Consider the following 217,516-nt stretch of genomic DNA (forward strand, 5'->3'; position numbering starts at 1 on the left):
CTGGATTTGGTTAAAGGAGAAGCTGGGGAGGCTTGGGCAAGTAGCTGCGGGGGGTGCGGAGCTGTTGGCCGGGGTTGGGGTAGCCAGGAGGAAAGCATTGCCAACCGTAGAGAAATGCTTATTGAAATTCTCAATTATCGTGGATTTATCGGTGGTGACAGTGTTTCCTAGCCTCAGTGCAGTGGGCAGCTGGGAGGAGGTGCTCTTATTCTCCATGGACTTTTTGGAGTGAGAGCTACAGGATGCAATTTCTGTTTGAAAAAGCTAGCCTTTGCTTTCCTAACTGACTGTGTATATTGGTTCCTGACTTCCCTAGAAAGTTGCATATCGCAGGGACTATTCGATGCTAGTGCAGTACGCCACAGGATGTTTTTGTGCTGGTCGAGGGCAGTCAGGTCTGGAGTGAACCAAGGGCTAAACCTGTTCTTAGTTCAAAATTTTTTGAAAGGGGCATGCTTATTTAAGATGGTGAGGAAATTACTTTAAAAAAAAAAACAACCAGGCATCCTCTACTGACGGTATGAGGTCAATATCTTTCCAGGATACCCCGGCCAGGTCGATTTAGAAAGGCCTGCTCGCAGAAGTGTTTGAGGGAGCGTTTGACAGTGATGAGGGGTGGTCGTTTGACTGCGGACCCATAGTGGATGCAGGCAATGAGGCAGTGATCGCTGAGATCCTGATTTAAAACAGCAGAGGTGTATTTGGAGGGCAAGTTGGTCAGAATAATATCTATGAGGGTGCCCATGTTTACGGATTTAGGGTTGTACCTGGTGGGTTCCTTGATAAATTGTGTGAGATTGAGGGCATCTAGCTTAGATTGTAGGGGTGTTAAGCATATCCCAGTTTAGGTCACCTAACAGAAGATGGTGGGGCAATCAATTCACATATGGTGTCCAGGGCACAGCTGGGAGCTGAAGGGGGTCTATAACAGGTGGCAACAGTGAGAGACTTATTTCTGGAGAGATTCATTTTTAAAATTAGAAGCTCGAACTGTTTGGGCATAGACCTGGAAGTGTGTGTGTAAGTGAGTGAGTGAGAGAGAGAGAGAAATTGTGAAAGACCCTCAGGAGAACATGACGTAGTCCCAGTCGCCCTTTAAAGTTGATATTCACACCAAACAAATTATTTTTTTCGAGAGTTGTGACCATATTAGGAAAATCATCTTACCAGATCTGCACTGAGGAAATGTGCTGGAGGGAGAATGCCTAACACTCCGGCGGTAAAGAGAGCTGCCTCCCATCCGAAACACATCTCCTGCCTTGAAAGATGAATGGGAAATGTCCATCCCTAGTCAAATGGTTAGGAGTGTCCTGACAATGTGACCTAGGCAGAAAAAAAAAACTCTGGAGTCCTAGTTATTCTTTATCAGGAACAACTCCTGAACGTATAGCCAGAGAAGGAAGTACTGAACACCTCCCTATACCTACATCTGCACAGGGAGGAAACCTTACCCCACCTCAGTCTGTGTGTCAGTCCAGGTGAAGGATGGACCAGTCTCTGATGAGAGGATCTGGAGAGGTAGGTTTGAGACTCAGGCTGTCCATCCTAGAGGGTCTTGTGATACAGCACTAAAGGAGATTTTTTATTTTTACCTTTATTTAACTAGGCAAGTCAGTTAAGAACAGATTCCTATTTTCAATGACAGCCTAGGAACAGTGGGTTAACTGCCTTGTTCAAGGGCAGGACGACAGATTTGTACCATGTCAGCTCGGGGATTCAAACTTGCAACCTTTCGGTTACTAGGCCAAGGCTGGTGGATAAATGACTGGCATGATTTAAGAGTTTTTTTTGTTCTGTTCTTATTCCAGACAAATCTTAGGGGAAGGACTGGAGAAGTCCGCATCAGAGACTTGATCTGGTTAGCTATAAGCTAACGTTACATTCTCAGAGGCCAACTAGATCGTGTCTACATCATAACGTTGATGTGAAATCAGCAAGTCAATAAGGACACGATTACAGAGGGGTTTAATCCAAAACACAGGATTCTGTTTATTGAACATTTTGCACGCAATTTGGAACAGGTGAGGAATATTTACAGAGATGTAAACAGTCAGTACCTGCAACACTGAGGGAGCACAGTGTGGCACACACACGCATTAGCAGACACACACACGCATAGGTGTAGACAACATGCGCACACACACAGCGAAGTAGCAGTATAAACACAGAGTGGACAGTCTGAAAACAGAGTACAACAAGCCCCTTTGGTCAGCTACTTCAGACTAGTGTCAACAAGTTAATTACAAGTTACCATTGACAGTTAAAAAAAAAAAAATGTAACACATACTGTAAGAACAGTACTGGCAAATATAAGTAGACCTACAAGGGGCTTTTTTGACCTACAACATTAGATCTGTCAGTGGTAGACTGGTACACACTCCTGATTTTTGACCTTTTTGTTGTTGTGAAGACAGTCAATGGCATGGAAAAGGAATGAGGCAATGAGGCCAATCTTGTTTCTCTTGGTAACATAGATCAATTTATGTACAGGTTATTATGATCATATTTCACTGGATTCATGTGAATTCCTTTTCATTTCATTATATGTAATTCAAAGCCAGTTAAAAAGCAGCTCAAAAGTATGACAAAATGTCACATGCAAGACAATCGAAGCAAAATGAAACAAACGATTCTCAAAAGACAAGTGCAAAAATGCTGCAACATCCTCAATGCTTTCGCCTTATTTCCCTTCTTCATCAAGAATAAAAAATATAGAGGGAAACGGAACAGAAAATAGAGGGAAAAAAATGATTAACCGCACATTGTGTCGTCAAGAGGCATGCCTGATAAAAACGAAGAGAGAAGACACGTGCAGTCAGAGGTTCCTGCACAGCAGGAGGTAACCCTGAGGGGAAGACCAAGGCATGTCTAGTAAACTGCCTCCCTTCCTCTCCTCTTCATTCCTCCCCCCCCCCTCCCTTCGACTCTCCTCCACCCCAGGTGCAAAGTTAATAGCTTTGACTATAGGAAAAAATGGACACAATTCAGCTCTACCTCCCTTTCCTCAGCTCCTACCCTGCCTCATTCTCTCTCCTACTCCCTCCCTCGGCTGTAGTGTTGTCTGGCACAGTGCCTGATTCCATCCATATCAACAGTGCGTTGCCAGGCAGGTGTCAGTTCCTGCTGCACCACATTAACAGCCACCGCTGATCCCAGAACAGTCACAAGGGTAGAGCAGATGAAAGCCAGGTAGCTCAGAGGAGCTACTCACTCTGATCGCAGACCAGTCACAGGGCAGAGCCCATATAGACAAGAAGCTTAGAAGAGCTACTCAGAGGCCAGGCATCAGCTATAAAATCAGGCCAAACCCCATACAATATACAGCGAGGCATATAGGATACATTAGACTAGTGTAAGTCTAATGCAAACCGATTGTATAGTTATTTTACACAAATAAAGATTAGCACAAATTCCTTTTGTACAACCATTCTGTTTTCTTCTCGAAAGATCTATTCTGAATCATTTAATCCGAAATGTTACCCCAATTTGCCTATTCAAATTGTGAAGGGATTTCTACATACTATCCGAGACATCACAACGTCATACAGTATCAGGGACAATGTAGTCAATAGGGCAGTTAACAGTTGAACTACGGTCCAGTACATACAGTGCAACTCCAGTAGCAGCCCCTCGATCTTTTGACATGGCCATTCCCATAAATAATCCCAAATGAAGCAAATTCAATTTGAAATAGAATTGGATAAGAAATGATGAATAGATTAAACATTGTTGATCCACAAAATGTCAATTCCAGACAAATTTGACAAAAACAAAGCAAATTTGACCCTTGATCAAGAGCTACTGTAGCATGTTCCCTGTATACTACTTCAACGCAGTGAATAACCAGATAGATCTTAGCCAGTAGGAAGCAAGAGCTTAGCACAGATAGAAAGTCCACAGTAGGTTTGATAATAGTAACATCGCAGTCCCTAATATCAAATATTCACCATGTTACACATACAGTATAGTATAATTACAGTGACAATGAGTTATGTAGCTAAAGTACTTCTAGTATGTTGCAAAATACATACAAAGTATTTTGAGGCTGTCTGCACTCTTTTCATAAAATGTCAATGCAGGAGAAATGGCACTAGCTTTCACCGTACAGGAGATTTGGATCTGGTATTCAAAACGACAGCCCTTCTTTCTGCATCTGTGGTGAGTGACATCAGCTTCTAAAATAAGGTGTCAAACCCTCCCAAAGTCACAGTCTAAGGTCGTTGTGGGAAGTCCAAGACGTGTGCCAGGTTACACAGAGTGAGCGGAATTACATTGTTAGCCTGGCTAAACCAGACTGAACTCTGTCCTTCCATTGTCATTCAACCAGGCTTTAACATTGTAACAGTCCACAGCCCAACGGCTCAAACGCAGACAGCCTGTCACCCATAGAAAACGTCGCCACCCTGTGGACGGAGGAGTGTATAACTTCTAAAAGGGAAAATAAACTACAGTGGTCACTGAGGCACTTGATTGTAACCGTATTCACATAGCAACAAAATGCAACGCAGAGCCATTAAATCAAGTCAGCATGCCTTGGATCACACAGAGAAGGCAGTAACATTCAGGATCAGACCCAAAAACAAGGCTACAAACTCAAATCAGCACCTCAACCTTCTCACTCCCCACGCATAGAAAAAGGATGCACAATTTAGCATGCACAGTTAGCATGTCACCGTTATTATACACCTTGTGATACAGAGACAAACGAGCTGTTGTACTGTGACCTCCACATAGACTAATGCATGCGCATAGACTCGTATTGAGTCCTCTACAACGCTACTGTGACAAGACTGCCACGTGATTTTAGTGTGGTCCTATTAGAAGACAAACTGAGAAAAGCTATCGGCTTAACCAAGTCAAAAGAAAACATGAATAAATACTTCATATTACAGTGATGGCGACAGGAGTAAAAATGAGCAAACAAGAATGAGGTAGAGATATGGATTAGCCACTTGAGAAACTCAAAGAGGAGCGAGAGTGAGAAAGAGATGAGCGGTATGAGAGAAAAGGAGAGAGAGAGAAAGACAGTCAGAGAAAGACAGACAGGCACAGTCAGAGAGACAAACAGAGAGAGAGAGACCAGTCTCTTGCTGATCTTTGATCTCATTCCTGCAGATTAAGGTGAGCAGGACGTAGAGTGAATTGGTCATCTGGCTAGCTGGCCTCTCTTTCGCCTCACATCCGCATACGGTGTCGGGGGTCCGCGAGGGGGGGCTCGGAGTCGTCCATGGGCAGGACCAGGCGGGTGCCCCTCATCACCAGCTCGTGGTCACCGTACGTCAGCTCGCGGTCCAGGTCGTCAGCGGAGATGACGGCGGAGGTGGTGCCCGCGGGCCCGGCGCTGGTGTGGGCGCCGCTGGCGTCCGTGCTCACCGTGATGTCACCGTAGGTCAGGCTGATGTCCCCGTCCGTCAGGATGAGGTCCGAGTCGTCGTCCTTCAGCTGGCACTCGTTCTGGTGGCAGGAAAGAGAGAAAGGAACATTTAAGACTAGGTCAACACTAGTTCTAACTGATCAAACACTCCTGTTATAACTCAACTAATTCTTTAGCTTTTATGAAATAGGCAACTCTTCATTTGAGTCCATTCGTTGATACGTGATCCATTGTGATACTCATTAAGACAAAGAAGAAAACACTACATGTCATCGCTATTACCATAATCCCCCTAACAGGGTCACAGGGTTAATAGGAACACATGGTTTGTGGGGACTGACCTCGTAGGCCTGTGGGCTGGTGAGGCATCTGGCCAGTGGTCCACAGCAGGCAGGCATGGTGACGGTAAGAGGAGGGCCGCTGTGGGTCAGGATGGGCTTCAGGTAGCTGGAGAGGGGTTATAGTCAAGGCCTCAACTGTATCACAGAGAATCAAAACTAACTGCTCAAATACGGAATGGAGATTTACTATAGGTGAACCATACTCCTCTTCCTCAATACACCAGCCTCCACTGCTGTAGGATAGTATGTTATTGCAGTAATTGCACACATACTGTATACAGTGCATTTGGAAAGTATTCAGACTACTTTACTTTTCCCACATTGTTACATTACAGCATTAGTTTTCCCCCTAATTAATCCACAAATAATAGCCCATACTGGGGGTCAAAATAATACCCCATACCCCGTACCAGTCAAAAGTTGACACACCTACTCATTCAAGAGTTTTTATTTTTACTATTTTCTACACTGTAGAATAATAGTAAGTACATCCCCCCAAAAATATATACACTGCTCAAAAAAAATTAAGGGAACACTTAAACAACACAATGTAACTCCAAGTCAATCACACTTCTGTGAAATCAAACTGTCCACTTAGGAAGCAACACTGATTGACAATACATATCACATGTTGTTGTGCAAATGGAATAGACAACAGGTGGAAATTATAGGCAATTAGCAAGACACCCCCAATAAAGGAGTGGTTCTGCAGGTGGGGACCACAGACCACTTCTCAGTTCCTATGCTTCCTGGCTGATGTTTTGGTCACTTTTGAATGCTGGCGGTGCTTTCACTCTAGTGGTAGCATGAGACGGAGTCTACAACCCACACAAGTGGCTCAGGTAGTGCAGCTCATCCAGGATGGCACATCAATGCGAGCTGTGGCAAGAAGGTTTGCTGTGTCTGTCAGCGTAGTGTCCAGAGCATGGAGGCGCTACCAGGAGACAGGCCAGTACATCAGGAGACGTGGAGGAGGCCGTAGGAGGGCAACAACCCAGCAGCAGGACCGCTACCTCCGCCTTTGTGCAAGGAGGAGCAGGAGAAGCACTGCCAAAGCCCTGCAAAATGACCTCCAGCAGGCCACAAATGTGCATGTGTCTGCTCAAAACGGTCAGAAACAGACTCCATGAGGGTGGTATGAGGGCCAGACGTCCACAGGTGGGGGTTGTGCTTACAGCCCAACACCGTGCAGGACGTTTGGCATTTGCCAGAGAACACCAAGATTGGCAAATTCGCCACTGGCGCCCTGTGCTCTTCACAGATGAAAGCAGGTTCACACTGAGCACGTGACAGATGTGACAGAGTCTGGAGATGCCGTGGAGAATGTTCTGCTGCCTGCAACATCCTCCAGCATGACCGATTTGGCAGTGGGTCAGTCATGGTGTGGGGTGGCACCATGTGCTCGCCAGAGGTAGCCTGACTGCCATTAGGTACCGAGATGAGATCCTCAGACCCCTTGTGAGACCATATGCTGGTGCGGTTGGCCCTGGGTTCCTCCTAATGCAAGACAATGCTAGACCTCATGTGGCTGGAGTGTGTCAGCAGTTCCTGCAAGAGGAAGGCATTGATGCTATGGACTGGCCCGCCCGTTCCCCAGACCTGAATCCAATTGAGCACATCTGGGACATCATGTCTCGCTCCATCCACCAACGCCACGTTGCACCACAGACTGTCCAGGAGTTGGCGGATGCTTTAGTCCAGGTCTGGGAGGAAATCCCTCAGGAGACCATCCGCCACCTCATCAGGAGCATGCCCAGGCATTGTAGGGAGGTCATACAGGCACGTGGAGGCCACACACTACTGAGCCTCATTTTGACTTGTTTTAAGGACATTACATCAAAGTTGGATCAGCCTGTAGTGTAGTTTTCCACTTTAATTTTGAGTGTGACTCCAAATCCAGACCTCCAGGTGTTGATAAATTGGATTTCCATTGATTATTTGTGTGTGATTTTGTTGTCAGCACATTCAACTATGTAAAGAAAAAAGTATTTAATAAGATTATTTCTTTCATTCAGATCTTGGATGTTGTTTTAGTGTTCCCTTTATTTTTTTGAGCTGTATATATATATATATATATATATAGTGTTAAACAAATCAAAATAGATTTTATATTTGAGATTCTTCAAAGTAGCCACCCTTTGCCTTAATGACAGCTTTGCACAGTCTTGGCATTCTCACAACCAGCTTCATGAGGTAGTCACCTGAAATGCATTTCAATGAACAGGTGTGCCTCGTGTTGTGACAAGGTAGGGGCGGTACACAGAAGATAGGGCTATTTGGTAAAAGACCAAGTCCATATTATGGTAAGAACAGCTCAAATAACCAAAGAGAAACGACAGTCCATCATTACTTTAAGACATGAACGTCAGTCAATCATGGAAAATGTCAAGAACTTCGAAAGTTTTTTCAAGTGTAGTCGCAAAAACCATCAAGTGCTATGATGAAACTAGCTCTCATGAGGACCACCACAGGAAAGGAAGACCCAGAGTTACCTCTGCTGCAGAGGATAAGTTCATTAGAGTTACCAGCCTCAGAAATAGGCAATTAACTGCACCTCAGATTGCAGCCCAAATAAATTTTTCACACAGTTCAAATAACAGACACATCTCAACATCAACTGTTCAGAGGAGACTGCGTGAATCAGGCATTCATGGTCAAATTGCTGCAAAGAAACCACTACTAAAGGACACCAATAAGAAGAAGAGACTTGCTTTGGCCAAGAAACACGAACAATGGAAATTAGACTGGTGAGTCCAAATTCGAGATTTTGGGTTCCAATTGCTGTGTCTTTGTGAGACGCAGAGTAGGTGAACGAATGATCTCTGCATGTGGGATTCTCACCGTGAAGCATGGAGGAGGTGGTGTAATGGTACTTTGCTGGTGACAGTCAGTGATTTATTTAGAATTCAAGGCACACTTACAGATGAAGTCGGAAGTTTAAATATATTTGGCTAAGGTGTATTTAAACTCAGTTTCACAATTCCTGACATTTAATCCTAGTACAAATTCCCTGTTTTAGGTCAGTTAGGATCACCACTTTATTTTAAGAATATGAAATGTCAGATTAATAGTAGAGAGAATGATTTATTTCAGCTTTTATTTCTTTCATCACATTCCCAGTGGGTCAGAAGTTTACATACACTCAATTAGTATTTGGTAGCATTGCCTTTAAATTGTTTAACTTGGGTCATACGTTTTGGGTTGCCTTCCACAAGCTTCCCACAATAAGTTGGGTGAATTTTGGCTCATTCCTCCTGACAGATCTGGTGTAATTGAGTCAGGTTTGTAGGTCTCCTTGCTCGCACATGCGTTTTCAGTTCTGCCCACAAATTTTCTATAGGATTGAGGTCAGGGTTTTGTGATGGCCACTCCAGTACCTTGACTTTGTTGTCCTTAAGCCATTTTGCCACAACTTTGGAAGTATGCTTGGGGTCATTGTCCATTTGAAAGACCCATTTGCGACCAAGCTTTAACTTCCTGACTGATGTCTTGAGATGTTGCTTCAATATATCCACATAATTTTCCGTCCTCATGATGCCATCTATTTTGTGAAGTGCACCCGTCCCTCCTGCAGCAAAGCACCCCCACAATCATCACCTTCCGGAGACACCTGAAACCCCACCTCTTTAAGGAATACCTGGGATAGGATAAAGTAATCCATCTAACCCCCCCCCCCAAAAGATTTAGATGCACTATTGTAAAGTGGTTGTTCCACTGGATATCATAAGGTGAATGCACCAATTTGTAAGTCGCTCTGGATAAGAGCGTCTGCTAAATGACTTAAATGTAAATGTAAATGATGCTGCCACCCCTGTGCTTGGTGGTTGGGATGGTGTTCGTCGGCTTGCAAGCCTCCTCCTTTTTCCTCCAAACAGTTCCATTTTTGCTTCATCAGACCAGAGGACATTTCTCCAAAAATTACGATCTTTGTCCCCATGTGCAGTTGCAAACCGTAGTCTGGAATTTTTATGGCGGTTTTGGAGCAGTGGCTTCTTCCTTGCTGAGCGGCCTTTCAGGTTATGTCGACATAGGACTCGTTTTACTGTGGAGCTAGAGAGAGAGATGTATGTATGTATGTATACACACACACACTTTTGTACCCGTTTACTCCAGCATCTTCACAAGGTCCTTTGCTGTTATTCTGGGATTGATTTGCACTTGTCGCACCAAAGTACGTTCATCTCTAGGAGACAGAATGCGTCTCCTTCCTGAGTGGTATGACGGCTGCGTGGTCCCATGGTGTTTATACTTGCGTACTATTGTTTGTACAGATGAACGTGGTACCTTCAGGCATTAGGAAATTGCTCCCAAGGATGAACCAGACTTGGAGGTCTACAATTTCTTTTCTGAGGTCTTGGCTGATTTCTTTTGATTTTCCCATAATGTTAAGCCAAGAGGCACTGAGTTTGAACTCCAATTGGCTCAAATGATGTCGTCTGCTAAATGACGTAAATGTAAATGTAATTAGCCTAACAGAAGCTTCTAAAGCCATGACTTCATTTTCTGGAATTTTCCAAGCTGTTTAAAAGGCACTAAGTCAACTTAGTGTATGTAAACTTCTGACCAACTGGAATAGTGATAGTGAATTATAAGTGCTTATTTCCCTCATTAAAATGCAAAGCATTTTATGACATTTTTGACATGCGTTTTTCTGGATTTTTTTGTTGTTATTCTGTCTCTCAGTGTTCAAATAAACCTACCATTAAAATTATAATACTGATCATTTCTTTGTCAGTGGGCAAACGTACAAAATCAGCAGGGGATCAAATACTTTTCCCCCCCTCACTGTATACTGGATATTGAAATGAATGAATCTGTCACTGGAGTGCCATCTGCTGATGGGAGTGACACCAAAGGATACTTGTGGTCAAAGTTGTACCAGATCCTGAAGAGCCAGGCACTCTCGTGTTTAGTGCTCCGCCGCTCTGATCCCTCTGTAATGCTCATCTGAGGAGACAGAGTCACAGAAAAGACAGATACAGAGATCCACTCAAAACAACAGCACTACATTCAATCAGATGATTACAGCATTCAAGTCAAATAACTCAATATTCATAGGCTTAATACTCACTGAGTTATCTGCATCCGAATCTACACCCACACTGTTAGAAATGCAGAAACACAAATGAGTCTACCAGATCATTGTTCACAGACGATCATACTGAAACTGGACAGACAACTCTACGTGCTGTGTATATCCTAAATTAGAATAAACATCAAAAGGTTCAGTTTGAAGGCAAAAAAAAAAAAAAAGACATACACCAACAACCCCAAACTTTGACTTTCGACCCCCACGGTGGACCTACCGTATGTGCTGGCATGAAAGCATCTGGGTGGTTCCGCCTCCACAGACCCATACAGTGAAGAAGACGATGAGGAGGGTGGTTGTGAACATCATCTGACGGGCGTAGGTAGCCGTGTCCCGGATGGAGAGGGCAAAGGTCATCGCCCCACGCAACCCTAGGGAGGACAAGGAGGGGTTATTTAAGCAATAAGGCACGAGAGGGTGTGGTATATCGCCAATATACCACAGCTATGGGCTGTTCTTAAGCGCGACGCAACGCGGAGTGTCTGGTGGTTCCTTATTGCTATTATTAACTGGTTACCAATGTAATTAGAGCGGTAAGAAGAAATGTTTTGTCATACCCGTGTTATACGGTCTGATATACCACGGCTGTCAGCTGATGGGTATGGATTTCTGAACTTTAAATGTTATTAATCATTAGAGAGACCTGAGGGGTGCCATAGCTGAGGGGCTACACCAGAGGTTAATGGTTATCTGTAGGGGGAAGGTATATGGTGGGTGCAATTATGCTTGGAATGTACTGAGTATGGAAAACGATCACGTGGCAGGCATTGATAAAGGGGAGAGAGCCATGGATTAGAGATGAAGGGGGTCGAGATCAGGTCACGTTAAGGGAGAAGGAAAGGTTTCCTGCCTGTATCACTTAGTTTCCCGCCTAGCCATAAAGATACAATGTTTAGCGAGAAGGAGGAGACTCCGTCCAAAGTGGGGTACAAATACCACCACTATTGTGAACATGTTTTTGTCGATTCAGCTCTTCGATCCTTTGGGAAGAATAAAACTTGGTTTAAGATTTCACAGTGTCCGTCGAGTTCTTACTCGACTATTTAGAACCTAAACAAAGCCAATCAGCATTCAGGGCTCGAACCACCCAGTTCGTATGTGTGCGCACAAGTGACAAGCAGCGTGTCTCTCTCCACAAGTCATATCAATTAAAATAGCTTTTTGTTAGATAACGTCGCAGGTGTGGGAACTCTGTAAACAGTCTCAATCGTCATCACATGACAATCAGTTAGTACAGTTACATAGTGGTCAATACAACACGTTCTGGTATGACTTGTTTTTTCTATATTTATAGTAATAATAATAATAATAATAATAATATTGAATCAAACTGACTGTCCTGGCGTTGCAAGCGCTTCTCTATCAACTGAGCTTCAGAAGACTAAGGATGTAATGGCAGGACAGTGACTCCTAAAAATCACTGGACACAAGAAATCAGACTCATAAATCAACATAGTTCAAAAAGTGGCAGGATATCCCAGCCTCTGCACTTTTTTAAATTTCCCCCAAAAACGTTTTAAAATAATAATAAATATAAACATTGTGGCAGATATTTCATTAATTGAAACCCAGAAACTGGACAGAAAGCGATATGTTATCATCACCTTTTCTCTTCAAGTAAATACAATGTTGTCTAATCTAGTGATTAAAAAAGGAAAAATGGTGGCGCCTGATCTCCGCCTGGCCACATTCCAATCTTTATTTCCACCAATTAGTCTTTTGACAAATTCCAACAGCTCTTTAGACAATAATTGGGAAAATGATCAGAATTGGGCTGCCTGTGGAAATGCAGTACCTGCAAACATCATCATGTGCTGGAAGTTGGAGCTGATCTTGTTCCTGCGTCCCAGGTTGAGCAGGAAGGACAGGGGGTAGATGTTGGCTGCTCTGCCCAGGAACACTGCCAGCTGGGAGTGATTGTTGTCAAGGAGAGGTCCATAGAGGGTAAAGAAACTAGCAATGTCCTGAAAAAAAACATTTCAGTCTAGTGCCTTCCCAGCATTACAAACAAATTCTGTACTTAGATGACCAGTAATGCTACTTACTCTATTATGACTACAGTGGTTAAATAACAGTTAAATAATGCCCAGTTTGTCATTGATTATGCCATTCCCACCCAGTCTTACAGTTTAACCCCTATACTCTACTCTTAGACTAGGGTTGCCTGCTCTACTCCCATCATCTCATTGCATTATGAGGGAGGATACAAAAGCGCCCACGATGAAGGTGGGGTTGAAGATGTGGTTCTGGAAGGTGAACAGGGCCAGACCCATGTAGGAGAAGATGAAATTCTCTGCCAGGAAGTTCAGCAGCTCAAACAACTACAGGACAACACAAAAACAACCTTTTAGGGACCATGATGGAACGTCAATATTTAGCAGATGACATTGCGGTCCAGCGTAGCTCGCAGTAAATAAATGCAATGGCAAACGTGGTCCTCACCTGTTTGGTCCTGTCCTGTGATTCAGGGGACAGGTTGTTGAAGGTGTAATGAGCCTGAGTGATCCCGCAGAAAAGCACCGCCACCACACCTGCAGAGACAAACAACAACCACCAGACACACCATAATAAACTGGGTCATGAAAAATAACCTTTGGGGGGGGGGGGGGGGGGGGGGCGCCATGACCGGTTCAGTAAGATGATTGGTTACCTGTGAAGCCACAGGCCTCTGCCATTAAGAAGGTGCTCCAGGACATGAGGAAGAAGAGAGCCGTCTCCAGTAGCTGGAAGTCCCTCAGCTTAGTGAACTTGGTGACGTGAGGATAACAGTCAAGGAGAGAATGCGTCATGAAAACGACCACACTACACAACTCACCAAACACTGAAAAGAACAGCTTAGACTCCAGAGCAATGAGGTCAATATATAGCAACTAGCAAGTTGACAATACCAAAAACACTTTTACATTTCAGCCATTTAGCAGACGCTCTTATCCAGAGCGACTTACAAGAGCAATTAGTGCCAAGCTCAAGGTCACGTCGATAGATTGTTTCCCTCGTTGGCTCTGGGATTCAAACCAGCGACCTTTCGGTTACTGGCCCGACGCTCTTAACCGCTAGGCTAAGAATCTACTTCATCCATTCGAATACAAGACCAAAGCATTTCCATCTGTTTGTAACCTTGCTGTTACTGTAATATCAATATTTGCAAATCTAGACACTCAAAATCACACAAAGGAAGTACATAATTGACTAAAGGATATGAGCGCCGTCATGACCCCGGTGGCCACTCCCAGGGCGAAGGATCCACTGAAGACACCAAGGAACACCCCAAAAGACTTCAACATGGCCATCACCTCAAAGGTGTGACTGTTGTCCCCCTCCGGCTGGTACGACACGATGGACCTGGTCACACACACACACACACACACACACACACAGTCAATCCCAGAAAAGGTGCAAAATAATAGAGTAGCTCAAGCGGCCTATGTGGATGGATGAAGGGTTACGAGGGTGGAAATGGAAATTAAATACCGGTATTTACTGTATCATTTCTGGGCATGAGAAATGAACGAACCATAGATCATTAGTACGGTTAGACCTAGAGAGCTGGTTAACAAAATGTGCTTCCATCCTGAAAAAGGTTGAACCATCTTGAAAAATCCCCAATGATATCCGAACTAAGGTATGGTGTACCAGGTATATCCCTACAGACCAGGGGAGGCCTTCATACAATGACTCTGATGATCCTAATGACCCAAGAGGCACTGTACAGCACTAGCACTAACATCTGCATGCCCGGTCTGTTTGAAGTGCAGATGACTCGCTTATGCAAATATATAGTGGCTCGCTGTGTCAATATCTACAATGACTATCGTAGTTTCACATGGAAAACCCATTAAGAAATTTTACTACAGTATGTGCACATCAGTGGAGGCTGGTGGGAGGAGCTATAGGAGGATGGGCTCATTGTAACGGCTGGACTGGAATACATGGAACGGAATATGCTTTCCATGTTTCCATGTCTGATACCGTTCCATTGATTCCATTCCAGCCGTTACAATGAGCCCGTCCTCCTATAGCTCCCCCTACCAGCCTCCACTGGTGCACATATTTGTGTATAGACATCCGCTAGTAAGTACGGTCCTGTGTATGAAGTGATACCATCCTCTTAGCAGCAATGTTCTACACTGGAGGGTTCTATGGGACTACTAGCTACCCAGTCTTAAGGTATCTCTCAGTACTGACTGTAGCAGAAATACTTCCAACAGCTTTCCATTCAAGTCAGACCAGAGGGACTATTGGGCATGGGTTTTTCAACTCAGATATGGGGAACCACTCGTGAAAGATTAGCTGAAGCTTGGAATTAGTGATTCTGGATAACATGGTTAAATCCAAATTCCAATAAATCCAACCTCTTTATACAATTCCGGCTCATGCGGCAGCAAAAGAAATCTGTGTTAAACTTATCAAATAAGAGGGTTATCAGTATTCCCTTAAAAATTTAACAATTCTCTTACATAACATCATTACGAGGGCATAAGTACATGGCTGAGAGAAAAGCAGTGAGTGAGAAAGCGGTTTGACCGAGAAGACAGAGAGAGGAAGGGCAAAGGGGTTAGAGCCGAGCAGCAGGACCATGCAAATTGGGGACGTAATAAACACCTGTCACCCAAACAGCAAATCACCAGGATTCTACACCACGAGAACTGGCTTCCATTTTGAATTGAGGACTCAAGAGTTGACCTAATGCATACCTCAAGATCCACAAAACAGATGCCATGAAATATAGGCTCAGCACTATATAGCTTTTAAGTTACGCAAACATCTGACACACTTTTGATGTCGGCGTGAACTATCCGCATAAGGGATGTACTTGTGCTGCCTAGCTACTATCTGGGGTGTAACGGCTGGTCATTTGCCGTGCATGTTCTGACGATGCAAAAAGAAGCCACCGCAAAAGCACTCTGAGCAAGCACACCCGTTCAGGGGAGTGTCTCGCGTCGCCGCCACGCCCTCTACCCACAGATTGGCTGATTGATTGGCTCCAGGGGCGTGCCGCACCCCCGCGCTGAGCCGACCATAATACATTAGAATTCTGAAAATAATCAGAGTTCCCGGGCAGAGGGAAGGTACTGGTTAGGGTTACCAAAGGGTCAATCTCACACAATCCACAACATTAATAACAGTTATTGGTTTAGTACAACCAGGTCACACACTGGATAATCAATACCGAAGAACATTTGGTTGAGGGTGTGTGGGGTGTTTGTGTGTGCATGTCCATGTGCGTGTGTGTGTGAGAGACTAGGACAAACCTTCCACCTTATCCAGCCCAAAATATCTAAAACAGTTCCAAAAGCACAGCTGTTCGAAAGATGAGGTTTGTCAGCCAAAGCTTCACAACAATGGATCACAAAGACAAATACCGAACTTCACAACGTAAGTGTGTCAAGGAGACAGACAGGCGGTAGACAGGTGTGTCAGGTTAAGACGGAGGACTCACGAGGACAGCACCACGGCCACGGCGTCGTTGAGAACGCTCTCTCCGAACAGCAGAGCGTACAGATCCACGTCCACCTGCAGCTCGTTGAAGATGGCCAGCACCGTCACTGCAGGACAGGAGACAGTAAAGTAAAGGCTTCCACATGCTTCAGTTCGGCTGCATACTCCCTTAACAGACCTTTGCTTGAAAAACTAGAAAAAAAGCAGCAATAGTACTGTTTGTTCATTTTGAGACACCGTAGCCTCAAATAGGTTTTTGCAGCTTGTGAATCAGGAAAACCCCCTTTGGATAACAATATATGACTAGGCATATTACTGCTGAAGCAAGTGGTTGAACCATTACCGCGTGGTCCGTTATTGAGTGTCCTAAAGAGGTGACTGAGATGAACAGGGTCTGTACCTGGGTCAGTTGCAGAGACAATGGCTCCAAACAACAGACAGTCTGTGAAGAAAAAGTCCCCGTCAAGCTGTCCCACCTGCTTCATCAGCGTGACACAGCCGTACATCAGCAACCTGCACAGAGGTAGAGATCATATTACCTCAGTTCAGCATTTCTCTGACAGGTCACACAAAGGACTAAAGGTGTATGAACACGCAAAGATGTAACGCATACATAATACAGTATAGCTGGGTGTAAACTTGCAGGTTGGCATTTGTTGTCATGAATCTTGCCCTGGAGGCAGCTCCGCAGAGTGGTCAGTAGCTGGCACAGCCACAAAGTCATAATATCAGATTTTAAACCTAAACCTAACTCTAACCTTAACCATACTGCTATCCCTAATGCCTAACCTTAATTAAGATCAAAATGCAAATCTTTATTTTAATGAATTTTGACTTTGCAGCTGGCCCACCTAGCGGAAATCGCTCAGTTCGGCCTCCATGGCAAGACTCATGACAATAAAAGTCCAGCTGCTATGAACTCACCCAATGATGAAACATGATATGACTGTTCCCAGAAAGGCGTAGGCCAGGATGGACCCCATGTTCCTGAAGAAGTGTCTCTGAGAGATAGAGTTATGTGAAGTATTAGGCCTAAATATTACCGACGAACAAATCCGCACTGTGATATTTAACTATGGATTCAACTTTTAAACTAACCAACCACATGCCTTACCCTCTTCAGACTGTAGCCGGCATGGAAGATGATAGGGGGCAGGAGGATGTTGAAGAACACCTCAGGGTCAAAGGTCACCTGAGAAAAGAAGAAAAACTCAGAAGGGTTATATTACATCACTGTACAGTACAGTGTCCCACTGACTATAATAAAATGTGATTTTTGTTGTTGTTATAACCCAATTATAAATGCATGTAACAATAACTAACTAGGGTCCATTTTCATTTTCCATCATTGTTGTTACCTTAAGAAAACTCATGAGACCATAGGCCTACTGGTAAAAGTCACATAAGGGAGTACTCTGGGCAGCGCAAAAAAATCTATTGGTGGTACAGTAACCAAAAAAGGTTGGGAAACCACTGTCACATAGCCACAGGAAGTATGGATGCTGAGGGTCCTGCAGCACCCTCTGAAAAATCTGAAGATTTATATTATTTGTTTACATTTTCACAAAAGTAGTTGCATTGAATAACAGTGCTCTGTAGGCTACCTCGGGACAAGACTGATGACCTATGTTGTGCACCGAGTTAGACACAGTGTGCATGTGTATTAGACAGTGAGTACGTGTGGAAAATGCCTTGGGAACGATAGAAAGGAAATATGTTAAGAAAGGCAACCAATTTGTCTGAGTTGTACAAAGCCTCCCAAACAGCGGTTTAGATTTGAAGAAAAAAAACACATTTAGACAATATCCACGACTTATGTGGAAGCAGACACTTTTCTGGTCAGTCAAGCCATCATTTCATGTTTCATAATTAATAAATGGCCACGTGTTTGGGACTCTACCTTGCGAAGCATCTCGTTGTCTTGTACATCACTGATCTCAGAGGCGCTGATCTCGCCCTTCAGCGTGTACTCGTAGAACTTGCCGCTGACGTTGACGAGCAGCGTGGGCGGGCTGGCGTTGACATGGCAACTGAGGGTGACGTTACTAATGTCACGGGGCACGTGGATACCATAGCGCAGGACCACCCCAACCAGCACGCCTGGAGGGAGAGCGAGGGAACAGAGTGAATGAACTTGGGTTAACAAATACCGAATTGCATCTATCAGTTGTCCTCTCTGCCCTTCATGCCGGAACACCACCATGCGCAATGTAAATAAATAACCAGCTAACATTCCATTGAAGAATGCAAGGTGACCTGTGGGACTTCAGGAAGTGCATGAAGTGTTCAGAGCAACTAAAGAAAAATACTTAAAGAAAAAAACACTGCTAATTAAGTTGGACCTTGCTGGGTGTGTGACATTGAACGGTATGGGTTTAGTACTAGCACACAGTAGCAAAACTGATAAGGCATAAATATTATTCCAAACACCAACAACAGAGATCTAATTTAGAGATATGGCCATTGTAGGCCTCACTATTGCCGGAGACTTGTGTTGTCCCGACAGCATCCCTATTCGAATGACAACAATGTTACCAGATTTCCAGCAAATGTCAATAAACATACAATGCGTGACCTGTAGCTACATAAACAGTATGACGTAGCTTCTATGCAACCAATAGACTTTTGACATTGTGCTGGACTCGTCAGAGACTATCGAAAGTCCAGCATTATCACAGAAGTATCTTGGTCGCATCGCAACGAAGTATGACGATAAGTAATGACGACATCATGCAGTCTCCTGACATGGAGGCCTCTCACCCATACTCACCATAGATCATAGCCAGTCCCGTTTCATGCAAAAACCTGAAACGACGGTGCTTGAATAACCATATGGTTAAAATCGTGAGGGTTAGGAGCATGATGAAAATCAGCAGGTCGGCACTGTCTTGTCTGTGGTTATCCTCAACCTTCCTCTCTGTTACCATGTTCTCCATGGCACTATCCTCTGCCCTGCAAACACAGATGCAGAACGACAAACAGGCTAGAACAGTCAGAGCTAACGTCTTCGACATCTTCCGAGTAGCGTTGACTCGGAATTTATTGTAACCCATTTTGACGATTCAGTCTTCAAGAAAGTACGTCGTCGTTATTCGAGGTTTCTAGAAAGATATTTCATGCAAGCTAACTAAGCGGAGACAGCAACAGTAGATGGATGATTCCGGAAGGAAAAGTGATTATTTTTATTTCAAAGTAAAAGTCCTTTTGGATATTGGTATGATAAAAAAAAATTTGTTACCGTATTAACGACTATTGTGCCAAACTATATATAGATTTAGGAACGAACTCTATATGATTCAAAACGACTAAAACCAAATCTAACGTAAACACGGCAAAAGACAACTCAGAACTCGGACATTTCCGACTTGGAAACTCCCTGTAGAAAGGTGTGCCGTGTTAAGGTCCTGACGGAAACTCGGCAATTTTGACTTGCTTACTCGTTATAGAAATAAACTCATAAAAAAAGAAACGTTCCTTTTTCAGGACCCTGTCTTTCAAAGATAATTCGTAAAAATCCAAATAACTTAACAGATCTTCATTGTAAAGGGTTTAAACACTGTTTCCCATGCTTGTTCAATGAACCATAAACAATTAATGAACATGCACCTGTGGAACGGTTAAGACACTAACAACTTACAGACAGTAGGCAATTAAGGTCACAGTTATGAAAACTTAGGACACTAAAGAGGATGTTCTACTGACTCTGAAAAACACCAAAAGAAAGATGCCCAGGGTCCCTGCTCATCTGCGTGAACGTGCCTTAGGCATGCTGCAAGGAGGCATGAGGACTGCAGATGTGGCCAGGGCAATAAATTGCAATGTCCGTACTGTGAGACGCCTAAGACAGCGCTACAGGGAGACAGGACGGACAGCTGATCGGCCTCACAGTGGCAGACCACGTGTAACAACACCTGCACAGGATCGGTACATCCGAACATCACACCTGCAGAATGGCAACAACTGCCCGAGTTACACCAGGAACGCACAATCCCTCCATCAGTGCTCAGACAGTCCACAATAGGCTGAGAGAGGCTGGACTGAGGGCTTGTAGGCCTGTTGTAAGGCAGGTCCTCACCAGACATCACCGGCAACAACGTCGCCTATGGGTACAAACCCACTGTCGCTGGACCAGACAGGACTGGCAAAAAGTGCTCTTCACTGACGTGTCGCGGTTTTGTCTCACCAGAGGTGATGGTCGGATTCGCGTTTATTGTTGAAGGAATGAGCTTTACACCAAGGCCTGTACTCTGGAGCGGGATCGATTTGGAGGTGGAGGGTCCGTCATGGTCTGGGGCGGTGTGTCATAGCATCATCGGGACTGAGCTTGTTGTCATTGCAGGCAATCTCAATGCTGTGCGTTACAGGGAAGACATCCTCCTCCCTCATGTGGTATCCTTCCTGCAGGCTCATCCTCACATGACCCTCCAGCATGATAATGCCACCAGCCATACTGCTTGTTCTGTGCATGATTTCCTACAGGAATGTCAGTGTTCTGCCATGGCCAGCGAAGAGCCCGGATCTCAATCCCATTGAGCACGTCTGGGACCTGTTGGATCAGAGGGTGAGGGCTAGGGCCATTCCCCCCAGAAATGTCCGGGAACTTGCAGGTGCCTTGGTGGAAGAGTGGGGTATCATCTCACAGCAAGAACTGGTAATTTTGGTGCAGTCCATGAGGAGGAGATGCACTGCAGTACTTAATGCAGCTGGTGGCCACACCAGATACTGACGGTTACTTTTGATTTTGATCCCCCCTTTGTTCAGGGACACATTATTCAATTTCTGTTAGTCACATGTCTGTGGAACTTGTTCAGTTGATGTCTCAGTTGTTGAATGTTATGTTCATACAAATATTTACACATGTTAAGTTTGCTGAAAATAAACACAGTTGACAGTGAGAGGACATTTCTTTTTTTGCTGAGTTTATGACACCCGAGTTTCCCACTTGTGTCAGAATCAACCAATCAGAAGATCTACCAATAGGAAGATCTAAGGAAATAATTTACGTTAATTTTAATTCGTATGTCCCGAGTTTCCGACATGACGTGAACGCGGCATTCAGCTCAGACTTTCCCACTTGGAAAGTATCAGAATCAACCAATAGGAAGCTCTACGCAAATTCTAACTCGGAGATTTCAGAGTTTCCAAGTTGTCTTGAACGCACCATGAAACTTCGTTCCAACACAATAAACTGCACCTATCTTTTCCTTCCTTTGCAAAAAATAAATACATTACATTTTAGAGTCTACACATGTGTCCACAAGTTAGGTGCTGGTTATTGCCTTTATCATATGATTTCGTGAGGATTCTATCACCTATATATTTCTGATTCACTAAAGTACGTAAGAAAGGTCCTAGGGGTCGGTTTGGGATGCGCAGCCGTCCTGCTCCCATTCCGGCCAGTAGGTGGCGGAATGTGCCCTTAGAATTTTAGGTAAGGCCTAATTAATGAAGACTTTTCCGGTTTGCTGTGTGCATCAGTCTATGTGTGCATCGATAAGGCTCTTTATTTTTCATTTCAAAGTAGTCACCATGCAGAACAAAAATACAAAAAATGTACCTCCAAAATAAAATGCACGTTTTGTTAACATGGAATATTAGAAGTTCGTCTTCGGTGAAGCTAACTGAAATCAGTTAAAGTTACTAGAAATTGTCAGACAGCTACAGTAGCTAGCCAGCTAACTACACTGAAAAATATATTCATTATATTATATATTAACTTCAAAGATTGTACTTAGTTACAGTTCATATAAGAACGTCAGTCAATTTAAATAAATTCATTTATTCCTAATCTATGGATTTCACAACTGGGCGGGGGCACAGCCATAGGTGGGCCTGGGAGGGCTTAGACCCACCCACTTGGGAGCCAGGCCCAGCCAAACAGTATGAGTTTTTCCCCACAAAGGAGCTTTATAACAGACACATCTGTGGCTTTGTGTTGTTGGACAAAACGGCACATTAGTGGCCTTTTCTGGTCCCCAGCATAAGGTGCATCTATGTTCTTGAGACACCACACCTGTTAGGTGGATGGAATATCTAGGCAAAGGAGAAAAACTCACTAACTGGGATGCAAACAAATTTGTGCACAAAATTTGAGCGCAATAAGCTTTGTGCGTATGAAACATTTCTGGGAGATTTTATTTCAGCCCATGAAACTGACAATTTACACGTTGCGTTTATATTTTTGTTCAGTATAGAAAGCTACCATTAAAGATGAATATTAATCTGTTATTATACACTGATTTGCAGTGGGGAAGGTCAGTTTGAAAAAAAAACACGATGACGCACCACATGAGCTGGAGAGTGAATTTGTCCTGCGGCTGCCCACAATAAGGATGGATTACAGCAGTGATTCCCAACTTTGGTCCTCAAGTACCCCCAACAGTACACATTTTTATTGTAGTTTTGGACAAGCACACCTGATTCAATTTATCACCTAATCATCAGGCCCTCAATGAGTTGAATCAGGCATGTTTGTCCTGGGCTACAACGAACATGTGTGCAGTTGGGAGTACTCGAGGACAGGAATGACTTTTCATAAGAGGTTAGGAAAGCATTTAATCGAACTCTTTTCCTAGCCTGGGTCATGGCTAGAAGGGATCTAGCCCTTGATCATGAAGGCGTCTCTGTGGGAGGGGAGTTTTGTTAAGATCCCTGATGCTCAGTCTGAACATTAACATGCATCGCCTGCGGTACGGACCATAGCTTTCATATCAGCGAGAAATCATGAAAAAAAACGAAAGGTTAAATTAATACACACCTTGAAAGAGTTAGTGTTCCCACAGGGCCATATCTCCATGTTACAGCTCCTGTTTATAGAAAACAGACTGTAGACAAGAGGTGACCACCTGTGATAATTAGCTGTATAGCATGCTCCAAACAGTGTAAGCGTAACTCGGGAAGTGTAGTTTTGTCAGATGAAGGCACCCATACCTGTATGATCTATGCAAAACTGCTACAATAAGTGTACACTATATATACAAAAGTATGTGGACACCCCTTCAAATTAGTGGATTTGACTATTTTAGCCACACCTGTTGCTGACAGGTGTATAAAATTGAGCACACAGCCATGCAATCTCCATAGACTAACATTGGCAGTAGAATGGCCTTACTGAAAAGCTCAGTGACGTTCAACGTGGCACTGTCCACAGGAGGCTGCTGAGGGGAGAACGGCTCATAATAATGGCCGGAATGGCGCAAATAGAATGGCATCAAACACCTGGAAACCTTGTTTGATGTATTTGTTACCATTCCAGTCATTACCACAAGCCCGTCCTCCTCAATTAAGGTGCCACCAACCTCCTCTAGTACCGTCATAGCATGCCACCTTTCCAACAAGTCAGTTGATCAAATTTCTGCACTGCTAAAACTGTCCCGGTCAACTGTAAGTGCTGTTATTGTGAAGTGGAAACGTTTAGGAGCAACAACGGCTCAGCCACGAAGTGGTAGGCCACACAAGCTCACTAAACGAGACTGCCGAGTGCTGAAGCGTGTCATCTGTCCTTGGTTTCAACATTCACTACCAAGTTCAAAACTGCCTCTGGAAGCAACATCAGCACAATAACTGTTCGTCGGGAGCTTCATGAAATGGACGAGCAGCCGCACACAAGCCTAAGATCACCATGCGCAACGCAAAGCGTCGGCTGGAGTGGTGTAAAGCTTGCAGCCATTGGACTGGATCAATGGAAACGCTTTCTCTGGAGTGATGAATCATGCTTCATCATCTGGCTGTCCAATGGACTAATCTGGGTTTGGAGGATGCCGGGAGAACGCTTCCTGCCCCAATGCATAGTACCAACTGTAAAGTTTGGTGGAGGAATAATGGTCTGGGGCTGTTTTCCATGCCCCTTAGTTCCAGTGAAGGAACATCTTTGCGCTGGCTACAGCATACAATGACATTCTAGATGATTATGCGCTTCCAACTTTGTGGGAACAGTTTGGGGAAGGCCCTTTCCTGTTTCAGCATGACAATGTCCCTGTGTACAAATCGAAGTCCATACAGAAATGCCTTGTAGAGATTGGTGTGGAAGAACATGACTGGCCTGCACAGAAACCTGACTTCAACCTCATGGAACACCTTTGCGATGAATTGGAGTTGACTGCAAGCCAAGCCTAATCGCCCAACCTCACTAATGCTATTGTGGCTGAATGGAAGCAAGTCCCCGCAGCAATGTTCCAACATCTAGTGGAAAGCTTTCCCATAAGAGTGGAGGCTGTTATAGCAGCAAAGGGGGACTAACTCCATATTAATGCCCGTGATTTCCGAATGATATGTTCGACGAGCAGGTGTCCACATACTTTTGGTCATGTAGTGTATCTTTTTTATTTTATTTGAAGGATTCTTTATCGCTGAAGAAAGATAAGGCCCATATGTTTCGAAATCACAGCGAAAGTGATGATTATTATAGTTTCTAAATGTCAAAACGCAGCGTCGGGATTGTAGTTGACATGAGGCAGTCATGGGTGAAGCTAATGGCTGAGAACTGTAAAGGCGTAATGCCGCCCAGAGTTTGAGAGCTAGGCGGGATCTAGTTTTTGTCGGTAATGGATGTCTTTCTAATTTGCATTATCTCTGTCAAAAGAATATGCCTCAACGATAAAACGGATTACCCAATCTAGCAGCATGAACCTCAAAGACAGATTTGCCATAGAACTGCACGGTAGGTCAAGCTCTATTCAACTCATTCAATTCATGTGTTGCTAGTTCAAGTGTGCCTTGTTGTCCTAACTGTTCACTCACACCATTACCACACTTTAATGTAGAAAGTTAGGCTTTGTAATTTGCATAATTCAAATCAAAGATACTGTAAAGTGGCCTCATTAATCATGCTGATTAAGCCATTTCAAACTAAACTAGGAAGAACCTTGTTTAACCCTAAAGCCTATTTGAACATTTTGGTCCATATGAGGTTATTCAATTAAATCTCCCAGCATCACATCAGAGAATGTCCATTCCTTACCAGGCATGTAGGACATATAGCATATGCATCTATAGTATAATATCAATAGACATAGCTAATAGGCATAGACTGTGTTGGGTCGCGTCAATTCGAATCTGGTATCAGAACAAAATAGTCAGCACATAGTAACTTCTGATTTCTTTGTACTTTAATTAATGCAAACACTTGAATGGTAAATATGTTGTTTCGTATATACGGGCTCACTGTAACACCACGCAGGGCAAAACAGAGAACTGGTATGACATCACAAGTTCTTCCTTAAATACTGGATAGACTTAGTTCCCTCTCCTTGAGGGCCTGTCATAGTAGAGGCTAGAATATGGTTTAGACTTACTCCAGCCTATCGTTGGCGTGCAGGTTGGTCCCAACCTCTAGACGCACTCCTGTTTCCTGTCCTAGCTATTGTCTCTGGCGGATGTCTCATCTTGTGACTGCACAATGCACAGTTCTCTAAAACCCTTACACCCCCCGCATATACCTTTCACCCATATTCTGTTCTTGCTGTTGTTCAGCAAAAAGCTCTTGCAAAACCCTGTTTTAAAGCATCAGCATTCTGTCCACATGACCCACCATCACATGAGCCACTTCCTCTAACATATAGCAGTATTCAATTATCTATAGTTTAGATACTTATTATTATAGCATAGCTGCTCTGTTATTTTATATAGGTTATGCTAACAAATAGTTGGTTAAACCCTAACAACTGTGACATAAGCGTGAAATGACATGCTTCTCCCTCTCCAGGTGATGGTTACCATGGCATCGTGAGAATGGACCGCATCCCCTACTGGTGGATCTGTCCTGCATCCTAGAGTTTCTGAAAACAGTCCTTCTAGAAGACAGGAAGGATGCGCTCATAGAAGTGAGTAGGATTGTGTATAGACCAGTTGTCAACAGCTGCAGTGTCTGCTCTATGACTCAGACCGTTCTATTCTGTATTGATAATGACCTCGCATATTACCGTTTTTTTTTGTTGTAGACTTTTCAAGCATTCTAAAAGGTAGATTTTTCTTTGGTCTATAATGAACTGATATTCATTGACCTTGTTCTGTGTGTGGCAGATGCTGGTGTGCACTTTGGATGGAGACCTCTACCCTCCCCTGGAGGAGCCCACTGGTACTGTAGACCCCAAGAAGAAGACGGTCAAAGACGAGGTCAAGGACTTTGTGTGGAACCATGGCAGTAAGTAGAACTATATCCCCTCTGTATTGAAATCTGCTGAGTTTAGCACTTTGTAGCCCGGCTGCCGAGACTTAACTTCAAGCCTCAGCAGGTCTAGAAGTTTGCTTTTTGATTGAGCTGTTAACTTAAAAAAAAAAAAAAGAGAGCTACTGACATTCGTTTCCCCTTAAGCGCTCTCTCCCTTCTTCTCGTGAATATTTTCTTAAGATGATGCCGGGATCTTGTCCCAGGCCCTTTATTCAAACAACATAAAAATAGCAACAGCAGTGGAAGTAAACTACGATTTACATATATACTGAACAAAAATATAAACACAACATGCAACAATTTCAAAGATTTTACTGAGTTACAGTTCATATAAGGAAATCAGTCAAATTAAATAAATGGATTTCACATGACTGGGAATACAGATATGCATCTGTTGGAAGCAGATACCTTAAAAAAAAGTAGGGGCGTGGATCGGAAAACCGGTCAGTATCTGGTGTGACCACCTTTTGCCTCATGCAGCACGACACGTCTCCTTCGCGTAGTGTTGATCAGGCTGTCTGTGGAATGTTGCCTACCCTTCTTCAATGGCGAAGTTGATGGATATTGGTGGGAACTGGAACACGCTGTCGATCCAGATCATCCCAAACATGTTCAATGGGTGACATGTCTGAGTATGAAGACCATGGAAGAACTGGGACATTTTCAGCGTCTAGGAATTGTGTACAGATCCTTACGACATGGAGCTGTGCATTATCATGCTGAACCGTGAGGTGATGGCAGCAGATGAATGGCACAACAATGGGCCTCAGGATCTCGATACAGTATCTCTGTGCATTCAAATTGCCATCGATAAAATGCAATTGTATTTATTATCCATAGCTTATGCCTGCCCATACCATAACCCCAAATTAAATAAATGGATTTCACATGACTGGCATCAGCAACCCACTTTCCCACATGACGCCATACACGTGGTCAGCGGTTGTGAGGCCGGTTGGACGTACTGCCAAATACTCTTGGAGGTGGCTTATGGTAGAGAAATGAACATTACATTCTCTGGCAACAGGTCTGATGGACATTCCTTCAGTCAGCATGCCAATTGCACGTTCCCTCAACTTGAGACATCTGTGGCATTATGTTGTGACAAAACTGCACATTTTAGTGGCCTTCTTTTGTCCCCAGCACAAGGTACACCTGTGTAATGATCACATTAATCAGCTTCTTGATATGCCATACTTGTCAGATGGATGAATTATCTTTGTAAAGGAGAAATGCTCGCTAACAGGGATGTTAAGATTTGTGTACAACATTTTAGAGAAATAGGCTTTTTGTGCGTATGAAACATTTCTGAGATCTTTTACTTCAGCTCATGAAACATGGGACCAACACTCTACATGTTGAGTTTATATTTTTCTTCAGTGTAAATAAAGGCCTATCTTCATTTGCCCCAAAGATATGTATAAAAGCAATCTAACTACGCTTTGATCCAAGTGACTGAGAGCGAATGAGAGAAAGGATTCCTACTTTGTCTTTTGAATAAATCATCTTTAAGGTGCAGGGCCATATCGATTTGGCTCCCTGTTTTATTCAAAATGTGTTTGCTGGCATATGGCCAGATGTTCGCTCTGAGGGCAGTGTGTGTGTGTGTGTGTGTGTGTGTGTGCAGTAGTGTTGTGTGCCGAGGCGGTGTGCAGTAGTCTGATTTCCTCTGCAGTACATCGAGTCTCCCGACGTGGAGAAAGTAAAGAGATTGCTAAGCACTGACGCAGAGACCGTTAGTGTCCGTGTCCTTTTATCTCACGCACTGGGGCAAACACACAAACACACACACACACATATATATATATATATATATATATATATATATACTCGCTCACCCTCACATCCCACACTCACTCTCTAATGCTGTATCAACCCGTCCCTAAGTATCAGTATCCCTTGGATCAGGGGTGTCAAACTCATTCCATGGATGGATGGTGTAGTGTCTGCGGGCTTTTGGTTTTTCCTTTCGGTTAAGACCTAAGACACCCAGGTGAGGGGAGTTCTTTACTGATTTAGTGCCCTTAATTCATCAATCAAGTACAAGGGTGGAGCAAAAACCCACAGACGCTCGGCCCGCCGCAGAATGAGTTTGACACGTGCCTAAGGCATACGCCGTCAATGAAACGCGACACCCTGTGGCCGTTGAGAGACCAGCGAGAGCCTAGTCTCTGCTCTGCTGGGCCTCACCTGAACTGACTCCTGCTAATGTCTTAATGTCCCCTGCACCAACACCTTCTGGTGTTAGCACTGTAATGAAACGATAAAGCAGCAGGAAAGAATAATAGCACAGAACAGGGTACCGAGGGGGTAGGCAACCCTGTTCCTGGTGTGCCGCAGGATTTTGTTCCAAGTAGGCACCACACCTGACCAACTGAGCTAATTGATCAGTTCAGTGGTCAACTAAATTGAAGACACCTGGTCTTCAAGGTCGGTTAAATCAAAGACATGAAGTGGCTGCAGCGCTCCCGGACCAGGGTCGCCTACCCCTGGGGTACAGCGTCAACGGCTCCCTGAGTGTTGATTTAAGTGGACTCTGGAACTTTTAATATATCATTGTTGGCCCATAGCGAAGCCAGTATGTTTGTAATAGTTGGAACATGACATAACTTAATGAAAGCAGTGAGGTAGTGTTTGGTGTACAATGTTTCCCTGACCTGGTGTTCAGGCTGGGAGGTGATAGCCGAGGGTGAGACCAAGGAGGCAGACAGCAAAGGCTGTCTGGTCAACCTGGACTCATCAGATGGGGCATGGCTCCTCTGGTAAGCACCATGGAAGTGGGCAAAAGAAGCTCCTCTCGCATAATACTTTGATATTGTCATCTAGCAGATGCTTTGGTTCCATACAGAGTGGCTCACAGTTAACGTAATGCATGTATTCAATATGTGGCTGATGTTTGAAATGAGAGCCATAACACGTTCCACTCTCCCACCACCTGAGAGCCACCCCACTGTTGAGGAAAACTCGTTCCAAGGATCAGGCAGAGCTCATTATCCAGTTAATAAGAGTTTATTCAAGCAATTGCAAGGGAGATCACACAGGATAAACCGGAGAGGAACTCAAAGGTTACGGATTCACAGTCATTATATACCTCTACACAAGGAGCTGCTTGCCTCTCCTAACGGGAGGCAAGGTTAGACGAGAGAGCGGGACTTGGCTCCACTTCTTTAAAGCATTGTCAAACAAGACCAGGTTCTAATCAGTTCTCAAGGCCTACGCAACTAAGTTAAACAAGTGTTTTTCCACTCCAGTACGTACAGTAAGTATAGTACTTCAACATTTATAAAGAATTAGACTGTAACATAACCATTTCCCCCCCAAAAACACCCATACAGAAGTTGGAACAAACGGTATGTCACACAGCCTTACACTGTCCCACTCCCAGCACAGTACAGTAGGCCCTAGTGGGTCCATAACTGTCCTACAGGGAAGACTGTTTTGTTGGTGGAGAGTCGTAAGAACACTGAAAACAGAAAAAAATATATAATTTAAACAGATGGAAGGGGGAGAGAGAGAGAGAGAGAGAGAGGCCGTACATATTCAGACGTTGGCATCCTGTCTCCATTTTGGCAACAAAATGTTCCTTGGCAATAACATTTTCATATCTATTCTAACAGGAGAGTGATTGTCTTGTAATTGGTATCAACGTGGCACCTATCAGAATTATCTGTCTACGTTATTGGAATAGCAGCCAACGTGAGAAGAGGATGAGCGGGGGTGGGGGGCTGATATGTGGGCGTAATTTCAGAACAGAAGCACCGCCTGAGGACAGACAAAAAGATCGGACATCAAATCACATTAACCACTCTATATGTACCCCTTGTCAAAATGGAGGACGGCAATACCCTACACAAATGAGCTTAAGTTAGAGTAAGACTGAGTTTTCTAGGTCAGACAGACGTCTCCATCCCTTCATCTCCAGTTATCTCCCCACTCAGAAGACTGACAGGTGCTCTCTCTCTCTCTCTCTCTCTCTCTCCTCCTGCAGCCTGGTTCAGTCACAGCTGGGCTAGCTCTCTGTCTCTCTGACAGCTCGGTGCACCTTCACTGGCTCACATGGAGCTGTCCGTCACACAGCTAATGCTGCACCCTAGTCCTGCAGCTTTCCGTTAATCTGTTGTGGGGCCTGCCTCTTTTAATGGGTCAAAGTCTGGCTGTGGCTGTCCACACACATGCCTGTGAAACTGGTGTCTTTAATGAGGAGCCCATGATATCTGTAGCACGGTTTAAAAAAAAAATCAATACTCTTTGATTGAATTCAACGGATTCCACGTAATGTGTTTTCAGGCCATCTCCCTACTAATGAGAGCCAATGTGGGCCAGAGAACAGACAGCTAACATTAACCTCAGCCTGGTCCTGGTGTTGGATTCACTTTAAATTGGCCTATTGCTGAATATACAGTGCCTTCGTAAAGTATTCAGACCCCTTGACTTTTTCCACAATTTGTTACGTTACAACCTTATTAAAAATAAATCCTCAGCAATCTACACACAATACCCCATAATGACAAAGTGAAAACAGGTTTTTAGATTTTTTTTTCAAATGTATTAAACTGAGGAATCGGGGAGAAAGGCCTTGGTCAGAGAGGTGACCAAGAACCCAATGGTCACTCTGACTGACAGAGCTCTAGAGTTCCTCTGTGGAGATGGGAGAACCTTCCAGAAGGACAACCATCTCTGCAGCACTCCGCCAATCAGGCCTTTATGGTAGAGTGGCCAGACGGAAGCCATTCCTCAGTAAAAGGCACATGACGGCACGCTTGGAGTTTGCCAAAAGCGACCTAAAGTCTCTTAGACCACGATAAACGAGATTCTCTGGTCTGATGAAACCAAGATTGAACTCTTTGGCCTGAATGCCAGGCTCCACATCTGGAGGAAAGCTGGCACCATCCCTACGTGAAGTATGGTGGGGGCAGCATAATGCTGTGGGGATGTTTTTCAGCGGCAGGGACTGGGAGACTAGTCAGGATCGAGGCAAAGATGAACGGAGCAAAGTACAGAGAACCTGCTCAGGACCTCAGACTGGGCCGAAGGTTCACCTTCCAACAGGACAACAACCCTAAGCACACAGCCAAGACAATGCAGGAGTGGCTTCGGGACAAGTCTCTGAATGTCCTTGAGTGGCTCAGCTAGAGCCCGGACTTGAACCCGATCGAACATCTCTGGAGAGACTCTGAAAATAGCTGTGCAGCAACGCTCCCCATCCAACCTGACAGAACTTGAGAGGATCTGCAGAGAAGAATGGGAGAAACCCCCCAAATACAGGTGTGCCAAGCTTGTAGCGTCAAACCCAAGAAGTCGAGGCTGTAATTGCTGCCAAAGGTGCTTCAACAAAGTACTGAGTAAAGGGTCTGAATACTTATTTAAATGTGATAATTACATTTTTTTATAACTTAGCAACAATTTACAAAAACATATTTTAGCTTTGTCATAAAGGGGGATTGTGTGTAGATTGAAGGGGGGGAAACGACGACGATTTAATCGATTTTAGTATAAGGCTGTAACATACGAAAATGTAAAAAAATGTAAGGGGTCTGAATACTTTCTGAAGGCGCTGTGTATATACCCATTGATTATTGAAGAATATCACTGATAAACGAGCTTAGTTCAAATGTCATACCCCACTGGAACCCAAAATATAAGCTTGGTTTACTCCAATGTTTGTAAACAAAGTAAATGTAAACAAACACTATGTAGCCCCAAAACATGTTAATTTTGATAACATGGATGGTCAGTCCTTGCATCCATAGCTCCATGAATTAGAGCGTGGTTACATTTCTCCAGCCCCATCCCTCAGCTTTTCACCGAAACGGGCGGGGGAGTATACGTCGTTATTGTTTATACTGCTGATTCCTGGAGGCAAACTACCTGATTGCCACGTGTTTTGATGGAAGAAGGAAGCATGTCCTTTGTGCGTTCTGATTTGTGCAAGTCAGAGGCCCTTGTTGGTTTATTCAATTTCAGTTGGCGTGTAGCAAATGGCCGTGTCTTGGTGCTGCTGTGTGCGGAAGAGTCAGTGGGTTGAATCTCCATACAAGTTGTCACCTTTTAACGTTTCCTTTCCCTGCTTCATACGCATCTTAAAGAGGATCAAAATGACACATGTCCAGCTTATTGCTTTCACTCAGTGTAGATATTAAGAGTGGAGATGAGGAATACTCTCGGCTCCATTCAGCTATTGAGAAACCTGTGTGTTTTGAGGAAACCCGACGCTGTAAATGGTTCTTCTGTGCCTCCTCCTGTAGTGATGGAGTACCAGGTGCAGGTAGACGGTGTGAAGGCCAAGCTGAAGGAGACGGGCGCCCGCAAGAAACAGCAGAAGGACCTCATCATGAAGGTGGAGAACCAGGTGCTGAAAGTGAGCTATAGACAACTTTTACATGACATTTGTGTCATATAGCAGAGTGAGATGACCACAGACTGATTTCATATAGGCCTTCAAAAAGAAGTCTTGTACTCTTTCACGCAAACGCGCACACACATACATACATACACACACACACACACACACACACACACACACACACACACACACACACACACACACACTGACGCAACCTCGGAGGGAGAAGTATTTATGTGGAATATAACCACTCTAAACTACTGCGTGTCAAACTTCCCAAACTCCGACCGCAGGGCAACTTGAAGATGTAATTTTTTTAGAAGGCATAAATATTACATTTCTGCCATCAGCCCTTTGTGCGTTCCTCACGGGGGGGAAAAAAACATAAAAATTCATAGTTCCACCAACAGCTCTTCGGGGCAGATTTAAACGTGTGAGACACGGGCAGCCTCGGCTTGTTTTACCAAGACTTTTCAGCTCTCTGCTCGGCTGGCCTCGCCTGGCTGAGTTCTCTATCTTTCACCATTACTGTCCCAGCCACAGGAAAATGTCACGGGCATCTGACTGCCATTCCAAATGGCCTTTCTGCCAGGTGAAAGATACGCTCACTACGAGCAACGGCACAACGGCAGGCTCCAACTTCGAACATCAAAACAAGCTAAGGGAACTGTCTAATGCCGAGACGGACTAAACTCCGCTCTTATTTAGCAGAACCGCTATCAGGCTCTGCTCAATAAAGTCATTTATCAGGAGGAGAGATGGAGCAGGTAAGGTTGGCTGAGCAAGACAGGAAGGTCCAATTTAAAACCACATCAGTTTATATGCTGTTGTTGGTTATGATTGATCATTTCATTTGGTATTAAGCAGAATTTTCTATAAAGGAATGCAAAGGGGAAAGTATAGTGTCGCTACATTACAGTGCAAATTAAGATGCTTGAATTGAATAGACAAACAAGCACACCAAAACACATTTTGTTTTATAAGAAGCACTTTATTGAACTGCCATTGTCTTCATCTAGCAACTGAACATCCTTACACATCCAATGGCGAGGGTTCTCTTTGTATTTCTAAGTCAATTCTTTGACTCAATCTAAATCAATCTTAATTGGAATTGTCAAGGACTCTTAACACCAGTCCAAGGATCTGTATTCAAGTTGTGTCTCTGTCTTCACATCAGCTTGTTTTGCTGTTTGTATTGACAAATGAATGGAAAAGGAATAATGTTGGAAGACGTGTTAATCATTATCCACTTAGCCTACTAATTACACCCGGGCATTAGGCATCAATCAACCCTCCCAATCTCTGCTCCAACAGCTGGCCTCGCTTCAGGAGCAGCTGGACTCGCTGATCGAGAAGTGGCCCAAGTGACCACCAGGGGGCAGCCAAGTGTCAAATGGGTGCTGTGAGACCGACTGGGGAATAGAGAAGAAGCATCTGCCACCACTGAAAGAGCCCTCTTTTACATACTGTTTCATTCCATTATATATTTTCCCTTTTGCCTCCAGACATCATGGACTTGTTGGAGGATTCAGTGTTTCCTGTTTTTGTATTCTTCCTATTTTATTTAATAGGTTGGTAGATCTCTGTAAATAAACTCTTTGTTAAACCATTGAATCGTTTGTGTTTGACATTTCCTAGTGACAGATCAACACTGTCTCACCTCATTTGACCTAGGAATGGAAACCACTGAGTCTGACCATACCAATTACAGAGGCAGAGTAGTTAGTCATCAACCCCTGTTGAGTAGACAATGGTCTCCCACGTCCTCGAGGATTACCTTCCTACCTTCTAGAAAGATTTTCTTCCACAGTGATCTCTCTCTGCCTCGCCCTCACATGTTCCTCTGGTCACCCACCTCTTCAACTTCTTACAGGGGATTATTCTGAGGATTTTGGGAGGCAGGGCAGGGATAAGCATGCCCAGATTAAAGTGGCCATCTTCAAACCCTGGTAATCTAGCCATCTGTCAGAGAGCAGGAGGACTGCACCGGGCTGCCTCAGGACGCCAACACACTCCCTCCTCACTAGACTAATTAGGGAGAGCAGGAGAGAGAGTCTAAAGACACACACTGCTGCTTCTTCCCCAGAGCCTGCAGTGTAGCCCCAGGGTTTAAAACACACCTTTTTACCTACCCACAGTTTAGAGAAAAGGAAGTTTGGTAGCTAAAATGGAGGAGACGTACCTGCTGAACTATCCAGGGGTCAAGAAGAAGATTCTGGCCGGAGGGAAGGGCCCAATGCCCCACTTTCCACCGGGGACCAAGGTAAGACATAACACCCTCGGACATGACCGTGTGCGTCTGTGATTGCATCCTATTTCTTATATAGGGCAGTACCTTTGACCAGGGCCTGTGTAGGGCTGTGGTTCAAAAGTAGTCTCCTATATAGGTAACAGGTTTCCATTTCAGAAACCGCTGAACTCTAGATATGCCTAGGGTTTAATGTGTGGAGGAAATGATGCAATGTATAATTAGCGTTGTGTAGCAATTAATACTTTACAGAGCGATGTGCATTTTCAGAGTATCTCTCTGCCCACCTCGATTAGAATAATTAATGCGAGGGAGTAAAATATTCTGTATCTGGGTGTAACACACCGCGAACATTGGGTCAACACAATTGCTACACGGCGTATTGGCATCTGTGGGGATTGAACAGTCACGGATCAGTGTGTTCATGCATAGGCTTTGTGGTGCTGATGACGTCTCCTCACCACCCACACACACACACACACACACACACACACACACACACACACACACACACACACACACACACATCACCTGATCATGTCCAGTCATAAGGCCCCAGGTCTGGAGTCCAACGATGACTAACATTTTCCTGGACAATGACATGAATATCTGGCCCATTCAACAGCTGTGTTCTGTGTTGCTCCCATTCTGTCGCAAGCCTCAAACAAATGACTCCAGTTAAAAGAGAGCAAAAGAAGGTTAGGGCCATACCATACCCAACACACACAGAGTGGAGCAGAGGGTCAGCCAGAGTCCAGACACCCCCCAACACACACGAACACACTCCATATGACACTATGTATGTGTAGGTGCAAGTGCGTACGTGTGTGTGTGTGTGTTGACAATGGAAAGCTCTGGAACATATGACCACAGTTAATCCCCACTCTTTCTATATCCGTCCCTTCCCTCCTCTCCATCCAAGCTGGTGTTCCACTTCCAGACGCTGTTAGACAACTTTGAGCGCACGGTGATTGACGACAGTCGTAAAGCCAAAGCCAAGGTGCCAATGGAGATCTTTGTGGGGAAGATGTTCAAGATGGAGGTGTGGGAGACGCTGCTGACCTCCATGAGGATCGGAGAGGTGTCCGAGTTCTGGTGCGATGCCGTTGTGAGTCCAGGGACCAATTAAACACACACCACACACACACACACACACACACACACACACACACACACACACACACAATAGACACACACAGACGTCTCCACCTCCCGATGCAAAACAGAAGCGAGAGTCAGGAGATCCAGGGACCCCAAATTGTCTGGTAATTAGTGTTCACTGGGGTGGCGGGGGAAGCTTTGCTCTCCTCACACTTCTGCAGATGAACCTACATCTGGTGGCCTCCTACGTACACAATTAAAAACTAAAACAGAGAAATCTTTTTGTCTGCAACAATTTCTCTATTTCTCCTTCTGGGAAAAGCAAAGAATAGCAAACATTTGCAAGTCAAATGGTGCTTGTGATTCGTTAGTTTAGGGCCTCTAGTTCAGCAACCGGCAGGGGTGAGGTGAAAAAGTACTTCGGAGTCTATTTTAGTCACATCGATATTGTGCGCGTTTGTTTCTCAAATGGACTCCATTTGTGTCACAACGGAGTTGTTGTTTGTGTGTGTGCGTGTGTTTGTGCAGCCTAGTCTCAGACTAGACATAACATAATAAACGTAAATCCAGGACACTCAAATTAGTATGATACTGTATGTTACGTTTGGTATGGTTACGTAAGATAGAAGGCTACCTAAAGCAAAAACGAAAGAAGGGTGGTTGGTCGGGGTGGAGGGGTGGGCGTATAACACGAACATTTAGCAACCCAAAGGTTGTGTGTTTGAATCATCACAGACAACTTCAGCGTTTTTGCAACTACCTAGCATGTTAGCTAACCCTTCCCCTAACCTTAACCCTTTTAACTAACCCCTCCCCTAACCTTAACCCATTAACCTAACTCCTAACCTAACCCTTAGAGCAGGGCTCCTCAACCCTGTTCCCGGAGAGCTGCCGTCCTGTACGTTTCGCTCCAACCCTAATCTAGCACAGCTGATTCTAATAATTAGAACAAATTGGAATTCGTGACATATCATCCGTTTTGCAAATTCGTAACATATCATACAAGATGGATGATGGACATCCACAAATGAACACATACCATACAGAATGAAATGTAACATCATACTAGAGTGTCTCGGATTTACATACAGAATAATATGAAATTGCTCTGAGGCCACGTTGGTTTGTCCCTCTGACTCTATTTGAGTCATAGTGGTGTCTTTTTCCCATCTCAGCACACAGGCTTGTACCCTATCGTGTCCAAAGGGATGAGGCTGATTGCCCAGGGCAAGGACCCCCTAGAGGGCCAGAGGCACACGTGTGGCATGGGGAACATGTTCCACTACAACACTACTGGCTGGCCTGAGCTGGATGAACTGATGAGGACACCTCAGGCACTGATCTTCATCATGGAGCTCATTCAGGTAACAAGCTGTTACACTATCGTCATCATTTTAGTTATTAACCCTTCCCTGACCTGGTAAGTTGACAGTGACATTTACATTAAAGACCTGGGGAGGAGTTGCAGGAAGAGGAGAAGGGTTAAATGTGTTACACACGACACACATGTTAAGTTAGCACAGAGGGAATACACATGCACCAGTGGTTATACACTTACTCCATTAGAAGTACACACCCCTCAGTTTATGAAAACATCTCCCAATGTGAACAGCAACACACCTCTGTCACTCACACACACATCTGTCCAAACAAACACATCTCGGCGCCCATAAACAAACCTCCAGACAATCCTTTCCACCCGTTACATTACAAGCCGACTCCAAACACAGCCTTCTCTCTCTCTCTGTCTCCAACAAACAACAGCTCATCCTACCTCAACCACTCAATTCCCAAACGAAACGGTTTATGTAACCAGCCGCTAACCACCGGGGGGACTAGCGGAGTTAAAGGCAACACATTCAATCCTCAGCCAAGTGGAGGTGGGTTGTGTTCAGTTGGCACCAAACAGAAGAAAACAGGGAGGGACTAACAGGTCTTGTCCAGTTTCCGTTGCAGAAGATTTTGTTGCCGTGTGTCTGAATGAACCAGACCCTGGATGACTTTTTACATTTGTTCTGCCTGTCGCCCCTGATCTCCCCAGGTGGGAGACCCCTTCTCGTACAAGCGGGAGTCGTGGATAATGGACAAGGATGAGAAGATGAAGGAAGTGCCCTCGCTCCACCTGCAGGGCAATGCGCTGGTCCGACAGGGGCACTTCAGAGAGGCTGCCAAGAAGTACCAGGAAGCTGTGGTGCTACTCCGGATTGTACTGTCCAAGGTGAGAGGAGGGAGGGAAAGGGAGTAAGGAGACGAGTAAGGATATGGTCGGGATGGAGGGAGAGAAAATAACAGGAGAGAAGGTTATGACGAGTGAAAGAAAGGGGGCATGGAGGGAGGGATTGGAAAAGATAAGTGTAGGGAGCGAAGGGGGATGTGATGGGAAGGAAATGAAGGGAGAAGGAGGGAGAGCATCCATGACATACAACGTGAGGAGGGAGGGAGGGGTAATGTCAACATGCTAAAGAAACGGGTCACAGACACTCATTTCCCACCTGTAGGAGATGCCAGGTGATGAGGACTACATAGCCGTGGACAGGCTCATCACCCCCCTAGTGTTGAACTACTGCCAGTGCATGTTGGAGCTGGAGGAGTACTATGAGGTTCTGGAGCATACCAGTGACCTGATACACAAACACAAAGGTAACACACACACACATGCAGGCACAAATACAAACAAACAATCATGCAATCCCGGGTTTTGTATCCAAAAAGGACGTATTGAGCGAATCTTTTTTTTAATGGGAGTCATTAGTTGGAGTTGGAGCATGATGGACAACAGTGATGATTGTCCCAAAAAATGTAAAATAATACTTGTCTGTCTTTTTACGTTTACTGCCTATATTCTTTGTATAGCCCTTTTTGCGTGTACAAGCCAGCTGTTTCTTCAGCAACATTACTGACACCTTCACTTCCTGTCCTGAAGTCTGATTTGGTGTGCACTGCAGTTGACATACGTTTCTGCTTGATTCAGGGATTAGTGCTGTGCTGCCTTCTATGTGTGTCTCCACAATCCTTAAGGAGTCCCCATTCTGACATGTACGTAGCTCAGTGCCCTATGACTGGACCCTGAGACACTGTCCATAGGCTGTTTTTGTCTTCACTCTCTGTTCTGTTCCTCTGCTTCAACTTATAGCGATGGCTGCCTTATATGAGCGAGAGAGAGACTGACTTCCTCTCATCTCATTCGATGAGGGCATCTCCTCTCCTGTCTGTCCTTTCCTCTGCTCTCCTGTCGGTCCTTCTCTCCTCTTTATTTTTATTTAACCTTTATTTAACTAGGCAAGTCAGTTAGGAACACATTCTTATTTACAATGACGGCCTACCCCGGCCAAACCCGGATGATGCTGGGCCAATTGTGCACCACTCTATGGGACTCCCAATTGCGGCCGGATGTGATTTAGCCTGGATTCGAACCAGGGACCGCTTTGACGCCTCTTGCACTGAGATGCAGTGCCTTAGACCACGGCACCCCTCGCCACCCTCTCCTATTCTCACTCTCTTCTCCCCTCCTTTTCCCCTTCTCACTCTCTCCAGAGCCTCTTTACTCTTGTCATTGTTATCTTGTCGTCTCTATCACTTCCAACCTGGCATTCAACCTTTCATTAGCATCTCCTCCATCCCTCCTTCCTTCCACCTGGGAGACATCTTCTTTCTGAGAGGGACTCTGAGTCGGTGAAGGTTCTCAGTGGCGCACCGGCTCGGTTATTCCCAGAGGCTATGAAGAAATCAATTTAAATGTTGGCAGAATGAAAGATTTTGAGGGGAGTGGGGATGAAATGGAGAGGAAATGAGAAGAGGAGAGGAAAGCCATCAATGGGGATCTAAACCAGTCACTGCAGCCCACTCATCTCCGCTCCTCAGAGAAACAGGATTAGGTGGTGTGCGTGTTCTGAGACAGGGAGCCTGAGTCAGGGGGCCTCTCGTTTTTCTATTGAAATATTATTCTCACTCACTCACTCACTCACTCACTCACTCACTCACTCACTCACTCACTCACTCACTCACTCACTCACTCACTCACTCACTCACTCACTCACCCTAAGCGGGTATCTTTTCTCTCTATGCCGTGTTCTCCGCTGATAAGAAAATACAGTGATTGGAGATGTCATTTTCAAGCATGCACAGCCCTAGATGAGTAAAAATGGAAATCTTAGCTACTGTGTATTGGTTAGTGTCAGTACACTAGCGCATCCAGTCTAATGAAGCCTTACTTTCAAAGATGGTAGTGAATATTGATGAATATCGCTCTCTCGCTCTCGCTGTGTCTCTGTTTCTCCACCCACCCTCCCTCCCTCCCTCCCTCCCTCCCTCCCTCCCTCCCTCCCTCCCTCCCTCCCTCCCTCCCTCCCTCCCACAGACTGTGTCAAGGCATACTACAAGAGGGCCAAGGCCCATGCTGCAGTGTGGAACGAGAAGGAGGCCAAGAGAGACTTCAACATGGTGGCCCACCTGGACATCACTCTGGCCCCTCTGGTGCACAAAGAGCTGAGGTTCCTCGCTGATAGACTGAAGGAGAAATACTGGGAGGAGAAGGAGAAATACTGGAACTGCCTGGAGCAAGAGGAAAAAGAGGGGAAGAAAGAGGAAGAGGAGAAGGAAGATGAAGAGGGCGAGAAAGAGAAGGATGGTGAGAGCACAGTGACCAAGGTGAAAGATAAGGAGAAAAGCAAAGATAACTCAGCCTCTTCCAAAGAGGAAGTGAAAGATGTCAAGGATGACAAGCAGAATGAGACAGGGTGGAAAAAGGCTATAGAGAAGGATGGAACAACCATTACTGCTACAGTGAAGGATAAGGCTAAAGTGAAGGATAGAACTGCCAATCAGGCTACAATGAAGGATGAAACAGCCAATAAGAGGACAGAGAGCACCCCGGAAACCCAGCCAGAGACCAATCAGAGTGCTCATATAGAGGGGATGGACTGGCAGCAGAAATTACGACACATCATGTTCCTGGAAAAGGAGGGTAACTTCCTGCTTACAGAACAGAAATACAGCGAGGCCACAACAAAGTTCAAGGAGGCTCTGGAGTACGTGGACTTCATTCAAAACAAGGTTAGTGTCCATTAATTGGCAGCTTCATTCAATGGTGTGTTATTTTGTTCAGTTGTCAGTTCATTCAATGGTGTTTTCTTTCAATAGTGTGTTCATTTCAATAGTGGAATGTTCATTCATTCATGGGTGTGTTCATTCGGTATTAGGTCTTCATTCAGTGTGAAACAACCAATTAATCTAGCGGTCACAGCTGTTGAATGTCAGAGATACTGATAATACAGAGATAAAATAATTATTTATTGGATTGACAGGCTGGAAATAAAACGTTATGAAATAGCTAAGAATGACAATAAAGGAAGGCAATAGGACATTTGTTGGGTAATGTTTGTTTTGGATAATCTTTTGAACATACAACTGCCAACTTTGGAATGTTGGAGTTTGTTGGTCATTGTTTGAGCAGTGTGCAAGCGCCTCAAGAAGACTCCTCTATGATACCTGTTACATAAGAGCCATTGGTTCTCGGCCTCTCACAGGCTCTATGCATTTTGCATTATTGCCACTCCAGTGAAGAGAGAAGAGCAAGGCTATAGGGTTGAAGGTACACTGGCAGAATAGAACAGGAACACGAAGAGGAGAGCTAAAAATAACAGAGCGAGACCCTTGGAGATCTTAGAGTGACAGCGCTCACCCAAGCATCTCTTTCTCTAACTCCTACTCTGTCATTCCCCTCTATCCCACTTTCCTCCATGTATCTCTCTTCGTCTCTTCCTATTCCTCTCTCTCCCCTCCATCTACTGCTCTCTTCCCCCCTTCCTCTCTTTCTCCCCCTCTCCTTCTCCCTTCCCCGATCTCTCCCTTCCTGTCCCTTTCTCCACTCCCTCTGGCTATCCCCCCTCTCTTTCTCCCTCCATCTCCATGTGCAGGAGGTGTGCTATAAAGACAGGAGGGAGGACTGGGACTCTCTGGAGAAGGTCCGTGTGCCGATCACTCTCAACCTCAGCCAGTGTCTGCTGGAGCTCAGGGACTACCAGGAAGTGGTGGCGCTCAACACCAAGCTGCTCAAGAAACACAGAGGTACTTTCTCACACACACTACCTTTCTTTTTCTCTGTCTGCCTTTCTCTTCCTTTGTCTCTGTCTCTTCGTATCTTTCCTCTCCCCACCTCTCTCTCGGTCTTCCTCTCTCTTCTCCCTGGACCAGTCTCCTCGTTGTCTTTTTTTCTTCTCATTCACTTCCCCCTCACCCCCTTTATACATTTTTATCCCACTCTCTCTTCCCTACATCTCTTATTCGCATGGTTGAGAAGCAGCTGCCATTGCTCTCGAGAACCCAAGGCATTCTGCTTTATCCCAAGGGTTCTCAGAGCACCGCTTACAGGTGGGACCATGTAAACTACAATCAAGACACTCTGTTTTAAAGTTTAGAAACGTCAATAATCATTGCATGCGAAACGGCCTTCGAAACATATGGAACTTATCTTTCATATCAGTGAGAAAGAATCTTTCAAATAAAAAAGATACACTTACCCCAGCTAGCACATTTGATTCCTTGGAAGCTGTGGGAAAATATGTTTTTGGTTTCACATTGGTTGTGGGAACGAAGCCATACGTTTCCTGACCCGTAAAACGGAACGTTTTTTAAACGTTCTGAGATCAGAAGTGAATATTTCACCTGTTCTGGGAATGTTTATTTGTAGGTTGCAGGGAGATTCTGATAACATTTTCTCTGGTTCCTTGAAAGTTTTCCAGGGAGGTTTTTATTAACGCTCTGAGAACAGAAATGATTGGTTATTTGGAGGTTTTTGAATAAGTTCCTTAACATTTTCACTGAATGTTTCAATAAGACTTTTAATAACACTGCTAGCTTATTTTGGGTTAACTTATTTGAACTCCAAGCACCGATGGGCATTATTCATGGGAAAACACTTTTTTTTTTTTATTGTAACACAGCATCAGTGAGATTCAAACCTATACTCTTCTGCTCTCTATTCATGGACTTAGTCCACTGCCCCACCAGGATGGCGCTAAAATGCCATGCTTTTTTATGCATACAAAGCTGTTCATTTTCATCTATTCAAATAGACCACATTTCAAAGGAATCAAGCACTCATTAAGATCAGGTGTGGCCAACTAGTGGGCACACCTGAACATACTTAACAAGATAGAGGATGGAGAGTTTTGTTGAAGCTGAGAACGGAATGTGTATGTTTTTAAATAACATTCTTATAACGTTCTCTGAACGTTACAACTATTTTCTTTTGGTTTTTATGGAACGTTTTAACGTTCTCGGAACAATGAAAACATGACTTTAAATAGAAGCATGAGGAAACCTATAAGAAACGTGATGCTGAAATTCCCACAGAAAAACGTTTCTTAACATTCTGGAACAATTTGAGAACATGACTTTAAATAGAACCACGAGGAAACATTATGCTGAAGTACTGAAATTCCCACAAGAACGTTGTTTCTTAATGATCTCGGAACTATTTACGAACATTCCCAGTGTCAAACCAGTTGGAGAACATTTCTGGAACATTATCAAAATTGAAATGAAATGTAACCATGTTTGAACTTTTAGGAAATATTCTGTTAAAGTAATGAAATACCAAGAAAATAACTATCCTGCACCATTCCCAGAACGTTGTGGGAAGGTTGTATGCAAAGTAACCATAGGACAACCACGCTCTCAGTTGGAGAGCTCTAAGAAACATATGGTTCTCAGAACATTATGTGCTAGCTGGGCTCTGTTTTGGAGTTGAATGCTCGACATCTGTAGTACAAATGCTTGTCCTTATGCGGACCTCGCCCTTGTGTTGCTCACCGACTTGATTTTTCAATCTTTCGCTCTCCCTTTTTTTTCTGGAAGTTTCAAAACCCACTTGCATCATTCTCCATTATTGTGGTTCTTCATGGGTACTGTGCTCTTAACACAACAGTCAGGAGTGAAATTCGTTGTTTTCTTTTTACCTGAATTATTTATCGCAGAGTAGATGTGATATGCTACTGATCATAGCCTTCTCCTTAACTCTCTCTTTTCTCTCACTCCCTTTGTATTTTTCATGTTCTCTCCATTTCTCTCTTACCCACTTTTTTGGTCTATCTCCTATCACTCACTGTCTAACTGCACATCTTTTACTGTCTCTGTCTCCCTCTCCCTGTCTCTTCTAATCTCCCTCTCTCTAATTCATTTCTCTCTTTTCTTCTCCCTGCTTCTTCTCCTCTCTCAATGTCCCTCCTTACTTCTTTCTATGTCTCTCCTCCATCTCTTTCCCTCTACAAATATATTCCTCTACTGTACCCTGTTTCTCTACCTCCCTCCCTCCCTCTTTTTATCTATCTGTAGATAACTTCAAGGCAGTGTACCAGCGGGCCAGAGCCCACTCGGCTCTGTGCAACGAGGAGGAGGCCAGGAATGACTTCCAGAAGGTGGAGCGTCTGGAGCCCAGGTTGAAGCCCATCGTCAATCAGGAGATGAAGAGGCTGGGCGAGAACCTCCGGAACAAGCACATCCTCGACAAGAAGAACTACTGGGAAGCTACAGAGGAAAAGTGGGGCCTCGAGGGCACCAAGGCCAAGACCAAAGCCAGGAAAGTAAAGAAGACAGTGAAGTTTCAAGAGGAGAAAAAAGTAGAGGGGAGCGTTCAGAAAGAAGGGGAAGCAGGGAAGACTGTAAAAGAGGGAGGTAGTGATGGAGTGAGAGAGGAGAAGAAGCCAGAGGGAAAAGGAGAGGAGGGGAGTGCGAAGAGTGCGGAGAAAGCAGCCATTGCTGAGAAAGGGGGAGGTAGTGGGGGAGTGGAGAAGGATAGTGGGAAAAGAAGAGAGAGTGTAGAGGTAGAGAGAGATGGACAGGCGGGGGTAGTTAATAGAGCAGGAGATAAAGAGACAGATATGGCACAGACCAATGAAGGCAAAGATAATGTAGCTACAGAGAGATCAGGGAAGGATAAGGCTGTGAAAAAGGGCAAATGTCACTTAACTGCCGCACAGGAAGTAACCAAGGGAAGCACAGGGAACAAAGGCACCAATGAGAGTACAAGAAGCAAAGCCATTCAATCCGAATCGACCAATAGGAGTCCATTAGCCACCGCTGACCTCCCTAACCCACAGGCCACAGAGGTACTTTCAGATGTAGCCGAGGAGAGAGTCAGGTTAGACACACAGATCAACAGACCCAACAAAGGAGAGGCAGAGGAAAGCAAAATGAATGACGGGAGTAAATCAGAGGGAAAGCGTTCTGACGAACAGCCGTGTCCATCGGAGGGGGCGAGCCACACCAAATCTGGGGTCTCGACTCGAAATCCGTCTTTCAAGTCCAAGCGTAAACACAAGAAAAAGAAATGAATGATACTCTGGCATTGATATGATCATTAAGTATCATGTGATGATTCTCATAATTCAATTCAGGATCATCGCTTGAGGCGTACACACACACACACAACACAAGCAGACGTTCTGTGTAACAAATACAAATTTTATTTCTCCTTTTGTACACAAAGAGTAGAAAGCAGCCAGTAACCCACTCGTTATTAAAAAGGCATTTCTTTCACAAACGTTTTATACAGATTAAAAACCGACCGGGAGGACAGCAATAGGGAGGAATGTTAGTACAGTACATAAACAATGAAATAAATGGCATTGACGCATTAGTCAAACAAATCATCACGTAATGAGGCGTGGTAATGTTAATTAAAAAAAAATTGACTTTTTTTTTGCGGCAGCGAGGCATCTGCCTGTGTCTTAGCACAGGCTAGTGTATGTTGTCATAGCTCTGATTCCCGTAAGAGTTCAGGCGATTCATGGCCCTGCCGTGTTACAGAGCGCCAAACAACCCTCGCTGTGTCTCGTACACAATGCCAGAGTGCACGGGACTCAAACATGGAAGGTCTCGCAGCTTACATGTTGGGGAAAAATGAGCGCGCTCGTTAACGGGTTGACCCCACCATATATAGCAGGGGGCACCACCCCCGTTGGCCATGTTCTCTAAACTGTCTCTGCCTCGCTCTGTCTCCAGAGAAGAGTGCTTCTCTTCAATCCCACTGAAGATGGTGGGACTGGTTCCCCAGCGTGCGGTCGCGCCACGGGGAGTTACTGGTTCTGTTTTTTTTTAGAACATTAGATGCCTCAGATGGATAATCACATGACTACAGAGAGACGTGGTGTGGGCAGTATAACTCATTGTTAACACTCCCTCAGAGAAAAAAAAGCCTTTTGATGAGTTAGTCTTCAGAGGACCACTACAAAGAGAGTATTGGCTTCTGGGAGTTTGAGTAAGAAGGGTACAGTGAAGAGCTACAGCTCTGCTGCATTACAAACAGACCATAGGAATATACAGTGGCAAGAAAAAGTATGTGAACCCTTTGGAAATACCTGGATTTCTGCATAAATTGGTCATAAAATTTGATCTGATCTTCATCTAGGTCACAACAATAGACAAACACAGTCTGCTTAAACTAACACACAAACAATAATGTCTTTACTGAACACAGTGTAAACATTCACAGTGCAGGGTGGAAAACGTATGTCACGTTTCGATGGCAGGAAAAGGGGTGAAGTCAAGCGCAGGAGACGGAGGTCCGTTGAACAAAACATTTAATAATCCATAAACAAAATGCCGCAACAAGGCAGGGTGCAGAGTCCCAATATGGCAGGAGAACAGCTCCAAAATCCAAAATTGACGGGGCGCAGCCCGGCAACCCTAAAACCTAAATAGTACGCGGCGTAGTCTAATACATATATATATCCTGGCCACAACGTAAAACATTACAAGCAACAATCCCCAAACAAAACAGACAAACTAAATCCCCCCCCAATTACAAACGACCGCCGAGCACCGCCCGACCGGAGAGAGGCGCCACCTTCTGTGGACGTTGTGACAACGTATGTGAATCTTTGGCTTTAATAACTGGTTGACCCTCCTTCGGCAGCAATAACCTCAACCAAACGTTTTCTGTAGTTGCGGATTAGACCTGCACAACGGTCAGGAGGGATTTTGGACCATTCCTCTTTACAAAACTGCAAAAGTTCAGCAATATTCTTGGGATGTCTGGTGTGAACTGCTCTCTTGAGGTCATGCCGCAGCATCTCAATTGGGTTGAGGTCAGGACTCTGACTGGGCCACTCCAGAATGCGTATTTTCTTCTGTTGAAGCTTTTCTGTTGTTGGTTTACTTCTGTGTTTTGGGTCGTTGTCCTGTTGCATCACCCGCTTAAATCGGCGGACAGATAGCCTAACATTCTCCTGCAAATTGTCCTGATAAACTTTGGAATTCATTTTTCTGTCGATGATAGTAAGCTGTCAAGGTCCTGAGGCAGCAAAGCAGCCCCACACCATGATACTCCCTCCACCATACTCTTCAGTGGGGATGAGGTTTTGATGTTGGTGTGCTGTGCCTTTTTTTCTCCAAACAGTGTTGTGTGTTCCTTCCAAACAACTCAACTGTAGCTTCATCTGTCCACAGAATATTTTGCCAGTAGTGCTGTGGAACATCCAGGTGCACTTTTGCAAACATCAAACGTGCAGCAATGTTTTTTTAACAGCAGTGGCTTCTTCCGTGGTGTCCTCCCATGAACACCATTCTTGTTTAGTGTTTTACGAATTGTAGACTCGTCAACAGAGATGTTAGCATGTTCCAGAGATTTCTGTAAGTCTTTGGCTGACACTCTAGGATTCTTCTTAACCTCATTGAAGTTAAGAAGAACTAGACTACCTGGGGCGGCAGGTAGCCTAGTGGTTAGAGCGTTGGGCCAGTAACCGAAGGTTGCTAGAACGAATCCCTGAGCTGACGAGGTAAAAATCTGTCGTTCTGCCCCTGAACAAGGTAGTTAACCCACTGTTCCTAGGCCATCATTGTAAATAAGAATTTGTTCTTAACTGACTTGCCTTGTTAAATAAAGGTACAATTTTAAAAAATGGAGCATTCTGCGCCGTGCTCTTGCAGTCATCTTTGCAGGAAGACCATTCCTAGGAAGAGTAGCAACAGTGCTTTCTCAATTTATAGACAATTTGTCTTACCGTGGACTGATGAACATCAAGGCTTTTAGAGATATTTTCGTATCCCTTTCCAGCTTTGTGCAAGTCAACAATTCTTAATCTTAAGTCTTCTAAGATCTCTTTTGTTCGAGGCATGGTTCACATCAGGCAATGCTTCTTGTGAATAGCAAACTCAAATTTTGTGAGTGTTTTTTTAAAGGGCAAGGCAGCTCTAATCAACATCTCCGTCTCATTGATTTGACTCCAGGTTAGCTGACTCCTGACTCCAATTAGCTTTTGCAGAAGTCATTAGCCTTGGGGTTCAAATACATATTCCAACCTACACTGTGAATGTTTAAATGATGTATTCAATATAGACAAGAAAAATACAATAATTTGTGTGTTATTAGTTTAAGCACACTACGTTTGGGGCAGCAGGTAGCCTAGTCATTAGAGCTTTGGGCCAGTAACCAAAAGGTTGCTAGATCGAATCCCTGAGCTGACAAGGTAAAAATCTGTCGTTCTGCCCCTGAACAAGGCAGTTAACCCACTGTACCTAGGCCGTCATTGTAAAATAAGAATTTGTTCTTAATTGACTTGTCTACTTAAATAAAATATAACGTTTGTCTATTGTTGCGACTTAGATGAAGATCAGATCAAATTTGATGACCAATTGATGTGGAAATCTAGGTAATTCCAAAGGGTTCACATACTTTTTCTTGCCACTGTATATACAGTTGAAGTCGGAAGTTTAAATACACCTTAGCCAAATGCATTTAAACTTAGTTTTTCACAATTCCTGACATTTAATCCAAGTAAAATTCCCTGTCTTAGGTCAGTTAGGATCACCACTTTATTTTAGGATTGTGAAATGTCAGACTAATAGTAGAGAGAATGATTTATTTCAGCTTTATTTCTTTCATCACATTCCCAGTGGGTCAGAAGTTTACATACACTCAATTTGTATTTGGTAGCGTTGCCTTTAAATTGTTTAACTTGGGTCAAACGTTTTGGGTAGCCTTCCACAAGCTTCCCACAATAAGTTGGGTGAATTTTGGCCCATTCCTCCTGACAGAGCTGGTGTAACTGAGTCAGGTTTGTAGGCCTCCTTGCTCGCACACGCTTTTTCAGTTCTGCCCACAAATTTTCTATAGGATTGAGGTCAGGGCTTTGTGATGGCCACTCCAATGCCTTGACTTCGTTGTCCTTAAGCCATTTTGCCACAACTTTGGAAGTATGCTTGGGGTCATTGTCCATTTGGAAGACCCATTTGCGACCAAGCTTTAACTTCCTGACTGATGTCTTGAGATGTTGCTTCAATATATCCACATACTTTTCATACCTCATGATTCCATCTATTTTGTGAAGTGCACCAGCCCTCCTGCAGCAAAGCACCCCCACAACATGATGCTGCCACCCCCGTGCTTCACAGTTTGGATGGTGTTCTTCAGCTTACAAGCATCCCCCTTTTTCCTCCAAACATAACGATGGTCATTATGGCCAAACAGTTCTATTTTTGTTTCATCAGACCAGAGGACATTTCTCCAAAAAGTACGATCTTTGTCCCCATGTGCAGTTGCAAACCGTAGTCTGGCGTTTTTATGGCTTTTTTGGAGCAGTGGCTTCTTCTTTGCTGAGCGGCGTTTCAGGTTATGTCGATATAGGACTCGTTTGACTGTGGATATAGATACTTTTGTACCTGTTTTTTCCAGCATCAGCATCTTCACAAGGTACTTTGCTGTTGTTTTGGGATTGAGTTGCACTTTTCACACCAAAGTACGTTCATCTCTAGGAGACAGAACACGTCTCCTTCCTGAGCGGTATGATGGCTGCGTGGTCCCAAGGTATTTATACTTGTGTACTATTGTTTGTACAGATGAACGTGGTACCTTCAGGCGTTTGGAAATTGCTCCCAAGGATGAACCAGACTTGTGGAGGTCTACAAATTTTTTTCAGAGGTCTTGACTGATTTCTTTTGATTTTCCCATGTCAAGCCAAGAGACACTGAGTTTGAAGGTAGGCCTTGAAATACATCCACAGGTACACCTCCAATTGACTCAAATGAGGTCAATTAGCCAATCAGACTCTTCTAATTTTCCAAGCTGTTTAAAGGCACAGTCAACTTAGTGTATGTAAACTTCTGACCCACTGGAATTGTGATACAGTGAATTACAAGTGAAATAATCTGTTGGAAAAACTGTTGGAAAATGTACTTGTGTCATGCACAAAGTAGATGTCCTAACCGACTTTCCAAAACTATAGTTTGTTAACAAGAAATGTGTGGAGTGGTTGAAAAACGAGTTCTAATGACTCCAACCTAAGTGTATGTAAACTTCCGACTTCAACTGTAGTTCTGTCTGACAAACTGCATGCTACAGTGGTGTAATAATTCATTCCACCTAGCCTCTCCTACCTCAATATTGTCCAAAACATTTCTATGGGTCTACAGGACCTATGGGTAGTACCTTTTTGGTTGCTAGGCCTAACCTCTTCCCCCAGCTATAGTTCAATAGATGCATTATTTCACACACAGAGGGAGATGCGATGCAGCCGCTGCTGCATATATTCATAGCCTCAAGTACTCTTATGTTCAGGGTGGCTCATCAATGTGTAATGAGATGTATAACATTAAAGAGTTTCCAAAGAGTTAACATTCTTCGTGTTGGATGTATTTCTTTTGACTCGAGCACCTCTTTGTTCCTGGATCCTGACATGTTAAGAAAGGATGCCGGTGCATGTCAGCGCTTGGCAAAGGTAGAACAGATGATAATGACGATCTACTGTATGCCAGCTAAACACTAAACAGTGGCAGGCCTCATTAAGGTGGGGGAGTACAGGGGGAGGTATGGAAACGAGGCACTCTCTCTTCCCCATATGGTTATTAGCATTTCCATTATGGACGGCGCCCCACCTTGCCGACTCACAACCTGCAGCGCCGTGTCCTTGGGGACAGTTCCCTAGCAACGGCATCAAAACAAACAAGACGGGCACAGCGGCGCTCAACGATGTCAAATGTGAACGTTGGCGCCTGGAGGGGATAAAGTCTAACGAATACCGAGATGGGATTCAAACAAATCTTGTTCTTGGCAATAAGGTCAGAACGTTCTCTGAATTATTCGAAACCATTCGCATCATGGCTCCCTGCGAATGTGGGTGTAATAACTTTATGGTTATGGAAGTGATATGCTACATAATAAACCCAGAGCATCTTTCCTCTTTTCCAGGAAATAACTCACCTCCTGTCTGTCTCTTTCTAGAGATTTGCTGTGGCAAGCACATCAGAGTCGATCGCTCCTTTCAGCTCAGCCCAGGAGTGCTAAATGGACTATTTCTTCCTCTTTCCTCTTGTCTCTCAGATCTCCACCCCCTCCGAGCCTCCCTTCCACCTCCCTTTCACCTTCCATCCATCCTCCCTCCACGCCTCCAAAACCCTATTTGACCCCAGCCTTTTCTAACTAGTCTCTCAGGTGCTAGGCCGTTCTAGCGCTGTGAATTCCCACCGTCTTCCCTTTCCATACTCATAAAGCCTCTCTAAATCCACAAATAAAATGCAAAATGCCAGAGAACCCAGACCCCTAAACCGAATCTCACCTTGTATGAAATCCCCATACACCCCACTGATCCAATCTCGTCCTCTGATTGTGAAAACGCTGAGTGAACACACTGAGCCAGTACTTTAACATCTGGCCACAAGCATAAAAAGAGAAAAGAAGAGGGGGAAAGCAGGAGCCAGGGCCAGGGCCAACTCTGTTCAATAATGTTTCAGGTAGCAGCATGAAAACATATTTATTAGTCCGTGACGGGCTCTGTTTGGGTTTAAGGCAAATAGACTGTCCTCTGCCTGGATTGTCACATGATCCTGGTGTGATGGTAGCCCAATCCCATATCAGACTCTAGCTCCTACTATCCTAGGCATTTGTGTACCCCTGAAATGTTTATATAAGCAATATGGTGAACCTTCCACCCAGCAGAGGGAAAAGTGAAGTTATTAGCATATTGCTTATCTGATCATTTCAGATGAAGTGCCATGTGGAAAAGACTAAGAGTTGATTTGGAATTGGGCCACTGGGTTAATGTGGTGGTGCCTCTCTCAATCCTTCCTAGTGTCCTTGGAGATGGGGGGGGGGGGGGGGGGGCACACTGCCTCCCCCTCTGTGCACAGTGGGAGCGAGGAGCCAGAGTCAACAGTGGAGGGCCCGGCATTTAACGCTAGATGCTTTCTCAGATAAACACACTTAACCATGATACAAATTGGCCTCGACTCCAGACCCTCTTCCTGAACACTACGAGGCATATTCACAGCCTATCTCGCTCCACTGCTTGTGGATGTGTGTGTGGCTGTGTGTGTGTGTGTGTGTATCTTTTTTTTGTATTCCTGTGTGATATGAATGTTGATATGAATGTGTGTTAGTACAGAATGAGCGTTCATCTGAAACAATGTGTCTGTGTGCTGCGTGTGATGGAAGCAGTGAAACTCACAGTGCACAGAAGTAGCGCTGCCTGGCCGGGCGGGCACTTTGGCTGTCTTAAATAAATCATTGGGTTTTACTGATGAGGTGTCAGTCCCACAGTGTCAATAAGCTTGTTGTGGGTCCCGCTGGCTACCCGGCAATCTGCTCTGTTCTGCTCTGGGTACGGCTGCCGCAGCCACCCAATCACAGCCGCATGAAATGCAGCCAGCCTGGCCCAAATCAACAGTGATGCGCATGAACGCCCCATCAAAAAATAGAAGTTTGAAACGCATTGGGGGGAAAAAGGAAACACACATACATACCGAGATACGCACACAGTTACTGGCACTCGAACAGAACAAAACATGGGGAAAATCCCCAACCATTTTTGCATTGTGTCAAAGTCATTTTCGTGGAATGTCCTTGTGCTGTACAGATATAAGGCTTCACACCTTCGGGCAACTACACAGACGCTGGTTAGCACAGTGTCTTGGCTGGGCTGCTAGCGTTAGCCATAGCTAACACAGTTTCTGCCTGGCTGGGCTGCTAACATTAGCCGCTAGCTTCCTTAGCTGGTTAACACAGTGCCTGGCTGCACCGCTAACATTATCCATTAGCCTTAGCTTGTTAGCATAGTGCGTGGCTGGGCCTGGACGTTGGCATTAGCCGTTAGCCTTTGGCTCCCACAGGGGTGAGGGAGAGGGGTCAGCTCTCTGACGGCAGCTATATGGGGCACGGGCCATCAGGCATCCCATCAGGCATCACTCTGCAATCCAGGCCCCGCCCTGGGTTAGATGAGTGACGTTGCTCCTGGAAGAAGAGAGAGGGGAAAAAAAGTGTCCATTAAGAGTGAAGATGATGTGTTTTAGAACACATGCAGAAGAGCCAAATCTGTACTAACAGATGAGGGTTTGGCTGTAGAAACACTGGATTGACCTTTACTCTGGTAGCCTTGAGGCCCAATAGGTATTAAAGGCAATGAATCAGGCACCTATATTGTAGTTCCCCACTGAGATAAGAACTTGTGTAGCTTATCTTTCTAGACACTCCTCAGACATTCCTTACCTTGTTTCCGTCTCTGTTCAAGGTCATTTTGTATCACTGTCTTCATAGTTCATTTCAAAGTTGTCTCATTTTACTTAAAAAAACAACAACATTTGAGCCATTTGGCAGATGCTCTTATCCAGATCAACTTACAGTAGTGAGCTTATACATTTTCATACTGGTCCCCAATGGGAATCGAACCCACAACCCTGGCGTTGCAAGCGCCATGCTCTACCAACTGGGGCATGTATACAGTATATCATTCAGAATGACTACATAACCCTGAGACCCCCTCAGCAAAAATCTATGTGTGTCGTCATCAGGTTAATGGTTCTGTCTCTGTTGTGTCTGTCTAAGGTCTGTATGGTCAGAGGCTCACCAGGTTCTGAAGGGAAGACGTTTCTCAGCTGCTCTATGACCTCCTGCAGCTGCTGCACCGTGTCCTGTTCATGATCCTCATCTCCATCTCCTGGCACACACAGCATCACACAGAGAGAGATGAGCGACAATGGAACACTCAATCATTCCATTCTGTCTGAACTAATGTTGTTGTGGCCCACAGAATGAACAAAACAATGTTTGTTCAGTCATTAATCCAGTAGGAATTTCTTGGAACTTGCACCCCACCAGCGAGACCTGACCTACTATTTGGGAATGTTCATCTTAGTAGCTCACCCGCTGCCTCTGTGTCTGTGGTCTCTCTACTGGGTCCGTCCCCCTGACGGCCTCCCCCTGACACCGGAGATGACAGGGATGAAGGTTCCGATCCGTTGGCCTCCGAGTCATCTTTAGGCTGTTGGAAAATAAATAGTGTCATCAATCCCAACAGAATTCGCATTTTGACAGCTACTTCAGAAAACCACAAACGTTTCTTGGAACGTGTTGGGGTTGAAGGATACAGTAAACATGTACTGTAGATGCACTAAATAAGTCAAAGTGTTCCAGTGAAACTGAAGGCTGCGTTGGCTGGGGATTCAGACCTAGTTCCATGATGAACAAACGAAGATCTACTTTCTACAGAGATGAAAACGGAGGTTGACGGTTGACACCGAGTCGACTACCCACCCCCACTCCACCACTTTCCCTGTTCCATCACTTCATATTGGAACGATAAACAGACTCATATAAAGAGCGTACGTGCATGATTATTTCGTAGGAAGAGATTGAAATGCATTATATGGTTGGGAGGTTCATAGAAGTGTACAGGAAGTTACAATCTATCATTTTAGAATGTTTGGTATTCTGTCCCTCTCTTCCCATTCCCCTCTTTCCACTAAATCAGCCTCTCTTTCAATCTCCTCTCTCTATTCCCAATTTCCAAAGTCTTTTCACATGAGGAAATGTCTTTCTGTCACTCTCTCTTTCTCTCTCTCCCCTAGTGCAGCAGTACAAATTAGCTTTCATTTCTTCCTCTCCCTATCTCTATTCCCCATTTCCACATTCATATTCTTCTACAGCAGTGTCGTATTTTCACTCAATCCAGCCACTATCTTTACTATTCCCCTTTCTCTCTTCCGTTTAGTGTCAGTCCCATATCGTTCTGCTTCTTAATCCCTCTTGAGTCTATCCCCCTCTCTCTTTCTCTCCTTACCGTAGGTATTTCCCTCTGTCTCTCGTGGTATCTATCCCCCTACCTTCCTGTCTCTGTACCTGCAGTTTAAGTCATTAGTCTTTTTCTATTTACTAGAGATGTTCTCTACCCCACCCCTCCCTCCCCTCTTTTCCAACCCATCTTTTCTTTCATTCCTTCATCTTTCTTACCACTTTCCAATTGTTTCTCCTTCCTCCCTCCCTCCCTACCTGCAGCAGTAACTCTCGTAGCCTCTGCAGCTGGGACTCCAACTGTTTGTTGTGGTCCTCCAGGATCTGCATTCGTGTCTCTAGGCGAGTCTTGTGCTGCCGAAGGACCCTCGCCTCGGCCAGGAGCTCCTCGTCCTGCTGGCCCCCCGTGGGCGATCCCGGACACCCCTCGCCCCCCTCCGTCAGCTGGGGCGCCGCCGCCGCCTCCTCATGCCTCCACTTCAGTCGCCGCCACTCCCCCTGCAGCACCCTGGGAATAGGAGCACAATGGCCACAATAAGCTATGATAGTAAATGCTGTGAGATGTCTGCTAAAGCGTCCATATGTTCAGTCTGCTCATTGAGCATATGTTCACTGTCTGCTCATTGTGCATATGTTCACTGTTTGCTTATTGTGCATATGTTCACTGTCTGCTCATAGTCCTTATGTTCACTGTCTGCTTATTGTGCATATGTTTACTGTCTGCTTAGTGTGCATATGTTCACAGTCTGCTTATTGTGCATATGTTCACTGTCTGCTTAGTGTGCATATGTTCACTGTCTGCTCATAGTCCTTATGTTCACTGTCTGCTTACTGTGCATATGTTCACTGTCTGCTCATAGTCCTTATGTTCACTGTCTGCTCATAGTCCATATGTTCACAGTCTGCTCATTGTGCATATGTTCACTGTCTGCTCATAGTCCATATGTTCACTGTCTGCTCATTGTGCATATGTTCACAGTCTGCTCATTGTGCATATGTTCACTGTCTGCTCATAGTCCTTATGTTCACTGTCTGCTCATTGTCCTTATGTTCACTGTCTGCTCATTGTGCATATGTTCATTGTCAACTCAAATAATGAGCAGATAATTATCACCAGACATGGTATGAAATTGTGTTAACAATCACTAAACATAATAACATAGTATGCAAACAGATATTTAATTGGGTTGCGATTTCATTGAACTGGTGGTCGAAGTTAACTCAAGCATGACAAAAAGACGAACCCTTTGGATTAACTTTCACAGCTCATAATCTATTTCTGTCTCTATGGAGACAGACTGCCTGTCTCTATAAAATTCACACAGACAATAAAAAAATCGATTTTCGGAGCAGCGGTATTGTGTTGTATTCTATGTCCTTACCAATTTTCCCAGAGCAAAGAAAGTTGAGGCATGGGATGGTGGTACTAATTCCACCACAGGAGCATTCTTACAAGTAGACAGTCACGACCTCCACACTCACGGTGAGCAAACATGTTTTTGTCAGATTTTTGGGCGTCAGGCCCAGTTTACAACATATGACCTGGGGTCCTATAGGCCAATTAGAATAAAGGAGGACAACTCCTAGTGCTAGATGAGGAAAACACAGGATATACCTCATCATAAAATGGGAAATAGAGAAATAATACCAAACTGGGTCAAGGTTTCAGACATCCAAGGGCTGTGTGTATATATGTTATTAATCTAGCATTATTAACGTATTGTTCACCAAGGACAAAAGGAAAGCAAATGAACGTGTGTGTGTGTTCGTGCATGTGTGTGCACGCGTGTGTGTGTGTTGGCCAAAAGGTCAGGGACATGCAGAAAATACAAAAAGATAATAATTCAGATGAATCAGATGAAGGTTGCCTCTGATGTCAAATTAAGTGGATGGGAAAAGGCAATATTCTATCTAATTTTGGCTCTGTTTACAAACTACTTAATATAGTACACATCAGAATTTGGTTGTAATTCAGAGAGGTTAGAACAAGTATCTAGATCCTCGATGAGGCTGTGCTGGGATCCAAATCTAGCCTCTTGATATTATATATATTTAATAGCTAACATTTCAATGGCCATAAAACATAGATGTGCGGATAATGGACAACCTTGTTTTACTCCTCTTGACAGTTTTAGACCATCTAAGAAGTAGCCATTATTTACTATTTTAGACATAGGGTTACTATTACATAACTTTAACCCATTGAGATTACAAGAGATTCTCCAAAATGTTATGTATACATTCCAGTCGTACTTCATCAAAAGCCTTTTCAAAGTCAGCTATGAATACCAGGCCAGGTTTTCTATTGTTTCCAGTATTTGTCTTATATTATCTCCAATGTATCATCCATGTTAAAAAACTGCCTGATTAGGATGAATAATATCCGACAATAACTTTTTAATTCTATGCGCCTTGAATTTTGCCTTTAATGGACTGGATCTTTATATTTACCACTTGGGTCCTGTTTCAGTAATAATGAATTAAGAAACCTTTTGTTGAGTATCTGATCATTTACCATTTTTTATGTGAGTGGTTAAAACATGCTAATAACGGTCCTCTGAGTACATCAAAAAATGTTTGGTATGCCATCCAGCCCTGGAGTTTTCCTGGACTTAATAATTGCATCAAAAAGTTCCTCCTCTGTAATTTGGCCTTCACATTAGTCTTTCTGTACAGCTGTTAATTTGATCTTGTTAATAGAAAAAAAATCCATAAAATCCATAACTTTGGAGATGGAGGAGACTGAAATGAAAACATATGCTTAAAGTACTCCGCTTCCACTTTCAAAATATCGTTTGGTTAATCATGGGTGACTCCATCATTTGTAACAAGTTTCAGTAAATCATTTTTGGTAGCATTTCTATGTTGAAGATTCAAAAATAATTTGGTGCATTTCTCTCCATATTCCATCCAGTTCACATTATTTTTCTAATAAATTACACTTGCTCTTTCTTGAATAATTTCCTCCATTTCTTTTTGTTTTTCCTTTAACGTATTCTGTGCCTCTATGGTAAAGTTTTATTGCTATTTATCTGTACTGTTAATCCTTCTATTTCCTTTGTTAATATGGACTATTTTGACCTAAATTGCTTTTGTTTCAGAGATGAGTATTGAATTGCATGGCCTCTAAAGGCACATTTAAAAGTATCCCATACAATAAGGGGATCTGCTTTACCTATGTTATGTCGGAAAAAGTCTGTTATAGATTCTTCTGTCCTAGTTAAAAACAAGTTATCATTCAATAGGCTTTGATAAAATTTGCAATATCCTCGCACACGTGGAAATTCTGTAAGAGTAATGTACATGCCAATTATTTGATGGTCCAACCACATTCTGTCCCCTAGCCCTTTTTAAACTTTTGGTGCCAGCGAGAATTACATAAGAAAGTAGTCAAGACGACCAGCTTGATTGAGCCTCCACCATGTATATCCCACTAGGGCAGGATATTAAACCTCCATGTATATCCCACTAGGGCAGGATATTAAACCTCCATGTATATCCCACTAGGGCAGGATATTAAACCTCCATGTATATCCCACTAGGTCAGGATATTAAACCTCCATGTATATCCCACTAGGTCAGGATATTAAACCCCCATGTATATCCCACTAGGGCAGGATATTAAATTTCCATGTATATCCCACTTGGGCAGGATATTAAACCTCCATGTATATCCCACTAGGGCAGGATATTAAACCTCCATGTATATCCCACTAGGGCAGGATATTTAAGCCTCCATATATCCACTAGTTCCAATATATCCATGACATTTGTGTTTTCCTTAAGTGCATAAGGGTGATAGTTTGTAATGTGATTTCCTTTACAGTCCATTGAGGTATTTAAAACCGTATTATAGTCTCCCTCCATCATAGTCTTTTATTGCTTGTAGGTTTTATAAATTATTATATATATTTTCAAAGAAGCGTGGATCATCCTTATTTGGACCGTATAGATTAATGAGCAAAATCTGTTTATGGGTCATTAACATATTTAAAATCATCCATCTACCTTGCGGATCTGTTTGGACAATTTGCATATTCAGATCAAAATTAATATCATCACCCCTTTTGAGTTGCTCATGGGAGAAATTATTAGCGCTTCTCAGTCCTTTTTCCTCACAACTTTATCTAGAATTGTTTAATGATTTTCCTGGAAATAATAGATATTATATTCCTTCTCTTTTAGCCAGGTAAATATTGATTGTCTTTTCTTACTATCTGCTAAGCCATTACAATTATAACGGGCTAAACTTATTTCACCAATTACCATAACGAAATACAAGTTTCAATAATATTTATCATAACATATGTTTGTAACTTACCATTAAAAAGTACCATGATGGTTGAGTGTCCATATAGCTGTACCATGATATTTGGATTGCTGCTAAGTAAACCTCCAATTGTTCTCCACTATTCCACCTGCTAAAATCTCCCCCCATCGCAAGTAGGGTTGTCGTCCCAGTGACCGGCTGACCACCCCCATGCCCCCGGATTCCAGGGTCCCCGAGAGACCGGGACCCATTCTTAAAAACGATCGAACAGTGCCACCCACAGAACAGAAGCAGACTAACCGACAAAATAATTTCCAACGCCCTCACCTCAATTGTATTATATACAGTTACAATGCATTTGGAAAGTATTCAGACCCCTTGACTTTTTCCACATTTTGTTATGTTACAGCCTTATTCTATAATTGATTAAATCGTTTTTTTCCCCTCATCAATCTACACAAGTACCCCATAATGACAAAGCAAAAACAGGTTTTTAGAAACGTAAAAAAACGGAAATATCACGTTTACATAAGTATTACTCAGTACTTTGTTGAAGCACTTTGGCAGTGATTACAGCCTCGAGTCTTCTTGGGTATGACACTACAAGCTTGGCACACCTGTATTTGGGGAGTTTCTCCCATTCTTCTCTGCAGATCTTCTCAAGCTCTGTCAGTTTGGATGGGGAGTGTCGTTGCACAGTTTTTTCAGGTCTCTCCAGAGATGTTTAAGTCCAGGCTCAGGCTTGGCCACTCAAGGACATTCAGAGACTTGTCCCAAAGCCACTCCATGTTGTCTTGGCTGTGTGCTTAGGGTCGTTGTCCTGTCTGAGGTCCTGAGCGCTCTGGAGCAGGTTTTCATTAAGGATCTCTCTGTACTTCGCTCCTTTTATCTTTCCCTCAATCCTGACTAGTCTTCCAGTCCCTGCCACTGAAAAACATCCCCACAGCATGATGCTGCCACCACCATGCTTCACCGTAGAGATGGTCCCATGTTTCCTCCAGCTGTGACGCTTGGCATTCAGGCCAAAGAGTTCAATCTTGGTTTCATCAGACCAGAGAATCTTGTTTTTCATGGTCTGAGAGTCCTTTAGGTGCCTTTTGGCAAACTCCAAGCAGGCTGTCATGTGCCATTTACTGAGGAGTGGATTCCGTCTGGCCACTACCACAAAGGCCTGATTGGTGGTGTCTTGCAGTTGTCCTTCTGGAAGGTTCTCCCATTTCCACAGAGCAACTTTGGAGCTCTGTCAGAGTGAACATCGGGTTCTTGGTCACCTCCCTGACCAACACCCTTCTCTCCTGATTGCTCAGTTTGGCCGGGCGGACAGATCTAGGAAGAGTCTTGGTGGTTCCAAACTAAATGTAAATGTAAGAATGATGGAGGCCACTGTGTTTTTGGGGACCTTCAATGTTGCACTACCCTTCCCAAGATCTGTGCCTCGACACAATCCGGTCTCGGGGCTCTACGGACAATTCCTTCGACCTCATGGCTTGGTTTTTGCTCTGACATAGATTGTCAACTGTGGGACCTTATATAGACAGGTGTGTGCCTTTCCAAATCATGTCCAATCAATTGAATTTACCACAGGTGGACTCCAATCAAGTTGTAGAAACATCTCAAGGCTGATCAACGGAAACAAGATGCATCTTAGCTCAATTTCGAGTCTCCTAGCAAAGGGTCTGAATCCTTATGTAAATAAGATATCTGTTTTATATTTGTAATACATTTGCAAAATGTTCTAAAAACCTATTTTTGCTTCGTCATTATGAGGTACTGTGTGTAGAATGATGAGGATCTGTTTTTATTTAATCCATTTTAGAATAAGGCTGTAACGTTTCAAAATGTGGAAAAAGTCAAGAATACTTTCTGAATGCACTGAATTTAAAATATACATATAAAAAATGATGTGTATTTTAATTTCCACAAATAACTAATAATATGGTTAATAATGTAGGCAGTTCATGCGAAGAATTGTTACCTATAACCAGGATTGCCATTACAGAAATTACATTTTTGGCATGTAATTATTGTGATTCATCCTATATTGTCCCTAACATCATTACCCCATAGCAACAGATGTGGGATATATATATATATATACACACACACACACACACACACACACACACACACACACACACACACACACACACACACACACACACACACACACACACACACACACACACACACACACACACACACACACACACACACACACACACACACACACACACACACACACACACTCCCCATCCTTCCCCCACAAACAACCGCAAGCTCAGATGTTCAACAGTTGTTCCATCCCAGAGCCCAAGTCAAGAAAGGACTTGATGTGCGAATGCATGAGAAGGCATGCAAAATTGAGATTTGATAAACCAATGTCAAGTCCTAGCTGATGGAGCTCAGATACAGCCCCTTCCCCTGAAACACACACATGCTGGTCCCCCGTTTTGACCATTTTCTCAAGCATCTCTGCACAGTCAGACCTTTGATTATTTTGTGCCACCAGGGACACAATATGTTGCCCCCTCTCTGATTGTCTGAGTGTGACCCACCTCCCCATGGGTTACTGCAGCCAGTGCAGCCAGCACCGCCATATCCTGGGTGGTGGCACCGCACCTGGAATCCCCACCGGCTAGGTACAAGTTTGCAAGGTTCTCATAAGCAGCTTTGAGAAATTCCTTGTACAGTTGAAGTCGGAAGTTTACATACACCTTAGCCAAATACATTTAAGCTCAGTTTTTCATATAATCCTAGTACAAATTCCCTGTTTTAGTTCAGTTAGGATCAGCACTTTATTTTAAGAATGTGACATTTCAGAATAATAGTAGAGAGAATTAATTATTTCAGCTTTTATTTCTTTCATCACATTCCCAGTGGGTCAGAAGTTTACATACACTCAATTAGTATTTGGCAGCATTGCCTTTATATTGTTTAACTTGGGTCAAATGTTTCGGGTAGCCTTCCACAAGCTTCCCACAATAAGTTGGGTGAATTGTCCTCCTGACAGAGCTGGTGCAACTGAGTCAGGTGTGTAGGCCTCCTTACTCACACACGCTTTTTCAGTTCTGCCCACAAAATTTCTATAGGATTGAGGTCAGGGCTTTGTGATGGCCACTCCAAAAACCTTGACTTTGTTGTCCTTAAGCCATTGTGCCACAACTTTGGAAGTATGCTTGGGGTTATTGTCCATTTGGAAGACCCATTTGCAACCAAACTTTAACTTCCTGACTGATGTCTTGAGATGTTGCTTCAATATATCCACATCATTTTCATACCTCATGATGCCATCTATTTTGTGAAGTGCACCAGTCCCTCCTGCAGAAAAGCACCCCCACAACATGATGCTGCCACCCCCATGCTTCATGGTTGGGATGGTGTTCTTCGGCTTGCAAGCCTCCAAACATAACGATGGTCTTTATATATTTTTGTTTCATCAGACCAGAGGACATCTCTCCAAAAAGTACGATCTTTGTCCCCATGTGCAGTTGCAAACCATAGTCTGGCTTTTTTATGGCTGTTTTGGAGCAGTGGCTTCTTCCATGTGAGCGGCCTTTCAGGTTATGTCGATATAGGACTCGTTTGACTGTGGATATAGATACTTTTGTAGCTGTTTCCTCCAGCATCTTCACAAGGTCCTTTGCTGTTGTTCTGGGATCGACTTGCACTTTTCGCATCAAAGTACGTTCATCTCTAGGAGACAGAACGCGTCTCCTTCCTGAGCAGTATGACGGCTGCGTGGTCCCATGGTGTTTATACTTGCGTACTATTGTTTGTACAGATGAATGTGGTACCTTCAGGCGTTTGGAAATTGCTCCCAAGGATGAACCAGACTTGTGGAGGTCTACAATTTATTTTCTGAGGTCTTGGCTGATTTCGTTTGATTTTCCCATTATGTCAAGCCAAGAGGCACAGAGTTTGAAGGTAGGCCTTGAAATACATCCACAGGTACCAATTGACTCAAATTATGTAAATTAGCCTATCAGAAGCTTCTAAAGCCATGACATCATTTTCTGGAATTTTCCAAGCTGTTTAAAGGCACAGTCAACTTAGTGTATGTAAACTTCTGACCCACTGGAATTGTGATACATTGAATTGTAAGTGTAATAATCTGTCTGTAAACAATTGTTGGAAAAATGACTTGTGTCATGCACAAAGTAGATGTCCTAACCAACTTGCCAAAACTATAGTTTGTTAACAAGAAATTTGTGGAGTGGTTGAAAAATGAGTTTTAATGACTCCAACCTAAGTGTATGTAAACTTCCGACTTCAACTGTACATCATGCTCACCCATCCGGGGGCTTTGGCTTTGTAAGACCAACCCTGCCAGGCAGGCTCAGAACCTTGAGGGGGAGGTGCTGCTCTAGTGGGTCTCTAACCGCGTTTATCTTTCTGTTTTGGCTGCATTTAGGCTACTTACAGTAAGCCTATAAAGGAGATAAGGACTTCTCCTTAGTGTATGGTTCTCTCAGGTGGGTGTTTAGAGCATAGTGTTGGGGACCGTTCTATCATGATAGGACAATAAATAAATGTACTATATTTACAATTTAATTTAAAATGTATATCCCATATCTGCACAAACTTGAAAGCTCTCTGTGCTTCTACACCTGCATTGCTTGCTGTTTGGGGTTTTAGGCTGTGTTTCTGTACAGCACTTTGAGATATCAGCTGATGTAAGAAGGGCTATATAAATACATTTGATTTGATTTGATTTGTTACACCTCCTGCTCGCAGACACTCATGGACTCTGGGATTTGCAACCATTTTCCTTTTTCACTCACTTAACTCCACACTTTTCCAAAACACACAACCCACCTTATACCCGTACATACCCACATTATACCCGTACATACCCACATACTGTGCCTTCTATGTCCTCTGTTTGCAGTGTTTTTATCCCTACCATGTTGAGTCCTACCTAATTTCAGTCTTTTGAGTACTTTTGTGTTCCAGTTCCATGTATTTGAAGATATATTAATTCAATAATTATTCTTTCTTCTAATGCTGTCTTATCTATTTATAAATACTATAAATAGAAAGTCGAATACTAATTGTTTTACAACATTCCCTATCTTGAACGGTATAGTGTGTTTTTAGTTGATTTCTTTATCAATTGAATTTTATTGTTTTCTCTATGGGAACTTTGTATTATCTAGAATAGCCATGGAATAGTCTTGGTGTCTTGGAACAATTGGTTATCAATGTACAGTTTATTGACTATGAGAGCTACACGTTTCCTTTTTAATCTATTGGTTACAAAACTTTGCGCCATTCTGCAAATTCCTTTGGAAACTGATCATTCATGCCTATTTTCGTGCCAGCGAGTCTTTTACTCCGGTTTTTAACCATTATTTTATCTTAAAGAATGCATATTTTGCAACGATTGATCACTCATATGTCTGTTCTCTCTGTCCGAAAGAGTGTACACGTTCGAGTTTGATTTTGTCTACAGTATCTCCTGGGATCTGTAGGTTATAGGTCCTAAAGGTTCTAAGACCAAAAGGTTACATGTCCTAAAGGTTCTACGACCAAAAGGTTATAGGTCCTAAAGGTTCTCGCCAGCGGCCAGGCCGACCAAAGGTTATAGGACTGAAATGAGGCCGAAAGGTTCCAGTTCTAAAGATTATAAGACCAAACGGTTCTAAAACCTAAAGGTTATGTTTTCTCACCGGTTCTCATTCTCCAGGCGGGCCAGCGTTCTCTGCAGCTCATTCTTGTCCTGACAGTCCAGGTGGATCAGCAGCATCTGCTGTCCGCTGGGGGAGTCCTGGTCCAGGGCGCCGGGGCTGGAGTGACGCAGGAGGTACTGATCTTCATCCCTGAGTCCCCCACATAACACAGCAAAGGAGACACTCAGCACACTGAGCCGCAGCACAGCCACAGACAAGACGACACAGGACAGGACAGGAAAAGCACAGAGCAGCACCGAGCCATTGACACACTGGTACAGAGCAGACAGACAGCACAGCCACACAGCAGCAAAGGCAGCAAAGCAGTAGCAAAGTGCCACAGACACATGGGTATAGAAGAGCAGTACTGACACATGGACAGCAACAGACACACAGACAGCACGCACCAGGCACACGGACAGCACCAGACACACGGACAGCACCAGACACACTGACAGCACCAGACACACTGACAGCACCAGACACACTGACAGCACCAGACACAATGACAGCACCAGACACACGGACAGCACCAGACACACGGACAGCACCAGACACAATGACAGCACCAGGCACACGGACAGCACCAGACACACTGACAGCACCAGACACACTGACAGCACCAGACACACTGACAGCACCAGACACACTGACAGCACCAGACACAATGACAGCACCAGACACACGGACAGCACCAGACACACGGACAGCACCAGACACAATGACAGCACCAGACACAATGACAGCACCAGACACACTGACAGCACCAGACACAATGACAGCACCAGACACAATGACAGCACCAGACACACTGACAGCACCAGACACACGGACAGCACCAGACACAATGACAGCACCAGACACACTGACAGCACCAGACACACTGACAGCACCGGACACACTGACAGCACCAGACACAATGACAGCACCAGACACAATGACAGCACCAGACACACTGACGCACCAGACACACTGACAGCACCAGACACACTGACAGCACCGGACACACTGACAGCACCAGACACAATGACAGCAATAGACACACTGACAGCAATAGACACACTGACAGCACCAGACACAATGACAGCAACAGACACACTGACTGCAACAGACACACGGACAGCAACAGACACACCGGCAGGATAGACGCACATCAGCACAAGCACACCGGCAGTCTTAAGAAATTCAAGACAGTCTTAAGAAATTCAAGACAGTCTTTAAGAAATTCAAGACAGTCTTTAAGAAATTCAAGACAGTCTTTAAGAAATTCAAGACAGTCTTTAAGAAATTCAAGACAGTCTTTAAGAAATTCTATGAAAAAAGTAGTGGCATAGACAAAGGCATGCAGCAATAAAAGACAGCAACGAAGCCAGACATACAGCAGTAACAAGCTAACAGAGTGACATAAGAAAGAGGGGACTCAGCAGCAGAGACAGAGTCGTTGCCCTATTGATAAGAACAAAGCACCCAAAACACTTGCAACACACACACATAGCTGCGGTGGCAAAGAGAATAGTCTTCCAACAGCACAGAGACACACAGAGCCAAGAAGTCGCAGGCAGCAGCACACTGAGCAACTATACAAACAGTCATATTAAACTAGCAGCCTCACACACCATGCCATTACCCTCTCTATTTAGCAAATACACATGCGCACACACACACACACACACACACACACACACACACACACACACACACACACACACACACACACACACAGAGAGAGAAACACGCACACACACACACAGACACACACACATACACACACAGACAGGAACATACCCACACATATTCACAGAAATGAATACACACACTGACTTGAATAAAGACACACAGATGAATACACACACACGTAAATACAAACATTCTCTCGCTCCTTCTATAGACACGAAAACACACACAGTAAACCCTTTGATCAAGGCCATTACCTTGGTTGGAAAATGCATTTTTTTACAGCAGTAAGTAAGTGCGCATCATGAAAACACACACACACACACACACACGTTTCACCCCCAAAACCCCCTCTCTCTCTCTCTCTCTCTCTCTCTCTCTCTCTCTCTCTCTCTCTCTCTCTCTCTCTCTCTCTCTCTCTCTCTCTCTCTCTCTCTCTCTCTCTCTCTCTCTCTCTCTCTCTCTCTCTCTCTCTCTCTCTCTCTCTCTCTCTCTCTCTCTCTCTCTCTCTCTCTCAGCCAAAGCCTTTGATCAGGGCCAACACCTCAGCGACCAGGCCCTTTCATGAATTTAGTTGGTTTACAGCATTCCTTAGTGAGGGGTTCACCTGATTGACTCAACCATTCATTTCAAAGCTACCTCTCTCCCCCCTTCTTCCCCCACCCTCCAGTTTTTGTTTCAGCCAGCCTCTGGCTCTTAACATCATGTTCTGTGGTATTTCAATGGGCCTCCCTACATTCTCCTCTTCCTCTGGTCTCCTGTGCAGCAGCCCTTTCTATTTGTTCCCACTGCCACAGTCTTTAATCACAAAGACTTTTATATGATGAAGGGGGAGTATGCATTGCTATGGGTCATTTTCATTAACTTACTGATTTCTTTATGTGATTGCCCAGCCTCCCCTGAATGCGTGTGCACACACTCAGGGGCATACACACAGGTACACACATGCCGACACACCCCCTCACACACATACACACACACACTCATTCATAAACACACACACACACACACTACATATTTCAGAGCAAGGCCTCGGCTGTAATGAAAGGGTTCAGTGTGTGGGGGAGGTGGCAGTGTACTCACAGACTCTCATCAGGCGACAGACTATCCGTGAAGAAGGAGCAATTCTGGTTCTCCATCTCCGCCAACCTGGACCACAGGAAAACACACACACACATACACACAGAGAGAGAGATCTTTTGAAAGAGGAGAGGTTTTCCCTTCCAAGAAGAGCTATTCAGTACAGAGCTGTAGTGCGGTATTTCAGCACCATGAACAGCTACCACACTGCTCTTCTCTTTCTACCCTGTTACAATGGGGTTGAGACGATTGGCAGTTCAGCACCATGGATAGGGACTGTAACTTTTCAGCACCGTGGACAGCTCCCGCACTGACCTTCTCCTTCTACCCTGTTGCAATGTGGTTGACGACTAGCAGTGCAGCACCATGCATAGAGGCTAACTTTTTCAGCACTATGGACAGCTCCCACACTGCTACAAACCGTTATCTCCTCCTCCCGTTTTACCAGGCAGCTAAATAGGGAGAAGTTTGCTTTTAGCGCACTTCACTCTCTCAGCAGTGGGAATGGCCTTCGGAGGGAGCTGCCAGGAGGGCTGTGTTGGAACCATCAGACACGTACAGACTCCACCAGAGATACTAATGAAATGTGCTAAGTGCCTCATGCTACTTCAGCTCCCCAAACACACACACACACACACACACACACACACACACATACACACAAACCACCACCACCAAAACTAATCTACTAATGGACGGCTGGAGGGACAGGAAAGAAGGATGAGAATGGAGTGACGCTTGTCAGAGGGATCCATATTGCATCCTTATGCCCCTCCCACCAAGAAAGAGAGAGTACAGGACATCCACTCTCACTGTGGCCAGACCTGGCCTCTATGGCTGACAGCCCTTTATTCGATCAGTCAGGTCCTTCATTCATAGGACCAGAAGGCAGGGTAGAGAGGAGAGTGACCCGCACCCCAGCTAGGGACTACGGCAGGGGGGGATGGAGAAGGTCACTAACCCCCAAGGGGACTGGAGGGTGGAAAAGGGGGCATGGTGGGGTGCATGGTTGTAAATGTGTGTGTGTGTGTGTGTGTGTGTGTGTGTGTGTGTGTGTGTGTGTGTGTGTGTGTGTGTGTGTGTGTGTGTGTGTGTGTGTGTGTGTGTGTGTGTGTTGTGAGTGTGAAACTGTGAGAATGAGACTGTGTGTACATACGTGCGCATGTGTGTATTCCGTGTGAGAGCCGTAGACTTGGCCCCTGTCCTCAGGACAGTCATGAAGATGAGGGAATTTGTGAGTGAGTCAAGTCCTATAAGAGTTCTATGTGGAGCGTTCTCTCTCGCTCCCTCCCTCGCTTCCCCCGGCCATCTCTCTCCCTCCACTTGCCTCTCCCTCAACCCCTCCCTCTCTCCATCCCTCTCTCAGAACTGGAGTCTGTACTGATGATGAAAGGAGAGCTATCCACTGGCACCTCGGTGCATGTGTGTGGGGCACGCCAGAAAATCTGTCCCTTAAGAGACAACCAAAACATCAAATACCCACAATCCTCCTCTGGGACACAATATTATTAACCTGGAATAACATGAACACCCCCTCATTTGACTGAATGGACAGACAAACACTCTTGTATGAGGACAGCCTCCGGGACCTTTAATATAGCTGTATGGCAGCAGGTCTGACAGTTCTGATATTAATGAGATTTTTCATTACTTTGTGACGGGACAATGATGGGGGGGGGGGGGGGGGTAAATATATATAGTCCCTCATTTGATGTGTTTTTGAAGAGTGAGGGGGAGAGAGAACTAGAGAGAGTATGAGAGAGAGAGAGAAAGAGAAAGAGAGAGAGAGACAACTTTAATGATTCTAATTGTCAGAAGACTAATACAGTGTTCGGAAAGTATTCAGACCCCTTGACTTTTTCCACATTTTGTTACATTACAGCCTTATTCTAAAATGTATTAAAACGTTTTTATCCCTCATCAATCTACACACAATACCCCATAGTGGAGCGGCAGGTAGCCTAGTGGTTAGAGCATTGGGCCAGTAACCGGAAGGTTGCTAGATCGAATCCCCGAGCTGACAAGGCAAAAGTCTGTCGTTCTGCCCCTGAACAACCCACTGTTCGGAGGCCATCATTGTTAATAAGAATTTGTTCTTAACTGACTTGCCTGGTTATATAATGACAAAGCAAAAACAGGTTTTTCGAAATTTTTGCAAATGAATTACGAAACACCCCCCTGAAATATCACATTTACATAAGTATTCAGACCCTTTACTCAGTACTTTGTTGAAGCACCTTTGGCAGTGATTACAGCCTTGAGTCTTCTTGGGTATGATGCTACAAGCTTGACACACCTGTATTTGGGGAGTTTCTCCCATTCTTCTCTACAGATTCTCTCAAGCTCTGTCAGGTTGGATGGGGAGCGTCGCTACACAGCTACTTTCAGATTTCTCCAGAGATGTTCGATTGGGTTCAAACCCGGGCTCTGGCAGGGCCACTCAAGGACATTCAGAGACTTGTCCTGAAGCTACTACTGCGTTGTCTTGGCTGTGTGCTTAGGGTCGTTATCCTGTGGGAAGGTGAACCTTCACTCCAGTCTGAGGTTCTGAGCGCTCTGGAGCAGGTTTTCATCAAGGATCTCTCTGTACTTTGCTCCGTTCATCTTTCCCTCGATCCTGACTAGTCTCCCAGTCCCTGCCGCTGAAAAACATCCCACAGCATGATGCTGCCACCACCATGCTTCACTGTAGGGATGGTGCCAGGTTTCCTCCAGACGTGACACTTGGCATTCAGGCCAAAGAGTTCAATCTTGGCTTCATCAGACTAGAGAATCTTGTTTCTCTTGGTCTGAGAGTCCTTTCGGAGCCATTTGCTAGAATGATGGAGGCCACTGTGTTCTTGGGGACCTTCAATGCTGCAGACATTATTTGGTACCCTTCACCAGATCTGTGCCTTGACACAATCCTGTCTCTGAGCTCTACGGACAATTCCTTTGACATCATGTCTTGTTTTTTTCTCTGACATGCACTGTCAACTGTGGGACATTATATAGACAGGTGTGTGCCTTTCCAAATCATATCCAATCACAAATGGACTCCAATCAAGTTGTAGAAACATCTCAAGGATGATCAATGGAAGCAGGATGCACCGGAGCTCAATTTCGAGTCTCATAGCAAAGGGTCGGAATACTTATGTAAATAAGGTATTTCAGTTTTTTCTATAAACCTGTTTTTCTTTGTTATTATGGGGTATTGTGTGTAGATAGATGAGGATTTTTTTTTAAATCCATTGTAGATTGAGGCCTTAATGTAACAAAATGTGGGAAAAGTAAAAGGGTCTGAACATTTTCCAAATGCACGGTAAATGTGAGAGGACTTGGGAATAGAAGCATATCATTTCAGTCAATAGAAATAATGGATATGAATGACTGGGAGAGAAGAAAGAGAGTGAATACAATGACTAAACAAAATGTGTGCGAGAGACTGAAAGGGAAGTTCAGAGAGAGGGAGGATCAATACTGAGGAGCACTCACACACACAAGAAGGTGATCTGTGCCCTGTGGTATTCTCTCTCTCGCTCTTTCTTTCTCTTTCTCCCCCCCCCCCCACACACACATAAAACATACTGTGCTGTACACACAGAGTGCAGTGATCTATCCCCTGCTCTGCTCTGCTATTGGCATGACTGCCCTGGGTGATGGACTGCTCTGCCATGCCCTGGCTGTGCCCTCTCTGTAACCCTGTCAGACAGACGCTGATCTGCCCTGGCATCCACCAGGTGCCCAATGGACCCAGTGCCCTGTCACAATGCTCTACCATGCCACCAGGCATCCACAGTCAGGTGACCCCTGCTCACCCCAGACCAAACATACTGCACCCTTCTCAATGTGTGTGTGTGTGTGTGTGCGTGTGCGTGTGCGTGTGTGTGTGTGAGAAAGAGGATACCAGTTGGGCACAACAGTCTCCACTCAAGTCAAAGCTCAGACCAAGATGCAGCCAGATCAATATCTTAATCAGATTGAGGAGAGAGAACTGGGGAGTGTGAGGAGAACGGAAGGAGGGAAGGAGACAGATGGTTCAGGACTGGAGTAGGCAGAGGAGTTAAGTAAGGTGGTAGGGTAGGATGGGAGTATTTATTTTGGGCTGCGGTGTGTGTGTGTGTGTGTGTGTGTGTGTGTGTGTGCGTGCGTGAGTGCGTATAACACCCGACCTGCTAGCGAAGTGCTCGATTCTGCTGTGTGTGTCTGCATGGGGTAGCTTGGGAGAGGAGCACGGCCTGGTAAAACACAGAAAAACATCATTAATACCACTACTACTGGTACTTCGTGGTGTCTACTTCTTAAAAAACGTATTGAATCCCACTCATGTACAAACAACCGCATCAAAACAGAAGTGCTCCCTTCCCCTCAACATCATAGAATATTGCCAACAAAGCTTACATCGTAACATTATTGGAAAATGTATTGCTGTCATATATATAAGCAGTCTCCCTCTCTCTGTCAAATCATGTTTCCTGTCTTCTCTGTGGCAGTCCGTCTAGCCATCTGTGTCTATAGGGGTATGACTCACGTCTCAGAGTTCTCGGCCTCCAGCACCGACTGGACAGGCAGGTAGCCCCGCTGAGGGTGCTTGCTAAAGTACTGCTTCGACCGGAACTTGTTCTTCAGCGTTTTGGCAAAGTCCCGCATCTTTTCTCCTGAGGTGGTCTGCCACATGATTTAGATGAGGGGACCGGAATGGAGGAGAGGAGAGGGGAATGGTAGTGGGAGGACAAGAAGACAAAGTGCACCACTTTAGAATTCTTTACACTACATACGCTCGCACGCACACTCACGCACACTCGCGCACATACACGCACGCAAGAGTAGAGAGCGAGAGAGTGAGCCTTGTCTTGAACTACACTTTCTTATAGTGCCCTGCTGCTAGTCCAGTTGTCCTGCCCCCCTCTATCTCCCTCTGACCTCACTGGACTACAGTCTTACAGTCTTGTACCCACCCCCACTCCATCATAGAACCCAGCACCCTAGGAGTCAGAGCACTGAAGAAAAGAAACTCCAGCCTAGTTCCACTTAAACCTTCCCCTGGTTGAAATACTGTCCTGGGAGAAATCATTTGGCACATAGCTCCCTGCCATATCCCACAGCCTAGCATTGATTAGAGCTGAAATAGTGAGCTAGTGTGACATCCACACTCTCTTAAAGGGGCAACCAGCAATTGCTAAATCCATATTTGGACTTTTAAATTAATTAAATATACACATTGATTCTTGAAGAATCTAACTTAAAAATGCCTCTTGGGCTTAGTACCCCATCAGAACCTGAAATATAAGCTTGTTTTAGTCCATTGCTTGTAAACAATGTAATTCTTAACAAACACTGTATGGGAGAGTGGGGTATGTTGAGCCAATTTTTACAATCCCGCATCACTACGTTAAGGGAAATATAAACTCAGCAAAAAAAGAAATGTCCCTTTTTCAGGACCCTGTCTTTCAAAGATAATTCGTAAAAATACAAATAACTTACTTCACAGATCTTCATTGTAAAGGGTTTAAACACTGTTCCCATGCTTGTTCAATGAACCATGAACAATTAATGAACATGCACCTGTGGAACGGTTGTTAAAACACTAACAGCTTACAGATGGTAGGCAATTAAGGTCACAGTTATGAAAACTTAGGAAACTAAAGAGGCCTTTCTACTGACTCTGAAAAACACCAAAAGAAAGATTGCCAGGGTCCCTGCTCATCTGCGTGAATGGGAGACAGGACGGACAACTGATCATCCTCGCAGTGGCAGACCAAGTGTAACAACACCTGCACAGGATCGGTACATCCGAACATCACACCTGCGGGACAGATACAGGATGGCAACAACAACTGCCCGAGTTATACCAGGAACGCACAATCCCTCCATCAGTGCTCAGACTGTTCGCAATAGGTTGATAGAGGCTGGACTGAGGGCTTGTAGGCCTGTTGTAAGGCAAGTCCTAACCAGACATCACGTCGCCTATGGGTACAAACCCACCGTTGCTGGACCAGACAGGACTGGCAAAAAGTGCACTTCACTGACGAGTCACGGTTTTGTCTCACCAGGGGTGATGGTCGGATTCGAGTTTATCGTTGAAGGAATGAGCGTTACACCGAGGCCTGTACTCTGGAGCGGGATCGATTTGGAGGTGGAGGGTCCGTCATGGTCTGGGGCGGTGTGTCACAGCATCATCGGACTGAGCTTGTTGTCATTGCAGGCAATCTAAACGCTGTGCCTTACAGGGAAGACATCCTCCTCCCTCATGTGGTAACCTTCCTGCAGGCTCATCCTGACATGACCCTCCAGCATGACAATGCCACCAGCCATACTGCTCGTTCTGTGCGTGATTTCCTGCAAGACAGGAATGTCAGTGTTCTGCCATGGCCAGCGAAGAGCCCGGATCTCAATCCCATTGAGCAAGTCTGGGACCTGTTGGATCAGAGGGTGAGGGCTAGGGCCATTCCCCCCAGAAATGTCCGGGAACTTGCAGGTGCTCTTGGTGGAAGAGTGGGGTATCATCTCACAGCAAGAACTGGCAAATCTGGTGCAGTCCATGAGGAGGAGATGCACTGCAGTTCTTAATGCAGCTGGTGGCCACACCAGATACTGACTGTTACTTTTGATTTTGACCCACCCATTGTTCAGGGACACATTATTCAATTTCTGTCTGTCACATGTCTATGGAACTTGTTCAGTTTATTTCTCAGTTGTTGAATCTTATGTTCATACAAATATTTACACATGTTAAGTTTGCTGAAAATAAAAGCAGTTGACAGTGAGAGGAGATTTTTTTGCCAGTTTAGTATTCTTTCAAACAAAGATCTCTACATATATTTCAGGATGTTTTGTATCCCTCGAAATAATCAGAATTCATGTAAACATAACAGATTGGAAAGCATATCTTGTCCAAAAAACGTATGCTGTGGGTGACGGTGTCCTGTGACTGTGGGTGATGGTGCTGGTAGGTAAAGTTTAATTCATGGAATGGGGGTGTGGTGTATTGTATATCTTAAATGTATGCCTACATTCAGATATAAAGCTCTCTGTTCAATATCACTTACCCTTCTATTTCTTGACCAGTTGTCTGGGACAGGGATGTTGTTTCGAAGTACCAATTTGTAGGCAAGTTCTCTGCATTTGAGGCTACTAAGGCCATGAAACTGGTCCTCAAGATTCTTCATATGTTTAGCAAGCTCAGACACCATGTCATCAGATAAGACCTTGTGTGCCTCTGCTACTCTATCATTCCCTCTCGCACAGGTACATGTTCATTTTCTTTGATATCAAAGTACCTTCTCAGTGTCATTCAGTATATTTTTTCATCCCTTGCTGCTGCTCGAATGGACTTCTTCCCTTCTCTCACTTCCTTGGCTGCTCTCTCAAGAACCTCAAGGGGGGCTAGGCCCCTGCTTGTTTTACGTTTGTATACATACAGTGCCTTGCAAAAGTATTCATCCCCCTTGATGTTTTTCCTATTTTGTTGCATTACAACCTGTAACTTAAATGTATTTTTATTTGGATTTCATGTAATGGACATACACAAAATTGGTGAAGTGAAATGTAAAAAATTACTTGTTTCAAAAAATAAAAAACGGAAAAGTGGTGCGTGCATATGTATTCACCCCCTTTGCTATGAAGCCCCTAAAAAAGATGGTGCAGCCAATTACCTTCAGAAGTCACATAATTAGTTAGATTGCACACAGGTGGACTTTATTTAAGTGTCACATGATCTCAGTATATATACACCTGTTCTGAAAGGCCCCACAGTGCAACACCACTATGCAAGGGGCACCACAAAGCAAGAGGCACCATGAAGACCAAGGAGCTCTCCAAACAGCTCAGGGACAAGTTTTGGAGAAGTACAGATCATGGTTGAGTTATAAAAAAATATCAGAAACTTTGAACATCCCCCGGAGCGCCATTAAATCCATTATTAAAAAATGGAAAGAATATGGTACCACAACAAACCTGCCAAGAGAGGGCCACCCACAAGGCAAGGAGGACATTCATCAGAGAGGCAATAAAAAGACCAAAGATAACCCTGAAGGAGCTGCAAAGCTCCACAGTGGAGATCGGAGTATCTGTCCATAGGACCACTTTAAGCCGTACACTCCATAGAGCTGGCCTTTACGGAAGAGTGGCCAGAAAAAAGCCATGCTTAAAGAAAAAATAAGCAAACACATTTGGTGTTCACCAAAAAGCATGTGGGAGACTCCCCAACATATGGAAGAAGGTATTCTGGTCAGATGAGACAAAAATGTTGCTTTTTGGCCATAAAGAAAAGCGCTATGTCTGGCGCAAACCCAGCACCTCTTATCACCCCGAGAACACCATCCCCACAGTGAAGCATGGTGGTGGTAGCATCATGCTGTGAGGATGTTTTTCATCGGCAGGGACTGGGAAACTGGTCAAAATTGAAGGAATGATGGATGGTGCTAAATACAGGGAAATTCTTGAGGGAAACCTGTTTCAGTCTTCCAGAGATTTGAGACTAGGACAGAGGTTCACCTTCCAGCAAGACAATGACCCTAAGCATACTGCTAAAGCAACACTCGAGTGGTTTAAGGGGAAACATTTAAATGTCTTGGAATGGCCTAGTCAAAGCCCAGACCTCAATCTAATTGAGAATCTGTGGAATGACTTAAAGATCGCTGTACACCAGCGGAACCCCTCCAACAAAAAGGAGCTGGAGCAGTTTTGCCTTGAAGAATGGGCAAAAATCCCAGTGGCTCGATATGCCAAGCTTATAGAGACATACTCCAAGCGGCTTGCAGCTGTAACTGCAGCAAAAGGTGGCTCTACAAAGTATTGACTTTGGGGGGGTGAATAGTTATGCACGCTCAAGTTTTCCGTTTTTTTGTCTTATTTCTTGTTTGTTTCACAATAAAACATATTTTGCATCTTTAAAGTGGTAGGCATGTTGTGCAAATGAAATGATACAAACCCCTGAAAAAATATATTTTAATTCCAGTTTGTAAGGCAACAAAATAGGAAAAATGCCAAGGGGGGTGAATACTTTCGCAAGCCACTGTAGGGCATGATGATGTCTGCTCTGTAACAATACAAATTCACTATCTTGAGTTCATATGCACGACACATTACAAAAATTCTGTTCATATTATGCATAGTGGTCATTGGCTCAACTTACCCCAAGGCAAACATTTTGACTATATTAGCCACACAGCTACAAGGATGCACTTTCATGATAGGTTTAAGACCTCATATTGTATCTTTGGAGACCCCAACTAATGTATAAAACAATCTTAAAATGATCTACTTTGGTTTAGATACAAGCATCATGAAACCTATAACCCAATAAATTCATTAGAGACTTTCTGAAAATATTTTACATTTTTTCCTAACTTCCATGTGGTTTCAACCTTCAGACTCCATAAAATGATGACTTCTCCCTAAATATTTGGTCATATAATTAACTTTATGTATGGTCTCCTAGAAAAAGGGGTGGCTCAATTTACCCCTTCGGCTCAATTTACCCCACACTCCCTTACAATCATATCAGATGCCAATGTGGATATAGGCCTATACCTGTAAATCCATCACTTTGTTGCACACGGTTTATCACCAACATGTTCAATTGGTTGGATAATGAGTGTGAGTAGGCATATTATATAGGATTAGTCTATACTTTTTGAATAAATTCATTAACAAGCAAAATATACAATTCATGTAGGAATTCATAGGTCTACACATTTTATTGACAAAGTATAAGCTTCATTAAGGTTTTTGAAATCATTCCTTTCCAGACAATTCATTTGACAATATTTTGTGGGTCAGAATATTCAAAAACAGAAAAGTATTAGATTAAATGAAATAATTGAAATATGATATACTTGAATTAGTCATACTCTTGTTTTAAATGTGACTTGACAAACTGAATAAAACGCTTGAATATGAAACCGACTCGTACTCATACACAGAAAAGGTTTCCTTCAGGTTTCTGCTTAGGAATTGCTGCTGTTAGGAAGTAAGGTAAGAAGGGATTGAGTCCATTTGGATGTAATTCCTTACTCCTTATAACACACACAAAACGCACGTACGCACACACACACACACACACACACACACACACACACACACACACACACACACACGCTCACACACACACACACACACACACACACACACACACACACACACACACACACCAATCTATTATGCAAAACCATTCCAGTCAGTTCAATTATGAGTTTGTCTGAGACCTTGCTTCTTGGCATCCCAGCACACTCCCTCTGTCCAACACAATTACAGCAGAGCTATGGAGCAAGCATACTGGTGCAAAGCACCCTGGGATAGGCCACCCTGGCCACCAAGAGGGCCGGAGCGTTGGCTGTCCCGCTGGCCTTCCCACACTCCCTGTAGGATTTGATCCACAGCTCAGCAAAGCGGCCTGGATTAGCCCCACGCACCTTTGTGGAGGGAAAGATTATCCAGACCTCCCTGCATTCACTGAAAGGGTCTTAAATCACTCTAGTGCGCTAGCGGCCGGCCGTCAGCTAATCACCCTCTTCAAGTAATTTTTTTGCAATTAAGCAGCTTTTCCCTCCCCGGTCGGCCATGTCGGAGGTGTTTGCACTGAGCCGGAGTCAGAGAGAATGGTGGTTCTGTGCCATCTGTCAAAATGTGCTAGATCAGTCAGTTGGTATGTGATCCCCGAGCGGAGCGGCCTCCAGCCCTCATAGTTTGTTTGATAACCGGGGAGGGTTCAGTTCTGTGGTACTTTTCCATTAGGATAGCAAGGCCCTACAGGAAACATGCTGCAAGAGTTATCAATGTTTTACTCTTGTATTTGGGTGTATTGCTTTGTTTTCCAATATTAAGCGTAACTTTCTAGATCACACTTCCTATTATCTGTATTGTTTCTCCTGAGGACACTTATAACATGGCTAATCCTGATTTAGTTCTGAAATGAGATCTTGGAAAACCGTATACAGTACATGTAGCTAAGTAGCCAAACCCTGATCTATTGACTGGGTGTGAATGTTCTGGCAGTGAGAACATCGGTGGTGTGCTGTTGGCCACCGTCAACCTCTTCCTAAATGTTTGGTCACATTACATTTGGTGTATAGTTTCCTAGAAACAAGGGTTGGCTCAAGTAACCCCTTGTCTCAACTTACCCCACTTTCCCCTATATCCTCAAACCATGGTTAAAACTATAATTTGTATATCTTGGATGGTCAGTCCTTGCATCAATAACTCTGTCTATGGATTTGAGAGTGGTTACGTTTCCCCAACCCCATCCCTCAGCTTTTTACCGAAACAGCGGAGGGGTGTGCGCTTTGTTATTGTTTGAACTGCAGATTGTCCCTTTAAGATGGTAGTGTAGAGCGTAGTGTAGAGCGTAGTATAGGCTGCGTCGGAAATGGCACCCTATTCCCTGCATAGTGCACTACTTTTTTATATTAATAGGGTGCCATTCGTGAGGCAGCCTGGGTGTAGTACTCCTTCTTACTGGGGTATAGTACTCCATGATGGGGTAGTGGAGCTTCTTTCCCTTGGTGGTGCGTCCTGTGAGGAAGCACGTCTGGCAGATGTCCACATTGAATTGTTTAAGACTGCGGTACCTGTCAGGACAGATCAGCAGAACGGAAGACCATGTCACAGTCAGTAACATTAGAGAGGTCTTAGCAATAGCTCTATCCTCAACCTAGATGTCGTTTTTTGTTGTGTGTGCATACAGTATGTGTGTCACACATCCACCTTTATTCATCTCTGATAGAGGTACAATAGACCCACCTGAATCCCTTGATGGGGCACTGTTTACAAATGTAACACTTGGCCTGGTGCTTGGCGGACTCAGCCACAGCCACACGCTGCAGAACAGCCAGCCACACTACAGACTGGGGCTCCAGACTCATCCACTCCAGGAAGTGTGATACCTCGATGGCTAGCTTACCTGGGGCCTACGGGAGGAAGAACATAGGAAACATCATACCAGAGTAACTTATGTTTGTTTGTTCTCCTGTTTGTTTGTCTGTAAAATGCTATTATCTAGTACAGGTATGCAGTACAATTTACTTATCACTATATCAAATTGTCTGTATTTACATACTGTAGGCTACTTATTACAAGGTAATGGCATATTCACTTAAAATTACCCTTGAAGAAGTCGTATATAAACTGCTGCAGAAAGCACAAATAGAGAAAGAGGAAGTTGATAGCGGCCAGTGAGCGTGGTGACTTTGTCAGAGGACCTGTTGCGGTTCTAACGTTCCAAAGCCATTCCGGCATTCCAGAGACGTGCAGAAAAATGGGATAAAAGTCAGGCTAATAAAGGAGAATTCGTAATGTGTAAAATTCTCATTAAGTGTGCATCAGAGATGCATTAAACGTTGATTTCCCTGGAGTCTCGTCCTGGCTCAGCCAAAGCAGCATAATTAATGTGTGAGAGTGTGTGTGTGTGTGTGTGTGTGTGTGTGTGTGTGTGTGTGTGTGTGTGTGTGAGTGTGTGTGTGTATCATGGCCGAGGAGGCGTGCTGGATTGAGAGTTCTCCAGGGGAACGAGGCTCCTCTCCTCACTGCTCTTTTCTCTGCCCTGCTCACCTCTCCTTGACTCTCGTCTCTGCTGTATGGTTCAGTAGCCAGTTCTGATTGTGGGAGGACAAATGTTTCAGCATACTGAACCCACTGAGTACACTAAACACCGCAAAGTATATATTGATTAAAATAATCATCAAATCAAAGCATATATAGATTATTCTGGCCGCATCAAAACTTAGCTAACACACTGGCTACACAAAGCAACAGCACACAGAGAAAACACACTCTCCAACACTTCACAGGGCACAACAGGCTGGTCTCTCTATACACACAGACCACGGAGGGCCACAGCATTTCATGCCTACTAATAGTGTAACTCCCTCCTCTCTGATCCTCCATCCTCCATGTAGAGCCAAACCCATCTGCCCCTCTGTCATCAATGACTCCACTACACCTCTCCGCCCACAACAGGTGCCAGCGCGTGTCATCCCCTCACTTTGACTTCATTACCATGCCAACGTGATAAATTGTCACTACACTGATAATTCAGGCTGCTCATAAAAGACTTGACATAGAGCAAATGGTGAAATGAAGGGGTTTAAATCACCCCAAGTTGATATCAGAAGTATGGATGGGAATAGAGCGAGATTTAATTGAGGATTGGCTGTAAAAAAGGGAAGAATTAAGGGTTTTAGAATGGTTTTAAAAAGGCCACCTCCCAAAAAACCTAGTCCCCGCTCGTCCCAAATCTATAATTAGTTTCTCTCCTGAGCTAAATGCCACGAGGCGGGATTCCAAAAATGTGAACCCCCATATATGAGAGTGGAAATGACAATGCCCTCAGCAACAGCAGTGGAATGGGAGGAAAGAGTTGTTTACAGTTCTTCATTGCCTCCATCTTGCAGTGGCAAAACTTTACAATTATGTTATGGTCTTTTGAACCAGATTCATTTCATTAAAGTCCTTAGAGGGTGACTGCACTTCCTGATTTGGCTTCGTTTTGAAGATTTCTCATTAAGAAATGCTAGCGGCTAGGACTGAAGTCAAATGAGAGTTGTCTTGGGGGTGTGGTTTGATGTGGATGTGCTATGTTCGCATATCGTACCCTGGCAGGTACTGTTGTTTGTCCCTCCTGAGTCACCGTAGCAACAACATAGCCACTTCCTCAAAATAGTAACTTCCTTTTAAAATAGTCAGAATGAATTAAGATTAATCAAGAAATCTGTAATTAACCCATAAGAGTCTAAGCCCTGTCTAAGCCGGGAATGGGGTGGGGGGATGGGGGGGGGGCACTAAGCTATATGGAAATGTTTTAAGACGGTCATAGTAAGGATCATTTAGCTATTTTTTCTATATTTAAAAAAATTATAATATTAGATAAAAAAAATGTTTGGCCTTACTTGTCACAACGTCTACAGAAGGTGGCGCCTCTCCCCGTTCGGGCGGCGCTCGGCGGTCGTCGTCGCCGGCCTACTAGCTGCCACCAATCCCCTTTTCTTTTTCATTTGGTGATGTCTGTTTTGTTAGCACCTGTTTTGAGTTAGTTCATTAGTGGGGGTATTTAGTCTGTCTGTTTTTGGTTTGGGATTGTGTGGGATTATTTTGTGTCATGGTATTGTAGGTTGGGGATTTGATTTTCCTCTGCCGTTCGGTATAAGGCTATAGGGTTTGCTGGGCTGCGTCCCGACTCAATTTAGGGTTCTTACCTGTCGCTTGAGTTCTGTACCCTGCCTTGTTTTACGGCACTTTTGGACTGTGTTCATTAAAACGTGTTTTCCCGCGTACCTTAGTCTCCTGCGCCTGACTTCACCCCTCCTGCATGTTAGAGTCACATGACATTACTGCTATTAGCCCTTACAAATGCATTGAATAACAGATTCACTACATGGAACAACAGATAGTCCCCCAAATTGTTTCAAAAGGAAGTTTGTTCTGAAGTGTCTGTCCTACATCTGAGAGATATAATAAAGATCAGGAAACATTTTTATTTATTTATTTATTTTTACATGTATTTAACCCCTTATTTTTGTCACTAAACAGTCTCAATACAGTATATACTTCCATTCATTCCTTCAACTGTTACCGGGGGACCTTCAGAAGTGTCTTGTCAAGTTTGTGGGCGTCCTAGAGCAAAACAACCAACAGTACCAGTCAAAAATGTAGACAAACCTACTCATTCAAGGGTTTTTCTTTATTTTTACTATTTTCTACGTTGTAAAATAATAGTGAAGACATGAACTATGAAATAACACATGGAATCATGTATCAACCAAAAAACTGTTAAACAAATCAAAATGTTTTTAATATTTTAGATTCTTCAAAGTAGCCACCCTTTGCCTTGATGACAGCTTTGCACAATCTCTCTCAACCAGCTTCATGAGGTAGTCAATTTCAGTTAACAGGTGTGCCTTGTTAAAAGTGCATTTTATGTGTTTGAGCCAATCAGTTGTGTTATGACCTGATAGTGGTGGTATACAGAAGATAGCCCTATTTGGTAAAAGACCAAGTCCATATTATGGCAAGAACAGCTCAAATAAGCAAAGAGAAACAACAAGCCAGCATTACTTTAAGACATGAAGGTCAGTCAATGTGGAACATTTCAAGAACTTTAAAAGTTTCTTCAAGTGCAGTCGCAAAAACCATCAAGTGCTATGATGAAACTGGCTCTCATGAGGACCGTCACAGGAAAGGAAGACCCAGAGTTACCTCTGCTGCAGAAGATAAGTTCATTAGAGTTAACTGCACCTGAGATTGCAGCCCAAATAAATAAAATAAATGCTTCACAGAGTTCAAGTAACAGACACATCTCAACATCAACTGTTCAGAGGAGACTGTGTGAATCAGGCCTTCATGGTCGGTCGAATTGCTGCAAAGAAACCACTACTAAAAGGACACCGCAGCCAACGTGAGTAAAACATTTAAAAGTGTTAACCCTCGCAAGGCTGCCGGCCCAGATGCAAGGCTGCCGGCCCATCCCTTGCCGCGTCCAGAGAGCATGCGCAGACCAGCTGGTTGGTGTGTATACGGACATATTCAATCAATCCCTATCCCAGTCTGCTGTTCCAACATGCTTCAAGAGGGCCACCATTGTTCCTGTTCCCAAGAAAACTAAGGTAACTGAGCTAAATGACTATCGCCCCATAGCACTCACTTCCGTCATCATGAAGTGCTTTGAGAGACTAGTCAAGGATCATATCACCTCCACCCTACCTGACACCCTAGACCCACTCCAATTTGCTTACCGCCCCAATAGGTCCACAGACGACGCAATCGCAATCACACTGCACACTGCCCTAACCCATCTTGATAAGAGGAATACCTATGTAAGAATGCTGTTCATCGACTACAGCTCTGCATTTACCACCATAGTACCCTCCAAACTAGTCATTAAGCTCGAGACCCTGGGTCTCAACGTCGCCCTGTGCAATTGGGTCCTGGACTTTCCGACGGGCCGCCGCCAAGTGGTGAGGGTAGGAAACAACATCTCCACCCCGCCTCAAAACTGGGGCCCCACAAGGGTACATTCTCAGCCCTCTCCTGTACTCCCTGTTCACCCATGACTGCGTGGCCATGCACGCCTCCAACTCAATCCTAAAGTACACTACAGTGGTAGGCTTGATTACCAACAATGACGAGACGGCCTACAGGGAGGAGGTGAGGGCCCTCGGAGTGTGGTGTCAGGAAAAAACCTCACACTCAACGTCAACAAAACAGCAGAGGGAGCACCCCCCTATCCACATCGACGGGACAGTAATGGAGAAGGTGGAAAGTTTTAAGTTCCTCGGCGTACACATCGCGGACAAACTGAAATGGTCCACCGACACAGACCGCATGGTGAAGAAGGCGCAACAGCGCGGGGGTGCAATGGTGTGGGGGTGCTTTGCTGGTGACACTGTCTGTGATTTATTTAGAATTCAAGGCACACTTAACCAGTATGGCTACCACAGCATTCTGCTGCAATACGCCATCCCATCTGGTTTGGGCTTAGTGGAACTATAATTTGCTTTCATCAGGACAATGACCCTACACACCTCCATGCTGTGTAAGGGCTATTTGACCAAGAAGGAGAGTGATGGAGTGCTGCATCAGATGAGCTGGCCTCCAAAATCACCTGACCTAAACCAATTGAGATGGTTTGGGATGAGTTGGACCACAGAGTGAAGGAAAAGCAGCCAGCAAGTGCTCAGCATATGTGGGAACTCCTTCAAGACTGTTGGAAAAGCATTCCAGGTGAAGCTGGTTGAGAGAATGCCAAGAGTGTGCAAAGCTGTCATCAAGGCAAAGGGTGGCTACTTTGAAGAATCTCATATATACAACATATTTGGATTTGTTTAACCATTTTTGGGTTACTACATGATTCCATGTGTTTTTTCATTGTTTTGATATAAAATAAAGCAAAACCCTGGAATGAGTAGGTGTGTCCAAACACTTGACTGGTACTGTATGTAAGTAGATTGTTGTCTGTTCTCACCTCGAACTTTTCTCCATACAGGCAATCGTGCAGTTTATCAACGACGGCCCACTTTAATGCTAGATATTGTAACTCATGAGCAGGGTAATTACACTCAGACGGGATCAACATTGGCTGATGAATGCAACTGGACACAGATGTTGATCCTTGTCTTCTTGGTACAATACTCCACCTAACCCTTCACCACTTGCATCAACATGTAGTACATATTGCCAGAAACAAGTCTCTCACCGTTGCCGCTTGCTATAGACCAACCTCTGCCCCCAGCTGTGCCCTGGACACCATATGTGAATTGATTGCCCCCCGATCTATCTTCAGAGCTCGTGCTGCTAGGTGACCTAAACTGGGACATGCTTAACACCCCGGCCATCCTACAATCTAAGCTCGATGCCCTCAATCTCACACAAATTATCAATGAACCTACCAGGTACAACCCCAAATCCGTAAATACGGGCACCCTTATAGATATCATCCTAACCAACTTGCCCTCCAAATACACCTCTGCTGTTTCAACCAAGATCTCAGCGATCACTGCCTCATTGCCTGCATCCGTCATGGGTCTGCGGTCAAACGACCACCCCTCATCACTGTCAAACACTCCCTAAAACACTTCGGCGAGCAGGCCTTTCTAATCGACCTGGCCGGGGTATCCTGGAATGATATTGACCTCATCCCGTCAGTAGAGGATGCCTGGTTATTCTTTAAAAGAGCCTTCCTCACCAGCTTAAATAAGCATGCTCCATTCAAAAAATGTAGATCCAGGAACAGATATAGCCCTTGGTTCACTCCAGACCTGACTGCCCTTGACCAGCACAAACACATCCTGTGGCGCACTGCATTAGCATCGAATAGCCCCCGTGATATGCAACTTTTCAGGGAAGTTAGGAACCAATATACACAGGCAGTTAGTTAAGCTAAGGCTAGCTTTTTCAAACAGAAATTAGCATCCTGTAGCACAAACTCAAAAAAGTTCTGGGACACTGTAAAGTCCATGGAGAATAAGAGCACCTCCTCCTAACTGCCCACTGCACTGAGGCTAGGAGACACTGTCACCACCGATAAATCCACGATAATCGAGAATTTCAATAAGCATTTCTCTACGGCTAGCCATGCTTTCCACCTGGCTACCCCTACCCCGGTCAACTGCCCGGCACCCCCCACAGCAACTCGCCCAAGCCTCCCCATTTCTCCTTCAACCAAATCGAGATAGCTGATGTTCTGAAAGAGCTGCAAAATCTGGGCCCCTACAAATCAGCCGGGCTAGACAATCTGGATCCTATCTTTCTAAAATTATCTGCTGAAATTGTTGCAACCCCTATTACTAGCCTGTTCAACCTCTCTTTCATATCGTCTGAGATTCCCAAAGATTGGAAAGCTGCTGCGATCATCCCCCTCTTCAAAGGGGGGGACACTCTAGACCCAAACTGCTACAGACCTATATCTATCCTACCCTGCATTTCTAAGGTCTTCGAAAGCCAAGTTAACCTCTCTAGGGGGTGTGGGACGCTACCGTCCCACCTGGCCAACACCCAGTGAAATTGCAGAGCGCCAAATTCAAAAACAGAAATACTCATTATAAAAATTCATAAAACATACAAGTGTTATACATCGGTTTAAAGATTAACTTCTTGTTAATCCAACCACGGTGTCAGATTTCAAAAAGACTTCACGGTGAAAGCAAACCATGCCATTATCTGAGAACAGCGCCCAGCAGACAAATCATTACAAACAGTAACCAGCCAAGTAGAGGAGTAACAAAAGTCAGAAATAGCGATATAATGTATCACTTACCTTTGATGATCTTCGTATGGTTGCACTTCCAAGACCCCATGTTACACAATAAATGTTTGTTTTGTTCGATAAAGTCCCTCTTTATATTAAAAAAACTCAGTTTTGTTGGATCTATTGGAACAAAGCGCGGTCACAACAGACAGACGAAAAATCAAAAAAGTACCATAAAAGTTTGTAGAAACATGTCAAACGATGTTTATAATCAATCCTCAGGTTGTTTTTGTCATAAATAATCGATCATACTACAACCGGACAATAGCTTCTTCAATAGAAAAGGAAAAACTTGAAAGGCACGCTCCCGGTCACACACAGGATTCATGTCTGGAAATTTCCACTGTCCTCTCATTGAAAGTGGTGTTTGTCCCTCATTTTTCAGAGTAAAGGCCTAAAACAATTCCTAAAGACTGGCCACATGTAGTGGAAGCCATAGGGATCGTGAACTGGGTCATAAGTCTTTGTATGGTGGATAGGCTTTCAATGGAAAAACAGGCATTTCAAAATAATTGCACTTCCTACATGGATTTTCCTCAGGTTTTCGCCTGCCATATCAGTTCTGTTATACTCACAGACATTATTTTAACAGTTTTGGAAACTTTAGAGTGTTTTCTATGCATATCCTAGCTTCTGGGCCTGAGTAGCAGACAGTTTACTTTGGGCACGCTTTTCACCTACCCTAGTGAAGTTGGGCACGCTACCCTAGTGAAGTTAACAAACAGATTACCGACCATTTCGAATCCCACCGTACTTTCTCCGCTATGCAATCTGGTTTCAGAGCTGGTCATGGGTGCACCTCTGCCACGCTCAAGGTCCTAAACGATATCATAACCGCCATCGATAAGAGACATTACTGTGCAGCCGTATTCATCGACCTGGCCAAGGCTTTCGACTCTGTCAATCACCACATTCTTATCAGCAGACTAAACAACCTTGGTTTCTCAAATGATTGCCTCGCCTGGTTCACCAACTACTTCTCTGATAGAGTTCAGTGTGTCAAATCGGAGGGCCTGTTGTCTAGACCTCTGGCAGTCTCTATGGTGGTTCCACAGGGTTCAATTCTCGGGCCGACTCTCTTCTCTGTATACATCACTGATGTCGCTCTTGCTGCTGGTGATTCTCTGATCCACCTCTACGCAGACGACACCATTCTGTATACTTCTTGCCCTTCTTTGGATACTGCGTTAACTAACCTCCAGACGAGCTTCAATGCCATACAACTCTCCTTCAGTTGCCTCCAACTGCTCTTAAATGCAAGTAAAACTAAATGCATGCTCTTCAACCGATCGCTGCCCACACCTGCCCGCCTGTCCAGCATCATTACTCTGGACGGTTCTGACTTAGAATATGTGGACAACTACAATTACCTAGGTGTCTGGTTAGGCTGTAAACTCTCCTTCCAGACTCACATTAAGCATCTCCAATCCAAAATTCAATCTAGAATCGGCTTCCTATTTCACAACAAAGCATCCTTCACTCATGCTGCCAAACATACCCTTGTACAACTGACCATCCTACCGATCCTCGACTTTGGCGATGTCATTTACAAAATAGCCTCCAACACTCTACTCAACAAACTGGATGCAGTCTATCACAGTGCCATCCGTTTTGTCACCAAAGCCCCATATACTACCCACCACTGCGACCTGTATGCTCTCCTTGGCTGGCCCTCGCTTCATACTCGTCGCCAAACCCACTGGCTCCAGGTCATCTATAAGTCTTTGCTAGGTAAAGCCCCGCCTTATCTCAGCTCACTGGTCACCATAGCAGCACCCACACCGTAGCACGCGCTCCAGCAGGTATATCTCACTGGTCACCCCCAAAGCCAATTCCTACTTTGGCCGCCTTTCCTTCAAGTTCTCTGCTGCCAATGCCTCGAATGAACTGCAAAAATCACTGAAGCTGGAGACTCATATCTCCCTCACTAGCTTTAAGCATCATCTGTCAAAGCAGCTCACAGATCACTATACCTGTACATAGCCCATCTGTAAATAGCCCATCCAACTACCTCATCCCCATACTGTATTTATGTATTTATCTTGCTCCTTTGCACCCCGGTATCTCTACTTGCACATTCATCTTCTGCACATCAATCACTCCAGTGTTTAATTGGTATATTGTAATTACTTCGCCACCATGGCCTATTTATTGCCTTACCACCCTTATCTTACCTAATTTGCACACACTGTATAAAGATTTTTTCTACTGTATTATTGACTGTATGTTTGTTTATTCCATGTGAAACTCTGTGTTGTTGTATGTGTCGAACTGCTTTGCTTTATTCTTGGCCAGGTCGCAGTTGTAAATGAGAACTTGTTCTCAACTAGCCTGCCTGGTTAAATAAAGGTTAAATAAAATTGAAAACATTTTTAAAAAATTGCTGTTGAGGGTTTGCAAAAGCCAGCACCGGAGCTTTAATGGGGCTTTCCTTCAGATCTCAAAGGCCATTTCACATTTCTCATCCCATTTAGATCTATAGGGTTCAGAGGGCTTGAAGTACACATTGTCTGTTCTTTCCTTGGGCTTTCTTCCTTTCTTGGCTGAGGGAAGGTAACCATGCAGGAGTTGGTTCAAAGGGTAACTCAAATTTTTTTGAAAACTCAAAATCTTCTATAATACCCACAGACTCCAAGAAAATAACGCGGAGTGTCTGGTCTCAGCCATGTGGTTACTGCTTCGATCGTCGATGGATCTGTACCCACTCCATCCTGGGATACTATGTGTCCCACACAGTTGACTGACGTTCGGCAGAATTGACAATTGTCCAAAGACAACTTCAGTCCTCCTTCTTTCAAGGAATCCAACAATTTGAGAAGCCTCTCTTCGTGTTATTCCAGTGTCTTTCCGAACACGATCAGGTCGTCTAAGTACACGAGAACTTCAAGCAGGTTCATGTCCCCAACGGTCTGTTCCATAACACGTTGAAAAGTTACTGGTGCTCCTGACACACCCTGCGGCATCCTCTCAAACTGATACAATACCAGCCGGGCATATGAAAGCAGTCTTCTCTTTGTCAGCTTCACTCATTGGAATTTAATAATATCCACTTCTGAGATCCAACATGGTGAGCCATTTGCTTCCATTCAAACTGGTCAGGGCATCTTCAATTTGCGGTTCGGTGTATTGGTCAGGAACTGTACGTCTGTTGAGCGTTCTGTAGTCCACACACATCCATATGGTTCCGTTCTTCTTCCTCAACACTACAATCGGCGACGACATAGGGGCTTCTCGACGGAAAGATGATTTCAGCATCTTTCAGGTTCTTCAGATGTTTCCTTACATCTTCCACATCAGCTGGGGACAGCCGTCGAGACCTCTCCGTAAACAATGTGTCATCAGGGACTCGAATGGTATGGCGAGTACTCTTGGAACAACCAATGTCCAACTCATGAGTTGAGAAAACATTTTTGGTCCATCATCTTGTTAGTTAACCTCCTCTTCCATTCTTCAGATAAAGGTGAGTCACAGAAGTTGAATGAAGAAGACGTCAGCTTCTCAGGTAAGTTGTGCTTCCTCCCCTCAGCGGCAGCAGGAACAGGAGCTACATCTACAGGAAACAGGGAAGCAATGGGCATGCCACATTGTAAGGTTATCTCCCTTGACGATACATCCCTGACTGCAACTGTTATTCTTCTAGACGACACAACCATAGACATCTGAATTTCAGATCTCACAAGAAGTTCTTCTGGAAACCGGGAAACTTCAGGACACTGGGATTCTTCAGGCCTATCTACCAAAATGGGTACATGGTGATCCAGGAAACTTCGGGAATCCCGGTGACTCTTGCTAGTTCACCAGGTGGCAATAGTACAGGTTTTGTCTGTGAAAACCATACTGTTACTCTTTTCTGGTCCTCAACATTCAATTGGGATCCCTTTCATCTTCTCATAAACCTCTTTGATAACAGGATGAACACGTAGAGTGCTCAGGAAACCTTCACCTCCTTTCTCTTGACAGGCCATCATCAGCCTTCTAACCACAGAAGTGTTTGTACCAACCAGGATAGAGACTTCACATTTCATGGCCGGGTCTAGACAAACCAACACAAGTGCTTCTATGATCTCCATTACACCTACTACTGATCGTGAAAACTCCAACTTCAAAGACAAATAGCCATCATCTGGGTATTGCTCTGAGCTAAGACCCCAAATCTCCAAGTGTCCAATGAGCTTTAATGGCAGATGCGTCAAGTACTTGTTGAAAAAGGATCAGTAGAGTAGGGTAATTTGAGACCCACTATCTAGTAAAGCTTTAGCATAGATGCCTTCAATCTGTATGGGAGCAACAGTGCTAGAGCCCACTAAGCCGGTAGGTAGCATGTCTTTTGCTTCTTCACGTTTCTTGTTGTACTTGGTGGAACGTATCTTCACCGGGACGTCAGGTCGCTCATTTTCTGGGTCCCGCTGTAGTTTCCCGTTGACCGTTTCTAGCTGATGAGACGCTTGTTGACTTTCCTCAGATTTTCTCCGCCCTCACAGTCTCGTTTTAAGTGTCCATCCTCTCCACATTTATAGCAGAAGATACCAGGTTGGCCTTCATCTTCACTCAGAGTAAAACACCACAGCTACTCACGGTTTCGTAGAAACCCCTTGAAACCAACAGTTCCAAGGCCGTTGCCTGTTTATAATCCAATTGGCAGAAATTGCCCTGCATACATCCGAAATGTCCAGCATCAACGAAGCCATCAAATTCCCTCAGACCAAGCCGTCCTCTTCAGCTCCCGATCCGACAAATCCAAGCTAGCTCCCGAAGTGTCTAGAATCTTCGTTAATCCAGCCAAGCAGCAATTGAAACCAACTCAGGAATAAAAATATTTTAGTACACAACATGTTATTTTTCCCTCCATAAGAGCATCTCTCCCCCTTTCTTTCTCTCCTCAGCAACAATGGAGAAACCTGCGAAGCCCTCTGCACACCACCCATAGTGCATCTTGATTGTTCCAAACCGAGCATGCACCCTTCGCATGAACAGAAACCATAGTTCTAAATACATGATTTAACAGGGCATTACAATAGGATGCCGCCTTTCCAACAAGTCAGTCCATCAAATGTCTGCCCTGCTAGAGCTGCCCCGGTCAACTGTAAGTGCTGTTATTGTGAAGTGGAAACATCTAGGAGCAACAACAGCTCAGTGGAAAGCCTTCCCAGAAGAGTGGAGGTTGTTATAGCAGCCTCCATCGCAAGGGGAAACCAACTCCATATTAATGCCCGTGATTTTGGAATGAGATGTTCGACGAGCAGGTGTCCACATACTTTTGGTCACGTAGTGTATCTAATTGTGCTCTTTCCCCTGAAGGAATTAATGAAAACGTATGTAATTGAACTCAATTGAATTTAGGTCATTCCTAGCCTGTGTTACCATAGTATCCTTAACCAGTGTATGGTGAGGTTATAAGGAGTGTGTGTGTGCTTGTACTTGTGCGCGCATGCACGCGCGTGTCTGTCTGTGTGTGTGTGTATGTGTGTGTGGTCTCACCATGCGGAAGCAGCTGCGTACACTGGGCTCCACGTTGCTCCCTCCAAAGGCAGCCACCTCTCCCAGCTGTCGCGGGATCTGGATGGCTTCATAGAGCAGCATACTGAGGTGACGCTGGTCTGTCAGACCCCCTGGACCAGACACCTGCCTGAACAAGTCTGATGAAACACAGAGGGTTAATGAAACGTGCGTGTGTTTGTGAGTTCGCACACAAGATTGTTTATGCGGTGTATCTGTATACCTGTGTGAATATGTGAATGTGAATCTATTCACTTCTATATGCATGGATGTGAATCTATTCACTTCTATACGTGTGGATGTGAATCTATTCACTTCTTTATGTGTGTTTGCGAATCTATTCACCTCTATATGTGTAGATGTGTTCCAGATTATGTTTACCAGAGCTGGGGTCAATTTGAATTGAAGGCTGTCAATTCAGGAAGTGATTTTAATTTAAAATTCAAAAATGGAAAAACTTTTGAAATAAATAGCTTCTACTCATTGAAAAGTCCTTGAAAGTCATTTTCACATTTTGAATTGATATTTAGGTTTACTTCCTGAATTGACTGCCCTAAATTAAAATTGACCCCAGCCCTGATGTTTACCCTAGTGTAATGTGTAGTATCTAAGCCTGTGTGTGTTTACATTATATCTGCTAGCGTGTACAAGAGCATATTAGAGCTACTATTCACACCTACACATATGTACCAACATCCATGTTCTCAACGTTTCTCTAAGTGAGCCTGTGTGTGGGTGATACTTCCCTAAGCCTGTTTCTAGGTTTTTTGGGAGAAAGAAAGAGAAAGAGAGAAAAAGAGAAAAAGAGAAAGAGAAAAGAGAAAGATAAAGAGAAAGAGAAAGAGAGCGAGAGAGAGAGGGAGGGAGAAAGAGAAAGGGAGAGAGAGAGAGAGAGAGAGAGAGAGAGGAAGGGCAGTCGTGCTGATCTAATTGCAGACAAAAGGGCTGCATTAGCGCTCGCTACCTCGTCAGGCTCTGAATGGAGCCTTCATCTGCGAGTCGTGATTCCGCCTGTCACTGAGGAGATGGATACTGACAGGTGTTTGAAGGTGCTGCACAATGCCAGTATAAATAGCACCAGCCACAGCCAGAACCCTGACAGCCAGCCTGCCTGCCTCTACCCTGCACGCGGCTCAAGCTCTGGGGGGGGGGGGGACAAAAGACAAGCACACACACACACACTGTGTCTGCCACACTGCCACGTTCACTCACTCACTGCCACCAGATGCGCCCCCTTGTTTACTAGCATAATCAGGGGTCATCTCTCCCCTGAGCTGAGGAGAAAAAATGTGTGATCAATCACTGGGACAAATTGGCATGGTTTGCATCACTGCCCCCCCCCCCCCTCCTCCCCCCGTCTGCCCGCCTCTACCCTCACAATCCTCTAGGGCCAGGCCTTCTGTGCTTCGTCTGCCATAAAAAAAGACTCCAAATCTGTTGCCATTCAATTTTTACAAGCTGTCACAGATGGTGTGCCAACTGACAGTGGGCCTGCCCTGACCCGCCGGGACTGTCTAAAATCTCATACCGATGAGCTCATTCTCTCTCCTCTCCCCCCTTCTCTACATATTTACAAGGCTGTGTTGTAAAATGCTGTAAAATGGTTTTACTTTCCCTGAGCTGGGCACCGGTGAAATATTAGAGCATAATTGAACATCGAAAAGGGAAGCCAGAGGGGCCAGAGCCCAGAGAGAGAGAGCTGAGTGTGGTGTGTGTGTGTGTGTGTTCTCTCTACCATAGTGTATTCTCTCTGCCTAAAAGCCCAATGTACTTTGGAGAAATAAAGAGAGAGAGAGAGCCTTTCCCCATTATTGTGCAGCAGAGTAATTCCCTCCATTAGGCTAAGTGGTTGTCTTTATGTAATGCTTGCAATCAGGCTGGTTTTGTTTTGGCCCTTTGTTAGGGGGCTGCAGGGCTGTGGTGTCTACATGAGAGGGTCTCATACTTACATTTATACTTCTCCTGAACATCCGCATTGCACAGGCTCACCAGTCCCGTCTTGAAGGAGAGGACGCGCATCTTTCCATTGCGACCACTAGGGAGAAAGCAGGGCAGGGCAGGGGAAAGGGAGAGGGATATAAAAAGTAGAATATACCAGAACAAATACATTTACATAAGCAAACAGACAAACTAAGCCTTTACACTGAAAAAACAAGGGGATTAGTGGCAAGAACAGATCCATAAACAGTGTTCTCTGGCCAATGGCAAGGCCACAGAGTTGGGTTGGGACTGGGAGAGCTGTGTCCTGACTTAAATGGGTCACATTATATCTGTGTGTCTGGGAGGCACAGGGACACTGCCACTAGAGTCGGAGAGAGGGAAGGACAGGGCTGCTGTTACTGGCTTTAGTTGGGAGCATTGCTGCTTTTCTTTTCTCTGCCTTGACTGTCAGGAGGGGATTACAGTCATTTAAAGAACATTAGAGGCAGTGGGAGTCAATGTCAGTGGGAGAGACACAAAGAAGCACTGCCTTGAATGTGTGACAAAACAGGAGTCAGGAGACTGCAGAGTCCATTAGGCAGTAGGAGTACATTAGAGGCAGTGCGAGTCTATGTGAGAATATAAGAAATGTTAAAGTCACTGGGGGAACATTATAGGCAGTGTGAGAACAATAGTCAGTGTGAGAACATTAGAATCAGTGTGAGAACATTAGAGAGTGTGAGAACATTAGTCAGTGTGAGAACATTAGAAACAGTGTGAGAACACTAGAGACAGTGTGAAAATATTAGTCTGTGTGAGAACATTACAGTCAGTGTGAGAATATTAGAGTCAGTGTGAGAACATTAGAGTCAGTATGAGAACATTAGTCAGTGTGAGAACATTAGTCAGTATGAGAACATTAGAAACAGTGTGAGAACACTAGAGACAGTGTGAGAACATTAGAGACAGTGTGAAAATATTAGTCTGTGTGAGAACATTAGAGTGTGAGAACATTATGGTCAGTGTGAGAACATCAGAGAATGTGTGAGAACATTAGAGAACGTGTGAGAACATTAGAGAATGTGTGAGAACATTAGAGTCAGTGGGAGAACATCAGAGTCAGCGTGAGATTATTAGAGACAATGTGAGATTATTAGTGTCAGTGTGAGAACATTAGTCAGTGTGAGAACATTAGAGTCAGTGTGAGAACATTAGTCAGTGTGAGAACATTAGAATCAGTGTGAGAACATATAGTCAGTGTGAGAACATTAGAATCAGTGTGAGAACATTAGGTCAGTGTGAGAACATTAGAAACAGTGTGAGAACACTGATAGACGGTGTGAGAACATTAGAGTCAGTGTGAGAACATTAGAGTCAGTGTGAGAACATTAGAGTCAGTGTGAGAACATTATAGTCAGTGTGAGAAGATTAGAGACCGTGTTAGAACATGAGAGTCAGTGTGAGATTATTAGAGACAGTGTGAGAACATTAGAGTCAGTGTGTGGACATTATGGTCAGTGTGAGAACATTATGGTCAGTGTGAGAACATGAGAGTCAGTGTGAGATTATTAGAGACAATGCAAGATTATTAGAGTCAGTGTGAGAACATTAGAGTCAGTCTGAGAACATTGGAGTCAGTGTGAGATTATTTGAGACAATGCGAGATTATTAGAGTCAGTTTGAGAACATTAGAGACAGTGTGAGAACATTAGAGTCAGTGTGAGAACATGAGAGTCAGTGTGAGAACATTATGGTCAGTATGAGAACATTTGAGACCGTGTTAGAACATGAGTCACTGTGAGATTATTAGAGACAGTGTGAGAACATTAGAGTCAGTGTGTGAACATTAGAGTCAGTGTGAGAATATTAGAGTCAGTGTGAGAACATTAGAGTCAGTGTGAGAACATTATGGTCAGTGTGAGAACATTAGAGTCAGTGTGAAAATATTACTCTGTGTGAGAACATTAGAGACAGTGTGAGAACATTAGAGACAGTGTGAGAACATTGGAGTCAGTGTGAGAACATGAGAGTCAGTGTGAGAACATTAAAGTCAGTGTGAGAACATTAGAGTCAGTCTGAGAACATTAGAGTCAGTCTGAGAACATTAGAGTCAGTCTGAGAACAGAGTCAGTGTGAGATTATTAGAGACATTGCGAGATTATTAGAGTCAGACCTAGGGGGAGGCAGGGGGAGACCTGGGGGGAGGCAGGGGGAGACCTGGGGGGAGGCAGGGGGAGACCTAGGGGGAGGCAGGGGGAGACCTAGGGGGAGGCAGGGGGAGACCTAGGGGGAGGCAGGGGGAGACCTAGGGGGAGGCAGGGGGAGACCTGGGGGGACGGCAGGGGGAGACCTAGGGGGAGGCAGGGGGAGACCTAGGGGAGGCAGGGGGAGACCTAGGGGAGGCAGGGGGAGACCTAGGGGGAGGCAGGGGGAGACCTAGGGGAGGCAGGGGGAGACCTAGGGGAGGCAGGGGGAGACCTAGGGGGAGGCAGGGGGAGACCTAGGGGGAGGCAGGGGGAGACCTAGGGGGAGGCAGGGGGAGACCTAGGGGGAGGCAGGGGGAGACCTAGGGGAGGCAGGGGGAGACCTAGGGGGAGGCAGGGGGAGACCTAGGGGGAGGCAGGGGGAGACCTACACACACACATCTCTCGATTCAAAATCACTCTGACCCACCCACTCTCCAAAATAACCAGAGAAAAGACTGGGAAAAAATCTGCTTGTCTCTTTAGTAATACTGAGAACACAACACTCAACCTCATGATGGTTACAGCTCACACACACACACACACACACACACACACACACACACACACACACACACACACACACACACACACACACACACACACACACACACACACACACACACACAAACAAACACACACACACACACACAGAGAGACAGATCCCAATGCATGCTCAGCTCATTCACATGCACAGCCTGCGTTTATCGGAAAACAAAAAAGCAATTACAGGGAATGCATGTAAAGGGTAAAATGCTAATTTCCACTCATTAGCAGCAGGTAGTTAAGGGCTGCAACATTTTTTTATAGTGTTTCGAAAAAAAATGGGGGTGTTTTTTATATTCGCCGGGAATTGTGCCTCTCAGATTGTCCTCTGAGAGGCACAAGGGCTTGGCAGTTGGCAGAGAGAGATGGGGTCAGGGCAATCAGAATCAAACAGACGAGGCTTTCTGCTGGGGCTCAGTGGCCCTGATTGGACACCTGCCCGCTTGATTGAGCTACAGCCTCTCTGTGATCCTACTCACGACACAGCCTCCCAGGCACAGAGCGTACTTCACCAATGAGACGCCACGCTGAGAAGGCTCTCGGCTAATCCCAGCATTGGACTAGCAGAGAGTGATGGACCTTGATTGTGGGAAAACGGTGAATTTGGCCAAGGATATGTGAGAGGTTATATTAGCAGTAACGCTAACTGCAGGGGTTACGAGTATCACGCATAGAACAGTGCTGCATATGAAACAGAGATGACAAAAACAGAGTTATTTGGTTCATTAGAACATAATAGCTCAAGGTGGCACTGACAAGTAGCTAACAACACAAGTGGAATGAACAGTCACAAATTAGATGAAGGATAAACTGTATATTTGAACACAAATCAACGCATAACTCAAGGTCATGAAATGGGTTCTTGGCTAAATAACCTTGGCGAAAGTAGACGTGTTGTAAGCTGGAGTAATCGTCATCGTACTGGCTGAGTAGTGTTTATTTTCTATTTCCAACCCCTTAAAGGTAATATAAGATCAAGTACCTGTCCGACATTGTCGCACTGAGCAGCCAGTTACAACACATGACCTGGTCTGGTTGATGTCATGTAAGGTTCAGGGTCAAGGGTCAAGGATAAATGTCAGTGGTCAGTAGTACCTGTCGTAGACATTGAGCAGCCAGTTGAGGCACATGTCGACACAGAGAGGGATGTTGACCACGATGGCCCTCCTCTCCTCCTCCAGCCTCTCATACAGGCCGGTCAGAGCATGGATCATCTCCACCACATCCATCATATGTTCCCCATGCTGCAGATCCTGCTCCCTGAACACGTCCACCACACTCACCAGCGTCAGCAGGTCCACTGGATGGGTGCGCGCACGCACGCACACACACACGCACACACACACACACACACGCGCGCGCACACGCACACACATGCACACGCACACGCACACACACACACACACACACACACACACACACACACACACACACACACACACACACACACACACACACACACACGCGCGCGCACACATGCGCACACACACACACACACACACACACACACACACACACACACACACACAGACACACACAGACACACACAGACACAGACAGACACAGACACAGACAGACCACCAGGGACAGCAGAGTGAAGGAGAGAACACTTATTCAACTTTTCTCCCACTTAAGTGCTGACAGATTGTGAGAGCGTCAACCCAAATGTGATTTTGTTCCTCTAAACTAATTTGAATGGCCATCCCAGGCTGGGCAGAGGACTGGAGATAAAAGTGTGTCCTCTAATGACAGGTGGAATTGAACAGGGAGATAAAAGGGTGGCAGAGGAGAGGACATGGCTGTAGTGGGTTAGGGTTGGGAGAGTAGAGGACATGGCTGGAGTGGGTTAGGGTTGGGAGAGTAGAGGACATGGCTGGAGTGGGTTAGGGTTGGGAGAGTAGAGGACATGGCTGTAGTGGGTTAGGGTTGGGAGAGGAGAGGAGAGGACATGGCTGTAGTGGGTTAGGGTTGGGAGAGTAGAGGACATGGCTGTAGTGGGTTAGGGTTGGGAGAGGAGAGGAGAGGACATGGCTGTAGTGGGTTAGGGTTGGGAGAGTAGAGGACATGGCTGTAGTGGGTTAGGGTTGGGAGAGGAGAGGAGAGGACATGGCTGTAGTGGGTTAGGGTTGGGAGAGTAGAGGAGAGGACATGGCTGTAGTGGGTTAGGGTTGGGAGAGGAGAGGAGAGGACATGGCTGTAGTGGGTTAGGGTTGGGAGAGGAGAGGAGACACTAAAATACATTTTAGATGTGCTTTTGTAGAGCCTTCCTCAATCATCCATACCAAGAGGGAGGGAGGGAGGGAGGGAGGGAGGGAGGGAGGGAGGGAGGGAGGGAGGGAGGGAGGGAGGGAGGGAGGGAGGGAGGGAGGGAAACTCACTAGTTACTATGGCAGCCTGGCAATTAATTCTCCTAACGACACGAACTAGCAGACCAGCACACGATGAGGCGGGCTAGAGAGAGAAAAATAGAGAGAGAGAGAGAGAGGGAGAGAGAGGAAGAGAGAGAAAGCAATAGGAGGGTATCGTTTTCAGCGGTCCATTTATGCTGTGCTTTCGCAGGCCATTTCCCCGCATCGGAGAGAGAGGGTTGGGGTGGAGAGAGGGGTGGAGAGATGGACAACGGAGAGAGAGAGTGTGAATGGAGAGAGCGTGGAAAAGGATGTGAGCGGCCAACCATGGCGAAGCATGGCCGCAGGGCTGACTCAGGGTCAGGTGGAGCCAGGGAAGGAGGGAGGGAGGGATGGAGGAGAGGAGGAGAGGGGGGGGAATGTCTGGAAAGTGGAAGATAAGGCTACTACGCTTGATCCTGGAGGACACATACACACGTTTATGCCTCACTCATCCACATGGCCTTGGCTAATTACCTCCCCTCATGTAACTTAACTGGGCCAATTAATGAGTTTAATTAGCATGTATGACAGTGATTTCGACCTAACGATGGATAGAAAGGGTTGTAGCTGGTTGGATGAGGAGTTGTAGCTAGCTAGTTAGCGCTAGGCTAATCAATGACTTCGATTGCTAGTGGTGACCTTGGTGGCAGATATACCCTAGGAGTTAAGGAAGGGAATGGGCAACTCCTGATCTCACTAATCATGGTCTAAAATGTAAGACCTTTTCTGTCTGAATTAGGTGCGTTATAGCCGGGCTGGAACAAAAGCCTACACACACTGCTCTGGAGGTCCAGCTTTCTCACCCAATGAAGGAGGTTTTAAAACACAATACGTACATCTCAGAGCCTTCTGCACCCGCCGCAGCTTCATGGCCGTCCGGTACGCTGAGAACTTGATGTTGTTTAGATCCGCTAATGAGGGAGGGAGGGAAAAAGAGAAGATCAGAGGATGAGGACAAGAGAGAAAACAAACCCCCTCTCTACCCCGTTCTACTCTCCCTTCCCCTCTCTCTCTACCCCCTTCTACTCTCCCGTCCCCTCTCCCTCTTCCCTATCTCTCCATCTATCTCTCTCTCTCTCTCTCTCCCTCTCTCCATCCTTCCCCCCTCCCACTGTCTTCCTCCAGATGAGACAGACCACCCCTCGTCTGCCCTCATTCTCCCCGCATTTATCAGTCCGTCAGTGAGTCATTAGCAGGGGCCATGTTGCTACATAATTCCGCTCCCTCCATCCCTGATAGCATCTCAACGCGTGTGTGTGTGTGTGTGTGTGTGGACACCCCCACTCAGATCCCATTAATAAAAGGAGTCCGATGCCATTTAATCACAATTAATTTAAATGTAGGAAATAGATAATCACAGAGCCGGCAAATTGGTCCCGCAGGTTAAGGAGACCAGTGTCGTCCATCTCGGGGGTGTCTGAAATACGGGGCCTTAATGAGGTACGGGGTGACGGTGGCGAGGCCCCTGTGGAGGTGGCCGGTGAGGACCTAAGTTGAAAAAGCTCAGAGGGGGAACTCTTTAATTGTCTCTGTCTTACCCAATGCCTGGTACAGCTCCGTCATTTTTGGATGATCCCAGCATGTCGTCTGGCCCTGATGGCTGAGGGAGTTGAGGAAGGGAGAGGGGAAAGGGGAGAGTGGAGAGGGGAGAGGGGAGAGGTGGAGAGCAAAGGAGGACAGAGTTACAGGAGGAAAGAGTAAAGTAGTTAGAGAAGAGGAAAAATAAACAGAGCAAAGAGAAAGAAGAAGAATTTAGAGAGAGGGTGGGGGGGAGCAGAGGATAGTGTAGAGAGGAGGAGGAATAGAGAGACAGGTACAGTGTAACAAGGGAGAAAGTAGACAGAGTTGTTTCCAATTATGAGTTTATGAACCTGCAAAGCTCAGACACACAGCAACAAGGCAGTAGGACCAATGTTCCACTACGGTCACTCCTCACCCTTCACTGTGTACCAGCTGCTACTACTGCTTCACCCTACTGCTCTGACAGAGCTACGGCAACCATGTAAGAGGCTTCACACAGAGAGCTGCTACTGTCTCTACACTTCATTAAACAGACAACCTATCTGAGCACTCAACCCAAATCCCTGCCAGCAACTGCTACACGGAGCAGCGCAGCGCAGGAAAAGGAAAATATATAGGGGAGAAAAAGATAGCCAATAAATAAATGACGAGCACAGTTAAATAAATGAGCGAGCCCCGAGCAGGAAGTTTGCCAGGACCCCGGGGCCACTTCACTCCAGCGCTCGTTATTACCTGTGTAAGACTGTTGGAATCGATTAGGTGCCCGACAGAGGGCCCATCAGATATTCCCCTCCAGTGGCACAATTACACAGCCCATAAGGAATTATCAGGCAGCACGGGGGGGGGGGGCATACTGGGGCTGGGGGGGGGGGGGGCAAACGGGGGCAGCAGAGAGGCCAAACGGAGCCCACCAGGGCTAACAGCAGTGATTAAGAAAATAAATACACTCATTTGTAAAAGAGATACGCTGACAAAACACACTCACGCGTACAAGGCACACACACACACTCACACACACAGTACACATGTGCGCACACGTGTATGGATGGATGCACACACACCGACAACCTCCCCCACACACACACCTCAGAGCTGAAAGTTAAACACAGCCCAACCAGGAAGGATGGAGATTTGATGAATAAATAAGACGTCAGGAAAGGGGCTTAACTAAATACTGTTCCCCCGAGGGATACCTTAGTATGAATGTGTTCTCTCCAGGTAACTCAATACTGTTCCCCCGAGGGATACCTTAGTATGAATGTGTTCTCTCCAGGTAACTAAATACTGTTCCCCCGAGGGATACCTTAGTATGAATGTGTTCTCTCCAGGTAACTCAATACTGTTCCCCCGAGGGATACCTTAGTATGAATGTGTTCTCTCCAGGTAACTCAATACTGTTCCCCCGAGGGATACCTTAGTATGAATGTGTTCTCTCCAGGTAACTCAATACTGTTCCCCCGAGGGATACCTTAGTATGAATGTGTTCTCTCCAGGTAACTAAATACTGTTCCCCCGAGGGATACCTTAGTATGAATGTGTTCTCTCCAGGTAACTCAATACTGTTCCCCCGAGGGATACCTTAGTATGAATGTGTTCTCTCCAGGTAACTAAATACTGTTCCCCCGAGGGATACCTTAGTATGAATGTGTTCTCTCCAGGTAACTCAATACTGTTCCCCCGAGGGATACCTTAGTATGAATGTGTTCTCTCCAGGTAACTCAATACTGTTCCCCCGAGGGATACCTTAGTATGAATGTGTTCTCTCCAGGTAACTCAATACTGTTCCCCCGAGGGATACCTTAGTATGAATGTGTTCTCTCCAGGTAACTCAATACTGTTCCCCCGAGGGATACCTTAGTATGAATGTGTTCTCTCCAGGTAACTAAATACTGTTCCCCCGAGGGATACCTTAGTATGAATGTGTTCTCTCCAGGTAACTCAATACTGTTCCCCCGAGGGATACCTTAGTATGAATGTGTTCTCTCCAGGTAACTCAATACTGTTCCCCCGAGGGATACCTTAGTATGAATGTGTTCTCTCCAGGTAACTAAATACTGTTCCCCCGAGGGATACCTTAGTATGAATGTGTTCTCTCCAGGTAACTAAATACTGTTCCCCCGAGGGATACCTTAGTATGAATGTGTTCTCTCCAGGTAACTCAAAACTGCCATCTCAAGCAAAGTGAATGTCTTTTTTCAACAAAGACCTAAAGACCTTTTCTCGTCACACACTTTTGGACTGTCTGCACTCATGTCCCCCAGTTGGACTTGATGTACTACACATACACCCCCCTCCCCACACACACACACACAGTTGGACTTACTTGATGTAGTAGGGCACTTTGTTTGGAGAGATGGCGCGTTCCCAGGGTATCTGCACTGAACCTGAAAGTGAGGGGGAAATCAATTGCTGAGGCACATCAAGCATGAAAAGCCATTTGCACATAACCACTGACCATGATCCTGTCCCAAATGGCACCCTATTCCCTATTTAGTGGACTACTTTTGACCAGGGCCCTATGGGTATAGTGCACTAAATAGGGGAAAGGGGTGCCATTTAGGGCATGACCCGCATCAACCCAGACCGTCTGTGAACATTCAGGCACCACAGAGGGAGAGCTGCATCACATAACAGGTGAGCTAAAGTTGAATGAAGGGAAAAGCAGCCTTTTGTGTCCAGTCTCAGAGAGGATTAGGTTGTTTGCAAAGGCTAATGGGATATATGGGAGACGGAGGAGGAATATTGACAAGACCCGTTAAATGTAGCATTTTAGCAGTAAGCTACAGGGGTAAGCTAGCTGGGACTGGAATAAGCTAGACTGGAATGGCTGGGAAGTTAAGGGAGACACACACACAAGGACACTGTCACAATGAACACAGTGAGGCAGCTACACAGACACACATTCCTGGCAGGGATAAAGAGATCAGCCCCAGAAGCATGACAGTGCTGACACAGCAGAGCTGGATGGAGGGGGACTGAGGACAGTGGGGGTTCCCTTTAACTACCACCACCATCACAGAGCAGCACGCACGCACACACACGTGACTGAGCACAGACACACACTACCGCTGCTGTGACTCAGTGGGGGCTCAAGGTACAAAGCCTGCCCCCTCGTCACCCGACAACACAGTCACACACACAGCTTCACACTGTGACCAACCATGTTCTAATCCCCCCCCATCCACATTTTCAACATCCCACCCCCATCCTGCCCCCAGCCACTATACAGGCATAGCACAGCGTGGCACAGAGCGTCACAGCACCCGGCGACAGCTTCTAATGAATGTGGAGGAGCCTTTACTGGAGAGGAAGTGCTGGGATCCAGGACCAAAGTCTCTATGGGCATCCTGCAGCTGCTTCAGACGCTCTTCAATGGAGCCCTGCGAGGAGACATACAGTTACATTACATTACACACACATTTACATGACATTGAATTATACACACAAACACACATTTACATTATACACACACACACACACACACACACACACACACACACACACACACACACACACACACAGCACGGGCAAAATTCAATTACATTTGATCAAAAGAATCAAAGAGAATAACGGAAGCGTCTTTATCTCATCTCACACCCGCTACAAACACACACAAACATCTGCCTCCCTCCTCCTCTCCTCATCCCTTCGTTTGGCAGTTAGATAGGGCTATGGGAAAATGTAAACATTGACACACCTCTCCTGCCACCTTGCCATAGCCCTTTGAAGAGCATCGAGTAGGGAAAGACGACACTGAATCCACTCCGATCTGTTAGGCTCTTTTTTAAATGAGGACAGTCATCTCACAGTAAGCTGTGTATCGGAATAGAGGTGTGGGGGTTTGTGTCAACAAGCGAGAGGGATTTGAGTTCATGGAAATAAGTTGTGCCTTTCATTGTCTCTGTACGGTGTGTTTTTGTCGATGTGGCTGTCCCAAAAGGGATTTGTTGAGGACTAATCCTGGTTTATTTACAAGGTATTCGATTCAGCATGTAAATCATTGTCAGAGGATGTCGAAACAGCTCCACAAACAAAGGGCGCTAAATCCACTCACCAAGGCCGGCCCTGGCCTTTTGGGGCCCTAAGCGAGAATTGGTTGGGGGGGCTCCCCTACCTCGTGGGCAAAACATTTTAGTGGCCCTCTTGACAACGGAGAGAAAAATGTATGCATTAAAGCTACAATTCTACACATTTTGCCAAGACTTACCATGTTAATAATATCGGAGTGAGAGTGGGGGACCCCTGGATACCTGCCCTGCGTGATTACTACAAATAAAGATTGCTGGCTAGACTAACTTACCAATCTAAAAATTGTTAGCTGACATGCTAATTGAGTGACTGTCAGTGACTGACATAACAAGACAAAAACTACTGCACAGCCAAATAAAAAACATTGCACTGAGTGTATTCTACTATTCTAACTCTCAAAAGTAAGTTGAGACCCAGACTGAATTCCTAAAAAAAAATTGTTCATACACTGAATGTACAAAACATTAGGATCACCTTGCTAATATTGACTTGCACCCCCCCTTTTGACATCAGAACAGCATGAATTCGTCAGGGCATGGACTCTACAAGGTGTCGAAAATGTTCCACAGGGATGATGGCCCATGTTGACTCCAATGCTTCCCTCAGTTGTGTCAAGTTGGCTGGATGTCCTTTGGGTGTTTGGACCATTCTTGATGCACACGGAAAACTGTTGAGCGTGAAAAACCCAGCAGCGTTGCATTACTTGACACACTCAAACCGTTGCGCCGGGCACCTACTACCATATCCCGTTCAAAGGCACTTTAATATTTTGCCTTGCCCATTCACCCTCTGAATGGCACACAGACATAATCCATGTCTCAATTGTCTCAAGGCTTAAAAATCCTTCTTTAACCTGTCTCCTCCCCTTCATCTACACTGATTGAAGGTGACATCAATAAGGGATCACAGCTTTCAACTGGATTCACCTGGTCAGTCTATGTCATGGAAAGAGCAGGTGTTTCTAATGTTTTGTACACTCAGTATATATATATATATATATATATATATATATATATATATATATATATATATATATATATATATATATATATATATATATACACACACACACACACACACACTACATGACCAAAAGTATGTGGACACCTGCTCGTCGAACATCTCATTCCAAAATCATTGGGATTAATATGGGGTTGGTCCCCCCTTTGCTGCTATAACAGCCTCCACTCTTCTAGGAAGGCTTTCCACTACTAGATGTTGGAACATTGCTGCGGGGACTTGCTTCCATTCAGCAACAAGAGCATTAGTGAGGTCGGGCACTGATGTTGGGCGATTAGGCCTGGCTTGCAGTCGGCGTTGCAATTCATACCAAATGTGTTCGATGGGGTTAAGGTCAGGGCTCTGTGCAGGCCAGTCAAGTTCTTCCACACCGATCTCGACAAATCATTTATGGACCTCGCTTTGTGCACAGGGACATTGTCATGTCGAAACAGGAAAGGGCCTTCCCCAAACAGTTACTACAAAGTTGGAAGCACAGAATCATCTAGAATGTCATTGTATACTGTAGCGTTTAGATTTCCCTTCATTGGAACTAAGGGTCTAGCCTGAACCATGAAAAATAGCCACAGACTATTATTCCTCGTCCACCAAACTTTACAGTTGGCACTATGCATTCGGGCAGGTAGCGTTCTCCTGGCATCCGCCAAACCAAGATTTGTCCGTCAGACTGCCAGATGGTGAAGCGTGATCCATCAGTCCAGAGAACCCGTTTCCACTGCTCCAGAATCCAATGGCAGCGAGCTTTACACTACTACAGCCGACGCTTGGCATTGCACATGGAGATCTTAGGCTGCTCGGCCATGGAAACCCATTTCATGAAGCTCCAGATGAACAGTTCTTGTGCTGACGTTGCTTCCAGAGGCAGTTTGGAACTTTGTAGTGAGTGTTGCAACCGAGGACAGACAATTTTTATGCCCTTCAGCACTCGGCAGTCCCATTCTGTGAGCTTGTGTGGCCTACCACTTTGCGGCTGAGCCGTTGTTGCTCCTAGACGTTTCCACTTCACAATAACAGCACTTACAGTTGACCGGGGAAGCTCTAGCAGGGCTGGAATTTGACGAATTGACTTGTTGCAAAGGTGGCATCCTATGACGATGCCATGTTGAATGTCACTGAACTCTTCAATAAGGAGATTGGATGGCTATGTACTCGATTTTATACACCTGTCAGCAACGGGTGTGGCTGAAATAGCCAAATCCACTAATTTCAAGGGTTGTCCACATACTTTTGTATATACAATTCCAGTCAAAAGCAGCCAACAAGCCCTATTTGGTAAAATACCAAGTCCATATTATGGCAAGAACAGCTCAAATAAGCAAAGAGAAACAACAATTCATCATCACTTTAAGACATGAAGGTCAGTCAATACGGAAAATGTCAAGAACTTTGAAAGTTTCTTCAAGTGCAGACGCAAAAACCATCAAGCGCTATGATGAAACTTGTTCTCATGAGGACCACCACAGGAAAGGAAGACCCAGAGTTACCTCTGCTGCAGAGGATAAGTTCATTACAGTTACCAGCCTCAGAAATTGCAGCCCAAATAAATGCTTCACAGAGTTCAAGTAACAGACACATCTCAACATCAACTGTTCAGAGGTGACTGCGTGAATCAGGCTTTCACGGTCCAATTGCAAAGAAACCATTACTAAAGGACACCAATAAGAAGAGACTTGCTTGGGCAAGAAACATGAGCAATGGACATTAAACAGGTGAAAATTTGTCCTTTGGTCTGGAGTACAAATTGGAGATTTTTGGTTCCAACCACTGTGTCTTTGTGAGACGCGGTGTCCGTGAATGGATGATCTCCGCGTGTGTGGTACCCACCGTAAAGCATGGAGTAGGAGGTGTTATGGTGCTTTACTGGTGACACTGTCTGTGATTTATTTAGAATTCAAGGCACTCTTAACCAGCATGGCTACCACAGCATTCTGCAGAGATACACCATCCCATCTGGTTTGAGCTTAGTGGGACTATCATTTGTTTTTCAACAGGACACTAACCCAACACACCTCCAGGTTGTGTAAGGGCTATTTGACCAAGATGGAGAGTGATGGAGTGCTGCATCAGATGACCTGGCCTCCACACTCCCCCGACCTCAACCAAATTGAGATGGTTTGGGATGAGTCGGACCGCAGAGTGAAGGAAAAGCAGCCGACAAGTGCTCAGCATATGTGGGAACTCCTTCAAGACTGTTGGAAAAGCATTCCAGGTGAAGCTGGTTGAGAGAATGCCAAGAGTGTGCAATGCTGTCATTAAGGCAAAGGGTGGCTTTTGAAGAATATCAAATATGAAATATATTTTGATTTGTTTAACACTTTCTTGGTTACTACATGTTTCCATATGTGCTTTTTGATAGTTTTGATGTCTTCACTATTATTCTACAATGTAGAAAATAGTAAAAATAAAGAAAAACCCTTAAACGAGTGGGTGTTCTAAAACTTTTGACCAGTAGTGTGTGTATATATATATATTTATCTTTTTTCGGGTCGGGGGCCCCTTAGTGCTGGGGGCTCTAAGCGGCCACTTATGTCACTTATGCCTGGAGCTGGCCCTGCCAATCACACTGAGAAAGAGAGTGAGATAGAACAAGGCACAGTTATCCCGAGGCACTTCAAGGACAAGCAAGCCCAATAAGCTGAGATGAGAAGTTAGCATTATGGAGAGGAAAACATTACCATTGCTCAACATACACACGGCTGTGCACACTGGCTCGCCCAAATGAATAAGGCAGGATGCACTCAAGCCTACGCAGATTGCTTCAGACTAATTTGGAGCAGTTGGAATGCTGCAAGGAGATGTCGGTGCCAACTCTGCAGCGTACTACCATCTATCTCTACTACCGCTTGACTACTAGGCTAACGGAGGTTTGCAGCAGAATTACTAAATTATTCAAGACCAAAAATATTAGAGTATCAGCCTTAAAAAAAAATGCATTACGTCTGTGTCACAGCAGAGAGAGCAGCAGCAGCATATGATGTTATTCAAATGACAGGGATTTAGCATCACATTATTCAACAGGAGAATGAGGGGAGGAGGGGAGCGAGAGGGAGAGAGAGGGGGGGGGGGCGTTCAATATGTTTCTGTGTACTTACTTTGGCAACGGAAGACAGACTAATCACTGAATAGAATCATTGAATTGAGAGAGACAGTAAGAGAAAGGACAAGAGAGACAGAGAGAGCAAGAGAGAAAAGAGCAACACACAGGGAGCAGGGGAGAAAGAGCAACACACAGGGAGCAGGGGAGAAAGAGATACACACAGGGAGCAGGGGAGAAAGAGATACACACAAGGAGCAGGGGAGAAAGAGCAACACACAGGGAGCAGGGGAGAAAGAGATACACACAGGGAGCAGGGGAGAAAGAGATACACACAGGGAGCAGGGGAGAAAGAGATACACACAGGGAGCAGGGGAGAAAGAGATACACACAGGGAGCAGGGGAGAAAGAGATACACACAGGGAGCAGGGGAGAAAGAGATACACACAGGGAGCAGGGGAGAAAGAGATACACACAGGGAGCGGGGGAGAAAGAGCAACACACAGGGAGCAGGGGAGAAAGAGCAACACACAGGGAGCAGGGGAGAAAGAGCAACACACAGGGAGCGGGGGAGAAAGAGCAACACACAGGGAGCGGGGGAGAAAGAGCAACACACAGGGAGCAGGGGAGAAAGAGCAACACACAGGGAGCAGGGGAGAAAGAGCAACACACAGGGAGCAGGGGAGAAAGAGCAACACACAGGGAGCAGAGGAGAAAGAGCAACACACAGGGAGCAGGGGAGAAAGAGCAACACACAGGGAGCAGGGGAGAAAGAGCAACACACAGGGAGCAGGGGAGAAAGAGCAACACACAGGGAGCAGAGGAGAAAGAGCAACACAGGAAGCAGAGGAGAGTGAGAAAAGCCTTCTTTTCTTATCTGAGCCCTTGCCTTATTTGCTGATTCCTGGCATCCTCACCACTTTCCCCTCAGAACAATCCAATAGGTTTCACTCTGGAGACAAAAGGCATCATTTGTTGCATCCTCTCTAAAATGATGCAATCACAAGAGAGGCCAAGGCAAAGCTGCAGCTAAGCCTAAACCCATACACTGTTGTAGCCTCTCACTTTACTACTGAGCCATACTGCAAGAAACTCGGTCAGAAACTCGATCGGATGGTATTTGATTTTTGATTATTTTGATATAGATATTTGTACTGCACTGTTGAGGAGAGCTTGCAAGTAAGCATTTCTTTTTTGTAAGATTTTATTTTTCTTCCAATACAAAAGCATAAATAGACGAAGACAATAGACAACTTAACATTTACGTACATTCATTTCTACAGACGTTAATGACGTCACACTTGCTCAGACACATGCTCCCACATGTACACTTTGATTTGAGATGTCTTGTGAGATGACCACAGATGAAGTGGGCCATGGAAGACCAGGTTATTAAAGGACTAGTGGTTGTATGGAGGTTGAAGAGATGTTGTGGGAAGATTGAGGTTGTGCAATTACCACAGATGTGAAGTGAAGTCAATCATATAACACTGTTACCAGCAAGGGTATTATGGGGAGGTTGAAGGGATTCTGAGGCAATGTTGAGGTGATGTTGTGGGGAGGTTGAGGGGAGGTTGAGGGGAAGTTGTGAGGGTAGTTTGAAGAAAGATTGAAAAACCTTAAAGTTAAGGTTTTCAGTTGAGATAATGTTATCGACTGGTTAAGTGGAAGACAAGGTGATGTTGTGGAGAGGTTGTATGGACGGAAGGTGGTCGTGGGGAGATTGTGTGAAGGTTATGGGGAGGTTGAGGGAGGTGGTTGTGGGGAGGTTGTGGGAAGGTTATGGGGAGGTTGTAGGGAAGTGGTTGTGTGGAGGTTCAGGTCCAGTTACCAGCAGTAGTTTCCAGCGGCTGTTGAGGTGCTCCAGGGAGTGGGCGTTGTCCATGGACAAATGGACGTCAGAAATGGCCAGCTCATGAGCCAGGTCATTGATGTGCTTCATGCCTTCCTTCACCTGAGTCAGCTCCTCCTTAAACAACTAAAGGTGAGAGGGAGGGAGGGGAGGGGAGGGAGGGAGCAAGGAGAAAAGGAGAGAGTTGTAGAAGGAGAAAAGAGAGGAAGGGGAAATGAGAGAAAGGAAGATGAGGGAGAAAGAGAGCAAATAAGAAAGAGAGAAAGGGAGGAAATGGAGAGAAAATTAGAGGGAGAAAATAGAGAATTAGAGAGGGAGAGGGAGAAAATAGAGAATTAGAAAGGAAGAGGGAGGAAATAGAGAGAATTGGAGAGGGAGGAAATAGAGAGAGAATTAGAGAGGGAGAGGGAGGAAATCGAGAGAATTAGAGAGGGAGGAAATAGAGAGAGAATTAGAGAGGGAGAGGGAGGAAATCGAGAGAATTAGAGAGGGAGAGGCACATAGACAGACACACACGCCCCCCCACATGGTACATGGAACTGCCAGGGTTTTCAACTCAGTAAATTATAGAAATCAATTGAAAGTTGGTTCATGACATTCATCAAATAATAAAAAATTCACAATGCATGCCCAATTCCATTCCTCCGTTGACTGAGTTTAATGGCATTAGACTCACTCTGTTATATGGCTGTGTGGACTGTGGACCTAGTATTGGAGCTGCTGCCCGCACAAACACCATCACCATGGGAGAGATACAACAGGGACCCTTCATGGCTTACGCAACTTAAGAGTCAGATCAACCCAGCCAAAACAGCACTAATGATCTAAGGGATGTATGAGTGTGTGTGTGTGCGCACACAGTGCTGCAGTTATATCAAGCTAATGGCGTCTGTGCTGCAGCCTCATGGCAAAAACATGAGATAAGAGAGAGAGAGAGAGAGAGAGAGAAGAGAGAGAGAAGAGAGAGAGTGTGTGAGTGTGTGAGTGTGTGAGTGTGTGAGTGTGTGAGTGTGTGTGTGTGTGTGTGTGTGTGTACACCACAGAGAGACAGAGCCTGCTGGAATGCCTGCCCTGGAGACATAGAAAAATGAGGAGCGTGCTGGCACTGACAGCAAGGCAAACATTGACATGATCATTGTGACTTAACAACTAAACAAATGACTGGCTGGGGATTCAACATCAGCCAATCAACTGAGGGAACTCCGTCATATCAACATGTCACTGGCTATTGACTCAATGCACTGCTTGCTGTTGTTGGCTTAATTGGCTGTCCGTTTGGGAGAAGGAATGTAGGAGAAGGATAGAAACTAACACTTTCTCTGAAACAATTGTGTACATAAATACACTGAAACACACAGAGTGTGACATTTATGGTGGCAAAGGAGCACAGATTTGTGGGTAGGAAAGGCTACCATAAACATCATAACAATCAGGCAAGGTAATTAAATTTGAAACTTTCCTAAAAAAAATTGTTATAAGGAGGTTAATATTTAACGCTAGTTTATTCAACTAAATGATGAACAGTTATCTCCTTACAACACACATCGTTGAGAAGAAAAGTTTCTATTTAGGGTTCATACTGCTAAATTATAATGAGGTTTACAGTATATTTTGCACAGGTCGGTGCCCTTTCAAATCAAATCACAATTTATTTAAAGTGCATTTAACAAAACAGCAAAACAGTAAACAGTAAAACATGATATATTTAAGCCCCGAGGGAGTGTTGTATATGGCCAATACACCATGACTAAGTGCTGTTTTTATGCAAGATGCAATGTGGAATGCCTAGATACAGCCCTTACAGCCCTTACAGACCTTTTTCTTTATTTTTACTTTTTTCTACATTGGAAAATAATAGTGAAGATATCAACACTATGAAATAACACATATCATGTAGTAACCCAAAAAGTGTTAAGCAAATCAAAATGCATGTTATATTTGACGTTCTTCAAAGTAACCACCCTTTGCCTTGATGACAGCTTTACACACTCTTGGCATTCTCTCAACCAGCTTCATGAGGTTGTCACCTGGAATGCATTTCAATTAACAGGTGTGTCTTGTTAAAAGTTCATTTGTAGAATTTCTTTCCTTCTTAATGTATTTGAGCCAATCAGTGGTGTACAGAAGATAGCCCTATTTGGTAAAAGACCAAGTCCATATTATGGCAAGAACAGCTCAAATAAGCAAAGAGAAATGACAGTCCATCATTACTTTAAGACATGAAGGTCAGTCAATCCGGAACATTTGCGACAGCACTTGAAGAAACTTTCATCAAGTGCTATGATGAAACTGGCTCTCATGAGGACAGCCACAGCAAAGGAAGACCCAGAGTTACCTCTGCTGCAGAGGATAAGTTCATTACAGTTACCAGCCTCAGAAATTGCATCCCAAATAAATGCTTTACAGAGTTCAAGTAACAGACACATCTCAACATCAACTGTACAGAGGAGACTGCGTGAATCAGGCCTTCATGGTCGAATTGCTGCAAAGAAACTACTACTTAAGGACACCAATAAGAAGAAGAGACTTGCTTCGAACAAGAAACATGAGCAATGGACATTAGATCGGTGGAAATCTGTCCTTTGGTCTGATGAGTCCAATTTTTTAGTTCCAATATTTGTGGGACGCAGAGTAGGTGAATGGTTGAACTCCGCATGTGTGATTCCCACCGTGAAGCATGGAGGAGGACGTGTGATGGCGTGGGGGTGCTTTGCTGGTGACACAGTCAGGATTTATTTACATTTCAAGGAACACTTAACCAGCATGGCTACCACAGCATTCTGCAGCGATATGCCATCCCATCTGGTTTGAGCTTAGTGGGACTATCATTTGTTTTTCAACAGGACAGTGACCAAAAACACATCTCCAGGCTGTGTAAAGGCCTCCAATCACCTGACCTTAACCCAATTGAGATGGTTTGGGATGAGTTGGACCGCAGAGTGAAGGAAAAGCAGCCAACAAGTGCTCAGCATATGTGGGAACTCCTTCAAGACTGTTGGTAAAGCATTCCTCATGAAGCTGGTTGAGAGAATGCCAAGAGTGTGTAAAACTGTCATCAAGGCAAAGGGTGGCTACTTTGAAGAATTGCAAATATAAAATATATTTTGATTTGTTAAACACTTTTTTGGTTACTAGATGATTCCATATGTGTTATTTCATAGTTTTGATGTCTTCACTATTATTCTACAATGAAGAAAATAGTAAAAAATAAAGAAAAACCCTTGAATGAGTAGGTGTGTCCAAACTTTTGATTGGTACTATATATATTATAATTACATTTTGCTACTTCAGTGTCTTATAAGCCCATGTGGCACACAAGTCCTGAAGACGCAATACTTAAACACTAATAAGATCATAATAAATTAATAAAAAAATCGAATCAAATCATGCCGCCCAGAAACACTTAAACCACACTGAGTCAATACTAACAGAAACAAAGCTAAGAGAACAGAGGGATAGAGAGACAGATCTTCCATAATTACAGTGAAATAACAACCATCTAGCCAGCGGAGTGGAGGAGCCTCTTCACAGCTAACAGATTAGCGAGCGTAGCTAGAGGGAATCTTCCAGACAGTTTTCTTATCAATGTCTTCACAGCATTGTCTCCATATCTAAGCAATGAAGATGGATCTGTTCATGTTTCGGGCACTATTTAATCTGTGTCGATTCCACAGGTATCTTATATTTCAAATCACTTTGATTTGAAATCTGATATCTGCAGATTCTGTCTGGCCCTGGTGGTGAGGAGGACAGTACACACACACACACTCGCACTCGCACACACGCACGCACACACACACACATGCGCACGCGCACACGAACAAACCCAGCTTTTTATTTGAAACAGAGAGCTTGCTTAATATTTGAGACGCACTCATACATGCTTACCTTGGTGGCATCGATGTGGTCCTGCAGTGAGTCGATGAAGAGGTCCCCTACAGGCTCCCATGCATCCCGGACCCCCTCAGCCTGTTCTAGGGCCACCGCCAGCTCCTCCATGGCTGCCTGGGTCTGCAGCAGGCGCTCCAGGGTCCGCTCCATGTGCCTTGGACACAGACAGAATACTTTAACTTCTACAGTTGTTTTCTACATTGTCATATGCCGTTTTACCACTAACGCAAGACATCACCCTAATACCTGAGCAATACACCAACCCTAACCTTATTTCGGCCATAGTATTTTCCTTGATGCTGTCTCAATATAAAGACCCAATCATATTTGAGTACAGGCAGGTTAAAAACATCTCTAGCCAATCAAAAACCCAGAATGATGGGTGTATTGTAGACCAGTGGAGTGGGCCTGTGCCGCATATCTGACCTGTGTCGGTCCACGCAGCGGGCAGTCAGCTTCTCCCACAGGTCACTGGCCACGTTGGCCTGCTTCCACACTGAGCGACTCACGTTCAGGATCCGCTTCCTCGGAGACACTTCTGGAGGGGGAGGAGGGGATGAAGAGGGAGGAGAAGTAGAACACGGTGAGAGATTGGGCAGGCAAGCAAAGAGAGTGTTAGCCCCAATTGGTGCAAACATCAGTAGAAAGAAACAGTTGGATAGGAGAAACTGTGAGAAATATCTTGTTGGGGGCAGAGAAACAGGGAGAGTTCGCCCCCATCTTTCCCCATGCGTGCCACCAGTGGTGGAGAGCCAGAGGACGCTGGTTGGGGGAGGGCGAGGAAGGGAGGGAAGGAGAGTGGGGGCAGAAACAGCCTAGCATGCTGCATTATTGATTTGACCAGATGGTGTGAACTGGGCTAATTGGTCCCGACCCAACTGCTCTCCCCAAACATACATTCTCTGATCCACTCTGATACAGCAGGACAGGTAGCTGCTAATCAGACCTAATGGTGGATACACACCTGCTGAAGATCAACTTACTGAACTCCCTATCTCTGTTCTCACTGCTCAGGTCTGCTTTTGGTGTGTGTGGCAGGGTGGGGTGGTATGGGGAGGATTGGCACCTACAGATGTAGGATCTTAATTTGATCACTCTTCTGTTGGTGACTCTTTTGTTGCAAACTTGGAGTGTATTCAGGTTTAAAAAGGCTTCTAAAGTTTGTACTTTCCACTTTAAAATGTCCGACTTGATTTACCCTAACGAAAAATGTATCAACCGCTACAAAACATTTTCATTAATTATAATCCACATAATAATTAACATTTCCTGTTGCTGCAGGATTATTTTCCTCCTGTAGCAAACTGGCTCAAATTAAGATCCTACATATGTAGGTTGTCATTTGGCACAGTTTTGGGGTGGGTGGGTGGGCAGACCTTTTCCGTCGGGCAGTGTCTCCTCGGGCTCCTGGAAGGGGTGCTGTGCCAAGAAGGCCTGAGCAGACTCCAGCACAGAGTAGATGAACGGCCCCCGAGACTTGACATCCTCCATGAATACCTGGAGACAGACAGACAGAACACACACACACACACGCACACACACACACACACACACACACACACACACACACATCAATTTGCATACATGAACACACAGTGAGGAGCAACTGGCAGGGCCACATAGGACTGCCTAGCTGTCAGTCTGTACTATATCGTCTCTGTGCTGAACTGCCTGAGTACATGCACATTATTCTGCTGCAGACTTAGAAACCAACCCAGCCGCCCAGTGGAATTAATGACTCATAGGCTGTCCCATAGGGCTCTGGTCAAAAGTAATACACTTTATAGGGAATAGGGTGCCATTTAGGACGTAGTCACAGAGAATCCTGTGGGCCCTATGGACCGGCAGTGTCAACCAGACTCTCTCGTCCTCAACAGCTAATCTCCATTCACCACTCAACTTATGCTAGGTAAAACCTTTAGCCTATATATTAGTACGTTATTAAACTAAAGTGAAATACACTGACTGTGCAAAACTTTAAGAACATGACATAGACTGACCAGGTGAATCCAGGTGAAAGCTTTGATCCCTTACTGATGTCACCTGTTAAATCCAGACATGGAATGTGTATATGTGCCATTCAGAGGGTGAATGAACAAGACAAAATATTAAAGAGCCTTTGAATGGGATATGGTACTAGGTGCCAGGAGCACCATTTTGAGTGTGTCAAGAACGGCAACGCTGCTGGGGTTTTCACACTCAACAGTTTCCCGGGTGTATCAAGAATGGTCCACCACCCAAAGGACATCTAGCTAACTTGACACAACTTTAGAAAGCATTGAAGTCAACATGGACCAGCATCCCTGTGGAACGCTTTCGACACCTTGTAGAGTCCATGCCCCGACAAACTGAGGCTGCTCTGATGGCAAAAGAGGGTGCAACTCAATATTTTATATATTTAGGCTAGTTACATTAACAGTAAGAAACGCAGTAAAACAGAAAGCGAATGGAGATCCAAATTGCCTACAGCCTACTAAAGTGAAATGCAGCCATGCACAGCTGTCTGTGTAAATGGGCCTATAGGCCAGCATCAAACATGGAAAACCATGCCACTCATGAGTACAGCAACACGTTGTGATATGGACCAATGCACTTCTGTGGATCAAATTCGACCCACCTAATCAATTAAGCAACGCCAGCCTACCATAAACACTTTTCCGATACGTACAGTTCCATTTACAGCAACGGAAAACTACCAAGAAAACCATAATAGAATGTATTTATTTCTATGACGAAACATACTGATATGTGGCTATACTCAAGGGCATCATTTGGGTTCTTACATTGGAAATATATTGAATTCTGCAGTCACCGAGTATTCCAGCCACTCTCTTCCTATGAACCAGTTGCTATTAAATGAACGTTTTTGGACAGAAAACCTGCGGCTAGGGTAGGATTCTAGGCTAACCTGGCCTGGCTCCTCTGTTCAGATATCGTCAGGAAGAGTCGGAGGTGGAGGAAGCCGTGGGGCCATTATCCTGGCGACGCTTGTGGAAGGGTAGGTATTCTCTGCACGCGGAGCTAGCTGGAGCTCGACATCATCATCGCTGCTGGGCTTGGCGGCAGCCTCGGTGGCTTGATTCTGCTGTTGCTGCCAATCGCTCGCTTTCTCCTTTTGGTTTTGTTTGGGTAACTTGGCGAAGCCAATTTTTGATATCCATCGTAGCAGTGGCAGATTAGCTGATTTGAGCTAGTTACATAGACTAAGACTAATAACGCTAACCATTTTTACAGCTAGCTAAGAAGCTAACTCAACTCTGTAGTCGTGGGGCGTGAGGCAGAGTTGAGCGAAGCAGCTTCAACTGTAAACTTGACCCCACCCTTAGAAATCAAAATAGAATATTACAGGCGGAGGCATATCACGTTATTCACTTAGCCTACCACAGGAGTCATATCTAGGGCTATGGCGGTCATGACATTTTGTCAGCTGGTGATTGTCAAGCAAATAACTGCGTTCTCACGGTAATTGACCGTTAATTAACATAAACACATTTAGCATCTCCTGGTTTCCAAGCATAGCCTACAAACCACTGATGCAGACCTTTGGAACATCTACATTTTAAAATGTCTAATAAGTCCATTTAATATAGCCAGTGGTGGAAAAAGTACCCAATTGTCATACTTGAGTAAAAGTAAAGATACCTCAATGGAAAATGACTCAAGTAAAAGTGAAAGTCACGCAGTAAAATATTACTTGAGTAAAAGTTTAAAAGTATTTGGTTTTAAATATACTTAAAAAAGTAAATATAATTGCAAAAATATATTGAAGTATCAAAAGTAAAAGTATAAATCATTTCAAATTGCTTATATTAAGCAAACCAGACAGCACAATTATTATTATTTGTTTTATGTACGGATAGCCAGGGGCAAACATAATTTACAAATGAAGCATTTGTGTTTAGTGAGTCCGCCAGATCAGAGGCAGTAGCAATGACCATGTTGTCTTGACAAGTGCGTGAATTGGACCATTTTCCTTATCTGCTAAGCATTCGAAATGTAACGAATACTTTTGGGTGTAAGGGAAAATGTTCATTTTCTTCAGGAACGTAGTGAAGTAAATGAAAAGTTGTCAAACATATAAATAGTAAAGTAAAGTACAGATACCCCCAAAAAAACAATTAAGTAGTACTTTAAAGTATTTTTACTTACAGTTGAAGTCGGAAGTTTACATACACCTTAGCCAAATACATTTAAACAAAGTTTTTTTCACAATTCCTGACACTTAGTCCTAGTAACAATTCCATGTCTTAGGTCAGTTAGGATCACCACTTTATTTTAAGAATGTGAAATGTCCGAATAATAGTAAAGAGAATGATTTATTTCAGCTTTTATTTCTTTCATCACATTCCCAGTGGGTCAGAAGTTTACATACACGCTTTAAATTGTTTAACCTGGGTCAAATGTTTACCACAATAAGTTGGGTGAATTTTGGCCTATTCCTCCTGACAGACCTGGTGTAACTGAGTCAGGTTTGTAGGCCTCCTTGCTCGCACACGCATTTTCAGTTCTGCGCACAAATGTTCTATAGGATGAGGTCAGGGCTGTGTGATGGCCATTCCAATACCTTGACTTTGTTGTCCTTAAGCCATTTTGCCGCAACTTTGGAAGTACGCTTGGGGTCATTGGAAGACCCATTTGCGACCAAGCTTTAACTTTCTGACTGTTGTCTTGAGATGTTGCTTCAATATATCCACATACTTTTCATACCTCATGATGCCATCTATTTTGTGAAGTGGACCAGTCCCTCCTGTAGCAAAGCACCCCCACAACATGATGCTGCCACCCCCGTGCTTCACGGTTGGGATGGTGTTCTTCGGCTTGCAAGCCTCCCCCTTTTTCCTCCAAACATAACGATGGTCATTATGGCCAAACAGTTCTATTTTTGTTTCATCAGACCAGAGGACATTTCTCCAAAAAGTACGATCTTTGTCCCAATATGCAGTTGCAAACCATAGTCTGGCTTTTTTATGGCGGTTTTGGAGCAGTGGCTTCTTCCATGCTGAGCGGCATTTCAGGTTATGTCAATATAGGACTCGTTTAATTGTGGATATAGATAATTTTGTACCTGTTTCCACCAGCATCTTCACAAGGTCCTTTGCTGTTGTTCTGGGATTAATTTGCACTTTTCGCACCAAAGTACGTTCATCTCTAGGAGACAGAACGTGTCTCCTTCCTGAGCGGTATGACGGCTGCGTGGTCCCATGGTGTTTGGTAGGACAAGGAGCGGTGGACTATGTATTTTTGTAAATAACAGCTGGTGCACGATATCTAAGGAAGTCTCGATCTATTGCTCACCTGAGGTAGATTATTTCATGATAAGCTGTAGACCACACTATCTACCTAGAGAGTTTTCATCTGTATTTTTTGTAGCTGTTTACATACCACCACAGTCAGAGAGGTTGGCACTAAGACAGCATTGAACGAGGGAAACTTTAATGTAGGGAAACTTAAATCTGTTTTACCAAATTTCTATCAGCATTTTAAACGTGTAACCAGAGGGGAAAAAAACCTGGACAACCCTTACTCCACACACAGTGTCACAGGCGTCGTAGTGAACAGACCAAGGCGCAGCGTGTAGAGTGCTCATTCTTACTTTATTAAATGATGACACTCCAACAAAAACAACCAAACGACCGCCAAGAGTTCCGTAAGGTATTCAGACTATACGGAAAACAACTACCCACAAAAAAACAAAGGAAAAACAGGCTGCCTAAGTATGGCTTCCAATCAGAGACAACGATAGACACCTACCTCTGATTGGAAACCATACCCGGCCAAAAAATAGAAAACAAAACATAGAATGCCCACCCACCTATCACACCCTGGCCTAGCTAAACAGAGAAAACACAGCTCTCCTAGGTCAGAGCGTGACACACAGAGATGCATACAAAGCTCTCCCTCGTCCTCCATTTGGCAAATCTGACCATAATTATATTCTCCTGATTCCTGCTTACAAGCAAAAATTAAAGCAGGAAGCACCAGTGACTATATCGATAAAAAAGTGGTCAGATGAAGCAGATGCTAAGCTACAGGACTGTTTTGCTAGCACAGACTGGAATATGTTCCGGGATTCCTCCGATGGCATTGAGGAGTACACCACATCAGTCATTGGCTTCATCAATAAGTGCATCAATGACGTTGTCCCCACAATGACCGTACGTACATACCCAAACCAGTAGCCATGGATTACAGGCAACATCCGCACTGAGCTAAAGGCTAGAGCTGCCGCTTTCAAGGAGCAGGACTCTAATCCGAAAGCTTATAAGAAATCCCGGTATGCCCTCCGACAAACCATCAAACAGGCAAAGCATCAATAGAGGACTAAGATCGAATTGTACTATACCGGCTCTGACGCTCGTCAGATGTGGCAGGGCTTGCAATAATCTCAAATATAACATATATTTTGATTTGTTTAACACTTTTTTGGTTACTAAATGATTCCATATGTGTTAATACATAGTTTTGATGTCTTCACTATTATTCTACAATGTAGAAAATAGCAAAAATAAAGAAAAACCATGGATTGAGTAGGTGTGTCCAAACTTTTGACTGGTACTGTATGTCTAGATGTTTAATGCATTCTAAGACTGCATGATGCAACTCTAATGATGATTTGAAAAGAGTTGAATGAAAGGCTTGAGCTTTGATTTGTTTCTTGTGTAGGCTGCACACACTTTCATCAGTCTCTCATTCACAATTAGACAAGTACTTGATAATATTCTCACCAGGCCTCGAATTTCTCAGCAGCTTCCCCCTTGTGTGGCCGTAATGCCCCCTAAAATATCCATGCCTTTTGCAGCCAAAGTGGCCGCACCTCTCACTCACATGGCGCTCTCAGATATCTCAATTCTTATTAGCCAATGCCTGTCACATGATCGGGCCCTTCTCAGAGGTATCTCAGCTAAGAATTAGGCTACAAGTGAAGACAGATGCAATTGCGCACGTCCGTCTCAATGAATTTCGAGGCGCATATTGAAGATGTTAGAAGAACTGTCTACATTTAGCCTACTTTTCGTCAGCCATCAAGATGAGAAGCCCTAACGAACAGCAAAAACACTAGCCTATGTCAATCTACTATCCCCATAGTACAAAAGTTGACCTATTATATTGGTCAACTTGTCCTTCTGTGCAATAAATAAAAATTCCAAACATACTCTTGGACAGTTGTTGTGATGCGATAGATCCCAAATTAATACAACCACTCGCATCAAAAAAAAAACGTTTAAAAGTAATGAGGCTGATGCAACAGATCAGGACGTTTAGCTTAAAATGTTGATAAACTATTAGGCTGTTTCTTCACATTATAAGCACAGAAATCGCACACGGCAGTAGGCTGTGAGCAGGAATGTTCCAAAATGCAATAAATTAGCGGGAAAACAATGTTCTCAAAAGTCAACACAAATGTGATTATGCATGTAATGCTTTATTATGAAGGTGCATTTTTATGGTGAAAATTATCTTCCCCAAATTTGAGATTTGTATGCCAGTGAAAGGCGCTACATGGTCAATCCAACGTCTGCATTGACATGTAGCATTTACGGTGATATGGCCTCTACAGAAGTCTGGGCAATCATACTTTTTTCACTTTACAGAGTAGCGCAGAGCTGCTTGAAGGAAGTTGTCAAGGAAGTGAGTTTGTGTTTATATAGGACCTAGCGCCCTCACCTACCTTCAACCAATCATGTCAATGCGGAGCAATACTGAGCCCTACGCATTGTTACAACATTTGAGAGGCACACGACAATGCAGTACGGAGCTCAATTTGGCCTCTGCGTGCGTCCGGATGCTCCGCAATTACATCACACCATCCATACACCGCCTCCGACCACATTTTCGGATCAACCATAAATTGTCTCTTAGGCACTACACCGGTTGTAAAGCAGATTAACGTGCTTCATTTTAAGAAGTTATTTGTCCACTTTAGTTGTGACACAACCCTTATCAAAACATATAGGCCTATGGGCTAGGCTACATGAGGTGTGCGACTAGGATTTGAAAAAGTTAAAAAAAAAAAGCATTCTCTATTTCTTGCCTTACTGAACACGCTGGTCATTATTATTGATAATACATCATTGATAGGCTAATATAATCACCCATCAGACTATTCTTAATTTAATGTTGTCTTTACATATACTAAATAATATGTTTGAAATTTGTTTTGATTTAGAACGGACCATTATCATGCACCTGTCTCAGAACAGGGGCAGCGGGAAAAAAATACATGTCATCTATGCACTTAAATAGCGAATGGAATACGCTTTTCCCTGTGGTTCATTTTCATACCAGCCAGGTAGGCTATACTCCTGTTGTAAAGAGAAGAAATGTACTTAATATTAGGAAAGCTGAGAAATAAATATAGCATGCCTAGCCTATAGAAAGCTGATGGGATCCTCCTCTTTTTAATAGAGGTAATCAAAACTCTGTTTTCTCACATAGCCTACAGAAATGTTGCGCAACATGAGCTCATGGGCTCTCGTGAAGTGTTTGATTTGATTTTTGAAAACATTTGCATTGATGTCAGAGTGATTAGAGGGACAATAGAGTGCTGAGTACCAGGCAGTTAGCAAGTTTGGTAGGATACTAATGACCAGCAGCAGCATCAGAGCTTGAAGCCTAATTACGCGACTAAACGGTCACGTGGAATTTGAATGTGGTCATGACTGCCGGTGTGGTGGTAATATGGTCACCGTAACAGCCCTATTCATAGCTAACCACCTCAGTGGCTTTCCATAGCTCCCTTACACACATCGCCGCTAGCGCTGTCCATTGTGCTGACACAGCGCAGAGAAGATAGCGATTTTGTGCCAACGTGTCACTTAAACATTTTAACTTGTTTTGCTATTTTTATAAAGGGACATAAAACGAAAACGGAGGGGGCACACGTTTCCCTCGTGGAGCCGGGACAGGGTTTCCCCTGTGGCGAGCGGCGCAGTGGCGACTGTCTTTCAGTGGCTATTAAACCCCCATGACTGCAGCCAGTCACTCCCTGATAACACCAGCCTCCCTCCTCACTGACTGAATTAAATACGGAGCCCCACTGAACTGGCATATACCACTGATGCTAAGCAAACATGCAGAAATGTGTTCTGTGCAGGAGCTGTGGTTTCTGATAAGATTTCCTGGTGAGGTGACTAAGGAAACTCAGATTTTAACCCGCTTGTTTCGTTTTTTTTCTGAGTGAGCGATTGGTACCCAGGGTGGGATTGCGGGTTTACTTCCCTCCCTTTGGCCTCCGCTGCGTTAAAACTTTAATTCCAGCTAAATTTCACACGGAGGGGTGCCGTCTTTTGCTGAAGGAACATTAAATATAAAGACTTCAGATCCAATTAGGCTACATTATACATGATGGAGGAGGAAGAGTCAGTGAAGGAAATGGTTTCATTGCCCCCTCCAAACATGTTGACGTCCCCCATTTATGTCTGGGGCCCCCAGAGACCCCATTACACTGAGCTTTCACAGAACACATGGCGCTTGTAACGCCAGGGAAGGGGGTTTGACTCCAGGGACCACCCATTCGTAAAATGTATGTACTCATGACTGGAAGTCGCTTTGGATAAAAGTGTCTGCTAAATGGCATATATTATTATAATTATTTTTAGTTTCATTATTACTTCATCCTCCTCTCTTTTCTCTGGATGAATATATGATGCAGTACACACACACTTATAGAACACTACACACACACACACTTATAGAACACTACACACACACACACACACACACTTATAGAACACTACACACACACACACACACACTTATAGAACACTACACACACACACACACACTTATAGAACACTACACACACACACACTTATAGAACACTACACACACACACACACTTATAGAACACTACACACACACTTATAGAACACTACACACACACACTTATAGAACACTACACACACACTTATAGAACACTACACACAGACTTCTAGAACACTACACACACACTTATAGAACACTACACACACACTTATAGAACACTACACACACACACTTATAGAACACTACACACACACTTATAGAACACTACACACACACTTATAGAACACTACACACACACACTTATAGAACACTACACACACACACTTATAGAACACTACACACACACTTATAGAACACTACACACACACTTATAGAACACTACACACACACGTATAGAACACTACACACACACACTTATAGAACACTACACACACACACTTATAGAACACTACACACACACACTTATAGAACACTACACACACACTTATAGAACACTACACACACACACTTATAGAACACTACACACACACACTTATAGAACACTACACACACACTTATAGAACACTACACACACACTTATAGAACACTACACACACACTTATAGAACACTACACACACACTTATAGAACACTACACACACACACTTATAGAACACTACACACACACTTATAGAACACTACACACACACTTATAGAACACTACACACACACACACTTATAGAACACTATACACATATACTTACAGAACACTAAACACACACACGCTTATAGAACACTACACACACACACTTATAGCCCACACACGAACACGCACACACACTTATAGAACACTACACACACACTTATAGAACACTACACACACACACACGTATAGAACACTACACACACACACTTATAGAACACTACACACACACACTTATAGAACACTACACACACACTTATAGAACACTACACACACACTTATAGAACACTACACACACACGTATAGAACACTACACACACACACTTATAGAACACTACACACACACACTTATAGAACACTACACACACACACTTATAGAACACTACACACACACTTATAGAACACTACACACACGCTTATAGAACACTACACACACACACTTATAGAACACTACACACACACTTATAGAACACTACACACACGCTTATAGAACACTACACACACACTTATAGAACACTACACACACTTATAGAACACTACACACACACTTAAAGAACACTACACACACACACTTATAGAACACTACACACACACTTATAGAACACTACACACACACTTATAGAACACTACACACACACTTATAGAACACTACACACACACTTATAGAACAATACACACACACACTTATAGAACACTACACACACGCTTATAGAACACTACACACACACACTTATAGAACACTACACACACACTTATAGAACACTACACACACACACTTATAGAACACTACACACACACTTATAGAACACTACACACACACTTATAGAACACTACACACACACACTTATAGAACACTACACACACACACTTATAGAACACTACACACACACTTATAGAACACTACACACACACACTTATAGAACACTACACACACGCTTATAGAACACTACACACACACACTTATAGAACACTACACACACACTTATAGAACACTACACACACACACTTATAGAACACTAAACACACACTTATAGAACACTACACAGACGCTTATAGAACACTACACACACACACTTATAGAACACTACACACACACTTATAGAACACTACACACACACTTATAGAACACTACACACACACTTATAGAACACTACACACACACTTATAGAACACTACACACACACTTATAGAACACTACACACACACTTATAGAACACTACACACACACTTATAGAACACTACACACACACACACGTATAGAACACTACACACACAACTTATAGAACACTGCACACACACTTATAGAACACTACACACACTTATAGAACACTACACACACACACTTATAGAACACTACACACACACTTATAGAACACTACACACACACACACTTATAGAACACTGCACACACACTTATAGAACACTACACACACACGTATAGAACACTACACACACACACTTATAGAACACTACACACACACTTATAGAACACTACACACACACACTTATAGAACACTACACACACACTTATAGAACACTACACACACACACGTATAGAACACTACACACACACTTATAGAACACTACACACACACTTATAGAACACTACACACACACTTATAGAACACTACACACACGCTTATAGAACACTACACACACACTTATAGAACACTACACACACACTTATAGAACACTACACACACACTTATAGAACCTCTTACATCTAGACGTTCCGCTAGCGGAACACCTGCTCCAATATCCAATGATAGGCGTGGCGCGAATTACAAATTCCTCAAAAATACAAAAACTTCAATTTTTCAAACATATGACTATTTCACAGCATTTTAAAGACAAGACTCTCCTTTATCTAACCACACTGTCCGATTTCATAAAGGCTTTACAGCGAAAGCAAAACATTAGATTATGTCAGCAGAGTACCCAGCCAGAAATAATCATACACCCATTTTTCAAGCTAGCATATAATGTCACAAAAAACAAAACCACAGCTAAATGCAGCACTAACCTTTGATGATCTTCATCAGATAACAACCCTAGGACATTATGTTATACAATACATGCATGTTTTGTTCAATCAAGTTCATATTTATATCAAAAACCAGCTTTTTACATTAGCATGTGACGTTCAGAACTAGCATTCCCACCGAACACTTCCGGTGAATTTACTAAATTACTCACGATAAACGTTCACAAAAAACATAACAATTATTTTACGAATTATAGATACAGAACACCTTTGTGCAATCGAGGTGTCCGATTTTAAAATAGCTTTTCGGTGAAAGCACATTTTGCAATATTCTGAGTACATAGCCCGGCATCACGGGCTAGCTATTTAGACACCCACCAAGTTTAGCCCTGACCAAAGTCAGATTTACTATTAGAAAAGTTTGATTACCTTTGGTGTTCTTCGTCAGAATGCACTCCCAGGACTGCTACTTCAATAACAAATGTTGGTTTGGTTCAAAATAATCCATAGTTATATCCAAATAGCGGCGTTTTGTTCGTGCGTTCAAGACACTATCCGAAGTGTAAATAAGGGTCACGCGCATGACGCATTTCGTGACAAAAAAATTCTAAATATTCCATTACCGTACTTCGAAGCATGTCAACCGCTGTTTAAAATCAATTTTTATGCCATTTTTCTCGTAAAAAGCGATAATATTCCGACCGGGAGCGGTGGTTTTCGTTCAAAGATAAAACATGGAGTCCACTCGTGCATGCGCCTGAGTCTCACAGTACTGTTACCGGCCACTATCCAAACGCGCTACTTTTTTTCAGCCAGAGCCTGCAAAGCCACGATTCAGCTTTTTACCGCCTTCTGAGAGCCCATGGGAGCCGTAGGAAGTGTCACGTAACAGCAGAGATCCCCTGTAATGGATAGAGATAATCAAGAAGGCCAAGAAATTGTCAGACAGGGCACTTCCTGCATGGAATCTTCTCAGGTTTTGGCCTGCCAAATGAGTTCTGTTATACTCACAGACACCATTCAAACAGTTTTAGAAACTTTGGAGTGTTTTCTATCCAAAGCTAATAATTATATGCATATTCTAGTTTCTGGGCAGGAGTAATAATCAGATTAAATCGGGTATGTTTTTTATCCGGCCGTGAAAATACTGCCCCCTAGCCATAACAGGTTATAGAACACTACACACACACTTATAGAACACTACACACACACGTATAGAACACTACACACACACACACTTATAGAACACTGCACACACACTTATAGAACACTACACACACACTTATAGAACACTACACACACACACTTATAGAACACAACACACACACACTTATAGAATACTGCACACACACTTATAGAACACTACACACACACTTATAGAACACTACACACACACACGTATAGAACACTACACACACACACTTATAGAACACTACACACACACACTTATAGAACACTACACACACACACTTATAGAACACTACACACACACTTATAGAACACTACACACACACTTATAGAACACTACACACACACTTATAGAACACTACACACACACTTATAGAACACTACACACACACACTTATAGAACACTACACACACACTTATAGAACACTACACACACACTTATAGAACACTACACACACACACACTTATAGAACACAATACACATATACTTACAGAACACTAAACACACACACGCTTATAGAACACTACACACACACACTTATAGAACACAACACACACACACTTATAGAACACTGCACACACACTTATAGAACACTACACACACACTTATAGAACACTACACACACACACACGTATAGAACACTACACACACACACTTATAGAACACTACACACACACACTTATAGAACACTACACACACACTTATAGAACACTACACACACACTTATAGAACACTACACACACACGTATAGAACACTACACACACACACTTATAGAACACTACACACACACTTATAGAACACTACACACACACACTTATAGAACACTACACACACACTTATAGAACACTACACACACACACTTAATGAACACTACACACACACGTATAGAACACTACACACACACGTATAGAACACTACACACACACACTTATAGAACACTACACACACACACTTATAGAACACTACACACACACACACTTATAGAACACTACACACACACACACTTATAGAACACTACACACACACACACACACACACACTTATAGAACACTACACACACACTTATAGAACACTACACACACACGTATAGAACACTACACACACACACACACTTATAGAACACTATACACATATACTTACAGAACACTAAACACACACACACTTATAGAACACTACACACACACACTTATAGAACACTACACACACACACACACTTATAGACCACAACACACACACACACACACACTTATAGAACACTACACACACACTTATAGAACACTACACACACACTTATAGAACACTACACACACACTTATAGAACACTACACACACACTTATAGAACACTACACACACACACACTTATTGAACACTACACACATATACTTACAGAACACTAAACACACACACTTATAGAACACTACACACGCACACTTATAGAACGCTACACACACATATACTTACAGAGCGATGCGCACACACACACACACACACACACACACACACACACACACACACACACACACACACACACACACACACACACACACACACACACACACACACACACACACACACACACACAACTGAAAGGGACACTTCCCCACGCACTGAAACACTGCAGAATAAATCCACTTAAGATCAATAACTCACATTTCTTAAAACCCTGTAATTCTCCACAGAAAACTCCATACAATTTCCCTCTCCGCTTTGTCTGAAAAGTTTTAGAGCGACGTCACGCTTGGGGAGTGGGAGCTCCTTAGATAGATTATAAAGGAATATTGCATAAAAATGGGGACATAGAGAAAAGAAAAGGGACGGTGGGAGGAAAGGGGTGAGGAAGGAGGAGGGTGGAGTGTAGAGGAGGGGAGGGGAGCTATTGTGATTTTAGCAGGTACATACTAAGTAACAAAATCTGTAGTATGGGTGGGAGGGAGAGAGGAAACAGCACAGTGGGCTATAATCTCTTAGCAGGAGATAGAGAGATAGAGAGATTAGCAGGAGAGAGAGAGAGAGAGAGAGAGAGAGAGAGAGAGAGAGAGAGAGAGAGAGAGAGAGAGAGAGAGAGATGGTGTGTGACTGTATGGGTTTTGTCCTGTTAATTGGGAAGCTGATTTCACAGCGACAGTCTGTGGCAGTGGAGGGGGGAGGAGGGGGGAGGAGGGGGAGGAGGGGGAGGTGAGGACCACTCTCACTGTCAATACGGCTCTCTCCCCTCAGAGACACACTGCACAAACTGACAGCACAGAAAATTGGAACGTAGGTGGAAAGAGCATTCTGCTGTAGTACAGGACCAATTATGGTGTGTTTGTGTGTGTATGTGCGTGCGTGCGTGCGTGCGTGTGTATGTTCGCGCGTGCGTGCATGCGTGTGTGTGTGCGTGGGTACAGTGCGTATCTGCCTTACTGCCTGCCTGTTTGTGTTTGGGGGACATATCATACCAAATGGAGATGTTTTTACCGGGAAATGGATAGAAAAAAACTGAAACCATTGCAAGGAAGGATTTTCTCAATGTTCAACTACAGAATAAGGAGGAGTACAGAACAAGCCCCTGAATGTGAGAGATTCTATCTCTCCTCCTATTATATTCTGCACCCGGCATCTGCTTGCTTGGCTCCACAACTCTCAGCTTTCAACTAGTTGAATTCCCCTCTCCATCAACACAGAGCAGCTGGGGCTTTTAAACATGTCAAATAAAAAGATTTCAGCTGAACAACTCTTATTTAACGACAGTTCAGGGTATCTTTTATAGATTCACCACTGGGTGGTTTTAACCAGTGGTGTAAAGTACTTAAGTAAAAATACTTGAAAGTACTACTTAAGTCGTTTTTTGGGATATCTGTACTTTACTTTACTATTTATATTTTTGACAACTTTTTCTTCACTACATTCCTAAAGAAAATAATGTACTATTTACTCCATATGTTTTCCCTGACAACCAAAAGTACTCGTTACATTTTGAATGCTAAGCTGGACAGGAAAATGGTCCAATTTATGCACTTATCAAGAGAACATCCCTGGTCATCCCTACTACCTCTGATCTGGCGGACTCACTAAACACACATGCTTCATTTGTAAATGATGTCACAGTGTTGGATATAGCCAGGGGCTATCCGTAAATTTAAAAAAAACAGGAAAATAGTGCCGTCTGGTTTGCTTAATATAAGGAATTTGAAATTATTTATACTTTTGATACTTAAGTATATTTTAGAAATTACATTTACTTTTGATACTTAAGTATATTTCAAACCAAATACTTTTTTACTTTTAATAAAGTAGTATTTTACTGGGTGACTTTCACTTTTAAGTCAATTTCTATTTAGGTATCTTTACTTTTACTCAAGTATGACAATACAGTACTTTTTCCACCACTGGTTTTAACACACACGGCCATTTTGTTGGTCCCGATCTCTCCTGCAGATAACAGCCAGAGTCTTATATCCTGAAATAGAGTCCTTATTTTGATAGATGGCCAAATTAAGAGAGACTCAAATCGAAGTGGTTGCTAATTGAAAGTAGGTAAATCCCTTTGGAGGGAGGAAGGAATTAGGTATGTACTGCTCTCAAAGTGCTTACTTCCCTCTATCCTTAATGTTACCGATGGGTTAACCTTAAACTAAGGTTAGTGTCAAAGCACTGAAACATAACCTAATGGCCCTATTAATTCCAAACAGGTAACTAAGGTGTTTCTAGGGAGAGACAAAGTGATACTGGTTTGTGCTGTGAAGGCGCCTTTGAATTTGTTTGATCATGTCACGACTTCCGCCAAAGTCGGTCCCTCTCCTTGTTCGGGCGGCGTTCGGCGGTTGACGTCGCCGGCCTTCTAGCCATTGCCGATCCACTTTTCATTTTCCATTTGTTTTGTCTTTGTCTTACACACCTGGTTTCAATCCCCCAATTACTTGTCCATTATTTAACCCTCTGTTCCCCCATGTTTGTTTGTGAGTGATTGTTTTTATGTAATACGGTCCGTTTATTGTGGGCTCGCTTATTTTGTATTGTATCTGTCTATTTTGAGTAAAATACATTTATTTACTCATATTTTTACATTTACATTTAAGTCATTTAGCAGACGCTCTTATCCAGAGCGACTTACAAAATGGTGCATTCACCTTATGATATCCAGTGGAACAACCACTTTACAATAGTGCATCTAAATATTTTAAGGGAGGGGGGGGGGGGGTTAGAAGGATTACTTTATCCTATCCTAGGTATTCCTTAAAGAGGTGGGGTTTCAGGTGTTCAGGTTTCATATCTGCTGTCCTGCGCCTGACTCCTCTACACCAGCTACACACAGACTGCATTACAGATCAATACGAGTCAACTGGATCGTAACTCAAACACACATTCCTGCAGCTCGGCATGAATGATGGTTTCCACTCAAGCAATTTGTAACTATAGTTCACTGTAATTACTGTGTATATGCCTATAGTAAATTAATTAAATCACACTTTCTATAGAAGCCATGGAATGAGTTGAATGTTCCTTAGTGCCACAGAAAAAACTTGGAATAAAATGGAAGGGTAGCCCTACCTTGTAAGAACACCCTAATTATTACCTACCATTCTGACTTGTTTCAATGCTTGTGTGATATAGCTTTTGAAAGGGGCCCAACACAGTACCTGGTGGAACTCCCTCTGGTGTTGGACGGCACCCACGTCACCCCCTATGGGCAGCTGCTCTGACAGCTCCTCGTCCTTGGCCGTCAGCCATTCTATGATCTCCTGCAGGGAGAGCTGCAGCTTCCCACTGTTGTCTGAGAATGCCTCAAGCCGCACCCTGCGGACACATGGACAGACAGACAGACAGACAGACAGACAGACAGACAGACAGACAGACAGACAGACAGACAGACAGACAGACAGACAGACAGACAGACAGACAGACAGACAGACAGACAGACAGACAGACAGACAGACAGACAGACAGACAGACAGAGACATATAATAACCACAGTTAGGCGATGGCTGCTCATGATCCCCAATACATCTACCACCATTTGTGACATTTGTAAACTGCCGTCCCACAATCCCCAGTGTCAACTGAGTATCACTTAATGTAACAGATGCCCCTTTAAAAACATGACAACCGACAAAATGTATGAGATGATGAAGGAACGTATGAGATATTCAATCAGTACTGTATAAGTACAAATTATGTGTCATTGCTGGACGAGTTTCCTTGACATTAATCGCTATGATGCAATTCAATATCCTTTCCGGTGCTGCGGCGTTTACATACAATTTCTCTAAATTCTTCATACATCAACACATATGCAAGCTGAAACATTAAATCAATCATACCCAGTGTATATTACCATACACGCAAGACAATGTGAGACATTACCCCGAATAGCTACCTCTTGCAGAGGGGGGTGGGAGGAATAAACTCTGAATAAATAAATCCCAGAATGTATCTCTTTGCCACCTGCCAGAAGTGTGAGGGATTGTCTGGGCGAATCAGGGGAGCTCCATCAGGAGCACAGCTGGGCATGGAGAGGACGGGGGGAGGCAGAGTGTGAAAGTGCCCCAGTGTTTCAATTACACACTAGATCCCCAGCTTGCAGCTACCACTCAAAATATCATTATTTCTGCAGGATGTCATTCCCCACCAGTGTCAAAACACGGACGGAGAGTGGGAGAGAGGGAGGGAGGGTGGGAGGAGGGAGAATGTGTGCGGTCCGACACAGCTCTGACTGCAACAAAGCTGCCGATATGTGAGAGGAGGGAGGCACATTGCAGAAATGCTATTCAAGGTGATATGGTGGTGGGCACTCTGGAGAAAGCCTTTGGTACTAATAGAACACTACTGTCACTGCCGATACGTCGACCAGGTCAACAAGTGAACAAGAGGTAAGTGCTCTAGCAGAACACACAGGTACAAAATAAAAGGAGATAAATACCCAGCAGTCTGAAGCAATCACAGCACTTGTGTATTGGGTTTGTCGTTTCCTGCGGAGACAATGGCACTCTGGCTTTTTATTTCCTGTGACATCTCCTAGACACTGATTAGTTGACAAAGAAGAGAGTTGGAGTGTCTCTTAAAAGCCCTCAAGGAAGGAAGTTTGTGATTGTGTGCAGATGAATTGGACGTGAAAGCATGCGTGTGTGTGTGTGTGCATGCACGCGTGCATGTGTGTGTGTGTGTGTGCTTGCGGGAGGGCGTGTGTGGTTGAAAGAAAGAGACAAATAGAATCTGTCTGTATGCGTACGTGTACAGTACCATATGTCCAAAGTCAAACCTGTGTGTATTTGAGCGTACTGTCCCCAATCCTCTCGGCCTACCCTCCAGCTCAGTGGTAAATGAATCAGAGCAAAGGTTATGGTGTCATGTGTGGCCCCAGCAGAACAGGCTCTAGATAAGATCCATTGGTTCAGTGGGACACATGTGGCCTATACCCCCTGGGGATCCTCTGTCCTCTGCCCAGAACATTACCACTGACCCGCAGCCAGCACAGGGCAGTAGCACACACCTGTGTGTGTGTGTGTGTGTGTGTGTGTGTGTGTGTGTGTGTGTGTGTGTGTGTGTGTGTGTGTGTGTGTGTGTGTGTGTGTGTGTGTGTGTGTGTGTGTGTGTGTGTGTGTGTCTGTGTGATAGGGCAGAGAGCTGTTTGTTCTACTGCTCAGTGAACAGTTTCTCTTCACACACACAAATGCAGACACACATACGTGCAAGCTAAATGTCTCCACACAAACACACACACACACACACACACACTTTGAGTACTTCCACACACCAAGGCACAGCACTCAGCTTGGATGGAAGCATGGCTGATTCGCATCAGAGAGAGCCAGCCCTATAATACCTCTTAGTTAGTACGTCCATCATCAGAGAGAACCAGCCCTATAATATCTCTTAGTTAGTACGTCCATCATCAGAGAGAGCCAGCCCTATAATACCTCTTAGTTAGTACGTCCATCATCAGAGAGAACCAGCCCTATAATACCTCTTAGTTAGTACGTCCATCATCAGAGAGAGCCAGCCCTCTAATACCTCTTAGTTAGTACGTCCATCATCAGAGAGAGCCAGCCCTATAATACCTCTTAGTTAGTACGTCCATCATCAGAGAGAGCCAGCCCTATAATACCTCTTAGTTAGTACGTCCATCATCAGAGAGAGCCAGCCCTCTAATACCTCTTAGTTAGTACGTCCATCATCAGAGAGAGCCAGCCCTATAATACCTCTTAGTTAGTACGTCCATCATCAGAGAGAGCCAGCCCTATAATACCTCTTAGTTAGTACGTCCATCATCAGAGAGAGCCAGCCCTCTAATACCTCTTAGTTAGTACGTCCATCATCAGAGAGAGCCAGCCCTCTAATAACTCTTAGTTAGTACGTCCATCATCAGAGAGAGCCAGCCCTCTAATACCTCTTAGTTAGTACGTCCATCATCAGAGAGAGCCAGCCCTATAATACCTCTTAGTTAGTACGTCCATCATCAGAGAGAGCCAGCCCTATAATACCTCTTAGTTAGTACGTCCATCATCAGAGAGAGCCAGCCCTCTAATACCTCTTAGTTAGTACGTCCATCATCAGAGAGCTTTATTGGGGCGCTTCAAACGGCCACAAATCAAGCCTCAGCGCCCGGCCTCTCCTCTCACAGACACCCATCACATCCCCAACTTCCATTTCACAGTGAAGGTGAGAAAAATAGAGAGCCGCGCTGCTGTAATGGAATCATTGCCACGCACCAGGAGCTGCCTGCTACAGCTCCAGACCAGCTAGACCCAGGCTGGGATAAGCTGAGCTGGGCTGTCAGTAGAGAAGGTATGGCGACTGACGAGGCCTGGAGGTATTTCATCCCCGTTGAGCACACTAGGATTAGTTATGGACGCTTTCTGCTGCATTGAGATGGCAGATGCCAAGGAGGGAGACAAGTAAATGGGGAGGAAGAGAGAGAGAAGAGACTCTCAGTGACCCCCTACGGAGGCGATGTCAGTGTGGCGTGGCTGTTGCCACGGTGACAGTAGTCGAGTGATGTCACAGTCACGCAGGGCATTGAAGTTACGCGTGTGCACAATAGTGTGTGTGTGTGTGTGTGTGTGTGTGTGTACCTGTGTGTGTATGCGTGTCTGTTTATGTAGACCTAAGTGTGTGCGCGTGCACCCGTGCATACGAATACGCGTATCAGCCCATCGGCTCAATATGAGCCATTAGGTTTCATGACAGGGCTAAAGGTCATCAATAACAATGGCCTAATGAGACGTGTAGCTGGTATGTGTAGTCACTTGGGCCGTGAGGTAGACAGACAGGGCAAATAGAACCCGCTCCATCAGGATCAAAAACAACACATGATCACAAAAAAGAAAAAACAAAGGAAGTGATTTACCTCTGTGCAACATGGGCTGCAGAGGCAGACACTAAACGTCACATTTCTTCCTTGCTTCAGTGTCACCGCCGATGGAAATAAAGGACAAATAGAAATAGAAATCAGGTTGGGGGATTATAGTGAGGAGGTCGCTTTGTGGTTCAGAGATTCATTAATGCATAAGTATTTTTTTAGGAAGGAGGGAGAGGGAGGGAGAGGGAGAGAGGGAGAGAGGGAGAGAGGAAGAGAGAGAGAGGGAGAGAGAGAGAGAGAGAGAGAGAGGAGAGCGAGAGCGGAGAGAGAGAGAGAGAGAGAGAGAGAGAGAGAGGGGAGAGCGAGAGAGAGACAGAGAGAGAGAGAGAGATAGGGGGGAGAGAGAGAGAGAGAGAGAGAGGGAGAGAGAGAGAGGGGGAGAGCGAGAGAGAGAGAGAGAGAGAGATAGAGAGGGAGGGAGAGAGAGAGAGAGAGGAGGAAAGTGTGCCTGCGGTTTGTGTCAGGAGCATTGTCTTTGAGGCTTGTGTCTTTTCTCCCCCTCTCCTCCCTTCCTCCTCCTCCCCATTACCCTTGCAGATATTTCATAACAGGCAAGGGTGTTGGACCTCAGTTGCACTTGGAGGCTTTCAACTAAATGTTGAGAAAAACAGACAGAGACTGAGGTAAAGGCAAAGGCAGAGTCGGAGATTGGGGCAGAGGCAGAGACAGAGATTAGGGCAGAGACTGGGGAAGAAACTGGGGCAGAGACGGGCAGAGACTGGGGCAGAGGCAGAGGCAGAGGCAGAGAATAGGGACTATGGGGAGCGGGGCTGGGGAGCCCAAAGTCTTAAAATATATAGACAGCCTCTCTCTTCCCCATAGTGCTCCAGTGACTCACCACCCTCATTAACCTGCATTCACTGGCTCTCTGTGTGAATCACACTCTTTTTGAGTACAAACTGGCACACACGCACACACACACGTGTAGGTTATGCAGAAATGCACAGAGGTGCACATGCTTGAGACACACACATTGAAACATGCTATTATACCGTATACAGTATGTAGTATTAAATGACATGCTCGTTGATTGTAGGCTCAGGTGCACACGTATGGTGCACGCACACACAGATGTGGAGGATGTCAAGGACAACTTGTAGACAATAGATGAAAAGGCTGCACAGGGTCTTCTGGGAATGAGAGACACATGAAGGTAACACAGTCTGGCAGGTAGATGTGAGGGCTCTATTGCTGGTCAAATTGACACAGAGACAAGCTGAGACTAGCCCCCTCTCCCAAAACACATGCATTCAGTGGTGGGGGGGGGGGGGGGGGGGGGGGCTGTGTGTGTGCTTGCCTGTGTGTCTGCTTCCTGGTACAGATGTAGGATCTTAATTTGATCACCCTGTTGCAGGATAACTTTCGTGTAATGCAGGACATGTTTAACTTGTAGTGTATTTGAGGTTTAAAAGGCTTCTGAAGTTTGTAATTTCCAATTTCAGACTTGATTTTCCATAACAAAATCACACACACACACACTATTGTGCACACGCGTAACTTCAATGCCCTGTTTGACTGTGACATGTGAGGGGTCTATTGCTGGTCAAATTGACACAGAGACAAGCGGAGACTAGCCCCCTCTCCCAACGCACATGCATTCAGTGGTGGGGGGGGGGGCTGTGTGTGTGCTTGCCTGTGTGTCTGCTTCCTGGTACAGATGTAGGATCTTAATTTGATCACCCTGTTGCAGGATCACTTTCCTGTAATGCAGGACATGTTTAAATTGTAGTGTATTTGAGGTTTAAAAGGCTTCTGAAGTTTGTAATTTCCACTTTGAAATTTCAGACTTGATTTTCCCTAACCATATCAACCCGTACCAAAATAAAAATGAATGGTATGAGGACGAAACGTATGCTCTGTTCCTTTTTTATTTTCATTAGCACGTTGCACTTTCACTTGTTGTATTCTTTTGAGCATGGATTCAATTAATTATACTATTTTTGCATCTTGTCCTCCTTGGATTATTCCTTTTCATGATTTTGAGTGCGAGTACTTTTTGAACTCTACAGAGCTCTACAGTTTCTCTCCCACACACCAGCCACTTTTTTTTCTAGCCTGTGCACAAACCCTCATACTGGCTTTCTAATTAATTATAATCCACATAATAATTCACATTTCCTGTTGCTGCAGGACTCTTTTCCTGCTGTAGCAAACTGGCTCAAATTAAGATCCTACATCTCTGTGCACATCAGTGAATTCCCGGCAATTCAAAGAGACGCTGTGGTAGTCCAAAACCTAACTTCCTCCACTTTGTTTCTAATCTCACCAAGAGCGTGTGATTTGTTCTGCACCACCTGATGGAGAGCGCTCCTACACAGCGTTGTCCAGTTTCATTCCTAGAATCTACACAAAGAACAGCGAGTGGCCTGGTGTTTTTAAGCAATAAGACCCATGGGGGTGTTGTATATGGCCAATATACCACAGCTAAGGGCTGTTCTAAAGCACGACGCAATGAGGAGTGCCTGGATATAGCCCTTAGCTGTGGTATATTGGCCATATACCAGAAAACCCAGAGGTGCCTTATTTCTATTATAAACAGGTTACCAACATAATTAGAGCAGTATAACTAAATGTTTTGTCATATCCGTGGTATACAGTCTGATATACTACGTCTTACAGCCAATCAGCATCCAGGGATAGCAAGTCCCGGTTTATAATATTAAATAATGAATGGCTCCCTAATTCCCTGTTGAGTGTTCCACCCCGCTACGAGCCTGAATGTCCCCATTCTGTCACGCCCTGACTATAGAGAGCCTTCTTATTCTCTATTTTGGTTAGGTCGGGGTGTGACTAGGGGGGGTGTTCTAGTCTAGGTTATTTTGTTGTTTATCGTTGTCTCTGATTGGGGATCATATTTAGGCAGCCATTTCCCCATTGTGTTTTGTGGGATCTTGTTTCTGTGTAGTTGCCTATGAGCACTGCTTGAGCTTCACGTATCGTCTATTCTTTGTTGTTTTGTGCGTTTCACTTAAATAAAATATGTGGAACCCAGATCACGCTGCACGTTGGTCCGAGTATGCTTCCAGTTCGTACAACGAACGTGACAGAAGATCCCACCACAACAGGACCAAGCAGCGTGCCCAGGAGGAGATGGCATCCTGGACTTACGAGGAGATCGAGGAGAAAATATCCTGGACTTGGGAGGAGATCATGTCAGGACACGAAAGCCTTCCGTGGAAGCAGACGCAGGGAGAGAAGGGAGGACAGCGACGACACCGGGGTTTGCGGCCACAAGTACAGCCCAAAAGACAGCCAGAAAATATGTTTTGGGGGGGGTACACGGGGTGGTCGGCGGAGCCGGGGAGTGAGCCAGTGACAACCTGGGAGGAGATAGAGAGGTGGTCGGTCGACCCAAGGAGAGTACCAGAACCCGCCTGGGAGTCAATGGTACAGTGCGAGGAGGGATACCGGAGAATGGAGTTGGCTAAGAGTATGCGACAACGCAGGCGTTTGGAGGAGCGTGTCACCAGTCCGGTGCAACTTGTGCTAGTCCCACGCATCAGGCCTCCAGTGCGCCTCCCCAGTCCGGTACGTCCTGTGTCCCCTCCTCGCACTCGCCCTGAAGTGCGTGTCCCCAGTCCGGTGCGTCCTGTGCCAGCTCCCCGCACTCGCCGTGCGAAGTGTGTCATCGTTCCGGTACAATTTGTGCCAGCTCTACGCACTAAGTCTCCAGTATGCCTTCACAGCCCAGTACGTCCTGTGCCAGGTCCTCGCACTCGCCGTGCGAGGTGTGTCATCATTCCGGTACAACCTGTGCCGGCTATATACGCACCAGGTCTCCAGTGCGCCTCCACAGCCCAGTACGTCCTGTGCCAGCTCCTCGCACTCACCCTGAAGTGCGTGTCACCAGTCTGGTGCCGCATGTACCGGCCCCACACACTAGGCCTCCAGTGCGCCTTCCCAGTCCGGTACGTCCTGTGCCTGCTCCTCGCACTCGCCCTAAAGTGTGTGTCACCAGTCCGGTGCCACCTGAGCCAGCTCCACGCACCAGGCTTCCGGCGACTGTCCCCAGTCCAGAGCCTCCAGCGACGGTCCCCAGTCCAGAGCATCCAGCGATGGTTCACAGTCCAGAGCTTCCAGCGACGGTCCACAGTCCGGAACCTCCTGCGACGTTCCACAGTCCGGAACCTCCTACGACGGTCAACAGTCCGGAACCTCCTGCGACGGTCAATGTTCCGGAGCCTCCAGCGGGGGTCAACGGTCCGGAGCTTCCAGGCAAGGCGTCCAGTCCTGCTCCAAGGCAGGAGCCTCCCTCTGCGCCGGTGCCCAGTCCAGGCACAGTGTCCAGTCCAGCTCCAAGGCCAGAGCCTTCCCCTGCGCCGATGCCCAGTCCAAGCATGGCGTCCAGTCCAGCTCCAAGGCCAGAGTCTTCTTCTGCGCCGGTGCCCAGTCCAGGCACGGCAGCCAACTCAGCTCCAAGGCCAGAGCCTTCCCCTGTGCCGATGTCCAAGCACGGCGTCCAGTCCCGCTCCAAGGCCGGAGCCTTCCTCTGTGTCAGGGCCCAGTCCGGGCACGGCGAACAGTCCAGCTCCAAGGCCGGAGCCTTCCTCTGCCCGATGCCCAGTCCAGACATGGTGGCCAACACAGCTCCATGGCCGGAGCCTTCCTCGGCATCGGTGCCCAGTCCGGGTATGGCGTTCTACCCAGCTCCATGGCCGGACCCGTGGTCTGGGCAGGGGCAAAGACCCGCACTGGAGCCACCATCGACACTAGTCACCCCCCCACCCTCCCCAGTTGGTTTCAGGTTTTGCGGCCGGAGTCCGCACCTTTGGGGGGGTACTGTCACGCCCTGACCATAGAGAGCCTTTTTATTCTCTATTTTGGTTAGGTCGGGGTGTGACTAGGGGTGGGTGTTCTAGTGTAGGTTATTTATCTCTATGTTGGCCTGGTATGGTTCCCAATCAGATGCAGCTGTTTATCGTTGTCTCTGATTGGGGATCATATTTAGGCAGCCATTACCCCATTGTGTTTTGTGTGATCTTGTTTCTGTGTAGTTGTCTATGAGCACTGCTTGAGCTTCACGTATCGTCTATTCTTTGTTGTTTTGTGCGTTTCACTTAAACAAAATATGTGGAACCCAGATCACGCTGCACGTTGGTCCGAGTATGCTTCCAGTTCGTACGACGAGCGTGACACATTCCCAAAAGATGCTGGAGCTGTGTCCCCTCCGTTTCTTTTAAACCTCATCTCCTGTCCCCTCCACTGCCCATATGACGCCAATGATACTCTCCCAAGCAGTAACAGGAATTATGTACAGTTACACATTCTAGTTTGCCCGAGTAGAACGAGACAGGGGAATCAACAAACGTGGGTAAGCGAGGCAACTCATTAGGGAACCAATAAGAACATTTAAACACAACCCCCTGAGGCTACCAAAACCTAATTCTGACACTAAAGAAACTATATTTACTGACAATGACATCCCACCACACCAACTGACTAGACGATTGATGTCTGAATGATCCAATAATATTTAAGTTCTTCCCACCTCTACTTTCCCATTGGCCTGAGGGCTATTTTCACACTTGACCCTTAACTAATGTTGGATAGAAGGTCTATTCAGGAATCATTATCATGTAATTGGAGCGCAACAGAGCCTGTAGGGGCTAGGCCTAGCCAGGAGATACTGCAGGGATGAGCTGGTGGAGGATAAAGTGGGGAACAACACTGACTGTAGTTAACACTGACTGACTATAGGGGGCACAGCCAGGATATGAGAGAGGAGGGAGGGAGGGACATACAGAGAGGGGGGAGAGAGAAAGAACTACAGAGTGAGAGAGAGAGAACTACAGAGAGAGATAGAGAGAGATAGAAAGAGGACAATGGAAAGGGACAAGAGTGAGAAGAAATCTACTGAGAACCCTGCTATAACCCAGACAGAGCCCTGCTATAACCCAGACATATCCCTGCTGTAACTCAGACAGAACCCTGCTATAACCCAGACAGAACCCTGCTATGAGCCAGACATAGCCCTGCTATAACTCAGACAGAACCCTGCTATAACCCAGACAGAACCCTGCTATAACCCAGACAGAACCCTGCTATAACCCAGACAGAGCCCTGCTATAACCCAGACATAGCCGTACTATAACCCAGAGAACTGCTATAACCCAGACATAGCCCTGCTATAACCCAGACATAGCCCTGCTATAACTCAGACAGAGCCCTGCTATAACCCAGACAGAACCCTGCTATAACCCAGACAGAACCCTGCTATAACTCAGACAGAACCCTGCTATAACCCAGACAGAACCCTGCTATAACCCAGACATAGCCCTGCGATAACTCAGACAGAGCCCTGCTATAACCCAGACATAGCCCTGCTATAACCCAGACAGAACCCTGCTATAACCCGCGACCGCACCCAGCAGAGCCCTGCTATAACCCAGACAGAGCCCTGCTATAACCCAGACAGAGCCCTGCTATAACTCAGACATAGCCCTGCTATAAATCAGACAGAGGCCTGCTATAACCCAGCCAGAGGCCTGATATAACCCAGACAGAACCCTGCTATAACCCAGCCAGAGGCCTGCTATAACCCAGACATATCCCTGCTGTAACTCAAACAGAACCCTGCTATAACCCAGACAGAACCCTGCTATGAGCCAGACATAGCCCTGCTATAACTCAGACAGAACCCTGCTATAACCCAGACAGAACCCTGCTATAACCCAGACAGAACCCTGCTATAACCCAGACAGAGCCCTGCTATAACCCAGACATAGCCCTGCTATAACCCAGACATAGCCGTACTATAACCCAGAGAACTGCTATAACCCAGACATAGCCCTGCTATAACCCAGACATAGCCCTGCTATAACTCAGACAGAGCCCTGCTATAACCCAGACAGAACCCTGCTATAACCCAGACAGAACCCTGCTATAACTCAGACAGAACCCTGCTATAACCCAGACAGAACCCTGCTATAACCCAGACATAGCCCTGCTATAACTCAGACAGAGCCCTGCTATAACCCAGACATAGCCCTGCTATAACCCAGACAGAACCCTGCTATAACCCAGACATAGCCCTGCTATAACTCAGACAGAGCCCTGCTATAACCCAGACAGAACCCTGCTATAACCCAGACAGAAACCTGCTATAACCCAGACAGAGAACTGCTATAATCCAGACAGAACCCTGCCATAACCCAGACAGAACCCTCCCATAACCCAGACATAGCCCTGCTATAACCCAGACAGAGCCGTACTATAACCCAGACAGAGAACTGCTATAACCCAGACAGAGCCCTGCCATAACCCAGACAGAGCCGTACTATAACCCAGACAGAGAACTGCTATAACCCAGACAGAGCCCTGCCATAACCCAGACAGAGCCCTGCCATAACCCAGACAGAGCCCTGCCACAACCCAGACAGAGCCCTGCTATAACCCAGACAGAGCCCTGCTATAACCCAGACAGAACAGAGAATACAGAGACTTGCTCAGAGGGTCTGGCCCTCGCCCCACACAGTGGATCAGAGCACAGGCGGGTGGCACTCTGAAATCATCCCAGCCATGCCATGTGTCCCTCCCTCCACGGGCACACACATTCCCAGCGTGCCAGTCTGCCACCCACGTCACCCCCAGAGGGCATTCTCCACAGCCCACAGCACGTCAGTGTTACACACACCACCAGAACAATGGCCCACTGATGCAAGGGCATAACAAAGACAACCTCTATAAACTTTTGTATCCTGATGAGGAAGAGGAGGATCAATAAGGTGGGCCTAACTGAAAGGCTTGGGACCATTCGGCCATCAATTCAGTTAGTAATTCTGATTGCATTGTTCATACACATTAAAATGGTCTCGTTCAAACGAGTAGCACTTTCCTCAAGCTCTAGGCACTTTACGTTGTAAGAATGGTTCATGTGTTGCATCCACCTGCAGTAGTAGTTCATCTCACGCCTGAGGAAATCAAGTGTTTTCCCATTCACATCCGTAATCAACTAGAGTTCATTATGACAGATATGTATACAGAATACCTATTATATGGAGCTGTGGCTTCATTGATTTGAGTCTTAATCATAACAAAGCTCAAGCAACCAACCATTGCCTCAGCAAATGTATAATACCGTTTTTTACAATCACTTTGGGCACTAATTTCAGAAATTTGTGGTCAGTTTTCAAAACTTTACAAACAAAACTCAAAACGGTCATCACTTGTAACACTGTCACGCCCTGACCTGAGAGAGCTGTTTTTCTCTGTTTGGTTAGGTCAGGGTGTGATATGGGGTGGGCATTCTATGTCATTGTATTTCTTTGTTTTGGCTGAGTATGGTTTCCAATCAGAGGCAGCTGTCTATCATTGTCTCTGATTGGGAATCATACTTAGGCAGCCCTTTTTTCCTCCTTCAGTGTGGGATCTTGTTTTTGTACAGCTCAGTATAGCCTGCAGAACGTGATGTTCGTTTTCCGTTGTTTGTTGTTTTGATTCAGTGTTCTGAGTTATAATAAATATTGAACATGAGCACTTACCACGCTGCACCTTGGTCTCCTCTCTACGACGATCGTCACATAACACAGGCTGTCCAATGTTCAAAACATTGCATTGTGCATTCATATCTTTAAAGAAACCTTGCACTTGCAGAATCATTGGTTCAAATAACTCATTTATCATGAAATACCATAGGATCATTCATTTAGATCACCCACACACAAGATACCGATAGTTTCACTGTGTAGTCGTTCGTACAATCATTAAATATTGTAGTACAAAATATGTGACTCGTTTCATTATGCTACTACACGTAAATACATCACTGTATAGGACTAGTAGAGAGAATACTACAGACACAGTGAACTCATTGAAGAAAATATGAAATTTATTGATGAAATACAATAAAATCACAACATAGGTTTCTTTGAATCAAAGCTAAAATAAGTAGCAACAAAAAAAGAAAAAAACTACAGTAAAAGGTCAACTGCAGTGTTCTTCACATGGCTTACTGTAAAAAGCAAAACAAAGGGTTGATTACTGTACTTCTATATTTCCCTCAACCCTGTCTTGTGGATTTGGCCATAGGTTCTCATCCACATCACAATGGATGTTTTCCTTAGCCAAACATCTTGGGAAGAATCTTCGGGCATGGCGAATCCAGGCCTGACACTGGTCTGCCGTGATGTCATTGCATGCGTCATCCATGGCCTGGAGAAGGGTGGCTCGTTCGTGGGGGCGCCTATCATATACCTTCCACCTCCATGTGGAGAAAAATTCCTCACTCGGGTTAAGGAAAGGAGAGTATGGGGGTAAGTACAGGGTGGTAAATTGTGGTTAGGCCTGAAACAATGCTTGCACCATTTGAACATGGTGGAACCTGACATTATCCCACACAATGACATAGGTCATGCCATTAGCTCTACAGACCTGATTTAGCTCATCAAGGAAGGTTACATTCGAACAGCAAATCATGTGGCTGCCTGCAACTCAATATATAGAGTATATAGAGTAGAGAGCTTTAGTTGCTGTTCGACCAAACATTAGAACAGGCAAGATGAGTAATCTAAGAAACTTTGACCGTGGTATGATTGTTGATGCCACACATGGTGATTCCAGCATCTCAGAAACAGCTGCCCTCCTGGGATTTTTACGTACTACAGTCTCTAGCGTTTACAGAGAATGGTGCGACAAACAAAACACATTCAGTGAGCGGCATTTCTGTGGGCAAAAACACCTTGTTAATGAGATAGGTCAGAGGAGAATGTCCAGACTCATTCACGCTAACAGAAAGGCCACAAATGCTCAAATAACAGCTGTTTAAAACAGTGGTGTGCAGAATGGCATCTCTTAACGTACAACACCATGAATAATTCAGGCTGTTATGGAGGCAAAAGGGGGCCCTACCCAGTACTAGATAGGTGTACCCAATAAAGTGGCCGGTGAGTGTACAGTAATGTCAAATCTGAAAACATGGTCTGAAAAAGTGGTACATGGGACCATAAAAACAGTGTCTGATTAAGAATGATGATGACATATTACATCCATAGATAATGTAGTCCAATTGGTTCATATTCCACGGTAATTGGTGTCACTGGATCTCGTTATCCTGAAACTTTCATGATCTAAACATGGAGTATTGTTTGTCAGTTTCCATAAAACTATGCATTAAGAGTAATGCAACAGTTACCTATCATTTTTGCAGTTGTATCAAGTGATAGTTAGATTTACATTTTAGTCATTTAGCAGACACTCTTATCCAGAGCAATTTACAGTAGTGAATACATACATTTCATGTATATTAATTATTATATATATATTTTTTTGTACTGGCCCCCCGTGGGAATCGAACCCACAACCCTGGCGTTGCACACACCATGCTGGCGTTGTAAACACCATGCTCTACCAACTGAGCCACAGGGAAGATCATTGTAATGAAATGAATAGACAGTCATTTCAGATGTAATGTGTGAATTGCATTTTGAAATGGTAATACTTTGATGTTAAGTTGTGTCATTTTGAACAGGTGATTTTAGTTCAATGAACAAATGACCTTAGCTTCATGTGTATTGCATCCAAGCAATTGGAAAAAGTGTTAAGAGTTTTGAAAAATTTGCATTTTGATCATTGGTTGTGAGTTTTGTGTCTAGAGTTTTGAAAAATGACATCAAGGTTCCGAAATTAGTGCCAAAGTGATCGTAAAAAACTGTAAACACAACATAAATTACAGACTGTACTCCGTCTAGTCCTTAGACTTTTTTGTTGTTGTAGAAAATATAATTAACTCTACTGGTGTGACTCACTGAGAGAAGAAGACACCGTTCTTAATGTCGACCTTCAGATTCTGTGAATTACCAAGCTTGGTGACGAGGGACTAAATCTTGTCAACGTGTTTCAACGCACTGAGCACTCAAACGTAGGTGAGTAATAATCATTCAGCATTATACCTTACAGATACTCTTAACGCACAGTGCCTACACACACAATGAATGCTGATCGCCACAAAGAAGCTACTGTAGTCTACACAGGACCATGGTTGCAGTATGGTTTCTACTGTGACAGGCAGAAGCAGGAGAAGCAGGAGAGGCCTTGGCCAGTTAGTCATCAGGAGGACTTTAACTCCATCATTTCTCCTCCTCCTCCTCCTCTTTCTATTTCTGCCATTGGAACAGAGGCTCCAACACCACATATCCATCAAACCCTGACAAGCCATTATAAAAACCAACCTCCACTTGTCCAGGAGTTGGCACTCAGTCCTGTACACATCTCTCGGGGACATCTCTTGGCTTTCACGCTCCACTCGCTCTCCACTCATGACTGTTGTTGTAGCGATCTGTCTCTCTCTCGCTGTGGGCCAAATGATGTCAGAAGGGGTTGAGGGTTGAGTGTGTGTGTGTGTGTGTGTGTGCGTGCGTGCGTGCGTGCGTGTGTGTGTGTGTGTGTGTGTGTGTGTGTGTGTGTGTGTGTGTGTGGGTTTGTGTGTGTGTGTGTGTGTGTGTGTGTGTGTGTCTGTGCAAGCGTACGTGTGTGCTACCACTGCAGGACATCCATAGACATCTCATTACAATACGCTGCAGGGAGAACTGTCTTAACCAATATCCCCACTAATATATTCCTTCCTATGTCCCCTCTGGATGAATTGGGATGTTCGGGGTCAAGCTAGTAATTAAGGGATGCCAGCTGAATTGAAGACATACCAATGATATGCCAGGCATGGGCGCCTTCCAATTAAGCATCAAAGCAGTACTACAGTTGTTCGTAATTGTTTTGCCTATGCAGACCTCTCAAGTGTAACTGGGGGGGGGGGGGGGGGGCGAATCAGTATTAACCCACATATTATCCATAATGGCTAGGCCCACTCGGAGTTGGAAGAGAATATTTCATTTCGTGACAGCACATTATAGAGACAATGGTTTTTTTAATTGTGGGAACAGCAGTGAACAAATTGGATTAACAGGTTAGAAACGTTAGTACAGAGGGGATATTAGAAATATCAACACCGCAAAAACATTGACGCATGAAGGACTCACTGGAAGACGCATGTTTGCACAGCATGTTATGAGAGCATGGTTTTGAAATATGTTTTCTTGAAGTTATTTTGTTGATTCTCTCCCACTGCCTAAATTAAATGACATTTTATTTGCATTGAAACCCAGTGTATAACGCATCCTACACCCATGTAAAACACATCCTACCCCCATTGAAAACACAATGTAAAACACATCCTACACCCATTGAAAACACAATGTAAAACACATCCCGCACCCATTGAAACCCAATGCACAACACACTCCCATTGAAACCCAATGTAAAACAGAATCCTAACCCCATTGAACCCCATTGCAAGCAGCCTCTTACCGGATGTTGAGGGACTTGCGTTTGATCTCGTTCCAGCAGAGGTTCATGTCTCCAGACGCGTGGTGCCCTCCCAGCCTGCTACACTCCGTCCCCACCACTCCGTCCTCCTGCCCTTCAGGATCCACCGTGGACTGGCAGGGCACACAGTGGCATCCCGGCCACCCAGGCCGTCCCGCAGCTACACACACACACAACACAGAATACACGCACATTAGCACGCGAGCCTATATCATTGTAACATACGGTAGGTATCATATCGTATCGTTTCATACGTGCACTCATGTATAGCGCACTGCGTTTTACCCAAACTTTGTAACTTCACCAGGATAAAGTCAAAGCCCTACTCTTATACATGTCTACACTTGCACACAGCCAAACCTGTGACGCATGAAAGATTTATAACAACGATTCCGTTCGTTACATTATTCCATTGCATTAAGCAACAGCAGCACAGCCGGAAACCTTTCTCTCAGACTGGAGAGGCTCTGAGAGGGACCAGGCCCTGCTGCTGGAAGTGGAAGGCATCAGGGATTCAGTTCACACTACACCCACTCACACACAGACATGCACACACGCATACACACACACACACACACACACATACACACACACACACACACACATACACACACACACACAGCCAACTCTCTAGCTCTATAGACTGCTGCAACTGGGATGCTTTGCCAAAAACTACTTTTGCCTGAAATGTGTCATGGGAGAACTTTGGTTGTAGTGTCAACATTTGAAGCGAAACACACTCCCTCCTGAGAGAGAGGAGGGAGAGAGAAAAAAAGAGAGAAAGAGAGAGAGAGAGAGAGAGAGAAAGAGAGAGCATTCGACTCGCAGGAGGCTCATCACCTATCCACAGGCATACAGTATATCGCTCCTCTCTCTCCCTCTCTCTGTCTCTCCTCTCTCCCTCTCTCTGTCTCTCCTCTCTCTCCCTTTCTGTCTGCCTCTCATTGTTGCGACAGCCCCCTGTTTGTTCAAGGGTAATTTCTCCATCTTGTATTAATCACCATCTCGCTCTCTCTCCTCTTCCTCTGTATAATCCACTGAAGGGATGATTAATCCTCTCTCTCTTCATGGTTCATCAGACATGTGGATAGGAGTTCAGATACTGTTAATACCTAGAAAACACACAGGCTCACTGGAACTCCAGCGATTGAACCATATTAAAATCACCAGCAGCATGAGCAGCCGATAGAACCTTTTCCCCGGCTTAGCCTAATATTTCTGAGCAATTATGACCGTACACAGACGGACCATAATAACACACCACATGGAGATACATAGTGATATGGAGCGGGATGACCATGTTTTGTTTGTTTACTTGATGGCAAATTGAGCTGAATCAACAGAAAGCTCATCAACAACAGCAGTAGCGGATGAACTGCGCCCCTGGCTACGGCTTTACAGGAAGGTGTTTTTCCAGCCAATGTGAAGCGGAGCTTCGTGTTAGTCATGCCGGAAGACTGGGCTGGCCTGGGCTCTCCGTCTTCCTCTCCTTTCTCCGTGTCCAGACCGGTGGCCAAAGAACGGACACAGAGACAGGCACTGGCATGGTCACTGGCAACTGCGTCAGGCAGGAGCACCAGCACCAGACCAACATACGCATGCATACACTCACAACACACACATACAACTAACACACAACTAAGTCATTTGATTTGATTTGACACACAAACCACTGAAAATCATGGACAAACTTTCTCCCTTTCGTATACACAGACTCACACACACAGACACATACACTATACTCCCCAAAACAATTACATACTATAAATTCAGTAAGGTAATTTACATGAACTCATGTTTCACAAATGGACACATGAGTATGATTTTCTGTATGCTTCAAAACACAGGTATATCTCTAGACAAATACTATTGGCTGTCTTGACTCAGTGTTGTATCTGATGATCGCTGAAGCACTCTTCTGTTTTCCCAAGAGGGCTGAGCCTGTGTGGGGAGCACTGAGGTTTACCGGTAAGCTCTTCGCTTCATGCTGCAGCACTAGGCTGTATTCATTTTGTTGCTTTGGCAAGGATTCTCACCTATACTGTATTGAATAAAAACAGTTTCACACTGACTCCTAAAATCACCATTATTTCAAAACCTAGCTCATCAATGTACTTCAACATATTTGCATCCATTGGCCATGTTTATCCAAAATGTACTCAAAAGCTTCTGAGTATTTTCCCAAGATGAGAACTAAACCAGATCAAATGCATTCCAAGATGATACACAGTTTTTCCTCATCTCCCAGACAGAAGACAACTAACTGTTCAACTACGCAGATGAAACTGCCAGCTGATCAAAGGACTGACAGTAGCTCTAACTCTTGTCTACACACGTACGCACAACACCTTGATAATAAACTCCAGGTATGAACACCACCACTTCTCTCAGATCTGTTTATCTGAGAAGCAGCAATGCAATATCTCCAGACGCTATCGCTACAACAGTGTTCCTCTCCCATTGTTATAATACTATTACTATTATACCACTGTATTTCTTGTTACACTGTTTATACACACCGCCTGCATTTATATACTGGGTTCTTGACATGTTCCACTGTAATATATCTACTTCTGTACATGTCATTCTTAATATATATTTTTGATATACAGTATATACGCATAGACTGCTTTTGGATTACTGATACAGTGTTATTTTGGTTGTGGATTCGTTCTGACATTCTTGATTTCTTGTTTCTAGTCTTTTTCTAATCATGGTGTCATATCATCATTTTAATGGTGAAAGGGGAAATTCCCAAGTCATTATGTTGTCTGCTATTGATAACATTACACATCTTCCTCATGCAGCGAAGCTATGGTCATAAAGTTACCTGCACTTGTATTTCCCTACTAGCACTGGATGCGCTGATAACTCCTTTATTGAGGGAAATATTAACCCACTACGACTGTGGTATATGTATATGTAAGTTGCTCTGGATAAGAGCATCTGCTAAATGACTAAAATGTAAACTCACGTTGAGCTCAAGTGTATATATGTTTTAATATAAGCCTACACATGCAGTGCTGTAGTGTAAACACCATCAGATTATTAGGGGCGTTTGAAGATGTTTTGGAGCAGGAGCAAGGAAAAGGCTGTCTCCAGCTGTTAGGGGTTTAGTTTGGGAGTCCATCATTCAGCTCCAGAATATCCAGGGGCCTTCTCAATGCTCTGACATCAAAAGATGCTCCAGGGAATGCTGCTTCGGATTCTTCTTCCTGGCAGTATAGTAGTTAGGTCATTTCCAGCATGTCGACCCGGGAAAGAAACACACTGGGAGAAGAAAAAAAAATTGCACTTGGGAACAGAGTGGAAAAAGTCAAGAGGAAAGGGTTGAAAACACATACTGCTCTGCTGTGCACACACACAAACACCCACACACTGTAGTGGCTTAGCATTATGGTTCTTGTGGTCCGTTGTAGCTCAGTTGGTAGAGCATGGCGCTTGTAAATGCAGGGTAGTGGGTTTGATTCCTGGGAACACCCATATGTAAAATGTATACACGCATGAATGTAAGTCGATTTAGATAAAAGCGTCTGCTAAATGGCATAAATTATCATATTCGTTTTTGATTATTATGTGTGTACTTGTTTGACATTTATACTGGACTATTGAGCTAGTAACAAAAGCATTTCGCTGCACCTGCAGTAACAACTGTGTATACGACCAATAAACTTTGATTCAATTTTAAGAGGGATTCCACACTATTCTCAAAGTGACATTTGTCCTGTCTATAGCCTGCAGAGAATGGAGGGAATCCAGTAATGGCTTTGGTGAGGAGAGTGTGAGGAGGGTGCGGTGGGGACACAGAGAGACAGAGGCTCCCTCTCCAGTCAATTAACTTATTGTCGCTGCACATTCCTCATCCCACCAACCTGGTCCTCTACTCCTGCAAACTAGGCCTAGGAAAAGGCCATCTGCCCAGTGTCTTCAGTCACCCACCTTCAGTGACGTACAGGCTACAGTTTCGTGCGGTGGTCTATCGAAAGCATTTTGGAATTTCCCTATGGTCCCTCAAGATTAACGGGGAAGGGAGCCTTGTGACCTCTCTGCCGAAACAACGCACTCAACTTTGGAGAAGAAACAACGTGCTGGAGCTCTCACATGGGTTAACCTGCATTGCCGCTTGAGATTGGGTATGTACTCTCCTCCTTCCTCTCCTTCCAGACCAGAGAAAGTTACTGGCAAAAGCTCTATCAGAAGACTAATGCCATAGTCCAGTCTTAAACCAGTGATGGGTCCTGATCCCCCATCTAGGAATCACTGTAATGAAGTGACCACCATGCAACGGTATACACAGTAACAACCACAATAGATCTGCCACGCACCACAGGCAATATCCACCGGGACACGGCTTAAGACTCTGCGGCTGCGAATTTTGTTATGCCACAGCCTTATAACACAACTTTGGCTAGAACAACTAAATGCCAGGCCAACACAGACTTAGATAGAGAATGGGCATCCAGTTTTTGTGGGGGGTCCAGTTTGCGTGTGTGTGCGTGCTTGCGTGCTTGTGTGTGTGTGTGTGTGGGTGTGTGTGTGTGTGTGTGTGTCACGTGTCTATCTATTCACAGAGAACTGTGTTGGAGCTTCCTCCTGTAGCAGCTGCCTGATGGGGGTTAGTGGTGCCTCTATCTCCATGCTCCACTGCCCCATATCCCATATCCCCCCACTGGCTACCAGTTTGAGCTGACCGAGCCACCAGGATAAACCCAGCAGCCCTAGAGTTTGCTCACGCTCACGTAGGACAGAGGAAAGAGAGCGCATAGGAGAAAGAGAGTGTGAGAGAGGGGAGAGAAAGAGAAGAGAGAGAAATAGGAGAGAGATGAGAGTCAAGCCCCCCCACCCCACCTCACAGCTGCAACTGTCACACACTACTGGAGGGAGTGAAGGAGCTCCCGTGACAGGCTCGCAAAGGCTGACACAACACACACACCCACACGAATGCACACACACTGCATGTCCATGTGCACACACACAAACACAGTAGGGGCCACAATCTAGCTCTCACAGTCTCACGTCAGAAGGAAACGTTCATCCATGTTTCTCAAACGTCAAATTTTGAAGTTATATCACCGGATTCAAACTTGCAAACTTATGATCCAGAGGCAGATGCTTACACCCATCCACCATTCCCTTAATGAAACCGAAACCTACTTGAAGGTAACAGCGCTTACAGTTGCCCCTAGTGTCTGCTTTCCACGTCATCTCCCGACCTCCTCAGACATGGATGGACGTCAAATACTGATTTGTATCACGGGTGACCTGGCTGGGGCAACAACCTGTCAAAATGGAGATATTCCCCCTGAAAGTGGCAGCAGCCCTCCCAGCTCTGACTGGTCCTTCTCTCCAGAGGAACACAGACGTGATCTGTGATGTGGACCACCGAGAAAAGCAGACAGGAGAGAGGAAGCGTTTAAATTCACCGACCCCCCCCCCCCCCATTCCCGGCCTCCCCCTCTTCCACCGAATGATTTTGGCCTCCAGTCTCACATCATTATCCTTCCAGCAATATTATACTTTCAATGACAAACAGTCTTTTGTAACTTTCTCCGTTGCTCAAACATACCACGCAACATACTAGTTTATGGTTGCTCTGCCCTTGCTGAGTTGGTTTCTGAAGAGCTCAGCGTTTTGAAATTAGACCCTCATTAGCATGAGCAGTCATTATCCCGTGTAGAAGGCTATCTGATTGCCGGGCGGTACAGGAGCAGATACAGTATGTTATTGGAGCACTCTCGCCCTGCGCTCTTCTCGATACGTCGTTCACATCAGGTGAACAATTGCCCATGTTTTATTCATGCGTCTGTGAGCTAAGCTCCGTGAAGCGCTTGAGGGGCAACAGTCAAACTTCCACTGACTACATGATGACTGTGTGTGTGTGTGTGTGTGTGTGTGTGTGTGTGTGTGTGTGTGTGTGTGTGTGTGTGTGTGTGTGTGTGTGTGTGCGTGTGTGCGTGTGCGTGTGCGTGCGTGTGCGTATGCGTGTTTGTGTGTGCCCTTTGCCTGGCCCCTGCCCTCTCCCCACAGGTGCTGACTTCAGAGGTGACATACCATAAGACTTCAATTAAACGCTGAGTCACAAATAGCTGCCTGTACCTTTTAATAGCCAGGCAACGGCACACATTTCAACAAATAAATGCCCGTGTCAAATAAACGCTGGGTCAAAATTAATTGTTTACGAGGTCACCATGAATTACCATAAATTGCTTACAAGGTTTAATGTTTGATTTGATGCATTAAATAATTCAGTAATAACCAAAAAATATTATGGCAATCAGACATTTTTATCGCCAGGAAGATACTGCTAGCCATAGAGAGCAATAGTAGTGTCGTCTTTTTGTAGGCACTAACTCCGCTATGGTTCGTTGGACAAAGCCTATGGAGGATGAAGGCCAAAAATAAGGTCTGTGGTAAACACAGGTTTAGGAGATCTTATACATTTTGTTCTAAGAGACAATCTTCATCAGCTAATGTATTTTTTCGTGAATCTTTATGCATTTATTTAATCAGAAAAAGCACACAAAGCACATAAAGGCTTCATAATTCATAAAGTTCATGTTAACTGATATTATCTCATAGAACAAAACGTATAAGATCTCCTAAGCTTGTGTTAACCTCAGCCTTTATTTTCGGCATTTATCCCGAGACCCTATACTTTCCCCATTCATTTTCCCCATAGGAATGGCTGAACGACGGTGCATTCGGAAAGTATTCAGACCCCTTCCCTTTTTCCAAATTTTGTAATGTTACAGCCTTAAGCTAAAATGGATTTTAAAAATGTTTTCCCTCATCAATCTACACACAATACTCCATAATGACAAAGCGAAAAACATGTTTTTAGAATTGTTTGCAAATGTATAAAAAATAAAATAAAAAATGAAATACCTTATTTACATAAGTATTCAGACCCTTTGCTATGATACTCTAAATTGAGCTCAGGTGCCTCCTGTTTCCATTGATCATCCTTGGGATGTTTCTTGATTGGACTCCATCTGTGGTAAGTTCAATTGATTGGACAAGATACACACCCGTATATATAAGGAAACACAGTTGACAGTGCATGTCAGAGCAAAAACCAAGCCATGAGGTCGAAGGAATTACGCCGAGACAGGATTATGTCGAGGCACAGATCTGGGGATGGGTACCAAAACATTTCTGCAGCATTGAAGGTCCCAAAGAACACAGTGGCCTCGATCATTCTTTTTTGTGTTGTAATTTTTACTTCCTTTTTCTCCCCAATTTGATGATAATGATCTTGTCTCATTGCTGCAACTCCCCAGCCTGCAGGCACCTGGCCCGCCACAAGGAGTCACTAGAGCGCGATGAGCCAAGTAAAGCCCCCGCTGCCAAACCCTCCCTTAACCCGGACGATGCTGGGCCAATTGTACACTGCCCTATGGGACTCCCGGTCATGGCCGGTAATGAAACCCAGGCTGTGTCATTACCGGTCATGGCCGGTAATGAAACCCAGAGCTGGCTGCCAGCCAAACTGAGCAATCGGGGAGAAGGATCTTGGTCAGGGAGGGGACCAAGAACCCGATTGTCAGGCTGACAGAGTTACTCTGTGGAGATGGGAGAACCTTCCAGAAGGACAACCATCTCTGCAACACTCCACCAATCAGTCTTTTATGATAGAGTGGACGGAAGCTACCCCTCAGTAAAAGTGGGCTGACACATGACAGCCAGCTTGGAGTTTGCCAAAAGGTACCTAAAGGACTCTGGTACCATGAAAAACAAGATTGTCTGGTCTGATGAAACCATGATTGTACTCTTTGGCATGAACGCCTAACGTCACGTCTGGAGGAAACCTGGCACCATCCCTACGGTGAAACATGGGGGTGGCAGCATCATGCTGTGGGGATGTTTTTCAGTGGCAGGTACTGGGAGACTAGTCAGGACCAAGGGAAATATGAACGGAGCAAAGTACAGAGAGATTCTTGATGAAAATCTGCTCCAAAGTGCTCAGGACCTCAGACTGGGGTGAAGGTTTACTTTCCAACAGGACAATGACTCTAAGCACACAGCTAGGACAACACAGGAGTGTCTTCAGGACGAGTCTCTGAACGACTTGAACACGATCGAACATCTCTGGAGAGACCTGAAAATAGCTGTGCAGCGACGCTCCCCATCCAATCTGCGAAGAAGAATGGGAGAAACTCTCCAAATACAGGTGTGCAAAGATTAGTCCCGTGTACTGGGTAGTGCTGTGACTGACCCCCTTAAATAACTGCCGCCATGCTACTCCCACCTCGTGTCCTATTTGAGGCGCCGTAGATCACCAACAGGGGGATTGGCGTGATCCAATAGCTCACATCATCGTGGTTACATACGTAACCTTCGTTATGTAGCACTATATTGGATCACTCCAATATGGTATCACAATACCAGATTAATCGGTGAACTAGGCATGGTCAGACAAGAGCATAGCCCCGTAGGACTGAGCTCAGGGCAGTCATGGTTGCTGTGTCCCTCCATCCCCCTCCAGGGTAGTGGAGGCAACACCCAACAAGGCCGTCCCGACCTGGTTGGCGACAGCAACATTGACTCGATAGTACCTAGCAAAAGTGCTAGACAACACCCAACTGGCAGAGGCCACATTCCATCAAGGGGAACTCCTCGGAGCAGGGCCCACGATGTAACTACTCCTCTAGTAGAATGCGCCACCACAGCAGATGGCAAAGGCTGATATGTCCACAATCCAATGTGAGAGTCTCTGTTTCGATAGGCTCTACCCCAGAATTCTCTGACCATAACACACGAACAGCTGATCCGACTGTTGTATTGTCTTAGTCCGTGTAACTTAAGTGTCTAGTGTAACCGGGCACAGCACACTTGAGGAAAAAAACAGCCCACTTGCAGCCATGGGAGGTGCGTATGCAGACAAAGATAAGGGCCGGTTCACGTGTGTGAGACAGGACCTTCGGCAAGAAAGAGGGGTTAGGCCGGAGGATAACACTCCCCTTGTTTGCATCCATTCGGAAAACATTCAGCGTTCACTGAAAGAGCATGAAGTTCACTAACCCTCTTAGTGGAGGTAACAGCCAACAGGAATGCCACCTTCATGGATAGGTGCTTCAAAGATGTTAACCCCAGGGGATCGAAGGGTGGCAACACATCAAGGTCCGAACTGGCCTTCGTTGGACGCAGACATCTAACTCCCTTCATAAACTTGGAGAGCAATGGGTGGCCACCCATGGGTCCCTCCGGGACATCATCATGGCACACCAAAATTGCGGCCAAATACACTCAAAGCAGATGCCGCTCGGCCCGCATCAAGCAGTGATTGTAAAAAGTGTAAAACCATTTGTACATCACACGACTCGGGGGCAACATTCTGACCCTCACACCAAGTAGGGCTCCCGAGTGGCGCAGTGGTCTAAGGCACTGCATCTCGGTGCAAGAGGTGTCACTACAGTCCCTGGTTCGAATCCAGGCTGAATCACATCCGGCTGTGATTGGGAGTCCCATAGGGCGGTGCACAATTGGCCCAGTGTCGTCCGGGTTTGGCCAGGGTAGGTCGTCATTGTAAATAAGAATTTGTTCTTAACTGACTTGCCTAGTTAAATAAAAGGTTAAATAAAAAATAAAAGTACAGAATATGCCCCACCGGATTTGAAATGACGCATTGGTGGAGGAAGTCCTGGCATTCTGCAACGTGTTCACCACATTGTCCTGAATGCCTAGACTTGCCCATTAATGCCTCTCAGGGGCCAAGCCCAAAGCTGGAGGAGGCATGGGTCCAGAAGCCACAGTGTCCCTGTGCCTGAGAGAGCATGTCGGGTCTCAATGCAAGCTGCCATGGGGTCCCAGAGAGGTGGGACAACAGGAGTCTGAAACATGTTCTTCTCGGCCAGTATGGGGCTATCAAGAGCAGCCGGTGGCCCTTCAAACTGAACCTGTCTTTCGTAGCTGTGATCATGGGAAATGGTGGGAATGCATAAAGAATTTTTGATGGCCAATCTGGAGCTAGGGTGTCCAAACCCAGAGGGCCTGGAGGGTATGACATTGAGAACCAGCTTGGACAATGAGTCTCCCCTGGTGATTGACATAGGCCACTACCGTGGTGTTGTCTGATCTGACCAGGACATGCTTCCCCTGCAAATAGGGCAGGAACTGTTGGAGCTCCAGCACATTGATGTGCTCGCCACTCCATGGGGGGGCTCCAGCGCCATGCCTCTGAACACTGCCCCCCAACCCACTAGCGAGGCATCGGAGCACACTAGCTCCCTGTGGTGGACTCTGTTAGTGTCACTCCCTCCAGCAGGAAAGAGTGAGAGTGCCATTTCAACAGAGTCCTCACACATTCAATTGTCACCGATAGCTGACGATGTACAGTATATGTCGTCTCTGGTGTAGATGGTGAGAGTTGAACCATCGCTGGAGTGGCCTGAGGTGAAGTAAGCCCAGCAGAATCAACAGAGAAGCCGAAGTGAGTGGACTGAGTAACTTCTGGCACTCTAATACGGTGACGGCTCATCCAAGCCGGAAATGATCTAGAGTTGAGTCGATCAACATCCCCAGGAAGATCACAGTCTGTGAGGGAGTCAAGTTGCTCTTCTCCCTGTTTAGGGTGAGGCCTGCTGTAACTTGCTCTCTATTTTGAGCACACACCAGCCAGTTGTCCAGGTAGTTCAGCACTAGAATTCCCTGGGACATGATAGGCGCTAGGACTGCGTCCATGCACTTTGTGAATGTACGCGGCGCCAGTGAGAGGCCGAACAAAAGGACATTGAATTCGTAAGCCACTCCTTCTAAGGCAAACCGGAGGTACTTCCAGTGATCTCGATGAACAGGAATGTGGAAGTATGCATCCTTCAGGTCGAGCGTGGTGAACCATTGGCCGCTCGAGACTGCCTGCAACACCCTCGGTGCCGAGAGCATCTTGAACTTGAGCTCCTTCAAAAATTTGTTGAGGCCGCACAGGTCCAGGATCAGCTGAAATCTGCCGTCCTTTTTTGACACTATGAAATACATGGAGTAGAACCCACTTAGCCGTTCTAGAGCCCCACCTTCCTGATTGCGTCCTTGCTCAGGAATGACCAGAATGCCTCCTTCCTCATCCCATCTGCCACCGAGGTGACCCACATGCCCCTGTGGGACAGTGGTCGACTTCGGAACTGGAGTTTGCATCCCCCCAGGACTGTCCCCAGTACCCAGGGAGACTCCACCTGTCTCTCCCAGTTTGCCCTTTGAGTCTGGGAGAGATGACCGGCTGACCACCAGCACCTCAGGAGGACTTCCAGAGGAGGACTTCCAGGGTGCATCTTTCTTAGCAGGGCGAGGTAGGATCAGCAGGGCGAGGTAGGATTGTAGCATCGCGCCATGATAGAGAGGGTCTCGAAAGTGCTTTGCAGCCATTCATCGCTTACTCTTACAGGTTCTGGCTTGAGGCGAGGTACCTTGTCAACGATCTTCTTGTCCGGGAGGATCATAGCAGCCACCATGTCTTCCATCACCGGATAGTGATTTAGTCCCAAGGACACTGCATCCATTATGAGAGTCCACAGCCTGGTCTGGTTGTCGCAATGGAAGTGCCCTCCCATCTTACTCCAGTATTCGCGGAGAGCCAAAGTGAACTTGGGACAGATGGTTCTTCTTCCAGCTTGATATCAAGGGCGTTAGCCACTCTCACTAAAAACTCCCATGTTGCTTCCGTCATCACCGGGGGTGCCTCCGTAGCAGAGCTCCCAGCTACAGATGGCGCTGTGGACTGGGTCGATCCCTGATGTGCTCGGAACACTGAAGCACTGTCACCCAACTCCAACTAGTCTTCAGCGTGGACAGAGAGGGCGTTGTCACCGTCATCATCCCCCCTTAAAGCGTCCACTTCCTCCCGCAGGCTTTCCATCTGACGTTCGAGGCAGATCAACTACTCAGCCATACTGAGTTTGGAGGGGAGGGCCCTCAAAGTGGCCGAAGGGGTGCTGCCGCGAGGACGCATCACCCCAGAGGGGGAATATAGTCATCAGATGGGGAGGACAGTACTGTGGCCCTCATCTCCTCCAGGCGTGATAAGCGCAGGCTAAACAACCATTGGGCTTTCTAACCGCTGTCTGTACGTGATCTAACCCAAGACAGGTCATGCAGGCAGAGTGTACATCCCCCATAGGCAGGGGTATCCGGTTATAGTTTAATATACGTGGGGGTGTTGTCAGGAAATAAGGAGTGTGCTTAGTCCTGCAGTGGTCTGCTCTCGTTAATTAGCCAGCTACTGCATAGCTCGTTCCCCGTGGAACACAGATGAGTCTAGGCAAGATGGCTGCGCCCTGTGAGAGATAAGCGTGGTGCGCCTAGCAACACGTGACTCACTCTCTTCGGAGTACCGCAAGTCCTCCGGAGCGAAACATACAGATTCCTAATCTTACGGGGAAGATCTGGGCAGGCAGACAGTCGGAACCGTGCACATTGGCTATATCTTGGTAATCTGTATCTCGTAATGTCTTGTAAATTCACCAAAAGTATATTAGGTTATCAATGAGTATGGCTAAGCCATTCTTCATAGTGCCAGTGAATTGAAGTTGAACATCACCAAATGCATCAGTTTAATTAGGCCTAAATGTGCAATAAAAAGTATTGCGCCTATAGCTTATTTTATGAATCGCTGGCTGGCTGTTGATGTCCTAAATCAGGACTCTCCAAGCCTGTTCCTGAAAAACATCTTCCCTGTAGGTTTTCGCTCCAACCCCAGTTGTAACTAAATTAGGGTTGGAGCTAAAACCTATAGGATGGTAGCTCTCCACGAACAAAGCAGAGCATCCCCGCTAAACTTTTTGGAAATGGCTAATTCACTTTCTCATCCATAAACGCATCTCAAGTGCATATACAGTTCAGCAGCTCAAATGAGTAGGATAGAGGGCATTGTTATTAGGAAGGACGTCTACCATGGATCGCTAAAATAATTATTATGATCACACTTCATCAATTTAAATATTATGGGGACATCTATACATTTGTCATCCAAGCACGAGTTATCAGTGTAGCCTATAGACATGATGTTGAAATATCTTCACATCTAGAATAAAAACCTCCAGGCTTCTGTCATAAGAGTCAATTCAATTAGAAAAAAATAAGAATTACGGGTCAGTTTGGAAAAACGAATCCTGTGTGAATCGTCCTCTGGAATAAGGCACATGCTTGGACAATAATTTCATAACCAACATCTCTACATTTACATTTACATTTAAGTCATTTAGCAGACGCTCTTATCCAGAGCGACTTACAAATTGCTGCATTCATCTTATGATATCCAGTGGAACAACCACTTTACAATAGTGCATCTAAATCTTTTAAGGGGGGGGGGGGGGTTAGAAGGATTACTTTATCCTATCCTAGGTATTCCTTAAAGAGGTGGGGTTTCAGGTGTCTCCGGAAGGTGGTGATTGACTCCGCTGTCCTGGCGTCGTGAGGGACTTGTTCCACCATTGGGGTGCCAGAGCAGCGAACAGTTTTGACTGGGCTGAGCGGGAACTGTGCTTCCTCAGAGGTAGGGGGGCCAGCAGGCCAGAGGTGGATGAACGCAGTGCCCTTGTTTGGGTGTAGGGCCTGATCAGAGCCTGAAGGTATGGATGTGCCGTTCCCTTCACAGCTCCGTAGGCAATCACCATGGTCTTGTAGCGGATGCGAGCTTCAACTGGAAGCCAGTGGAGAGAGCAGAGGAGCGGGGTGACGTGAGAGAACTTGGGAAGGTTGAACACCAGACGGGCTGCGGCGTTCTGGATGAGTTGTAGGGGTTTAATGGCACAGGCAGGGAGCCCAGCCAACAGCGAGTTGCAGTAATCCAGACGGGAGATGACAAGTGCCTGGATTAGGACCTGCGCCGCTTCCTGTGTGAGGCAGGGTCGTACTCTGCGAATGTTGTAGAGCATGAACCTACAGGATCGGGTCACCGCCTTGATGTTAGTGGAGAACGACAGGGTGTTGTCCAGGATCACGCCAAGGTTCTTAGCACTCTGGGAGGAGGACACAAGGGAGTTGTCAACCGTGATGGCGAGATCATGGAACGGGCAGTCCTTCCCCGGGAGGAAGAGCAGCTCCGTCTTGCCGAGGTTCAGCTTGAGCTGGTGATCCGTCATCCACACTGATATGTCTGACAGACATGCAGAGATGCGATTCGCCACCTGGTTATCAGAAGGGGGAAAGGAGAAGATTAATTGTGTGTCGTCTGCATAGCAATGATAGGAGAGACCATGTGAGGATATGACAGAGCCAAGTGACTTGACTTGATCTCTAGTAATACCAATCCGAATAGGGCTATAACATAGCAAAGAATAGGCTTATCAGCTCATTACCTGTATAAAAGACACCTGGGAGCCAGAAATCTTTCTGATTGAGAGGGGGTCAAATACTTATTTCCCTCATTAAAATGCTAATCATTTTATAAAACTTTTGACATGCGTTTTTCTGGATTTTTTTGTTGTTGTTATTCTGTCTCTCACTGTTCAAATAAACCTACCATTAAAATTATGGACTGATCATTTCTTTGTCAGTGGGCAAACGTACAAAATCAGCAGGGGATCAAATACTTTTTCCCCTCACTGTATGTAAAGGCAACATTCAAATTAAGAATATCTGATGGGTGACAATATTAGCCTGTGTCACGTCCTGACCAGCAGATGGAGCTGTTGTAGTAGTTTGGGGGTCAGGACGTGGCAGTCTTGTGTGTGTTTGAATGTTCTGTGTGTCTTGTGACTCCTGATCAGGAACAGCTGGGGATCGTTGTTCCTGATTGGGAGTCATATATGTAGGAGTATGTTTGTCACTGGGGTTGGTGGGTGGTTGTTTTTGCACTGCGTTTATAGCCTGCAGAACTGTCACTGTTGTCACCTTTTTGTGTTGTTAAGTGGATGCTTTACTCCTTATTTTTAATTAAAGATGAGTATTCACATACCTGCTGCGCCTTGGTCCATTTATGAAGACAGCCGTTACAGCCTGTCACTTGTGGATCATGTATTATCACTTGTGAATGATGCCCAGTTTGTGCATTAAGGCAAGGAACAGCACATGCCTTTAAATAAATGAAGCACATTAATTAAGCACATTAATCAGCTATATAACTGGTGTACAGCCTAACAGGCTGCGCGTGAGTTTCAAGTTTAGGGAAGATAATTTTCACCATAAAAATGTACCTTTTTAATAAGCTTTACATGCATAATCACATTTGTTTTCACTTTCGAGAACAGTGTTTTCAGCTAATTGATTGCATTTTGGAACATTCACGCTTATAGCCTACTGCTGTGTGCACATTGCTTATAAATAGCCTAATAGTTGATCAACATTTTAAGTGAAACGTTCTGATCTGTTGCGTCAGCCTCATTGCTTTTAAAAGTTTTTTTGATGCTAGTGGTTGTATTAATTTGGGATCTATTGCATCCCACAACTGTCCCAGAGTATGTTTGGAATATTTATTTATTGCATAGAAGGACAAGTTGACCAATAGCATAGGTCAACTTTTGTACTCTGGGGGATTGACATAGGCTAGTGCTTTTGCTGTTCATTAGGCCTACTCATCTTATTGGCTGATGAAAAATAGGCTAAACATGGACAGTTCTAACATCTTCAATATGCACCTCGGAGAGCGCAGTTCCATCCCCGATCTGTCTGTCTTCACTTGTAGCCTACTTCTTAGCTGAAATGTCTGTAAGATGGACACAATCACGTGACAGGCATTGGCTGAGCGAGTCAAATGAATAAGAGGTGCTTCGGAGCACCGCAGCCGGGAGAAGAAAATGATCATTATTATAATCAGCCCAAGGATACAACGGCCACTTTGGCCACAAAAGGCTTGGATATTTTTAGAGGGAATTACAGCCACATAAGTGGGATGCCGCTGGGAAATTCGAGGCCTGATGAGAATATTATCAAGTGCTTGTCAAATTGTGAAGGAGAGTCTGATGAAGTGTACGCAACTTGTGACTTTTTTCAAATCACCATTAAAAAACCTCTTAAGGATCGGCACCTTTTTAAAATTTTCGCCTAAAATGACATACCCAAATCGAACTGCCTGTAGCTCAGGCCCTGAAGCAAGGATATGCATATTCTTGGTACCATTCGAAAGGAAACAATTTGAAGTTTGTGGAAAGGAGAAAGGAATGTAGGGGAATATAGCACATTAGATCTGGTAAAAGATAATACAAAGAAAAAAACAACCGTTTCTTTGTATTTTTTTTGTACCATCATCTTTGAAATACAAGAGAAAGGCCATAATGTATTATTAGATTTTGGCCATTAGATTTTGGCCACTAGATGGCAGCAGTGTGTGTGCAAAGTTTCAGACTAATCCAATGAACCATTGCATTTCTGTTCAAAATTGTGTATCAAGACTGCCCAAATGTGCCTAATTTGTTTATTAATAACATTTAATGTTCAAAACTGTGCACTCTCCTCAAACAATATCATGATATTCTTTCACTGTAATAACTACTGTAAATTGGACAGTGCAGTTAGATTAACAAGAATTTAATTAAGCTTTCGCCAATATCAGATATGTCTATGTCCTGGGAAATGTTCTTATTACTTACAACCTCATACTAATCGCACTAGCCTACGTTAGCTCAACCGTCCCGCAGGGGATCCACCAATCCTGAAGAAGTTAAGTCCCATCATGCATGTATTAAAAATCAAATATATAGCTACTACTTAAGATACTCTTTGAAGAGGTAGAGTTTCAGATGTTTTCAGAAGAGGTGCAGGGACTCTGCTATCCTAGCTTCAGGGGGAAGCTGGTTCCACCATTGGGTTGCCACGTCAAAGAAGAGCTTGGACTGGGCTGAGCAGGAGCTGCCCTCTCGTAGCGGGCCAAGAGACAAGAGATGACAGAAAGAAGTCCTCAGGTTGGGATGTGCTTAGCCTGAAGGTAGGGAGGAGCAGTTCGTCTTGTTGCTCCGTAGGCAAGTACCATGGTCTTTCATTGTCAAGGAAAAGTATATATTTTTTTAAATAGAGGCATATTAAGACAAAATAAATGTGACACGGTGTGAAAATGGTAACCCATTAGTAAATTAAGAAACTAGCTGGAAGTGAATGCTGGAATTAAACAATTAACTATACAAATAAGCAAAAGCTGTGGCATTAAGGAAATAGACGCCTGGTTCAACCAGAAGCCTGTCTCTAATAAGCGCGTGTTGTGTTCAGTGATTTAAGCAAATTCACTGAACAAAAATATAAACGCAACATGTAGTGTTGGTCCCATGCTGGCCTGAAATAAAATATCCCAGAAATTTTACAGATGCACAAAAAAATGTATTTCTCTCAAATTCCTTTACGTCCCTGTTTTTGAGCACTTCTCCTTTGCCGAAATAATCCATCCACCTGACAGGTGTGGCATATCAAGAAGCTGATTAAACAGCATGATCATTACAGAGGTGCACCTTGTGCTGGGGTAAATAAGACCAGACAATACCACAGATGTCTCAAGTTTTGAGGGAGTGTGCAATTGGCATGCTGACTGCAGGAATGTCTACCAGAGCTGTTGCCAGAGAATGTAATGTTCATTTCTCTACCATAAGCCAACTTCAATGTCGTTTTAGAGAATTTGGCAGTATGTCCAACTGGCCTCACAACCACAGACAACCATGCCAGCCCAGGACCTCCACATCTGGCTTTTTCACCTGCAAGATTGTCTGGGACCAGCCACCCAGACAGCTGAGGAAACTGTGGTTTTGCACAATTTTTTCTTTATTTTACCTTTATTTAACTAGGCAAGTCAGTTAAGAAAAACAACTTATTTTCAAGGACATCCTAGGAACAGTGTTCAGAACAGTTCTGCCTTGTTCAGAACAACAGATTTGTACTTTGTCAGCTTGAGGATTTGATCTTACAACCTTTCGGTTACTAGTCCAACGCTCTAACCACTAGGCTACGCTGCCACCCCACAACCGAAGAATGTCTGCACAAACTGTCAGAAACCACCTCAGTCAGGGAAGCTCATCTGCGTGCTCACCAGGGTCTTGACCTGACTGCCATTTGCCATCATAACCGACTTCAGTCGCTCATCTTCGACTTCAAATGCTCATCTTCGATGGCCACTGGAACACTGGAGAAATGTGGTCTTCACGGATGAATCCCGGTTTCAACTGTACCGGCAAATTAGACGTCGTGTGGGCTTGTGGTTTGCTGATTTCATCATTGTGAACAGAGTGCCCCATGGTGGTGGTGGGGTTATGGTACGGGCAGGCATTAGCTACGGACAACGAACACAATTGCATTTTATCGATGGCAATTAGAATGCACAGAGATTCCGTGACGAGATCCTGAGGCCCATTGTCATGCCATTCATCCGCCCTCATTACCTTATCTTTCAGCATGATAATGCATGGCCCCATGTTGCAGAAATGTGTACACAATTCCTGTAAGCTGAAAATGACCCAGTTCTTCCATGGCCTGCATACTCACCAGACATCTCACCCATTGAGAATTTTTGGGATGCTCTGGATCGACGTGTATGACATCGTGTTCCAATTCCCGCCAATATCCAGAAACTTCACACAGCTATTGTTGAGGAGTGGTACAATTATCCACAGGCCACAATTAACAGCCTGATCAACTCTATGCGAAGGAGATGTGTCACACTGCATGAGGCAAATGGTGTTCACACCAGATAGTGACTGGTTTTCTGATCCACACCCCTACCTTTTTTATGTATCTGTGACCAACAGTCATTATTTCAATTGACTGATTTCCTTATATGAACTGTAACTCAGTAACATCTTAGAAATTGTTGCATGTTGCGTTTATATTTTTGTTCAGGGTAAATGCCTGGGCTATTAATTGAAGTTTTACGGTACAGGGATCGGGAGGTGCTGGAGGGCCCTTGATTTTGACCGAGCTCCACAAAGGCCCACAGTGTGGATAGTCTCTCCATTGAAGAGCCCCTCCGGCCTCCATCCTCCTCCACTCTAGGCACCCTAAAAAAAAAAGCCATGTTAGCTTTAGAAGGCTGAGCTAATACTGTAACTCTCACTGGTATAGGCTAAGTCCCAATGGACTCCAATAAGAGATTCATGCATTCACTCTGTTAAGGTATTGAGCTCTATCCCAACGGACATTAAATATGTGATCTATGCATTCACTCTGTTAAGGTATTGAGCTCTATCTCATAATGACTCAACATCACCATATGAACCAAATGGAAAAGAGCCTCAGTAAGCTCCACGACACGCGATAGCGACCATCACAATATCCCCATACGCATTACATTTTTACAACACAAATCACAAAACAAATCATATTTGTTAGTTTGGGATATTAAAATGCGCTGCTCAAGTACAAGTGGAAAAGTAATTAATTTGGTGGATTAGAGTGCCTTTCTTAATTAAAATGCAGATTGGTTCCTGAGGAAACGAGTTACAGTGCACCGGCTTGTGCACATTCAAATGAGCACTGAGTGAAACACTGACGTGGTGGAACTGAGTGTTGGAATCTGGGAGCAGTGGAATGCAGAAAAGCAATCCAATTCTAATGAGGGTTCAATGTGTCACACTGAGGGCAATATCTAATCTGCTGTGACTGAGAACGAGGTGCCCCATACCTGTGGGAAGTGTGGGTGCTGAGGGTGCTGCAGCACCCCCTGAAAAATCTGAATAACATTTTTTATATATCATAATCAACAAGTAGTGCACTGGGACTTTACTAGTCCTGTGGTAAGCAGACCGATATAGTGCGGGCAAAAAAATAAAAATCTCGTTGGAGTTGATATTGTGGGCTTAAGTCTCATTGTTGAAGTGTACATATTCGCATTACACGCTGTACTCTTTTAAACATTACAATGCGCCAGATGAAAAGAAGCTTTGAAGTGAGAACCATTGGTTCTCTGGGAATGTGGAAACTACTCAACAGTCACCCGGTAAATGAATACACTCCCTCTCATCTGAAATAACTGTTTTCCCACAACAAGAGAGCACTCTATGTTTAGACTTAATTAAAATGAAATGAATGTAAAGAAATACATGCACCTCTGCTGCTGCTTTCTAAGAGCCAGCCACGTGTGGAGAGAGGTAACACTTGTCTCAGAAAAGAGCTCATTTGCCAAACCCCAATTGAGACGCCGGCTAATTAAGATGAGTTTCTCAACAAAGGCGGCGAAGTGAAATGTTCCATCAACACTGTACAAAGCAAGCACCGCACATCACAACGACTTCCATTTAACAGCCTCAGCCCACCAACGCTGACCTAGCACTCCTTCTGCTTTTCTATGGAAGGTCCCTGCGGTGTTTAGGCAAACGGCATATGGTGGTAACGCACCTAAAGAGCTGGTTTGCACACCGCCATTCATCTCAGACGAAGAAGAAGAAGAAGAAGGCTTAAAGTTGAGGCTGTTGTAGCACACTATAGAGTGACTCCATTCACAGGAACACACGTGCTAATGATGGACACCATCACCCACAGAAGAAAAAGTAACGGCTGCCAACAGCCCTAATCAGAGAGGAAGTGCTTTTAATGGCTCACACACACAGAAGTTAGGCTAATTTGAAAGCTGAGAATCTCATTAAAGGGGAGAGAAAGGGATTGTGACAGTGTCTGGTGTAACATTTGGCTCTCTGCTCGCCCGTCCTCACTGGCAGGCCTGTCAGCCTTGTCACTTCCTATTAGCTGAGCCGGCCATAGAGATTGTGAGAGACGGGAGTCCGGGTGACAGCTTGTTGTTACGTAAAAAGCCAGCCAAGAATTATGAAATGGGCGAGAATATCTAGCTGCCCAGTCCACCGTTAACTGACAAACAGTTATGGACGGTAGGATAAGTGGCACAGTATGTGCAGCACATCTGTAATGCATTGTAATGTACTGCACCTTGTGCTGTAATGTACTGCACCTTGTACTGCACCTTGTACTGCACCTTGTACTGCACCTTGTACTGCACGTTGTGGTGTAATGTACTACACCTTACTGAGCAATCTTACTGTATGTTCTGTTCCTAAAGAGGATGCATGAACCAGAGATGCAGACACAGTAGAAATATGAGTGAAGGACACAGGATTTTCCTAGTTAGGTCAGATGAAGAAAAACAACTTCAGGTCTTAATGATGATAGAAGCTAACTACAATTGGGAAAGAAGACATGAAGAAGATAAATGTGTTTTGCTGGTAGCATAAGACATAACAGACTCAATGCCTTACAAATTCAATCTAATTAAAGACTCGTACTAATCTGATGTATGAACAGCTGTTCAAGAAAACAGGGCCGTGTCTGTTTTCCTCTCATTACAAGACGCGAGTGCAGTCACACAGAAAAAACTGTTACGGTAACTATTTATGTAAGTCCTGACAGGACAAACAAAAAGGGAAAGAAAACAAGACTAGGCCTCCCGAGTGGCGCAGTGGTCTAAGGCACTGTCTCGCAGTGCTAGCTGTTCCACTAGAGATCCTGGTTCAAGTCCAGGCTTTGTCACAGCTGGCCGTGACCGGCAGACCCATGAGCCAGCGCACAATTGGCCCAGTGCCGTCCGGGTTAGGGGAGGGTTTGGCCGGCAGGGATGTTCTTGTCCTATCATGCTCTAGCGACTCCTGTGGCAGGCTGGGTGCTATGCATGCTGACACGGTCACCAGGTGTAAGGTGTTTCCTCCGACACATTAGTGTGACTGGCTTCTGCGTTAAGTAGGTGTTGTGTCAAGAAGCAATGCAGCTTGGCTGGGTTGTGTTTTGGAGGACGCATGACTCTCGACCTTTGCCTCTCCTGAGTTTGTACAGGAGTTGCAGCGATGAGACAAGACCAATTGGATACCACAAAAAAGGTGTAACAATTAAAATAATTAAGAAAACAAGATGCAGACTGAACGTAAATCAACACACAAACCAAATGAGTCGCATGAGAATAACTAAGTACCAATCACTTGAAATCTTCAGTAACCCCAATGAAAAATCACACTCCATCATCATTTTCAAGGCCCTGCATGGGGTTGATTTAAGAAAAAGGTGAGATAAAATAAAGGAAAAGGGTGGGAGAAAGAAAGTGTAATATGTTTCTATTACATGCATCTAGGTCTGTGTTTCAATACACTAATGATGTGCTAATGATGGAGGAGAAATTAAAATATTCAGACAATGTTAATTCTCAGCACGTCTTTGAGACCACATTAACATGCTCTGACTTTCTGTTACCCTCAGTTCAAAGTCTGGCAATTTGGAGACTTTGGAGATTATTTCTGGAATTTTTCACAAAGGACCCCCAGACCCCCCTATGCCTCCTCCCTCTACTTGGCATGTGGCTACATTCCCCAGAACTCTGCCCTTTAGCACAGGGAGAGTAGGTAGCAAGAATGGACAGAAAGTTACATTTAAGAACAACAATTTGACATAGCATCAAACCAGGCCTTTTGAAATGACATTCATTGTTCCCAGGGTTGAAGACACAGCTGTTTTTGCTCTTTGCAACATAAAGGACTGTATTCAGGCCAGACTATTGTTAGGCAGAAGGAAGGACAACACAATAAACGCCAAAGCCTCTGAATATAAACTGTTAAGAGCACATGAGAGAAGGGGTAGACAAGTGCTTATAATTATGCATATACACCATGGAAGAGTTTACTGGAAAGAGCCCACAGCCTGAACACTATGTTGTTACAACAAAGGTAGTCAGATGAACGATGGCGGTATTTTGTCTGGGAAAAAGAGCTTTATGTAACCTCAAAGAAAGAAGAAGTGGCAGAGAAAAAGAATAAGAAGAACTGAAGTGAGAAAATGTATTCTAGCTCATTAGAATGTGAGAACTACAAGACAGTTACTATGGCTACAGTGTCGTTATCTCATCAGCTCCCTGTCATTGCCCAACTCTGTATTGGCCTGTATGAAAATCACACAGCTTATCCGCATCATTTGATGCACTGCACATAATAATATAAAGCTCATTGAGACATCACTAATGGTTATTGTATGAGGCTAACATTTACCTCCCACCAGTCTATGGTGTTGTCGCAATGGGAGGAATTTGGAACTGCTTTCTAACGATGGGAATACAGTGGCCTATCAAGCTTTCTGGGTGCATTTACTGGCTTCCTCTGAGCGGCCTATACGGCTCTGCCCTTTCTGTCCTCCTTAATGCCAACTCATCCTGAAGTCAGAACATACACAGAGCAATGGGGTTAACGCGAGCGGAGACATCATAGAATAATTATGGCCTGCTTTTCCACCAAAACCTACAGAGGAAACCAAAGGGACATGTTATTCACCCAGCTACTTTCATATTCATATATTCAAGCCTATTATGTAATACAACACTACAATACATTCCTGCTTGGAAGGTTAGTTCAGAGGCACTTGATCTCTCTGATGGCCTGAAAACAGAGGTTTTGGAATAAAGTGTTTGGTAAAGCTTTGCTGTTGTGAATTAAAGGCAGCTGGAGCTAAAGTTAGTTAAAGCTGCTGTTACTGCTTGTGCTCCTGGCTCCAGAGGCAATGCCCTTCACTGCAGATCTTTCATTTGGAAAACCAGAAAGTGTTCCTGTCAGTCTGGCTCACTGTTGATCGATACAGGAAAAACAACCAAATAATCAAGAGAACAAATTCCTCCTTTTCATTGGCCAATCCGATAGAGCTCTTTGGCCACGCACACCAGTGGTGGGTTTCACGTCATAACAAAGATGCATAGGCAGAAAAGAACCCCATACCTACTGTAAAATATCGTGGTGGATCTTTGATGTTATGGGGCTATTTTGCTTCCACTGGTCCTGGTCCACTGGTAAACGGGATCATGAACATTACCCAGAAACAGGACATTTTAGCCAGAAACCTGGTTGCCTCTGCCAGGAGGCTGAAACTTGGCAGCAAGTGGACAATAACCCACAGCACACATCAAAATCCACAAAGAAATGGTGAATTGGGGGCCTCCCCAGTGGAGCAGCGGTCTAAGGCACTGTATTGCAGTACTAGAGGTATCACTACAGATCCGGGTTTGAGACCGTGCTGTGTCGCAGCCGGCCGCGACCAGGAGGCTTATGAGGCGACGCACAATTAGCCTAGTGTCGTCCGGGTTAGGGGAGGGTTTGGCCGGCAGGGATGTCATTGTCCCATCGTGCTATAGCGACTCCTTTTGGCGGGCCAGACGCATGCACGCTGACTACAGCCACCAGCTGTACGGTGTTTCCTCTGACAAATTGTTGCAACTGGCTTCAAGGCACACTTTACCAGCATGGCTACCACAGCATTCTGTTGCGCTTAGTGGGACTATCATTTGTTTTTCAACAGGATAATGACCCAACACACACACACCTCCAGGCTGTGTAAGGGCTATTTGACCAAGAAGGAGAGTGATGGAGTGCTGCATCAGATGAGCTGGCATCCACAATCACCCAACCTCAAACCAATCAAGATGTTTTGGGATGAGTTGGACCGCAGAGTGAAAGAAAAGAAGCCAACAAGTGCTCAGCATATGTGGGAACTTCTTCAAGACTGTTGGAAAAGCATTCCTCATAAAGCTGGTTGAGAGAATGCCAAGAGTGTGCAAAGCTGTCATCAAGGCAAAGGGTGGCTACTTTGAAGAATCTCAAATATAAAATATATTTTGATTTGTTTAACACTTTTTTGGTTACTACATGATTCCATATGTGTTATTTCATAGTTTGATGTCTTCACTATTATTCCACAATGTAGAAAATAGTAAAAATAAAGAAAAACCCTGGAATGAGTAGGTGTGTCCAAACTTTTGACTGGTACTGTAAATATACACAAAAAAATACATAAATAAAAAAATATAACCATGGTTAATTAACCACAAAATCAACATTTTGCAATGGCCAACTCAGTCTCCGGACGTAAACCCGCTTGAAAACCTGTGGTTTAAAGAGGGCAGTCCATAAGCACAGACGAAGGATATCAAGGATCTGGAAAGATTCAATGTGTGTTCTAAAATCTCATAAAACATTTTAGAAAAAGATGCCTTTATCCTCGCAAGGTGAAGTATTGAAAGGTATTGAAAACACGGGTGCCAATAATTGTTATACCTATCCTTTTGAGAAAAATTATTATTATTTCTCTGGGCAATTGTATTAGTATAACAATATAGCTCAGCATTTGTATTGTGTATAGTCTTTTTTGCGCATCTTTATCAAGGTTTACAATCATTTTGGACCTGATCAATAAGCCTGCATAGGCTACAGAGTAGAAACTGAACCTTATAACACTATGCGCAAGCACAGCTCAAAACGTTTGTGCAAATCTTCCATTGACATCCATGGCATCCTTGCATGATTTAAGCCAAACCCTGGGTTCCGTTGTGTGTTTCTAGGCCTAAGAGCCATGAGCCTTGGGAGAAAAAGTCTTTAATCATGTCTCTAAGCAGACTCATAAAGCATGGAGCAGACCTCCCCAAGGAGCCGCACTGGGTAAACAATACCCTCGCTCTGTCATCCTGTTGAATTAGGGGATTGCTACACGCATGTAATTAACATTTGTATTTGAGAGAGGACAATAATTCATCTTGATTAAATGGAAATTGAGCAATCTGCTGTGAAATTGAGAAATGGAGATAAACGCGGAGTCATTTCACTCAATATGGAGTTAGTACAAAAATAATATCACTCAGCAAAACGAGAGACACAGCTAGTGTTCCACATTCGGTACTAGTGTTTCTTTAGGAGCAGGCTGGCACTGGCAGTGTCTCTGTGTCCCTGAGAAAAGGCAGGAGGAGAGATATCTACTGTCGGAGAGAGAGCTGGCTGGTTGGGATCAGTCCTTCCTTCTCTTTCCAGGGAAAATGCTGCAGAAGACGAGGGTGTGCTGGTGTAAAAGTGACAGAGTGATGTATTGTGACTGCAGTGGTGGAAATTGTAATTATCTGTCCTAACCTTTTGGGGAGGTGTCAGCGTCATGCATCCATCCATTCCACCCTTGAACAAAGCAATGTACGTCAGAATGTTTCCTGGCTAAACTAAATACAAGAGACAAAGTCATTTAAATACAGGAGAAGGAGGTAGGGAGTGGGAGAGGGGAAGACGGAGACAGATTTGATTTATTGATGAGGTTTATTTGACAGGGACTATGCACAAGAAAACACAAGTCTCAGAGCACTGAGAAAATATGTCGCACCAGATTTAGCTAATTGCTCATTTCCATCTGAGGTTCCTAAAACATACAGTGATATTCGAAATGATTGACAATAAGCAATAATGACTGTATACAATAAATAATTCAAATACTGAGCTATATTGTATGCTCCAAAAAAATTGGGAAATGATATTATTTTATATTAATACCATTGCTCAGAGAAAGAGATTTTGTTTAACAAGTAATACTTTTTTTCTCAAAAAGGTAGGGGTCAAAAGAATCCCTAAAGATTCTTAGAAATAAAGTAGTCAAAAGTTTAGTACTTAGTCCCATATTCCTTGAGTGCAAAGATGACATCAAGCTTGTGACTCTACAAATTTGTTGCATGCATTTTCAGTTCATTTCAGGTTGTGTTTCAGATTTTTTGTGGCCAAAAGAAATGAATGCTAAATAATGTGTTGTGTCATTTTGGAGTCACTTTTACTATAAATAACAATAGAATATGTTTCTAAATACGTATACATTAATGTGGACGTTACCATCATTACAGATAATCCTGAATAATTGTTATGTTGTTATGTTGCAGCCTTATTCTAAAATGTATTAAATAGTTTTTTCCCCTCATCATTCTATACTCAATACCCCATAATGACAAAGCGAAAACAGGTTTTTAGAAATGTTTGCAAATTTACAAAACACAAATACATTATTTACATAAGTACTCAGACCCTTTGCTATGAGACTCGAAATTGAGCTCAGGTGCATCCTGTTTCCATTGATCACCCTTGAGATGTTTTTACAACTTGATTGGAGTCCACCTGTGGTAAATTCAATTTATTGGACATGATTTGGAATGGCACACACCTGTCTATATAAGGTCCCACAGTTGACAGTGCATGTCAGAGCAAAAACCAAGCCATGAGGTCAAAGGAATTGTCCTTAGAGCTCCGAGACATGATTGTGTCAAGGCACAGATCTAGGGAAGGGTACCAAAAAATTCCTGCAACATTGAAAGTCCCCAGAACACAGTGGCCTCCATCATTCTTAAATGGAAGAAGGTTGTAACCACCAAGACTCTTCCTAGAGCTGGCCGCCTGGCCAAACTGAGCAATTGGTGGAGAAGGGCCTTGGTCAGAGAGGTGACCAAGAACCCGATGGTCACTCTGACAGGGCTCCAGAGTTCCTCTGTGGAGATGGGAGAACCTTTCAGAAGGACAACCATCTCTGCAGCACTTCACCAATCAGGCATTTATGGTAGAGTGGCCCGATGAAAGCCACTCCTCAGTAAAAGGCACATGACAGCCCGTTTGGAGTTTATCAAAAGGCACCTAAAGGACTCTCAGACCATGAGAAACTAGATTCTCTGGTCTGATGAAACCAAGATTGAACTTTTTGGCTTGAATGCCAAGCGTCATGTCTGGAGGAAACCTGGCACCATCCCTAAAGCATAGTGGTGGCAGCAACATGCTGAGGAGATGTTTCAGCGGCATGGACTGGGAGACTAGTCAGGATCGAGGTAAAGTGGAATGGAGCAAAGTACAGAGAGATCGTTGATGAAAACCTGCTCCAGAGTGCGCAGGACCTCAGTCTGGGGTGAAGGTTCACCTTCCAACAGGACAACAACCCTAAGCACACAGCCAAGACAACGCAGGAGTGGCTTTGGGCCAAGTCACTGAATGTCCTTGACATTATAGGGTATTGTGTGTAGATTGATGAGACAAAAAAGTATTTAATCAATTTTAGAATAAGGCTGTAATGTAACAAAATGTGGAAAAAGTTAAGGGGTTTGAATACTTTCCGAATGCACTGTATATATACTGAACAAAAATATAAACACAACATGTAAAGTGTGGGTCCCATGTTCCATGAGCTGAAATAAAACATTCCAGAAGTGTTCCATGTACACAAAAATATTATTTCTCTCAAATGTTGCATACAAATTGGTTTACATCCCTGTTAGTAAGCATTTCTCCTTTGCTAAAATAATCCATCCACCTGACAGGAGTGGCATATTAAGAAGCTGATTAAACAGCATGATCATTACACAGGTGCACCTGGTGCTGGGGACAATAAAAGGCCACCCTAAAATGTGCAGTTTTGTCACACAACACAATTCCACAGATGTCTCAAGTTTTGAGGGAGTGTGCAATTGACATGCAGACTACACGAATGTCCACCAGAGCTGTTGCCAGATAATTTCATGTTAATTTCTCTACCATAAGCCGCCTCCAATGTCTTTTTAGAGAATTTGGCAGTACGTCTATCTGGCCTCACAACCGCAAATCAAGTTTAATTACATCAGCCCAGGACCTCCACATCCGGCTTCTTCACCTGCGTGATCGTCTGAGACAAGCCACCCAGATAGCTGATGAAACTGAGGGGCATTTCTGTCTGTAATACATCCCCTTTGTAGGGAAAAACTCATTCTGATTGGCTGGGTGTGGCTCCCCAGTGACTGCGCCCCTGCCAGGTCATGTGAAATCCATAGATTAGGGCCTAATTCATTTATTTCAATTGTCTGATTTCCTTACATGAACTGTAACTTAGTAAAATTGTTGAAATTATTGCATATTACATTTATATTTTTGTTCAGTGTATATATATAAAATAGAATATATAGATAGGGAGCGAGTGAGCGTGAGAAAGCGAGAGGAGGGGGCTAAAAACTTTGAAGCAGCAATGTCTTCCTGCCTGAAGTTAGCCAGTGCGCTCTCCCATTCTCCATCTCTCCTGAGCGAGGGGCTGAGTTTGAGAGGCTTTGAAGATCACAGTGATGCCAAGGCAGTCTGCATTCACCACCCTACCAGTGGCCCAGAACAAGACACAATCTCTCTCTATCTTTCTCTGTGGCACTTTCTTTCTCCTCCCTCATATCTTCATGCTCTCTTTATCCCTCCCTCCCCATCTCTTTATAGCCCTCAACGCTGGGGAAGGAAGAGAGGTGGGAGTTTGGTTCATCTCGCTCATATAATCTTTCTATATCCCTGAGACAATGGTGTCCGCCAGCAACATACCACCCTGCATCCCACTTCTGGTTTGCCTCTGAAGCTAAGCCGGGTTGGTCCTGGATGAGAGACCAGATGCTGCTGGAAGTGGTGTTGGAGGGCCAGTAGGAAGCACTCTTTCCTCTAGTCCCCCCCCCAAAAAAACAATCCCCCAGGGCAGTGAAAGGGACATTGCCCTGTGGAGGGTGCTGTCTTTCAGATGGGATGTTAAACTGGTGTCCTGACTCTCTGTGGTCACTAAAGATCCCATGGCACTTATTGTAAGAGTAGGGATGTTAACCCGGATATCTGCTTCACTGATTTCTGCTCTTGTAAAAGCCTGGGTTTTCTGCACGTTAACACAAAGAGCTTATTACCTAAAATGGATCAATTGAAAGTGTTGGTTCACAGCTCCAATCCAGATGTGTTGGTCATTACTGAGACGTGGTTAAGGAAGAGTGTTTTGAATACTAATGCTAACCTTCCTGTTTATAACCTTTTTCGGCAAGACAGATCTTCCAAAGGTGGGGGAGTGGCAATCTTTACCAAGGATCACCTTCAGTGCTCGTTTGTCTCCACCAAGTCTGTCCCCAAACAATTAGATTTGTTGGTTTTAAGTATTAAACTTTAAAATAGCTCTTCATTGACTGTTGCTGGGTGCTGTCATCCTCCATCAGCACCAACCTGTACCCTACCTGCCCTAAGCTCTCTCCTGGCCACTTACACTAAGTCTGAATTTGTCCTGCTAGGTGACCTAAACTGGGACATGCTTAAACCACCTGACCAAGTCCTAAAGACTCCCTAAATTGTTCTCAGATTATTACCAATTCCACAAGGTATGACACCAAACACCCAGAAAAGGCTACTCTTCTTGATGTTATCCTCACAAATAATCCTGATAGGTATCAGTCTGGTGTTTTCTGTAATGACCTTAGTGATCACTGTTTTACAGCCTGTGTTCGTAATGGCTGCTCAGTGAAACGACCTGTCCTGATTTGTCATAGACACTTGCTAAAAAACTTTAATGAGCAAACCTTCCTTCATGAACTGGTTTCTGTAAAATGGTATAGAATCAGCTTGATCCCCTTTGTCGAAGACTCTTGGACCTTCTTTTTTGATATTTTACATTTTAGTCATTTAGCAGACACTCTTATCCAGAGCGACTTACAGTAGCGAATGCATACATTCCATACTTTTTTTCCCCGGACTGGTCCCCCGTGGGAATCGAACCCACAACCCTGGCATTGCAAACACCATGCTCTACCAACTGAGCCACACGGGACATACCATTTTCAGTGGTATTGTTAACAAAAACACCCTCATAAAGAAAATGAGAATTAAAAACAGGTTTGACCGTGATCTTGCAGAGTTACTCCACCTCAAGAATTGCATTTGGCGAAAGGCTCAGCACACGCATACTCAGGCTGACTGGCTCTCGTTCAGGCAAATGAGAAATAAGTGCACTCAGGCTATCCGGGAGGCCAAAGTTAGTTACTTTAAGGAGCAGTTCTCTCTCTGTGGGTCTAACCCCAAGAAGTTCTAGAGAATAAATCCTCCTCCTCATAGCTGGCCATGTCCCTTAAAGTTGATGATGTGGTTGACTCAGCCATGCCTCCTTGCCTGTCCAACATTTCCTCATCTCTCACCCCTTCTAATGCAACTATCCCCGATGCTTCTCCTTCTTTTCCCCCTGCCCCACTACAAAGCTTCTCCCTGCAGGCAGTCACTGAGTCCGAGGTGCTAAAGGAGCTCCTGAAACTTGACCCCAAAACACTGGGTCAGATGGTTTTGACCCTTTCTTCTTTAAGGTTGCTGACCCTATCATCGCCAAGCCTATCTCCGACCTTTTAAATCTGTCTCTCCTTTTTGGGGAGGTTCCCATTGCTTGGAAGGCAGCCATGGTTCATCCTTTATTTAAAGGGGGAGATCAAGCTGATCCGAACTGTTATAGGCCTATTTCTATTTTGCCCTGTTAAAGTGTTGGAAAAACGTAATCAATAATCAACTGACTTTCTTGATGTCTATAGTATACTCTCTGGTATGCAATCTGGTTTCCGCTCAGGTTATGGATGTGTCACTGCAACCTTAAAGGTCCTCAATGATGTCACCATTGGCCTTGATTCTAAGCAATGTTGTGCTGCTGTTTGTATTGACTTGGCCAAAGCTTTTGATACGTTAGACCATTCCATTCTTGTGGGCCGGCTAAGGAGTATTGGTGTCTCTGAGGGGTCTTTGGCCTGGTTTGCTAACTACCTCTCTCAAAGAGTGCAGTGTATAAAGTCAGAAAATCTGCTCTCTCAGCCACTGTCTGTCACCAAGGGAGCACCCCAAGGCTTAATCCTAGGCCCCACGCTCTTCTCAATTTACATCAACAACATAGTTCAGGCAGTAGGAAGCTCTCTCATCCATTTATATGCAGATGATACAGTCTTATACTCAGCTGGGCCCTCCCCGGATTTTGTGCTAAATGCTCTACAACAAAGCTTTCTTAGTGTCCAACAAGCTTTCTCTACCCTTTACCTTATTCTGAACACCTCCAAAACAAAGATCATGTGGTTTGGTAAAAAGAATGCCCCTCTTCCCACAGGTGTGATTACTACCTCTGAGGGTTTAGAGCTTGAGGTAGTCACCTCATACAAGTACTTGGGAGTATGGCTAGACGGTACACTGTCCTTCTCTCAGAACATATCAAAGCTGCAGGCTAAAGTTAAATCTAGACTTGATTTCCTCTATCGTAATCGATCCTCTTTCACCCCAGCTGCCAAACTATCCCTGATTCAGATGACCATCCTACCCATGCTAGATTACGGAGACATACTTTATAGATCGGCAGGTAAGGGTGCTCTCAAGTGGCTAGATGTTTTTTACCATTCGGCCATCAGATTTGTCAACAATGCTCCTTATAGGACACATTACTCCTCTGTAAACTGGTCATCTCTGTATACCTGTCGCAAGACCCACTGGTTGATGTTTATTTATAAAACCCTCTTACGCCTCACTCCCCCCTATCTGGGATATCTACTGCAGCCCTCATCCTCCCCATACAACACCCGTTCTGCCAGTCACATTCTGTTAAAGGTCCCCAAAGCACACACAGCTAGCGACTGGAAAGAGCTGCAACAAACACTCAAACTGGACAGTTTTATCTCAATCTCTTCATTCAAAGACTCAATCATGGACACTCTTACTGACAGTTGTGGCTGCTTTGCGTGATGTATTGTTGTCTCTACCTTCTTGCCCTTTGTGCTGTTGTCTGTGCTCAATAATGTATGTACCATGTTTTGTGCTGCTACCATGTTGTGTTGTTACCATGTTGTTGTCATGTTGTGTTGCTACCATGCTGTGTTATCATGTGTTGCTGCCTAGCTATGTTGATGTCTTAGGTCTCTCTTTATGTAGTGTTGTGTTGTCTCTCTTGTCGTGATGTGTTTTTAATCCTATATTTATATATATTTTTTTTAATCCCAGCCCCCGTCCCCCAGGAGGTCTTTTGCCTTTTCGTAGGTCGTCATTGTAAATAAGACTTTGCTCTTAATTGACTTGCCTAATTAAATAAAGGTTAAATAAAAATTAATAAAAATATTCTGACTAAATTCACAATCTGGCCCTCATAATCACCTAATCATCCCCAACTTCCAATTGGCTCATTTATCACCCCTCCTCTCCCCTGTAACTATTGGTAAAATAAGGGTAACTATTGGTAAAATAAGGGTAAAAAAAAGAACGCCCATCATTACGATGCACTCAAAGACAAGGCAGAGAGGCAGAGCAGATAGTGCATTGCCCTAATCAGGCAGAACCAAACCCCACAGGAGGGTGCACAAAAAGGGTACCCTGGATAAAGCAATCATTAGTTCCTGGAAACATCATGCTCTAAGTGAGAGAGAGAGAGCGAGGATGAGGGCGAGAGAGAGAGAGGGCAACAGAGAGAAAGAGGGCGAGAGAGACGCCCACACTCTGAAGGCTAGGCATGAGAGCCTGAGTGATGATCATGACCTCTGTGCTTACAGAGAGAGAGGCGAGAGCTATTTCTGAATGCACCATGAATCTTTCACAATTAGACAGCCTGATTGACAGCCCTCTGGTGCTAGATGATGACAACTTGCAATACCTTCACAACACAGACATTTATCTGTTTCTCAACAGCTCTTTAACAAATCACACCGAAACTTAAGACCTCATTTTTCCCACTGATTTTGTCTAAAGTGAAGAGAACCAAATAAACATTTATGAGTTTAACAGATAATTGACAATTTGGTGCTTTAATTACTTTAATTTCCTGTTTCGTGCGACGGAGGAGATTTCATTAATCTAAACTGCGAGCTCTACCTCTATGTGACTTTACTGACAAACCAGCCATGTCTGAAAACCACAGCTTTGAGACCACGCTGTAATGAAGAGTGCTATACAAATGAAATGTATTATTTGTATTATGATTACTGTACACAGCTGTACCATTACTGTACACAGCTGTACACATTACTGTACACAGCTGTACACATTACTGTACCATGACGCCTACAGTTCTTTCCCTAACACTCAAACTGAACTCAGCGCTTCACTCTTGCAGACAGTGGTGTGACCACTGGAGCAGGCTGTTACATCTCCACCCTCCGGTATGTGCATGGTTGAGACTCCCGTCCGTCCGTCTGTCAGTCCGGGGCACTGGTCACGCCATGCTGCCTGGCACCATTACAACAGCCATCACTCAGGCACAGAGCGAGCATTATTCATGGTCCTTGAGGAGTTTGTCAGGAGCCGTGCCCGCAGGTGCTGTGACAGCGCTCTCGATCACCCACTCTCCAGCAGCTCCCACTAACCCCACCAAGATGGCAACCCACGTCCCAGCCGTCCTCCCTGCCTCCCAGCCCCAGCTGAATGGGAATCGACATCCTTCCATGAGCTACATCCATACATAAATACGGCAGGGAATACCTTCATTTGGAATCTATGTGTTTCTGATGAAAGCCCACGGGGCGCCTGGCGTCTGTCCGCATCACAAATAACGGCCAGTGACACACATTTCAGCACCTAGCCTGTCAACGTCGACACGCTACCGGATAAAAGATTGCCAGGGGACTGTATTAACTTGTTTGTTCAATTTCACAGAGCCACATAACTCCTAGCGCCATCAGGAGCTCTCCCCCCAAACACATCGCCACTGGCGTGCGAGCCATTACTTTCTCCCGGTGCTGCCTAGCTAGCCTACGATACACTACACCAGGTGGGCCCGGGAACATCATTTATACACAACCATTCAGGTGTGTCATCCTTCACGGCAGACAGGAAATATCCCTCCTCCTGTCACCTTCTTCTTTCTGCTGACAAAGTGAGGAGGGATACGTGGGGCTTATTTACCTAATAATACTGCACTTGATGCATTTACATGGAATCTATCACCGCTGTCCTTGCGCCCGGCATCTCAGCTCAATCACAGACATTAGAGAGACTGAAGGTGAGTTGTCGGCTCGGGTGTTATTTACGACTCCCTCCCTCCGACAACGTGCATAAGTTCAGTCGCATTACGGGAGCTATATTCCAACGCTCGACTTCCGCTCAAATCCATGATTAACTCTCCCTAAGGAGTGTGGATTTATATGTATTACTCTGCAGTCCTGTATTTATGTTTTACCACGGCGCCGAGCATCCCAAGTTCTTTGAAGGATGAATAAGACTTGGTTCCGTGGCTTTAGCGAGATAACAGAATGCTATATGTAGCCTTTCCAAACAGAGAGGATGGGGAGGGAGGGTGGATAGAACAGTTAAGCACTTCTTCAAGCTCATTTCTAATTTATCATTTATCCAGGCAATATAGACTAACATTGAGTTGTATCTGTGTTCAGAGACCCTCGCTAAACACTAAGTAAAACACACTACATGTCCAAAAGTATGTGGACACCTGCTCGTCAAACATCTAATTCCAAAATCATGGGCATTAAATGGAGTTGGTCCCCCTTTTGCTGCTATAACATCCTCCACTCTTCTGGGAAGGCTTTCCACTAGATGTTGGAACATTGCTGCGGGGACTTGCTTCCATTCAGCCACAAGAGCATTAGTGAGGTTAGGCACTGATGTTGGGTGATTAGACCTGGCTCGGAGTCAGCATACCTATTCATGCCAAACGAGTGCGATGGGGTTGAGATCAGAGGTCTGTGCAGGCCGGTTAAGTTCTTTCACACCGATAACGACAAACAATTTCTGTATGGACCTCGCTCTGTGCACGGGGGCATTGTCATAAAGATACAGGAAAGGGCCTTCCACAAACTGTTGCCACAAAGTTGGAAGCACAGAATCGTCTAGAATATCATTGTATGCTGTAGCGTTAAGATTTCACTTCACTGGAACTAAGGGGCCTAGTCCGAACCATGAAAAACAACCCCAGACCATTATTCCTTCTCTACCAAACTTTACAGTTGGCACTATGCATTCAGGCAGGTAGCGTTCTCCTGGCATCCGTCAAACCCAGATTCATCTGTCGGATTGTCAAATGGTGAAGTGTGATTCATCACTCCAGAGAACGCATTTCCATTGCTCCAGAGTCCAATGGTGGCAAGCTATACACCACTCCAGACGACGCTTGGCATTGCGCATGGTGATCTTAGGCTTGTTTGCAGCTGCTCAGGGCCAAGGAAACCCATTTCATGAAGCACACGACGAACAGTTATTGTGCTGACGTTGCTTCCAGAGGCAGTTTGGAACTCGGCAGTGGGTGTTGCAACCGAGGAATGATGATTTCTACGCACTACCCACTTCAGGACTCAGCGGTCCCGTTCTGTGAGCTTGTGTGGCCTACCACTTTATGGCTGAGCCATTGTTACTCCTAGACGTTTCCACTTCAGAATAACAGCACTTACATTTGACCAGGGCATCTCTAGCAGGGCAGAAATTTGATGAACTGACTTATTGGGAAGGTGGCATCCTATGACAGTGCTGATTTGAAAGTGACTGAGCTCTTCAGTAAGGCCATTCTACTGCCAGTGTTTGTCTATGAAGATTGGATGGCTGTGTGCATGATTTTATACACCTGTCAGCAACGGGTGTGGCTGAAAATAGCCGAATCCACTAATTTGAAGGTGTATCCACATACTTTTGTATATATAATGCACTTAGCATTACTAAAAACAGTGTGGCTAATCGTCAAGTACCTTTACTAATCAAGTGTGGAGCAGATGATGTGTGTCAAAACAGTAGCAGGTTCAATCCAGCGGATAATTGCATTAATTGATTAGTTCAACCTCGGAGGATCGAGACACGTCTGGCAGCAACCGCCTCACAAATCACATCCTAAAATACTGATGAGGAGCTTCATAAAAATAACAAGTTGTAGAATACACACACACACGATGTAGGATCTTAATTTGTGTCAGTTTGCTTCAGGAGGAAAATAGTCCTGCAGTAACAGGAAATTTTAATTATTATGTGGATTATAGTTCATGGACATTTTTGTAGGGGTTGATACATTTTTCAAAGTGAACATAATAAACTTCAGAAACCTTTATAAACATCAAACACAATACGAGTTATCCTGCAACAGGATGATCAAATTAAGATCCTACATCTGTAGCCAATCACACTCACACACACACACACAAACACACACACACAAACCTCAGGCTCTCACATTGAGAAACACATGCAATGATCCTCATCGACAGCTAGCAACGCCCTTTACCGCAAAGACCCCCTCGGCAATGAAGTCTTCTTCCGAGCAATATCTGCCACCATAAATAGGGATTAGCTCCTTGTTAATGAAGGGCAATTTGGTGGTGGTCTTAGAGAGCGCCAAAAGGAAGGACCCTGTTTCCCATCCCTCCCTAACAATTACTCAACGCTGCCTGCGATTAGGACTGCTGGGAAACGCCTGGAGAATGCTGAAAGGTGCGTCCGTTTCTATCTCAGGCTGATACAGCAACTTTTTATTACAAGCAGGCTTGACTACTGTAATGCTTTCCTGTCTGGTCTACCCAAGAAAGCCATTGGTCAACTGCAAAACATACAGAATGCTGCAGCATGGGTACTGGCCAAGACCAGACTGAGAGCACACATTACACCAGTTTTAAAGTCAATCAATCAATCAATCACATTTATTTATAAAGCTCTTTTTACATCAGCCGAAGTCACAAAGTGCTATACAGAAACCCAGCCTAAAACCCCAAACAGCAAGCAATGCAGATATAGAAGCATGGTGGCTATGAAAAACTCCCTAGAAAGACAGGAATCTAGGAAGAAACCTAGAGAGGAACCAGGCTCTGAGGGGTGGTCAGTCCTCTTCTGGCTGTGCCGGGTCGATTTTATAACAGTACATGGTCAATATGTTCAAACGTTCATAGATGTCCAGCAGGGTCAAATAATAATACTAATGGCTGCCTGTGAGTTTCAGAATAGATTTGAAGATTCTTCTATTGGTTTTAAATCAATCCATGATTGTGCATCAAATCAAATTGTATATGTCACAGGCGCTGAATACAACAGGCAGTGGCGGTTCTTGCTTGTATGGCTCCCTGGGCGAACCCCAGCTTCAGCCCCTACACTATTGCACTTCAAACAAGAAACACACAAACTAAATTTGAACAATGTGAGTCCCTTAGTATGACACTGCACTGTAAAGAACACCAAGATTTGGATGGCAGAAAGCTTGCACAGGAACGGAAGAACTTGCCTGACTTTCCATCGAATACCATGACCCTGCTTGAGCTGCTGATATTTATACACGAAAGGGAGCTCTCAGAAATGTATCCAAATTTGTGGACTGCTCTCAGAATTTGTCTTACTCTTCCAGTGACCGTAGCTGAAGCAGAGAGGAGCTTTCCAAAGCTGAAGCTCATCAAATCCTACCTGAGGTCCACCATGTAACAGGAACGCCTTAGTGGCCTTGCTGTCATCAGTATTAACCATACAATTGGTGGGCAGATTTCTTATGATGATGTAATTGATGACTTTGCATCAAGGAATGCAAGAAAGGTCAGGGTTTAGATGGCATGACAGCACTCCAAACTTCTCTCCTACATTTTCCAATGTGGAAAATCTTTCCTGAAGGGCTGAGGTTGCAGCATCAACAACGACATAAAAAAATGTCGCCTCCAGCTTCTTCAGGGCATCACTCAAAGGCTCATCAAATGATTTGTATGAAAAGTGCTGCTTTGTGGACCTCAGCCTTTTTTGTTGTAGAACGGACTCTACATTCATTCCCTCGCAAATATCCTTGCCTGACGTTTGTGCACTCGTAAAGTCTGTTGCGCTGTAGTTGCTGAGACCTCTCTATAGAGGTGTGGACTCGAGTCACATGACTTGGACTCGAGTCAGACTCGAGTCACAAATATGATGACTTGCAACTCGACTTTAACACCAATGACTCGTGACTTAACTTGGACTTGAGCCTTTTGACTCGAACTGACTTGATACCCTCTCCAAGCCCAAATATGAAAAATACTGCTATTTCAAAAACTGTGCAGCGGATCAACTCTTCAATTAACAGATTACAGTTTGAATCAGACAGCAGCCAATCAAATTGTACCAGCGGAGAAAAAGTTGCCTGTGGCAGTGCAGAGGAACGTCGGTGAGTGAATTCAGATGGAGCCCTTGGAAAGATGATACCCAAAATTATTATTTTCGGATATAAAGACAACGCTGTAGTCAACAAAAAATGGATTGCAACTTGCAAAACATGCGGGAAGAAAATAACAGACGGAGGAGCAACTTCCAACTTTGTTCGACATTCGAAGCTGAACAAAGAACGGTAAGTCGTGGCTAATATAGGCACAGCTATATATAACTTTGCTTGTGTAGCATGTAGGCTAACATAACGTTAAATCAATGAGCCTCCACACAGTCAGCCAGTACGGGAATGGGATCATTGCACCCAAGATTGAGCTACAACTGTCTAGGCAGTTGTTAGCCTAAATCACCTTTATTTAACCTGGTAAGCTAGTTGAGAACAAGTTCTCATTTACAACTGCGGCCTGGCCAAGATAAAGCAAAGTAGTGCAACACAAACAACAACACAGAGTTACACATGGAATAAACAAGCGTACAGTCAATAACACAATAGAAAAAAATAAAGTCTATATACAGTGTGTGCAAATGGCGTGAGGTAGGCAATAAATAGGCCATAGTAGCGAAATAATTACAATTTAGCAGATTAACACTGGAGTGATAAATGAGCAGATGATGATGTGCAAGTAGAGATACTGGTGTGCAAAAGAGCTGAAAAGTAAATAAAAACAATATGGGGATGAGGTAGGTAGATTGGGTGGGCTATTTACAGATGGACTATGTACAGCTGCAGCGATCAGTTAGCTGCTCAGATAGCTGATGTTAAAAGTTAGTGAGGGAAATATAAGTCTCCAGCTTCAGCGATTTTTGCAATTCGTTCCAGTCACTGGCAGCAGAGAACTGGACGGAAAGGCGGCCAAAGGAGGTGTTGGCTTTGGGGATGACCAGTGAGATATACCTGCTGGAGCGCATGCTACGGGTGGGTGTTGTTATCGTGATCAGTGAGCTGAGAAAAGGCGGAGCTTTACCTAGCATAGACTTATAGATGACCTGGAGCCAGTGGGTCTGGCGACGAATATGTAGCGAGGGCCAGCCGACTAGAGCATACAGGTCGCAGTGGTGGGTGGTATAAGGGGCTTTGGTAACAAAATGGATGGCACTGTGATAGACTGCATCCAGTTTGCTGAGTAGAGAATTGGAAGCTATTTTGTAGATGACATTGCCGAAGTCGAGGATCGGTAGGATAGTCAATTTTACTAGGGTAAGTTTGGCGGCGTGAGTGAAGGAGGCTTTGTTGTGAAATAGAAAGCCAATTCTAGATTTGATTTTGGATTGGAGATGTTTAATATGAGTCTGGAAGGAGAGTTTACAGTCTAGCCAGATACCTAGGTATTTGTAGTTGTCCACATATTCTAGGTCAGAACCGTCCAGGGTAGTGATGCTAGTCGGGTGGGCGGGTGCTGGCAGCGAACGGTTGAAAAGCATGCATTTGGTTTTACTAACGTTTAAGGAGTGTTGTATGGCATTGAAGCTCGTTTGGAGGTTAGTTTGCACAGTGTCCAAAGAAGGGCCAGATGTATACAGAATGGTGTCGTCTGCGTAGAGGTGGATCAGGGAATAACTCGCAGCAAGAGCGACATCATTGATATATACAGAGAAAAGAGTCGGCTCGAGAATTGAACCCTGTGGCACCCCCATAGAGACTGCCAGAGGTCCAGACAACAGGCCCTCCAATTTGACACACTGAACTCTGTCTGCGAAGTAGTTGGTGAACCAGGCGAGGCAGTCTGCCGATAAAAATGAGGTGATTGACAGAGTCGAAAGCCTTGGCCAGTTCGATGAAGACGGCTGCACAGTACTGTCTTTTATCGATGGCAGTTATGATATCGTTTAGTACCTTGAGCGTGGCTGAGGTGCACCCGTGACCAGCTCTGAAACCACATTGCACAGTGGAGAAGGTACGGTGGGATTCGAAATGGTCAGTGATCTGTTTATTAACTTGGCTTTTGAAGACTTTAGAAAGGCAGGGCAGGATGGATATAGGTCTATAACAATGTTACTGCTGTTCCTAAAAGCACTGACATATGTTAGCCTACTGTAACCTACGTGTGTGTGTGTGTGTGTGTGTGTGTGTGTGTGTGTGTGTGTGTGTGTGTGTGTGTGTGTGTGTGTGTGTGTGTGTGTGTGTGTGTGTGTGTGTGTGTGTGTGTGTGTGTGTGTGTGTGTTGGGCGATTACATCGCCCAATTGCGATTCTCGATAGTCGATCGCTATGGGGGGGGTGCGGTGCTACTGTCGCCGCTCAATCAATACCAGATGAACAAAAGTGCCACAAGTGAACCACAACAGTCTCCAATCTCACTGTTCATGGAGACCCATGTAGAGCAGTACAGCATGAATCATCCACAGCAGAAATCTATCAACAATGCAATACTGTCTGACCTAGTTATCGATTGCAACTTGCCTCTGTCTATTGTGGAAAACAAGAGTTTGTTGTGCTTCCCCATTGAACAAGAAGAGGAAGTACATGACATACAGTAGATCACCTTGATGACCCAGAGCTCTGGAATGACCTAGCACTGGAAGACCAGCAACCAGTGGAGGCTGCTATTGCAAAAAAACTGCGTTTGCAGTGTTTTGTCCACACTCTCCAGCTGGTGGTGGGAGATGGCTTTTAAGAAACAAAAGTGATGACTCCTTCTCTTTCAAAGTTATCAAAAATCAGCTCACTGCTACATACAAGCACAACATTCAAAGAGGTGTTTGAGGCTGAGTTTGGGGAAAGAGGCATCCCTGCTGCTGTCAACACAAGATGGAACTCAACACTGAGACAAGTGAAGGCAGTTATCCAATGTGACCATCGAAAGCTCAGTCACTCAGTCATGTTCTAGAAAAGGCTGGGCACAAGGAGTTGTTCACAGTACGGAGTGGAATAAGTTGAAGGAGTTGATAGGCATCCTGAAGCCATTTGGAGAAGCAACAATCAGTTCTGTTGTTCCCTCGGTCCTGTCCCTGAATCACCACCTGGAGCAGCGGAAGCCTCAAGTCCATTTCCTGAGCGGCCTGGTCAGAAGTCTCCAGGCATCCCCGAACAAAAGATTTATTGGAATCTTCATCAATGTGAAAATGGCCAGGACACAGATGGAATCACTGCCCCCTTTTCAGATCTAGTCTACCTCAAAGCAGCTGCCTTGGTTCCAGCTTTTTCTCTGATGTGGGTGGAGCACCATGTGCTGGTCAAGGAGGAGGTCAAGGAGGAGTTGGCACAAAGAGTGAAAGGTAAATATTATTGAGTTTAACCTGTTTGGGATAGGGGGCAGTATTTTCACGGCCGGATAAAAAACGTACCCGATTTAATCTGGTTACTACTCCTGCCCAGAAACTAGAATATGCATATAATTCATAGATTTGGATAGAACACACTCTAAAGTTTCTAAAACTGTTTGAATAGTGTCTGTGAGTATAACAGAACTCATATGGCAGGCCAAAACCTGAGAAGATTCCATACAGGAAGTGCCCTGTCTGACAATTTGTTCTCCTTCTGTGGCATCTCTATCAAAAATACAGCATCTCTGCTGTAACGTGACATTTTCTAAGGCTTCCATTGGCTCTCAGAAGGCGCCAGAAAGTGGAATGACGTCTCTGCAGTCTCTGTGCGAAAAACAGCAGGAGTTTTTGTGAGTGGTCAGGCAGGGAACAATGACACTGGAGATGCGCGTCCACGAGACGACTCCATGTTTTTCTTTCAGTCTTTGAATGAATACAACGTCGCCCGGTTGGAATATTATTGCTATTTTATGAGAAAAATAGCAAAAAATTGATTTTAAACAGCGTTTGACATGCTTCGAAGTACGGTAATGGAATATTTTGACATTTTTTTGTCACGAAATGCGCTCGCGCGTCACCCTTCGGATAGTGACCTCAACGCACGAACAAAACTGAGCTATTTCAATATAACTATGGATTATTTCGAACCAAAACAACATTTGTTGTTGAAGTAGAAGTCCTGGGAGTGCATTCTAACGAAGAACAGCGAAGGTAATCCAATTTTTCTTATAGTAATTCTGAGTTTAGTGAGCACCAAACTTGGTGGGTGTCAAATTAGCTAGCCTGTGATGGCCGAGCTATCTACTCAGAATATTGCAAAATGTGCTTTCGCCGAAAAGCTATTTAGTAAATTCAACGGAAGTTTGCGGTGGGTATGCTAGTTCTGAACATCACATGCTAATGTAAAAAGCTGGTTTTTGATATAAATATGAGCTTGATTGAACAAAACATGCATGTATTGTATAACATAATGTCCTAGGAGTGTCATCTGATGAAGACCATCAAAGGTTAGTGCTGCATTTAGCTGTGGTTTGGTTTTTGTGACATATATGCTTGCTTTGAAAATGGCTGTGTGATTATTTTTGGCAGGGTAATCTCCTGACATAATCTAATGTTTTGCTTTCGCTGTAAAGCCTTTTTGAAATCGGACAATGTGGTTAGATTAACGAGAGTCTTGTCTTTAAAATGGTGTAAAATAGTCATATGTTTGAGAAATTGAAGTTATAGCATTTTTGAGGTATTTGTATTTCGCGCCACGCTCTACCATTGGATATTGGTGAGGCGTTCCGCTAGCAGAACGTCTGTCCCTAACTTAATGTAACTTTTTCTCATAATTTAATCCAGTTGACTGCAACAATAATACTTTTTCAGTTTAACCCACTGCATCACCAATACACTAATACCGGCCTTTTTGTTTCTGCTATGCTTTTACATGTTTTGCCAGAACTGATTCTGCAAGATGCTACAGGGACTGAACAAGCTGTGCCTCTTGTTGATGAGGAAGAGCGAGAGGACCATAGTCTTGGACAAGAAGAAGGGCTGTTTGCAGCATATTTTAAGAGGTAGAAGAAAGCTGTTGGGACCACTCCAGCACTACAGCTAAGTCACTATCTTGACATATGAAGGACAGAATGCCCTCTTGTTCTGGGCAATGAACATGAAGGCTCTTCCTTCACTGTCCCGAGCGGCCATCAGGGTCTTGGCAGTGCCTGCCTCCAGTGCTCCGGTGGAGATTGCCTTCAGCCAGGGTGGCATCATACTGCGGCCTCATCGTGCACAAATGACTGACAGACTTTTTTATCGAATTTGGTCTTTTTCAAATGCAATGCATCATAGGGCCCTGAGAAAAGATGAAAAAATGAAACTGTTTATGCATCCCCACACACACACACACACACACACACACACACACACACACACCACACACACACACACACACACACACACACACACACACACACACACACACACACACACACACACGCACGCACGCACGCACGCACGCACGCACACACACACGCACGCACGCCACACAAGTCTCCATGTTCAGGTTTTACTTCCCATCTTTGGGATCTGTATTTCTTTCTCATACATTCAGGCTTAGTGTTCAAATTGTAGGCCTACTTGATGTTCAGTAGCAGTTGTTTTGATGTAACTTTTAATACATGATTGGAACTGTATGGCAGGATTGATTTAGGTGTCTAGAGTATATCTGGAGAGAGAGAGAGAGAGAGAGAGAGCACTAGAATATTTTGTTTTTGTTGTCATAGTGATGTGTCTTTCTCATGGCTACCCATGTATTTCCATGGAAATATAAAGTTGATTTGGAAAGTAATAAAAAAAAATATTTTTAAAAGCATTCGTGATTTGCGTAAATTTAATATACTAACACTTACTCTTGTTAAAAATATGAAATGGTATTACATTTGGTGAAGAGCACATTAGGACTTGTTTAGGACTCGAAACTAAAAGTTTAAGACTTGAGACTTACTTGTGACTTGTAAAACAATGACTTGTTCCCACCTCTGCCTCTCTCTGTCTTTCTGTATCAGCTTGATCACATGTTGGATCTGGCTCAAAATGTCATACCACACCACTGTACAGATGCTGAAGCGGTATGATCCCACCTCCTCTGACAAGGACTGGACCTCAATCTTTATCACAGGGTCTTTGGTTTGATCCCTCACCTCAATCAGTGCCTCTCGCACCGCTGCTGCCTGATACCTCAGTGGTTTCAAGGTGGACTCCCACCTTGTCTCAGTCCACATCTTCAAAGTGATGTCCACATGTTTCTTCAGGATTGCCCATCGCTGTGTGGAGGCTGAGAACAAGGTGTACAGTTTGTGTAAGATGCCAAAGTAACCTGTGGGATCGACAGAACTTTTAGCAGCATCAGCCACGACCAGGTTCAATGTGTGAGCCCCACATGGCACAAATAGAGCTCTTGGATACATTTCCAGGAGTCTGGCTTGGACACCTTTGTTTTTGCCTCTCATGTTGGCCCCGTTATCATAAGACTGTCCTCTGCAGTCCTCAAAAGGAATTTTTAGCTCCTCTAATCTTTTGAGAATCAGGGATGCCAAATGTTGGCCCTTGACTCCTCTGCCTCCAAAAACCCCATAAAATGTTCCTTATGTGGGTCTCCTCCTTCGGTGACACAATTCTAATCACAACTGACAACTGTTCAATGTGGCTGACATCTGAGGTGCAATCTAGAATGATAGAGAATAATTTTGCCAGCTTGATGTCACTCGCCATTATTGAAATTACCTTGCTGCTCCACAAATCAATGAGTTCATTCTGTATTTGATGGCCATGGTAGCGGGTGGTGTGACTCGAGGTCCCTTTTTGGACACGGTTAAGGTGCTCTTTCATGACTGGATCAAATTGTGCCATAATTTCAACCTCTTTGAGGAGATTTCCATTTGATGGAGAGTACAGGGTTTCTGTGTGTCCCCTTAGTGCCAGATTTCTAACTGCCAGAGACTGCACAATAGCTGTCAGACGTATCAACACCTCTCTCCATCTTATCCTCTCAGCCTCCATAAGTGCCATCTCATGCTTATCAATTGTTTCCCCTTTTTTTATCCTCATTGCCAGTTCTTTCCATGTTTTCATGCAGTTTTGGTGTTCTGGACTGCTGTCTTGTGAAGTCAGCAAAGAACTTGCATGTTTCCAGTCTGTCAGTCCTGAGTTTGCTAAATTAATTTTCTTCTTAGAAAAGCGTTTGCAGCAGAAGCAGAAGAGGGTGTTGTTTCTTTCAGAATACATCAACCAACTTCTAGGGATTGTTTCACCACTCACCAAGGTCTTCCTGAAATACTGGTGGTGGCAACTTCTTCCGTCACTCTCATTCCTTGGTCCTCTGCAAACTAGTTGTGTCCGAATTCTGTCAGTCAGAACTGAAGACCAGTCAGTAGGGTCTGTAGACAGTGGTTCATCCTCAGCAGCAGGATTTGGTGGGGATGCTGCTACAGGCATTTTTAATGGATAGCACATGGGCATTAGTTTACACATGTTATTCACAGCATTTATAGTGGTGGAACATCCCACATACATACCCAGTAATAATACAATCATCATTGTTACCTACAATATGGAAACTTAAAACATTGCAAAAGGGAAATGCAGGGATGCACACATAAACTGGGAGACTGCACATGCGCGTGCGCACAAACACACCTGAAGAATCCTGCTGGGGAAAAGTGGAAGCAAATGGGTCTTCATCCTCATCCTCAGGCTCAGACAAGATTTGTGAAGACACCTGTGTGGCTGAGGAGGTGGATGGCTCCTCATCCTGAGGCTCCGAGATCATTTGTGAAGAGGCCTCTGTGGCTGAGGAGGTAATGGCTCCTCATCCTGGCCAGTGCCAGATGGTGCTCCAAAATATTTCAGAAATGCCCCTGAATTTGCATCGAAAAACAGCATATGAGTCTGACACCCTAAATACATTTGTTGCACAATTAAATATACATGTCATTATGCGTAATTTATACAATTTTCAGAATAGGAACCAAATGAACCATACAACCTCCTTGGCTAATTCTAGGCATAAGACACCCCAAAAGACTCAATATATCTCAAAAGATACAAAATATCAGCATAATATAGGCGTCTTTTAAGTTAGCCTACAGCATTGGAAATTCCCCTTACTGAGCTCAGGACCTAGTCAATACAATCACAGAAAACCTTTATGATGTCACCTCAATGAAAGTTAAGCAAATCAATGATGTGCTAGTTAGGTTGTAATCGTTTTGCTGCAGGCTACACACATTATCATGACGAAACTGTGTGAAATTATATCTAAGTTGGACAGAAAACGGAATATAGTCGCCCTATGTATAATAGCATAGCAAGCAACATAGGCTAACAAACATAAGTGTTATACTAGCCCATTTCATTACATGCATAATATTATACTCATAAAGAGATGATGTAGCTGCATAGCTTTATCTTTTGCGTGTTTCTCCTCTTCTTCTTTTCCTCTTTTTCCTAAACTGGGCACCTGATGGCTTAGACCTTTTCTTATCCATTTGTGTTGATTTGGCACTCGAGCATCACTACATTACCCATCCCCCAACACTGTCAACCAAGGGTCAAGACTAAACCAATTCACCTTGGTGGTGTGCAGACTGGTTTTATATTATTTTTAACGATTTCGCACAAAGCAGAAAAAAATTCAACGATATGTCTGTGAAACTATATATTCACAGTATTATGAATGAATTGTGGTTTATTTCATAGCATTTCGTAGTGTGACTGTTATCTCCTACTTTTGAGTGGGAGACCTTCCCAGGCAGTAGCCTGCCTAGCTCACAAACTAGAATCAGGGCGCTCACTCCAACAAGGTTAATTGACCCACAGTCCCACACGGTGACATGATATAATTGACGTGATGTGCAAATGAGCGATAGAAAACCGATGGCGCAAATGTCACCATTCCAATTTTTTGGTGCCGGGAGCCCCGTGCAGTCCCCGGCAAGATGCCGCCCATGTTGCCCATACCTAAATCCACTAATGACAACAGGTGTTGACCTTACAGTGAAATCCTTACTTACAAGCCCTTAACCAACAATGCAGTTTTAAGAAAATACCACCCCAAAAAAGTAAGAGATTAGAATAACAAATAATTAAGAGCAGCAGTAAACAACAATAGCGGGGCTTTATACAGGGGGTACCGGTACAGAGTCAATGTGCGGGGGCACCGGTGTCGAGGTAATTGAGGTAATATGTATATGTAGGTAGAGTTATTAAAGTGACTATGTATAGATAATAACAGAGAATAGCAGCAGCGTAGAAGAGGGGGTAGAAGCTGTTTAGAAGCCTCTTGGACCTAGACTTGGCGCTCCGGTACCATTGCCGTGCGGTAGCAGAGAGAACAGTCTATGACCAGGGTGGCTGGAGTCTTTGCCCCGGTGATGTACTGGGCTGTATGCACTACCCTCTGTAGTGCCTTGCGGTCGGAGGCCGAGCAGTTGCCATACCAGGCAGTGATGCAACCCTTCAGGATGCTCTCGATGATGCAGCTGTAAAACCTTTTGAGGATCTGAGGACCATTGCCAAATCTTTTCAGCCTTCTGAGGGGGAACAGGTTTTGTCGTGCCCTCTTCATGACTGACTTGGTGTGCCTGGACCATGTTAGTTTGTTGGTGACGTGGACGCCAAGGAACTTGAAGCTCTCAACCTGCTCCACTACAGCCCCGTCGATGAGAATGGGGGCGTGCTCGGTCCTCCTTTTCCTGTAGTCCACAATCATCTCCTATGTCTTGATCACGTTGAGGGAGAGATTTTTGTCCTGGCACCACACGGTCAGGTCTCTGACCTCCTCCCTATAGGCTGTCTCATCGTTGTCGGTGATCAGGCCTACCACTGTTGTGTCATCAGCAAAGTTAATGATGGTGTTGGAGTCGTGCCTGGCCGTGCAGTTATCAGTGAACAGGGAGTACAGAAGGGGACTGAGCACGCACCCCTGAGGGGCCCCCGTGTTAAGGATCAGCGCTGTGGATGTGTTGTTAGCTACCCTTACCACCTGGGGGCGGCCTGTCAGGAAGTCCAGGATCCAGTTGCAGAGGGAGGTGTTTAGTCCCAGGGTCCTTAGCTTAGTGGTGAGCTTTGAGGGTACTATGGTGTTGAACGCTGAGCTGTAGTCAATGAATAACATTCTCACATAGGTCTTCCTTTTATCTAGGTGGGAAAGGGCAGTGTGGAGTGCAATAGAGATTAGATCATTTGTGGATCTGTTGGTGCGGTATGCAAATTGGAGTGGGTCTAGGGTTTCTGGGATAATGGTGTTGATGTGAGCCATGACCAGCCTTTCAAAGCAATTCATGGCTACTGACGTGAGTGCGACGGGTCGGTAGTCATTTAGGCAGGTTACCTTAGTGTTCTTGGGCACAGGGACTATGGTGGCCTCCCAATACATATCAGACATGTCCTCTGACACTGGCCTTATGACTATCCCAAAGCCTAGGACCAAGAAGCATGGAGAAGCAGCCTTTAGTTATTATGCCCCCAGCCTCTGGAATAGCCTGCCAGAGAACCTGAGGGGGGACAAAACTGTGGACATATTTAATAGATATCTTAAATCACATCTTTCTAGCTTTGCTTTTCCTTAGGATGCTTTTTATTCTTTCAGTTTTTATTGTTATTCTTTTGTTTTTATCCTCTTTTACGTTTTTTGTGAAGTAAATATTTCTGTTTTTATTTTCATTGTTTTTATAAATTTTTCCCTGCAAAGCGCTTTGCATTGCATTCTTTTCTGAAATGTGCTATATCAATAAAGTGTGATTTGAATAAACTCCCTTCCTTCGGCTGTGACATACAGCAACACTCTGAACAAACACACACACATGCATGCATACACACGCAATATGGATCACAAACATAAAGACATACACACACATACACACACACTCTCACAATACACACACCACTGATCAATGGGTTCACCCTTCCCCTAATCTCCATCACACACACACTCCACAGCAACCCTATGATGTGTCAGTGTGGCACCAAAGTCAGGCACCATATACTGAACAACACAGAACAATTGTACACCTCCCCTACTGCCCCACCCCACCCAACACACTCTCTCCTTTACACAACACACACAACGGTTCTCCCGCCACAATGCCGCCAGTATTTCACATGAAAGCTCCTCTCACATCACACAAAGCTGCTGAGAAAGCATCATTCATCATGGCTAGTCGAGCTCTAATGATGATGGGCCTCCCAATTTGGTTCAGCAACATCAACTTAGATTAACCAACGCCGCCTCACACACGTTTGAAGGTTGCCCGCGCCCGTTTTAGGGCAAGCGTTCCATTTGAAACGTGAAACAGCTCTAGCCGCCTCAGCAGGCAGAATAGAAAGCCTTATTACTTTTCAGTGATGTCACACTACACTACATCCACTGTACTTATGCATTAATCATCATCACATTTATTTTAATGCTATTCAAGGCTCTTCTCCATTTTCTTGATGCTCTATTTCAAAATAACGTTTTCGCTCTATAATGATCAATTTACTCTGATTATACAAGACAGGGTTGGGCCCAGAGCAGTGGAAAACAGAATATATGCTTTGATTGACAACCCCGTGCGCTATCACACAGGCCATCCTCACTCGTAAGCAAGAAAAATGTCTTGCTGCCCCCATCTTCCATACAACAGGACACTTAAGGAGTCCATTGTTCAGTACGACATCCATATTCTCACTGATATGATCAGTGTAAATGAGCTTCCCCGGGGGTTTGAGTGGAACACGTTGCAGTAGGGAGAGGAGGGAAGAGACCCAGAATCACAATGAGGCTAATATTACTGGTTTATGGGCCGTCTGCTGAGGTAAATCGATACAGATAATCTAATTGGTTAACGCTTTAGACACATCAGATTGGATAAAACAACTGAATTGATCTAACCCAAACCTCCCTGATCATGGCTCTGTGATCTAACCCAAGCCTCCCTGATCATGGCTCTGTGATCTAACTCAAGCCACCCTGATCATGGCTCTGTGATCTAACTCAAGCCTCCCTGATCATGGCTCTGTGATCTAACTCAAGCCTCCCTGATCATGGCTCTGTGATCTAACTCAAGCCTCCCTGATCATGGCTCTGTGATCTAACTCAAGCCTCCCTGATCATGGCTCTGGGATCTAACCCAAGCCTCCCTGATCATGGCTCTGGGATCTAACCCAAGCCTCCCTGATCATGGCTCTGGGATCTAACCCAAGACTCCCTGATCATGGCTCTGGGATCTAACCCAAGCCTCCCTGATCATGGCTCTGTGATCTAACTCAAGCCTCCCTGATCATGGCTCTGGGATCTAACCCAAGCCTCCCTGATCATGGCTCTGAGATCTAACTCAAGCCTCCCTGATCATGGCTCTGGGATCTAACCCAAGCCTCCCTGATCATGGCTCTGGGATCTAACCCAAGCCTCCCTGATCATGGCTCTGGGATCTAACCCAAGCCTCCCTGATCATGGCTCTGGGATCTAACCCAAGCCTCCCTGATCATGGCTCTGTGTCAAACACAGTTTTCATGTTATTTAATGGTGAAAAAATGAACACTTGAACAAATGAACACAATGAACAATGGTGAAAAATGACTGTATTGGCTCAGTGAGAGAGATATCCTCGGTATAAAATGAAGTAACGTGAAATTTTTCAGATGGAGGAATTGGAGCAAGCATCTGTCTCTTACATACAAAATGTCAAGTCCTGTTAGCCTTAACTGAATGCCTGCCTGCTGACGTAGATTTCCTTTCACACAGGCGTACGCAGGCTGACGTGCGTGAAGGAACATGAGAGCGCCCACATGCACACGGGGAACATTTCTCAGCTCAAAACAAAAGTTGTGTGGTTGTTAACATAACAGACACACATACACCTATCAACACCCCCCCCCCCCCCCCCACCACCACCACCTACACACAAACACACACACACAGTGGTGTAATAAAGTACTTAAGTAAAAATACTTGAAAGTACTACTTAAGTAGTTTTTTGGGTTATCTGTACTTTACTATACTATTTTTATTTTTGACAACTTCTACTTTTACTTCACTACATTCCTAAAGAAAATGTTTTACTTTTTACTCCATACATTTTCTGACGCCCAAAAGTACTCGTTACATTCTGAATGCTTAGCAGGACAGGAAAATGGTCTAATTCACACACTTATCAAGAGAACATCCCTGGTCATCTCTACTGCCTCTGATCTGGCGGACTCACTAAACACATGCTTCATTTGTAAATTATGTCTGAGTGTTGGAGTGTGCACCTAGCTATCCGTACATTTTTTTTAAACAAGAAAATGGTGCTGTCTGGTTTGCTTAATATAAGGAATTTGAAATAATTTATACTTGTACTTTTACGTTTGATACTTAAGTATATTTTAAAACCAAATACTTTTAGATTTTTACTCAAGTAGGATTTTACTGGGTGACTTTCACTTTTACTTGAGTGATTTTCTATTAAGGTATCTTTACTTTTACTCAAGTACAACAATTGGGTACTTTTTCCACAAATGCACACACACTCCAACCCCCACACTTTGAACCCATAACAAGCACACACACAATCTCAATATCTCTCTCTTTCTCTCTCTCACACACACACACACAGACACAAACAGACACACAGTGAACGCTCCATTGAGAGCTCAACATACAAAGTCTGCTCCCTGCCACCCTATCCCCATCCCTATCCTCTGCATTAGCCACAGCCTCTGGAGCTGAGGAGACAATAGAGATTGTGCTTCTTCTTTCAGTTAGCATCGAGCACTGAGAGGAAGGAGGGGCGGGCCAATAGGAACCAGGGAGAACGCTGGTGGCGAGAGGATGCCACATTAGCGCATCCTTAGACCCGCTGTGCTCCAAGAGCCGTCCAGAGGAGAACCCATACACTGGGGTCGCTGGCTCCTCCAAGAGGGAGAGAGAGAGAGGGGGAGAGGAGGGGGGGAGGAGGAGTCGAGGGGAGAGGATTGTGAAGCAGAAAGACATTCTGGTGTAGGGTCGTAGTGTGTGACATTGTGGACGTAGAGAGTGGTGACTGGCCGTTTAAGTTGGTGGGTGTGATTTACAGATCAGGCGGTGAGTGTGTGTATAGACGTTATGGACAATCAGAGACTATGTGGCCTGAAGTTTTCTGTTTTCTACAAAGTGAATTTGTAGGATCTCCTTTGATTGACCTGTGTATAACCATAGCTAGCTGCCCTCTTAGCCATGTCTCCCACAGAAAAGAGAATTTTACATCAATGTAAATGGACTTCCTGGTTTGAATATGTGGCTAAATAAAAAAGAACATCATGTCAAAACAGTATGTCTAGAATACTCAAAATGTCCCAAGAAATTACTACTGTACATAATTCCACAGTTAGACATGGATTATTATGGTAAGAGTATTAGTTTTAGTAAAATGTCTTGGTTGTAGCTTGGAGGTGACAAGAAAGGCTTGGTAAGGGTAGGAAGCATTATGTATATTTTAAGAGATGAGCATGGGAATACTTAGAGGGAGGTTTTCCATATTAGCTCCCTCTAAAGTAAATAGTTGGCTCTGAACGTTCTGTGACACACACAGGAGCATAGTGACATTAAGAAAGGGTAATTTCAGCTGTCGGCTACGTGAAGGAATTAAGCCATCGCCTTATGGCACACATCTGAGGAGAAATTTCGTTTTTTACACCAATTTGTATCAACAAAATGGAAGAGCAAGGAACTAAACTTCCATCTTCCAACCTAAAAAGGAAATCGTCCATCTCCAGTCCAGAGTTCTAATGCATAGATAAGGGAGAGGAGAGAAAACAGGAGATGCAATCTCACTCTTGTGTACTTCCTGGTAAAGTAAAGCAAGCTTTCCTCAAATGTCTCAGAGCAAGATAAGATTCTAAAAGTCTCCAGAGGCAGATCTGTTATTGCTGCTGGAGCGTCGAGGCAGCATCCCTGTGCACGGTCAGTCCGACAAAGTGTGCCAGAGCCAGAGTCTGTGAGGCTAAGACTGCGCTGTGCTGCCGGCCTGCCAGTCCCGGGCATAGAGGGGCATGGGCTGCTACCCCAGCCGCGTTGCTGTGGCAAAGTCCCCACCAGTTCATTGTCTCTTACACATTACCACACAACCTAGCTACAGTTGAAGTCGGAAGTTTACATACACCTCAGCCAAATACATTTCAACTCAGTTTTCACAATTCCTGACATTTAAACCTAGTAAAATAATCCCTGTCTTAGGCCAGTTAGGATCACCACCTTATTTTAAGAAAGTGAAATGCCAGAATAAGAGTAGAGAGAATGATTTATTTCAGCTTTTATTTCTTTCATCACATTTCCAGTGGGTCAGAAGTTTACAAACACTCAATTAGTATTTGGTAGCATTGCCTTTAAATTGTTTAACTTTGGTCTACGTTTGGGTAGCCTTCCACAAGCTTCCCACAATAAGTTGGGTGAATTTTGGCCCATTCCTCCTGACAGAGCTGGTGTAACTGAGTCAGGTTTGTAGGCTTCCTTGCTCGCACACGCTTTTTCAGTTCTGCCCACAAATTTTCTATAGGATTGAGGTCAGGGCTTTGTGATGGCCACTCCAATACCTTGACTTTGTTGTCCTTCAGCCATTTTGCCACAACTTTGGAAGTATGCTTGGGGTCATTGTCCATTTGGAAGACCCATTTGTGGCCAAGCTTTAACTTCCTGACTGATGTCTTGAGATGTTGCTTCAATATATCCACATAATTTTCCGTCCTCATGACGCCATCTATTTTGTGAAGTGCACCAGTCCCTCCTGCAGCAAAGCACCCCCACAACATGATGCTGCCACCCCCGTGCTTCACGGTTGGGATGGTGTTCTTCGGCTTACAAGCATCCCCCTTTTTCCTCCAAACATAACGATGGTCATTATGGCCAAACAGTTCTATTTTTGTTAAATCAGACCAGAGGACATTTCTCCAAAAAGTATGATCTTTGTCCCCATGTGCAGTTGCAAACCGTAGTCTGGCTTTTTTTATGGCGTGTTTTGGAGCAGTGGCTTCTTCCTTGCTGAGCGGCCTTTCAGGTTATGTTAATATAGGACTCGTTTTACTGTGGATATAGATAGTTTTGTACCTGTTTCCTCCAGCATCTTCACAAGGTCCTTTGCTGTTGTTCTGGGATTGATTTGCACTTTTCGCACCAAAGTACGTTCATCTCTAGGAGACAGAACGCATCTCCTTTCAGAGCAGTATGACGGCTGTGTGGTCCCATGGTGTTTATACTTGTGTACTATTGTTTGTACAGATGAACGTGGTACCTTCAGGCATTTGAAAATTGCTCCCAAGGATGAACCAGACTTGTGGAGGTCTACAATTTTTTTTTTGAGGTCTTGGCTGATTTCTTTTGATTTTCCCATGATGTCGAGCAAAGAGGCACTGAGTTTGAAGGTAGGCCTTGAAATACATCCACAGGAATTATTAGTGAAATAATCTCTCTGTAAACAATTGTTGGAAAAATGACTTGTGTCATGCACAAAGTAGATGTCCTAACTGACTTGCCAAAACTATAGTTTGTTAACAAGAAATTTGTGGAGTGGTTGAAAATGAGTTTTAATGACTCCAACCTAAGTGTATGTAAACTTCCAATTTCAACTGTAACACCTTGTATTTCCCGGTCTCCCTACCTCTGCAAATAGTTCCGCTTCCCTGCTCCACACGCTGGGGCTGGTGCTCTTTAATTTAGAGCCAGAGATAAGGGCAGGCGAGAGGATATTACTTGTGGGGAGACACTAACTGAATTGGCTCCAGCGGGTCAAACACACCTAAATGACAGCTCACCCAGGACCCAGCAGGCATTTATCTAACTCGGAGGAGAAGCCATGGCTTGTCTGATGGGATCGGGAAGTGTAGGGAAGACTGACTGACTGCTGGCTGGGTGTGTGTGGGGGCGGATGAAAATGATTAAATACATTGTGCGTTGCAGGGCTAGGGGCAGAAGCGGGGTTGGAAAACAAAGCATGCGCTCGTATTTCGCCACGATCATGTGAGCCCATACGATGTGTGGGAAGGGGAGTAAACAAATCAACGCAGATATGACCCACTGCTGGGGCATTCAGAGGGCCTGCGATGGAAGGAAGGAGGAGGCGGAGAGAGAGAGAGCAAAAAAAAAAGAGAAGGAGGGAGAGAGAGAGAGTAGGGAGAGAGAGAGAGGTACACAGAGTGGTCTTCTTATATCTTATTTTCATCGAATACTTTAAGCCTTACTTTTTCAATTTCAGTCTCAGCTCTGGAGAATAATCATAGAGTTAGCAGTGCTAGTGCCTGGTTAATAGCCATTAGCAAACCATTGGCACACAAAGAACACACTAAAAACACTGCAGACCTGAACATAAGACCTAGGAATGGCTGTCATAAGCCCTGCGGTCACCCCCTACATTGACTGGCACGTGTGTGCTACAGTGGTTGCTATTCTTCTCAGTTGAGGCTAGCATTTCATACAAAAAATTGGTTTAGCCTCCACTTTTCTATCCATCTGAAAGAGGCCAGATTTGTAATGTTATTGGTGAGTTTGCCACACTTCTCAGATGACACCAGGAGACTGAATGAAATGTATTTCTAGTCGATTGACTGAAAAAAGACATCACCGCTTTGATCGGACCTCTGGGGAACCCAGCAACCCAGGTCCTATGTCGCATGCTTGGCTTGAGAAATCACCTCCCGCTCCCTCTCTCCCCCTCTCCTCCACTCTCCCTCTCTCTCCCTTAACATCGCACCCTTTGAGAGGTTAGGACTTCAGATAAACATGGATAAAATCACTATGGAGGGGAAAACAACATAAAACTTCCTCATCTTTGAAGCTAGATCTGCAATCTCTCCACACACCAAAAAACTGAAATCGGTCACTAGTGATTAATTACCCAGTGGTGAAGACGTGATTGACGTGGCTGCAGATTCGGCGTCTCCGTGGAATCAGGCCAACGCGTCTCTTCCCAGGGGAGGGCCAGTCGCTGGCACGCGGGGATCCAATGGCGCTCTCCTTCTCTCCTCAGAGGGTGGACCTATGAGGGGAAGTGAGGAGGGTCAGAGAGGAACATCAAACATCTGTCATTTTGGCATTTTTAATTATTGGATTTGGGCAGCGTGCCAATGGAGCAGCCCTCCTATCAAAACCAATGACATACAGACATGCAAAAGCATGCTTTATTATGGGTTCAGTCCTTAATCGTACAAGAGAGAGAGACCAGATAGGTGCAGTGAAATGTGTTGTTTTACAGGGTCAGCTATAGTAGTACAGTGCCCCAGGAGTAAATGATGGTTAAGTGCCTTGCTCAAAGGAGAGAGAGAGACTGTCTCCACCAGTCCCATCATCCCGTTATAGGGTGTTTCTTATCAGCAGCCAGCACGCGCCCCCCTCCTCATACTGGCTGCTGGGGAGCTGAACACTGAGCCCTGGCTGTCAGTAGGAAACAGAGAAACAGAGAGGCGGATAGGGGAAGAATGCCAATGAGCGTGGTCCCCTGGCCGAGCCAGCTCTGAGATTTCATTACTCCCCCAGACGGGGATATAGCGCTGGCCTGTGGAGCACTTCGACCCGTTCCAAGTCTGATAGCCATGTTAACATGCAACAGGAGCCCTCTCCTTACTCGCCTTAACACACGCCCACCGCCCCCAGACGACCGACCTTTACAAACATCGATAACTGCACAAATCCCATTTGATTTGGCCCCTACTTGAAGGTTTGGGGGTAAAATGCCTGGAAAAGACGACTAAGAGGGAGATAAGAGATATACTTTTGGGGAGGTTAGGCAGTTACCAGGTCTGTGTTAAGGTGTGTCGTGCTCTCTAATAAATCTGTGTGGGGAAGAAAGGTTAGAGGTGACCAAAATTGAGTGCACTCCCAAAGACTTCAAACAGAGCCATAAAAGTTTAATGCACAGCTGGCATAGCAGCCCGGCAGAAAAAGGTGAGTGAGATGAGCTATTTTCAAAGCTGTATTAAAGTTTTAGGTGGAAGAAAAAAGGTGCGTCTGTTCAGGCTCCTCGTCTTCCTCTCCAACTTCACACATTCTATCTTCTAGTATCTGCCGTGTTTGGAGACCACACTGGTGTTACATGTCATAACGTTTCATACCTCAGACTTGGCAAAACGCTAACTAGCAGCAGAGACCCTCTCAAGAGTCAGAGAGAGAAATCAAGAAGATAGCTCGCGCACACTGGTTGTCACTTAACTCTGAGTGACAAGCAGCAAGGAAGCTTTCATTTTCCAGTCTCCCCCAAAGAATCACCCCCAGAAGATCTATTTTTTACATTTCATTGGAAAAAATGTAATCTCTCTTTAATAACACTGGTATTATACATATTTAATCAAGGAATCATGATCCGATTACAAATCTTTAAAAAAAAATCCATGGCTGATATCGATGAACACACACGCCCACAGGAATAATGACCAGAGGTGGGAAGTGAAGGAGAGAGGGAATGACAGGGAGAGAAAAAGACAGGGAGGGAAAATGAGAGAGAGAAGCAGGAGTAGAGTAAGGCAATACACTTCAAACGTCTCTCTACATATTCTCTCCCCAGTCCCTTACATGACTGGATGTCAATTTTCTCTTTACCCTCATATCTCCACTCCCTCACCGCTCACCATCAATCCATCCATCACCCAGTGCCCCTGGGCGTTTAGCTGACTAAAATCGGCGTAACATGGTTTAAAAGATACCATCTGGGCACCCTTTCAAAGAGCAGGAGGAGGAGGGCCGAGGATGTCAACGCATCCATCAACTAGTTGGACCAAAGAACATGTGGCTGAGAGAGCCTGGAGAGAGGCGCAACAGTAAAAACCACTCAGGCAGCCCACCGGACGCCCTATTCCCTCCACCAGGAAGAGGCCTCAGAGTTTAGTCACGAACCGAGGAGACAGAGTCACTAGTCACTTTGGATAGGGCACCACGCTGAAGTGGCTTCCTTCACAACAAAACGCCAATTCATCATCCACACTGTTAACCCCCCTGTCACTTCCCCTCCGCCTGGATAATGAAGTATTTTGTCACTGGAAATTGGTGTGCGTTCATTCAGATAAGCTTCAACAACGTTCCGGGAGCATGAAATAGCTTGTGATGGGGGTCGGGGTGACGTGGAAGGTTGACTTGATTGAATCAGTCCTTTTGGGAGTGTTGGTATGGGGGAAAATCATTGGAATTCAATCACTTTTTGACAGCATCCTTTTTGATTTAAACAAAACTTTCCATACATGTTTGACCATGGAAGAAGGGTGAAGTGACTTTTTGGACCTGAATGCCCCCCCCAAATTTTTTTTTTTACCAGGCAAGTCAGTTAAGAACAAATTCTTATTTACAATGACGGCCTACACTGGCCAAATGATGCTGGGCCAATTATGCACACGCCCTATTAGACTCCAATCACGGCCGGTTGTTATTTTTTTAATTTCACCTTTATTTAACCAGGTAGGCTAAGTTCTCATTTATAACTGCGACCTGGCCAAGAATAAAGCAAAGTAGTTCGACACATACAACACCACAGAGTTACACACGGAATAAACAAACATACAGTCAATAATACAGTAGAAAAAAATCTATATATAGTGTGTGCAAATGAGGTAAGATAAGGGAAGTAAGGCAATAAATAGGCCATGGTGGCGAAGTAATTACAATATACCAATTAAACACTGGAGTGATTGATGTGCAGAAGATAAATGTGCAAGTAGAGATACTGGGGTGCAAAGGAGCAAGATAAATAAATAAATACAGTATGGGGATGAGGTAGTTGGATGGGCTATGTACAGGTGCAGTGATCTGTGAGCTGCTCTGACAGCTGGTGCTTAAAGCTAGTGAGGGAGATATAAGTCTCCAGCTTCAGTGATTTTTGCAGTTCGTTCCAGTTATACCACCTGGATTCGAATCTGTAGTGATGCCTCAAGCACTGAGATACAGTGCCTTAGACCGCTGCGCCACTCGGGAGCCCAAATATTTTACATTCAAGAGATAAAGGTGCTTAAAGTTGACCCATTTTACATACCTTTCCATACCATGAGACATACATGTCTTTATCACTGGAAAATATAATAGGTTTGAGTTTTATATCATTTATAAGATAACTGTTTTTTTTGTTACCATATCTTGAAGAAAAAAAAATTATACAAATTGTAATTTTGAAACCTTCAATTGTCAAAAACAATCTCCACATTTTTTCATATTTACATACAGTATGTTGTAGCTTAAACAATTTTGCATAATCTGAGGTTTTGTGTTGTGTCCGCCATCGGTTGAGACACAACATGCTCTTGTAAAATAAGGTCTAAGTTACAACATATGTGAATATAAAAAAAATTACAGTTAATGCGCTTTTAGATAACTGAAGTTGAATGTTTAAAAAAGTAATCATTTAAGATTTTTTTTTTGTATAAAACTGTTTGTAAACTTATTTTCAACCGTTTATCTTTTCCAGTGATGACGACATGGATGTCTCATGGTATGGTGGGGTACGTAAAATAGGTAATCCTAGAGCACCTTTATCTCTGGAATGTTTTGGCATTCAAGAGAAAAAATACCCTCTGTAACGAGTGCGCTGAGAGTCGGGAAGCAAGTTCAGGGAGTGAGTGTTTTAATGAATAAACGAAACACAAGCAACGCACCGACATGAAAACAGAGTCAATAACACCTGAGGAAAGAACCAAGGGGAGTGACAGATATAGGGAAGATAATCAAGGAGGTGATGGAGTCCAGGTGAGGGTCATGAGACGATGGTGACAGGTGTGCGGGATAATCAGCAGCCTGATGACCTAGAGGCCGGAGAGGGAGTATACGTGACAGTACCCCCTCCCCTCCAGCCGCAGGACGCCGTCATAGGGGACGAACCCGGGGATCAGGAGTGGACAGGTCACCCCTGCTGATGTGCAAGAACCTGTCACGCCAGCTGAGGCACGGGAACCTGTCGAGTCAGCTGGGGCGCGGGAACCTGACAGACCGGTTGAGTCCGGGGAGTCTGGCAATCCGGCTGAGGCATGAGAACCTGACGAGCCGGTGGAAGCAGGGGAGCCTGGCGATTCGGTGGAGGCATGAGAGCCTGTAGCGGTTCTCGGACCCGACGTCATTTACTCTGACACAAAAAAAGGCACTCCCTGATGCTTCCCTTAGGTGAGGTGTTATTCTGTAACGAGTGCGCTGAGAGTCGGGAAGCAAGTTCAGGGAGTGAGTGTTTTAATGAATAAACGAAACACAAACAACGCACCGACATGAAAACAGTCAATAACACCTGAGGAAAGAACCAAGGGGAGTGACAGATATAGGGAAGATAATCAAGGAGGTGATGGAGTCCAGGTGAGTGTCATGAGGCGCTGGTGCGCGAGACGATGGTGACAGGTGTGCGGGATAATCAGCAGCCTGATGACCTAAAGGCCGGAGAGGGAGTATACGTGACACTCTGAGCACTTCTACCACGGGCAAATATGGATGGAAGGTTTTGTTCAAATCAAAAAGAGTGCTGTCAAAAAGTGATTGAATTCAAATTAATTTAGTGGGCTATTACACAGAGGCAACAACAATAACAACAACTCAAAAACTGATCAGCACACAGACAGCAAGGAGACATGAGCACCTGGCCTGATGTAGGAGAGGGATCCCACACACACACACACACGCACACACACACGCACACACACACACACACACACCAACCAACCAACATGCACAAACCGAGTGTGCTCCAGTGCTCTTTTTGACAGTGAGAGAGCCTGTGATTTCTGATCATACAGCAGAATTTATGTAGACAGAGCAGCCTCGCTTCAGAGAAAAAGAGAGAAAAAGATAGAAAGAAGAAACAGAGATTAGGAACAGAGAGAGAAAGAGAAGCAGCAGGCTGTCAAGCAGCAGCAGCTCTGGCCCAGCACTTCCCATTAAGACGGGCTGTGTGAAATGAGAGCTGAAGCACCGGGAGAGCCTGCTGTCAGTCTCACTTAGTCCAGCCCACATCAATGGTCCCATGGCAGGCCCCAGCCTCACAGCAGTGGTCCCATGGCAGGCCCCAGCCTCACAGCAGTGTGCTAACATAATAATACACACCTTAGCCACAGCTACAGTACGCTAGCTAGGCCTGGATGAGCCATAAATATACACACAATAGTGTTACTGCACTATGTGACAACTGTTGATTTTAAAATCACTTCATCAGTAGATTTGATTGATTGATTTGGTTGATATTACAACAAGGAATCAATACTTCATCCAACATTTAAGACGGCAGAGTCTATCGTTACCTAATTGCAGGTATACTCCAGGCAATTTAGGTTATAAAGGAATGGGGTCCTTATTGTAGGGTCAAGAGGTAGAGCATAATGATATAATATATATATTTGGTTGTGGTCTGTATACATGGGGGATGCTTAGTTCCCTATCTTTATCTACTTACTTCGTTAGCCAACTTGTTGTCATGCCAAACAACTTGATGAATGTACTTTATCAACACCCAGGCTACAATTTATCCACCCACACAACTATATATCTAACACATAATTCAAAAACATATGCTCTAAACAAAAAGCGACTACAACTACATACACCAGTATTAAGTCCATAGAGAACCGGAGGGAGCATCTGACCCTGTGTCTTAACCTTTCTTATCCACAGCAGTCAGAGAAGAGAGGGAGATAATGCCAAAGAAAGAAATGCCCCTCTAGCGTAACGGGCAGTATTGTGCCCAGCAAGGTGTCATCTCAGGAAGCCATCTTCATTACTGTGTCCTTGCTTCCCTCTCGCCAGCCTCATCACCACGGTTACATTATTCATGCTCACACATGGCAGGGACCCTGCCCAAGGAGGTTAAGTGAGGATTTTTCAGCCGCTCAGTGGGTAGGTGTGTGTGTGTGTGTGTGTGTGTGTGTGTGTGTGTGTGTGTGTGTGTGTGTGTGTGTGTGTGTGTGTGTGTGTGTGTGTGTGTGTGTGTGTGTGTGTGTGTGTGTGTGTGTGTGTGTGTGTGTGTGTGTGTGTGTGTGTGTCTGCCCTTATTCCTCATGCGTGCTGTGTTGCATCTTTCTTCGCCACATGCCTCCAGGATCACCTTGAGTGGGCACGGTGCCGGGTGTGTCAGGGTCTGCTGCTGAAGCTACTGCCACACAGCATAACAAGCCAGCAGGACACTTTGCCTGAACCCTGGGCAGTTCAACTTCCAAATGGGAGGGAGACATTTTGAATGCTGTACATGAACCCAGTCAAACGTGAATGCTTTTTTGGGGGGGTCTTTGGGGGGTTAAGTGTTTTGATGGCTTGTAGGTCATCTTATCTGGCAATGAACCCAGGCTGTAGTGTATATAACCCAGGCTGTAGTGTATATAACCCAGGCTGGGGACCATCGCTGGGGGCTCCGGACTGAAGACCGTCACTGCTGGCTCCGTGCCATGGATCATCACTGGAGGCTTCGTGCCATGGATCATCACTGGAGGCTTCGTGCCATGGATTATCACTGGAGGCTCCGGGTCATGGATTATCACTGGAGTCTTCGTGCCATGGATCATCCCTACAGACTCCGGGCCATGGATCATCACTGGAGGCTTCGTGCCATGGATCATCCCTACAGACTCCGGGCCATGGATCATCACTGGAGGCTTCGTGCCATGGATTATCACTGGAGGCTCCGGGCCATGGATTATCACTGGAGGCTTCATGCCATGGATCATCACTACAGGCTCCGGGCCATGGATCATCACTGGAGGCTTCGTGCCATGGATTATCACTGGAGGCTCCGGGCCATGGATTATCACTGGAGGCTTCGTGCCATGGATCATCACTACAGGCTCCGGGCCATGGATCATCACTGGAGGCTTTGTGCCATGGATCATCACTGGAGTCTTCGGACCATGGATCATCACTGGAGGCTTTGTACGTGATGCCGGAACAGGTCTCACCGGACTGAGGAGACGCACTGGAGACCGGGTGCGCGGAGCTGGCACAGGATATACTGGGCCGTGGAGGCGCACTGGAGGTCTGGAGCGTAGGGCTGGCACAACCCGTCCTGGCTGGATGCTCCCAGTAGCCCGGCAAGTGCGGGGCGCTGGAACAGGACGAACTGGGCTGTGAAGGCGCACTGGCGACACAGTGCGTAGAACTGGCGCAGGATATCCTGGGCCGTGGAGGCGCACTGGAGGTCTGGAGCGTAGGGCTGGCACAACCCGTCCTGGCTGGATGCTCACTTTAGCCCGACAGGTGCGGGGCGCTGGCACAGGACGAACTGGGCTGTGAAGGCGCAGTGGCGACACAGTGCACAGAGCTGGCGCAGGATATCCTGGACCGAGGAGACGCACCGGAGACCAGGAGCGTTGAGCCGGCACAATTCTGTGGTGGGTAATTCTGTCACGCTCACTGTCCTCAAACTCCCTGTTGTAAATGAACCAAGGCGCAGCGTGCCTGTAATTCCACATCCTTTATTGTAGTGAAACTGAACAAAACAATAAACAGGTAAACAGAAATAATAATTACCCACAAACACAGGTGGGGAAAAGGCTGCCTAAGTATGATTCCCAATCAGAGACAACGATAGACAGCTGCCTCTGATTGGGAACCATACCCGGCCAAAACAAAGAAATACGAAAGCTAGATTGCCCACCGCACCGCACATCACACCCTAACCTAACCAAATAAAAACGGCTCTCTAAGGTCAGGGCATGACAATAACCCAGGCTGTAGTGTATATAACCCAGGCTGTAATATATATAACCCAGGCTGTAGTGTATATAACCAAGGCTGTAATGTATATAACCAAGGCTGTAGTGTATATAACCAAGGCTGTAATGTATATAACCCAGGCTGTAGTGTATATAACCCAGGCTGTAATGTATATAACCCAGGCTGTAATGTATATAACCCAGGCTGTAGTGTATATAACCCAGGCTGTAATGTATATAACCCAGGCTGTAATGTATATAACCCAGGCTGTAATGTATATAACCCAGGCTGTAGTGTATATAACCCAGGCTGTAGTGTATATGCACACCCAGGCTGTAGTGTATATAACCCAAGCTGTAGTGTATATAACCCAGGCTGTAGTGTATATAACCCAGGCTGTAGTGTATATAACCCAGGCTGTAATGTATATAACCCAGGCTGTAGTGTATATAACCCAGGCTGTAGTGTATATAACCCAGGCTCTAGTGTATATAACCCAGGCTGTAATGTATATAACCCAGGCTGTAGTGTATATAACCCAGGCTGTAGTGTATATAACCCAGGCTGTAGTTGTCACGGATCCCTCCGGAACTGTGTCATTACTCACACCTGGTCCCCATTCCCATTGATTAGTAATTGAATGTGTGTGCCCTTTGTTCACCATTGTCGTGTCAATTACTGTTACAATGGCCGTTGGTCGTGTGAGTACTTGTGCTGTGTTGTTTTGGCTTTCGTGCCACTGGTATTGTGCAGATGATTACGGGTTTGGTCCCGTGTGGTATCATTGTGCGCCCCGTGTATTTATTCGAGGTACTCCTAGCTATTTTGTTTGGGTTTCAACCCTGTGTGTTGTATATGTGTTTGTTTGGTCTTCGTCCCCGTGCCTTTACATGGCACGCTATAATTTGGGTCAATTAAATCCCCTATTACGCATTCCTGCGCCTGTCTCCCGATCCCTTATACCAGCGTGACAGTAGTGCATATAACCCAGGCTGTAGTGTATATAACCCAGGCTGTAATGTATATAACCAAGGCTGTAGTGTATATAACCCAGGCTGTAGTGTATATATACACCTGTTCTGAAAGAGCCCAGGCTGTAGTGTATATGCACACCCAGGGTGATGCAGAGAGATACTGGCAGTGTCCTAAACAGCACACTATTCCCATAGTGCACCCACAGGGCTCTGGTCAAAAGTAGTACACTATGTAGGGAATAGGGTGTCATTTGGGACACATTGGCTGTATCTAGCAACATGTACTCAGCAGCTCCTGCTGATATCTCATTTTTAAGCTCCAGAAGCCACAAAACGTTATGGCTATTCATGAATAATTATGATGACACCCTGTGTCATTTCTCCTTAAGATCATCCATCTTTGATTCCAATGCCCATAAACACCACCATTAAATCTGCTTTAAACTACTTTTAAAGTGCTTCTATGACACAGCAGGAGATTGAGCACCGTTTTAACTGAGCATCAGCAACCCATTTAGCTTGCAAGCCATGCGCCACACTGCCTACGATTTGGTCAACCCTCGTCGCTTCGTTTTATTTCCTTGGCCCATTGATTCCTCAAAGAGGCTGTGGTGCATATGTGTTTACTTCAGAGCAAGTTTGGGAGCCGTGGGAAGAAATAAACTCTCTTTCCTCACTCTCTGTGCAAAGCATCCTTACATTTCCTTTAAAGATAAAGTACATACAGTGCCTTGCAAAAGTATTCATCCCCCTTGGCTTTTTTCCTATTTTGTTGCATTACAACCTGTAATTTAAATTGCTTTTTATTTGAATTTCATGTAATGGACATAAACAAAATAGTCCAAATTGGTCAAGTGAAATAAAAAATATTACTTGTTTCAAAACATTCAACAACAAAAAACTGAAAAGTGGTGCATGCATATGTACTCACCCCTTTTACTATGAGGCCCCTAAATAAGATCTGGTGCAACCAACTAATTTCAGAAGTCACATAATTAGTTAAATAAAATCCACCTGTGTGCAATCTAAGTGTCATATGATCTGTCACATGATCTCAGTATATATAGTTGAAGTCGGAAGTTTTCATACACTTAGGTTGGAGTCATTAAAACTCGTTTTTCAACCTCTCCACAAATTTCTTGTTAACAAACTATAGTTTGGCAAGTCGGTTAGGACACCTACTTTGTGCATGACACAAGTAAATTTTCCAACAATTGTTTACAGACAGATTATTTCACTTATAATTCACTGTATCACAATTCCAGTGGGTCAGAAGTTTACATACACTAAGTTGACGGTGCCTTTAAACAGCTTGGAAAATTCTAGAAAATGATGTCATGGCTTTAGAAGCTTCTGATAGGCTAATTGACATCATTTGAGTCAATTGGAGGAGTACCTGTGGATGTATTTCAAGGCCTACCTTCAAACTCACTGCCTCTTTGCTTGACATCATGGGAGAATCAAAAGAAATCAGACAAGACCTCAGAAAAACAATTGTAGACCTCCACAAGTCTGGTTCATCCTTGGGAGCAATTTCCAAATGCCTGAAGGTACCACCTTCATCTGTACAAACAATAGTACGCAAGTATAAACACCATGGGACCACGCAGCTGTCATACCGCTCAGGAAGGGGATGCGTTCTGTCTCCTAGAGATGAACGTACTTTGGTGCGAAAAGTGCAAATCAATCCCAGAACAACAGCAAAGGACCTTGTGAAGATGCTGGAGGAAACAGGTACAAAACTATCTATATCCACAGTAAAACGAGTCCTATATCGACATAACCTGAAAGGCCGCTCAGCAAGGAAGAAGCCACCGCTCCAAAACTGCCATAAAAAAGCCAGACTACGGTTTGCAACTGCACATGGGGACAAAGATTGTACTTTTTGGAGAAATGTCCTCTGGTCTGATGAAACAAAAATAGAACTGTTTGGCCATAACGACCATAGTTATGTTTGGAGGAAAAAGGGGGAGGCTTGCAAGCCGAAGAACACCATCCCAACCGTGAAGCACTGTATATAGACTTTTTGTTTTCTTTTGTTCTACTGTATTATTGACTGTATGTTTTGTTTATTCCATGTGTAACTCTGTGTTGTTGTATGTGTCGAATTGCTATGCTTTATCTTAGCCAGGTCGCAGTTGCAAATGAGAACTTGTTCTCAACTAGACTACCTGGTTAAATAAAGGTGAAATATTGTCACGTCCTGGCCAGTATAAGGTTAATTGGTATTGTAGTTTGGTCAGGACGTGGCAGAGGGTATTCGTTTTATGTGGTTCGGGGTGGTGTGTTTGTTGAAGGGGCATTTGATTTAAGTATTCCGGGGTTTTTGGGCACTGTTTGGTTTTCATGTATTCTATGTTTAGTCTAGTATGTCTGTTTCTATGTTTGGTTAATTGGGGTTGGGACTCTCAGTTGAATGCAGGTGTTGTCTATTTGCCTTTGATTGAGAGTCCCATATATTAGGGTGTGTTTGTTATTTGTGGGAGATTGTTCTGCGTTTAGCCTTATGCTTTGCCAGACTGTTTTTGTCGATCGTATTCCTGTTTGTTATTTTGGTGTTCATTTGGTACTTATTAAAACGTCGAGATGAGCATTCACATACCTGCTGCGTTTTGGTCCTCTTTAACCGACGACAAGCGTGACAAATATATATATTTTTTAATAAAAGCACGGGGGTGGCAGCATCATGTTGTGGGGGTGCTTTGCTGCAGGAGGGACTGGTGCACATCACATAATAGATGGCATCATGAGGATGGAGAATTATGTGGATATATTGTTTGAGTTTGAAGGTAGGCTTTGAAATGCATCCACAGGTACACCTCCAATAGGCTAATTGACATCATTTGAGTCAATCAGAAGCTTCTAAAGCCATGACATCATTTTCAGGAATTTTACAAGCTGTTTAAAGACACAGTCAACTTAGTGTACATAAACTTTTGACCCACTGGAATTGTGATACAGTGAATTATAAGTGAAATAATCTGTCTGTAAACAATTGTTGGAAAAATTACTTGTCCTAACCGACTTGCCAAAACAATAGTTTGTTATCAAGAAATTTGTGGAGTGGTTGAAAAACGAGTTTTAATGACTCCAACTTAAGTGTATGTAAACTTCCGACTTCATCTAATATACACTACCGGTCAAAGGTTTTAGAACACCTACTCATTCAAGGGTTTTTCTATATATTTACTATTTTCTACATTGTAGAATAATAGTGAAGATGTCAACACAATGAAATAACACATTGAATCATGTAGTCAATAAAAAAGTGCTAAACGAATCAAAATATATTTGAGATTCTTCAAATAGCCTCCCTTTGCCTTGGGGCTATTTTCTGTATACCCCCCTACCTTGTCACAACACAACTGATTGGCTTAAATGCAATAAGAAGGAAAGAAATTCCACAAATTAACTTTTAAGAAGGCACACCTGTTAATTGAAATGCATTCCAGGTGACTACCTCATGAAGCTGGTTGAGAGATTGCCAAGAGTGTGCAAAGTTGTCATCAAGGCAAAGGGTGGCTATTTGAAGAATCTCAAATATTAAATATATTTTGATTTGTTTAACACTTTGTTGGTTACTACATGATTCCATATGTGTTATTTTACAATGTTGATGTCTTCACTATTATTCTACAATGTAGAAAATAGTAAAAATAAAGAAAAACCTTTGAATGAGTAAGTGTTCTAAAACTAGTCCTGTACTAGTGGACCGATATAGCTGTCTGTAGCACGGGCAAAAACTGTAGGATTAGTTTTTAATAATTTCAACCTGTTTTCCTATATTTCCAGTAGAGCTAGGCTGTCTGAACAATGGCATGATTATTTCATTGTTTTGATGTCTTCACTAGTATTCTATTATGAAAAACCCTTGAATGAGTAGGTGTTCTAAAACTTTTGACCGGTAGTGTATATT

The 217,516-nt window shown here is 44.6% G+C and overlaps 4 protein-coding genes across 5 annotated transcripts; 2 read left to right on the forward strand and 2 right to left on the reverse strand.

Annotated features, from left to right (window-relative positions):
* Positions 1-1,958: 1,958 nt before the first annotated feature.
* On the reverse strand, positions 1,959-19,605 carry LOC106604751 (sodium/hydrogen exchanger 6). The gene is made up of 16 exons (XM_014199743.3): positions 19,014-19,605; positions 18,144-18,343; positions 17,358-17,435; positions 17,168-17,244; positions 16,644-16,756; positions 16,245-16,350; positions 14,005-14,146; positions 13,455-13,560; positions 13,247-13,335; positions 13,012-13,125; positions 12,600-12,711; positions 11,022-11,175; positions 10,787-10,817; positions 10,577-10,662; positions 5,716-5,821; positions 1,959-5,454 (listed from the first exon to the last, which is right to left on the reverse strand). Exons 1-16 carry the CDS (start codon positions 19,294-19,296, stop codon positions 5,176-5,178), a joined length of 2,076 nt encoding a protein of 691 aa, XP_014055218.1. The 5' UTR covers positions 19,297-19,605; the 3' UTR covers positions 1,959-5,175.
* Positions 19,606-24,700: 5,095 nt separating this feature from the next.
* LOC106604809 (uncharacterized) lies at positions 24,701-34,363 on the forward strand. Of its 2 annotated transcripts, none has more exons than XM_014199852.3 (5): positions 24,701-24,902; positions 25,947-26,064; positions 26,264-26,384; positions 32,657-32,769; positions 34,069-34,363. In XM_014199852.3, exons 3-5 carry the CDS (start codon positions 26,264-26,266, stop codon positions 34,120-34,122), a joined length of 288 nt encoding a protein of 95 aa, XP_014055327.3. In that variant the 5' UTR covers positions 24,701-24,902; positions 25,947-26,064; the 3' UTR covers positions 34,123-34,363. The 2 variants fall into 2 exon arrangements, with proteins under 2 accessions (XP_014055327.3, XP_045574089.2); XM_045718133.2 differs by having other exon boundaries at positions 32,657-32,760.
* Positions 34,364-34,741: 378 nt separating this feature from the next.
* LOC106604752 (uncharacterized) lies at positions 34,742-50,714 on the forward strand. The gene is made up of 8 exons (XM_014199745.3): positions 34,742-35,017; positions 35,925-36,110; positions 37,279-37,467; positions 38,145-38,321; positions 38,602-38,743; positions 40,461-41,155; positions 42,019-42,169; positions 44,438-50,714. The coding sequence occupies exons 1-8, from the start codon at positions 34,922-34,924 to the stop codon at positions 45,433-45,435; spliced, it is 2,634 nt and encodes an 877-aa protein (XP_014055220.3). The 5' UTR covers positions 34,742-34,921; the 3' UTR covers positions 45,436-50,714.
* A 54-nt stretch (positions 50,715-50,768) lies between these two features.
* Positions 50,769-150,331, reverse strand: drp2 (dystrophin related protein 2). Its single transcript, XM_082974920.1, has 25 exons — positions 150,127-150,331; positions 148,710-148,887; positions 133,431-133,556; positions 132,694-132,850; positions 115,830-115,950; positions 114,880-114,991; positions 114,451-114,607; positions 110,542-110,688; positions 103,929-104,007; positions 102,951-103,011; positions 100,645-100,706; positions 99,943-100,017; positions 97,812-98,016; positions 93,957-94,042; positions 91,990-92,147; positions 79,515-79,681; positions 79,231-79,342; positions 72,304-72,440; positions 71,945-72,010; positions 67,797-67,862; positions 65,040-65,189; positions 55,359-55,608; positions 54,234-54,351; positions 53,938-54,027; positions 50,769-53,324 (listed from the first exon to the last, which is right to left on the reverse strand). Exons 1-25 carry the CDS (start codon positions 150,329-150,331, stop codon positions 53,305-53,307), a joined length of 3,105 nt encoding a protein of 1,034 aa, XP_082831046.1. The 3' UTR covers positions 50,769-53,304.
* Between the last annotated feature and the right edge of the window lie 67,185 nt (positions 150,332-217,516).

This window comes from Salmo salar, chromosome 05 (assembly GCF_965601325.2).
Source record: "Salmo salar chromosome 05, fSalSal1, whole genome shotgun sequence".
NCBI lineage: Eukaryota > Metazoa > Chordata > Actinopteri > Salmoniformes > Salmonidae > Salmo > Salmo salar.

What these genes read in the sequence shown, in the direction of transcription:
- LOC106604751 (XM_014199743.3), bottom strand. Translation starts at nt 19,296, where the DNA reads ATGGGTTACAATAAATTCCGAGTCAACGCTACTCGGAAGATGTCGAAG. An exon ending in ATATCATGTTTCATCATTGG is followed by an intron (nt 16,757 to 17,167) that starts GTGAGTTCATAG and finishes ACCTCTGTGCAG; the next exon opens with GTTGCTGATGTACGGCTGTG. An exon ending in GCACATGATGATGTTTGCAG is followed by an intron (nt 11,176 to 12,599) that starts GTACTGCATTTC and finishes TGTCCTCCCTAG; the next exon opens with GGTTGCGTGGGGCGATGACC.
- LOC106604809 (XM_014199852.3), top strand. Translation starts at nt 26,264, where the DNA reads ATGCTGGTGTGCACTTTGGATGGAGACCTCTACCCTCCCCTGGAGGAG. An exon ending in CTTTGTGTGGAACCATGGCA is followed by an intron (nt 26,385 to 32,656) that starts GTAAGTAGAACT and finishes CTCCTCCTGTAG; the next exon opens with TGATGGAGTACCAGGTGCAG. An exon ending in TGGAGAACCAGGTGCTGAAA is followed by an intron (nt 32,770 to 34,068) that starts GTGAGCTATAGA and finishes CTGCTCCAACAG; the next exon opens with CTGGCCTCGCTTCAGGAGCA.
- LOC106604752 (XM_014199745.3), top strand. Translation starts at nt 34,922, where the DNA reads ATGGAGGAGACGTACCTGCTGAACTATCCAGGGGTCAAGAAGAAGATT. An exon ending in ACTTTCCACCGGGGACCAAG is followed by an intron (nt 35,018 to 35,924) that starts GTAAGACATAAC and finishes TCTCCATCCAAG; the next exon opens with CTGGTGTTCCACTTCCAGAC. An exon ending in TCATCATGGAGCTCATTCAG is followed by an intron (nt 37,468 to 38,144) that starts GTAACAAGCTGT and finishes TGATCTCCCCAG; the next exon opens with GTGGGAGACCCCTTCTCGTA.
- drp2 (XM_082974920.1), bottom strand. Translation starts at nt 150,331, where the DNA reads ATGCATGCGTATGTTGGTCTGGTGCTGGTGCTCCTGCCTGACGCAGTT. An exon ending in CTGTCGCCTGATGAGAGTCT is followed by an intron (nt 65,190 to 67,796) that starts GTGAGTACACTG and finishes TGGGGGACTCAG; the next exon opens with GGATGAAGATCAGTACCTCC. An exon ending in CACAGACACAGAGGCAGCGG is followed by an intron (nt 54,028 to 54,233) that starts GTGAGCTACTAA and finishes TGTGTGTGCCAG; the next exon opens with GAGATGGAGATGAGGATCAT.